This window comes from Cydia amplana, chromosome 15 (assembly GCF_948474715.1).
Source record: "Cydia amplana chromosome 15, ilCydAmpl1.1, whole genome shotgun sequence".
NCBI lineage: Eukaryota > Metazoa > Arthropoda > Insecta > Lepidoptera > Tortricidae > Cydia > Cydia amplana.
The window spans coordinates 6,439,054-6,690,526 of NC_086083.1; the positions used below are offsets into that span (position 1 = coordinate 6,439,054).

The window sequence follows — 251,473 nt, forward strand, 5'->3', positions numbered from 1 at the left end:
ACTCTGCTACGTCTGTTGAAAAATGAAAAAAAAAATGAAAAAAGTTTATTGTATAAATTTAGACATACAGTAAATCACGTCCCTGTGTCCTGATCTAGGAAACCCTGTGTTACAGGACCCAGTTTCGTTACTTATACTAGTTTCTTAATCTATATATTGGTAGAATCCAATGAATGAATTGGTATGGTTGGTTGGATCTATATATTGAAAAGTTTTTGAAATTAGAAACTTTAGACGAACATTTTTACCTGTAACAGCAGCAGTGAGTACCTACCAAGTAGGCTGTATACTAGGCGAATAATGGAGTACGATACGAATACGCTTGAAGCTGAATATAAAAGCTACAAAGGGCTGTATAGCCCGCTATTCAGCTTTTATAACTCTTAAATGGGCACAAGTTTGTTTTTCCATGCCCTAAGCGTAAGCTAAGGGCAAGCATTTGTGGCCTAGCGGTAAGGACGTGCGACTTTCAACTGAGAGGTAGTGGGTTCAAATCCCGGCTCGTACCATTGAGGGTTTTCGGAATTTCATGTACCAAATATAATTTGGTATTTACCGCTTTGCGGTGAAGTAAAACATCGCGAGGAAACATGACTATTCCCAATAAGGCCTAGTTTACAGCACGTAAGTTTAGTTTAGGTATACGCGATACACGCTCGCACTGCTCGCACTGTTAGTGCTTGAGAAAGGAGATGTAGGCTCCCCGAAACATGTCGCGCGAGTGACTTAAAAGTGAGTCTAAACCGTAATTTTTTTTTTTTTATTTAGAAACAAACAGTCTTATAAACATGCAGGTAAATAAGCTAAACAGCTAGAATTTTTTATAATGTAGACCTATAGTTTCCTATATGCAAAACATATTTTGTAACAAACTTAATACCATGAAATGCTATCTGAGCAGGTATAACAACTGTAAAAAGTAACAAATAAATTATTCGAAGATGACGATGTTTTACGTACCAGCGAGCAGCAGCGCGGTGAGGCGGTGCGCGGCGTGGCTGCCGCCGAGCCCGGCCGCGCTCAACACCTGCGCCAGCGACACGCCGCCGCCGTACACGTAGCACCAGTCCTCTGGACAACCACGTCACATTACTATTTACATGAACAATGGAAAATAACGCATTTTACGTACGGATCGCGAGCAGGAGCTTAAATTTTACATATAAATGTATGCTTTTCTAGGCCTCCGGCGATATCAACTTGCCTACGCCTTTGAGCAGATGCGCTAACTGCTCGGAGCAAGTTTATAACTTAAGTGTATAACTTGTCATTTACGAGTATACTTAAAGGGATAAGTTCGCCTTTGTACTGATGACGAATGCTATTTTTCCTGTTTTGTTCTGATTTTTGTACAATAAAGTGTTTTACTACTACCACTTACTATTATTGTACTTCTGTTGTTTCTCCAATAAAAAAAAGTTTGAGCCCCGCGTCAACAAATACACATCACGCCACAGACATATTTTTCGGAATTTGTGGTTTAGAAAAGCAGACATATTGTGTACGGTATTAATGGCTATATTTATACTTAAGTTCATAAAAATCAACTCGTCTAGGTAAAACTTAAGAATATTTGTTCAAGGACGTCCGGAACACCAACTGTAATTTGGATATACGCACCAGGGATGTTGCGAATATCCGCATCCGCAACCGCGGAAGTTACGCATTATTTTCAATATCCGCATCCGCATAAAATCGATGCGGAGTTTAATGCGGATGCGGATGTGGAACATGTCGGTACAGGAACGTCTTAACATCGGCGTAAGTGCTAGACTGCTAGGTATAGTTTGTAGCTTTCTAGTAGAGCCCGAAGGCTTATCCTATTGTCTATTGTTCAGTAAAACCGCACGTGCTACTTACCTGCAAAAAAGGGTCCTAATTATTCTATTTGGCACCTGAGCGCGGGCTAGTCCAACGCTCAAAAAACCAGTGTAGGTGCGCTCTCCGATAACGCGCCTTTGTTACGCATCTCGATGACACATTTTAGACTGGTTCTGTAGCGTTCGACTCGCCGGCACTCAGTAACCGAAGTACCGATTTTTTATGCAGGTGGTTGTGGCACGTGGCACGAGCGGTTTTACTTAACAATAGACAATAGGATTAGCCTTCGGGCTCTATTAGAAAGCTACAAACTATACTCTAGTCATTAGCCAAAAAAATCTATTAGAAATGAGCAGTCAAGCGTGAGACATAATGTACGGAACCCCTCGAACGCGAGTCCGACTCGCACTTGGCCGGTTTTTTGAAATAATAAATACTAAAATGTAATATTTGACGTTTTTTATGTACCTATCTTGACATCCGCATCTGCGGATGTGAGCCTTTAAAAATCCGCATCCGCATCCGCGGATGTCAAAAAATCGGCATCCGCAACATCCCTGATACGAACGATATAAAAACTTCGCCTCTCCCTCGCTCAAATGGAAAATAGATGAACGAACGAACGTAATAGTTGACGTTAGCCCCCCAGAGCTCAGTTAACTCTATTTCACAGCCCTCACAAACTACTCCCAGGCTCAAAAGATGCCTCACCGAAGTCCTCGGGCACTATGTAGTGGTCCTTGGGCGGCGGCGCGAGCTGCTCGAGCAAGTGGGATCACGCGTTCTGCTCCTCCCACGCGTATACTATAGTGTACCCTAGTTCACTTTCCCCACAGTATAGTAGTCCAGTAGTTCCCTTACCGAAGTCCTCGGGCACTATGTGGTGCGGACGGGGCGGCGGCGCGAGCTGCTCGAGCGAGTCGAGCGCCGCGTCCACGTGCGAGTACGCGTTATGCTCCTCCCACGCATATACTATAGTGTACCCTAGTTCACTGTCCCCACAGTATAAAGGTCCAGTAGTTCCCTTACCGAAGTCCTCGGGCACTATGTGGTGCGGACGGGGCGGCGGCGCGAGCTGCTCGAGCGAGTCGAGCGCCGCGTCCACGTGCGAGTACGCGTTATGCTCCTCCCACGCGTATACTATAGTGTACCCTAGTTCACTGTCCCCACAGTATAAAGGTCCAGTAGTTCCCTTACCGAAGTCCTCGGGCACTATGTGGTGCGGACGGGGCGGCGGCGCGAGCTGCTCGAGCGAGTCGAGCGCCGCGTCCACGTGCGAGTACGCGTTATGCTCCTCCCACGCATATACTATAGTGTACCCTAGTTCACTGTCCCCACAGTATAAAGGTCCAGTAGTTCCCTTACCGAAGTCCTCGGGCACGATGTGGTGCGGACAGGGCGGCGGCGCGAGCTGCTCGAGCGAGTCGAGCGCCGCGTCCACGTGCGAGTACGCGTTATGCTCCTCCCACGCATATACTATAGTGTACCCTAGTTCACTGTCCCCACAGTATAAAGGTCCAGTAGTTCCCTTACCGAAGTCCTCGGGCACTATGTGGTGCGGACGGGGCGGCGGCGCGAGCTGCTCGAGCGAGTCGAGCGCCGCGTCCACGTGCGAGTACGCGTTATGCTCCTCCCACGCGTATACTATAGTGTACCCTAGTTCACTGTCCCCACAGTATAAAGGTCCAGTAGTTCCCTTACCGAAGTCCTCGGGCACTATGTGGTGCGGACGGGGCGGCGGCGCGAGCTGCTCGAACGAGTCGAGCGCCGCGTCCACGTGCGAGTACGCGTTATGCTCCTCCCACGCATATACTATAGTGTACCCTAGTTCACTGTCCCCACAGTATTAAGGTCCAGTAGTTCCCTTACCGAAGTCCTCGGGCACGATGTGGTGCGGACGGGGCGGCGGCGCGAGCTGCTCGAGCGAGTCGAGCGCCGCGTCCACGTGCGAGTACGCGTTATGCTCCTCCCACGCATATACTATAGTGTACCCTAGTTGAAATAGGCAGAGTGCCGGGAGGGGAGTAGACACTAAACTCGGGTTGATGTATTATAGTTTATATCCTGTCACTATACAAGTCACCACCAATCCCCCCAGTAATTCTAATGATCAACTATATATATTATTAAACTACGTGTCTTCAAGAGGAAATCCCTTATCGGATGGAGAGGTGTTTTATCTGTTTATTAATTCGCTAGGTATCCACTACGTGGTTTACGTGCACTACGTGAGCTACGTGTAGATAGACGCATCTGCCTATCACACCTCCCCTGAAAAGGTAAGGGGTTCCCTCCCTCTGAAAATGAGTCTATACAAAAATTTTTTCCCGTGTAGGTACATTCGACCTTAATTAATACTAAATCTCCTATCTTAAAATTAACAATGCTTGATTTACAATTTCTTTTTATAATTAAATTATTTTTAACACACCATTGCATTTCACAAGTAATATTTCACATTTCAAAGTTATAACATACTTATATCGTGTTTTATCCAAGTCCAACCAATCTAAAAACTCCTCCTCAAAAGATGCTGTAGCTGTGATAAGTAGTTATAAATTATAACCATAATTATTATCTTCCCTTTGTCTACCTACTGCTAAACTTCTGCTCCTGACAATCATTACATCGTTTTACATAATCCAGTTTTCCCAATAATACTCGTACCTCTTCTGGATACCGTTAATCATTCTAGTTCTACCAGCATATCCACTAGTTAGTAACAGTCATAATCCTTTAAACAATTTCCCGATCGGTAAGTCCGTTTATAAGTAAAAACTAAATAGTTCCTACCTAACCTAGGTAATTCATCATGTCCCGCGCGAAAGACATTAATTAGTTAACATTGTAACATACTTTTTACTTGAGCTCATTTCAATATATAACAACTCTACTATATTTAAACTTTTCCACAAAGAGCCATAAGTAATCCTAATGTCTACTTTGGGACCTTCCCATACCATAATCAAGTCTCGTAACGATACGTCTAAGCGTGCCTTCGTTCATGGAGAATCTTGATTCATATAAATTGTAGAGTTCACACAACAACATTATCAGTATCATTTTTTTTTTAACTTTTGCACAGTATAACCAAGTCTCGTAACGATACGTCTTAAGCGTGCCTTCGTTAATAGAGAATCTTGGTTTATGCAAATTGCAGAGTTTACATAAACAACATCATCAGTATCATTTTTACCCGTTCGCTTCGGATCTCCCATCAATCTCGTCAGTGTCCTAAATTATTTACTTCAGCAAATTATTAATCCCGTATATTCCTGTTTCCTTTTCATGATATCTACTACTCTAGGCTGGTCAAGCTCCAAAGACGTAGTATCAGAGTGTCATGTCCAGTTTATTTGTTTAAGTATAATCCGTCAGAATCCTCAACCAGTAATCCTAAATCCTTTAACATATATTACTTATTTATTTACAATCCGTCCAGAAAACTAAACTTGATAACTTCCTTTCTAAACAAGTTATATCTATGTACGTGATAACTAGTATTATAAGATCAAATAATTACCTAATCTTCGTTAGACACGAAAAAAAAAACAAATTTATTACATTTGTCATTTAAATCACGTGCTGAATAACATTGACATTACACTATCCGTCTGACCTACAGAAACTACATGATTTCTGTCTACTCGCGAAAACACCCGTCCTCGACCTTGCTGACTCGCACTAATCGCAATGCGATTATGGTTTGAGTGTGCAGAAATAAATTCGTTACAACCATTTTTAGAATGCAAAGAAAGAAGCGTCTTTAAATAAAAATCGGTAATTATCCGACCATACTATTACCCTGAATCTCCAAGAGTAAATACTCAAATATTTCTACCGTTTTAAACGCGACTTTTAAAATCCACAGCTGCAACTTCTTTACAATTATCTTTAACTAATAAAATGATCTTATCTCCTGCCAATAACTTATTTCTACTTTTAAACACACAATAAATCCTTAAAGTTAACTAAGTAGAAACATTATTCGCACACATAAAAAATAAAAATAAAAACACTCAAAATACCCTTAATAATTTCCACCTCGCTCGACGCGACGCGACGCTCCGCTCCCAGCACCCGGCAGCAATGCGTACCCAGACGCGTAGACGACGCCATCTCGGACCTCCGACAAATCCAAACCCGCCGAAGCCAATGAAGCGATGTTGATACTGGCCGCGGTCACTATTACGACCTCATTCTTCGGTTTCTGCACTTTCTATCCTCCCATTTTCGTACTGCTGATTACCACTTAATAAGAAAAATCACTGGGTAAGCTCGACGCCGCCGACTCGTCCTCAAAGTCCTCTTCACTGTCGTCGTCCATGATGATTTTATACTCGCAGTATCCTCACGCAGAATTCATGTCCACGGCCGCCATGAAATAGGCAGAGTGCCGGGAGGGGAGTAGACACTAAACTCGGGTTGATGTATTATAGTTTATATCCTGTCACTATACAAGTCACCACCAATCCCCCCAGTAATTCTAATGATCAACTATATATATTATTAAACTACGTGTCTTCAAGAGGAAATCCCTTATCGGATGGAGAGGTGTTTTATCTGTTTATTAATTCGCTAGGTATCCACTACGTGGTTTACGTGCACTACGTGAGCTACGTGTAGATAGACGCATCTGCCTATCACATAGTTCACTGTCCCCACAGTATAAAGGTCCAGTAGTTCCCTTACCGAAGTCCTCGGGCACTATGTGGTGCGGACGGGGCGGCGGCGCGAGCTGCTCGAGCGAGTCGAGCGCCGCGTCCACGTGCGAGTACGCGTTATGCTCCTCCCACGCGTATACTATAGTGTACCCTAGTTCACTGTCCCCACAGTATAAAGGTCCAGTAGTTCCCTTACCGAAGTCCTCGGGCACTATGTGGTGCGGACGGGGCGGCGGCGCGAGCTGCTCGAGCGAGTCGAGCGCCGCGTCCACGTGCGAGTACGCGTTATGCTCCTCCCACGCATATACTATAGTGTACCCTAGTTCACTGTCCCCACAGTATAAAGGTCCAGTAGTTCCCTTACCGAAGTCCTCGGGCACGATGTGGTGCGGACGGGGCGGCGGCGCGAGCTGCTCGAGCGAGTCGAGCGCCGCGTCCACGTGCGAGTACGCGTTATGCTCCTCCCACGCATATACTATAGTGTACCCTAGTTCACTGTCCCCACAGTATAAAGGTCCAGTAGTTCCCTTACCGAAGTCCTCGGGCACTATGTGGTGCGGACGGGGCGGCGGCGCGAGCTGCTCGAGCGAGTCGAGCGCCGCGTCCACGTGCGAGTACGCGTTATGCTCCTCCCACGCATATACTATAGTGTACCCTAGTTCACTGTCCCCACAGTATAAAGGTCCAGTAGTTCCCTTACCGAAGTCCTCGGGCACGATGTGGTGCGGACGGGGCGGCGGCGCGAGCTGCTCGAGCGAGTCGAGCGCCGCGTCCACGTGCGAGTACGCGTTATGCTCCTCCCATGCGTATACTATAGTGTACCCTAGTTCACTGTCCCCACAGTATAAAGGTCCAGTAGTTCCCTTACCGAAGTCCTCGGGCACTATGTGGTGCGGACGGGGCGGCGGCGCGAGCTGCTCGAGCGAGTCGAGCGCCGCGTCCACGTGCGAGTACGCGTTATGCTCCTCCCATGCGTATACTATAGTGTACCCTAGTTCACTGTCCCCACAGTATAAAGGTCCAGTAGTTCCCTTACCGAAGTCCTCGGGCACGATGTGGTGCGGACGGGGCGGCGGCGCGAGCTGCTCGAGCGAGTCGAGCGCCGCGTCCACGTGCGAGTACGCGTTATGCTCCTCCCATGCGTATACTATAGTGTACCCTAGTTCACTGTCCCCACAGTATAAAGGTCCAGTAGTTCCCTTACCGAAGTCCTCGGGCACGATGTGGTGCGGACGGGGCGGCGGCGCGAGCTGCTCGAGCGAGTCGAGCGCCGCGTCCACGTGCGAGTACGCGTTATGCTCCTCCCATGCGTATACTATAGTGTACCCTAGTTCACTGTCCCCACAGTATAAAGGTCCAGTAGTTCCCTTACCGAAGTCCTCGGGCACTATGTGGTGCGGACGGGGCGGCGGCGCGAGCTGCTCGAGCGAGTCGAGCGCCGCGTCCACGTGCGAGTACGCGTTATGCTCCTCCCATGCGTATACTATAGTGTACCCTAGTTCACTGTCCCCACAGTATAAAGGTCCAGTAGTTCCCTTACCGAAGTCCTCGGGCACGATGTGGTGCGGACGGGGCGGCGGCGCGAGCTGCTCGAGCGAGTCGAGCGCCGCGTCCACGTGCGAGTACGCGTTATGCTCCTCCCATGCGTATACTATAGTGTACCCTAGTTCACTGTCCCCACAGTATAAAGGTCCAGTAGTTCCCTTACCGAAGTCCTCGGGCACTATGTGGTGCGGACGGGGCGGCGGCGCGAGCTGCTCGAGCGAGTCGAGCGCCGCGTCCACGTGCGAGTACGCGTTATGCTCCTCCCATGCGTATACTATAGTGTACCCTAGTTCACTGTCCCCACAGTATAAAGGTCCAGTAGTTCCCTTACCGAAGTCCTCGGGCACTATGTGGTGCGGACGGGGCGGCGGCGCGAGCTGCTCGAGCGAGTCGAGCGCCGCGTCCACGTGCGAGTACGCGTTATGCTCCTCCCATGCGTATACTATAGTGTACCCTAGTTCACTGTCCCCACAGTATAAAGGTCCAGTAGTTCCCTTACCGAAGTCCTCGGGCACTATGTGGTGCGGACGGGGCGGCGGCGCGAGCTGCTCGAGCGAGTCGAGCGCCGCGTCCACGTGCGAGTACGCGTTATGCTCCTCCCATGCGTATACTATAGTGTACCCTAGTTCACTGTCCCCACAGTATAAAGGTCCAGTAGTTCCCTTACCGAAGTCCTCGGGCACGATGTGGTGCGGACGGGGCGGCGGCGCGAGCTGCTCGAGCGAGTCGAGCGCCGCGTCCACGTGCGAGTACGCGTTATGCTCCTCCCATGCGTATACTATAGTGTACCCTAGTTCACTGTCCCCACAGTATAAAGGTCCAGTAGTTCCCTTACCGAAGTCCTCGGGCACTATGTGGTGCGGACGGGGCGGCGGCGCGAGCTGCTCGAGCGAGTCGAGCGCCGCGTCCACGTGCGAGTACGCGTTATGCTCCTCCCATGCGTATACTATAGTGTACCCTAGTTCACTGTCCCCACAGTATAAAGGTCCAGTAGTTCCCTTACCGAAGTCCTCGGGCACTATGTGGTGCGGACGGGGCGGCGGCGCGAGCTGCTCGAGCGAGTCGAGCGCCGCGTCCACGTGCGAGTACGCGTTATGCTCCTCCCATGCGTATACTATAGTGTACCCTAGTTCACTGTCCCCACAGTATAAAGGTCCAGTAGTTCCCTTACCGAAGTCCTCGGGCACGATGTGGTGCGGACGGGGCGGCGGCGCGAGCTGCTCGAGCGAGTCGAGCGCCGCGTCCACGTGCGAGTACGCGTTATGCTCCTCCCATGCGTATACTATAGTGTACCCTAGTTCACTGTCCCCACAGTATAAAGGTCCAGTAGTTCCCTTACCGAAGTCCTCGGGCACTATGTGGTGCGGACAGGGCGGCGGCGCGAGCTGCTCGAGCGAGTCGAGCGCCGCGTCCACGTGCGAGTACGCGTTATGCTCCTCCCATGCGTATACTATAGTGTACCCTAGTTCACTGTCCCCACAGTATAAAGGTCCAGTAGTTCCCTTACCGAAGTCCTCGGGCACGATGTGGTGCGGACGGGGCGGCGGCGCGAGCTGCTCGAGCGAGTCGAGCGCCGCGTCCACGTGCGAGTACGCGTTATGCTCCTCCCATGCGTATACTATAGTGTACCCTAGTTCACTGTCCCCACAGTATAAAGGTCCAGTAGTTCCCTTACCGAAGTCCTCGGGCACTATGTGGTGCGGACAGGGCGGCGGCGCGAGCTGCTCGAGCGAGTCGAGCGCCGCGTCCACGTGCGAGTACGCGTTATGCTCCTCCCATGCGTATACTATAGTGTACCCTAGTTCACTGTCCCCACAGTATAAAGGTCCAGTAGTTCCCTTACCGAAGTCCTCGGGCACGATGTGGTGCGGACGGGGCGGCGGCGCGAGCTGCTCGAGCGAGTCGAGCGCCGCGTCCACGTGCGAGTACGCGTTATGCTCCTCCCATGCGTATACTATAGTGTACCCTAGTTCACTGTCCCCACAGTATAAAGGTCCAGTAGTTCCCTTACCGAAGTCCTCGGGCACTATGTGGTGCGGACGGGGCGGCGGCGCGAGCTGCTCGAGCGAGTCGAGCGCCGCGTCCACGTGCGAGTACGCGTTATGCTCCTCCCATGCGTATACTATAGTGTACCCTAGTTCACTGTCCCCACAGTATAAAGGTCCAGTAGTTCCCTTACCGAAGTCCTCGGGCACTATGTGGTGCGGACGGGGCGGCGGCGCGAGCTGCTCGAGCGAGTCGAGCGCCGCGTCCACGTGCGAGTACGCGTTATGCTCCTCCCATGCGTATACTATAGTGTACCCTAGTTCACTGTCCCCACAGTATAAAGGTCCAGTAGTTCCCTTACCGAAGTCCTCGGGCACGATGTGGTGCGGACGGGGCGGCGGCGCGAGCTGCTCGAGCGAGTCGAGCGCCGCGTCCACGTGCGAGTACGCGTTATGCTCCTCCCATGCGTATACTATAGTGTACCCTAGTTCACTGTCCCCACAGTATAAAGGTCCAGTAGTTCCCTTACCGAAGTCCTCGGGCACTATGTGGTGCGGACAGGGCGGCGGCGCGAGCTGCTCGAGCGAGTCGAGCGCCGCGTCCACGTGCGAGTACGCGCGCCGCGACCCCACCAGCCGCGCCACCGCGCCTCCCACCTTCATAAACACATACATACAACTTTATATTATTAAATACTAGCGACCCGCCCCGGCTTCGCACGGGTCAACAAATTATACATCTCTATATACGTTATTCTTAATGTGTCAAACTTGGAGGATACAACTAAACGGAGTAGCCATTAACAGGCTTTCCCCTCTGTCGAAAATAGGCGGCCAATGGTCATACACAATGTATGGACTGACGTTTATCTGACATGGCTATTTTTACGTTACGCATACATTTGACGTTCCCCTCCCCCGCAAAAATCGGCAGACTGTTTTGTACAGAAAATTACAGACATGGCGTCTCCGTTTGATTATATCCTCCAAGGTGTCAAATGACGCAAATAATTATTATGAATCCTTGTTATTTGAAATAAATGACTATTTAATTAAATTTAATAAAGTATACGAATGGTACAGAAATAAAGTGAGTGGCCTTACGCTGAGTTCGACGGAGGTGCAGACGTAGGTCCACTCCTGTAGAGGCTGCTGGGGGAGTACTTCGTCTCCTTCCGCGCCAACGGCAGTTTTTATAGAGTTGAACACACCCGTCACCGTTCTTTGGAACAATCTGAAACGGAATCAAGCTTTTAATTTCTCATTTTAATAACAAAACTACCGTGAGACACAGACATATAATACATATGTATGTATGTATGTATATACTTTATTGCACATAGAAATAAAAACACGAGAAACATAGTTACAGAGTAAATTAAATACAACAAAGGCGAACTTATCCCTGTATGGGATCTCTTCCAGTTAACCTTTGAGGAAACGAATAAAACAAAACAGAAGTAACGATGAATGACAAACAAAACAATAGTGTACAATCACTAAAGTTAATGAAATGCAAGTTTTGAATACACATTGTTACAAATAATATATATAAACATAAATAGAAATACTTAAATAAATAAAAATAAAGCGTACATATATAAATATAACCTAAATTAAATAAATAAATAAATATATACATTATTGCAGAGGCCGGGAAAGGGCAATTCGTGGATGAGTTTCGATTTTGCCGACGCGAAGCGGAAGACGCAAGCTTATGTGGGGCCTCCGGGTGGAAAACGTCCGTCTGGGCGTCCCAGATACTGCTGGAGTGACGAAACCCTAAAAGACCTGTCCGCCCTCGGAAAACCCAACTGGCGTGAAGTGGCGCAGAACAGGGCAGAGTGGCGCTCTCTTGTGTCAGAGGCCAAGATCCTTTTTGGGTCACTGGGCCAGTGAAGTAAGTAAGCAATGAATTTTAGGTTCAAAATGGATTTGCCGTATGGTTTCCACTCTGATATTTAACTCCCGTTTTAAAAAAAAAATTGTTCAGTGAAAGTTGTAAATGTTACTAAGATTAGTACTCACTTATCTAGTCTATTGGAGGGCGTCGGTGACGAGCTCCTATCATTCTGCATATCGTACTCGTCTGAAACAATAACATTGATATAATAATAACATTCAAATAATACTTCCTTATCATAAATATTATAGCATGCATTTTTACACACTAACACACACACACACACACATGCAGTTCACAAATAAAAATAATGTATACGTTAAAAGAGGCATGCATAGCTATCTGTAAGTTTCAGTGTAACTCTCTGTACAATTTGTACCTACCAATATATAGATTAAGAAACTAGTATAAGTAACGAAACTGGGTCCTGTAACACAGGGTTTCCTAGATCAGGACACAGAGACGTGATTTACTGTATGTCTAAATTTATACAATAAACTTTTTTTCATTTTCAATTTCATTGTCCATATAAAAGTAATCTTTTTTTTTTCAGTTTATTTATTACATCAATACAAGTTTCATGCTATAGTTCGTTTTTTAGCATTAGAAAGAAGGTAAACAATTTTGACGTGACTATTTATTAAAAAATATTGAAAAACGCTTTAAAAAATTGTTTATATTACTTATGAAAGCAAATAATGTAAAAGATAGTACATATATGATTTATAATTCTAACATATTTGTTGTGATTTCTCTTTCAATGGTGATTTTTAATAAAAAGACATGTCAAGATCGCTTATCTTCTTTCTAATACTAAAAAAAACGAACTATATGGTAACATTTAATTCACGTAACTAGGTAAAAATCTCAAATATAACAATTGTATTTTACAGTTGAAACATATATTAACACAAATTTTTTCTTATAGTATCAGTTAGATATGCGAACTTAATCTCATTTGTATGGCTAGTTATGTCGCGTTTCTTGGAAGGGTTTCCATGGAAGACCAGCGTCAAAGCATTCAAAAGGTACCTTAAGTAACGTTTTAAAGAGTTATTGTGACATGTTTTTGTTAAATGTTTGGTGTTTAAGCGTCCTGAATAAATTTTGATCTAAATAAAAACATGTAGAATATGTTAAAATAGTATATTGTCATAGTATGTAGCAGGGATGTTGCGGATGCCGATTTTTTGACATCCGCGGATGCGGATTTTTAAAGGCTCACATCCGCGGATGCGGATGTCAAGATAGTACCATAAAAAACGTCAAATATTACATTTTAGTAATTTTTATTTCAAAAAACCGGCCAAGTGCGAGTCGGACTCGCGTTCCAAGGGTTCCGTACATTAAGTCCCACTCACGCTTGACTGCTCATTTCTAATAGGTTTTTTTGGTTAATGACTAAATTACCTAGCAGTCTAGCACTTACGCCGATGCTAAGACGTTCCTGTACCGACCTGTTCCACATCCGCATCCGCATTAAATTCGCATCGATTTTATGCGGATGCGGATGCGGATGTTGAAAATAATGCGGAAGTTCCGCGGTTGCGGATGCGGATATTCGCAACATCCCTGGTATGTAGTGTGTGTTACCGGCGAGGGTGGCGGTGTCGACGGGCCGCGAGCAGTGGTGGCGCTGCGTGCGCCCGCGCGTCTCCTCCGCACCCCCCCACACCACCTCCTCGCCGCTGCAAGGACACACTGTGTGTATGTAGTGTGTGTTACCGGCGAGGGTGGCGGTGTCGACGGGCCGCGAGCAGTGGTGGCGCTGCGTGCGCCCGCGCGTCTCCTCCGCACCCCCCCACACCACCTCCTCGCCGCTGCAAGGACACACTGTGTGTATGTAGTGTGTGTTACCGGCGAGGGTGGCGGTGTCGACGGGCCGCGAGCAGTGGTGGCGCTGCGTGCGCCCGCGCGTCTCCTCCGCACCCCCCCACACCACCTCCTCGCCGCTGCAAGGACACACTGTGTGTATGTAGTGTGTGTTACCGGCGAGGGTGGCGGTGTCGACGGGCCGCGAGCAGTGGTGGCGCTGCGTGCGCCCGCGCGTCTCCTCCGCACCCCCCCACACCACCTCCTCGCCGCTGCAAGGACACACTGTGTGTATGTAGTGTGTGTTACCGGCGAGGGTGGCGGTGTCGACGGGCCGCGAGCAGTGGTGGCGCTGCGTGCGCCCGCGCGTCTCCTCCGCACCCCCCCACACCACCTCCTCGCCGCTGCAAGGACACACTGTGTGTATGTAGTGTGTGTTACCGGCGAGGGTGGCGGTGTCGACGGGCCGCGAGCAGTGGTGGCGCTGCGTGCGCCCGCGCGTCTCCTCCGCACCCCCCCACACCACCTCCTCGCCGCTGCAAGGACACACTGTGTGTATGTAGTGTGTGTTACCGGCGAGGGTGGCGGTGTCGACGGGCCGCGAGCAGTGGTGGCGCTGCGTGCGCCCGCGCGTCTCCTCCGCACCCCCCCACACCACCTCCTCGCCGCTGCAAGGACACACTGTGTGTATGTAGTGTGTGTTACCGGCGAGGGTGGCGGTGTCGACGGGCCGCGAGCAGTGGTGGCGCTGCGTGCGCCCGCGCGTCTCCTCCGCACCCCCCCACACCACCTCCTCGCCGCTGCAAGGACACACTGTGTGTATGTAGTGTGTGTTACCGGCGAGGGTGGCGGTGTCGACGGGCCGCGAGCAGTGGTGGCGCTGCGTGCGCCCGCGCGTCTCCTCCGCACCCCCCCACACCACCTCCTCGCCGCTGCAAGGACACACTGTGTGTATGTAGTGTGTGTTACCGGCGAGGGTGGCGGTGTCGACGGGCCGCGAGCAGTGGTGGCGCTGCGTGCGCCCGCGCGTCTCCTCCGCACCCCCCCACACCACCTCCTCGCCGCTGCAAGGACACACTGTATTTTTAGTCGGGAAGTAACGGGCTCACTTCACTACGAGACAGGTCAAATATTAACTCTCATTTATAGACGGGTCTAACGCGAAATTTATTTTTCACTTCTCATGCTCAAAAAGTGCACCTTTATGTCGTGCGTAGACGACATAAAGTTGCTTATTATGTTCTAGAGCATAAAGTAAAATCATCTATTGCGACCCTTATTGACCTAGCAATAAAGTCCAAAATCTGCCATACAAACTGCCAGCCTTGCCGGCGCGCTCCCGCCCGGCGGGCCCCGCGCCCCCGACCGGCCCGAATAAAATTTTCTTTAGTCTTGAATAAATACGGGATAATAACCTAAAATATTGGATATTTTTGTATGTATATTTTCCTCGCAATCGAAGTGAAAAGCAGAGTGTACAACAAGGGCATAAATGTCCATTTTTACCCTCGTCTATTATTTGCTTTAAAATTGCCTCGGGTAAAAATGGGTCACTTTATGCCCTTGTTGTACAATGTACTATTATTACCTTTATTTACTGACGTTGATATTGTGTTGTGTTGGATGTGTGCGTGGATATTGTGAGTGTTGCGTGTCGGACTATTGACAATAATTAACATTATGTGTAGTGGGTGGTTTGAAAATGTGATGTCTACCCCAAACTTTTTCATACAATTTTCGTCGGGTGGTTGCACAAATTTCTGTTTTGACATTTTGCTGGGACATCAGTTAGCAGCGACCACGACTAGTGAAACCTCTTTCGAAACGTCGGTAAATAAAGGTAATAAAATAAATTTCGCGATAGACCCGTCTATAAATGTGAGTTAATATCGCCGCTATACTTACTCAACCTCGTATCTGCAACACTCATTTGATGACAAAAACACCCGTATTCCGAATGAAAGAAAAGCGACATTTCCATCAAATGATTGTTGCAGATATGAGGTTGAGTAAGTATAGCGACGACATGTGTTCAAAACGCGAAAGTTATAAATATTATGAGACAGTTTAACCTGCACAATGCGCACCTGAAAACCGAAATGTATTAGGTATAGTTCAACCGGCCGCATATTCGGCGGTCAGATACCGAATCTAAACAACTCTCCGTTGCATCTCTAATATAGACCATATCCCGGATATTAATCTAGGTACTAGAGTCTGTGCGGGGAAGCGCTGGTGGCCTAGCGGTAAGAGCGTGCGACTTGCAATCCGGAGGTCCCGGGTTCAAACCCCGGCTCGTACCAATGAGTTTTTCGGAACTTAAGTACGAAATATCATTTGATATTTACCAGTCGCTTTTCGGTGAAGGAAAACATCGTAAGGAAACTGGACTAATCCCAATAAGGCCTAGTTTACCCTCTGGGTTGGAAGGTCAGATGGCAGTCGCTTTCGTAAAAAAACTAGTGCCTACGCCAATTCCTGGGATTTGTTGCCAAGCGGACACCAGACTCCCATGAGCCGTGGCCAAAATGCCGGGACAACGCGAGGATGGAAAGAAAAAATTTAGCTACTAACCGGTATAGTTTGTAGCTTTTTAATAGACCCCGAAGGCTAATCCTATTGTCTATTGTTAAGAAAAACCGCTCGTGCCACGTGCCACAACCACCTGCATAAAAAATCGGTACTTCGGTTACTGAGTGCCGGCAAGTCGAACGCTACAGAACCACTCTAAAATGTGTCATCGAGATGCGTAACAAAGGCGCGTTATCGGAGAGCGCACCTACACTGGTTTTTTGAGCGTTGGACTAGCCCGCGCTCAGGTGCCAAATAGAATAATTAGGACCCTTTTTTGCAGGTAAGTAGCGGTTTTACTGAACAATAGACAATAGGATAAGCCTTCGGGGTCTACTAGAAAGCTAGAACTATACGCACCTGTGTCCGGAGCCGTTTTTCTCGGGGCTGCCCTGCCGCTGCAGCAGCGAGCGCAGCTTGGCGATGCTGGCGGACAGGTCGGCCGCCTCCTCGTACTCAGGTTCCGGGGAGTCCGGCAGAGGGCCGTGCGGGATCGGTCTCGGCGCTGATGGCTGACCGAAGAATAGGGATAGATATATAGATAGATAGAATACTCTTTATTAGCACAGTAACAAGTGACACGTACGAGTATTTGTCAAAAATATCTTTTTAGGGTTCCGTACCCAAAGGGTAAAAACGGGACCCTATTACTAAGACTCCGCCGTCCGTCCGTCCGTCCATCCGTCCGTCCGTCCGTCCGTCCGTCCGTCACCAGGCTGTGTCTCACGAACCGTGATAGCTAGACAGTTGAAATTTTCACAAATGATGTATTTCTGTTGCCGCTATAACAACAAATACTAAAAACAGAATAAAATAAAAATTTATGTGGGGCTCCCATACAACAAACGTCATTTTTGACCGAAGTTAAGCAACGTCGGGCGGGGTCAGTACTTGGATGGGTGACCGTTTTTTTCTCTATTTCGTGTTTTGCTCTATTTTTGTTGATGGTACGGAACCCTCCGTGCGCGAGTCCGACTCGCACTTGGCCGGTTTTATGATACAAGCTTTTATCCATAACCAATGATTTATAACTCAAAATAGGTTATAGGCGTTCCAAAATTGAAGCGCTTAACTTGTGACAAATTGGACAATTTGCCTTTAGTCGCGACTGGACAAGCGAGAAATGTGCACGTGCTAACGAGCTCCCGCACACCGAAAGAGAAAGAGACGAGCTTATGTTTAACAACGAGTGTGACAAAGATGGATGGAATGAGAAAATTAATCAAAAATAACTGATTTCTTCGTAGGCATAGAAATAATATGGAAGTGTTTTTTGTGTACCTCAAGTATGAGTATAACCTATCATTGTCCATAACTGTACTTTTATTTCAACAGGTAACTGATATTAGTCGATACAACAACTTTTTTGAAGGACCGCATACCGCGTATAATAGTAATTAGTAACGTATGCGTAGTAACTATATATTTAATAAATACGCACCACGCTGTCTTGCGACACCACACGATGCTGTTTCACTAGTGAGGGCACCACGCTCGCTCCATTGTCTTCTGCGGCGTATAAAATAGTATCAATTACCAATAATTAATGCACGGATAAACTTATAATATTAGGGTTGATGTCAGTTGTCCAGTTACCACCATTATGTACAGTAAGCTAAACTATTAGGTTCGCACTATAAGCATACAAATATATAGTTTTGCTGACTGTATATTGTTATTATAGGCTAATAAAGTTTAAATTATACTAGAAAGAACAACAAGAGTATGAAACAACCTATTAAATTCCACATTTTTATAAACAATTTTCATATTAATTTTGTGCAAAAATAATTATACCTGGCCAAGCAAATCTTGTCAGTAGAAAAAGGCGGCAAATTTGACAAATCGCGGGTTAGCAACACTACGTATGAATTATTCGAAAATCGCGGGTCATTTATATCTTATCTGTGGAACCGTTTTGTTTACATTTCATCGTTGTTCGAAGTACATTGCTGCTTTTTGTTCTTTTCCTGGGGATACCATACTCTAGTTTGCTTTACATTGCTACTGACATATCCAGCTTGACAGACTATAATAAAGCGCTACGATTTTTCAAAAACCCTGCTGTCTGAACCCACTGCACCTTAAAGGTGGAGGTTCCTGCCACGACAGAGACAAGCGACCGAGACAGAAGACCGCGACCGGAGACCGCGACCATTACTTGACGATAGGCAACATATAAGCGACAGTTCGCGAGCGAGACAGGAGACAGAGGGTCTCTGTCACAGACAATCCAACCTCTAGACATAGCATAGTCGCGCTACCCCCTCTGCCACACATAAGGTAGCGTTACTCCATCTTCGAGTCAATCCCGTGCCGTGATTGGTCCGTGTCTTTGAACGGACCAATCACGGCACGGGATTCGCTCTCCTCGTCCCCCCGCACCCCCGTATTTTTGGCAGGATCGGTTTCATGAAAGAATTGGCCTAAGCTCAGTCTAGAGGTTGGATTGTCAGTGGTCTCTGTCTACTGTCTCTGTCTCGCAAGGGTTAAATGCACCGACCTCTTTGTATGACAGACGACATGATAGGTTCCCTCTGGGCCAGCTTTCTGCTCTCCGTGGGCGAATTCCGCTCGCTCTGGTCCTTCAGATGAGATGGCGACTTGTCCTGGAGACATACGCAAACAGCATGGAAAGATGAATATTTCAGACTCGAATTTACAATTCTAATGTAGATAAAGATAAAAGATTTTTATTCGTGACGATCACAAAACATGTACGGACATGTACAGACAACAACAACAGCAGGAAAAGAAGAAATCAATAAGTGTGCATCACGAAATGGACCCAACTCAGCATAATGCTAGCTATAAAAGCCAGCGCTGGTTTCCGTAGGGATTCATAAATTACGTCATTTCAAATGGGGGGGGGGTCTGGACATCGGATGATGGTAGCATGACGTAGGAGGAAACGGGGTCATTCGAAGCATGATTTTTGGATGATTTTAGGGGGGGGGGGGGTCAAAAATCGTCAAAAATAGATGACGTAATTTATGAACAGCCCCTAGGGCCCATGCCACGGAAGCCACAGAAAAGTCCTTCCACGTATTTTAGTAAATTTTATTTATACATTCGTTTTATTGTTAGTATTATCATTTAATTTAGATGTTAATATCTTTAAGTCCCACTTGCACCATCCCACTAACCCGGGGTTAACCGGTTAGACCGTTAACCCAGTGTCAATTTGTACTGGTAAACTTGGTAACTCCAGGTTTAACCGTTTAACCCCGGGTTAGTGAATGGTGCAAGTGGCCCTAAGTGTCTCCAACTGTTTATTTTCTCTAGTCCCAGAGTTTATCTTACCCATAGACTAGGAATCCTCTAGACTGAGTTTAGAGCAATTATTTCATGAAACCGATGCTGCCAAAAATACGGGGGTGCGGGGGGGACGAGTTGAGCGAATCCCGTGCCGTGATTGGTCCGTTCAAAGACACCGACTAATCACGGCACGAGATTGACTCGAAGATGGAGTAAAACTACCGTATAAGCGGCAGAGGGGGTAGCGTTACTATGCTCAGTCTAGAGGATTCCTAGTCTAACCTAACCTAACCAGTTATTTACCTGCGAATCGTCACTCAGGCCTGTGAACCGCAATCCTTTCTTCAGCCCCGCGATCCCGAAGTCCAGAAGCCCCTCCATCATGCCCGCGGCCTCGTCCTGCGACACCAAACCTTATCACCCAACACATACGACTCATTTTACACTAACACCAACAGTAGACTTACTCGTATTCATGCGCCCGAACGGTCTTACTAGAAAAGTTATCCTTATCGCCCAACATTTAAGATTAATTTTGCATTACCAACAGCACAAAACACCACAACCGATCTAAAGAAGGACACTTAGCACGAGGAATGTCGTACATTGACCCGCCTGTTCCTATCTCTATCCTTCCCACGTAATTATATTGCTGTCTCGCCCATGATGACAGCGTTCAATGACATTGTGAGAGAGGGACAGCAATATTAATTATCCGCGTGCGATAGTGACAGGTTCAGGCTAGGCGTCCGTTCTTTAGTAGCAAATACTTTACACCTCTCTACTATTAAATAATTAACTCCGACAATTCCTGTTCACAGATTCACACATATAGGTAGAGTCTGTGCGGAAAAAAAATGGTGGAATGTATGGAGCCCAATACATTCCACGACTCTTCTCTTTCCGAACAAACTCTACATTCATAGGTAGTTATGTAACTTATGTATCGAGGACGTGCAACTGGGTGAATCAACTTTTTTTTGTGTTGTTATCCTGTCCCGTTGTCCAAGGGACAATACTGGCACACTTTTATTGAAGAGATGTTGTATTATGGAAATTGGTTATAACTACCACAAAAATGCATGCTTGATACAATAAAATACCATAAAATCAGGATTTCAAGTCTTAATTTTGTCCCCTGGGCAACTAATCGTAACCATGGAAACGAGTGACTAAAAATTTGATTCACCCAACTATATTCTACTACCTCTCCATGCAAATCGTGCCAGTCGGACATGAAACATTGAAGGGACTTTTAACACATTTAGGGAAATACCATGTGATGTGACTTGTTGTAGCGAGCTTAAGAGACCCCATCCACTGCATTTATGTCATAGTTAAGAAGATTTAGCAGGCGTATTATAGTTGCGCCAATCGCGCTTGACAAGACATGATAAATTTTCCAACTGATGTCATGTCATGCTCGATAAATGATTCATAATACGCCAGTTTCAAGAGACAAATAAACTAACACCTAGTCGTAGAAAGTCAAAATCGCATCATTATTAAATTGCGCCCTGTAAGAGATACTTCACAAAAAAAACAATTATATCTATTTACATATTATTCCATTTATTTGACTTTCCATTGACCATTCTATTTGTCTGTGGTAATTGACATATATCTAAGGACGGGCCTTACGGACACTAAGAACGGTGCTAGTTCAGCGGTGTCACTCGAGAATTCGAGCCAATCGTGCAGACTAACGCAACTAGTTGCGACCAATCGCGCGCGTGATGCGGACTCATCAACCAATCGCGTTATGGCGTTAGACTGCACGATTGGCTCGAATTCGTATGCGTGACACACTGTACTTACTGGTCCCATTCTTATTGCCCGTAAGGCTTGCCCGTCCTTAGATATTATGTCAATGTCTGTGGTAGTTACACCAAAAAGCCATTGTGAAAGTTGTTTAGTCAAATATTTAAGTACATATTGCTAAGGTTCTCATAAATATGTATCTAATACATACAGAATTACAGATATGCTTAATACAGGGTTATTTAGGTACGAATATGCACTTGCACACTCACAGTAACTTTTTGGATTTAGCCTTAGGAATGATAAAGAGAGATCGGTCAATGGGATCATTATTTACTTAAGTAACGTAGACTATTAGATTATAGACTAAATTTTAAAATACTTCATATAACATTTATTATTTTACGGATTAACCCAACAATGCACCGTTTACGCAAAAAAAGACACAATGCAAATAGATCCAAATCCTTAAAAAGATACATCCTTTGCGTGAGATACTTTATTTTGCTTTTATCAAGCAGTATTTATAAACAAGCAACAACGGGTGCACTCCGGGAGTGCCGATAGAAGTGAAAACTCACCTCAATATGTTACCGACGCCCGGTAACACGATACATACGTTTAGCGGAGGTATTCTATTTATAATCAAATAAGATCACACTTTTTCATTGACATGTTTATTTTTCTACTCCAGCACTTAAATGTGTCAATTAAATGACTGACAGTGATATCTAAAGCAATGTCATTTGAATGATTTGTCTATAGGCTCATAAGATGACTGCTAGCAGTCATCTTATGAGTATAATACAACTGCTTTATTTTTTTTAAAGATACAAGTTCCGATCATCTTGATTGAAAGAGGTATGTTTTCATTTACAATAATAACTCTTTTTTTTTAAATAATAACTCAATTTTTTTTAAATAATAACTCTTTTTTTTTAATAATAACTCTTTTTTTTTAATAATAACTTTTTTTTTTTTTTTTTGCTGCAGCTGTCATAGAAAAAGTAATGTATGCAACAGCTCATAATTGGTTCTTAAAATTCTCGGGTCTTTTTTTACAAAACTCGACTACGTCTCGTTTTGTAACTTCGACCCTTGAATTTTAAGAACCCTTATTATATCACTGTTGCATAAACTACTATTACATACTGCCATGACAACGTCAAATTATTTGAACATAGGTAATGAGTCTTGAAAAGGAGTCCGCAACATAAATGTCAATAAGTTGAGTTTTTCATTATTGATTTAAATGCCATCTAAATTATGAGTGGCCACCTTACGCCCCTTAATACGGTCACGTGATCGCCTTACGCTGTCTCGAGTGATCATTTTTTCCCCACCTCAAATGGTGCCCGCGCCGCTAAAGAAGTTTTCACTTCAATAAACTTTTAAGAATTTGAACGGCATCTCCAGATTTGTATATAAAAATTAACCGCTTCCGGCAAGACACGAACTTGCGACCTTTCGGATAGCGTCGTAGATTAAAAATACTCAAGAGCTTAAAAAAAAATTAAATAGTTATATAAAATAAATCCGATCAACCGATCTCTTAAAGCATAGAGAAGCGACAGAACGTGCGTGGACTAACATTGGGCCGGACATGTAGTGTATGTATGGGGACCTGTAGGCCTCCTATCTTTGTCTTGGCCGAGTGCTGCAGTTCCTTCAGCAGTTCCACGGGCTTCGGGCTGTGCTCTTTCTTAACCGGACTGTCTTTTGGAGGACTATCCCGTTCTAGGTCTAGTGTTTCTTCTTCGCCTGAAAATAATTTAATTTTAGAGAAAAACATTATAAAGCTTCGCGTTCTTATCAGAGCAGCTCACAAGGAAAGTAATCTTATAGATGCAACATACACAAATGACGGCAAAATACGATTATTAATAGACATCGCTGTGAAACGATGTTACGCTCGCGCTGTAAGAACTGTATCTGTGTGATAGTTGAACATCATACGGCTAAAGTTAATAAACTAGTAGTTCGCCCCGAACTGAGAACTCGCGGTTCTCCAAAAATATCAATTGAATGCAGTCGTCAAAGGATCGAAAACCGCGTACGATTTATTGCAAGGTCTGTGGAGCCCTTAACTGATACTGTCTCTGTGGTAAGCCGAAATATTTCCAGTCAAATGTCAAATACCTATATTATGTTTATTTTCTTGCTAATTATTTCAAAATGGTAAATTTAAAAACGATATTATGAAAGTGTAAGCCGATCACTTTCATTTGATACCAACCTCGGCCATACTTTCTTGCAAATAAAATGACCAGAATAGCAAGACACCTCACAAATAGCTTTTTGGCCTTCTAAGCTCTTCTAGCTCAATAACCCCTTGATCGAGCCTGCTCATAATTTAATGACTAAAATATAATGCCCTCGACTACACGTTTAGCCAATTTCATTTAAATTAGAACAAATTTACTTAAGTTATTGTGTATCAAACTATCTTCTGACAGTTCAGCTTAAAAACATCGAAATGCCGGGACGTGCCGCTAGCCAGCCGCGTGTTCAAAGTTGAATGTAAGAACTTCGCTTCGCTTCGCTCGCTCGTTCGACAAAATACGATTATTAATAGACATCGCTGTGCAACGATGTTACGCTCGCACTATGAGAACAGTATCTGTGTGATGGTTGAACATCATACGGCTAAAGTTAATAAAAAAATTGAGTTTCAGTAAATTAAAAATACTAACAAAATAATTAACTTTGGGGAAGTAACGTGGCTATTATAGTACAAAATGGTGTAAAATACAACTCGGTTGTGCTGCTCAAATCGTAGCATTTTAATACAAGTAAAGTTGGACCCATGTGTCGTGACCCTAGCGCTCTTTGTAAACGCTTCATAATGCCGTGTCTGTGTAGTCTCTTACCAAACCAATGGGGCAGGTCCTTGCTAGTGGTGTCGGGAGGACTATGGTCCACTCCAAGTCTGGCCATAGGCGCGGTACCACCGTTTATGCTCGCTAGTAGGTCCTATCTGTAGTCTCTTACCGAACCAAAGGGGCAGGTCCTTGCTAGTGGTGTCGGGAGGACTATGGTCCACCGGCTCGGGGTCTGGCCATAGTCGGCCTACCACCATCTAGGCGCGCTAGTAGGTCTTATCTGTAGTCTCTTACCGAACCAAAGGGGCAGGTCCTTGCTAGTGGTGTCAGGGGGACTATGGTCCACTGCGGGTCTGGCCATAGGCGCGGTACCACCGTCTCGGCTCGCTAGTAGGTCCTATCTGTAGTCTCTTACCAAACCAAAGGGGCAGGTCCTTGCTAGTGGTGTCGGGGGGACTATGGTCCACTCCGGGTCTGGGCATAGGCGCGGTACCACCGTCTAGGCTCGCTAGTAGGTCTTATCTGTAGTCTCTTACCAAACCAAAGCGGCAGGTCCTTGCTAGTGGTGTCGGGAGGACTATGGTCCACTCCGGGTCTGGGCATAGGCGCGGTACCACCGTCTCGGCTCGCTAGTAGGTCCTATCTGTAGTCTCTTACCAAACCAAAGGGGCAGGTCCTTGCTAGTGGTGTCAGGGGGACTATGGTCCACTCCGGGTCTGGGCATAGGCGCGGTACCGCCGTTTATGCTCGCTAGTAGGTCCTATCTGTAGTCTCTTACCAAACCAAAGGGGCAGGTCCTTGCTAGTGGTGTCGGGAGGACTATGGTCCACTCCGGGTCTGGGCATAGGCGCGGTACCACCGTCTCGGCTCGCTAGTAGGTCCTATCTGTAGTCTCTTACCGAACCAAAGAGGCAGGTCCTTGCTAGTGGTGTCGGGGGGACTATGGTCCACCGGCTCGGGGTCTGGCCATAGCCGGCCGACCACACCGCCGTCCAAGCTCGCTAGTAGGTCCTGCCCCATGCTGATGCATTGTAGGTCCATGTCCGTGTCCCAAGTTTTTACGCTGCCTGTTGAAAGAAAAGGAATATAAACATCAGACAGAAAGTCAAAAGCGATTCATTTTTCAACCATTGTTTAGTAGCAATATCAAATAAATATAGCTTAGAATTTTTTTTTTTAAATTACTGTCGTTCGCAAACTTTTCTGCTTGTTAAAAATTAAAATTAGTATAAATATATATTTTTTATTAATGTATTTTAGTGTCCAACTACTGGGTAAAGGCCTCTCGTTACCTCCATTCGACCTTGTTGTGAGTCAATCGGTCCTCGCTATATTTGTTATGTTTTGTGTTGACTTATGTTTGTTGGGTCAGGTCCCGCGACGATACGGGTGGCCTTGTCCCAAGGATGCAGAAGGTTACCTTCAACAATACGGTCATAGATCTTGACCTCGCGCTGGCGGCCGCGGCGCTGCCGCAGCACCGGCGCGTCTGCTGCGGGCAGCAACGCAGCACCTTCTATCACTGCTTCTGTGTCTGGGAATGGTGTGGTGACGTCTTCAGTTATATCTACGAACATGGGAATAGTGAGATCAGTAAATAATTGCCTTGTGGCATTCAAAAGTTATAGGTACAGGGTTCCCAGTGACAGATTTATTATTACAAAATTTGATTATATAAACTAAAACTATTTGAGTACTTAAAATGTATTCTTATCTGCAGTGAAAGTTAATGACACCACATACCCAATAAATTAAATTAGCGTCATAATTATAATAGGCTTATGAGAAGCTAGTTGTAATTTACATTTGACCTAGTTCATAAAGTAATGAGAATAAGATTATGTCATACCTTTATATTCTTATATTTATATATTTCGGGGTTCTCGGAAACGGCAACGGCTCTAACGGATTTCGATGAATATTGCTATTTAGCTAGGTCTTATATCTGGGAAAACGCGCATTTTTGAGTTTTCATAAGTTTTCCCAGTTTTTTTTTTAAATTTCCAGTTTTAAAAATTCTATTAATATTTCTAGGAAAAAATAGTATATTATTATAAATAAAATCAAGCTTACCTCTTTGTAATATAGGTGCTGCACTATTTGTCGCAATTGTAGACAATACTGATTCAATCATCGTCTCTCTTTTTTTCTCCTCTACCTCTGGGTCTTCTACTTTCTCAACCACTTCTTCTGCACCCTCTGCTTTGTCTATGATATTCAACAACTTATCATTGATCCAAACAGGGTCTGCTAGAGTACCATCAATAAATGCATCAAGGTTTTTAGACAAGATACGGACTAGTAACTCAGAATGTGGCGTGTCCCAAAGCTCCCACGGGACAAGATCTTTTAATATAACCCTTAGAATATTGGTGCAGTGTTCGCCCGGCTCCAATTTCTTTTCAAATATCGGGTGAGTTTTCTTGTAAAGGGACTCTATGGAGCTTGACGGTGATTTTTCATGCCTTTTCAATGTTTTTTTGTATTCTCTTAAGTGGCTAGTTAATATTGAGCAGGTGTCTATAAATACTTCTTTGGTTTCAATTTTATTGCAGATCTAAAAAAAAAGAAATTTTGAATTGAGAGTGTATTAAATTTTTTACTTCAGGACCACAGCTAGGCCTCTTATATTTAATGGACTGGATTGTATGGAATTAGGAACTTATTGTATGCCGAATTGCCAGACAGCCATAGTTTAACGACTTAACACATTCACTGCCCCCGACGCACATGTGCGTGCGTCAACCGTCGTACAAGTTTGTTCCTAGGCCACACCCCCTGGCAATGAATGCGTTAAAGACCACTGTACAACATTTTGGTGCAGATCTCCAAAGACTAAAATGAGATGTCCCACAGTAATCAGGATTTATAATTTATAATAAATTCTTACCAGACCATCTATTAAAATAATTTAACATTTGTATATCTTGATATCATGTAAGCTTTTTGTTTCGTTACAATGTACTATTTTACAGTACTATTGCTGAATAGAATTTCATTAAATTTTCGCAACATTTTACCTCAAGTTAGCCTAATGAGGAAAAGTTATTGGATACATATTACAACACAATGTCAACAGTACATATTTAATACATTTTAATAAATGTATCATATCATTGTTAATAATATTAAGGACATACCTTGAAAGTTTTTTCAATCATTTGATCCAGCATTTGCTTGCAGGCAAATGGAAATCCAATTTCTTGTGAAATATACGGCTCATACCATGACGACACCAACTTCTTCTGCAGCACAGTCGAAATAACACTCAGCTCATTCGTGTCATATTCCTTTCCTTCTTCAAAATCGGCAGATCTAACCCTCCTCTTGACTTGCGGTAAAAACCGTTTTAGAAATATAAACTGGGAATAATCCTTGAATAAACCTTCTAAGTCATATTTAATAGGCTTGTTCATATGCAATAACCACTGGATGAACTTAAAACTAAACGATATTGAGAGGATAAACACTAAAATAACGTACAAAGAAAACCATATCCCGGTTATTGGGGATATGTTCGTCATGCAGTTGAAAAATATGCAAAGAACACATACGCCACACGAAAAAATAGTTACACATTCTAACAAATTTCTTTTTAACAACATTTCAATTTAATATACACCGAAATTAGTTATAAGTAGAGCGCAGAATAACTGGTTTGTTTATTGATTTTTACGAAATCCTCGTCCTCGTACCGTACGTCAAAGGAATGTCAAACGCAACAGCTGACATTAACGGAGCTATTCGAGATCAATTTAAATTAATTACTGCACTAAATTATTGTTTTTTAAATTGATGATTATATGTGATGCAGATACATCAAAGAGTAGTATAATATAGAGATACATTTTATAAAAATAATTAGATCTATCGCAAATCTAACTTTCTCGACAAGATCAGTCACGAATGGTCTTATGTTTCAACAACAGCAAAGCCTTTTATCCAACATCAAACAGCTTTCTAAAAAAAGTTGATCCGTTGACGTATGACATTTTATGTAAACGTCACTTGTCTTGCTTGCTTGTCTCACTTGTCTGCCTTTAGTGAGTCCATAGTGAGTCGAATCGTGTTTCCTGGATTACTTGGACTCTTTTTATTAAATAAATAACTTAGAAGCTTCTTTCAAGATGTATGTATATCAAACTGTTCTTAATTTAGCTTAGTTGTATAGGTATGTCATTGACATTTTCTTTTGTTTTCAGGTCGAAAGTGACTTTTAAGATTACGCTGACTTCGGATCCGAAATTACCATTTAAAGTGTAAGTTTTTACTTTAATTTTCATGAGAGTTATATCCTTGCTTACTTGCGAAGTAACTTCACGCAGTCAGTGCCTTGATTTATCTCAAAATAGTATCAATTTGTGTTAACAGATGCTGACGCTGCAGTGCTGAAGTTACTTCGTAAAGCTATGGACGTGGTCGCTAAGCAATTCATTGGCCTTTTCCAAGATTTTCTCCAACTCTGCCAACTTCACGACTGGCCTAACAATGACACGTCTGAAACAGAAATTAAAAATGCATTCTTTGTAGCCCATCATATAGAAAAATGTCTAGATAAATTTCAAAGAAGAAATATGATCAGTGACGTCCTATCCATATTGAATAATGAACATGACATGTCAGCCATGGTGCTCAAAAACTGTTTCGCAGATCCACCAAAATGCATATTAAAGAAAATTATAACTTCCAATACTAAAATAACACAAATGGATTTAGGTTTCAAAATATTTCTTCAAAATTTCTCAGAGGATAGATTGGAGAGATGCTTGTCTGAGCTAATGTTAGAAGCAGCTTCGAAGGAGACTCTTCTTAGAAACTTATCTGTACAAATGTCAAGAGACAAAATAATGCAGTTCAAAAGTAATATTCTATTGAATGAACTTAACAACTGTGAAGATCCAAAGGAACCTATAATTACTATGCTAGATAACTGCACTCAGGATACAGTTGATTTACTAGTCTTAAGTTTAATAAATAAGGAACTGAAGTATCATAGTGCTGTTAACAATATTATTAACACACTAATAACAGTCATGTCAAAACGAAATCACAATTACAAGCAATTCTGGAAATGTTTAATCAAGGTGGATGAGAAACAATTTATACAACTATGTTTAGATCATTCTGATTTGTGTAAAATGATTGTAAAAGCTCTATTAGACTGTGGGAAGTTGCTGAAAGAGAATATGTCTTCAGAATTCTTTTACATAGATCTGACATATTCTGAGCTAGTGGGTGTAGTGCAGAGGTTCTGCAAAGATCGGTGTTTAAGATTAGAGTTTGAAGACATAGTTAGGAGTAGTTCTGATGATTGGATGTTTTGGGAGAATATGTTGCCATCATGATAAATTTTGGTCTAATTTACACACACACATACACACACATTTACTACACATTTTTAAACACAAATGATTGTCTAATTTTTTAAATACACATTTTTACAACTCATTATTTTATTATTTGTGCCTAACCTTATTCTCATAGTTCAGACAAGTTGGAGATAATTTTACTTCACATTAAATTAATTGCTATTTGGGCGTTTTTTCTTTGTTGTCCCGTACACTTTTTTTTCAAATTTGGGATTTTTTATGTTATTTCTACTCAGAATCACGAGCTCTTTCTATCCTAATAAGAGAAAAAAAGTGTCCCAAAATTTCCATACATTTTTCGATCTTTCCATTCCGCGACCGCCATACAAAGTCTATGAAAAATGGTGACGTAATGGAAATAAAAACCTTAGGGCACTTTTTAGGGTTCCGTAGCCAAATGGCAAAAAACGGAACCCTTATAGATTCGTCATGTCTGTCTGTCTGTCCGTCTGTCCGTCTGTCCGTCCGTATGTCACAGCCACTTTTCTCCGAAACTATAAGAACTATACTGTTGAAACTTGGTAAGTAGATGTATTCTGTGAACCGCATTAAGATTTTCACACAAAAATAGAAAAAAAACAACAAATTTTAGGGGTTCCCCATACTTCGAACTGAAACTCAAAAATTTTTTTTTCATCAAACCCATACGTGTGGGGTATCTATGGATAGGTCTTCAAAAATGATATTGAGGTTTCTAATATCATTTTTTTCTAAACTGAATAGTTTGCGCGAGAGACACTTCCAAAGTGGTAAAATGTGTGTCCCCCCCCCTGTAACTTCTAAAATAAGAGAATGATAAAACTAAAAAAAATATATGATGTACATTACCATGTAAACTTCCACCGAAAATTGGTTTGAACGAGATCTAGTAAGTAGTTTTTTTTTTATACGTCATAAATCGCCTAAATACGGAACCCTTCATGGGCGAGTCCGACTCGCACTTGGCCGCTTTTTTTATTTTCTCCTATTAGGATAGAAAGAGCTCGTGATTCTGAGTAGAAATAACATAAAAAATCCCAAATTTGAAAAAAAAGTGTAGGGGACCACAAAAAAAAACGCCCATTTACTACCTTTCCCGTGGGTTCAGATCGTTTCTGTACTTCTGGGCGATGTCTGATTGGAAGTCCCACTGGTTGTTGGTGTAGTATCTAGCATGATGATGATGCACCAAGACCTGTAATCTATTTGCCTCTCTTTCTAACAATCATATTTGCTACAAACTTATAAGCAATGAATACAGGCTGCAGTGTAAAACGCGACGTGTTTTATTTTGCAATCGAAAATGTGGTATCGTCTTGGGTCGTCCCATTCGTTTTTCGTCAAGTTCTTAAATTAGTCCTATTCTGCTTTCGTCACCCATTCTACATTGAAAGCCACCGACGATTGTGACGAATGTAGAATGGGTGACGAAAGCAGAATAGGGCTAATTTAAGAACTTGACGAAAAACGAATGGGACGACCCAAGACGATACCGAAAATGTAGCTATAACTGCACGCAAGTTGCTTTTCCACTGCAGACTTGAAAGTCGATTTCTTGCAGGTTGAGCGTACCGGAAGCGACGCCATTCACGGCGGTACTGAAGTTCGCGGCCGAAGAGTTCCGCGTGGAGCCGGCCACCAGCGCCATCATCACCGACGACGGCATCGGCATCAACCCCCAGCAGACCGCCGGTAAGCCTCCTCCTCCTAGGAGGAGTAGGACACTATACTGAAGAGATAGAGCCGGCCACCAGCGCCATCATCACCGACGACGGCATCGGCATCAACCCCCAGCAGACCGCCGGTAAGCCTCCTCCTCCTAGGAGGAGTAGGACACTATACTGAAGAGATAGAGCCGGCCACCAGCGCCATCATCACCGACGACGGCATCGGCATCAACCCCCAGCAGACCGCCGGTAAGCCTCCTCCTCCTAGGAGGAGTAGGACACTATACTGAAGAGATAGAGCCGGCCACCAGCGCCATCATCACCGACGACGGCATCGGCATCAACCCCCAGCAGACCGCCGGTAAGCCTCCTCCTCCTAGGAGGAGTAGGACACTATACTGAAGAGTTATATAGCCGGCCACCAGCGCCATCATCACCGACGACGGCATCGGCATCAACCCCCAGCAGACCGCCGGTAAGCCTCCTCCTCCTAGGAGGAGTAGGACACTATACTGAAGAGTTATATAGCCGGCCACTAGCGCCATCATCACCGACGACGGCATCGGCATCAACCCCCAGCAGACCGCCCGTAAGCCTCCTCCTCCTAGGAGGAGTAGGACACTATACTGAAGAGTTATAGAGCCGGCCACCAGCGCCATCATCAACGACGACGGCATCGGCATCAACCCCCAGCAGACCGCCGGTAAGCCTCCTCCTCCTAGGAGGAGTAAGACACTATACTGAAGAGTTATAGAGCCGGCCACCAGCGCCATCATCACCGACGACGGCATCGGCATCAACCCCCAGCAGACCGCCCGTAAGCCTCCTCCTCCTAGGAGGAGTAGGACACTATACTGAAGAGTTATAGAGCCGGCCACCAGCGCCATCATCAACGACGACGGCATCGGCATCAACCCCCAGCAGACCGCCGGTAAGCCTCCTCCTCCTAGGAGGAGTAAGACACTATACTGAAGAGTTATAGAGCCGGCCACCAGCGCCATCATCACCGACGACGGCATCGGCATCAACCCCCAGCAGACCGCCGGTAAGCCTCCTCCTCCTAGGAGGAGTAGGACACTATACTGAAGAGTTATAGAGCCGGCCACCAAGAGTTAGGGCTCATTTAACTGTTATCACACTCATCACACTGTTAACTAACGGTTTGTTAACCTTATAACAAAAGGCATAAGGTTCACCGATGGACAGTTAAGAGTGTTGCTGTTTGTACTACCTTTTTAACCTTTTGGACGCCAATGACCGATATATCCGCACCGTAGGTTCAACGCAAAAGACCGATTAATCGGTCACATATCACAGAGCAACAAAGACCAACGTGCATATGCATAAAGTTCAATTTCTGTTTTGACACTTCGGTGACGTGGCGTCAGCGTGACAGCTTTTGTGTTTGACACGGCGTCGAAAAGGTTAACCTTTTGGCCGCCGGACCTAGTCCGCAAAGACGCTCACTCACACGCCAGAGCAAATTTTAAGTAAACAACTAATAAAAAGTTTAGGGATTGGAAATAGTGATATCGATATTTACAATTTATGGTAAAAATCTTCTCAATTTGGCTTTGTTCTTATCCAACTTTAATTTATTTCGAAAATGCCAAAAATTAACATATTTTTTACACACGACAATGTTAAAAATAAAGGTCTTTATCATTAAAAACAACCACTAAACAATATCGATTCATGACGTAATATCACCGCACTAGGCTGTACAAGAAGTCGTTTATACAAGACAACGGCGCGCATGGACTGTCCGCAGTGCAGACCGACAAGGACTGTTTCCGCGCGGATTAAGTAATAATAGTCTCTAGGTCAACGGCGTAAGCGCTTGTCGGTACGTAAACTTTATAAGCGTAACGTTAGAGCCGCGCACCGTGTGTCGATAATATAAATGTAAGTACCGGAACGGCATTGGGGAAAATTGCACGTGGGTTAATTGAATTGTCAATGAGTGAAGAACAATAATATTGGAAAAGGGTGGGAATCGGAAATGTTCGGGAATGCATGTTTCACATTCGACATGTTCCTTAGATGAGCTTCTCAGTTCCCGTATTACATCCTCCCTACCATGACAATTTTTCGTCAATTTCAAATATATAACATTCTCATAGTTAGGCGACACTGACTATACATATAGTCCTAGCGTCCGCCTGTACCATTCTTGTGCGAAGCGGTCACTGCAAGGTATCACTCCCCACTACACTATCATCTTAAAATGAATCTTTTGTTCTGCAAATAAACCACAAGGACAGATTTACTTGTCTGACTCTACTATCAACAGCTGAAGAAGCTCCCTGAACTTCAGCTATAGTTAATGCCTTTCTCTCTCGTCTCGTTTTACGTATTCTAGTTACTAGTTACCACCAATTGGCATTTAACAAGTGTTCAAATGCTTAAATAAAACCAGATTTGCGATTTGATATTTATTTTGAATATTCTCATATCGAGTTAACATTCCCATCCCTAGCTGTCTTGTATACAAGACAACGGCGACGAGGAACAAGCAAAACGTTGAAATCTGGAGCAATTTTTTTGAGAGCCTTATTATAAAAGAATGGATTTCTATAGCTGCAATAAATGCAATTTTTTTTTAAACAAGGACCTAAAACATTAACATGAGTGTAAAAAAAATTATAATTGATATTTTTTCCACATTTACCGAGCGGTTGAATTTGTGTCGTGTATACAAGACAGCGGCGCCAGTGTATCGTTCTATCGTTGTCTTGTATACATGCCAACGGCGGTCAAAGGGTTAATAAAACTTACCTACCCTGCCTATGAAGCCGATGGTCCCGGGTTCGAATCCTGGTAAGGGCATTTATTTGTATGATGATACAGATATTTGTTCCTGAGTCATGGTTGTTTTCTATGTATTTAAGTATTTATATATATTATATATATCGTTGTCTGAGTACCCACAACACAAGCCTTCTTGAGCTTACCGTGGGGCTTAGTCAATTTGTGTAAGAATGTCCCTATAATATTTCTTTATTATTATTATTTATTTATTATACCTAATAGAACAGATACGACTGATCGGTGTTTTGTTTTTCAGGTAACGTGTTCCTGAAGCACGGCTCCGAGCTGCGACTGATTCCTCGGGATCGGGTGGGGCACATATCCACATAGACATTCCACGATGAGGTATTTCCCATACGCTTCATACAACTGATTTACACTTTCTCTGTATCGCTGACACAAGTAACTAACCATACGTAGACCTTATTGCAACGAAATAAGGTATATCCATCATCAGAATGTAATGCTGTTAGTACAGTCGCCATCAAATATATCGGATCGCCAAGGTGTTTACAATCTGGACCACCTCTATTGTCAAGGCGCTAGTGTGCGTGTTCAGGTATTTTTAAGCACCTCGGCCGCTCCTATATATCTGACGCAGACTGTACAAAGTACCTACTGCTTATATACATCGGAAAATACACAGCCTTACAACGCAATTGTATGGTTTTGCATTTCAACAAAAAAAGTTAGTTTTGAAAGAATAATTTATTACTTACATAGACTAGGAATCCTCTAGACGGAGTTTAGAGCAATTATCTCATGAAACCGATGCTGCCAAAAATACTGGGGTGCGGGGGACGAGGTGAGCGAGTCCCGTGCCGTGATTGGTCCGTTCAAAGACACGGACGTCACACAAAGACACTCGAAAATGGAGTAAAATTACCGTATATTTGTGGCAGAGGGGGTACCGCTACTATGCTCAGTCTAGAGGATGTCTTGTCTGTGATTACTTATAGATACACAGTAGCAGCTGTTTGGCAGCTGTGTGAATAGCACCATCGCCATTAACAGACAGTTCGTAAACCTTATTACAAAAGGCATAAGGTCCATCTATGGACATTTAACTGTTACTGTTTGTACACGGTACAGAAAAAGTGTAGTCTCTATTTATTAGATTTCAGTCGTATGAAACGAATGGTAAATACCCGTTTTAATTTTAAGCTTGATTTTTATATAAACAAATATTTTACCATTACCGCTAATATATAATTGATGTTTTCAATAAAAACAAAAAAATACTTTGGCATGTTTTATTTTAAAACTTAATTAGAATTACACTTAAAATTAGTGGAACATGTCATAAATGAAAAGTATTACTATTTGATGCTTAGCACTGGAAATAGTGTATTTATCACTCTCTAAACTTATCAAACCATAAAATAGGTACGTTTTTATCTACTCACTCAAAACTCATTTGACATGATTAGTATTTAAAAACCGGCCAAGTGCGAGTCGGACTCGCGCACGGAGGGTTCCGCACCATCAACAAAAAATAGAGCAAAACAAGCAAAAAAAAAAACGGTCACCCATCCAAGTACTGAACCCCGCCCGACGTTGCTTAACTTCGGTCAAAAATCACGTTTGTTGTATGGGAGCCCCACTTAAATCTTTATTTGATTCTGTTTTTAGCATTTGTAGCGGCAACAGAAATACATCATCTGTGAAAATTTCAACTGTCTAGCTATCACGGTTCGTGAGATACAGCGTGGTGACAGACGGACGGACGGACAGCGGAGTCTTAGAACAGGGTCCCGTTTTTACCCTTTGGGTACGGAACCCTAAAAAAACTAAAATTTCTATACAATACAATGTGTAACAAAATTAGTGGCGCGGCTACAGCCCAATATCAACCTTCGTGCATTCCGACAAGGTTCAAGATGACGCGCCGCACACGATAGACGCGGCGTTCAAAAGTTTAAGTATCGCGACATTGCGCGACCGGCGACGGCAGCGGTGTCAATCATATGTTGGAGCGAGACAGCAATTGCCCGATCCGTTCGTCCGACCCGACCTTTCGTTTCCACCTATGGTTGCAGCCGCCGCCATCGCCGGTCGCGCAATGTCGTGGCCGGGCCGTCAGTGCTTATATGAATAATTCTATCAGTCTAGCTTCATGAGAGGTTCTGCTACCCGGAGGAAGGTCTTCTCAAACTCTAAAGTGGAGAAACGATCCACGGATGCCCTGAAAAATTAAGAGTTTATTAGAATATATTTCTCTCCCAATAGTGACAATGACACTACATTTCAGTAACATACTAAGGTGGTGTAAATATAGGCACTAACCGAGCGGCGTCTACGATTCGCAGTCGCTCCTCAGGCGCTAAAGCTATTACTTCAAGTATGACGCGAGCATCATCAGCCTCAGAGAATAATAGGAAGCTAGTTCTAGTGTCGGTTGTGTCTTCTATATCTAATATAACAGAGATAGCATGCTGCCATATATTCTGCCTCTCAAAAGACAGAGCCGCACTGTAAGTATCCTCACCTAGCGGCGTCTATGATTCGCTGCCTCTCCTCAGGCGCCAGAGCTATGACATCAAGTATGGCGCGGGCATCATCAGCCTCAGAGTATAATAGGAAGCTAGTTCTAATGTCGGTTGTTTCTACTATATCTAATATAATAGAGATAGCATGCTGCCATATATTCTGCCTCTCAAAAGACAGAGCCGCACTGTAAGTATCCTCACCTAGCGGCGTCTATGATGCGCTGCCTCTCCTCAGGCGCCAGAGCTATGACTTCAAGTATGGCGCGAGCGTCATCAGCCTCAGAGAATAATAGGAAGCTAGTTCTAGTGTCGGTTGTTTGTTCTATATCTAATATAATAGAGATAGCATGCTGCCATATATTCTGCCTCTCAAAAGACAGAGCCGCACTGTAAGTATCCTCACCTAGCGGCGTCTATGATGCGCCTCTCCTCAGGCGCCAGAGCTATGACTTCAAGTATGGCGCGAGCGTCATCAGCCTCAGAGTATAATAGGAAGCTAGTTCTAGTCGGTTGTTTCTACTATATATAATATAATAGAGATAGCATGGTGCCGTATATTCTGCCTCTCAAAAGACAGAGCCGCATTGTAAGTATCCTCACCTAGCGGCGTCTATGATGCGCTGCCTCTCCTCAGGCGCCAGAGCTATGACTTCAAGTATGGCGCGGGCATACTCATCAGCCTCAGAGCATAGGAAGCCGGTTCGACTAGTTTCAGTTGTTTCGACAATGTCGGCGAGTGGGCCGCCTGAACGGTGCGCGATGGTGATGAGACCTGCTGCCATTAGTTCTACCACGCCTGGAAATGGACATATGAATTATTATTAAGTTTTAGTCGGTTCATCCAGCAGAGTTTTTGAAAAAATTAGCGCTTTTTTAGATCATAATACAGTTGCCAAAAAATATGAATAGCCTTTCTCTAGTAACTTTATCGATTCGAAACCTGATTATAGTTCGTTTTTTTAGCATTAGAAAAAGACTACGTGTTCATGACGTGTCTTTTTATTCTAAAAACGCTTCTAAAAAATCAGTAACCATTACTTATGAAAGCAAAAGAATGTAAATAATCGTATATGATTTATACCTAATTGCTACTTATTTGCCATGACTTATTTTTTAATAAAAAGACACATCACGATTGTTTACCTTTTTTATAATGCTAAAAAAAACTATAAACAACTTTCGCCCGATAGAAAAAATCACGAACATATACTTGGTCAAACAGATCTTGTCAGTAGAAAAAGGCGGCAAATTTGAAAAATGTAGGCGCGAAGGGATATCGTCCCATACAAATTTTGAATTTCGCGCCTTTTTTTACTGACAAGATTTGCCTGACCAGCTATAGGTCTATAACGCAACATAAAAAATTTGTAACCATTTTAAACCTTTATTACATTTTAAACACTTAACCTTTATTTTATACCTACTCTTATTAACGACTGTTCCAATTGGAAATTAATTGACTTTTATCCATTGTTTTTATTTTTTCTGTTCTTGTATTCTCGTAAGTTTGGACATTGTAAATTTATATTTTGGATTTGTAAGTATTTACCTACTTACACTTATTCTAATTATGTTGACAATCCTTATTGGAGCTATAATTTTATTTCATTAGTATTGTTATTATTTTCATTTTATTTTGACGATCATGATAGAAATAGGCTACATGACTAATTTTTTTTTATGGTATCAATCGATCGGGTTTGTTTTTAGGATCAAATGTCTATATGGGACCCATTGCATTAAAGTAACACAAAAGTCAGAAATTGTAGTCAAAGTCCGACAGTCGCACTTCACTCGCGAAACGCCCTATACAAAACGGCCAGAGGCCGTGACGTCATCGCCCATCTTGTAGTATGAACAAAACAAGAAAATTGCGTTTTTGTCGGTGAAATATTGCGTTTATGTATACAGGGTGGATTTTCTTTTTGGGTCAGTGAGGGCAGCTACCAGATCCCGTGCTGCTACGAGAAAACGGTCTTAGAAGACCTTCCCTCGATTTCAAATTAATGGTCCACGAGCCAGGCGCAAATTTCGTCAGTCATCGCCTCCCGGGTGAAAACTCGTATACTGGTTAACGGCCATATATGATGAACCCTCGTGGACGTCAGCTGCCGCTACGTTGGTGGGTTGAGGAATGGCAGCCACCGAAACACGTAAAAAAAAAATTTTTTTTCAGTCATCGCCTCCCGTTTGATACTTAGTCAGATGAAAGTTTAGGTGCTATTGTTAATAAAAACAATCGTCAGCCGGTTGTATCGCGGTGGAATCACCGTCAGCTGTACACATGAACATGTAAAAAAAAAATTTTTTTTCAGTCATCGCCTCCCGCTTGATACTTTGTCAGATGATAGTTTAGGTGCTATTGTTAATAAAACAAATCGTCAGCCGGTTGTATCGCGGTGGAATCACCGTCAGCTGGTCACATGAACATGTAAAAAAAAAATATTTTTTCAGTCATCGCCCCCCGCTTGATACTTTGTCAGATGATAGTTTAGGTGATATTGTTAATAAAAAAAATCGTCAGCCGGTTGTATCGCGGTGGAATCACCGTCAGCTGGTCACATGAATTTATAAAACAAATAAATAAATACAATCTAAAATTTAAAATAATTGGTTTCAGTCATCGCCTCCCGTTTGATACTTTGCCAGATGATAGTTTAGGTGCTATTATTAATAAAAAGAATCGTCAGCCGGTTGTATCGCGGTGGAATCACCGTCAGCTGGTCACATGAACATGTAAAAAAAAATTTTTTTTTCAGTCATCGCCTCCCGCTTGATACTTTGTCAGATGATAGTTTAGGTGCTATTGTTAATAAAACAAATCGTCAGCCGGTTGTATCGCGGTGGAATCACCGTCAGCTGGTCACATGAACATGTAAAAAAAAAATATTTTTTCAGTCATCGCCTCCCGCTTGATACTTTGTCAGATGATAGTTTAGGTGCTATTATTAATAAAAAGAATCGTCAGCCGGTTGTATCGCGGTGGAATCACCGTCAGCTGGTCACATGAACATGTAAAAAAAAAATATTTTTTCAGTCATCGCCTCCCGCTTGATACTTTGTCGGATGATAGTTTAGGTGCTATTGTTAATAAAAGAGATCGTCAGCCGGTTGTATCGCGGTGGAATCACCGTCAGCTGGTCACATGAACATTTTTTTTACATGTTCATGTGACCAGCTGACGGTGATTCCACCGCGATACAACCGGCTGACGATTATTTTTATTAACAATAGCACCTAAACTATCATCTGACAAAGTATCAAGCGGGAGGCGATGACTGAAAAAAAAAAATTTTTTTACATGTTCATGTGACCAGCTGACGGTGATTCCACCGCGATACAACCGGCTGACGATTTTTTTTATTAACAATAGCACCTAAACTATCATCTGACAAAGTATCAAGCGGGAGGCGATGACTGAAAAAAAAATTTTTTTTTACATGTTCATGTGACCAGTTGACGGTGATTCCACCGCGATACAACCGGCTGACGATGTTTTTTATTAACAATAGCACCTAAACTATCATCTGACAAAGTATCAAGCGGGAGGCGATGACTGAAAAAAAATTTTTTTTTTACATGTTCATGTGACCAGCTGACGGTGTTTCCACCGCGATACAACCGGCTGACGATTTTTTTTATTAACAATAGCACCTAAACTATCATCTGGCAAAGTATCAAACGGGAGGCGATGACTGAAAATATTTTTTTTTTTTACGTGTTTCGGTTGCTGCCATTCCTCAACCCACCAACGGAGCGGCAGCTGACGTCCACGAGGATTCATCATACGTAGCCGTTAACCATTATAGGAATTATCGCCTGGGAGGCGATTGGTCATGGAAACCTGTTCGTGGCTCGCGGTCTATAATGAAGATTGGCTTTTACAGATTTTGAAAAAAACATACAGGGTGCGAGAAAAAGGTCATTTTTGACAAACTTTTTTTTTGATGCCAATCGATCTTATTCCTATTGAGGATCAAAAGCTTGTATGGAACCAAACAAAAATTTCCGGCTAGAAAAGCCACAAATCGAGAAAAACTTTTCCCATACAATTTGTATGAAAATGAAAACTTTCATTTTTCACATGCTATTTTTGTATGCCAATCGATTCTATTCCTATCCAGTATCAATAGTTTCTTTGGGGTCAACTTACGGTAATGTACTAAAATGCCACAAATTAAAGAAAACTTTTTCCATACATTTACTATGGAGAAAACGTGAAATTTAATTCACATTTTTCTATCCGGCCAATCAGTCCTGTTACATTTAAGGACCATAATACTGTATGAAGACTTTGCTGTAGGACCGATGGGCGAGATAGAAAATTGAGAATAACATTTCACATTTTCCCCATAGTAAATGTATGGAAAAAGTTTTAATGATTTTTGTGGCTTTTTAGTACGTTACCGTAAGTTAACCCCTAGGAAACTATTGCTACTGGATAGGAATGGAATCGATTGGCATACAAAAATAGCATGTGAAAAATGAAAGTTTTTATTTTCATACAAATTGTACGGGAAAAATTTTCCTCGATTTGTGGCTTTTCTAGCCGGAATTTTTTTTTTGGTTCCATACAAGCTTATGATCCTTAATAGGAATGGGATCGATTGGCATCAAAAAAAAAGTTTGTCAAAAATGACCGTTTTCTCGCACCCTGTATGTTTTTTCCAAAATCTGTAAAAGCCAATCTTCATTAATTTGAAATCGAGGGAAGGTCTCCTTAGACCGTTTTATCGTAGCAGCACGGGATCTGGTAGCTGCCCTCACTGACCCAAAAAGAAAATCCACCCTGTATAGTTGCTATACAATATTTTTTTTGGTGAAATGTAAGGAATCGAATGGTACCCTTACTTTTATCGTTTTTGGAAGTTAAAAAATACTAAAATTTTGAAACTTTCAGGTCCTGTAATTTTGTAATTTTTCAATATTTTATTTTAATATCCACATTATTGTGAAAAATTGCTCGTTTGCTATCTATTTTACTAGATTTTGTTATAAAATTCAACATGTGTCATCATCCCTATTCTTATATTTTTGACATCAATGCAAACTTATTATGTAATTGTCTTTCATGAAATAAATTATTTAATCTAAACTCACTGATTCCAAAGTGCTCGTTCCACATGGCATGCAGGCCTATGCTGCACGTCTGGTACAGCTGCAGCAGCTGCGCGTACGGAGCGTTCACTACGAACTGCACACTATTCTCGAGAGACAAATGCTTCGCCAAATCTCTCAGGTTCTGGACTCGCTCCTCGTCTTCGGCGTTGCGACACGCGCCCGCGAATACCAGTTTAATCTACAATTTAACACGTATCACTGACAATCCAACCTCTAGACTGAGCTTAGGCCAATTCTTTCATGAAATCGATGCTGCCAAAAATACGGGGGTGCGGGGGGACGAGGTGAGCGAATCCCGTGCCGTGATTGGTCCGTTCAAAGACACAGACCAATCACGGCACGGGATTGACTCGAAGATGGAGTAACGCTACCGTATGTGTGGCAGAGGGGGTAGCGCGACTATGCTATGTCTAGAGGTTGGATTGTCTGTGAACACGTATATACTTCGTTTTTTTTTAGCATTAGAAATAAGGTAAACAATCTTGATGTGTCTTTTAATTGAAAAACACATTTTAAAAATAAGTTACGGTAAATATGTAACAATTATGAATCTAATACGATCTTTTATAGTCTTCTGCTTTCATAAGTAATAGTTATTGATTTTTAAAAAGGGTTTTTCAATTAAAAGACATGTCAAAATCGCTTACCTTCTTTCAAGTTCTTTCTAATGCTAAAAAAACGAACTAAAGTTGGTCAAACCAATTTGTTAGTAAATAGGAACAAAAAAATATATACTCTTCCTTTGCTTCCTTGCTATACTCATCCTTTTCTTTTGGGTGCTAGTACTATTAGTGTAAGGCAAAGATAGTATGATTCTCTCTGTCTATGTTTGAAATGAGACAGTCCTTTGACACACTATATTAAACCATTTGTACAACAGCAACACTCCTAACTGTACATCGGTGGACCTTATTACAAAAGGCATAAGGTCCACCGATGTACAGTTAACAATGTGGGCGATGGTACAGTCACCATCAGATATATCGAAGCGGTCAAGGCGCTCACAAATATCTGAACACGCCTCTATTGTCAGGGCGTCAGGGTGTGCGTGGCGATGGCGACTGTACAAGGAAGCAGGACCATGGAAATAAGAAAGTGTAAGGCCCGAGTGGACGCTCGAGTTGGGCGTGCAGCGGGGCGGGGCGTGCGGCGTGCATGTTAAACAAATGCAAACGTATAGGAGCGGCCTTAGTGCACGCTGCTCACATCACGCGTGAGCCCGACGCCACGCTGCGCGCCCCGCCGAACGCTCCGCTTCGAGCGTCCACTCAGGCCTTACACTAATTTGCTCTGGAATTTGTGAAACCATTAAAATAAAACCATTTTTGTAGAACGATATGGTTGGACCATCGGTATAGGAAGGTCAAGGTCAAGTTCAATAAAGCCATAAAAATTACAGTAATTACAAGTAGGTAGTAGGTGTTTTGAAACTGAAATTGTTTTGTAAGAATGTTAAGACGCTAAACATAAACGACAGTAAAATTTCATCAATTTGTTTCCATTTTACAAACTGAAATTATTTGTGAACTGTTTCGTAACTAATCATATGCTTAAGTATTTAATCCTTCTCGTGACCTCGTGTTTGTTTAACCTTTTGGACGCCAATGACCGATATATACCTACGCACCGCAGGTCCAACGCCAAAGACGTATTAATCGGTCATAGACCACAGAGCAACATAGACCTAGGTGCATATGCATAAAGTTCAATTTCAGTTTTGACACTTCGATGACGTGGCGTCTGAGAGACAGCTTTTGTGTTTGACACGGCGTCGAAAAGGTTAAAATATAACTAGCACCAGGTTTTTATTAACCCGGAACTAGGGTTCGCACGACGGATCTAAAATGTATGGGAAAGATCCGCGGATCCGGATAATTTTATACATTTCGGATCCGGATTGCAAACCCTACTTGGGACCCTACAAAAGGCCACATTCCGAATCTACCGAAAAGGCCAGATAATGAAGTATTATGTACCTTGCTCCAAAGCACTTCGTTCTTGACCAGCAAGTTCCTCAACTCGTACATAGGTTTTTATTAACCCGGAACTAGGGTTCGCACGACGGATCTGAAATGTATGGGAAAGATCCGCGGATCCGGATAATTTTATACATTTCGGATCCGGATTGCAAACCCTACCCGAAACCCAACAAAAGGCCACAAATCCGAATCTATTATGTACCTTGCTCCAAAGCACTTCGTTCTTGACCAGCAAATTCCTCAGCTCGTACATAGCTTGCAGCATGAGGGGATGGTCCTTCTCGGGCCTGAACTGCGCCACGGATAGGATCCGGATCGGATCCGTGGCTTTGACTAGAGGTCGTAGCTGCTTCAGCTCTGTTACCTGTACAGTTAAAACTAATTATTATATTATGAACATGATAGAAATATTCGCCACATTCGGAGCTTTGGTAATCCAGAGCTGACCCACCCACCAATTCAAATCTCGCCGATATTTTGTTTCTTTAATTAAAAATCTAGAATAGTTAAAATATTTTGGCATATGGCAACATGGTAGAAGGTAGAAGAAAAAGATTAAATAGTAGCATTACTATCGATGAGTAGTTTTTTTTTCAACTGCTACTGACAATAGTTATTTGTACAACAAGAGATCAAAGTTTGATATTTCTTCGAGTGCTTATGTTGAGTCCCGTGCAAGCGAAAGATTCTATACTAGATCTAGAATCTAATTTAGAATCTTGAGCGTAGTAAGGGACTCTAAAGCGCACGAGATGTAAATAACTTTGATCTCGTGTAGTTCACAAAACTTTTCACCTCAGCAGTGAGAACATATTAGAGAACCCAAAAAATGTATTCCTTCTTCATCCCTTACCTCTATTCACTCATGTTTTCTTAAGATATACCAACAATTAAGTTTTCACCTCAGCAGCTCAACCAAGGGTACTTTGCTACTTAAAAAACAGTGCAGCAACAGCAAAATCGCATTTTGCTCATTTTGTCTCACTCAGTGAGCAAAATGCGATTTTGCTCACTGTTTTTAAATAGCAAAGTACCCTTGTTCGAGCTGCTGAGGTGAAAAATTGTTAGCTAGAGTTGCTAGAGTATAGAGCTCAAATTCCGTCACAAGGTATGCTACCGCGGGGTGAGGTGGAAGGGAGGGTGGAGAAATAGTACATTAATTACCATGGTGGGGGCCGACGGCCACCACGCGCTGAGTTGCCGGCGTTGTGCTGGCAGGCACCCGCGTCACCATGCCCTCAACGATATAGTTCAGAGGGCTCTCAGGTCGGCGGGCATTCCGTCGGTACTCGAGCCTCCTGGCCTTAGTCGCACGGATGGCAAAAGGCCTGATGGGCTAACGCTCGTACCGTGGGAGAGGGGGCGGTGCTTGGTGTGGGACGCTACGTGTGTCAGCACCTTCGCCGCCTCGCATATCAGTCGCACGGTGCGCGCGGCTGGAGCGGCGGCCGAGTCTCAGGCTGCAGTGAAGCGGCAAAAGTATGCCCCCCTGGGAGCAGGATACATTTTTGTCCCTTTCGCGGTAGAAACGGCGGGCTGCTGGGGGGCGGACGCGAAAGACATGGTGCGCGACATAGGCCGTCGACTTAGGCAGAAGGGGGAGGACCCCCGCTTCGAGGCGTTTCTGGTGCAAAGGCTATCCATAGCCATCCAGCGCGGCAATGCCGCGAGTGTTATGGGCACTTTTGCACCGGAAGCATCTAGGAGCGGCAGCAATGTTTAGTTAGTAGTTAGTTTGTAAGTATGACCGTATGTATGTCTTTTTAATTGTACATTAATTACATACCTACGGAGGTGAATTCTTGAATGCTCCAGATCGCGGTTTGTGGCCCGAACCGAAGGTGAGGTGAGAAGTGAGAAAGTTTTACGTCTTGCCTTGGCCAGGAAGTGAGATTTTACGAAGTGAGACGTAAAAGTAATAGAATTTCATTGACTTTTCCTGTGCTAAAAAAACGCTTACTTCGCAGGGCGGATAGACCCGGTGCGTGTTGAAGGGCGAGTTCCACAAGTCGTTGATGTGGTCCTCGGTCCATGTGCCGTTGACCATCACCACGTCGGCGCAGCGGCCCACGATCCCATACAGCTGGACAATACATACATACATATTACAATTATATAAAATGAAACATAATTAATAACAAACTTAAAATAAAAATTAACCTAAAATTAAAACTACCTACAAAACTAAAACTAATACCTAAAAAATAAATAAAGATAATGTGGGTGACCTAGCCCATGACAAATGAAACTGAAATTGTGACAAAAAAAAATCTAGCTTAGTAACTTAGTAAATTCTAAATCGTGATAAATTTTTTCTAGCTTAGTAAATTATTGTTTACGATAAGCCATTCCATGCTTGTCATGAAATAATACGCCAATTCAGAGACGACGAATTAAGACGCCAATTCATTGTATTTTGGACTGGTCCTCAGTGTAAGTGTACCGATAACACTATAAGATATTATTCCACGTTGTACTAGTGGCTATATAAGCTGTAGGCCTCACGAACCCCCTTTGCCATTTTGAGAAATGGCCAAAAACTTCCGACTTAAAAATCTGTATGAATTTCACGAGTACCGATGAAAAATGCGACCTGTGACGGGTTTCTCAAAAGCTTGTAACTTGTAATACAAGTGGAAGTCCCTTTTGTAACAAAAGCTGTCAAAAAGTGGCATCCGCTTGTATTACAAGTTACAAGCTTTTGAGAAACGGGCCCCTGTACACAAGAACATCGGGACATACGAAATAATTACTGTCCAAGCTGAAGCGGAGACCTTCGCTTTCGCTCGGTCAAAAATTTGTAAGTCTATTGTACAAGCAAGATTGCACAACCTTATTGTATATATTTACCTTTTTTACTTATTTTTGTTTATGGTTTTTGATACTTTTAGGGTTCCGTACCTCAAAAGGAAAAAACGGAACCCTAATAGGATCACTCGTGTGTCTGTCTGTCCGTCCGTCTGTCACAGCCTATTTTCTCCGAAACTACTGGACCAATTAAGTTGAAATTTGGCACACATATGTAAGTATGTGACCCAAAGATGGACGTATAACGTAAATAAATCAATTTTAAATATAGAGGCCATTTTTGGGGGGTAAATGAGAAAATTAAAAAATAAAGTTTTTCAAACTATATCATGTTACATATCAAATGAAAGAGCTCATTGTAAGAACCTCAAATATATTTTTTTAACAATTTTAGGATTAATAGTTTAGCAGTTATTCAAGAAAATAGGCAAAAAATGACCATTCCCCCCCTTTATCTCCGAAACTACTGGGTCTAAAATTTTGAAAAAAAAAAACACAAAATAGTTCTTTACCTATAGATGACAGGAAAACCTATTAGAAATGTGCAGTCAAGCGTGAGTCGGACTTAATGTACGGAACCCTTGGAACGCGAGTCCGACTCGCACTTGGCCGGTTTTTTGTCAATATTTTACTATTGGTCAGAATACTTTTCTCCTAAACCAGTGCCTTATTTAATATACAGTTGTCTATAAAATCTATCATAATTTATTTCTATATAGTCACTCACCCAACCAAAAGCTTTGTAGTACAGCAGCTTGCACCAGGTGAACACGGGATTCCTGGCTATAATCCCCCTGTTGTTATAGGAGACAATACGCTGTTGCACGCGGCGCATCATACTCTTAGTGATGACAGGGTAGTGCGTGTAGGTGCCCACCGGGCACTGTGCCAGGTACCGGAAGATTGGGTACGTGAACGCATATCCTGTCGTGTCTATGAAGATATCTGTAAAAATGGTACATTCAATATATTTATTTGAATATGTGACAGTAAAGGCTTTTGGTCTATTACTTTTTTACAAGAAAACTGAAAACTTCAATATCAATGTTGAAATAAAGTAGATTTTAATAAGGACAGAATAATCTATCATTTAACTACTGTCCAAATAAACTTGAAGATTACTTACTAAACTTGTGCTAAATTATTTACTTGTTTTGTTTTTTTTTTTTACTTCTTTTTTTCCGGTCCAAATATTTTATAGATGGCGCCTGCATAGGTTTTACCTGTCAGTCCTAAGAGAAGTGTTAAACAAATTCTTGTTTTTTTGGGAATTGTATGACCTGGATGCCCTTTAAGTCAAATCTCATAGAACCAAACTAGAGACAGGATAAACTAAAACCTATGCTTGCGCCATCTATACAAACCTTTGACAGTTGCCAACCCCATTGTTTACCCACATCAGAATAATATATAGGTTATAGGTTCTCACGGACTTGGTTTCCGCAACTCGATGTCTTATTATTGCCACAGAATAAATAATAGTACTAGGTACAGAAGACTCACTCTAACAAAACGCGTCTGTTACAATCAGGACAGATATGGCCGCTAGGTGGCGACAGCGCCACGCGCGGCTTATGGCTAGCCACCAAAATTGGTGTGCAACGGATGTACTTTTAGCTACAAAGCGACGAAATCGGGGAGTGACCCACGCCTGTTATTGCGCCTATTTTGCGTGAAGCGTAGCAGACCCTTGCCGTTTCCGACGACTTCTGGGAGAGACCTTCAGAATAATAGTCTAACCTGGATTGAACTTCATGAAGGCCTCCAACCCCAACACCATGGAGCCCAGACTCTGCATCAGCAGTGTGAAGTAAGGGTATGAGCTTGCCTCTATTGCCCGTTTTGACACCAACCTTTGGACAGAAAGCAATTTTTAACTCAAACCGCAAGACTTAAGAGAACTCATACAGGCAGTAAGGTAAGGCCTACTGTCCACGGAAGCGTAGCTGCATAGACGCGTATTCGTCATTGTACGCTTGGTGTATGCTTGCTTGCAGCCTACATTCAAAACCGCACAACCGGAGCGGCAACGTCGCATCAGCCGCTCCGTGGACAGAGTTGTGCGGTTTTGTATGTAGGCTGCAAGCAAACGTACACCAAGCGTACAATGACGAATACGCGTCTATGCAGCTACGCTTCCGTCTTTTATAACTCTCGCGTCGAATGAGGGTCCCTATGACAGGTCATTCAAGCGTTGTTTGGTTGGGCTTAGTTAAAAAAAGTAATCGACTATTTATGTGATGCAATGGTGTATTAAAGTTACCCAACAACACAAATAGTTTGAAAAAAAATGCACATGGCAAATGGTGGCAAACAAGCATAAGGCCTGCCTGATGTTAGGCAGCCACCACATCCTATGGGCGCTCACAACTCTAGTGGAGTTACATGCATATTAAGTACCATCCTTACAAATAAAATTACCTAATAAAGTTAAGTTTGCTGGCATCAACTTTGACATTAAATGTATTCTGTACTTTGTTGGCAATGGTCTGAGGCTCTGCTGTGTCCACTGTATAAATGTATATGTTGGTGTCTGGATATCTGTAACAAAAATATAACTTTATAGATAGCTCATGAAATATTTTTATAGGTACTCTTTAATATATTTCCGATGTTTAATTTATTGAATTAAAAAACCAACTAACTTTTACAACTGGGTACTTAAAAACATAAGCCAATAACTTGTTATCTTTTTACAATCTTATAAAGCAATATCTCTATTAAGCTTCAACTTGAAATCTTATCGACAACCGACAATGTGGCACCTTTTAGTTGAAAATGTCACAATTAATTTATTTCAACTAATGTTGTGGAAAGTAAATAGTTGAATATGATATTTATGGCTTATTGATAACTTAAATATTAACCTTCAAATTTAGCAAGAGCACTTTGAGGCCCACAAACAATAACAAAGTTGCCTTTTGCTTGGTAATGAAAAAAATTGTACGCATATTTTTGCTTGCTTCTTACCTAGTCAAAATGGCCTTAATAGCCACCCACAGCACCCTCTCTCCACCGCCCCCGGCATTACAATAAGGGTGGAAGAACGCCAAGTTAGGCCCGTCTCGCAGCCTCCGCTGTTTCTTTCGCTCGTAGATTCGCATGTACCATGACGCGAATATAAAAGCGCCCGGGACGATCACAAAGGCTCCGAACAGTAGCAACGTGAGAAAGAATAGCGGGAGTACTACCAGTAAACTACAAAAATAGAAAAATACAATCATAAACACATCGAATATAAACTTAAAAAGGTGTAATGTTACATTATTGGTCATAATAGGTCTGGTAAATATTTCCATATATGATTAATTTGTTCGTTTTTATAAACATTTTGTAAAACATAGAAAATTGTCGTAGAAAATCAAGTGAATTTTCATTTGTATACAGAAGCCGACATCATGTTTTTAACAAAGATACTTTAAGTTCATATTTTAGTTGGTACATAATACAACGACTTACATAAAGGCTTCGAAGAGCATTTTAATTAATTAAAGAAATATAACTGTTGGTTTTAGTAATTTACTAAATAAAAAATAAATATCTGTAAATACGACGGCCAATCCACAAATGCCGTGTGTGAGACGTGTGTCTGTGTCATTATTGTCATTTGCTTTGCTGTCAAAATGCTGTTATTTCTGGCATATAGAAAAGCGTTCGGATTCTATAAAATGCTAACATTTTAAAAGCAATTTACTTTTTCAAACAGTAACAAACCTATACTTGGTCAACCAGATCTTGACAGTAGAAAAAGGCGGCAAATTTGAAAAATGTAGGCGCGAAGGGATATCGTCCTATAGAAAATTTTAATTTCGCGCCTTTTTTTACTGACAAGATTTGGTTGACCAGCTATATTACTTTCGTCGCTGCGATTTGTGAAAAAAATTAACCAACATTTTTATTTTCGTTCTGATTTTTCAGAATTTGCGCATGAAAATCCGTTCAGTAGTTTTTAGTTTATACCCCCTCCACACTCGTGCGCGAATCGCGAGAGTGGAGCTGATTTCGCATTCAGCGAAGATCGATTCAACACTCGCGTTCTCGCATTGTTCTCGGTTTCGAGCCGCGATTCGCGCACGAGAGTGGAGGGGGGAGGGGGCTTGTGGCTTATCGCGAACATACAGGCAGACAGACGCGGCGGGGGACTTTGTTTTATAAAATGCAGGATAGATAACCCTATGGATTGAAACTATTGCAAGGTTAGATGCCAATCGTTCTTCTAAAAATAATGACTATGCCAACATTGCCAACTCTTAGAATTAGGTTGCCGAGGGGACTCCAGGGTCCCCAGGCTAGCTACGTGAGCTGTGGCAAAATGCCGGGTCAATGCTATCAGGCAGATGATAACTAGGTAACTCGCTGATAATGTTGATATTGCGATAATTGATCAAACACGTACCATGGATAACAATAATTTGTTTATTTAGCCATAGTGATAAACTATGGCATTACTTTATCACTATTGCTTTTATTACGTAAAACGGCTGGATAGCGTAAACAAATGGCTAATAAATCATACTAACATTTTTAACAACACTATATATTTACTGAAATTGTACTACTTATATACCTACTTATTTATTATTGAATTAACCCATTCAATACGAATTACGCCATTGCCAACATTTTCCACCGTTTTGCACTGGCATATAAACACATACGTTGCATTTCTGCGACAAAATAATCGCGTGACAAAAAATCGTGGTGCGTTCTTGGCCTTAGAGCCAACAGGAGCTAAGATTAAAATATTTTAGGTAAATATACCCGTCTCGCTAACGGACGGTTCGAATACGGTGACACGAGTGCGACGTGACGTCGCACTTGAAATGGCTTCACATGGTATGTACGAACACTCCATCTGTGCCTTATAAATCTATGCTATGTGTGAATTTCATAGGTATAGGTGAACCAGGATCTATTGAAGGTGCGCCATGTTGCGGAATTTCTCTGGAACTAATTTTTTCATACTACACTGAATTGTCACCCTATACATGAGAATAACAGCGCCCTCTTGACAATTATCATATATTACTGGTCAGGCATACTTGTCTTCAAAACAATACTTACAAAAATACACAATGTTGGGGGCGATCACTAGTATATAGAACGAGCATCTTCTTCTTCTTCTTTTAATAACTTTATTTTCTTTTCCTTTTCTAAGAATTTGATATGTTTTCTGAAAGAGCTACGAATTTGTATGATTCCATGTACATATGTATATTTTCTAAATCAAATTTCTATTACACCTTATGTGTATAATTGCATGAATTCTATAATAATTTAAATTGTATTTTTTCTCTTATTTTCTCGTAATGCATGTTAATTATAAGATGTAATTATTTTTGAAAAGATGTGTCCCGCCGAGTTTGTTGCTGGTCCCATATTGGGATACCCTCCTCCAATTGAGGGGGGATTTAAATCTTCTCGGGGCAGAGGTGTAGGGTTGGAGCCGGTCTACCTAGCTTTATTTGACGTTCATAAGCGCATTGTAATTATGCCTACTTGAATAAACTATCTTTTATCTTATCTTATCTTTATCATCGATAATTGAGTTTATCGATAAGTATAGGAAGTCCCTACCTGTCAAGAAAATTTTCCCCACGGATGTCTGAGCTATAACCGTGAAAATCGAAGTTCGTCAATTGCGGGCATTTTTCTCTGTCACTCTAATTACGTCTTAATGGGAGTAAAAGAGAAAGATCCCCGCAATTTGCGAAAAACGGTTTTCGTGGTACGCCCCCTGGACTCTGGAGATAAGAAATGTCAGATAAATTGTAAGAAATATTTCGTGCTTATTAGCATCCTTACTATATATATTACATGGTATTGATATTACCAACTATGTATTATATAACATAACATATTCATATTCATATTCATTTTATTTATAATATTAATAATATTACATGTCAATTGTGTATATAAAATAATTTATAATTTATTAAATTTAAATAAAGGTAAAAATAAATTTATTTAACTATTCGTTAATTTATAAATTTTATAATTTAACATTTAAAAACTCTTCCAAACTATAAAATGTGTGCTCGAGAAGCCAACTTTTAAGTCTTCTTTTAAAACAACCTACAGAAGGAGCTGAGGTTATAGTTACTGGCAGCTTGTTGTACACAGTTGGACACATGATGTGTGTTATCTTCCCTGATCTCGCAAGTCGTCGCTTAACCGGCAGAAGCCTGTTTGGGTATCGGAGCGGACGGGCTGAGTCTGCGCGTTTTTTATAAGTGTGTAGATTAATGTGGGCATAAATAGCAATCTGTTGTATTAATATCGACGGCATAGTCAGTATGCCCAGTTCTTTGAAGAAGGGCCTCACGGAAGTATCCTGAGACACCTGCATTACCGCGCGCACGGCTCTTTTTTGGAGTCGGAAAGCGCGTTGCCAGTCCGCTGCGCGCCCCCACAACTCTGTGCCATATACTCATGCCATACTGCAAGAGTGAGTGAATGGTTGCGAAATAGCAGTTTCGCACTACGTGCCGCGGCACGACTCGAGCCAGGCGGCGAAGTGCGAAACAAGCACCACCGAGTTTCCCGCAAAGTTTATCTATGTGGGGGGCCCACGATAGTTTTCGATCGATTTCGAAACCGACGAACGTGATGATATCTACCTGCTGCATGCATACGCCACCAGACTGAACCCTAAGGGACCTCGGTGTACGGCCTCCAACGTGGAAGTGAATAAAATGCGTTTTGGTCATATTAAGCGCGAGGCCGTTCAGACGAAACCACCGTGATAACTGGTCTGCTGCGTCATTAAGCCGGGTCTGCAGGCTAATATCTAGGCATAAACTATCTAATCTTTTATACATTTATGATGCATGTTTTTTTCAGAACTTGGCATGTAAACAACATCGGGTTCCTGTCAAAGCAATAGGTATTGAGACTAAACGATAACGTAGTTACTTACGTAACAATAAACATAACAATTTGTTGTCACAGACAAGTGTATTCAATAGACGCCGCATTAAGGACATTGAGTTATGATTTTGCATATTTTATATATCCTATGTCGCAGAATGGCCTGGATCATCAGATTATTGTCTATTTGTGGGCATCGTAATGACTAATTAGGCCTTAGGGTTCCTCGAGATAATAAAACAGTCTAGATTCAACTGAGACACAATGTAATTGCACGAAAGCACACGAAAGTCAATAAACGACATACAACGACCTTGTATTGCCAAATCTCTGATTAAAATCGCTAATTAGGTAATCACAATTAATATTCGGAAATCAATGTGTCTACACGTGTTAAGGGTCGATAGGAACTGTCCCGTGGCACCGCCCGCGCGCCGGCGCTGGCGCAGCACTTGAGATTAGGTGACGTCATCAGGCTTGACCCGTGGTTTGTGCACTGGGTTCCCGACATATAGGTACATGATCAAATTGGCATCTTAGGTACGACTTTTTATTTAAAGAAGAAATAGCGTTTTTTGCGCATTAATACCAATTTTATTACATACTTACCTACTCCAAAATTTAAATTCTTGAATTAACTTAATATGCTCCGAAGGGTCCTCACGCTTTAGTAGCTGCCTCATTTAAAAAATCTGTAGATCTGTGTTCGTTATCATGACTTTCTCCAACTTTTGACCGCTTTTATTAGTGAACACAAACAGCATTATCTCAGTTTTTCGACGGCCGTCTATCAGTAAACGTGAGTATAAACTTGACTCAAAACCAAACAATTATTAACCTCAGACGTTGTCGACGCTTAAAATCCCTCCTATACCCGCATCAAAAATCTGGGTGACTCCACTTCTTAAATACATTTTAGAAACACAAAATCTTTTATTCAGATAACCCCGTAGTTGACCTTTTTATGGCCTGAGGTCACTCGACTATTATAAGAAAAAGAAAATTTGTATGTTTTCTGTACCTACGCTTTACTACCCATTTCTTTTTACCATTACGACCGCTCATAATTTTGAGTAGATACACTATAAATTTACCAAATCTGATAAATTGGGAAAAGGAACGGCTTTTGTACGCCCCAGCGTCGCCTAAGTGATCTATTCAATATTATGTCTGTGATTGTTATCATTCATACTAATTCCCTCCAACTCGACAGTGCCATATTATATAATTGAATATCAGCAACATAAGTTTAGTTTATCGCCGGTCTTCAAGCAGTAAATGTGAGTATTAACTTACACACTTTTATTTAGCTTCACTCCTTATACCGAGTGTGACCTGTAAGCCTGTAACAGGGGCAAAAGCCAAAAACTGTAGGCTGTAGTCCTCAAACTGACCAACATTTGTGTAGACTTTTAAAAATATATACAAAACGGGTTACTCACGTATTTTAAGTCGAAAACGCTAGACATGTTTCACTCCGTACCGAGGAGTATCATCAGGAGCTTGCGTCAACGGTGATGGACCGGCGCAGACGCCATAGTGCCCGTAGTCCATAATAGATATATATGCAAAGGAGAGGATGAGTTGTACGGTGATTCCTTCTGCAGTAATCTTAGGATTATAATATAATATATATATATATATATATATATACCATAAAAACAGACGCTCAACCAGTCCGTATAATTAACCGTGATAATTTCTAATCAGCGGCCTAAGAATTACTACAGTAAGGAGCAATGCGCCAAACAGAATTCAAAAATTACAAAGTTCCCATGAAAATGTTCTCGAAAGTTTTTCTCCACTCTTATTGCCTATCCAGCCATCCTTATTACAGAAAGTTTCGTTTCGAACTTGAAATAGACGCCAATGAGTGAGATTAGTGATTTGAAATTTGATTCTGGGAACTTTCGAAGTGGAAACAAGCATTCTCATGAAAAACTCCAGAAATTTTCGAAAATTTTGAGTGCTGCAACTTGCACATTGCTAGGGTAACTATAATAGGTAGGTATTCCAGAGCCTGTACCATTGTTCATAGCACATATTTTGTTAGTCAACATTGCAGCAGCTTGATTTCTTGACTAGGTACCTACTTATTTTGAAACTCGATTTTAGGTTATATTGTTGACATTGTCTAAGTGCATGTCTAATCAACAACATTTGTACAATTACGAGTGTTAGTTGTTATCAAGTTTATCACGGTAAGTAGTCTAATAGAGTAGTTTAAAACCTCTGCCGGTCTGCTGGTACCAACTTCTGCCGTTCCACTATTGAATGACGCCATCATACTTGAACATGAGAATTTTCTATTTTCCGACGATAACTTTTTGATGTCCTACCTAACAAAATTCTATCAAATTTTGTATCTACTTAAGGACCTTGGGAATCTGTTCAGGACTAAAACCTTCCCAAATATTAGAATTCTTTGTTAACACCATAAAAAGTTATCATCAAAAAACAGAAAATTCTCATATCCAACCACAAGTACTAAGGCGTCGTTCCACAGTGCGTTCCATTCCATAAATGTACGTCAGTACATATTTAATTTCCAGATGACTATCCGCTGGGGCATCGTAAGCGCGGGAATGATCGCCAATGACTTCGTGAACGCCATGAACAGCTTCCCCGGCAAGGGTGACCAAGCTGTCGTGGCCGTCGCTGCGAGGGACCGGAGCCGCGCCGAGGCGTTCGCGAAGACACACAGCATCCCCAAGGTGTTCGACTCTTATCAGGCTATGGCGGAGAGTGAGGGGGTTATCGGTAAGTTTGAACTCAAGCACAGAATAAGTAATAGTATTATCATAACATTCATAACTCAAGTGAGCTGGGGGCCGATTTTTGAATTTCGATCGCTCGATTTCGTCACTCGAAAATCGGTGAAATACGGCGTAATCCTAATTTTTAGGGTTCCGTAGCCAAATGGCAAAAAACGGAACCCTTATAGATTCGTCATGTCTGTCTGTCTGTCTGTCCGTCTGTCCGTCTGTCTGTCCGTCCGTATGTCACAGCCACTTTTCTCCGAAACTATAAGAACTATACTGTTGAAACTTGGTAAGTAGATGTATTATGTGAACCGCATTAAGATTTTCACACAAAAATAGAAAAAAAACAATAAATTTTTGGGGTTCCCCATACTTCGAACTGAAACTCAAAAATTTTTTTTTCATCAAACCCATACGTGTGGGGTATCTATGGATAGGTCTTCAAAAATGATATTGAGGTTTCTAATATCATTTTTTTCTAAACTGAATAGTTTGCGCGAGAGACACTTCCAAAGTGGTAAAATGTGTGTCCCCCCCCCTGTAACTTCTAAAATAAGAGAATGATAAAACTAAAAAAAATATATGATGTACATTACCATGTAAACTTCCACCGAAAATTGGTTTGAACGAGATCTAGTAAGTAGTTTTTTTTTATACGTCATAAATCGCCTAAATACGGAACCCTTCATGGGCGAGTCCGACTCGCACTTGGCCGCTTTTTTGAAATACGAGTGATAGAAATTTGGAATCGACTGGTATTGACCACTCGTTTTCAATTCTATTAGTAGAATTTATATGCCTAGTAGTGGAGATATAACTGAACGAAATACACGAAATCGAGCGGTCGAAATTCAAAAATCGGCCCCCTGGTGTTGGTATTATAGCGCTTATCAGTTATCACACATGGCGTGATATAAATAGATTAAGTTATCTAATGGCTTCGAGAGATTATGACATAGGATTATGATTAGTTTCTTATCCTCAAGTAATTGAAGCCGAGGGCCAACTAAGGATCAATTAATTGTTAGTGACACATTTTAATCTTAAATGTAGGTATACTGTAACCGTCCGTTACGGTTTACGGTCAATTTGTACTGGTTAATGGTCAATTAACGTCCGGCCAACACTGGTTGATGTTGGTGCCAGGGATCGGAACCGGTTTTTTGCAAAAACATAGAAATAACCATATTTTTCGAATTATTTTATACTCGAAATGTAGCACTCAGTTGTGTTTGTAGGTTACGACTTCGTATTATTAGATTGCCCAATTAGAAATGAAGTAATTAGCAAAGAACGAAAAAATACCGTTTCCGTTCCCATACAAAAAATACCGGTATCCGATCCCTGGTTGGTGCTATCCATCACCCTGCATAACAGCGAAGCGGTTCTTATGCGAATAATGGCCGCAAAACTATCCACGCGCGCCTCCGTAAACGCGCTACAGTAGCGAGGAAGCCCCATCAGCGCCCGAAAACGCATAAAGAGTTAAAAGACTCGCTTTGTAACTACAGGCATAGATATAACCTTTAACAGGCGATTTCGTCGCGTCGCTACAGGTACATGCGGCCCACACCAATTTTGGTATCTAGCCCTAGCCATAGTAGTTGCCGCGCACCACTATGGAACGGACGGTTGCTCGCGCTTGCGGTCATATCTGTCATAATAGACGTTTCGTTAGAGAGTGAATCTTCTGTACCTTATTATTTATTCAGTGCCTTTAATCACAGATGTAGCCTACATCGGCGCTCTCCACCCGGACCACTATCCGCTCGCCAAGCTCTTCCTCGAGCACGGAAAGCACGTCCTCTGCGAGAAGCCCCTCTGCCTCAACCTGAAGCAAACCCAGTCCCTCATCAACATCGCCAAGAAGAACAAACGGTTCCTCATGGAAGCCGTGTGGTCGAGGTTCGCGCCCGCGTATCTGGAGCTGGAGAAGGAGATTGCGTCCGGGAAGTTGGGGGAGGTAAAGAGGGTGGAAGCGAACTTTGGAATAACGTGTTTGGATGTTACCAGGCTGATGTGAGTTTTGAAATACACTTTATACCTTTTTGATAACTAAGTTTCCGACACACATATTAATTAAAGTGCAATAGGTTCATCCAGCAAAGTTTTTGAAAAATAGTAGCGCTTTTTAGGTCTTATATGGCATAATACTGTTGCCAAAAAATATGAATAGGTAGCCTCTCCATCTTGAGGCAATTGAGGCCTTTCTCTAGTGAAGCGTATGAGCCCTTTTGTTTTGCTGCAACGCACACAGCACAACAATTTTATATTTATGGTTTTTTTAAAGCACTGACAATCCAACCTCTAGACTGAGCTTAGGCCAATTCTTTCATGAAACCGATGCTGCCAAAAATACGGGGGTGCGGGGGGACGAGGTGAGCGAATCTCGTGCCGTGATTGGTCCGTTCAAAGACACGGACCAATCACGGCACGGGATTGACTCGAAGATGGAGTAACGCTACCGTATGTGTGGCAGAGGGGGTAGCGCGACTATGCTATGTCTAGAGGTTGGATTGTCTGTGTTTTAAAGTAACCAGCAGTGTGGTACCTACTCTAACTCTACATTTAAATATTATCCTTCGCTGCCTGAAACACAGGCATTTGTAAACCACTATTTGTCATTATAAATTCTTAGTCTTTAAGAGCAACCACTGTACTACACTTTTCTCAATAAATTATTTGTATTTGTATACCTACATGTGAGATAGGTACTGTACATTCAGGGTAGAAATAACATCCCTTTATTCCATATCTATATACTTATTCCATATCCCATTTACAGCAAAAAAGACATGGGCGGCAGTGCAGTCATGGACCTCGGAGTATACGTACTCCAATTCGCGCAACTGATATTCAAGGACGAGCCGACCAAGGTCACGGTGGTCGGAGAGACGAACGACGACGGCGTGGATATCGGGGAGACCATCATCCTGGAGTACTCGGGCGGGCGGCGCGCCGTGCTTACTGCCGACGCGACCGTCAAGATGTGGAACAAGGCCACCGTCACCGGCACCAAGGGACGCGCTACGGTCAGTACAATCTTATTTTATTTATTTATGTTAAGGAGAACCAACAGCTACAAACTTTCAATAGATAATAAGATTAAAAACAGGAAGCCAATTACAGGTACTCACAGGTAGCAGCAGGTAGTTACAAAGTATTAAATTTTAAACTAATGCTAGCACCTACGCACACACACATGCGTACAAATAGAAGCCTTACAATAGATCCTAAGTTTAATACTTAGTATATTTAACACATTCAGTGCCGAAAATTCGAGTATAGGGTATTTTATGATTTCGTTCCCAGGCCGGACGACCCGATAGTCGGGATCGCGACAGCTTTAAAAATTTTGTGGCCTGGTGCGCATGCTTGCGGGCCGTATGCTTGTTCGCCACCGACGTGGTATAAAATATATATAATTATACTTGGTCAAGCAGATCTTGTCAGTAGAAAAAGGCGGCAAATTTGAAAAATGTAGGCGCTACGGGATATCGTGCCATAGAAAATTGGAAATTCGCACCTTTTTAGGGTTCCGTAGCCAAATGGCAAAAAACGGAACCCTTATAGATTCGTCATGTCTGTCTGTCTGTCTGTCTGTCCGTCTGTCCGTCTGTCTGTCCGTCCGTATGTCACAGCCACTTTTCTCCGAAACTATAAGAACTATACTGTTGAAACTTGGTAAGTAGATGTATTCTGTAAACCGCATTAAAATTTTCACACAAAAATAGAAAAAAAAACAATAAATTTTTGGGGTTCCCCATACTTCGAACTGAAACTCAAAATTTTTTTTTCCATCAAACCCATACATGTGGGGTATCTATGGATAGGTCTTCAAAAATGATATTGAGGTTTCTAATATAATTTTTTTCTAAACTGAAGTTTGCGCGAGAGACACTTCCAAAGTGGTAAAATGTGTCCCCCCCCCCTGTAACTTCTAAAATAAGAGAATGATAAAACTAAAAAAATATATGATGTACATTACCATGTAAACTTCCACCGAAAATTGGTTTGAACAAGATCTAGTAAGTAGTTTTTTTTTTATACGTCATAAATCGCCTAAATACGGAACCCTTCATGGGCGAGTCCGACTCGCACTTGGCCGCTTTTTACTGACAAGATTTGCTTGAGCAGCTATATTGACGCCATTTGTCCCCAGGTCGAAGATCCCTTCCACTTCCCCACAACCCTGATCCACGCTGACGGCACAGTGGAGGAGTTCAAGCTGCACGACCTCAAGCTGTATTCCAACTTCATCAACAGCGCGGGACTCGTCTACGAGTCGCTGGAGGTCGCTCGGTGCATTAGAGAAGGTGAGCAATATGTCCTATAGTTCTCCGTCCCTTTTCCACTTCGCTTAGACTGATCCTTGCTGACAAGCCGTGTTTAACCTTTTAACCGCCAGCAATTTTTGATCGAGCGTGCTCGTGTCGCCACCGACAGTAATTGTACCACGCAGAGTTAGGTTGGCATAGTTACGGGAGTTATAATGTGCTGTAAAAACCAAATCAGATCTTTGTCTTATTTATCAGACTGTGGCGAAATGAGCTGGATATGTAATGTCTTATATATCAGACTCTGGCGGTTAAAGGGTTAAACTGCAAAACTTCAAACTGCCTAGTGACTTCGGTTATAGCAAGACAGAAGATGTAAAAATTCTGTATACTTTCCTCGTAATAAAAGTGAAAAACGGAGAGCATAATTAGATAATAAGTAAAACTTCTCCTTATTCTTAAGTAAGTAAATATTCTTTATTGTGCACGATACAGTAAAAATACACACTAGGAAAAAATTAAGCAGATTAAAAATAATTTACATTGGGGTTGGCAACTGTCAAAGGTTTGCATAGATGGCGCCATCATAGCTTGCACCTTTTTCTATGACATTTGGCTTAAAGGGCTGGCATCTAGGGCATTAAAAAAACAAAAAAATTACACTATTCTAAATAGGGATTAACAGGGCAAGCTATGATGGCGCCATCTGCTAAATACTTCGACCGGGCAACCCAATTGGGTATTTGACACTATTTTAAATACATTATTTTACACCATGCATATATGAAATAAAGCACCAGAAGATTAATAGAGAAACGTTGTCAACAGCTATTTTTAGACACAATTTATATTTTAAAACCCGTATAAAACTATAAAGAGTAGGTAATTTGTGACGTCACATGCCAGTGTTTCATATAAATTCCATAGCAGGAAAATCGTTTTGACAGTTCGAAAGCAGAAACTGATTTGACTAGTAGTCAAATACCGGGTCTCTATTGTTTCCCAAAAAGTTTTAAGCCATAATGTCTTGTTTGCCCGAATTTTCGTTAGTCATAATTCATTTGGTTCAGAAACGCGTCACTTTTCAGGATTACCATAAAACAAACCTAACCTAACCTATCTATACGATAACCTAACGAAAATCCTGAAATGTTAACGGTTTCAGTTTTATGACTAATGATAATATGACAAACAATACATTATGACTTAAAACTTTATGGGAAACAACGCGGTACCCCTCAAATACCCTATTGAAATGAAACTGTTCCAGGTCTGCTGGAGTCTCCGCGCATGAGCCACAGAGAGAGCCTCGTGCTGGCCAAGCTCGAGGAGACCGTGCGGAAACAGCTGGGAGTGCATTACGACATTGATGACCAGCAGTTCTAAGTTGAAACCGAATTTTTATACCTCTGTTACTATAGTCCGTCAACCAAATCTTGTCAGTAGCAATGTAAAGCAAACTAAAGTAGGGCAACACTCAAAGAGCAGTATTGCGCTAAGAAAAGCAGCAATGTACATCGAACCATAAGATTTTTTTTTCCGCTGAGCGCGCCCTGCGTACGTCAATTCAAATTGTCACTCGCGGTTTATTGAAAAAAATTGAAACATGGACGGACAATTTAAAAGCGATGTTAAAACAATGTTAATCAAAATGATGAACAAATTTGAAGATATCAAAAACAACTCCCTATACTAAAATAAAATCATATCAAAATGCAGATAATTAGATAGTGCATACATTTGTTATTTACAATATAATATGCCACTTGTTAATGTAAATTAGTGTACTGTTCTGAATGAATATGACATACCTGTGTAATTTTTTTGATTGGTATATATTGTACAATATACATATTAAAAATAAAACAACTGATATTTGGGTGTTTATTTAATTTAAAGGTAAATAAGATAAGGGGCACTTTTCGACTTGGTTGCGTTGTACACGTATATAAACCGCCATAGGTAAGTATTGTCTGAAGAGATACTTTCTACTACGAACGCCTTATATTGGGCAAGATTTAATCCTGCAACAAACATGTATGGATTAGGTAGATATTGCGAAAGAACGGCGATATAATCAAGGCTCTTAATACTGTTTAAAAGGTTTACCTTTGTAAGTAGTCACAACTGATTGCTGAAAATATTAGACATGTGGGCCTATGGACGGTTTCCAGGACACAATTTATGGTCTTGTTGGATAGATTTAGGCATACGTTTTCATTTTATTTATGCCTTTTAACCCTAAAACAAAAAAACTGAACATAATCTTAAAAGTTCGAAAGAGTTCTTCCAGTACTTGTCATAACCTCCATTTTTAGTAATGTTTACCATCAACGAGCATGATTGTACATTGTAGGCCCCTTAGCTTTGCTTATTCTTATTTAATGTATTGGTATTTAATGGTGATAGCAGAAATATCTCTTGAAACAGAAACGATTCAGAATGAAAACCAAATGAAAACAAATAAGGTGACGGCTGTCATTGACGATCCACATTCCACAGATAAAACACTGATAACACGCGTTTTGGAATTATTTGAACACAGTGTTGCTAACCCGCGATTTTTCAAATTTGCCGCCTTTTACTACTGACAAGATTTGGTTGACGGACTTTATAACCTCGTTTCAGCTTTAAAAAAACGGTGTACAACACTGATTTAAACTTTCACGATTTTTACACATTATTAAATTATACAACGGGACTTAATCGCGTATCTAAGTTTTAAGATTTACCTCCGACGTTTAAGTGCGGGTAGTTCGAAAAACTCGCGCGGTTAGACGATGCTGATGTCAACTTAAGCCAGTCTTCTCCGAGACCACGGGGACAACGCCGTCCTCGAAACGTCGGAGGTAAATCTTAAAACTTAGATACGCGATTAAGTCCCGTTGTATAATTTAATAACGGTGTACAATCTTGACATGTCTTTTATCGAAAAACGGGTCCATATTGGGTCGCATAATAATTGATTGTCATAATGTAATGTTAGGCATAAAACTTATTTCGCACAATTGTTATTGTGCTGAAACTATTAAAAGTTCTGAAAAATTATAAAAGAAACCTAACCTAACCTACCCTGTTCTACACAACCTATGCAAAATATTTTCGAAAATACTTTCTGTTTCAGTTGGAGACAAATTATGCGAAAAGAGTTTTATGCGTAACATTACATTAGGATTAACAATTATTATGCGACGAAATACGACCCCATTGAAAAACGCTTTAAAAAAATAGTTACTATTATACTTATGAAACCCAAAGAATGTAAAATGTATTGTTACATATTTGCTGTAACTTATTTTTCAAAAGTGTTTTACAATTAAAAATACAAGTCAAGATTTTTTAACTTTTTTCTAATGCTAAAAAAAACGGGGGCCGTTTATTTCTAAAATAAAATGTTATATTTACTGTTATAAATGTGTTTAATAAATCTGGGCTTAACGCCTTTCCTTAAGTCTTTCTCATATCTTCTATCCATCACTAGGGCACCTCCACGTATTCTTATTAAAATATTGATATTGATATTTATTGAAATAAAATTTTACAGCATTACAGCTAACGCCAATGCGCTGTAAAATTAACCATTTGGACGCCAATGACCGATATATCTGCACCGTAGGTTCAACGCCAAAGACCAATTAATCGGTCACATATCACAGAGCAACATAGACCTACGTGCATATGCATAAAGTTCAATTTCAGTTTTGACACTCCGGTGACCTGGCGTCAGCGTGACAGCTTTTGTGTTTGACACTGCGTCGAAAAGGTTAAGTATGTACATAATAATAAATACGAATGACGTGTTTTTATAACTCTTATCTTGGCACAGACGCGTTCCTCAACAGTATTAACTACATTTGAGGGTTACTCTTTGCAGTACCATCGCCCACACTGTTAACTGACAGTTTGTCAACCTTATTACAAAAGGAATAACGTCCACGGATGGACAGTCGAGAGTAGTGGCTGTTTGTACTACAGTTCTAACATTTATCTCGGGCAGTTGTTAAAGAAGTTTATTTTCTAGAAGGGTAGTTTTGTGACTGAAACTAGTTTATACAGCTGGGTGAAATTTTAATAACCAAGCTAGTAACATGTAATACACGTGGAAGTGCCTTTCTATCAAAAGCAGTCAAAAAGTAGTGACATCCGCTTGTATTACAAGTTACAAGCTTTTGAGAAATGGGCCCCAGTTATACTCTGCGTATAGTGACTTTATAGGTCATATTAAACAACTTTTATTATGGGACCAATGAATCTCGAAAAAAAAATTGCCTGTTTTTACATTTCGGCTCATGTGACTGGTGTGACAACTTAACAAACAACATATATAAATCAAAATATTTGATAAAAGTAATTGGAGTTGTTTCCAAAGTTGTGGTGCCTATCAAATTTACTTGAACACATTAAAGAACGTAGCAATAATATGTTCTTTTATGGTACACTGGGACGTTGGCGGAATGAAACATTGTCTATTAAAAGCTTAACTTTCATTATTTGTTCTTATTACCATAATTTACATCCTTAAAAGTATGTATATGACACCGTAAGATTGTGAACCCGTTAGTTTATAATCTAACGTAGGTTAGGTTAGGTTAGATTATAATCTCCCTACCGTCAGTTTATAATGTAACTAGCGAGATTATAATATGACGAGTGTTTATAATTTTACGGTGACATATATATTGTTATGAAACGACCCCGTATTCAAAACAGCATACAGTTCATCATAACTTAGTTTACTTATATATCTGTAAAAAAATTAAAATCTCATGTCTACACACTTGTCTCACATAGGGGCTATTCATAAATTACGTCACTTCAAATTAGGGGGGGGGGTTGGACATCGGATGATGGTAGCATGACGTAAGAGGAAACGTGGCCATTCGAAGCATGATTTTTGGATGATTTTAGGGGGGTCAAAAATCGTCAAAAATAGATGACGTAATTTATGAACAGCCCCATAGCAGTAAAGATCATTACAACAGAAAGAAAAAGTAACCTTTTAATTTTGTATATAGGTAACTAATTTTCTTCCATGTCATAATTGAGGAGTGTCTTTTCAAAAGGGCTTATTTTTGTATGATTTTCGTAGAGAAATAAGCCCTTTTGAAATGACACATATTACTATCTCGTGCTTACAGTCTACTGCAGCGTAAAATAAGCGTTATGGCCGACACGTAAAGTCCCATTTCAACTGGCCATCGTTTCTCCGATGGAAAGTGAATAAATAGTTTGATTGTAAAATAAACCTTATAGCCGTGACGTAAGGTCGGTGTTCAAGTGAGCGGCGGCCTCTCATCACTGACTTCAGCAGCGAGGTCCGCGAATTTAGCCACGTAGTCTACGCTGGACTCCGCCATAAGGGACTGCAGGTGGGAGTCCACCTGGAAATATAATGCTTGTATTAGAAAGGAAGGAAATAGGAAATGAAACTCAAGAAAAAAGTCCTAGATATCTGTTTGCTTCCATGTCTTACCTACGGCTGCCAGACATGGATTTTTGACAACGACACAAAAAATAGAATACAAGTATGCCAAAGGGCCATGGAACGGAGTACACTCAACCTAAAACTAAAAGACAGGATAAGAAATACAGAAATAAGACGAAAGACAAACGTGATAGATGCTTTAGTTCACTGTAAAAAGCTCAAATGGAAGTAGGCTGGCCATATAATACGCATGAACAGTACAAATTGGACTAGGAAAATAACAACCTGGGCAGGACCTATCAGTAACAGAGGTCAAGGGAGACCATAGACTAGGAATCCTCTAGACTGAGTTTAAAGCAATTATTTCATGAAACCGATGCTGCCAAAAATACGGGGGTGCGGGGGGACGAGGTGAGCGAATCCCGTGCCGTGATTGGTCCGTTCAAAGACACGGACCAATCACGGCACGGGATTGACTCGAAGATGGAGTAAATCTACCGTATGAGTGGCAGAGGGGGTAGCTTTACTATGCTCAGTCTAGAGGATGTCTTGTCTGTGAGGGAGACCAAAACAACGATGAAGCGACGAGATTTACAAAATTACAGGTAAAGACTGGACGAAAAAGGCAAACGACCGAGAGGCATGGAAACAACTGGAGGAGGCCTTTACTCGTTAAGAGGTCCTTAATTAAAACTAGAATTAATAAATGAATAAATATACAGGTATTTACATTGAATTCATATCTTTATAATAATATTTTTACACCGACATTTAAATTCAAATAATAATATTGTACACTAAATAATGATAATGGAACGATGCATGTATGTAAAATTAAGGAAATAAAGCCTTTTTTTTTTATTAGAATAGGCACTACGCTGCGCTCCAGAACAAAAGTAGTCGACGTAGCTCGGAAAGCGGCAAAGCTAAAGTGGGACTGGGCTGGTCTTGGCCGGAATGCCGGGTGAGCTGTGGGCCAAGATCGCCACAGAATGGCAGCAGGCCGCGACACTGATCCCACTCATACCACAAGCTGTAACTGGCCTCAGGAGAGGCCAAACAGCGTAAGTCATGTTAAAAAAAACCCAGCTCAAGACGAGGAGTTGGCAAACCACGTCGGCGATGGCGAGACGAGCTAGACTCCTTTTTAAAGGAATGGCCGGAGACTGCACGGATCGGGAAGACTGGAAAAATTGGAGGGAGGCCTTTGCCCAGCAGTGGGACATTATAGGCTCCTAATAATAATAATTAGAGTACGGAATATTACGCGAAGCTTTGCGTGCTGTCGAGGCGTTGGAGTGCTTGTTCAGATATTTATGAACACCTTGGCCGCTTCGATATATCTGATGGCGACTGTACACTGCTACTTTGGAAGTTATACTGTAGGTATTTTCTCGAGAATGACAGCATCACGTGGGGTGACATATCAGAAGTTCAAAGCGTGTATATTGCTACTGTGTCCGCTTCCTACGCCAACTACCTATAAATAAATACATAAAATAAATAAATATTATAGGATATTCTTACACAGAATAAGTCCCACAGTAAGCTCAAGAAGGCTTGTGTTGTGGGTACTCAGATAACGATATATGTAACATACAAATACATAGAAAACACCTAAGACGGGAACAAATATCTGTGCTCATCACACAAATAAATGCCCTTACCGGGATTCGAACCCAGGACCGCGGCTCACAGGCAGGGTTACTACCCACTAGGCCAGACCAGTCGTCACACCAAGAGCTGCGACGGAGACAGCGACATCGACTCCGAGGGCAGGGAGTCTGCCATGTTTGTTTATATTGCTCCTGTGTCCGCTTCCTGCCAACTGTGACACATGACGCACCTGCTCGGAGGGCGGCGGCTCCAGCTGGCCGAGGAAGGAGCTGAGGCTGAAGTCGTGCGCGCCCGCCAGCCAGCCGTCGCCCGCCAGCAGCCGCGACGGAGACAGCGACATCGACTCCGAGGGCAGGGAGTCTGCCATGTTTGTTTATATTGCTAGTGTGTCCGCTTCCTGCCAACTGTGACACATGACGCACCTGCTCGGAGGGCGGCGGCTCCAGCTGGCCGAGGAAGGAGCTGAGGCTGAAGTCGTGCGCGCCCGCCAGCCAGCCGTCGCCCGCCAGCAGCCGCGACGGAGACAGCGACATCGACTCCGAGGGCAGGGAGTCTGCCATGTTTGTTTATATTGCTAGTGTGTCCGCTTCCTGCCAACTGTGACACATGACGCACCTGCTCGGAGGGCGGCGGCTCCAGCTGGCCGAGGAAGGAGCTGAGGCTGAAGTCGTGCGCGCCCGCCAGCCAGCCGTCGCCCGCCAGCAGCCGCGACGGAGACAGCGACATCGACTCCGAGGGCAGGGAGTCTGCCATGTTTGTTTATATTGCTAGTGTGTCCGCTTCCTGCCAACTGTGACACATGACGCACCTGCTCGGAGGGCGGCGGCTCCAGCTGGCCGAGGAAGGAGCTGAGGCTGAAGTCGTGCGCGCCCGCCAGCCAGCCGTCGCCCGCCAGCAGCCGCGACGGAGACAGCGACATCGACTCCGAGGGCAGGGAGTCTGCCATGTTTGTTTATATTGCTAGTGTGTCCGCTTCCTGCCAACTGTGACACATGACGCACCTGCTCGGAGGGCGGCGGCTCCAGCTGGCCGAGGAAGGAGCTGAGGCTGAAGTCGTGCGCGCCCGCCAGCCAGCCGTCGCCCGCCAGCAGCCGCGACGGAGACAGCGACATCGACTCCGAGGGCAGGAAGTCTGCCATATTTCAATAAGGCAATTTAGACTTGAACCTAATTGCGAAGCTACTAGGGCCCGTTTCTCAAAAGCTTGTAACTTGTAATACCTTTCTAACAAAAGCTGTCAAAAAGTGACATCCGCTTGTATTACAAGTTACAAGCTTTTGAGAAACGGGGCTAGAATAGAAGCTTTGTTCAGATATTTGTGAACGCCTTTGCGGCTTCAATATATCTGATGGCGACTGTACACTGTACAGTAAAAAGTTATCGTCAAAAAAACCGGCCAAGTGCGAGTCAGACTCGCGCTTGCTGCTTGGTTTTCCTGTCATCTATAGGTAAAGAAGTATTTTGTGTATTTTTTTCAAAATTTTAGACCCAGTAGTTTCGGAGATAAAGGGGGGGGGGGGGCGGTCAGACAGACAGACGCACGAGTGATCAATGCAATATTTTCGAAAGATGGCGCACCATACCTTTGGCCTATTCTCGCCTAGATGGCGCTAATTTCAATATAATTACAAATTAACACATGTATCAGTGAAAGAATAAGGATCAAAGTCAAATGGTGGCGTTCTAACAGTTTTAATTTTCTGTCAAAAGATGGCGGTGAATTTACTGTGGCTACATAATTTGCCATGACAGTAACTCTCTATAAAATCTATACTCTTTGTTATACATATATGTCGCTAGTACTGCGCTCTAGCGGCAAAACATTGCAGTAATACTCCCTATTTCGTCATATAAAGCTGTAGTGCCACGATCCCGACTATCGGGTCGTCCGGCCTGGGAACGAAATAAAATACCCGATAGTCGAGTTTTCGGCTCTGAATGTGTTAAAAGGAGTGACAAAACAACTCACTGGCGATATCTCCCCCTTCAGCTTTCTCCTTCTCCCTCTGACTCGAGTCACTCGGCTGGCTCGGCTCGCTCGAGTCCGGCTCGTTCGTCTCGTCCTGCTTGCTCGCCACTCGTTTCTCGACCTCCGTAGCTGATATGTCGATTTTGAATTCTTTCGTGTCTTCTTTACTGTCGTACGACTCGTCTTGGATGTCTTCTTCAGCTTGAAAATAGAAAAACAAATGAATAAACACTGATTTCTGCCAGTTAACATAGCAAGGAAAACATATTTAATTACACAAACGGGTCTACCGCGATATAATTTAATTGTTTTTACCTTTTCGTTTCAGCTGAGTTGCACCAGCTGTGGTCACAATTAAATTATATCGCGGTAGAGCCGTTAGTGTAATTAAATGTAGCAAGGAAAGTTAAAGGCACAGGCCGCGTATCCAACGTGCCAATCGCTTACGCTCCGTGGCGATTGAAACGCAACTGTCACTGTTGCACTAATATGGAAGAGTGATAGAGACACAAAGCGTTTCGTTGTCGAAGCGATAGCGATTGTCAGTTTGGCTAGGCCGGCAGATACGCTTAAATAATTTAACACTCTCTATTATCAAATGTGACGTTTTCAACTAAAAGGTACTACATTGTCGGTGATTTCAAATTGAAGCTCCGACAATAAGTACCCTTTTGGTTGAAAATGGCACAAATGTTCACAAATGAGCTCATAATCAGGACGGAATATATATTAAGGCGTGTATACATAAGTATACATTAATTTATTAATTAGGAACTAACATTAGAGTTAAGAATAAATAATGTTTACTAACAAATTATATGAGTCATGTTACTTGAATTGAATAAATGAAATGAAATGAAAAAAATGAAATAAGGGAAGGAATGAAAAGATTTGCGAGGTCCTGGTAGGCTTCCGTAGCTCGATTGGTTAAGAGCAACACACGGATTGGATGCGGGTTCAAGTCCTGCCGGAAGCGTAACTTTTTCCATTTTTTCCTTTAATATAAAATTTGGAATATACATATATTAGTTTATAGTACAAATAATGCACTCAACACTTAGTTGACCCGACAGAGGTCAAACTATAGATTGAGTATAATAATTTTCATCAGTCTAATATGGTCCTTATTGTAAAGAGATAGAGTCTACCCTACCAGTACCATAGTACCAGTATCACTGTTATTACCTTCTTCAGTATCGTCCTGCGCCGAAATCGGTATGCGGCGGTCGCCGTCGTGAAAGAAAAACTGACCGTTTGATTCGCTCAGCACGTAGAATAATGACAGGCTGTAAGCAAATATCATAGACTAGGAATCCTCTAGACAGAGTTTAAAGCAATTATTTCATGAAATCGATGCTGCCAAAAATACTGGGGTGCGGGGGACGAGGTGAGCGAGTCCCGTGCCGTGATTGGTCCGTGCAAAGACACGGACGTCACACAAAGACACTTTGACTCGAAAATGGAGTAAAACTACCGTATATTTGTGGCAGAGGGGGTAGCGCTACTATGCTCAGTCTGGAGGATGTCTTGTCTGTGGCAAATATACACCTAAATCTATAGGGAATCATATTTATAGCTCACTACTTTTAAATATTTTTAAATTAACGTTTGAAATAGGGAATATTACGCTAAACTCTGCGTAGGGGGCGCCACTCCCTCAATAAGTCGCAATCTAAGTGTCTACGCTAAACGAGAGTCGAAATTTTGTTATCTATCCTCTCTATCACTCTTGCATATTCGAGCGATAAAGAGGCAGTTAGCCGAGTTTCGATTTCGCGTTTCCCGGCAAAACAAACCGCCTTGATGTATCAATGTCATATTTGATAGTCTGTGAAAACTTGTCAAAAAACAGTTTAAGGTACAGTACCTATGTATGAGTTACTCTATGGTTTACTAAAGGCGCTAGTGCTGCACTCTGGCGGCAAAACATTGCAGTAATACTCCGTAATATCCACATTAAATGTACACTTTCTTGTAGATGGAGGGTACACGTACTCGTTGGTGGATGTATGCGGAGGCTTGGGCAAGATACGCGGCGGCACCGACGGCGAATTCGGCACGATCTTTACCGGGATCAGGTCTGAAAGGCAATTAATGAACATTTATTTAACTACTATAATCAGATACTAAATGATCACAAAAATGATTTTCAAGTATACGACTACATTAGTATAGGGTAACTTTTATCTTAGACTTTATTAATTTAAACTTTATTGCACAAAATAAAAATAAAATGTACAAATGGCGGACTTAATGCCTAAAGGCATTCTCTACCAGTCGACCATAGGACTAAACAGAATGTTATAAAAATGGTGCAAGAAGAAAAGTAAGAGAATTGCTACTTAATAATTAATTATTACTTTATGAATACAATCAATAACTCTTTAATATAAGGTAATCCTCATTCTTAGCGTCTTTGCCGATAATATTCTGTATTAACAAAGTACCAATACCGAATTACCTTGCATCAGCGTCCCTCTTTAATTAACATAGGTAAAAATAGACGGGTAGGTCGGGTAGTCTATCTCGCCGCGAGATACTGTCGCGCCAATCATGTGCTACGCCTATAGCAAGCAGATGAAAGGGCGACCAACACGTGTACTCACTGCTAGGTGGGGGCAGCTTCGGCAGCAAGGGCAGCAGGCGCTGCACCACGACGCGGCGGTCGGCGGCGCGCGGCCTGCCGCGCCGCCAGCGGGGCAAATCCGACAGGGACATCGATAGCGGCGCCTGTGACCAGTGCAATCATGTGCTAGGCCTATAGCAAGCAGATGAAAGGGCGACCAACACGTGTACTCACTGCTAGGTGGGGGCAGCTTCGGCAGTAAGGGCAGCAGGCGCTGCACCACGACGCGGCGGTCGGCGGCGCGCGGCCTGCCGCGCCGCCAGCGGGGCAGGTCCGACAGCGACATCGATAGCGGCGCCTAGGACCAGTGCAAAATCAGTGTCGCGCATTTTGAACTCAGTTTCACGAACGTAGTTTCGATATGTGCGGAAGTAATTTCGTGAAATAATTAGTGTCGTGAGAGAGTGTCACAGTATCGCAGTGACCATGCCCCCGTCAGCATCGAAGCTACACGTCCGCACAGCGCAGGCTCTTTGGCGAATCGCGACACTAGTTTTTAACGTCGCATTTACACTACGAAATTAGTTGCATGACACTAATTTCACCAAAAAATCACGCAGGGCCCGAAATTGATTTGCTTTCATGAAAATTGCATCCATTACGAACATATTAAATTACACGTGCACGTTTACGAAACCAATTTCAAGCCACCATTTTCGTAATGTAAATCCCGCTTTACTATGGAGGCCGGGAAATAAGGGATTGTTGGCCAAGAACTTACAAGCCGGACACAATAGAATAGACGATAGTACCACCAGGTACCAGGTACAGTAGGTGTACCGCCCACGAATGTAATCAAAATATTACCGCGCATCTTTGAAAAAAACTTATTTGACTTTTATACGGTAATTTTGTATAAACTTCTTCAAAAAACGAGTACAGTGTAGGTGTACCAGTGTAGGTACACTGGTACAGGTTTTAAATGGTCAGCAACACGCATATAACACTCTTTGACATGCAGGCGTCCATAGGCAACGGTTATCATTTATCATTAGGCGGACCGTATGCTTGTTTGCCCCCAACGCAGTGTAAAAAAGAGTTATATAAGATTTAACACGTGTCGTGTCGTGATCGTGACGATGTATTTACACCTAACCCGAGGTTTAAGATATCGCTCGATTAAAGTAAAGATGAGATTGAATTATCTTGAACTCGATATTTGATGTCTTTTGTGTCAAAACATTACTCGACGATTGTCCCATAATATTTATTTGTTTAAATACTCCCATCTCCCCCTCCATATTTTCCCCCATTCCTATTTTTTTCTCAATTATTTTCAAATGAGCCAAACACGGGCGCAGTTTGTAAACAAGCTGTCATCATCATGAGTATAAATTTAATTCTAATAAAACTGTTTTTATTATGTAACTATACAAAGTAATAAGTAAATTGATAGCAATAAACTTACATTGTATAGATTATATTTTTGTGTTATACCTACTTACTCATCAGCTTGTAATTGTAAAACTTGTTATAAACAACATATACCTTAATGATAAGATAACGTCTACACGTGAAACAGCATAATTATATGTCTGCACGTGTCTTACTGAAAATTATATTCACACTATACAGATACGCCAGCCGCTCCGGTGTGCGAGAGAGACCGCGCTGTGCACGCACATAGCGATGTCTCGCTCGCACACCAGAGCGAGGTGCGGATTTGCATTTAATGTGAAGACCGCCTATCATCTATTCATACTTTATACATACCTGATATCTGAGATATATACTGGGTCAATCAAATCTTGTCAGTAAATAGGAACAAAAAAACTATACTCATCCTTTTCTTTCGGGTGATAGTACTAGTGTAAGACAAAGACAGTATGATTCTCTCTGTCTATGTTTGAAATCAAACAGACCTTTGACACACTATATATTCCTACTTTTAAGAGTACTTGATTACACATTATGAGTTAAAATTATCCTGTGGAACTTCATTAATGATGTCTTTAAAGACGATCTTGACCTTAATATGTCAGCTCTCGACCAAGTTCAAATCATTATTTTTATAGCGGAATCATACCGTATATTATAGTCGGAGTTTATTACCGTGGTCGATTAATTACTAAATTTACATAATAATTAGTCACGTACATACATTGTGCAGTCCACACGATAAAATACGCACGAGGCCATGCACTTGGCGAGGATTAGAAGCCTATGGAGGAACCTGGTGGCCTAGCCAAGGTGCCAATCGCTTACGCTCCGTAGCGATCGAAACGCAACTGTCACTGTCACACTAATATGGAAGAGTGATAGAGACACAAAGCGATTCGACGGCGAAGCGCAAGCGATCATCACCTTGGCTAGGTCGCCTGTACGGATATGATGGTCGTTCTTGTCTACGTGACAGCGTGATAAAACGGTGTCCGTCACTTTCTTTCCCACGGTGTTAAACAGTGACAGTTATTTTATCACGTGGATAAAGATGGATAAAGCTATCCATAATAGGCTGGCTGGTCTCCAACAGAAGGACATGATGTCACAATCCTCAGCATTGAGGCACCGATTGTGACGAAAATAGTGTACAGTCACAAATCATCTCAAAAATATGTCCCATAGTTCTTATGTCAGCGAATTAAGAACAACTTATGGGACATAAAAAAAAACGAGAAAAGAAAACTTTAAAAAAAAATCTTGTATGGAGGATCCAAATTTTAAATATTCGGTAGCAAACCCTAAAACGTAATTGAAAATTCTGAAAAAAATCCACATTTGTTTTTTAGTCGAATATAATAAATTAAGCGGGTGGGACATAGAAAATTTTAACTTCGACGAAATAAGCAACACCCTATTGTAGGCAACACAACACCCATATTTTTACAGTTAACTGTGTAACAAATGCGCGTTATCGGAGAGCGCACCTACACTGGTTTGTTGAGCGTTGGACTACCCCGCGCTCAGGTGCCAATTAGAATTACACGACCCTTTTTTCGCAGGTAGCGGCATGTGCGGTTTTACTTAACACAATAGATAAAGGCATAGACTAGGAATCCTCTAGACGGAGTTTAGAGCAATTATTTCATGAAACCGATGCTGCCAAAAATACTGGGGTAGTCCCGTGCCGTGATTGGTCCGTTCAAAGACCCGTGTCTTTGGCTCGAAAATGGAGTAAAACTACCGTATATTTCTGGCAGATGGGGTAGCGCTACTATGCTCAGTCTAGAGGATGTCTTGTCTGTGGATAAAGGATTAGCCGTTCGGGCCAGCTTCAAATCTACAGAGTATACCTCGTTGGCGGGCTTGGGCGCGATGGGCGTGGGGTGCCGGAAAACCGGCTCGGGCCGCGGCGACGGCGGCGGCGGCTTAGGCTGCCAACACACAATAGGGATGATGACACATGTTGAATAGGCTACATGACTAATTTTTTTTATGGTATCAATCGATCGGGTTTGTTTTTAGGATCAAATGTCTATATGAGACCCATTGCATTAAAGTAACACAAAAGTCAGAAATTGTAGTCAAAGTCCGACAGTCGCACTTCACTCGCGAAACGCCCTATACAAAACGGCCAGAGGCCGTGACGTCATCGCCCATCTTGTAGTATGGACAAAACAAGAAAATTGCGTTTTTGTCGGTGAAATATTGCGTTTATGTATATAGTTGCTATTCATCATCCCTATTTTATAACAAAATCTAGTAAAATAGATAGCAAATGGGCAAATTGCTCACAATATTGTGGATATTAAAAAAATATGTGGAAATAATACAAAAATACTTATACTTAACTTATACTTGAGGTGTGCCAATAAAGAATATTCTATCTATCTATATGGGATAGACACAAATGGACTTAGACCTTCAATAAGCCCAATAACGCTTGTACTAAACGAGTATAAAGAGTAGAGATTTAACATTTTTTTAATGAACGATTATTGACATTTACAGGTTAAGAAAAAAAGAGCGACAAAATCGCAATGTTTGATGCCAATCAATCCCATTTCTAAAGATCAAAAGCTTTTTCGATATTAACCTTAGGTAAGGGCACTAGGTTCTAAAACTACAAATGAAATATAACTTATAAAGTGTCATTCTATGGAACTTGCTAACTATGTAAACAAAAGTCACTAGTAAATTGACATTCAGAGACAATTTTAATATGGCAGTTTGTTTACATAGCAAGTTCCATAGAACACTTTAGTCAGTATCATGCAGCGTCAGTAACAGAAGTTTTAAATAACGTCATAACTCATAAGGGTGTAGCAGTAGTGAGGTCAAATCAAGTTCTTTTTTTTTTCTCGAACTGTCGGAACGGTTAGATACTAGTGTATATGAAACGCACACACGACGTCACGTTCAAATAAATAAAATAAAAATAAAATAAATAAATAAATAAATACCAGGGGACATCTTACACAGATCAACCTAGCCCCAAACTAAGCACAGCTTGTACTATGGGTGCTAGGCGACGATATACATACTTATATGGATAAATACATACTTATATACATAGAAAACACCCATGACTCAGGAACAAATATCTGTGCTCATCACACAAATAAATGCCTTTACCGGGATTCGAACCCAGGACCATCGGCTTCACAGGCAGGGTCACTACCCACTAGGCGAGACCGGTCGAATTAACTTCTCCTTCTACATAGTTATAATTAAACATATTTATACAGTCAACAACCCTATTGGACTTATGTGCTTATTGTGTCTTTTTTCTTTTTCCTTGTTTTATTTTGTTACTGTGTTTTGCGACAATAAATGACTTTTTATTTTTATTTATTTATTTAAATGTACCTGATGTTTCCTCTGCGAGCAGACGTGGCCACACGAGCAGCGAGCGAGCGCGCCGCCCAAGTGCGGGTTGCCCGCCAGCGCTAACAGACGTTTCAATCTACACAGAAAACATTCATCGACTACATCACTACATAGTATTTATAAAACAAAGTCGCTTGAGTCGCTTCCCGCTGTCTGTCTGTCCCTATGTATCAGGGATGTTGCGGATGCCGATTTTTTGACATCCGCGGATGCGGATTTTTAAAGGCTCACATCCGCGGATTCGGATGCGGATGCGGATGTCAAGATAGTACTATAAAAAACGTCAAATATTACATTTTAGTAATTTTTATTTCAAATAACCGGCCAAGTGCGAGTCGGACTCGTGTTCCAAGTACTTCCAAGAGTTCCGTACATTAAATCCCACTCACGCTTGACTGCTCATTTCTAATAGGTTTTTTGGTTAATGACTAAATTACCTAGCAGTCTAGCACTTACGCCGATGCTAAGACGTTCCTGTACCGACCTGTTCCACATCCGCATCCGCATTAAATCCGCATCGATTTTATGCGGATGCGGATGTTGAAAATAATGCGGATGTTCCGCGGTTGCGGATGCGGATATTCGCAACATCCCTGCTATGTATGCTTAGATCTTTAAAACTACGCAACGGATTTTGATGCGGTTTTTTTAATAGATAGAGTGATTTAAGAGGGAGGTTTATGTATAATTTGTTAACCCGTGCGAAGCCGGGGCGGGTCGCTAGTGTATACAGCGACTGAATGTATTATGTGCAGACGTAGAATTTTGGCAAAATAAAGTGATTGACAAAATGAAATATCGACATGTCTGTTATCGATATTACCTTAACGTTATACATATATATTACATTTTATAAGAAGATAGCTACCGCGAAATATACAACACGCTCGATATCTTCTTCTTTTTTGATATATTGGTTGTTTTCTATTCTTTTGGCCCTGTATACTACCTACAGTTTACGTTTTGATTTTTAAGTCCTAAATATATGTAGAAAGTAAAGAAATGATGTACCGCTTTGTAATTTTTTATTTATTTATCTGCATTCTTGAACTTTCTCGGTAGCTTACCTACAGCTAGTAGAATAGTTACATCTTTTAAATAATAATCTATGACTTATCGATAACAGATTTATCGATGTTTCATTTTTTCAAACACTCTTTTTTGCCACAAAAACTTCTATGTCTGATAATGTTCTATTTTCGATGAGTAAGACTGACATTCGATTGTCATTCATGAGTACAACGACGTGAGTTACCTTCAGGGCCGTCTTAAACTATGCTGGGACCCATGGGCACATAAGAATTTGGAGCCCTTTTGGAAAGTAAAGAAACCTAATTAGAATAATATTTTTCTACTATGATCTATTTATTATGGGTAATCAAATATACTGTCTGTCTGTCTGTCTGTCTTTGGGGGCCCCCTGAGGATGGGAGGAGGGGGGCCTTGGGCACGGGCCCCGTGTGCCCTAATGGTAAAGACGGTACTGGTTACTAGAGATGCACCGGATATCCGGTTACTATCCGGTATCCGGCCTATCCGGCCGTTATTTTAGTATCCGGCCGGATACCGGATAGTGACCTACTATCCGGCCGGATACCGGATAGTAAAATTAACACATTTTGGGGTAAAAATGAAGTCTAAAAAACAGTCACGGTCATAATGCTAACGACACAGTAAATAGAAATTAATACGTAACCAATGTCACACAATACACTTATTTGTTTACACAAAAACACACGCGCGCGCACTTGTAACTATAAACGAACTTACTACGTATTTACGTAATGACGTGATAAAACTCGTTACGATCCTAGAAATGTGTCGCTTTTGCTTTGTTTCGTTCAATTTTCAAACAACGCAAAGCCAACTCTATTTCCTACAGTTTAGGTTCAAATTTCAGCGGCAAATTTTGGACGTTTCGTTTGTATCCGGCCGGATACCGGATAGTGGCCTACTATCCGGCCGGATACCGGATAGTAAAATTAACACATTTTGGGGTAAAAATGGAATCTAAAAAACAGTCACGGTCATAATGCTAACGACACAGTAGATAGAAATGAATACGTAACCAATGTCACACAATACACTTATTTGTTTACACAAAAACACGCGCGCGCACTTGTAACTATAAACGAACTTACTACGTATTTACGTAATGACGTGATAAAACTCGTTACGATCCTAGAAACGTGTCCGCGCGAACGTTCACTACGAAACAGGTCGAAACCTGCACGACGCGCACCTGCAAAACTCAAAATATAGGTATAGTTCCGGCGGCCGAATATCCGGCGGCCGGATACCGGATATTCGGCCAGGGTCCAGGTAAGGTTGCCAGATGGTCGGGATTTGGCGGGATTCTCCCGATTTTTAGCATGTGTTCCCGATTCCCGACAAAGTGAAAATTGTCCCGAAAAACAGCTTTACGTTATAAAACAATAATTTCAAGTTTCTAACTGTCGTCAAGCGAGCGAGCGACGCGCGTCGAGCCCGCGTCAGCGCGACATGGCGAGATTGGGCAGAGCAGCTGACGTAGTGCTAATAATGTAAAATGTCGTTGTTTTTAATACAATTACTTTAATTTGAATGATTCTTTTTTCCCGACTTAACTCCCAAAATCCCGAAAAATTTATATTATTTCCCGATAATAGCGCCTTTCGATCTGGCAACCCTAGTCCAGGCCGGATATCCGGTATCCGGCCAAACAACTATCCGTTGCATCTCTACTGGTTACCTTTCGCTGACTTGGCTGAACCCGTCGGCGGGCGGCGCGGTTGCCGCGGCCGCGGGCCGGTTGACCAGCTTGCTGGCGAGGTTGAGGCTGCTAACACTTGGTTTTCTCTCCGGAGACGATACTAGGTGTTCCACTGAAAACAGACGGGTCAGTTTTTAATGGTTGCTTTGTTGAACCTGTTTACCTCATCTTAAAAATGTATCATATTTACCTACTATTTTAAACTTAAATTTTGACTTTTGCTTTTCTACTATTTTTCAATTTTGACCTCAATATAATTTAGACACGGGAATCAGCTTTTTTTATATTAATTGTAATTTTAAAATGTATCCTAATTTTAAATTTTAAGTCTTTCGTCTTGACCTCAATTTTAATTTTAAACGTTTTCCAATTTTAATTCGACATGTAAATAAGCTTTGTTTTAATTTTCGATTGATTGTATATATAATTTTAAGTTTAAGTGTAAGTGTATAATTTATTTGACATGTAAATTGGCTTTATGAATAAACGAGTACCTATGAGTATGAGTATGAACTTAAATCAAAGCCCAAACAACATGGTACAGTCAGCAGCAGAAGTTGCTAAGCGGGCAGGGTGTTCAAAATTACCCTGACACGCTCTTACTCTCTTAACAATAAAGTGGCGTCAAGATCATTTTAACTACGCTTAGCAACTACTGCTGCTGACTGTACTTATAGAAATTATAAATGACAGACAAGACTACTATCACCCAAAATAACCAATGTTCTGCCGCCAGAGGCAGCACTTGCACAAACCGTAAACCATAGATAAACTTACAATATGTACTAAAAATAAAAATCTATCTATCTACTATGCCCTAAACAGTTTTTTGACAAGTTTTGACAGATTATTCGTCACTACACAGTATAAAACAAAGTCGCTTCCCGCTGGCTGTCTGTCCCTATGTATGCTTAGATCTTTAAAACTACGGAACGGATTTTGATGCAGTTTTTTTAATAGATTGAGTGATTCAAGAGGAAGGTTTATGTATAATTTGTTAACCCATGCAAAGCCGGGGCGGGTCGCTAGTTATGAATAAACATGATATTGATGTATCAAGGCGGTCTGATTACAGTTTATGCTAGTGACGCCCCCTACAGAGTCTCACCCCCGCCGAGCTCTGATAATTTGTTAACCCGTGCGAAGCCGGGGCGGGTCGCTAGTTATGAATAAACATGATATTGATGTATCAAGGCGGTCTGATTACAGTTTATGCTAGTGACGCCCCCTACAGAGTCTCACTCCCGCCGAGCTCTGATAATTTGTTAACCCGTGCAAAGCCGGGGCGGGTCGCTAGTTATGAATAAACATGGTATTGATGTATCAAGGCGGTTTGATTACAGTTTGTGCTAGTGGCGCCCCCATATCACCTATCATCAATCACTTACGTTTCCGTTCATCCCCAGAGCCATCATTACTATCCTGCCCGGAAGCCTTAGGAGAGAACATGTCCGAGTCACTCTCCCGTCTCTCTTTCTCATCTTCCAAGGAGCTGTCAGTGCCCTTGTCAGGGGTGCGCTCCGGCCTTTTCTCTAGGGGAGGGGTTTTCTCGACCTCCTTTATGGGGAGGGGAGGGGTGGGTTCCGCCCACCAGTAGTCTAGGTCCAGTTTGGAGCGGGCGCCGAACTACAAAAATACGAGACACAGAATAAATAATAGTACTAAGTACAGAAGACTCGCTCTCTAACAAAACGCGTCTGTCACGATCGGCACAGATATGGCCGCTAGGTGGCGACAGCGCCACGCGCGGCTTATGGCTTTCCCCAAAATTGGGGCGGAACGGATGTACTTTTAGCAACCTGTAGCAAAGCGACGAAATCGCGGAGTGAGACACGCCTGCTGTTAGTTTAACATACAGAGGGCCTACCGCGAACCACGTTCGACATGTTTCCTCTCTGTCGCACTTGTAAATTCGTACGTAAGTGTGACAGGGAGGTAACACGTCGAACGTGGTTCGCGGTAGGCCCTCTGTATAGGAATGTAAAAATCGAACGAAATGAAATAAATGGAAATCTGAAAATTACTTAACCACCTAAGGCCCATACAAACGAAACATCCAAAATATGTCACTGAAATTTGAACCTAAACTGTAGGAAACAGAGTTGGTTTTGCGTTGTTTGAAAATTGAACGAAACAAAGCAAAAGCGACTCTGTTCAAATTGAACATGGTTTAAATTACATCGAACTGAATAGGTACAATAGGTAGGACATTGGGCCTTAGGAGGTTAAATTATATTAGTTTGTGTAGGACCGTGGTGAGATATTGTAATATGTATTGTCATTGACTTTATGATTGTTGCAACAAGGTATAAAACCATTGATTCACGATGAACTTGTAAACGAAATGTTGCCCAAATGTTGATATCCTCTCACAAATATCTGAACACGCCTCTATTGTCAAGGCGTTAGAGTGCATGTTCATATATTTTTGAGCATCTTGGCCTATTTTATTTGACAGTACTGTCAACGTCAATGTCAGGAGGCTTCCTACTACTACAGATCACTCTACTAGATGGAGTATTCGATCAACTCACCATAAGATACAAGTCTCCAATAGTCAGATCCCCCGCGTCGTATACACTCCATCCCTTTCTAATCTGTTTGACGGCACTGTCAACGTCAATGTCAGGAGGCTTCCTACTACTACAGATCACTCTACTAGAATGACCATTCGATCAACTCACCATAAGATACAAGTCTCCAATAGTCAGATCGCCCGCGTCGTACACACTCCATCCCTTTCTAATCTGTTTGACAGCACTGTCAACGTCAATGTCAGGAGGTTCCTACTACTAAAGATCACTCTACTAGATGGGCCATTCGATCAACTCACCATAAGATACAAGTCTCCAATAGTCAGATCGCCCGCGTCGTACACACTCCATCCCTTTCTAATCTGTTTGACAGCGCTGTCAACGTCAATGTCAGGAGGCTTCCTACTACTACAGATCACTCTACTAGAATGACCATTCGATCAACTCACCATAAGATACAAGTCTCCAATAGTCAGATCCCCCGCGTCGTATACACTCCATCCCTTTCTAATCTGTTTGACAGCACTGTCAACGTCAATGTCAGGAGGCTTCCTACTACTACAGATCACTCTACTAGATGGAGTATTCGATCAACTCATGAACTCACCATAAGATACAAGTCTCCAATAGTCAGATCGCCCGCGTCGTACACACTCCATCCCTTTCTAATCTGTTTGACGGCACTGTCAACGTCAATGTCAGGAGGTTCCTCCTCCTTAGGCTCCTCTGCTTTCGGTTCGTCCTCGTTGACCAGGGTGTAAATGGTACCGCCGCGTTTCTTGGGGCGTATTCGGAATTTCACCTAAACATTTTGTAGCATTAATTTATTGCCGTTGACATCAGCGCTGGTGGCCTCGCGGTAAGAGCGTGCGACTTGCAATCCGGAAGTCGCGGGTTCAAACCCCGACTCGTACCAATGAGTTTTTCGGATGTACGAAATATCATTTGATATTTACCAGTCGCTTTTCGGTGAAGGGGAACATCGCGAGGAAACCGGACTAATCCCAATAAGGCCAATAAGGCCCTCTGGGTTGGAAGGTCAGATGGTCGTCGCTTTCACAGGAGAGAAAATAGACGACCTTGATTTAACTTTAATAATTTATTTGGAGGATGAAATATCTATGAAATATTCATATATTTATTCAAATCTCGTGATACAGAAGGTGCATTTGAGATTTTAGTACAAAATGGCTTCACCGCTATCTAATAAAACGTTCACGACACTATCGACACCGTCATGACGGCCGTCATGCAAATGGCGGCACTGCTTTTTGACGTTACGGTGTCAATCACCGTCCTCTAGGAAATCGCGCTATTTGGATTAAATAGACACCGTTCTAGTGACGTCATTCACCGCTATATTACGGCCGCTATATGACGGCACCGCTTTCGACATATATGACCGCTAGGTGGCGCAAGCGCGAGCAGGCGTCCGTCCGTAGCGGTGCGCGGTTACTACTATGGCTAGACACCAACATTGGTGTGGGCCGCATGTACTTGTAGGTACTTGTAGCGACGCGACGAAATCGCGGAGTGAGCCACGCCTAACGGAATTCATACTAATATAATATTATAAATGTGAAAGTGTGTTTGTCTGTCTGTCTGTTACCTCTTCACGCTTAAACCGCTGGACCGATTTAGTTGTAATTTGGTATGGAGAGAGTTTGAGTCCCGGCGAAGGACATAGGGTAGATTTTATTACAGAAATCGCCTTTTAAGGGAGTGAAAAGGGGGGTGGAAGTTTGTATGGGGAATCGATAAAAAGCAGATTGGATAAAAAAAATAAGCTACCCAAATTACTAACTCCACGCAGACGAAGTCGCGGGCAAAAGCTAGTTGAAATATAACTTGCATTCACAAACCTTTAAATTCTTAAACGTCGTCTTTTTTTCTCCCTTATCCTTATCACTCTCATTATCACTGTCGCTTTTGATATACAACTTCTCATCATCTTCCATCTCGGAGAAGCTGTCCTTCTCTCTCTCTGACATATACTTGTCTCTTTCGCCTTCCTTGTCTCCCTCTTCCTCGGCGGTTTCTTCTGATTTTATCTCTTTCTCGTCCTCGGTGCTAGGTTTTTCTTCGTCTTCCTGAAAGAAAAAACTGGTACAGTCGCTATCAGATATATCGGAGATGCCGAGGTGGTCAAAAATATCTGAACACGCAATCTAACGCCTTGACAATAGAGGCGTGTTCAGATATTTGTGAGCGTCTTGACCGCTCTGAAATAATAGTCTAGCACTTTTAAAAGAAACGAAAATAGAAATGAAATTACGCATATAGGTCTTCGAAGGCCTACTAGCCCAGACAGTAGTGACTCTGCCTACGGAGCTGAAGGTCCCGGGTTCGAATCCTAGTAAGAGCACTTTGTGTGTTTATACATTATGGATGTTTTTTTTATGTACAGTCGCCATCAGATATATCGGAGCGGCCAGTGTGTTCACAATATCTAAACAAGCACTCTCAACGCCCTGACAATAGAGGCGTGTTCAGATATTTTTGAGCGCCCAGCCGCTCCGATGTATCTAATGGCGACTGTACCTAAGTATATAGTAATAGTAGTTGCCATTGTTTATTACTCCTTTTTTAGGGATCCGTACCCAAAGGGTAAAAACGGGACCCTATTACTAAGACTCCGCTGTCCGTCCGTCCGTCCGTCCGTCCGTCTGTCACCAGGCTGTATCTCACGAACCGTGATAGCTAGACAGTTGAAATTTTCACAGATGATGAATTTCTGTTGCCGCTATAACAACAAATACTAAAAACAGAATAAAATAAAGATTTAAGTGGGGCTCCCATACAACAAACGTGATTTTTGACCGAAGTTAAGCAACGTCGGGCGGGGTCAGTATTTGGATGGGTGACCGTTTTTTTGCTTGTTTTGCTCTATTTTTTGTTGATGGTGCGGAACCCTCCGTGCGCGAGTCCGACTCGCACTTGGCCGGTTTTTTAATCTCTCTTAATGTTGTGTACTTTCCGTGCTTCACTCGGTTATGGCTTCGACGGCAGACCAGCGTTGGCCCATCCAGGCTAACACCATGCTGAGTCGGGACCATTTCGTGGCTAACTTATGTGTTACGTTATGTAATGTTATACGTTGTAATATTATGTGTAAGTTTGTTTATTGTTTCTGTCTGTCTGTTTTTATCTGTTTTTTTGCCACGAATAAACAATTTCTATTCTATTCTAATATTTTTTACCTGATTTGTCTTATAGTTGGCCATGAGCTCGATCCCGTCGACGGCGGTCTCGTCGATGTCGAGTTTGGGCTCACTTTCCAACCGCGGCCGTTTCTGTTCTAGTTCCTTGTCTTTCTCACTGCTGTCTTTATGGTGTCGTTTCGGGGTGCGGATTTTGGCTGAAATCAAAACTTAAGAGTCACAGGAACCCGCCGCCAAAAACCCGCTTCCATACAATCTAAGTGACATGCTTAAATTACATAAAATTTCCAAAATATTCAAGTAACATTTTCGGCTCGTTTTTCTACTGGTACCTAAATAAACGGTTGGCATAAAACCGCGGAATACACTGAATATATTATGGATGGTTTTATCCACGTGAGAAAATAACCGACACTTTTTAACACCGTGGGATAGAACGTGACGGACAAGACAAGAACGTTGACAAGAACGACCATCATATCTGTGCAGAATTGCAAAGTATTCCATATGAACAAAAAAGCTTGATTTTTCGAAATTTTTCCTGTACAAGACATTTACGAGAACTTTTCCAACTTTATGGAAAGTTTCCGCGATTGGAACATCTGTAAATACGAATAGAAGTACGTATTGTACTCACTGGCTTCACCTCACTGGCTCGGACCACCGACAGTCGGACTGTAGCCGTGGGTCGGACCCACGTGGAGTACTGGTCGCTTTGCTAACTTTACTCACTGGCTTCCTTGTCCTGCGAGTACATGCGCTGCAGATAGCTGGAGAAGCATATCTTCTGGCTGGAGAGCTGCTCGCTGGCTCGGACCACCGGCAGTCGGACTGCAGCCGTGGGTCGGACCCACGTGGAGTACTGGTCGCTTTGCTAACTTTACTCACTGGCTTCCTTGTCCTGCGAGTACATGCGCTGCAGATAGCTGGAGAAGCATATCTTCTGGCTGGAGAGCTGCTCGCTGGCTCGGACCACCGGCAGTCGGACTGCAGCCGTGGGTCGGACCCACGTGGAGTACTGGTCGCTTTGCTAACTTTACTCACTGGCTTCCTTGTCCTGCGAGTACATGCGCTGCAGATAGCTGGAGAAGCATATCTTCTGGCTGGAGAGCTGCTCGCTGGCTCGGACCACCGGCAGTCGGACTGCAGCCGTGGGTCGGACCCACGTGGAGTACTGGTCGCTTTGCTAACTTTACTCACTGGCTTCCTTGTCCTGCGAGTACATGCGCTGCAGATAGCTGGAGAAGCATATCTTCTGGCTGGAGAGCTGCTCGCTGGCTCGGACCACCGGTAGTCTGACTGTAGTCGTGGGTCGGGGGCCCACGTGGAGTACCGGTCGCTTTGCTAACTTTTGTTCTGCACATACATACATACATTAACAATGTTAACACTATAACATTTTTAAATAATGTGGGTAATTTTGGTCAATATACGCCGGTTTGGATTAGTTTACACCTCTATTTTCATGCACTAAAAGGCGACCAGTTTGCATAGGCAAAGACTATGGAAAAATAATAATTTAAGCCCATGACACTTAGGGAAAATTAACGGTAGGGTGACTGCACAGACAAGACATCCTCTAGACTGAGCATAATAGTAACGCTACCCCCTCTGCCGCTTATACTGTAGTTTTACTCCCATCTTCGAGTCAATCCCGTGCCGTGATTGGTCCGTGTCTTTGAACGGACCAATCACGGCACGGGATTCGCTCACCTCGTCCCCCCGCACCCCCGTATTTTTGGCAGCATCGGCTTCAGGAAATAATTGCTCTAAACTCAGTCTGGAGGATTCCTAGTCTGGGTGACTGCTATTACAGTTATTGGCCACTACATAGTAATTTGCCACTCCTAACTAATCAGAAACACACAAGCCAATAGAAGTCTTTATATTGTTAAGAGTGGCCAATTACTATGTAGTGGCTATAACTATAGCAATCACCGTACTTTGTGCACTATTGGGTCCAAATAGGTGCAGTATAGCTTAGTTTAATTTTATATTTGCCAATATTTTTAAATAGATATCTGCTCTAGAAGGCAATGCACTAGTAACCAATAAATACCTTGCACTATAATCCTGTCGGTTTCCAGGTTGAGGTGGTCTTCCAGGTCATCATCATTTTCTTCAGGCCGTACTGGTTCCGGCTCTTCGGGTTCCATCTCCACTATATTCTCCAACTTTGGTTTACACTGGTAGCGTATAGGAATATAATTCGATGTTTTAAGACTTAGGTATATATCCTATTTACTTAGGTAATTTTACTTTGTATGGCAAAGTTACATCCTATTTACTTAGGTAATTTTACTTTTTATGGCAAAGTTACATCCTATTTAATTAGGTAATGTTACTTTGTATGGCAAAGTTACATTTTACAGTCGACTGGTTTTAAAATTGATACTTATCGCCCCAGCGTAAGATCCACAAAAGAATTTTTCTCAAACATGCAATGAAATGTCGTCGCTCCGGGCGTTATATCAGGCTTCGAAGTATCACGTTTAGGGCGGAGCAACTCCAGAGAACTGTAAAGGAATTTCATACGAAATTGAAGGCCTAGGCCGGGAAGTAATTTTTTTTTTTAATTCTAATGTAAACATGGGGTCTGTGTCCATGAACAGGCTAAACAGCCGAATTATATATATATTTTTTTTAGTGAATGAATGGTTATCGGACCAAAATATCCGTGTTAACGCCTGTTATACACGAACGTACTGATATTAAGAATACGAATCTGTATGATTCAATGTGTTGATGAATAAATTTAAAATTTTGTCTATACGTAAGTCACCAGAGACCATAGACAATATTTAAAATCCTCTGCATTTATTTTATTTATATAAATTGAGATTCTTATTATCAGATTGTGTATAATGGCCCTAATAAGGTCTATTCGAACACTACACACGCGAAATACGGACGACTTCCGTAAAAAAAAAACAATTATGGCGGGATTGGAAGGAAAATTAAAAAACTTTTGTTGTGAAGTTGGATTTTTATTATAAAGATTATAAATTTGTTTTTTTTAGTGGTCTATTTTTTTTATTTCATTGCATGTTTGAGAAAAGCACTATACATGCCTAGCCGTGAAAAGGTCTTGCCGGCTTCGTATCACTATCCGGCCTCCCTACGGTCGGCCGGCTATACCTACTCACCCGGCAAGCCCTTCTTTCCCGGCGTCTGCAGTAATGTACTATTGGCGGCGCTGACGATATTCATGGCCATAAATTGTATTTTACTTCACTTTTTGAGACCGGCTCCATAATATTATTACTTATATAACCAGATATTTAACATTCTTATGTGAACCTATACCTTTTCTGTCAGGCATCAGCAATTCAGCACCAGTACATACATTTGATATCCCAGTTTTCTAAGGTCCACCAGATTACAAACGCTGTGATGGTCTCCAGTGATCCGTATCTTACGGACAGCATCATAATGTGTGCTGAAAGATATACGATTCCAACCGAAGCCCAAAGCCTAAGTGGGTTAATCAACTTTTTCTTGACACACGTTGCTATGGTTACGGTCTCCTGAGTCTTAAAATTCTAGGTTTTTCGTATTTAAATGAACCAAACTGCATTTTATGGTAGTTATAAGACCTTTCCATAATGGGACATCTACTGAGCATGTTAGTAGAACATGGTACAGCAGTTGTTCTAACAATCTATGCTACTATTGTCTCCTCGCTGATGGGACAGAATAACAACAAGGAATAGTTGATTGACCCAAGTATAACTGAAAAGGATACAAGCTTCATCTTCCCGTGCCACCGCTTCCCCAACGCCCTGAGCAGCGCGTGCAGCTTCGTGCGCGGCGAGAGCTGCACGCAGGCGCGCGGGTTGTGCGCCGCGGCCTGCACGCGCGCCCACGCGCCCGCCGTGCGCGCGCGCAGCGACACCGTGGCCAGCGCGCACACGCCCACCGCCAGCGACCGCTCTGTTTATTGTGTGTGTGTGTGTGTTGTGTTGTGAATATGAAGAGAGCAATGCAATTTTCACGCTGCTCTTGTATAGAATCTGCAAAAACCGCATTTGCTACGATGCGGTTTTTGTAATAGTTTTTATATTGAATATAAGTTATAGAGTTATATATTGAATATAAGGGCAGAGCAGAGGCAGACCAAAAAATAGATGGCGAGATGATGTCGTCCATGTATCAAACCGTGATGAGTGGTGGAAGAAAGGGAAGGCCTTTGCCAAGCAGTGGAACACAAAATAGGCTATAAAAAAAGATAAAAAACACAAAACGGTACATTATTATTTATTACTGTGACAGAATACATGCTGCCGCTCTGTACACACTCATATGATTACTCAGGTGTAATTTTGAAATCGTCATACTAAATGTGTATGGTGACCGCGAGTTGTCTTTAACACATTCATTGCCACCCAGCCAAACAAGACATCCGCGCCAGGCCACAAAAATTTTCGCGCGCAAGTCTTCTCACGTGTTTCGTGTTTGGTGAAATATATCTGTATTGGACTCACCTGTGATCTGATTGAGTCTTCGCAACGCACGGCACATAGGAGTCCTAACACGGACGTTCCTACCACGGTGTCGAACCACCATGCTGCCACTTAGCACCATCTCGTGTAGACGCGCGCAAGTCTTCTCGCTCACTGAGACCAGCTTCTTTCTGAGCTCACCGTAGTTGATTAGAGCGTAGAGCTCCTGGGCTACTTTCTTCACGTCTGAGAAAAGCAAAAAGACACGATCGACGGGCTGATAGATCGTTATATACATGTTTTCTTTGAATGTGACTTCGATCGTCGAAGAAAGCAAGAGTGAATTTTAAGATACGTATGTCGAATCCTCGTTCATTAGAATGCGATGCATCTTGTCTTGTCGACATGACGTCAGCAATTGAGTTGCCTTCTCCAGCCATGATACCTAAAGATGAAGCTCGTTGAAACAGAAGATTAAACAATAAGTGAAATATACTCACTTTCCCCAAAATGCACATGCTTCGACAGTTTATGCCAGGTCCTGTAATAAAAATGGCTGACTTGCGTCTTCGTCTTCAGATTGACGTCCGGCATACCCTTCTTTTTCATCTTGGCACAAATGTGAGTGGTGATGGCATCAAAGTCTTTGCCGTACTCGTTTAAAGCCTCGAAGAAGAGACTCTTCTCGTCAGCCGACCAGAGAGCTTTGGGCATGCGCTGTTTGACTGTGGGGAATTTTAGTTCTTTCTCGTCGATTTTGCTTGGAGTGTCGCATTCTGGTATATCTGAAATGAAGGACAGTCTAGCTTGGTGTTGTGAGGTATTTTTAGACAGGCGTAAGTGTTATTCCCGCATTGGCTTAAGGTATCATATACTCGTAATTAGGGCAGACGTTGTCCAGGGACATCTGGACGCTCTGCTGAAGACATCTTATACCTTTAATCAATCAATTGTTATACCTATATTTCGGGGATTTCGAAAACAGCTTTAACGATTTCAATGAAAATTGCTATTTGGGGTTTACGGGGGCAAAAAATCGACCTAGCTGTCTCTGGGAAAACGCGCATTTTTGAGTTTTTACATGTTTTCCGATCAAAGTCGCCCAGATATTCAAGCTGTTAAAGTAGGTATACCTCTCTTGTCAGGATCAGGAACTGGTTCAGTCCTCAGCTTCTTAATGACCCGGGCGCTGGTGCGCTGCTGCTGCTGCGTGGTCAGGGATCCCAGCAGCTCGCTGCTGGCGTGCGCGGCCGGAGCAGCGCCTGGTGACATCGCGCTGTCTTTTGTGGTTGTCTGCAACTATTTAATAATAAGATAAAAGGTAATAGGTTCAGAGGTGTGTGTGTTGTCACTCGTTTAGTTATACATGGTTTAGTTGTAGCTTAGTTTTAAGTCTGGAACCCACTGAAAATCAGCGTCATGGCTTGCCGTGGCGTTATGCTGAGTTGGGATCCTGTTTAGCATCTAGTTTGAGTTGTATATGAGTTATTTTATATTATTGTCTAATGGTTTGTTATTGTAATTTGCATGCATTAAAAAATCGTTTTAGTGCATCGAGCTATTCGAGCTGCATAAAATAATTATAATAAATGTGTATTTATTTCATATTACCAAGATTTTTTATACAGTGTCGCGATCAGTACCGTTCGGATCAAACAAACGCCAATAGTTTGACCCCCATGTACTTATATTCAGCAAATAATCATATTTTTGTGTTGACATCATCAAAATATGGTTCCATACATCCAGTCCAGACCCCCAACTTAAGGACAATACTAAAATCATTATAAAACATATGTATATTGTGATAGCACGGAACGCTCGAGGCGCGAATCCAACTCGCACTTGGCCGTTATTTTGCATAATAGTAAGACTTTAATTGCGGAAAGATAGGACGTGTGATGCATTCGTCATTATTAAGTGCTTAACCTTTTCGACGCCGTGGCAAACACAAAAGTTGTCACTCGGACGCCACGTCACCGAAGTGTCAAAGCTAAAATTGAACTTTATGCATAATGCGCGTAGGTCTACGTTGCTCTGTGGTCTCTGACGGATTAATCCGTCTTTGGCGCTGGCCCTGCGGTTCGGATAAATCCGTCGTTGGCGTCGAAAAGGTTAACTATTTTATTCAACATGTTTAGTCCACTGACTCATTCATTTGTGTACACTATTTGTTTTCATTCTTCTGTGTTACGCATCTACAACTATACATTCCTAGTGCTGACTAGATACTATTAGTAATGCAACAATATTATATTGTACCTATATCATTAATAACATTACAATGAGTTAAGGGAGGTTTTACATTTGGTTAATATGTTTTAGTTTTAATCTAGTTGTAGCTTGCTTAGGTTTAAGTAGTAATAATTAGTTTTAAGTGCTTTAAATCGTGTAATTATATTTTTTGTACGTAATACATATGATATGATTATTATGAAATAAATCCTTTATCACATTACAGTTTACAGTATAGTGATTGGAATTAAGTGAAATAATATATTTAGATTGACAATATTAATTAATGTCATTCTTACTGACAGTCTTTGACTTGAAGGAAGCCAGGAGAAAATACTAGTAAATACCATATGGTAATAGAAAAATAACAATCCATTAATTCCATTTATAAATCAAGGTGTGTGCATGCCATTCTAGGAGAGTTGTTGATGTAGGTGATACATATTTTATTCCGAACCGAATAGGGAGTTAATAGTGACAAGCGGTAATATAATAATGAACCAATTTATACGCAATACTTATAAGAAATCTTATCTCGCGCATGAGAGGAGGCCTGTGCCCAGCAGTGGGACGTATATAGGCTCAAATTTTTTTTTTTTTTTATTTACTTATAAGAAATAACAAGCGTTTTATGAATTGATAAATAAAACTAATTATGGTTGTGTTGTCCAATCACTGGAGTCTGTGGCTAGGAAGAGTATGTGAAGTATAAGTGCGCGAGAATTTCCATTCCAATTAACGCTCAAAGAAGCGTGCGAAAGTCGATAGTCGAAGCTCTTGCATATTCGAGCAATAGAGAGGAAAATAAAGCAAATTTTATGAGTGTAGACAAAGGCCGCTGGAAACCATCGCGGGCGCGGACTTCTGGCCGAAGGGTGTGGTGTTTCGGTGGTTCCGTGGGAATCTGCCAAATCCTACACCGGAACAGGCGACACAACAGAAAACCACCGTGTCGCTGAAATAAAATATTTTTTAGCTTGTAAGATTTTTATTATTGTTTGTATGAACACCACGCTACGCTCCAAGACCCAAATCGTCGATGTAGCTCGGAAGGCGGGCAAGCTAAAATGGGACTGGGCTAGTCACGTCTGCCGAATGCCGAGTGAGTTGTGAGGCAAAATCACGTCAGAGTGGGAGCCCGAAAACTCAAACAGGGGCTCTGGCAGAGACCCTGCCGGCGATGGCGGGATGAACTGGACTCCTTTTTAAAGGAGTGGCCAGACATAGCACTGGACAAAGATTTGTGGAGAAATTGGGGGGAGGCCTTTGCCCAGCAGTGGGACACGACAGGCTCCAAATAATTGTATGTTAGTTTGTAAGGTATGTATCTATGGGCCTTAGTTGCCTGATAATAAAAGATTTTTTTTTTTGAAAGGCTAGAGTGCTTCGCTATTTTATTCATACATAATGTCAATTTTGTTTAATCTACCAACAAATTATGCGCATACGCAACAATAAACCACAAACGCACGTCATTGACATCCTAAACGCCATCCGGCACTAACACCCATTCAGAGATGAAAACATTCGATTAGCTCAACCACAAATTGAAAATATTGATTATGCTATAGATTAAAATACCTAAAAGTAGGTAACTAAAATGTATGTTATTTACCTAAGTTATTTTGTATACCTACAGTTATTTCCTTCATTGACACATTCAGTGTCGATAACCCGACTATCGGGTATTTTATGATTCCGTTCCCAGGCCGGACGACCCGATAGTCGGGATAGTGGTACTACACCTCTATATGAAGACATTTTTGTGGCCTGGCGCGGATGTCTTGTTTGGCTGGGTGGCAATGAATGTGTTAAATGTGTATTATCTCACAGATCGTCTCACGAGATAGAGCATATAAGGCAACTCATCACCGCACAGACGCTCCTAAATAATCTCTTATTGGCATGATTTGTGTTGTCGCGCGCGACTCCATATGTCAAGCGCTGGATGGAGCACTAAGTACGAGTATTCGTCCATACGTAAATACTCCATAGTTGCGTTTTTTTCCACGCTTGAACCGCTGAACCGATTTAGATGAAACTTAGTATTTTGGTAGTTTGAGGCTCGGAAGCATTCCCCGCAGAAGAAATTGCGGACAGAAGCTACTATTATACATATTTAAGTAATAATCAAAGTTTACTAATTTTATCGTCGCTTTCTATGACACCTTGTGTATGATAAAGTTCTATTTGTATAATAATTTATAACCAAAAAGTGATTAGGTACACGACAGACAAGGAAGTAAATATGTAGATAAAACAGAGCATTAACAAGCACCACAATGGCTACCGATCGGTTATGGTAACAAAGACGCAAATATGTATGTAATATGTATGACAGCCGAGTCGTGCATATATTACCGATATTACCATTCGCATAACGACCGCAATCGGCCACGCCATACTTACAAACTGATCTGAAATTCTTGGCCAAGGCCAACCATCTTCAATTTATTATTTATTGCTAATGTTTCTGACCAAATACCTAGTTGTATGTAGTACTTAGTGGTTAATACACAGATTTAGTGCTCAAATTTGTCTTCAGTGTTACCCAAAAGTTACCTACAGTGTTAAAAATAGCTACTTAGCTTCTGATTCTAATGATTAGTTGAGGTTTCTAAAAACCCTAACACTCGATACTTACTGGAACCGACACATCGACGGAAATACTAATAGACAGGTACAGTGAGCTGCAAAAGTGCATACCCTGAATAAAATCCATTCAAAGTTCCTTTGCAGCTACGTGGACATACAATATGTGTCGCATAAATTCAAACTCGGATACCTAAAGCCATTCGGGAAATAACTACCCCATTATCTTATCTTAAAACCAAAATCGCAAAAAGGGTTTCAAGTTAAGAGGCCGGTATCGAGTCGCAAAAATATAAAATTGATAGATTTAGTCGATGAAATTGTGCACCTTTTGTTACGTAATAGAAATAACAAGTACTGATATCTATTAGCACGTCTTCTTTATCTTGCATTTGTACAGATATTTTTTTTTGTACAGATAGCAGATAGTTTTCAATTCGAGGATAATCTGTGCGGAAAGAGAAGAGTCTTGGATTGTATTGGGCCCCATACATTCCACGACTCTTCTCTTTCCGCACAGACTCTTAACGCCTATAATTTTCCATATCACCCCTATTACGTCAACATGCATAACTTTAATCGATAGTTTAATTGAGTAGCATACTTCCAAAAGGTCACATTTCTTATTTCATTCGCATTGGAAATTTAACCTTATGGAGTAAGTAACAAGTAATAAGATATAAAAATATGTAATGCCTCAATTGTCTCTTAATCGGTTAATACTCGAATACGTTACTCGCTCGTTAATAACAATAATAACTAATACTATTTTTTTATCTAATTTAATGAAGAAATTATTTATATATAGATTCTAGTAAACAAGCGTCAAGGCTTACTATTTTTAGTTGGCTTATTTTAGGCATTATGTATGCCAGGACAATCTATTCCGGAGATTTTTATTGACTACTAGCTTCTGCCCGCGACCTCGTCCGCGTGGTATGATGATGATACAACTTAAGGGGCCCACTGACTACCACTCCGCCGGACGATATCGGCCTGTCAGTTGTTCGAAACTGTCAACTAACAGGCCAATATCGTCCGGCGGACTGTTAATCATAGTGGGCCCCTTTACTTACTTACTTACTTACTGCTGTGGCGCAACGACCCGAAGTGGATCTTGGCCTCCGACACCAAAGACCGCCATAATGCTAATCTGTCCAAAGCAGTTTCTATCCAGTCGACGGCGCCGAGTTCGCTAAGGTCTTTTTGCACTTTGTCTCTCCAGCGGTACCTAGCTAGGGCGTCCAGACGCGGTCTTCGGCCCATTGGTACTCCAGAGTACGCCCTCCAGACTGCGGGATCTTGATGGATGATTGATAAAAACTATCCTATGGCCTTCCGCAGGCCTCTATCTCCATACCAAATTTCATCTAAGTCTGTAAGCGTCGGTTTAAGCGTGAAGAGGTAACTGACAAACTGACAGAGTTACTTTTCGCACATTTATAATATCAGTAGATTACGTGTAGGCTGATTTAAATAGGCGGGACAAATGAGCCATTTAAAGAAATAGATAACATTTTATCCGTGAAACTGTCCTTCCAACATGCTTGAAACGTAAGATTCGGTTTTGCTTGTTGTCCATAAAAATGCCTTAAATCCGTTAGAGATTTACTCGTATGATACCACCGAGTCGGTGTGTGGCACCGACAGACACACAGACAGATTTTGGCGTCAAGCACATAACACCCCTCTTAATGAGTCGGGGGTTGAAACTAAGAGCCTATGACGTATGTATTTTACGTCACTTCCTGGCCAAGGCAAGACGTAAAACTTTAGACAAACCACGGGCGGTAATTCGTAAAGCCCCAGATCGCATATTTATGGCTCTCACCTTCGGTTCGGGCCACAAACACCTGCGATCTGGAGCATTTACGAATTCACCTCCCTAGTTATGTAATGTAATACTATAAAGTCATCGGGTAATTCACACATATGCATAAGTCATTTGCATATGCAAGAGTATAATTCTTGTAGATGCACTCCACAACAATTACACTCTTTATCCGAAGAACGCCCTATGACATGAAATTGGCTTTCTGTATCACGCGTTGTTTTCTTTTATTATATTTCCGTTATAGTCTAAGATCGCCGCATATATGGTCGACCTTCACCGATATGTCTGACGGATGAAACTTACATATTATGAAAGAAAATATGTTCCTGAACATAAATAAATAGGGTTGCCTAAAGAAATATGGTCAAGACTATTTTTAATTATTTTTTGAAAAAAAAAATTTTTTTTTCTTAAAATTTCACCGATCTGTCTGACAAACGAAATAAGTTCCAATGGAAAGTATACAACTTGTACAATATAAATCAACTAGGTTGCCTATCTTTTTCTGGTCACTATTATGTGGTTGCCGTGTTTAAACAGGTGAGTTTTTATCGATGTTGGTATCGTTGGATAGGTCTTTAAAAATAAATAGGGGTCTGCAAAGAACATTTATTGATAAAGTGAATCATTTCGGAAATAATAATTTAGAAAGTACAAAAAACGGTTATTCCTTCTAACTTTTGAAAAATCGATCCAAAAAATATGAAAAAAATCATAAAAATATTGCTTAAAAAACTCATTCAAACAAAATTAAAACAAACTTGATAAGTTAAGCCGTTTATGAGTTATCGCTAAAAGTCTTCCCTTCTTATTTTATTTAAAAGCCTGGCAACCCTTATTTGTGACCGGATTTTCGCAGGCAACCCTATGCCACTGTATTCGCAATAAAATTACCATCATTTTGATGTATAATTCAAGCGTCAGACAGATGAGTGCAATTATCGATAAAAACTCACATGTTTAAACACGGCAACTACATAATAGTGACCGGAAAAAGATAGGCAACCTAGTTGATTTATGTTGTACAAGTTGTATACTTTCCATTGGAACTTATTTCGTTTGTCAGACAGATCGGTGAAATTTGAAGAAAAAAATATTTTTTCAAAAATTAATTAAAAATAGCCTTGACCATATTTCTTTAGGCAACCCTATTTATTTATGTACATGAACATATTTTCTTTAATAATATGTAAGTTTCATCCGTCAGACATATCGGTGAAGGTCGACCATATATGCCGGATCTCCTACTATTATAAATGGTTCAAGGTTCAACAGGTTCAAGGTTCAACAGGTTCAAGGATTTGGTTGTAAAGTCTAAGTCAGGTGACAAACACACGAGCAATATATGCGGAAACATTTTTATATGATGTTGGTAAACAACCACTTATGGTAATTATTAATAAACAACTACAGAAGCGCCACACATTTTTAAATTAATCCGAGATCCTAAAATAAAGATTCTGCCTATCTGATAATTAACTAACTCCACCATTACTTACCTACACGAATTATGAAATTATAATTACAATAAAGTTTACAAATTGTCATATACGTGTTCTTTAGAATCAAATTTTCACATATCAGAGTAATGTTTAGAGGTCGTAACACTAAACTTTTCGCACTTAGAGTGTACAAAAACAACACTTCATTCTATAATCCAATTACAAGAATGTGCCGCCAATAGGTATAACGATTTAACAGCCGGTGATCATCGCGGTAGGGCATTGATATTTTTGACCCTCACATCGCTAGGTTTAGGAAGTGCTTGGCTGGCGTCCTCTTCTCCTCTTCTCCCACTAAACTGATGGCATCTGCCCTAATCCTCTAAGTTTGTTTCATTTGTGATGTTTAATAGTCTTTATAATGTAAAGTTCGTTACTCGTTATATTGTAATGTTTAGATAGTTTTTTCTTCTCTGATATTTTTCACTGTAGTTATAATATGGTGTTAATTAGTTTGTAATATTTCCGTTAAATTGTAAAACATGCTGTGTACACTTGTTTTGGATCTCGTGCTAGATTTAAGCCATAATGTGCAATTGTATTACCCATGATATTGTACGATGTCTGTTTAGTGTACCTAATAAAGTAAAATAAAATAAAATAAAAATGAAGTTTTTGAATTTTTGTCAAAGAACCTATACCTATAAAGTATAAACCAGCAGCGACTAGGTATGTTTTACCTGTAGGTACACATTGATACCACCTGCGGTGCATAAATAAAAACACCTATATTTGTATAGCCGCTATTATAGATTCAGTAGATTCACCCGCAGCGTGACGTCACACAATAATAACATTAAACGAGACTGAATGATAAAAACGCCGGCGGGACAAACGCGTGCGCACTCATCAACACGCACCGCTTTGACCGGAGCGTTTAAAAAAATCATTTTAAATACTGGCCACTTACAAACGTAACATTTTGAGGACATACTTTTGGAAAACACTGGCCGTTTTAAGTTTTTTTTTCGAATTTAGAATACTTAAATTTTAAGGGAGTGGAGTGAAAATGACGGTGGTAAAATTAGGGTTGTTCCTGATTGTGTGTATGAACTTGATGTTATGTGCATCCCAACCCCAAGTGATGAGAAAGGAGGCTACGATGACAGTGGTAAGTGATATATTAATATTATAATACTAATTATTACTGCGACTTTGTCCGCGTAGCAGTTTAGGGGAATATATGCGATTGGAAAAATAGCTTTTGAATATACACGCGCACTAAAAGAAATGCTTGCATGCCAGTAACAATAGTTATTTGTTTTACAAGGAGGCAAAGTTGTTGTTTAACCACTCGTGCTAATATTGATACACAAGCAAGCGAACAATTCCAAACTAGAACCACGAGCGTAGCGAGATTTCACCAAACCAACGCGAAGAAAACCCTAAGTAAAATCCAAATGAACGCTATGAAATATTTATCATTCAAAATCATCATTTAAAAGTAAATTCTCAAGTTATAAAAAATGACAGATTTATATCATTGAGAATTTTATACAATTATGCCGTATATTCTATGGCAATTTTGGCATGATCGGACCACTACTTTAAACGTCATATTATTAGACATTACTATTATGTCCGATTTCGTGATATGGTAACCATTATGCCGTCCACCAAATGTCAAAAAATTATGTAGAATTGCTAACATGTTCGTTATCCTCTGACTGTATAATGAACATAATTACGGTATATAAATGAGAGTCATCAGTTGCAAGTTCAGATGTTGCCCGATTAGAAAGACTACAATGGCGAACAATTATCATTACCCTGTGACAGTCTCGTGTCAGCAATTTTATTCTATAACATATGTACAGTCAGCATCAATAGTAGCGGTTGAAACAACGCGCCAAAAGCACCCGAGGACCTACCGCGAACCACGTTCGACGCGTTGCCTCCCTGTCACACTTACGTACGAATTCACAAGTGCGACAGAGAGGCAACACGTCGAAGGTGGCCCGCGGTAGGCCCTCTGCCATCCTGGAATTCTTTTCAAAATAGGAATATATCTCTACATGCAGTTCGCGTTCTAAAGTATCGGTCTCAGTCTGATTGTTTTACATATTGAAACATTGTCTCTTTTTGTTAATTTATTAAAGAATGGTAAATCTTTGTTGTGTAGTCTTGATCTACTACTTTTGATGCTGACTGTACCATCGTCGACCCAGCTAATTAAATATAAACTTTATTACAACGACGTAAGGTCCACCAAAGGTCAGTTAAAAGTTGACGATTGTCGAGACAGTTAACCGATCGTTTTTCAATCTTATTGCTAAGCTATTTTTAAAACATTATTTCTTGCTATGAAAGAGTTATTTATTGAGTGTGAGAATAATCTTTATTGAGCATTGAAATTACAGACAGGCTATAACCAGGTAAATGATGCTTAAAAACCCATAAATTAAAACGGTAGGAACCGTTTTAATTTAAGCTTGTAACTTGTAATACAAGTGGAAGTCCCTTTTTAACAAAAGCTGTCAAAAAGTGACATCCGCTTGTATTACAAGTTACAAGCTTTTGAGAAACGGGCCCCAGGTAGTAATACAGTCACTAAATGGCTCAACAATTACAGTCCGAACCGTCAGCAGCAGAAGTTGCTAAGCGGGCGAGGTGTTCAAAATGATCTAGAGGCGACTTTATTGTTAAGAGAATAAGAGCGTTTCAAGGTAATTTTGAACACCTCGCCCGCTTATTAGCAACTTCTGCTGCTGACTGTACGTTATTAATGATATTAATGAGATACAACATATTCTCAAACGATCGTGTGAGGACAATGAAAATAAACCTTTAATAGATTTATTAGTAACCGTGATTAGGTCAGGTTCCTACTAAGGGATTCATTAGAACATTCCTTTAGTAATCAATCACTGTAACAACCTAACGAGAAACTGAGCATGAGCTGCGTGTCTAAATTCACAAATCATTTGTTTAGCCCCAATTAGATTGGTTGTTTAAGAACTTGCAAGCAATATTCAATACATTAATTGCTAAACTACAGAATAGGGGTTTGGGTATCATTGGGCAGTCGGGAGCCTCGGGCGCCCCGTTGTAAAGAGCCTCCCGACTGCCCAATGGTCCCCTACAATGAATTCAGTCTTTGCACCAAATACCGCAATGTAACGAAAATCGCATGCAAGTTCTTGAACCGTCTAAATGGGGCTTTAGACTGGACGCTAGAAAATAATTCGCGGACGCTAGACCGAACGAGCGCAAAGCAACTCCGTTTCAGCTTGGACCAAAAATAATTTTATGAATTAATAATGAACTGAATGTATGAACTGATCGAATCAGAAACACGGAACTGCGCTCCAGAACTCGAGTTGTACATAATGTACATGTAGGTGTCAAGACCGCGAAGCTTGAGTGGGATAGGTGGGCCAAAATGGTTACCGAGGAGGATCCATGGTGCTCCCATCAATGGTGCAGGCCGGGGTTCAGGCAGACCGAAATCCTTTTCGGTCCCCAACGGGCCCCAAGTCGTCCCGCTATCAGGAGATAGCGGGACGACTTGGGGCCCGTTTCTCAAAAGCTTGTCACTTGTAATACAAGTCCCTTTCTAACAAAAGCTGTCAAAAAGTGACATCCGCTTGTATTACAAGTTACTATGTACAAGCTTTAAGAAACGGGCCCTTGGTCGCATTTTTTCCGGATTGGTCGGAAAGTACGAACGACAGGGTTGAGTGGAGGAAAGGAGGGGAGGCCTTTGCCCAGCAGTGGTACACTAAAATAGGCTAACTAAAAAAATGGTCGGGCTGTTTCTCCTAATACCGTGCAAATAAATAATTTCTAATTTCACTAGTGATTTGAGGTAGGTAGGTCCTGAATCTGATTCTTGATTGTGAGATAAGCGTTTTTAATAACCCTGGCATGTCATTGTCAATCCGCATGACGTTCCGAGTAACATTTGTCATTTGCAATTCATGTATTTGTTTGGTGGAAAAAACGTGCGACCGATGCACTAATAGCGATGGTCAGATTTAATCATTAATCATTACAAAGTGGACATAATCATTGCGATGGATTAAAATGGCGAAGTTCTCTAGAACTAAAGTAAGGGGATAGGTCTATCGTCTGAATCGGTTATTAAGAAGTTATTATGGTCAGCTACGGCCAGGGGCCCGTTTCTCTAAAGCTTGCAACTTTTAATACAAGTGGAAGTTCCTTTCTAACAAAAGCTGTCAAAAAGTGACATCCGCCTGTACCTATTACAAGTTACAAGCTTTTGAGAAACGGGGCCCTGGTTGAAGGCTTGGCTAGATGAAGCTGATTTCTATTTTTTTTCAGTAAGTACAAATGTAAAATAAGCTACAAATGTAAATTATTGATACATGCTTTTATCACTGAGTGTAAATAATTATAATTTTTATTAATATCATATTTAATAGCACTAGTTCTAGTTTTAAGTTTTAACTGCCATACCCGTTCCGGGTCCATGAGATACGTTTTATGTTTTAACATCTTGTAATTACCATGGTGCAATAAAGAAATAAAGAAAGAAATAAAGTGTACTTTTCTTTCCACATGCAACTAAAACCTACTCATCCAAACAATTCTAACATTTCTAACAACCCCAAACACAATTAGTCTGCGTTGTTTTATCACAGAATTCCCATGGCCACCTGTCTCCATCATCAGATAGGCTTCGTGTCATCAAAATATTGCATTGTCCTCCGATTTACAAAAGTTACATGCAAAATTTCAGCTCAATCGGAAGTGGGTCAAATTTAGCTTCCAAGATTTGACCCACACTAAATAAAAGCTAGTACAATCGCCATCAGATATATCGGAGCGGTCAAGGCGCTCACAAAATCTCTAACCTGAATGCTGTTATTATTATGTTGTTTACCCGTACTCCGAAGTATCATGGAGAAATATAAGTAAAGAAAGAGTGGTAACTCCATACATCACTTTTCTTACCAAAACGCCAGTTATTTCGTAGTCGACATCTAGCGTCAAGTAGCGGACATTATCAGTCACTCTTTCTTTACTTATATTTCTCTATGGTAGTATAAGCTTCGTTTAGTTTGAGACTAGGTCGATCTGCGTAAGATATATTGCATCCAACCAGTAACCAAATTCAGTCGAAAGGTAACGTTTAGAAATTTTTATATGATAGACCGATAAACTTTTGCTTTAAAACAGAAAACAGCTCATCTCACACATGGCAAACGGAAACGTGTACGATGTACTGATAGTCATTATTGTCGGATTACCCTAATGAGGGTGATTACACGCCATCAGTGCAACTGCTGATGAGTACTGAGCAGGCCCGCGTCATGTTAATATCAGTGTCAAGACAGCTCCTTAGAGACGGAATACGTCAGTCAAATGATGATTGTGTCAAGTAATACGTAATGTAGAATGTCAGTCAATGTCGGCTAAATGACATATTTAGTATGTAACATACCTTGTTGTAAAGAGATAGGGTTTTCATTTTCGTTTGACTACCATTTCGTATTTTCCCTTTTAGCTGACCAATTGACCTGACCATCTGACCTAATACTTGACCACCGCTGTATAACGCTGTAGATACGAAACCTCCAATTTCACGTGGTTCTACACGAGATACCTACTTGCACCGCGATATGTACCACTACCACCAGTTTGGCACTGACATTTTAAACGTCATCAAGAACGCATCTTCTCACTTTCTATGCATCTCGCACGTACTAGCATATTAATTATTAGTGCAAGCGAGATGTATAGAAAGTAAATTACGTTCTCGATAGCGTATATGTCAGTTTTGACACTGTCAATGACTCATGGTACGGGCTAAGGTATTATTTAAATTGCATTGTACAACGTATTAATCGCCGACGCTCAAGGAAGCAAGCGATTTTCGATTTTGTACACGCGAATTGACAAACGAAGGCACTCCTGACCATTTCTAAACCATGTAACTTTGTAATACGGTCTACAATAGTTCAACAGCGGTACAAAAACGCAGCCCATTCATCGGGGATTCGATGACGGTCAAGGAAACGAAGCGAATTTCATACATGCGTTATTCACAAATAATGATAAACGTGACTATTTACCAACCGTAATCCATTGCAATACGGCCTACAATAGCTTACCTCTAATACAATATTCATCTCATCACCTGGGATTCGCTGACGCTCGAGGAAACCAAGCGATTCCGCATGAAAACAAGATACGTGCGTGTGCGCAATATGAATGAGGAGTTTGCACGCCGCGCCGCGCCGCCGGCCGGCGTGTGCGTCGCTTTGTGACAATTGTAGCATAACAGTATAGCACAGATTTTGGGTGGAGAGCCAGTTGTGATCAGTATGACGATATTTATCTCACATTTAACATAATTATATTTCAAATATACCTTTAACGGCAATAGTATCAAGTATGAAAACAAGCGTCAAGAATGAGTTTGCACGCCGCCGGCCGGCGCACGCGTCGCTTTGTGACATGACATAACGGTATAACACAGAAGAGGGATCAGTATGACGATATTGTTTCTGAGTTATAACTGGCACAGGCATTAGTCATAGCGGTAGCATGACACTATTTTTTTTTTAATAAAAACATTTTTAATAGGCATTTAAATGATCTCAGGAGTCTTAATTTCTACTTGAAAGGTGGCTGGAAGTAATAAGATCGTCTGTTGTTTATTATTGTTACCTTTAACTACGGATTTTTAGTGTTTCGTACAAAATTTTGTTCACGGAACACTTATGGGATCACTTCGGTCTTTAAATGCGTTTTTAAACTGTGTTATGTTACATAACCATAACACAGTTCAAAAACACCTCATGTGTACTTCATGTAAGGATTAGGTATGCGCAACTCAGTTCCTAAAAAAGCAAGCGGGGTTTTCAAATATTATGTACATAGTAGGTAACCACTACATAAGACATACAGTAGTGTAAACTACTGTTTTTAAAGATCTACCGCGAAACAATTACACCATGTTGAATGGTGATGACACGCATTGTTTTTTATACAAGTTTAAGTTCACGTGCAATTACGCTTATCTCTCGGATCATTCACTCATTTCGCTTAGACATGGCCCAATTAACTATGAGCACGTGCTTACGACTCGTGTCTTTTTAATTTATACAATTATGCTTTATTATCAACATTGTAAGCTAGAAAAAACGTAAGCACCTAATCTTTTTTCTGGGGATATTATGTCGTGGGAATATATCGAAGCGGCCAGGCCAGGGGCCGACTAGAGTGTTCACAAAAGTTTGAATATGCACTAAGGCGGCGTTTCGACCAGAGATGTAAGTACGTCGTACGAGGATGCGTTGCCAGGGATCTGTTTGTTAAAAACCAATATAATCTATTATGGTTCTTAAAAACACAGCCAGTGATCCTATTTTTGCTTCTTAAAAACACACCACTCGCACAGCTCTGGTCAAAACGTAGCTTTACTTAGAGTGATTTTTGAAAGTCAAAATAAAAAGTCTGGAAATAACAACCGGATGCAACAAACATTTTAATTGTTTCATTACAATAATTACAATCATGGACACCCTTGGTTGTACAGGGAAAGTGACGTCAACTTCCGGTTTACACAAATTTTGCAATTCTTCCAAAATTCATGCAAAAAAAATCCAAAAAGGTTTTTTTACAGTTCATAACACATTTCATCTTATAATCCTTTATTACACTTGAAGGCGGCACTAAAAATATACAATATAATTTCAATAATAGCGTGACCACAACACAACCAGTTTGAATCTGATAACTGATTATGATTAAGAAATCATTAATTGATATAATTGATATCAAACGATGCTAATTGCAGGTGGCTGTTTGTTAGTAAACAATGGCCATTATATACTTGTAAACGGAATTTTAATGACGATATCGCTTTAGTGTTGCGAAATGTTAAAATGGTAGTACTTGTAGGCACATTCTTTATTAAATAAATATCTTGGGAACAATCTTACACAGATCGAGCTAGCTTCAAACTAACCAAAGCTTGTACAGTCGCCATCACATATATCGGAACTTTCGGAACGGCCGAGGTGCTCAAAAATATCTGAACACTGAAAGATGAAATCATATAGTATTCCGGGAAGTAGTGTCACCCATGACCCAATGTATGGGAGGTGCAAATTTTGGGTATCGGATGAATTCACTTGGCACAGATGTAATATACCTCTTCAAGTGGCAGGAACCGGCTTCCGGAAAATTTAAGTCATTTAGATCTGAAATTCGATGAATTGAAATAAAATCGAAATTCCAACAACTCAAATATGACATATGCCACTTGAAAGGATACGTAAAACTAAGCTAATGGAGCCCGGTAGCCATCCGCCACCCCTGCCTATACCCGCCAGGGGGTAGCTTAGTTTTACGTATTACATCTGTGCTAAGTGAATTCATCCGATACCTTATGACACTAACTTCCCGGGCTATAGGTGTATTTATATTATTTACTCGCTTACGCTCCGTGGCGATTGTGGCGAACGAAACGCTTGTCAGACAATCATTTTGTCTTTTTTGTATCCCTTTAATAAACCACCAGAATTTCATATATGATAGCGATTAAATATTAACAATATGGCTCATTTTTTATACATGTCAATTTTAGAAAAAAAACGTTATTACAGTCATTATTTCTTATAAAAACCGACATTAACATAAATTATGCTTTTTGATACACCTAACTACCTATTTCCTGAAAAAAAGGTACCTATACGTACAGTCAAAGTATTTTATTTCCGACCCATTTCGTACCTTGTCACAGTAACAATCAATATGAAAGTGGCTAGAGACCTTGGAGGATACAACTAAACGGAGTAGCCATTAACGGGCTTTCCCCTCTGTCGAAAATAGGCGGCCAACGGTCATACACAATGTATGGACTGACATGGCTATTTTTACGTTACGCATACATTTGACGTTCCCCTCCCCCGCAAAAATCGGCAGACTGTTTTGTACAGAAAATTACAGACATGGCGTCTCCGTTTGATTATATCCTCCAAGCTAGAGACAATAGAGACCTCATACTGACTGTGACAAAGTATAAAATGGGTAGGAAATAAAATTATTTGACTGTACCTATGTAGGTATATGAATAGTCTACCTAACAGGTATATCAATAGGGTTTCCGAGCTCTGATTTTAGTATATATAGATATCTATAGGTACATATGTTATGTATAGATAAACCGTCATTTGCTTACTGTGGGACTAGGTTGTTTTGTGTAAGATTGAAATATAATGTTTATTAATTGACCGAGCGTTAGCGAAGGTCTCCGTTTCAGATAAGGCAAAAAATGCTTTCGTACGTTCGCATGTTCTCCTCTACAGGTCGCAATTCTCAACCGATTCTCGTGAAATTTTGTGAGCAGGTTCAGTGAATAAATATATATTTTTATCGGTATTTGTTTTTTTTACAACTCACAGAGCCACTAGTTTAATAAATAATAAGGTTTGATTTGTAAAGTTAACCGTGTGGACGCGCAACTATTAACTAGTTCAGGTTAAGGTCCAACCAAAACCAAACAATATAAAACTTAATTAACATTTACACCGCCATAACATATTTTGCCAAGTAGCAAGTAAATAGGTGTTAAGTAAGCTATTAAATGTTAACTAACCACTTACAGCACACTAAAATGCTGGTACCGTCTTGTATTTTTCCTCATTGGGATTATGTCAGTTTAAGTACGACAATTGCATACAAATCACGAATTAATAAAATACGTTTTAAATCGTAGTTGAATGTTGAAATAATAATGTATGGAAAAATTGCCGGGTATTCGAATTTGCGACATTTCAGAATATTCGCTAGCTCTACACAACTGAATTATCAACGCTTATATTAACGAATTCTAATTTCGCTAGCAAATGTAATTTATTACTAGAAAAATTCAAAACTAACTCAAATATTTTTTTTTACGAAAATTTCATTTTTGATACAAGCGTTTATCACTGACTGTACTTTTCTTTCAAACGGCAACTAATACTCATCGACACAGTATTATTCCCTTGAAGACAACATGAAATAAATCAACATTAACGTACCGGAAGTATGAAAGAATAATTAAACATAGCAATTATGCTCGCCTTCAGATTCTTCTGATTAACATGTTACAAAAACCTTGACAAGAGAATTACATAGGTACAATATTATTCGTAATAATCGTAATTAAGACATAAATAATATTTAGGGTTGATTATTACCAAGCAGGAGCACTAAGGAAGTGTCTTCGAGATTTTTCAAGGTTCAAGGAAACATATTTTTATATGTATACTTAAGTTAAAAAAAAAAAACAGATTACAGTAGCCTACGCTACGCAAGCAATTTCTCATTCCAAGTGACATTCATCTTCCTCGCGTTGTCCCGGCATTTTGCCACGGCTCATGGGAGCCTGGGGTCTGCTTGGCAACTAATCCCAGTAATTGGCGTGGGCACTAGTTTTTACGAAAGCGACTGCCATCTGACCTTCCAACCCAAAGGGTAAACTAGGCCCGTATTGGGATTAGTCCGGTTTCCTCACGATGTTTTCCTTCACCGAAAAGCGACTGGTAAATATCAAATGATATTTCGTACATAAGTTCCGAAAAAGTAATTGGTACGAGCCGGGGTTCGAACCCGCGACCTCCGGATTGCAAGTCGCACGCTCTTACCGCTAGGCCACCAGCGCTTTTTCTAGGTTTTAGGATTTTTCAAGGTTCAAGGAAATATATATTTATATAAGTTAAAAAAACAGATTACAGTATCCTACGCTACGCAAGCAATTTCTCATTCCAAGTGACATTAAATAATAAAAAAGCGGCCAAGTGCGAGTCGGACTCGCCCATGAAGGGTTCCGTATTTAGGCGATTTATGACGTATAAAAAAAAAACTACTTACTAGATCTCGTTCAAACCAATTTTCGGTGGAAGTTTACATGGTAATGTACATCATATATTTTTTTTTGTTTTATCATTCTCTTATTTTAGAAGTTACAGGGGGGGGGGACACACATTTTACCACTTTGGAAGTGTCTCTCGCGCAAACTATTCAGTTTAGAAAAAAATGATATTAGAAAGCTCAATATCATTTTTGAAGACCTATCCATAGATACCCCACACGTATGGGTTTGATGAAAAAAAAATTTTTGAGTTTCAGTTCGAAGTATGGGGAACCCCAAAAATTTAATGTTTTTTTTTCTATTTTTGTGTGAAAATCTTAATGCGGTTCACAGAATACATATACTTACCAAGTTTCAACAGTATAGTTCTTATAGTTTCGGAGAAAAGTGGCTGTGACATACGGACGGACAGACAGACTGACAGACGGACAGACAGACAGACAGACATGACGAATCTATAAGGGTTCCGTTTTTTGCCATTTGGCTACAGAACCCTAAAAAGTATTATACTTCGACAGATATGTAGGTAGATCAAGTGTTATTCTATGGAACTTGCTAACTATACTATGTAAACAGACCGCCATATTGAAACTGTCAAAAAATATGAAATACTAAGTGACTTTTGTTTACATAGTTAGCAAGTTCTATAGAATGACACTTTACACTAGATACCGTACCTATAGATACATAACATAGGTACGCAATGTTGTTCGGCAGTCAAATGAAATAACCCGTGAAGGGCGGTTCCGTACTAACTTTTTTTTTCATGCAACTATATACACGAAATATTTTTTACCAGAAGTATACTCCCTAACTCAATCTCTTTCCTATGATACCCCGCTGATCTATGTGGCTACCACCAGTTTGGCACTGGCTTAAACGATATCGACAACGTAACTTACTTTCTATGCATCTCGCTCGTACTCGCTTATTAGTGCGAGCGAGACGTATAGAAAGTAAATTACGTGGACGTTAGCGTATATGTCAGTTCTGAGACTGTCAGTGACTCATGATACGGACTCCAGTAAAAAGACTGACATTTTGACACGAAGAAAGAGCCAGAGGGGCTACAGCGAAACCCGAATTTCGCAAAATGCGGGGATCTTTCTCTTTTAGTCCAATGAAGGCGTAATTAGAGTGACAGAGAAAAATGCCCGCAATTTGCGAAATCGGTTTTCGCGGTAGCCCCTCAGCAGCCGCCGACCCCTGACCAGGGTATTAAGTTTTTTAGGGTTCCGTACCCAAAGGGTAAAAACGGGACGCTATTACTAAGACTCCGCGTCCGTCCGTCCGTCCGTCTGTCACCAGGTTGTATCTCACGAACCGTGATAGCTAGATAGTTGACATTTTCACAGAAGATGTATTTTTGTTGCCGCTATAACAACAAATACTAAAAACAGAATAAAATAAAGATTTAAGTGGGGCTCCCATACAACAAACGTGATTTTTGACCGAAGTTAAGCAACGTCGGGCGGGGTCAGTACTTGGATGGGTGACCGTTTTTTTGCTTGTTTTGCTCTATTTTTTGTTGATGGTGCGGAACCCTCCGTGCGCGAGTCCGACTCGCACTTGGCCGGTTTTGTATAAACGTGAGACATTTTAAAAATTACGCATAAACAACATATAATACTTTGTCATTTTCATTAAGTACCTTTTTATTACCTTGAACACGTAATTATCGTATTCAATATCAATAATTCTCGGCTTAGTCATCGCACGTTTACACTTATCATTATCATTAATGACTGACATTATGCTGTTTATAGAAATTTAGGCCTAGGTACTAGTTCAGGGTTGCTAACTTGAACTAATCGCAAGACAAGTTATAGGCATAAGGTATGCCCTGGATCTGTGGCTCTGGTTAGCCCTGACCGTTGTTTCTAAAGGTGGGTTTAGACCAAACGACAATTTTAATGATAAAAAGCTCTTTACCAATAGATAAATTAAATAATGAATAGTTTTAGTTACATAAATAGTAAAACTCTTATTCCATAAATGTACCATCAAGTGCGGTAACGGTAACTGGGGACAGGAGGGGTAACATTAGACAAAGGAAATATTCCCGGATAATAATATGAGATTAGGATTTACCAGTCAATCCTGATCTCATATTATTATTCGGGAATATTTCCTTTGTCTAATGTCTAGCTCAGTTGATTGTCTGAAGACTCTAAAATTACACAACTCCATCTTCTCATATATGAGCCAGAACGCTTATGGTGACGTCATATCGTGGGATTTGACAGGTTAACGGTGGACCTTATAAATGTCATTACATGATTACAATAAGGTATACGAATTTTCAGTCAACAGTATGATTTGAACGATATTTTTACGTGACTATCACGCTGATGCGAATTCGCACGTCGCTCATAAGCGTGAAAGCAAAAATGCGTGCATAAAATCTGATGGCTCCTCTGCACGCTGGCCTACTTAGATGGGCCAGCGTGTAGAGAGGGTATTGGTGTCGGATGGCTTATAGCGCGGCGGGATGACGATGGAATGGCCACGGTGTCGGTCTTTAGTATAGTGGGCTAGAGATGGTGCGTAACGCATCTAGGTACTAGGTACACGTGGCCCATGCGCATTCCATAGTTCGTGCTCTGCACCAGCGCATGATGGCCACCTCGCTGGCCCTGCGCTGGGCCATCGTGTGTATAGAGGAGCCATCAGGCGCACACCGTCCACCGGAGCAGCGTGCGAATTCGCATCCAATGTAAAGACCGCCTAATACTTATTTAATTAGAAAAAGCCTATTACTATTAGGGTTATGTCAACAAAACAAACGGGTTTGAGGTAAGTAAACTGCATTAATGAGGTCGCCCAAGGTGAGGGCACTTGCCAACCGTGACCTACGAAAATCTGCTTCTAGCTTTACTCATTTATCTAGGTCTAGGGAATCAATTAAACCCGAATCCGAAGGTAGTAGGTATTAGGTAATGCATAACAAACATTATAAATGCGAAAGTGTGTCTGTCTGTCTGTTTCCTCTTCACGCTTAAACCGCTGAAACGATTTAGTTGAAATTTGGCATAGAGATAGTTTGAGTCCCGGGGAAGGACATAGGATAGTTTTTATGTCGTAAATCATCCCTAAAGAGAGTGCAAAGGGGGGTGGAATTGAAAGAGTTAGTGAATTGCCTAGTAATTGAAGTAAGCAATGCGCAAATTGAACTATTGTTATCCAGGCGCTATACTTTAGCTGCTGTCACTAATTCCAATTCACTGCTGTCGCAGACGAAGTCGCGGGCAAAAGCTAGTATGAATATATGCTCAAAATAATCTTTCATTAACTAACCAACTTTAAAACCTCGAAGGAAGGGGTCATCGATTCGTCGGGAACTATTTTATTTGCTTAGATGTTGTTTTTTTTCGAATTCTCGAAAACGGCTAGACTAATTTGGGATTTTTATTGGCTTACTTCACATCAGTGGATCTAAAATAAAAATAAAGATTCCGCGAGTAAACCTCAAGGGCTCTTTTTAGAAGTCAATCGCATGACATGTCGGGATCTGACAATACCCCATGGTATTGAAGAAATCCAGAAATATTATAGGGGTATTGTATAATAGAACAGACTTCAAACACACCTAGGTTTATTTGGTTTCCGAAAGGCATCAACTACTAAAGATTGGCCACTGGGCAAAGTTGCATGCGTCGTTTGTAAATTACGATAAATTACATTTAATGAGACCTAATTTATTTTTATATTTTAATTTTAATATCACTCAATTATTATTATTTTCTATTTTAATGTTATTATAAAGTTAGTATGTTAACATATGTGAGTTAAATTTCGTCCGAATTTTATAAGGTAAATATTATGTAAGTGTGATATGAGCGAAAGCTTGAAATAAATGATTTTATTTTATTTATTTATAAAGAAAGACAAATTGCATTAGGTGTAGTAATTTTATCTGCTGAATCTTAAAAAAAAATTAATATTGAATAATTTTACGGTTTAGACTCACTTGTTTTAAGTCACTCGCTCGCGCGACATGTTAGTATGTCTCACAACAGTTTAAATTCGAAAATGATTATACCTTTATCCACAAAGGATTAACTTAATCATTACCTCGTGAATCTCGTGATGCCACAACAACGCTAATTCCTAACATTCTTGCACTAGAGAAAAATTACATTCTTACGATGACACGAGCCTACAATCTACATATAAGTGGTGACCTTGCATTGGTGCATAATACGCTTCGTCATTATTTAATGAAAACTTAGACAACAACAAACAACCGCTTTCAAGACAGTGAAACTAATTGTTTAGAAAATTACCTTTTGTTCTCTTGTGTGGAAATAAACATGCTTCTTTTCGATCAGTCTATCACAAACAATAAACATACACAGATACATAGTTACTTATTCTAATTCAATATTGTATTTCTCGAATGATGGCATGAAATAACCAAAAAATAGTAGAGCCTACGAATCACTAACTTAACCACATCTCTCTCTCCCTCTTTCCCCTTGGCCTCAGAACTATTTCAAACGAGAAATATTTTCCTTTTTTTATGATCAAGTCATTCCCGCCACACATAACGAATGAAGCCAGAACGCCTCTCTAACAAATACTCTAACTTTTTTCTTATTTTTCAGCCACAACTCATAACGGCAGCCGGCTACCCAACAGAGAAGCACCGAGTGCGAACAACCGACGGCTACATCCTTCAGATGCACAGAATACCAACCGGGAGGCGGTCAGCGCGGCGGTCGGACTCGTCTAAGGGGAAGAGAGCTGTGCTGGTTGTCCACGGACTTTTGGGGTGCAGCGGGGACTTCGTCATTATGGGGCCTGAGAGGAGTCTTGGTAAGATTTGAACAACCGACGGCTACATCCTTCAGATGCACAGAATACCAACCGGGAGGCGGTCAGCGCGGCGGTCGGACTCGTCTAAGGGGAAGAGAGCTGTGCTGGTTGTCCACGGACTTTTGGGGTGCAGCGGGGACTTTGTCATTATGGGGTCTGAGAGGAGTCTTGGTAAGATTTGAACAACCGACGGTTACATCCTTCAGATGCACAGAATACCAACCGGGCGGCGGACAGCGCGGCGGTCGGACTCGTCTAAGGGGAAGAGAGCTGTGCTGGTTGTCCACGGACTTTTGGGGTGCAGCGGGGACTTCGTCATTATGGGGCCTGAGAGGAGTCTTGGTAAGATTTGAACAACCGACGGCTACATCCTTCAGATGCACAGAATACCAGCCGGGAGGCGGTCAGCGCGGCGGTCGGACTCGTCTAAGGGGAAGAGAGCTGTGCTGGTTGTCCACGGACTTTTGGGGTGCAGCGGGGACTTTGTCATTATGGGGTCTGAGAGGAGTCTTGGTAAGATTTGAACAACCGACGGTTACATCCTTCAGATGCACAGAATACCAACCGGGCGGCGGACAGCGCGGCGGTCGGACTCGTCTAAGGGGAAGAGAGCTGTGCTGGTTGTCCACGGACTTTTGGGGTGCAGCGGGGACTTCGTCATTATGGGGCCTGAGAGGAGTCTCGGTAAGATTTGAGCACCAGATGGTTACATCCAGTAGCAAAGAGCTCTGCTAGTTACTGCAGCACTGGTAGTTAATAATTTATGTTATTACCTTCGCATTTTGTACGAAATATTATTAGGCGCAGCACAAAGATGATACATAATATATCGACCACTCGTTGTGTATGACACATCCATGGACAGGACATCCATCACTTCCATCAGTCAACTTTTTTTCTTCTTTTTTCTTTAGTATATGACATTTATTTCAGTTTTTTTGTTTCCAAAGTTTTTTCGACTGTTATTAGAGAATGTTTTTTTTCTTAAATAATAGGTACCTACGATAATAATGTTCTGCTTATGAATTAAAATGTTTATATTCTTTTCAGGCTTCCTCTTAGCTGACGCCGGCTACGATGTATGGCTGGGCAACCTCAGAGGCAACCTATATACGTCACATCAGAACATGACGAGAAACAATCCAGCCTTTTGGGAGTACAGGTTAGCGAGTTGGGAAGGCCGTCATAGGCAGTTGTCCCACCAAGAGCGATGATAGAAACGAGTGGGCGACCGGCGAGAAGCGAGTGTTAGCTTCAATAGTTTTGTCGCTCGGCTATAGGCGAGTGTTCGAGTGCGACGGGCTATTACTCGCTTCACTCGCTCGGACAGTGCAGCCGAACACGCAGACGTCGCAGTCTGTTCAATATATTCCTTTTTTTTCTTTCGTCTATTTAGAATTGCTGCTGCCACTATTCTACAAAATTAATTATCATCGTCGTCTGAACTAGACAACAATGACAGCTCAAATGCTTTGTTCAAATTCATAGCAAATATTTGCACTGAAATCCATGCTGTAAAATCACCACTGATTGGTCTCGCAGCTTGAGTTCAACTACCAAGCGATCATCGCCGAGCGAGTACCACTGAGCTAGTTTTATCTCATCGCTCTTATCTCGGCGACAAACTAGTAGAGCGAGTGTTCACGCCGGCAGTGTGAACAGCCAGCGATGAACTATAAATATATGTATCTCTTTTACTAACACAGGATCCCTATCTTTTGTTCGTTTCTTGGGCGAAAAAATCGCCGATAGCTAATCGCTTACTCGCTCTTGGTGGGACAACTGCCTTAGGCAGGGCAAGCAGTCTCTTATTTGTTTGTATAAGTACATGCATCGCTCAGACACAGTCAGTCGCTTTTCTGCTCTACCGACTGTCTGTAAGTGGAGTACGTGTATGTATAAACGAAAGAGTTAGAAGCGACGAAAGAACTTGTAGACGACGGTCTTACCTTATAGACGGTCTTGTTTAAATCTACTATAATATAATACGAGGTACCTAGGTCGATCTGAGTAAGATCGTCCCCAAATAACGTGCCAACCAAATCCCATAACAAATTTGACATAGTTTAATAATTTCAGCTTCCACGAACACGGCAAAGACGACATACCAGCCATGATAGACAAGATTCTGAACGTGACCGGTCTATCCAAGATCATGTACGTGGGTTACTCCATGGGGACCACCAGCTTCTTCACGATGATGGCCCAACGCCCGGAGTATAACGAGAAGATCATCGCCATGGTTGCCCTGGCACCGGCAGTGTATCTGGACAATGTCAGGCCTTTCACCGACTTGTTCATCAAGACCATTAATGTGCCTGTAAGTCATCATCTGGTTGCCCTCATTCTTTTCTAGGTCTCTAGTACTAAATCTTTCTATGTATCGCTGCGCCTGTATTTAACGTGATAGCCATGCTATACGTTACTAATTGCTGCCAGTGCCACAGTAGGCGTATTAGGATAATTTTAAACCTATTATTTCATATCGAAAACTTCGCTGACAATAACATCTTACACAACGAATCGCGCAAAAATAGTTACAGAGCCATAAGTGTCATATCTACTCTGTTATTTGTATGTAAATCTGTAATAAATACATTCGATTCAGGGTTTAGGTTTTCAGCCCACTCCATACATAAAAACACTCTGAGCGAATCATTTAAACATATTGTGTCTATTCCGCAGGCCACCATGCGTCAGCGCGGCTTAATATCAGTGAATCTACAGCAAGACTTCATGAATACTGTCCTTGGGAGCCTGTGTAACTCGCGGGACCCTCGCCAGGACCTGTGCCTACAGATAGTCTACACAGTCGTGGGTGACGATTATGAGCAGAATGATCCAGTGAGTATGAGTATTCAAATTCATGTTCATAGTTCAGCCGAGACAAATCTTAATACCTACTGGACAAATACTTTAAGGACCCGAGGCGACGACCGGCCAGTATTTTTTTGAAGTGAAAACTTCTTTAGCGGCGCTGTGCACTTTTTGTGATGGGGAAAAAATGTTAAACTCGCGAGAGATAAGACGGACACGTGACCTGATCGAAAAACTGTTACAATGTCATTGAGTTTTTCTTTATTGATTTAAATGCCATCTAGTGAGTTTCCCTCTAATAATATAACTCGAGTATTAACAGTGATGTGCTTAGGGGTTTCAAGTAAATAAATAAAAATAAAAAAGCCTTATATTTCTTACAAAAAATAAAAATTACACACTTTTAAATAAACCTATTTCTCAAGGTTTCAAGTAATGCGACGAAATAACGCTAGATGGCGTTAACCTCAATTATACATAGTGCTGCAGACATTTTGGACTAGTCATTGAGTTTTCACTTCTGCCGGCACTCCCGGAGTGTTTGTTTTTTGTTAGCCTGTTGTGTCCCACTGCTGGGCAAAGGCCTCACTCTCTTTCCTCCACGCATCTCGTTCTATGGCAATATTAGGCCAATCTTCCGGAAAGACGTCAAGATCGTGCCGCCATCTCTTTCGAGGTCTGCTGTGACGCCGCGCTATGTTTGGTGTCCATTCGGTAGTTTTCGTAGTATATAATTTACATTTCTAAATTGTAGATAAACTATTTTTAAAGTGCGTGTCCCTACTCCCTACTAGTGAGTATTATATTCTTTGGTCCCTACAGAGTAGGTACAGTTCCACTTTTAAGTACATATGTATATTCTTATACACGCAGCGCACACCGCACACAACAGCACCTCTCACCTTAACAAATGATTATTTTGTGCCATTGTTATTTTTCTTTGCAATTATGATTAAGTATCTACTATTTTTCGCAGCTGATGTCGAGCGTTATCATGGTCAGAATGCAACCGGCCTCGTGGCGACAACTAGAACACTTTGCCAAAATCGCTATGTCAAGTAAGTATACGCACACAAAGCAATGAACGCCTGTTTACCCTAGGGCCAAAGGGGCCATGGCCCAGAGCAGTGGGTTACGAAGGGTGGCTATGAGTTGGCAAACATTTATAGGCCTAGGACGTAGCTACACTTAAAATATGCTTTTGGCAAAAAGGATTAATAATGCAATGCATAACGATTACAAATGGTTAGTTACATTTGCGCCTGACCTATAAACGAAAATAATGTCTAATGTCTAATACCAAAGAAAATTTAAACAGAGGCGTATTGTCAAAGTAAATTTTGTAGTCACAGTAAATTTACTGCCATCTTTCGACACAGGATTAAAACTTTTAGAACGCTATTTGACTTTAATCCTTGTTCTTTCACTTATATGTGTTAAAATTGTTAAATGTCAAACGGTGTCGCCATCTACACGAGAATAGGCCATAGGTATATCACCGGTTTTCTTCTACCTTATACGGAGTTATATATATCTTTGCTATTATTTACAGGCGTGTTCACGTCATGGGAGAACGGGTTGTATGGCGACGTGAAGCCGTACAATCTGACCAACGTTAAAGTGCCCGTCACTTTGCTCTACGGTCTCAATGACAAATTGACGGAGAAAGATGTAAGTATCTTCTTTGCGAATTTAGTTTATAATTACTTTGTCAAGTAGGTATATCTACATCTTGTCCCTTGTTGGGCCAGATGGCGTCCGCATGGCAACTAATCTCAATAATTGATGTGGACATTCGTTTTTATGAAAGCGACTGCCAATTTGACTTTCCAACCCATAGGGGAAACTAGGGGATGTGTTCTTTCACCGACAAGCAATTGGAAAATATCAATATCGTACATAAGTTCCGAAAAACTCATGGATACGAGCCAGTCGTATAATGAAATAAAACAGGGAAAGTCGTATTGAGCAATTAAATGTTGGAGTTATGTATATATATGATAGATAGATATGATCTATATTTTATATATATAAAAAAGGTGCACATAACTTTCATACCATCCTTTCGCTTTAGATCTTTTTTTTGCGTTATCGTCAGGGCCGGATCTAGAGTAGAGCGAGTGGAGCAGCCGCTCTAGGCGCCGGATGGCAAGGGGGGCCCCAAAATGGCAAATTAGAAATAAAGTTTTAAAAGACGCGAGTGTGGCGAGGGGGGGGGGTGGGCGTGGAAAATACCTTGAAAACTTCAACGAAGGGCGCCAAAACCCGATTTCGCTCCTTCAGGAACCGTATCTTTTCTGCGTTATACTATTTGCACTACTGTTGCGAGTACCGCTCCATAAAGCCGTGTATTGACCATAAGTGCATTGTCTACCGAGTAGATACTAATCCCTTACTTTGTTCACAGCAAATCATGCGTTTAGCCGAAGTACTGAACAGCACAGGCATGCTAGAAGACGTCCGGCCCGGCTGCAACTGGCCCAAGTTCAACCATCTCGACTTTGTGTTTGCTAAAGATGTGGGGAATTTGTTGAACAAGCCTTTGATCAAACATATCAATAAATTGTATGAGAGATATAGTCAACCATGATTATTTTGTTTTATTTTATCCTTTCAATTTGTGCAGCTATAATCTTATGATAGACTGAACTCACTTTAAATGACCATTATACACAATGCGCCATCATAAACCTTGTCAGAATGCACGAAAGTTGATATTACACTGTTTGTTGAAGTCTTTGGCGGTAACAACAAGTCAAACAATCTTATTTTTTTATTTATCTAAACCAAGATAATTACCAATTTGATTTGTAAAATGAGAGTTGCAAGACTGCATTACTGAAAATATACTTAATATTTGGTTTCGTTCCGTTGTAAGATTATTTTTGGTAAAGTTCTGTTTCACACACCTAACAAACCATAGTCATCTCCATTTGTTACTGATTAATATAAATAAATAAATATTATAGGGACATTCTTACACAGACTGACTAAGTCCCACAGTAAGCTCAAGAAGGCTTGTATTGTGGGTACTCAGACAACGATTTATATACATATAATATACAAATACATAAATACATAGAAAACACCCAAGACAAATAAATGCCCCTACCGGGATTCGAACACAGGACCGCGGCTTCACAGGCAGGGTCACCCACTAGGCCAGACCAGTCGTCAAAGGGAATAAGGGATACCACTAATCTGAATCAATCATTAACAAGCCACTGCCTTTTTAAACCATTTTCGTGACATGTATTTGTAAAATGTTGTATAAGCATCCTGAATAAATCTTATTCTATTCTATTCTAAATACCCACTTACCTTGGCAACACCAGTCTTTGCAGCCACGGCTCCAGCTGCTGTCTTGGTTGGAATCACATTTTGTACCACTGGCGGCACAGCTTTGACCTCCGCTCCCTGGGCACGGTTGAGCTCTGCGAAATAGAAATCACATGAATATGTTGTTGTTGTTTACTTCAAAAAGGTAACCATTATCTGACATGTAACCGATAAGTATTACAATTTCAATATAACATAGGAACATGAGGGATAATAGTTATCAATAACATTAAAACAATCACAATTCTAGCATGTAAATATAAATCCAAAACAACACAAATTGGAATGGGATATTCGAAATTTCTTTACCCTTATTCGGCATGATTGGCTGTTGAGCCTTGTTAGACAAAGAATAGTCTCAGTATATATCTCACATTTTCCAAAAAACACATATTCAATTTATTATGTAAAAGTTTATTAAAATAAATAAACTAATTGGTCGATGTCAAACAAAAACCCGCCAGGAACGTCAAAATGTGACAATGACATGAATGACATTGACAGATTTTTTGCAGCTAGGGATGCGTGTCGAACTTATTTGGTCGAAGTCATTGATATAGTATAAAGAACTGGATACCCAATCAGCCGCCAAAAATGGCCCCACAAAAGTAATGTCAAAACAGATCACGCATCACTTTTTCGTTTAGTCTTGTTTGAAACGCTCAAATGTGAAGTTGTCAACAAATACGAAATGAGCCGTTAATATATGTAAAAATAACAATGATAAAACAAGGAAAAAGGATGGAATGTATTTCTTTCGGTTAGTTCTTTGGATAGCATTACATAATTTATGTAATCTGGTGGTAATTTTATGGTTTTGAATAAATTAATTTGTTAGTACCAAAGAAGGGATGTCAACGAACAAAAATCTAATGAGTCGATGTGAGGTCAATATTTTTTTATATTTTTATATGGAATTCATAAGGAATAATATTATGTTTAAATTCAAGATTTCCAAGAAAACCTATGCGACGTGCAAAGTGGACTGCTATTTAATATTTATAGCAAGAGATAGGGGTGATGCAGTTTTAAACAAGGCAAAACGGCACTTGTGTGTTCGGCCCATTTCCCTGTTTCCGACACATACACCACCAATAAGGGCTTATATCGATTAACTGTAAATGCTAAACCTGTCTGAACACAGTGACAACCACAGGATTTTTTATATAAAGCATAGGTAGACTTTATAAAAAAAAACACAATCAGTACCTAAATGTCCCCGTGCACCCGTGCTATGAGTAAATGTAGATCTTAAATACACAGTTATTTAATAAGTAGAATTTATTTCAAGGAAATTAGTATTTAAAGACGTATACGAATTAAAAATTTAACTTGTTTGAATTTGAACTACGAATTAATTTTATTTGAGCTCCCGATTAAATTAAATTTGTTTTATTTATTACTTCAATTGGTTTTCCTGTACAGTAATACATATTAAAGTGTACCAAAGTGACTCCATTCGTTCATTATTCTCGTTTGACGTTGTTTGACATAAATACGTTACGTTTAGTGCCATCGGACTAAATTTTTTAACAGTGTTGGTACTTATGTTTGCAAATTTGACACTTAATGCTTACGACATTAAGCTCTTTTCTGTACGAAACATTTATCTTGACTCAAAATTTACGTAAGTGTTTTTATCATCAATGCAAATGGTGCGAAACGTCATTGGGATCCACATTTGTTGACGTTTTTGTTCTGCTTTGTGTGTCTATTTCTTTTATATTAAGTCAGTGGTCGAAGTTGTGGTGTATGCACACGAAGTTCGCATTTTGAGCAAGGTACTTGCGCAAGATCAGCAAGGTACTTGCGCATGATCATCAAAGTAAGACTCGTTGACGTGATGCCTCCTCAGCCTCCTGTCACACTTTCCTACGAATTAACAAGTGTGACAGAGAAGCACCTACCCACCACTAGGCCCTCTGCTCACTGGGAGAAGATCAGACCAGCAAGGATTATATCAGGAGAGCATAGGCAGTACTAATCACACTGACTTTTTCTCAAAGAGTAGTATAATATATAGAATTATACTGTCTGAGGGCCTACCGCGAACCACGTTCGACGTGTTGCCTCCCTGTCACACTTACGTACAAATTCACAAGTGCGACAGAGAGGCAACACGTCGAACGTGGTTCGCGGTAGGCCCTCTGTGTCTTACGCTAGTACTAGCACCTAAAAAAGGGATGAGTATAGTTTTTCTTCTTCTCATTTACTGACAGTTTGGGTTTGCCAGACTATAGTCTCCTTGTACGTTCGTGAGAAAACGGCTTAAATCAAGGGTATCCATTTACTGTGGCAACACTGTAAGTGACAGCGGTGACCTTACTGTCAATTTGACATTTGTCAGACTTGCCAAAATGACGACTGCTATCAGCGGCTTACGTTTAATTTTCCAATAAACACGCAAAATTATTGCAATTTTATTGTAATTATTAACATTATTTATAAGAATAAATGTTAATTAGTCTATAGTGCATTGATTTTACTAACACAACATTGAATATGGATCTCCACAGGCCCGTGGATCCTAACAAGGTGAAGCAACCTGTAAATTTGATAAGGTTTCCTTAATTTACTGTATTTGTGAATGCTAATAAGCTTTCTAATTGCAGACTTACGAGGAACTAACATCTGAAGAAAAACTGAGGTAAGAATAAAACTTTTTTGTTACTTTTTCTAGTAATTAATAACGGTAGTTAGATTGTGTTGGTAAGTCATTGATTTTTGTTTGCTTTGGTAATGCTAACATAAATATATGCCGACTGGGCTGTTTTATATCTTATAACAATATTATAATGGAAATTATGTCTGGCTAAAGAGTAAATGTAACGTTGTTGCTGCTGTATACTTAAAATAAAATAACAATGAAACTAATAATATAAAACCGGACAAGTGCGAGTCGGACTCGCCCACCGAGGGTTCCGTACTTTTTGGTATTTGTTGTAATAGCGGCAACAGAAATACTTCATCTGTGAAAATTTCAACTGTCTAGCTATCACGGTTCATGAGATACAGCCTGGTGACAGACAGACACTGGAGTTGTCGCCGCGTTTATTAATGAGGATGTAATAGACGACAAGACTAACAGACCTAACAGTTGATATTGAATAGAGTATCCGCACAAGGTTTTGGAACTGCAATATATTTACTTGAACCTTTGTGAACGTTTATTAACATTGTAATCTGACTCGAGCGACCCGTGGCTTCTGCACGGGTGGTCTAGCCTCGCCTTGACGAGCTATTGACATCTCGGGGGACTAATATTGTATTGCCACACGGTAAGGTGTGGCAATCACTACATTGATCGCTTGTATAACATACCCTTACTCGAGTCATATTTGGTTGGGACCAATGGTCCCCACAGGTCTCCTCCAACCCCTTACAACCTGCCCTGACATTGCCTCACTTGATTGTTTTGAGTATCACACTCTACTTGTACGACATATTGCTGTTCCACAACCGTCAGTGCGGACTTGAATACTTGGTATAAGATTTATTCTACAGTTCAATAGAGAATAGCAATTGTATATGAAACTTACCACATCTCATCAACCACTTCCCGCCATTTTAATACTCACTTAACCCATCCACCTGTTCTCTTTTGTTGTCTACCTTACACTGACATTTTTTCTTCCATGTCAGTGTTGCCAGCAGGGTTAAAGATACATCGAATCTATATAGTATTTGTTGTGCAACTTACCAACTGTATGATACTCGCGGTTCTCCGCGACACTCCCCGGCAACAGAGAGTCTACTGCAACAGGATTATTAGGTTGCGCGTCCATTCGGCGATTTTTTCCTTCGCTCGAATGGCTGCTTGTCTAGCTGGCGTTGATCTTTGGACAGCATCGTCCCGCATATTGGGTGTATCTGGTGCGGTTGGTTCAGTCACAAATATGTCATCGGGCTCTGACATACATTCGTCAACTGGATAAGTTACATCTTCATTGGTTGAATTGGCTACATCTTCCTCTGCCGGAACAGTCACTTCCTTGTGGGACAGATCTGCCACATCTCCCTGATTTTGTTTAGGGTACTCGCAGCTTTGTTGCGGGACTTGTGGGTTTATGTTGATTGGTATTGGTGTTGGCACGCTGTTGATCTCAACTTGGTCATTGTTTGTAGGTGGACCCAATGGAGTTGGAATAACCGGATTTAAGATGTCAGAAGTTTGGGTGTCTTCACTGGAGTTGTCAACTTCTAGTGGGTAAAGATGACCGATTGACCTGGTGAATGAAAGTGGGTAATACAGATATTACCCACTTTCACTTTTGCTACACGGCACTGACCATCCTGACCTTTTATTAACGAAGTTATCTTCCCAACTTTCCATGTATTCCTATTCTTCAATTCCTCTTTTATTTGTACTATGTCTCCAAGTTGAGGTGTCCGGTCTGAAGTTACTCGAGGTTGTCTTATTGATCCCCGATGTTTCTCACGAAGACTAGTCAGATATCGTTCTTGAAACATCTTCTTAAATTCTGCTAAGATAGGCTGGCCTCGTTTCCATCCTTGGACAAGATCCGTTTTTGTAGTAGTCCCATCGACGCCTATAACATTACTTGAGGGAGTCAATTCCAAACATTTCCCTAGAGTCAAAAAATCTGCAGGTTTCAGGACATACTCCAAATCAGCACCTACATTAGTCAAAGGTCTTGTGTTGACCACTGATTCGACTTCTTTGATAATGGTGACTAATTGACTGTCATTCAATAAATGCTTATCCAAAGTCCTTTTAAGACAGTGCTTTACAATTCCAACTAGCCGCTCATAAAATCCGCCATGCCACGGGGCTAATTGCGGAATGAACTTCCATTTTATTTTATTTTCGGTGCAGTAGCAGTTAATTAATATTTCGGATGTTAGCTTAAATTGCAAAGCGTTGTCTGATATAATTGTATTTGGTATACCTCTAGCTGCCACCAATCGTCTTACTGCAAGGAGACACTCCTCCGCTGTCAAGTCTTTCACTAATTCTAAATGTATCGCACGGACTGCCAGACAGGTGAACAAACAGACCCATCTTTTTTCTCGATTTCCATTTGTGGTGGTAACATACATTGGCCCAAAGTAATCAACCCCAGTAAACGTAAAGGGAGGGCTATAGTTTACTCGCTCGGGAGGCAATGCTGCAGTTTGAGGTAATTTGTAGGGCCCTCCACCTTGCTTCAGACATTTCTTACACTTTTTAATGACCTTCATTACTTGAGCTTTACCTTGCGGGATCTAATATTGCTCTCGAATAATATTCAAAGTATGAGGTGGACCTACATGGTAGTTTTTTTCGTGTACTTCTTGTATAACTCTGTTGGTAAACTCTGAGTTCTTTGGAATAAGTATCGGATGCTTTTTATCATAAGACCAGTTCGTATGTTTCATACGTCCACCACACCGCAAGATTCCATCCACATCTAGGAACAGATCAAGGCTTCTCATTAACGCAGTCTTTTTTCCGTTTATCTCATCAGGGAAATGTTTCTTTTGTACTTCCAAGATTTCTGTAATACCGGTTTCAGTCTTAGTATCATTAGTAATTACCCCCTGATCCACTCCTGTGAGGGAATCAGGTAAATCTGCGGTACCGATTTCAGGCTCTTTGTTGTTAGTAACTTCTGTTTCACTTCTGGCATCTACTTCCTGAATTTCTCCCGTAAGGTAGGCAGGTGGGTCTACTTCATACCCTTTCAGTACCATTTCTGGACCATCTATTATGTCCAGGACCTCCCCGGCCAAAAGAAGAGTATTTTGTTCTAAGTACCTGTTACTTGGCCAGAATTTTGAGTCTTTGACAAGGAAAGGTGGGCCTGTAAACCATAAGGCTTGCTTTTCATCCCATAGTTCCGGACGTGTCCCTAAATCAGCTGGATTTTCGTTAGTGTTTATGTAACAGAACTCGACGTCCTTTAGTTGATTTATTTCATCTATGCGTCTCTTTACGAAGGGTGGCAGTAAGTGGTTAGTTCTAAGCCAGTAAAGCACAACTTGGCTATCCGTCCATAAGTACTGCTTATGAATTGTCAGGTTCAGGTTATTCTTCAAGTACTTGAGCAACCTACTTCCTATCAAATAGCCCAGTAGTTCTAGACGGGGAATCTTCAAATTTTCTTTGTCATCTACAGGCGTTACGCGGGATTTTGACATTAGGAACGCAGTTTTAGTCGTCCCTCCACATTGGGTGCGTAAATACGCAACAGCTGAGTAGGCGAACTTAGAAGCATCGGTAAAGACATGAAGTTCATATTGCATTGCGCCTTCCGGCATGTCTTCGGCCACATATCTAGGGATCTTTATATCTTTTGCTGTCTTTAATTTCTCCACAATGGATTTCCATTTTTGAACTATATTCATTGGTAAAGGTGCGTCCCATCTAAATTTCTGGATGCACAAGTCTTGAAACAGTAATTTAGCTGGCAGAATAAGAGGCGACGCAAACCCACATGGATCATAGACACGGGCAAGAGCTCTAAGGATATCCTTTTTGTTCAGTTCATCTTTGGCTTGAGCTTCAAGCGCCTTATCTTCAACTTTAAGTTGTAAAGTGTCATCTTGTAGGTTCCAAATGAGACCCAGTATTTTCAATTTTACTGATTGATTTCCTGACTGGTTCTTTGGGATCTTCTCCATAAATTTACTGTCATTTGACACCCAGTCTCTTATATTCATTGAAAGCTCGTTAAATACTGTCCTGGTTTCATTATACAAGCGTAAAGCTTCATCTAGCGATTCAACAGATGTCACTAAATTATCAACGTAGCACTTATCTGCTATTTTTGTGAGTAGAGCTTCATTTGTTTTGGTTATATGGTATCGAATTGATGCTGTTAGTAAGAATGGACTAGAAATTATGCCGAACGGGATTCTACAAAATCGGAAATGTCGTATGTTATCATCTGTCAGTTCTTTACTAGGGTCCTTAACCCAGAGAAATCTTGTTACGTCTCTGTCTTCATTTTGAAGACCAATTTGTAAGAACGCCTTCTCAACATCTGCAGTAATTCCTACTTTGCCGGTTCTAAATTTAATCAATAGCGCAGTGAGATCTTCTAGCAATGAAGGACCTCGGTACATACATTCATTTAAACTATTGCCTTCCTTTATCTTCGCTGAACCATCATAGACGATCCGCCCGCTTTTACCTTCTTGTTTTACTATGTGATGTGGCAGATAGTGCACAAGAGGATTTACTTGATAGATAGGTACTGTTTTAGGTTCAATTTCTTCGATGATATTTTTATCTAATTGTTCTTTTAAAATTCGGTTATACTCGTTGAGCGTGCTCTCATCAGATCTCCGTAACAAGCCCTTTAACCTACCATAGGCTAAACCATAATTTGTTGGTAAATCAGGCGGGTATTGGATCCATGGCCACTTGACCTCATATCTGCCATTGTTATACTGTACCGTTTCATTGAAATATTTAACTGCTTCTTCTTCTCTGGTTGTTTTGGGAGAATCTGTTATACCAATGCTTTCTAAACTCCAAAGGAATTTCATGTCAATACTTCTTAGCGGTAGATCAGGTTCATTAAAGTATGTACAATCTGTATCATGGCACTGACAATAGTATGTAATGACTGATAAGGTACTATGTTCTCTGTCTTGTTCGCCATTCCCGGATACAATCCAACCAAAATCCGTATTTATAAGAATCATGTTCTCCTTTTCAATGCGCTCGTTTCGAATAAGCGAAAAATAATAATCATTACCTATAAGTAAATCAACATTCTCGCCCCTGGTGTCATCATCTGCTAGAAAATCAATCGGCTTTTCTATATCAATCTTCACAATAGGAATCCTTCTTGTTATATGAGGAACTATGTTGATTCTTAAATCCTTAATGACGTCTTTTTGTTTTAATTTTAATTTCAGCTGATGGGCTATATATAGTTTTCGGTGAAGTTGATGAGAAAGTATACATTGTGAGAAAATCTTCTCCATCTGGAATAATGTTTAATGTGTTTGCTATTGCTGAAGTAATGTAACTACGTTGTGATCCACCATCCAAAATCAGTCTGCAAGGTAGATGTTTATTCTTGTTGTGGATTGTCGCCACTGCCATCTGTAAAAATGATGATTTTTCTTTAGTAGTAGAATTTAAAGTGTCAGTTTTTGCTATGACAGCGCTATTAATATGTGTTGGCTCACCCTTTTCAGTATTTTTTAGATCAGGTGTAGTCTTCTTAAATTGCTTCGGGCATAAGGCACTATTGTGATCACCTTTACAGAAATAGCAATTCTTCTTGAATCTGCAACTTGAAGCGTTGTGTCCTCGCTTAAAACATTTGAAGCATCTATCCTTCAATTTCTCTTTCCTTCCTCTTAAGTTTGTTACCTTCCGGCATTCATTACTGTAGTGGGTTCCTTCACAAAAGATGCAATTCTTTCGGATTTTTTTAGAAAGCTCATTACCGCCTTTCTTCTGTCGATATGAGATGTACTTCCTTTTTGATCCCGTTTTCGCCAATCCTAACAATGAAGCTGTTGATGGAAGCGCTGGTGTTGAGCTTGATGGAAGCGCTGGTGTTGAGCTTGATGTAGCACCACTTGCAAATTGGTTATCCTGACCGGAACGCTCCATCGCCGTTATCACTTGTTCGAGTCCCATTCGCAATTTCTCAATACTTTGATCTTGAGGAGATAATAAGTGAACTTGGTAAATTACCTTCTCCGGGAATTTATCAGTCATCAGAACACGAAGATGACTGCTGTTAATATCCTCTCCTAAATTGTTTAACACGCGTAAGTGCCTCTCTAGGGCATTTATGGTATGCCTACAGCTAGTGGCATCATCGCTACTTTTTTTAATATTCATTAAGGCCTTATAATGGACATCAATAACTTTCTCCTTTGTCCCATACCTTTCCTTCAGCATACTGACTGCTACTACATAGTTTTCGTTTGTTATAGAAATTCCTTCAATTGTTTCTAATGCAGCTCCTTGTAGGGAAGTCATTAAGTATGAAAGCTTGTCTACATCTTTAAGATTTCTTGTTCCGACACTGGCCTCAAAGTGGTCCCAAAACTCGGTAAACTTTAGATAATCTCCATTGAATTTTTGGAGTTCCAGTTTCGGTAGCCTTGATACTTGACTGTTTATTCCCTTATGTTCGCTGTCACTATTGATGTTTAACTCTGTGTATGTGTCTAGACGGGATAGGATATCTTCAGCTATTAATTGGTCCTCCAAATACTCGTCTGACATGCTGCCAGTACTACTAGTACAATGCTGCATACAATTGAGAGTTTCCTTTTCTAATGCATCAATCGACCGTTTCAATTGTATACGAACTTGCATCATGTCCACCAATTGTATTTCTCCCCCTTCCAGTATTGTTGCAGCATGTGCTGATAATTCCTTCATTTTACGATGTCTGATTTTTACTCGTGCATGTAATGCCTCGTCCATTTTGCAGTTGATCTCTGTATTACTGATTTAATCTTGAATGAAGATTTTTTCTGTTTTGATGAAAGCTGCGATAAGTTTAATTACCTGCAAATAACAACACGCCCTATGGTATATTTCTTACTAACAAAATATTATTGTTTCTCTTAATTCTTATGGTTCGGGATAGAATAACGGATAAAAACTTAAGATGATGTTAAATAAGAACTCCTTTGCTTGAAGTCCTACGTACATAATATTTTAACATCTCTTCATTAGATTATTACTAAATATCTTCATACATTGATGAAAAGGCACCGTTAACGATGATGACCATGGCACTTATTTCCGTTCATTTCACACAGAGTTTTCTTTTTTTTTGCGAATACATTACTTACCACAATTCACGCTTCCTTATGTGATCCAAAAACACAGTTTTCTAGTAAATATCACTTTTCTGTACTAAAATTCAAACTTCGATAACATAGAACACTTGTTAGATTCCATCCCGTCAATGTCAAAGTGAAAATTTTCATTTTGACAACCAGAAAAAGCGGCACTAGTGATGCGCCACTCCAAACGTAAAAAATCGATTGATCAATGGAATGAGATGGATGCGTTTAAGATAACGATTAAGGTTAAAAGATATTAAACTTTTCCTAGACGCATCGACATCGTACTAAATATCATTCCGAATGAGAGGCATGTATCATTCCAACACGCTTACACGCGGATCGAAACGCAAAGCAATTCAATAAATAATATCATAATACGATAATAATAAAACAAACTTTCATTGTGTATATATTTATTATCTCCTTTTTATTATCATTACCATAAAATTGTTGCATAATTATTGTTGTTATTTAAATGATAAATCTATTAACTTAGAAACCTTGCACAACATTTAACTAATATTATTATAATTTCATAACACTTAGTTTGTATTTGCTGTACTCTATTCAGGGTTCACCTGACACACAAGAACTATGCAACAATCAAATGTGCATCAATGATGAATACCTATGGAATTATACCTATTCACCCACAAATATGGGAAATTGCCGATGCCGCAATTATAATTAAAACATAAAATAGTTAAATCTGGGCAATTTCACGTCGCTGTGTGGGAACTTGACTTTTGATCTACTTGATTAATTGACTATCCACTACTCATCTCTAACAGTGTCCGTATAGACTTGTGTTGATTGTTGATGGTTTCGGAGCCACGTTGTTTTACGGCTCTTGGTGAGCTAACATGACATCCTACTGAACCTTGTGGAGCTACTGCGAGCCTCCCTTATGGAGCCACTACGGGCCTCCCTAGTGGAGCCAATACTGGCCTCCTTGTTGGTGTTCGGAGCTACGTTGTTTTACGGTCCTTGTTAGACCAACATGGCTCTTACTAGACCTTGACAAAGCCACTTCAGGCCCTTATGCCGTTTGGAGCCACGTTGTTTTACAGTCCTTGGTGGACCAACATGGCTCTACTAGACTTTGATGGAGCCTATACAGGCCTCCAGGCTTTAATTGTTACTCGGAGTCTTTAACACAATTACTACTAGTAAGGTAACTGAACACAAGGATTCAGCTCCCACTTTTCTGTTCCCCCACAACAAACGTGAAATATCCCAGCATCTCCACCAATTAATCTTGTCGCCGCGTTTATTAATGAGGATGTAATAGACGACAAGACTAACAGACCTAACAGTTGATATTGAATAGAGTATCCGCACAAGGTTTTGGAACTGCAATATATTTACTTGAACCTTTGTGAACGTTTATTAACATTGTAATCTGACTCGAGCGACCCGTGGCTTCTGCACGGCTACGGTCTAGCCTTGCCTTGACGAGCTATTGACATCTCGGGGGACTAATATTGTATTGCCACACCTTGCCACACGGCAAGGTGTGGCAATCACTACATTGATCGCTTGTATAACATACCCTTACTCGAGTCATATTTGGTTGGGACCAATGGTCCCCACAGGTCTCCTCCAACCCCTTACAACCTGCCCTGACATTGCCTCACTTGATTGTTTTGAGTATCACACTCTACTTGTACGACATATTGCTGTTCCACAACCGTCAGTGCGGACTTGAATACTTGGTATAAGATTTATTCTACAGTTCAATAGAGAATAGCAATTGTATATGAAACTTACCACATCTCATCAACCACTTCCCGCCATTTTAATACTCACTTAACCCATCCACCTGTTCTCTTTTGTTGTCTACCTTACACTGACATTTTTTCTTCCATGTCAGTGTTGCCAGCAGGGTTAAAGATACATCGAATCTATATAGTATTTGTTGTGCAACTTACCAACTATATGATACTCGCGGTTCTCCGCGACAGGAGTCTTAGTAATAGGGTCCCGTTTTTACCCTTTGGGTACGGAACCCTAAAAAACGTAACATATGGGGAGTCCCCTTGTTTCCTCTCAGAGTGTATGATATAATTACTTGTTTTGTATGTGTCGGTTTGTTGTGTTTGTAATTGTATTCAAGTCTTTAAAAGTGTATCTTAGTAAATTAAGATAAGGCACAATTTAGAAAAACTTTGACAATAACAGTACATACATGATGTACTTTGAGCTATCAGACATACAGTCAGCAGCAGAAGTTGCTAAATGGGTGAGGTGTTCAAAATTACCATGACACACTCTTATTATCTTAATAATAAAGTCGCGTCAAGCCTATTTGGAACACCTGGCCCGCTTAGCAACTTCTGCTGCTGACTGTACCTACATTAAACTGGAGTTAGAGCAAATCAACTTATTTAACTAATTGGATTATTAAATTCAATATATCAATCCTTTGTCCTAGTGAAGTACAAAATAGTATTGTTTATTTTTGTAAGCCAAATACATACTAATCAATTGGTCTCAATAAATATTTTAAAATATAACATTCCTGAGTTATAGATTAATCTAAAGCAAGATTATAGGTACCTTTACCTACCACCAATCTCAGGCAGATGGTGAAGTTTGAGTGGTGATTTTCTAGTAGAATGTAACTGAGTTTTGGTACTAAAAAAATAGAAATATTTCAGAATATTAAAAAAAAAACAACTAAAACTAGCTTAAATATGTTAGTGTTATTGTTCTCACTGAGTCTATCCGCACTATACTTTATCAGAAGGTTGGAAATAGTGGAATAAAAGGAAAGTGAATGCTACTAATTAACAGTTTTATTGAAAGTTCTGCACTGTATGATAGAAAGGAAATAAAATCATAATTTAGCAGTCTAGGTTATCAACTTATCACAATCTAAAGAGTCAGTAAAACAATCGAAATATTAAATCCAGTAGCTATTAGCTAACTAAGCTAATGAATTACATGCTATACCGAGTTCAGAGATCTCATCAATGTGTAAACACTAAACAAACCCCAATGTGATAGCCAGCCACACTTACCTGGCACCCACACTAACCCATATTAAATTAACCTTAACACTTTCAGTACCAAGCGCCCCATTTCCACTACAAAATTAACCCAACTAGCGGGTTCTTGGCACTGAAAGTGTTAATTGACATATTTTCCCTAGATATGATCATCAAAGGCTGCACGAGCTGCATCGGGGACATGAGGGCATGCACACCACCATGATCCTGATTCTCATCGGGACCCTCATCGTGGCTCAAATCATAGTTGTTGAGTGGAAGAAGCGGCATTATAGGTCTTATGCGGTATGTTTCTTAAACCCTCTTAGAGACTCACTGAATGGCACTGCACAATGGGGTTGGTAACTGTCAAAGGTGTCATAGATGGCGCCAGCATAGGTTTTCACTGTTTCTTGTGTTCTATTACTTTACTTACTGGCAAAACCTGTACTGGTGCCATCTGTATAATATTTTGACTGGCCAACCCCATTTCCATGCCTCAAATGCCTTTATTATACTTATACTGTAAGTTGGTGTGTGTGACTGCTATAACTTGACTTATAGCCTATAAGGCTAGTCACGTTTACGATTTAAAGATATACATAGGAGTTAGATGACATTCGTCACAAATTGTGGCAATTAAAAGTAAAAATTTCTACGAAAATGGGGCTTTTATGTCAGCTCTACTTTCACCTTTGTTGCTATTCTCCCACTATGTAATGTTAATGTTAGGGGCGGCCTAGCCAAGGTGACGATCGCTTGCGCTTCGCTATCGAATCGCTTTGTGTCTCTCTATCGCTCTTCCATATTAGTGTGACAGTGACAGTTGCGTTTCGTTCGCTACGTAGCGTTAGCGATTGGCATGTTGTCTACGGGGCCTGATAGCATAAGCCCTGTCTTATTTATTTTTACCTGTTCTATAACCTATGCTTTTCTTGAACAGTTCTTCACAATGATAGCGATGTGGTGTATACCGCTCATCATGAGCGCCCGGAGCCACTGGTGGCGGTTCGTCATCATCTGGAGCATATTCACGTTACTAACAGGGCTTGTGATGAGAAAGAGCTCCGTTAAACCCATGAGCGCTACCACGCCTAGGTCAGTATGAAGCTCTTATGCACACTTACTCCATAATATCTTCACAATGATAGCGATGTGGTGTATACCGCTCATCATGAGCGCCCGGAGCCACTGGTGGCGGTTCGTCATCATCTGGAGCATATTCACGTTACTAACAGGGCTTGTGATGAGAAAGAGCTCCGTTAAACCCATGAGCGCTACCACGCCTAGGTCAGTATGAAGCTCTTATGCACACTTTCTCCATAATATCTTCACAATGATAGCGATGTGGTGTATATACCGCTCATCATGAGCGCCCGGAGCCACCAGTAGCATGCGCCAAAGTTATTTTCCTCTTTCTATATATAGGTAGAAAAAGGAATCCAGGTCGACCAATAACACGGTGGGCTGATGATATCATACAAGTCACAGGAGCCGACTGGATACAGTTAGGCAAGGACAGGGAGGCATGGAAGAGGACGGAGGAGGCCTTTACCCAGAAGGGGTCCATATTTTATTAAACATTAAGAACTAACATACTAATTACCTATTTTCTATTCTTTTTACTATAACTTACTAACAAAAACTGTAAAATGTATAACTTTATGAAAAATATGGAATAAATGGCTTTATTATTATTATTATTCACTTTATTTATTTCTGATCTTAGGTTAGGTTATTTTATAATATGGATATAAAAATAAAATACAAAAACACTTACAAAAACAATACAAAATACATATAAACACATTATAAAAAACCTAACCTAGGGTGCCGCCAGCAGCGGGGCAAGGCCCAAGCTACCGGTGGTCAGGGCTGCAGAGACAGGAACCGGCGGACTATCCGCGCCGTGTCCAAGATCACCGCCTTCTGCATCTGGCCCTTGATCCAACCACCTAGCGAGAGTCTCTCAAGATGTTGGTCTAGACTCTTCGCTATTAGACCGTTCGCTGAAACAACTATCGGAACAATGATCGTCGAATCAACATCCCACATGGCGGTTATCTCGTGAGCCAAGTCTAGGTACTTACTGGACTTGTCCTTCTCGGCTTTCACGAGATTCTCATCATGGGGGATGGTGATGTCAACGAGCTCGGCCCGGCGTTGCGCTCGATCTATTATCACAATGTCAGGCTTATTGGCTACAATAGTCCTGTCAGTGATGATAGATCGATCCCAATAGAGCGTGGCACGACCATTCTCGAGAACTGGCGCAGGTGAATACTTGTAGTACGGTACTTCGCGGTCCACAAGGCCGTATAGGAGAGCAAGCTGCTGGTGAATAATCCTGGCTACGAGATTATGTCTGTGCAAGTACTCGCCGTTAGCAAGATGAGAACAACCGGAAATGATATGCCTGAGTGACTCTCCGGGACGGCGGCATGCCCGACAAATGTCGACCGTACCGTCCTTCAGGATATATTTCCGATAGTTGTTCGTCATCATTACTTCGTCCGCAATTGCACAGGCAAAACCCTCGGTTTCTCCGAAGAGGTCCCCGAATCGTAACCAGTTCACCGACGCGAGCAGGTCCACATCGGGTCCCGTGAGGGCCTTGTAGAACCGCCCGTGTAGCACCTTACTCTCCCATGCCGCCTTGCGATCCGCAGTACTTAGTACCACAGGTTTGCGCCAGTTCTCGTTTGCCAAGGAGAGCGGCGTGAGGTTCCTGTCTACTGCCACCACATCACGATGCATCCCACACTCGTTGTTAAGGAAATAATTCCTGAGATTGTACACCTCGCGGTTGTGGAGATCCTTGGCGTTTAGGAAGCCTCGGCCTCCACATTTCCGTGGAATGTACAATCTCATAACTGACGAGCGTGGGTGTAGCATGCGATGTGCGGTGAGCAGTGATCGGACTCTCCGATCCAGGGCATCCAACTCGGTCTGAGTCCACCTTAGTATGCCAAAGGAGTATGTGAGTAGGGGCATTACCCAGGCGTTGAAGGCGCGCACTTTGTTGCCTCCTGACAAAAGACTGTTAAGGACTTTTGTGAGCCGACTGAAAAAGCGCTCCTTCACCGACCGTCTAATACCCTCGTCCTCAAAACCCAACGACTGTGACATACCAAGGTATTTATAGGTTTCTGATTCAGAGATAGATCTGAAAGACATTGTCTCAGAAGGTTGTAAATTTGTTGAATTTACAACCCTCCCCCGCTGTACATGCATAACCGCACATTTATCGACACCAAACTCCATGTTGATGGCACTACTGAAGACTTCGGTGGTTTTCAGTAGCTCCTTCAGGTCTTGGTTATTTGGTGCAAATAATTTGAGGTCATCCATGTACAGAAGGTGAGAAATGACTTCACCCTCTCTCCGAAGCCGGCAACCTAGTCCCAAATCCTTCAGCAGGGTGCTGAGGGGATTCAGAGCTAGGCAGAACCATAGGGGACTCAGACTATCACCCTGAAATATTCCTCGCTCAATCCTTATGAAATCCTGCGGGCCAGGGCGGTCATCTCCGCTTCCTGGTTGACGAAGGACTGTGGTCCACTGCCTCATACACGCGCTTAGAAAGGCTCTCAAAGCTGCATCAACTTTATACAGCTCTAAGACCCTCCCCAGCCATGAATGAGGCACCGAATCATAGGCCTTCTTATAGTCAATCCAAGCGGCTGAGAGGGCCTCCTTGTTCCGCCGGATTTGTTGGCAAATGGTCATGTCTATGAGGAGGAGCTCTTTAGTACCACGGGACCCAACCCTACATCCATTTTGAGCGGGGGCCAAAATATTGTTAGCGACAATGTGCGCGTTGATTTTTGTCCTCAAAATGGATGTAAGGAGCTTATAGAGTGTAGGTAAGCACGTGATGGGTCTGTAATTCTTCGCTTCCGTGGTACTACCGGACTTATAGAGCAGGAAGGTAACACCAGTTGTTAAGGAAGGTGGGAGAGAACCAAGCTCGAGGGCTTGTTGAAATTGTGCTGCCAAGCACGAGTGCGAGCATCGGAACCATTTTAGCCAGAAGTTGTGCAATCCATCCGGCCCAGGACTTTTCCAGTTCTGGGACGTGCGGATGGCACAACTTACGTCATCGGGGGTGATAGTGACTACCCCCATAGGTTCGATGGACTCGCACTCACGCTCGACAACATTCATCCAACTCCCCTCGGTGTGTCCGACAGGCACCGACCAGATGCTACGCCAAAAGTCAGTCATGACAGTAGGATCCGGCGGCTGCATGTCGGACACACGAAGGTTGGTTTCCTCCCACCTTCGGTACACCTTCCTTTGGTCACTCTGGAAAAGACGATTCTGCTGGAATCGATCCACACGCTCTCTGTAGCGGCGAAATCGTAATCGCCTCATCCAGAGTCCTCCTCAGATGCTCATTGGCTGTACTACTCTCACTCTGCGCGATCTCCTCCTCGTCGGCGTTGAGATCCACCCGCGCTACCCCCGGCGCCCGGTCGGGTGTGGGTACCGGATTCGGCGACATCGCGGGCGGGTCCTGCGCCGAGGTGGAGGCCGCGCAAGCAGAGAGAGCCTCCAGGCGAAGCCGATCAAGTGTCGAGTCATCCAACCGCTTTAGCCACTGAATGACGCGCACCTGATCCGATAATCGTTGCTCCGACACGGTGATGGTTGGTTCAAGTGCCTGAAACAGTGGAAGCATTCGGACACGATAGGCGCATAAGTTGGTTCCCCCCTCTGTAGCCCCATAGTAGGCGCGCATGACGATGACGTTCTCATTTATGGTTTGAGACCATCGCATGCGACGCACTACACCACCGGTAGCGGGAGCCGTGGGCGGGGCAGGATGTCCCGCAGGCCCCAAGCGTGTCGGCAGCGGTGGCCGCCCTCGTCGCGCAGGTGGTCGTGGCGGCGGCGGCGGCGGCCCGCACTCGTCGCTCGACTCGCTGGTGTCGGGCGCGGTAGCGAATTCATCGCCCGACGACGGTTGCGAGGAGACGGACGAGGCGGGCGAGGGTGGTGGGCGTGCGTTGATTGTGATTGACGCTTGTGAACGCGCTTTACTTCGTGTTATCATTTTCCTTTGTATGTCATTCGACCATTGTTTGTCGGCTAGTTTTGTACATAGTTACATTTTTGCGGTCACGTAGCCTTTTGCGAAGTGTCGCATTTATGTGAAGGTAACTTTTCCACAAAAAAAATACAACGAAAATGTAATAAAAGCCAGTAAAAACATATTGATCATATATAAAAGGAAAATTTAGTAAAAAATGCGTCTGACGTTGACGGCGTCAAGTTTATTATTATTTATTATTATATATAGGTACAGTCACCACACGGGATTGTTAGGGTCCTAGCTAAATTGGTTGTTCTATACTTACGCTATGAAATGTCAAATTTAGCTAGAACCCTAAATAGCGTAACAATCACGAAGCGTGACTGTATGTGAATTTTTGAACCATACCTAAGACTTAAATATATCCTTTTCCTCAATAGTTATTTGTACAACAAGAGATCAAAGTTTGATATTTCTTCGAGTGCTTATTTTGAGTCCCGTGCAAGCGAAAGATTCTATAGTAGATTCACGAGCGTAGCGAGTGAATCTAATTTAGAATCTTGAGCGTAGTAAGGGACTCAAAAGCGCACGAGATATAAATAACTTTGATCTCGTGTAGTTCACAAAACTTTTCACCTCAGCAGTGAGAACATATTAGTGAACCCGAAAAATGTATTCCTTCTTCATCACTTACCTCTATTCACTCAGGTTTTCTTAAGATATACCAACAATTAAGTTTTCACCCCAGCAGCTCGAACAAGGGTACTTTGCTACTTAAAAACAGTGATCAATATCGCATTTTGCTCACTGAGTGAGCAAAATCGCATTTTGCTCATTTTGTCTCACTCAGTGAGCAAAATGCGATTTTGCTCACTGTTTTTAAGTAGCAAAGTACTCTTGTTCGAGCTGCTGAGGTGAAAAAGTTTTATCTTTAAAGAAAATTCGTAAGAAACGCGATAAATATCTACTTCTGTCACGTGGTGATCGTGACAAATTTTTTATAACCGCATGTGATTTTAGAATCGTAACAATTCACGATTTTTTTTACTAGTTTATCTGACATATAGGTACTCTAGCCGCCGGTGTAGCTTTGTTTGACGTTCATAAGCGAATGTAATATGCCTAATTGAATAAACTACCTTTCATCTTATCTTTATCTTTATAAGAATAAGAAACCATTTATTGCAACACAAAAAGCATACAGGTTACAAAACATAATAAGATTTAAAAAAATAACAATAATTGTGCGGCAAAAGGAACGGGCTCAACATACGCTGCGTCAGTCATTTCATTACAAATTGCCTGCGCAGCGCTGATTTTTAGTCCGTCCCCTTTATCGAGTTGTGTTCAGTCAACCAATTGGAAACCTACGCCACCATAGATGTATTTCAAAATTGACAAATAAAAAGAGATTTTCTACGATCTGTATAAAGTCATTTTGACACGGTTCTCTAAGTTTTAGAGAAAACCAGTACTTATTTGTGGGCCTCAAAACCTAACTAAAAACTTCTCCCCGCAGACTAGTGTACAAATGGTTCTACCTAATCTACAAAATCAGCTGTTGTATTGGCGTGATCGGCTACGTTATTATGATGCTCACGTTCCTTGGAGTGAACCTACTGTTCGGTGCTAAACCTCAGGTGAGTCATTAACAGCAACAGCAACTTATTCTTTTACCGTTTTGGTGCTGATGGCACGACAGGCGTGTGGCGTATGACACGATAGGCGTGCCATCATATTCTATGGCGTAAGGCACGCCTGTGGTGTCATGAAATAATTGCTCACCGCCACAGCAAAAAGTTTTCGACTATGGAACACGCAACGAATCGGTTAATATAAAAAAAAACATAAAATAATCATAATGTAAATTGTGTGTGTGTAAATGTAGGCTTCATAACGTTTTTGCAACACCTACTACTTTTTTATTTCTCTGTTTGCACTACCCAAAGGTTGTCTCTTTAGCGATAAGACCGCCTGTTGTCTGCCTCTACATTCAATCAATTATTCTTTTCTTTTGTATTCTTTTACTGAGGTGTGTTAATAAAGAGTATTCTATCTATAATCGCGATCCCGGGCACGCACAAGCCATCACGCTCACCCTTACGCTCAATGAGAGTGAGAGAAGAACCTGAGCCTACAATAACATTTGACTAATACCTATCTGTTTTGCTTGACAGTCGTGGATGGACGTGGGCATGGTGCTTCTATTCTACGGGCTGTATTTCGGCGTGCTGGGCCGGGACGTGGCCGAGTACTGCGCGGACAAGATGGCCGCCTCCATCGGGGTAAGCTACGCTAGAGCGAGACGGCGCTATGCACGTATATACAGGGTTCTTTATGAGCAGTTAGCCATACGGTAATATAAGTTGCAAAAAGTCCCAAAAAAGATCTTAGTGAAATAAAAATAAAAATATATACCTACCTATATTCTTTTTCAAATTCCACTTTTTGAAATCAGAATATTCTACGCGTGCTTGGTCACTCTAAATACGCGCTCGGAGGCGGGGCAAAGCGTTATCAAGTAGTACGAGACACCCTTACACCCATCGCCCGGCAAGCGTTTGCGATGCCCTGATTGGCTATAAGATTGTACTTGCTTGCTTAGTATTGCCATAGAGAAAAAAATACATAGAGTGCTCACTCCATACATCAGTATTAGTATACCAAAAAGACTATTAGCATCTAGCATCGAGTAGCGGAACTATCAGTACTGCTACTTGACAATAGATGTAGCAGTACTGATAGTTCCGCTACTCGATGCTAGATGTAGACACTGAAATTAATAGTCTGAACTGATGTATGGAGTGAGCACTCTTGTCTTACTATATTTCTCTATGGTATTGCACGCATCTAAACAAACGAGTACAGTGACCATATTTTTTGTTATTGAAGGATAAAAATGTCAAAAAAAAACCACAATGTGTTGTACTGCTGATCCATAATGACATATTTAAATATGGTTAATGGTCCAAAAATGACCCCGTAGTACTGTCTCACACACCGGAGCGGCGTGTGACTCATAGTATGTATCAATATGATAACAACGTTATTATTTGCAGTATTACACACAAGAAGGCATACCGACGCGGCAGCTGGAAAGCGACGTGTGCGCTGTATGCGGCGACAAACTTCTAGTAGCTGTTAATGAGGAGGGCGTTATAGGTAAGTACTTTCGTATAAAGTGCCATTCTATGGCACTTGCTAAGTATGTAAACAAAAGTCACTAGTAAATTCATAAGACACAATTTCAATATGGCGGTTCGTTTACATAGTTAGACACTATAGAATGACACTTTAGTCCTGGTTTCCTATATTTATCCGAGAAATAGGGCGCAAGAAATAGTGTAGTCTAAAATGCAAGCGGGTATTCACTAACTCTGATTACGGAGTTTGAAACAACTGTTACATTATTCAAAGAAAGATATTGTAATATATATAAGAGTCGGTTAGTCCAAACTGTTATCGTTAGAGAGTTCGATAAATTGTATTGTATGAAAAGTTTCATAGTAAACCGCGGCGGCACGCCGGGTGACGTTGATCAGTCTGTCAAGTGCGGATGGTGCAACTGGCGCTAAGTTCAGCGGAAAACCTTTCATAGCTCGATGCAGGACCTAGAAGCGCCACCTATCGTCAAATTGGAATTTTAACAGGAGACTAACTAGGACCAACCGCACCTGCTCTATAACCAGCTTTTGTTGGTGTAACTAATTATAATGACAACAATATTTAAGTTTATTAAAAAAACAATTCCATAAATATACTGCGCACTTTCGTCAGGAAGCCTAATATTTTTACAAGCTTTTTCTCTATGTATTGTATGTATGTAACTATGTTTGTACGGGTCAAATCTTGCAAACTAAAGTTGACCCACTTCTCAACTTCCAATGAAGCTGAAAATTTGCATACATATATGTAAGTCGGGTGACAATGCAATATTATGGTACCATCGAGCTGATCTGATGATGGAGACAGGAGGTGGCCATCGGAACTGTGATGAAACAACACAATTTAATTGTGTTTGGAGTTTTTAGAATTGTGTCGATGAGTATTAGTTGTAAGTACAGTCAGCAATAAAAGTTCGTATAGAAAAATGAAATTTTTGCCAAATACTTATTTTGATTATAACAACAAATTGACGACTGGTCTGGCCTAGTGGATAGTGACCACAGATATAGGAAGGAAGGAGATCGGGCATGCCCGGCGATTTGTATTGAATACGCCTGTCGCAAGTTCTCGAACACACACAAAGCACCAGTAATTATAAAGACAACGCACGCACACACCTAAAGTACGCACACTTGTAGATGGACGCTCCTATTGCACAATACACGAGCATCATTTCAATGTCTGTGTACATGCGAACGACCAGCGAGTCGTGTCATCACGCACGCACACAACGATAATTACGGGAACTGAGCCGGGACACCGTGATATCGATATTTGATCGACTGTCGGAAAAGACTGTGTGTCGATAACTTCATGAACACTTTCAAATATAAATATTCGGAATCATTGTTCTTAATTGCCTATTTATGGAATAAATTTACTTGTTAAAACAAGACATTTGATTTAAGTAGATATTAGTAGTTTATCAAAAAATAAGGAATGTACAGTTACATAAACTTTACGTAACTGTAAATTATTATGCTTAAATTGCTTAATAATGTACAGTTGCATACATTACTTTATCTACACACATATTAAAAAATGTCATATGATGTGTTCAGAAAAAAGGCATTCGAAATTTGATTGCAATAATAACATCGAATTTTTGATTATTAATTTATTATAGAGCAATAAAAAACAATAATTTTCTTATCTGTGCAAATGCACGCGGGTATATTACGTTTTCTCAAAAATGGACGGCAAAGTTGACGTTGCCGGTTAAAAAATAGGTCGCGAAGTGCGTAGTTTATGGTCATTCAAAAAATTAAAAAGTTAAAAACATTGCAGTCTCGATTTCGGGACTGCAATGTCGCATACAAATTCCATTATTTAACGAGTTCCAAACTTTTTAAAACTTTAAATGGCCATATCAAATGAAGGCATAGGTCCCTTAAACAGCCAAACAGATGATCAGCACTTATTATTATAAAGCCTTTAACAGACTATCGCACCGCACCGCGACCTTGGAGCGTCGCAACCATAAGTGAGAGCGAGAAACAGATATCTCGTTCTCCCTCTCACTTATGGGTGAAACAGATATCTCTTTCTCGCTCTCACTTATGGGTGCGACGCTTCAAGGTCGCGGTGCGGTGCGATAGTCTGTTATAGGCTTAATGTTGGTACCGCGACTATTTAGGTGTCTCAAATAGGTTGGCGTATTTTCAGCAGAAAAATACACTTCTTTTTTTTTTAAAGGCGGCAAGCAAATTTTTTTAATGGTTGTATTTTTTTCTGTGAAAATTAGAACGTTGCTTCTGTAAGTTCTGTAAAATATTTCTATTTCTTGCACCATTTTTGAGAAAAGCACTATATATGACTCGGCTGGAAGGCTACTTGCTGGCTTCGGATTCAATTAAACGGACTCCCAAGGTCGTCCGTTTAAAACGAATCCTCAGCCTGCAAGTAGCTACTTCCGAACCTCGACAATAATGTACTATTAATATTTATAGTCAATTACTGCCCAGTAAAATGAACCCGAGACCTCGTGCACAGTAGGCAGACACTGTTGCAATCTGTAGCATCACTCAAGGAGAGGCTTAAAAAATTGTGGCTTTCCGATACATAAGTAATTCGGTTTTCCTCGATTAGTACTTCTTTAGTTTCCTTTACTTTTCTGGTTCGAGTATTTATTTATTTTATTTAGGTTATATTTATATATATACGCTTTATTTTATTTATTTAAGTATTTCTATTTATGTTTATATATATTATTTGTAGCAATGTGTATTCAAAACTTGCATTTCATTAATTTTAGTGATTGTACACTATTGTTTTTGTTTGTCATTCATCATTACTTTTGTTTATTCGTTTTCTCAAAGGTTAACTGGAAGAGATCCCATACAGGGATAAGTTCGCCTTTGTTGTATTTAATTTACTCTGTAACTATGTTTCTCGTTTTTATTTCCATGTGCAATAAAGTATATTCATACATAAATACATACCATTAGGTAACCAATTACACAAAATTTATACTAAATAATATTATAATAATATATTATATTAAAGACAGTAACCATCTTTAAATTTTTAAATTATTTTTAGCGTCAACTAACCCTGGGCTGGTTTTATCGATACGTGTTATAGGTGCCGCACAGCACTATCCAAGCGGAGCACATCGCTGCTGCACTATGAGAAAATTTCTCATTGAGTGAATCGTTTTGTACCCAGTTCATTGCGGCGTAAACACTGTACTTTGCAATCATGTTACTTGTACAGCAGCATTGTATATGAAACATATTAAATGACAAGCAAGTGTAAGCTTACATGGATACAAGTCGGAATATTACGTTGAATTCGTGGTTTTATTTGAAATAAGTAGTGAAACCTGTGAAAAGTGATCCCATTGGTCTGGAAATTAATCAAATCACTGCGATGTTTACAAGTAATTATTGCACAACTCGGCATTTTGGTAAAAAACAGAAGTTTTTCGGTGAACAGCGCGCGTGCATACTCGGTAACAACGGACGGCGAACTGGCGGCGTTGTATGCTCAATGAGCTAACAACTGCGACACGGCCGCCGGCGGCTTGCCCTCTCTCTAGTATTATATGCTCTGAGATAGTGACCCTGCTAGTGAAGCCGCGGTCCTGGGTTCAAATCCCGGTAAGGGCATTTATTTGTGTGATTAGCACAGATACTTGTTCCCGAGTCTTGGGTGTTTTCTATGTATTTGTATATTATATATATCGATGTCTGAGTACCCACAACACAAGCCTTCTTGAGCTTACTGTGGGCACAGAATAAATAATAGTACTAAGTACAGAAGACTCACTCTCTAACAAAACGCGTCTGTTACGATCAGCACAGATACGGCCGCTAGGTGGCGACAGCGCCACGCGCGGCTTATGGCTTTCCCCAAAATTGGGGCCGGAACGAATGTACTTTTAGCTACCTGTAGCAAAGCGACGAAATCGCGGAGTGAGACTCGCCTGCCGTGGGACTTAGTCAATCTGTGTAAGAATGTCCTATAATATTTATTTATTTATTTAAATGGTGTGTGATAGAGAACACGTACAAGTTGTCGTGCGGGCACGTGTTCCACGAGTTCTGCATCCGCGGCTGGTGCATAGTGGGCAAGAAACAGACTTGCCCGTACTGCCGCGAGCGGGTCGACCTCAAGCGGATGTTCACCAACCCGTATCCTTTACTAATACCGGTCCGGAACTCACAGATAACTATTATTATACACATCTTTTTATTGTGTAGGCATACACATCTTTTTTTTCCGAGCCCAAACACAAGGTTCCAGGGGTCGGAAACCGGTATTTCGCCGCTATACTTACTCAACCTCGTATCTGCAACACTCATTTGATGACAAAAACACCCGTATTCCGAATGAAAGAAAAGCGACATTTCCATCAAATGATTGTTGCGGATATGAGGTTGAGTAAGTAATAGTGACGATTTGCTCCATACAAAAATACCGGTATTATTACGTTCTTTTTCGTTCTTTGGTTTATTTTTTCATTTTTAATGGGACAATCTAATAATACAAAATTGTTAAAATAATTCAAAATATTGGGGTCAAATACTGGGTTTGTTAAAATACCGGTTCCGAGCCATGGTACCTTGTGTCTGGGCTCGGAAAACGTTTTATTTTTCAAACCGGTTTCACTTATTCACCGGGAACGAAAGGGTTTTCGTTTCTGTTTGCGGTTACCGGTTAATGAACTGTTCTATTGAGATACCAGTTTATACCAATTCGTTCGCCTTTCGTTTTTGTGGAACGAAATTAACCGGTTAAACTGAAAATATCGAAGCAAGATAGAACGAGTAAGTTATGGCTGTCTGTTTCATGTATGATAACGAGTTTAACCGAGTCTCTGAAAGCCGAAAGTAACCGGTATTATCTCGGTTTCCGCGAACCGTAAAATTCCGTCGCCTCTTCTAACCGGTTAGGAGCGAGAATAAACAGCTTCCACGACTCGACTTGTAACTTGTCGATCCATGAAGTCACACGATGTGATTCCAAACAGCCTTGTATGTACATATAAACGCTCAGCGAAAAAACTTCGATAGCGCGATGCAGGACCTGACAGCGCCATCTATCGTCGATTTACAACCTTAACAGTACACTAGTTGGGACCGGCCGCACCTGCTCTACGGGCAGCTGCTTGATTGGCTGCGCTGGCTGGTTGCCTGGCAACCACTCGTCATGTTCCTCGCGCAGGGCATCAACTGGCTCCTCGGGTTGGAGTGAGACACCAACACTTTCTACCTCACTTTCACATGCCTTGATAATTAAGCTTGTGTGCGTCTTACGGTCTATCTATAACCTTAGAGGATATAACCAAACGGAGACAACTTGTCTGTAATTTTCTGTACAAAACAGTCTGCCGATTTTTGCGGGGGAGGGGACGTCAAATGGGGGGCACGTCACATAAAAATAGCCATGTCAGATAAACACATACATACATGTATGTCCATACATTGTGTATGACCATTGGCCGCCTATTTACGACAGAGGGGAACGTCTGTTAATGGCTACTCCGTTTGGTTATATCCTCTAAGTGTATAACGTACGTTTCATTTGTCAAAAGATACCGCATTGTCGGTAGTGAATAAGGAGTACTTCTTTTGACAACTGTCAAAGTGGTAACTTTTGGTTGAAATTTAAACCGGCTCATACTAAATCACAGACAGAGTGAGGACTAGTCAAATTTTATTTAAACATTAATTTCTTTTAGCACAGTTTTAATGGTTATCCTTCGCTTAAGAAAAATGTATGAACGCGGTAGAACTCTCGTATATTGGGACACTGGTATCTAGTAAATTCTGCGCGCAAGCTCTGAGGAATAGCAGCCCAGGGGTTCTACCGCGAAAACCGTAATTCGTAAATTGCGGGAATCTTTCTCTTTTACTCTCATTAAGACGTAATTAGAGTGACAGAAAAAACTGCCCGCAATTAACGAACTTCGATTTTCGCGGTCGGTTTCGCGGCGGACAGGTCTATAAAGACCTGTGCCCGCGCAGTGGTATGGCCCAGTGCTGCCATCTCATGCTCAAACTGTACATGTATTGGTGTCGTTTTATCATATTGCTGGATTTTATCGAACGTACGTTATAATGGACCGTGAGAACTTTTAGCTGTCAAGTTACAACCGTCGTTCAACCTTTGTTACAACTTTTTTAAGTACATTACTTATTGTACTTTTCTTCAGCTTTAAAATGGTAATGAGTTCATAGAAACTCCTTACCATTTTAAGGCTGAAGCTGTTCTTATATTATTGTATTGTATCTTCATATAAAATTAAGATTTATTTATTACTCTCGCATTTATATTATTGGCCCTAATTTTGTTTTATCCATTAGGAAGAACGGTGGTTGTAACAATTTGCTGCCTGTTAAAATAATTTTCCTGTTATTTTAATATTTCAATTAATTTAATGACATTTTTATAACTTTTGATGGGTTTACATGAACATTACATACGCCCAAAATGGCCTTGTTTTTATAAGCTACTCGAATAAGGAACATCATACTTTCAAAGTCTTATATGGCCCAAGATACACTTGTAAGTAAGGGACACATCTATACTACAGAATGAGAGATGAATATTGTTATCTCATTCTAACAAATAGCTTTGTCCCTACTTACGTAAGTAAAACTTACAAGTGTATCTCGACGACAGCGTGCCTGTGTTGCAGCGAGCGGCCGTTTAAAGGCAGTAATACATAATGTGACATTTTCAACTAAAAGGTACCACATTGTCGGTTGTCGATAAGGTTGATTTCAAGTTAAAGCTATACAGACATAGCGCCTTATCATAGAGAAAAAAATACATAGAGTGCTCACTCCATACATCAGTTTTAGTACCAAAAAGACTATTAGCATCTAGCATCGAGTAGCGGAACTATCAGTACTGCTACTTGACAATAGATGTAGCACCGACCGGAAAGTCTTATGCTGTTGAGATAAGACTTTCCGGTCGGTGCTACATCTATTGTCAAGTAGCAGTACTGATAGTTCCGCTACTCGATGCTAGATGTAGACACTGAAATTAATAGTCTGAACTGATGTATGGAGTGAGCACTCTATGTATTTTTTTCTCTATGGCCTTATTGACAACCGATAAATACCCTTTTGGTTGAAAATTTCACCATTGGTCTCTATGTATAGACGGTCTTGAAACGCCGCTAGTCGCTCCGCTGCCCGCTGTCGTCCAGTTTTCTTATAAAAAGCGAATTTATTAATAAAAGCGAATTATAAGCGAATTTATAACAGTCACTAAATAACTAGTTTGAATTTGGTATTTGCGCGAGAATTCGCTAAACAATAGGGAGTATTACTGCAATGTTTTTCCGCCAGAGTGCAGCACTAGTGACTTAAGTATACCATAGAGTAACTTAATATATACTGTACCTTAAACTGTTTTTTGACAAGTTCTCTCAGACAATCAAAGATGACATTGATACATAAAGGCGGTTTGTTTACAAAGGGCCTACCGGGAAACGCGAAATCGAAACTCAGCTACCTGCCTCTTTATCACTCGAATATGCAAGAGTGATAGAGAGGTTAGATAACAAAATTTCGACTCTCTTCGTTTGCAGTAGACCCTTACATTGTGACTTATTGTGGGATTGACGCCACCTACGCAGAGTTTCGCGTAATATTCCCTATTGAATACCAATGGCTGTTACGTGATAGGGTTCTGAGAATAGGATATACTTTATCTAATCCTGCAGGCGTATTATGGATGGTTTTATTACCGTGATAAAATAACGGTCACTTTTAACATCATGCGATTGAAAGAGACAGACACTGTCGTTATCACGGTGACTCGTTGATAAATACGAGCATCATATCCGTACTGGATACCATTATAGAAGCACTAGAAGCTATAACCTCTAGCCGCCCTTGCCAAGCAAAATGAAATTTTATTTTGTCAACACAAAGTTCAAATTAGAATGGAACAGGAGACCTTTTTATAGGTCTCTGGGCGGCTAGAGGATAAGTCTTAACGGCGATAAACAATCGGTGGCTAATATAAAACGTACTAAACTAAACATACAAAGCTACTGTAAACCTAACAAAACTTTTCCTACAGTTAAATTAGCATTATTATGAAATTAGCGAATTATTTATGTAAAATATTTGATTTAACCTGCAATCCTGCTTATGTCTGTTAAGTACCGATGAAGACTGTAGTTATGATCATTTTTTAAACGTTTAGTCTAAATGAGTCTTCAATTATGTTCAAAATGATTATATTGGCGCATACCCGTTGCATGAAAGTTGGTAGAAAGGGTAAATTAATATTAAAATTGGACTAGACAAATTTGACAACTTTTATTATGTCTCCCGAAATTCCCAACTGGGATCTAAATCAGGAGCAATAACAAAATTAAAAAAAAAATTGTATAAAGGGTTTCATTTCATAGTTGTTCCGTAGTGGCGAATTATAATGCTTTTGACTCATGATTTTATAAGCTGTATTAAAATATAGATGACAAGAACTGAAAGTACATAACTACTAGACAATTTATTAATATTAGTTATGTGCCACGGTCTCCTTTTGGAGTCACTATGAGCAATTAGACAGAGTATTAAATAAAATTCTGTTTACTGTTTTAAATGTCTGCGTTTTGTTATGCGGTTCCATAATAGTGGCAAAATGGAACTTTTGCTTAAGCTGTTTAATAATTGGTATTTAAAAAGCCTATACAAATTTGTGAACTGAAAATACATAGGTACCTAAAATAATAAATATGATTTTTAAGGTTTTAACAAAAGGCTTGTACCAATAATTAATTGCATCAATGATTAAAAAGATGTACAAACTTATCTTAGTGTTTAAATTGTTGTAATGTTGTAATTTCTAATTTTCAAACAAAAACGATGGTTGTCTAATGTAAATAATGGCAGACAAAGTGTTTTTTTGGTTACAGACTTTTAAAAGTTGGAGCTGCAATATAAATTTCTTAATCGCGTAGCTATAGCTTGCCCAAATTTTCAACTCACTTCACATATAGGTATGTACAATTTCACGGAAACACTATCGTCATAATGTCAAACTTTGCTTTTCTTATACTATTATCTACTCAACAGCTGCTCAACAGTTACCGCCGAAATAATAAGTCTGGTTATAGTCGAACAAAGTTGCGTTTTAATATGTTCTTCACTTAAAAGTGGGTGAAAAAAGTTTGGAGATATAAATTAATACGTACTTACAGTCAAAGAATTTATTTTCCTACCCATTTTATACTTTGTCTCAGTGACAATAGTATGAGGTCTTTAGCGTCTTTTATATTGATTGTTACTGTGACAAGGTATAAAATGGGTCGGAAATTAAATTCTTTAAATGTACCTACAGTCAGCTGCAGAGAAATCTGACACCAACTTAGGATATTATGTATGCTGAATAGAATGCAGACCGGCTAGCACGAGTTGCGTTCTCGCTAAAGAGTCCATACTTGAAGTCGCGCTAGAAGAACGCAACTCATGCTAGACGGTCAGGTCAGGTAACTGTACATTTGTGAAATAAAAGGTTCCAATGGGGTTGGCCGGTCGAAGTATTTAACAGATGGCGCCATCATAGCTTGCTCTGTCAATTGTGATTTTTTTTTGTTTTATTAATGAAAAAGGGCCAAGCTATGATGGCGCCATCTATGCAAACCTTTGACAGTTGCCAACCCCATTAAATGTCACGTTAAATTGAGAATTTACGAACCTATTCTCGACTATGCGACAGCATTTACTAAGTATGACTAGTTTTCTTATGTTACTGTTGTATTTTTTTAAAGAGTTTTATTTTGTTTATAAGTTAATATATCTAGATGTTGTAATGAATGTGGTTTGCCCAGTATGCCCATTTGGATTGTCAAGTATTATTTTAGTGGCTTAAATAAAAATCGTGTTCACTATTAAAAATGTATGTACATATATGTTTATTTTCCAATATATTTGGCCCTTATGGCTGTTACTATTTATTTGACCCCTTGATTATTATGTTCTTACACCTGTAAAATGTTGTTTCTGAAGTAAACATTAAGTATAATTAGCAATTTCGTTATGTAATTAATAAAATAGATATTTCATAATATAATGATGATGAATTAATGACTACTATTGTACCTATTTGCATTATTGTGGTATTTTTGGTAGGTATACAAGCCCGCAATGCTATTGCTCTATTTATTTTATACTCTAAATTCTTTTTAGTCTATGTATTTTCACATTCCTTTAGACTCTCAGAGACTATACTTAGGAGTATCAATCTATGAATAAAGGCGCTTTCACGCCATGAATTATCTTACAATTCGTTCTCCTTCAATCTTAGATTTTTCGCATATAAGTACATACATCGCTTATGTATTTGACAATTGTAAGTTGTAACCTATTGTGACAAAGTATCCTCGAATTTACAAATCCTTTCACTAGTTCATTTTATTATGCCTAATTAAAGAATGAAGCCTTTCGTTTTTATGTAACTGTTGCATAATATTACATTACGATACAAGTGCGAAAAATAGGAAATTCGCAACGAGTGGAGAAAAATTCAAACACGACCGAAGGGAGTGTTTTGAATCGACACGAGTGAAATTCAATTAATTGATTGTGCTACGGTTGAAGTTGAAATGAAAATTATTGTTGCCAACCGACTTACAATCAATCCGCCATTTCAATAAATTTAGTTTTTACATTAGTAATAATTGCAATAAATATTTTTTCCAGCTGATAATACAAAAATTATTTAATTTAATAAGTTTTCTGTTATAATAGTGACATATAAGTAGGTACCAACGGATGCTTCACCCGTACGTCTTAAGTACTATATATTATACCTATTTAAATATCTGTGAAAGCAAATGTGTGCAAATAGTATAATAAATAGGTATGAATTTCTATTTTGTACAAATATGAGAATAAAATGATGCAACAACTGTTTTGATTGTTTTACTCTTTTATAAATAAGTATAAGTTTTTCCTTTTGCCATGAGACAAGTACAGACAACCCATTTGATTCCTAGGCCACTATATTAAAACCACAGAACAAGTAGAATGGCGATGCGAGCAGGGTACGTGTCCCCGCCGGTTATGAGCAAACGCTCGCATGCTAGTACTCGCCCGCGCTGACCGAAAAACGTAAACATGCCTTTTGCGCTACAATAACGTTCAGATTAAGAAGCCAGACATCAAATCTGTCTAAAGGAGGCGTATCCATTCACCAGGCACACAAGTTTTTACTACCGTTGCGTGAGAAATGTGGAAATGTGGAGAGGAACGAGCGGCGACGCCGGTTCCGATACTAACTGCGCGCGATAGCCGTTCTAACCTCTTTAATATGTTCTGTGATTAAAACCATATCATATTGAATCAATTTGTTGAGTAGTTAACACATTCATCAAACAAGACATCCGCGCCAAGCCACAAACATTTCGTCATATAAAGCTGTAGTACCACGATCTCGACTATCGGGTCGTCCGGCCTGGGAACTAAATCATAAAATACACGATAGTCGAGTTTTCGGCACTGAATGTGTTAAAGCGACAAGGTTCTTTACTGGCCTAGGATTATATAATCTGTGGCCTAGGTATCAAATTAGTTGACTATACCTTCGCGTGCCCACTTGAGATGTAGGTTGATGGACGTTGCTCCATCACGGAGATCGCGCGGGTTATATGCACTGGTACCATTCAGCCGTAAAAGTGCATGGCGACTTTATCAATATGAATTAATTAATAATTTTTCCATGCAATTTCGCAGCTCACTGTACGTGCCCATGTTATGTTATGTCGTTCGATGGTTGTAATTAAAAACAATGGCGCAATCGCGGGATATGTTAGTCGAACCATTGTTTTTTTTATTAGTTTTGAATTTGCGCAAGTATTCCAACATGCGCCATGTGCAATCGTATAGAAATAAACCTTCATGGCTGAAAATACCTTTAGGTACATTACAAAAACAACAAGCGATTAAAAACTAAATTCCAGTTTCTAAATTCAAACATTCGACAAAATATCGTATTCCTTTCAAAATGACAGCCATCTTTTAGGCCCAATATAACTCAAATAACAAAACTGAAAAATTCTGAGTCTATCAAAACCAACACGTAAAAAATGCTAATTAACTCACTGAAATGCTGCAGTAAACACATTGGTTCAACCGCCTTCGATTATAACCTCTACATTTCTGGGGGTAAGTATCTACCTACGTTTCTTTCTACATTGCGACTTTTATTTCAAATTAGCGACTCGCCCCGGCTTCTCACGGGTTAACCGATTATACATAAACCTTCCTCTTGAATCACTCTATCTATTAAAAAAACCGCATTAAAATCCGTTGCGTCATTTTAAAAATCTCAGTATACATAGGGACAGACAGACAGCGGGAAGCGACTTTGCCGTTGATCAGTCCGTCAGTCACAACTGGCTCCAAGGCGACCTTCGTCTGTAACAACTAGCTTTAAACCCCACTAATGCGACTCCACCTCAACAGGAACACAGCGAAGATGGTACGCTAAATCAAATAAATCAGGATGTTGCACCAACGTGCCCCAAACCGCCGGTAGAACGGTCGAGCCATGGCCGAAGTCCGACCCACCGCCGCCGCAGTGGCGTTGCGAGTGCCCCCAAGACCCCATGCCTTACAACAACGACCCGTACAGGATCAAGGTACCGGAGGTCGCTGTACCGCCGATGCCAGCTGGGAACGCTAAGGTAATTTCAGAAGCATTTAAACTATTTAAAGACATTAGCCCACTCCAGACTTAGTGCCTGACCCTGCGCGAAGCCGATGACGGATCATTCCACGAAAATGTCTACTGTTCTCCTTTACAAACGCGAATTTTTTTAATGTTTTCAGGTATAGGAGTTTTTACCTGTCACAATCGATGTGAAATATGCTCAGTAAAATAATCATCGACTTGAAATGTTTAAAAAATGTAGTATTAAGGTAAACGTACTAGTGCTCGACATGCTAATGGCCGCTGACAGAGGTGACACTCTGCTGTCACCTCTATTGACAATGACTTAAGTTTCAAGATGACATGTACTGGGACGGCGTCGAGCATCAGTACGTTTACCTTATACGAAATAAAATGCGTTTGTACGGGGCAGCTCATGAAATGCCCCTGATTGGTAGAAAAGTCGAAGAACAAAGCGTGAAATTAAGATGATCCACACTTATGGTTCATGGCTTCGCACGTGCGGGCACTAAGTTTGAAGCGAGCTTTAGGTTTTCCAATAGATAATCAACTCAGATTCAGTAGTGTAGTAAACCTACACTCATCTTTAAGCGTTAATGGTATCCGAGATACCTGCTTGCTTAACCATTTCGCCGCCATTGACTTGATATAAAGTCAGTACATTTCGTGCCCCTCACGCCACGACTTGATATGTTATACGGGTTGTTTACGTGCAATTTGTGGTAATAATTACACTTTATTGACGTGGCAGCGAAAAGGTTAAGTCAGAATGTATTTCTTAGAACAACCCAACCTTATTTAACAGATTCCAATGAGAATTTCTGGTCGTACTTTTCTGTAGTTAGGTACTCTCTTGTGTTATTCTGTAGTAGTAGGTATTTATTTAAGAGTAAAAGAATTTGACATTTTAGATACTTGTTCCAACTTGCTTTTATCATTGCCTTGCGACCTCCCGATGTTCTCAAAGTGCGTTAGACGATCAGAGCCTCCCGTGGATTTAAATATCTAATGAAACCCAGCTTGTACTTTGTCATCAGAGGATGGGCGTCGTGCTCACGCACACAGACCCCCACGACCCCCTGGGCTTAAAGGACTGGTCCCAGCATTCTCCAAACCAGGCCCCACAATTGCCACACCAGCAACCAGCCCAACCTCAAGCTGAAGAGGAAGATGACAGCTTTTTCGCCAAGCTGAAGAAGTTTTTCAGAGGAAAAGACAACCAAGATAAAATGACTAAACAGCTAGATGTCCTCTATTTCCAGACCAGATAGTCAGAAGGTATTGATTTTAATTCTGTAGAATCCTCAGAGGAGCTGGTTTGTCAATCGCACTGAAACATCGGGAGGTAGCCGAGAAAGTACAATAAAGTTTCTCAACAGGACTGCAACTATTTCACTGGGGAGCCAATCTGCCAGAATTTTGCACCGCCCTGGTACCAGAATGTGACTCCGCAGGCTTTAAACGACCAGGAGAACGAGAAGTTTGCAAGGAATATGAGCAAGTCCATGGTCGTCATGCCGAAACTCAGCTACCACGGACGCAGCAAATATAAATTTGCTTTTCATGAGCCCTGGAATCCGCTAGACCGCCTTTCTCTAATCGCGCAGGCCGAAAAAGATGAGCAGGGACATTGTAAAGAGATAGCTGCTGTGGAAAAAGAGAAAGAACCATGTACGTAAGCCACGGGAGGCCTGATGGGATATCTATATATTTAAAACGAGTTTAAATTGAGTGTTTAAGATATTTGGAGTGTCGCATGGGATTGATAATAAACTATTTATTAATTAACTGTTTTTTTAACGTTCGATACAATTTCAGCAGCAAAAAAGATAGTCGAACTCAAATAGGTATTGGTTTAGAGCAGGGGTCGGCAAACCGCATACGGCTCTTTGGAGGTACGATTACGGCTCTTCAAGCAACTAAAAAAATCACAAAGAGCTCTTCGACCAATGACAACATAATTTGCGGCTCTTTGAGATTCCTAAAACTGGTAATTTCTACTGCGGTTAGCTTTTCTTCTTTAAAGTTTGCCGACCCCTGGTACACAACATTAGATTATAGAACTTATATAGAAGGTGAATGTTAGAAAATCAGAAAAAGTACGTTGTACTTAGTGATAATTTTCTTACTTATTCGAAAGGCAATTTATTTCAGGGGCTTGCAATGTTCCCTTTCAAACCTTTCAAATGTCAAAATCGATATAATTGCAAATTAACCCTTTAACCGCCAGAGTCTGATATATAAGACATTACATATCCAGCTCATTTCGGCACAGTCTGATAAATAAGACAAAGATCTGATTTGGTTTTTACAGCACATTTATAACTATGCCAGCCTTAATCTGCGTGGTACAATTACTGTCGGTGGCGAGACGAGCAAGCTCGAACAAAAAATTGCTGGCGGTTAAAAGGTTAAATCGCAAGTCTTTAGAAACATAACATAATATGTACATTGTAGTGTCTTGTCTTAACTTGGCACTGAACTGATGAAGCGTAAAAAACGTCTAATTTAGTAAGAATGGTCCCGCTGTTGCAGTTGCCTTAAAATAATTTAAAAGTGCCAACTATTTGTTACTTGTATTAGTAGGGTGCTGACAAAAAGTTTAGGTATTATTAGCCTGTTAGATCCTTTACCAGGCTGACAGTTCAAAAATGTCAATCGAATGTTAGTCTTACTGATCAAAAATAAAGCACATGTTTGAAGTGCCGATGCCGTATGTGGGAAATACATATATATCCCTTAGCCTGGTAAAAATGGTAAAGGGTTAAAAGATTAGGTACCTACAGGATTTCTTCTTCATCACTAAAAATATTCGGAGCAGCCGTAGTTGCACTACGCGAGGTTTCAAAATTGTTTGGGCTGGTAAGTACATATTACTTATATATACCTACATCCTGTGTATATAGGTAATTTGCGTTCAGGTCTGGCGAACGCGCCATTCACAGACCATTTGCTAATGAACAACTCTGCTCGCGTGCTTTTCGTAAGTAATTTACGACGTGCAGCACGCGTGCGATAAGCGTGTAGATGTTTAAGAGGGCGTTCACTTAAAAACTGGAACCTGGGCACTTGGTACTTAGAATTCAGCCCCTAGGCCCGGGCCTTATGGGCCTAGGGGGAAATCCGGCCCTGCCTAAAGCAGAGCACACCGTCTGCGTATGCGTGTAAGTACGTGCGCGTGCGCTAAAATGTTAAAGTCGCACGCAAGCGGTGTGCCGTCTCTTATAATAATTTGCATATATTACAACGTACACTTGCACGTCTTTGTTTACGCACACTCATCCGGTGTGCACAGGCCTTTATAAATGGCGCGTAGGTAAGCATTCGCGAGATCTGAACGAAGCATAATATTTTAGATAAAGGTAAGCAACCTTTTCCTTTTCAACCGTCAATTTCGTAAAAAATTACACACTATTATTATGTACGGCATTGACTGTTTTCAGGCTTCAATAGACTGCGCGCGAATAAAAGGCCCTTGCACACCGCCTGCGCCGCCGCCGCCGCCGTGCCCGCCGGTCCCTAAAAAGCCGTTTCCGTGGATCTACGTCTGGGCTACCACCGGTGTCCTTGCTGCCTTGGGAGCGGTTAGTACCCTCGCCCACACTGTTAAACGTCCATCGGTACACCTTATTACAAAAGGCGTAAGGTCCAGGTCCACCGGTAGATAAGTTAAGAGTGTTGCTGTTTACATGTACAATGTTTAGGCGCTTAGCACACTGGATTCAACTCGTACGTCGTTTCGATGTGCGAGCGGGATTTCGCTATAATACGTGCATAGCGTTGTCTCGCTCAAATATCTGGGCGACGTACGTATCGTATCCAGTGTTCTAAGCGCCTTTTACTATGAACAACTCCTCATTTCTACCTCTCAGATCAGATAGCAAGATAGAGAAAAGAAGATTCTCAGCATAGATAATCATAATATAGATATTGGGAGCCTGGCTATGAATGTCCAAATACAAATACGCTACGACCATTAGGTGCGTAAGCGTAGGGGCGGCATATTCGATTGATTTATGACATGGTTTCTTTTTGCCAGGTGTACAAATATTGGGAATACAAGGATAAACTGCAGAAATCGGGGATGTTCGACGTAATATGTAAGTTGAAATTAATTTATCGTCCCAATTTCTCATGCTAGTTTTTCCGGTGCGTAGCCGTATGGGAACTCTGTGACATATCAACGCAGAGTTATTGTGTTTGGGGACTTTGGAGTTGTAAGAATTGTCTCGATGCCTGTGGAAAGTATTAAGTAGTTACCTGTGGAAAGAAAAGTACAGTCAACGACAAAAACTTGTACCAAAAACTTTTTTTTATTTCAGGGCAGCCTCGTCTGAAGGTGAAAAGGCCGTACCACGACCCCGACCTGCCCCCGTGCGTGCAGTACCTCATTATAGGTACTGGGCCCGCGGGGTGGTCCGCCTACCAAACTATCATGAAAAATGACGAGAAGGCCAAGGTATTATTCCCTTCATAATCATTTAATAATCATTCAACTTGCCGCTTACTGTTTTTTTTACGAAATCCTTGTGGAAGGCCAAAAGAAAAACATAGCGAATTTTGGTTGTCACATGACGGACGGTATGTCCGTCTTGTCTGTCTGTGGCCTCTGTGGCATCCTGGCATCGTAGCTCTCCAAAGGATGTAACGCTTTCGATGCGGTTTTTTTACGTGAAAGCGAGTTTACCAGCGGTGGTTCCTAGCTATAATTGATAAATCGGTCCAGCAGTTCGTAGAGTTTCAGCTCTTTTCCAAATGTATGTTAGGTATTTTTGGCATCATATTTTGTTTTTCGACATAGGGTTTTTTAATTTTATAGTTATATATATGTAGGTATATGTATCGTGTCTGCAGGTGTTCTTCGTGACGAAAGAAGACATATTGCCATACGACAGATATCCAATGTCCAAACATATGTGGTGGAACAAATTACCGCCTGACATGAAAACTCTTAAATACTTCGATAAGAAGTACAAAACGTACGTATTGTAAATATACCAACACTTTAATCTTGGGCAAAGCGCCAGTCGACAATACATAAAATTATTGTCTAATATATTTGGGTGTTTAAATGGTACCTATAATTTTCAAAACTGCCAAATTCTGACATGGTATAATTTCGGAAAGTTCTCATATTTTTATATGCAAATCGATGTTTTTGATTTTCAAATTGGAAACCTTTAATTATTGTAAAAAAAAATCTAGCACACCCAAGATTATGGTTGCGCTGTCAGCGTCTCAACATTATTTTATGGCGTCACTTTTCTCAATCTTTTCTTACTTTTATCAGAATGTACTTATCAAAGTGTAAAAACTTCATGGATCCCGTGAAGTTTTACCGGAAAGAAGAGGGTCCGGCGGTGTCCATAGCGTCCGGTTGGTGCGTGCTGCGAATTGATGCGGAGAACCATATTGCTTACATCAAGACGTTGTGCGGCGAACGACCTATGTATTACGAGAAGTGCTTGATTGCTGTTGGTAAGTGAACTTAGTCACAAAATAAGTAATAGTATTATCATACAGAACGGCCACGCACCGCCCCGCCCCGACTCGGATTACCTCGCCTCGCGACTGGCCGCGACATGAATGTGTGCGTAAGTCGCTCTACTGAGAGCATGCCAGAAGTCCGTCAGATACACAATGACGCGTGTACAGGGCGCCTACCGCGAACCACGTTCGACGTGTTGCCTCTCTGTCGCACTTGTAAATTCGTACGTAAGTGTGACAGGGAGGTAACACGTCGAACGTGGTTCGCGGTAGGCCCTCTGACGTGCCGCGCACACATATAAACGCAAATCATTTTTGATGTATGGCCTGTCCGCCCTGTGACTTAGTTACAACTACAACCTTACAACACATGTTTCAAATCGAAAAAAAAACAAGATGCGATATGCAGGTTCTGCCAGGAGTCAGAGGAGACTGCTATGCACATTCTCCGTTCCTGTGGACCACTAATGTCAAAAAGAAGTACCTACTTAGGGCGACACGTGCAACCCTATGAGGCACAAAGCATTATGGCCCAAAGAATCTGGGATTTCCTGGATTTAACGGGCATTAAGGGGCCCATTGATTAACAGTCCGCCGGACGATATCGGCCTGTCAGTTAGAACAAAAAGTTGACAGTTCCGAACAACTGACAGGCCCATATCGTCCGGCGGACTGGTAATCAGTGGGCCCCTTTAGTAGTGAACTTAGGGCCGTCACAATAGATCACTACTTGGTCGACGTGGCATGGCATTCAAAGGCCCAAAACACCCCAACAATAAGTTATAATAAATAATAGTTAAAGTTTCAACACCAAAGTATTCATAGGGACAATTATTAAACTTTGCGAATCATAATCTTACTTATCGTTAGAGCGACTTTTAGCCACGGCTCGCTAAAAGACCCTGAGTCCACTCAGCAACTACCACTTTATAGGGTTCCATACCTAAAACGGAAAAAACCAACAGACAGACAGAGGCACGAGTGATCCTATAAGGGTTCCGTTTTTTCCTTTTGAGGTACGGAACCCTAAACACTAATGTTTCTAATTTAATTTTACAAGCAGAAACGTCTGCGACCGATGCTATAAAGCTTAGAATAAAATGGATGAGGTTTTGGTGGCTCAGATGGCAGAGCGCTGGAATATCGATCCAGAGACCATGAGTTCAAGTCTCACCCAAGACAGTAATTTTTCCACTTTTAAATTTAAAACTAATGTTTATATTTCAGGCTCACAACCAATACAGTTGAACATGTTCAAGATAGCTCCCAAAGAGGTCCGGGCCAAGGTGACCACGTTCCGGACGATCCGGGACCTCGAGAGCGCGTTCCGGAAGGTCCGGGCGGCGCAGCACGTGACGGTCGTCGGCGGCGGCCCGCTGGGCTGCGAGTTGGCCTGGCATCTGGCTAAGATGGGTAACGCGTCATAATATATGTTTTTAAATTCCACGTTTTTAGGGTTCCGTAGCCAAATGGCAAAAAACGGAACCCTTATAGATTCGTCATGTCTGTCTGTCCGTCCGTATGTCACAGTCACTTTTCTCCGAAACTATAAGAACTATACTGTTGAAACTTGGTAAGTAGATGTATTCTGTGAACCGCATTAAGATTTTCACACAAAAAAAAAATACAATTAATTTTTGGGGTTTCCCATACTTAGAACTGAAACTCAAAAATTTTTTTTTTCATCAAACCCATACGTGTGGGGTATCTATGGATAGGTCTTCAAAAATGATATTGAGGTTTCTAATATCACTTTTTTCTAAACTGAATAGTTTGCACGAGAGACACTTCCAAAGTGGTAAAATGTGTGTCCCCCCCTGTAACTTCTAAAATAACAGAATGATAAAACTAAAAAAAATATATGATGTACCATGTAAACTTCCACCGAAAATTGGTTTGAACGAGATCTAGTAAGTAGTTTTTTTTAATACGTCATAAATCGCCTAAATACGGAACCCTTCATGGGCGAGTCCGACTCGCACTTGGCCGCTTTTTTATAATCGATGCAGGGCCGGATTTAGGGTAGAGCGAGTGGAGCGGCCGCTCTAGGCGCCAGATGACAAGGGGGGCGCCAAAATGGCTAACGGCTCCTCTACACGATGGGCCAGCGCCGGCCACTCCAATAAGGGACGCATCTATGCGTTAGAGGGAGCAAGTGATATTGCTATCTCATTCTACCGCATGGCTGCGTCCCTTGGAGTGGCCGGCGTTGGCCCATCGTGTAGAGGAGCCATAACGAGAAAAAAAAAGTTTTAAAAGACGCGAGTGTGGCGGAGGCCCAAAATACGCTTGAAAACTTCAACAAAGGGCGCCAAAACCCAATTTCGCTCTACCCTGATCAAGGGCTCGGGCCGGCACTGAATCGATGGCTCATTTTCTATCTATTTAGCTAAATTTTGTTATAATATTCAACATGTCAAGTACACGACGAATGACCATAGAGAAAAAAAAATACATAGAGTGCTCACTCCATACATCAGTTTTAGTACCAAAAAGACTATTAGCATCTAGTATCGAGTAGCGGAACTATCAGTACTGCTACTTGACAATAGATGTAGCACCGACCGGAAAGTCTTATGCTGTTGAGATAAGACTTTCCGGTCGGTGCGACATCTATTGTCAAGTAGCAGTACTGATAGTTCCGCTACTCGATGCTAGATGTAGACACTGAAATTAATAGTCTGAACTGATGTATGGAGTGAGCACTCTTGTCTTACTTATTTCTCTATGGAATGACTCAATCTCAACGTAAAGTATTTGCAGAGGAAATAGTGGAAAAGGATGAGAAAGACAAATACAAACCGCCGCTACAGATCGCCCACATGTACAAGGACGCGGGCGTGCTCGGGAGCACCCTGCCCGAGTATTTGGGGGAGTGGGCCGCGGAGAAGATCAAGTGCGAAGGCGTTCACATCATGCCTAAGAGTTAGTGTTAAGGGGTGAATCAACTTTTCCTTGTCACTCGTTGCCATGGTTACGTTCTCCTGGGTCACTGTTTAAAACCTGATTTTTAGGGTTCCGTACCCAAAGGGTAAAAACGGGACCCTATTACTAAGACTCCGCTGTCCGTCCGTCCGTCCGTCCGTCCGTCCGTCCATCTGTCACCAGGCTGTATCTCACGAACCGTGATAGCTAGAGAGTTGAAATTTTCACAGATGATGTATTTCTGTTGCCGCTATAACAACAAATACTAAAAAGAGAATAAATTAAAGATTTAAGTGGGGCTCCCATACAACAAACGTGATTTTTGACCGAAGTTAAGCAACGTCGGGCGGGGTCAGTACTTGGATGGGTGACCGTTTTTTGCTTGTTTTGCTCTATTTTTTGTTGATGGTGCGGAACCCTCCGTGCGCGAGTCCGGCTCGCACTTGGCCGGTTTTTTAGGCATTTAAATTCACCAAACACGCTTTTTTGTGTAACTTATGAACCCTTTCCATTGAGGGTCGTCTACCAAGCGTGTCAGAAGGTGACCTGGACCTGGCTGACCGGACAGAATAACAACAAGAAATAGTTGATCCTCCCTAACCGCCACTTGCATCATTCCACTAACCCGGGGTTATCCGGTTAAACCTGGAGTTACCATGGTTACCAGTACAATTTGAAACTGGGTTAACGGTTTAACCGCTTAACCCCGGTTTAGTGGGATGGTGCAAGTGGCGCTAAGAGTCCAGACGAACTGGGCAAATCGACCGATTTGATCGGGAAAATAATTGACGCCAATCTCATCTAGAGTCCACACGTACACAATTTAATCACCAATTTGTACATAGATACTAACTTCGAGAATTGGCATTTTTGTGTCGCACCTGCTGATTTGATCGGGGAATCAAATTGGCGTTTGCGTCCGCACGGCCTTATTCGATCGGACAATTTCATCAGATTGGCGAAAAATTGTCTCGTCTGGACTCCACTTTACAAGTTACAACTAGGGGACTGGGGTAGTGTTGTGAATAACGCTCATTTTGAGGCTTAAAGACTCGAACCCTTAAGACTCTCGAGGCTTTACGCCTCAAAGGGGGCAAAGACGATTTCATACATTCATACGTGTAAAATAAATAAATACAATTCTCAAATATAGTCGAGTCTTCAAGACTTACGAGTCTTTAGGGCTCAAGTCTTTAAGCCTAAAAATAAGCGTTATTCACAACACTGGACTGGGGCCCGTTTCTCAAAAGCATGTAACTTGTAATACAAGCGGATGTCACTTTTTGACAGCTTTTGTTAGAAAGGGACTTCCACTTGTATTACAAGTTACAAGCTTTTGAGAAACGGGCCCCTGATCGAATAGGGTATTTGACTACTCAGTTTCTTTTTTCGAACTGTCAAAACGATTTTGCTACTATGATACTACTACTATTCTCTTTAGCGGTACGCTGCCAGCGTTATACTGTGGCCTAGGCCTGAGCACAGAATAAATAATAGTACTAAGTACAGAAGACACTCTCTAACAAAACGCGTCTGTTACGATCAGCACAGATATGGCCGCTAGGTGGCGACAGCGCCACGCGCGGCTTATGGCTTTCCCCAAAATTGGGGCCGTACGGATGTACTTTTAGCTACCTGTAGCAAAGCGACGAAATCGCGGAGTGAGACACGCCTGGCCTGAGGTTGTAGCGTTAGTCGTGAAAGATAATTATTTTATTTTATGAGGAAATTATTTTTTCACCTCAGCAGCTCGAACAAGGGTACTTTGCTACTTAAAAACAGTGAGCAAAATCGCATTTTGCTCACTGAGTGAGACAAAATGCGATTTTGCTCACTGTTTTTAAGTAGCAAAGTACCCTTATTCGAGCTGCTAAGGTGAAAACTTAATTGTTAGTATATCTTAAGAAAACATGAGTGAATAGGTAAGTGATGAAGAAGGAATACATTTTACGGGTTCTCTAATATGTTCTCACTGCTGAGGTGAAAAGTTTTGTGAACTACACGAGATCAAAGTTATTTACATCTCGTGCGCTTTTGAGTCCCTTACTACGCTCAAGATTCTAAATTAGATTAGACTAGTATAGAATCTTTCGCTTGCACGGGACTCAAAATAAGCACTCGAAGAAATATCAAACTTTGATCTCTTGTTGTACAAATAACTATTTTCAGCGACACCACACGACGCTTTCCTGACAAAGGACGGTCGGCTCGAGTTGACGCTGAGCGACGGGTCGTCACTTGTAACAGATTTTGTGAGTTTTTATCACAAACTTGAGTCATTCTATGCGTTATAACCTCCTAAGGCCCAAGGTCCTACCTATAGTACCTCTTCAGTTCGATGAAATTGAAATCCTATTCAATTGGAACAGAGTCGCTTTTCGCACGCAAAATCCACTATTTCCAACTTAGGTTCAAATTTCAGTGGCAAATTTTGGATTTTTCTTTTGTATGTCTGGGCCTGAGGAGGACAAGCTCAGTAGATAACTAAAAGTAAGTTTCGTAGGTATGTGTTCGTGAATCGAAACATACATAAACTAAAAAATAACATCCGTCTTAAGAGCCCATCAACGTGCACACTAGCGCCACTGCTAAATAATCGTGATTATTTAAATTTAAGGAAATATATTTAAAAAAGGGGGGCCGCTACGTACTGTATCTTGTATTAAAGTACCTTTTGAATGCATCAAACTAGTTTCTATGTTGCTAATCTGTGAACTCGAAACAAAAACGGCCGTTTTAACTTTGGACGCATAGATTGACGAATGCAGCAACATAAGATACAAACTAGTTTGATGTATTCAAAAGGTACAAGATACAGTACGTAGCGGCCCCCTTTTTTAAATATATTTCGTTAAATTTAAATAATTACGATATTTAGCAGTGGCGCTAGTGTGCACGTTGATGGGCTCTTAATATTAAAATATATAGTCAGAATCAATAGTGATATAACGTAAATCACGATTTCATAGCGCGTTTTTTGTGTGTCAATTGTGTCATTGATCAATAGGTAATACAGTCGGCGATAAAACCTTAAGGCCTACCGCGAACATTGAAAATCGAAATTTCGTTATCTGCCTACCTATTACCTATTGCTAGAATATGCAAGTGCGATAGTCAAAGTGTATAACGAACTCCTGTATGTTATAAAACTACTAAGCTAAGCCAAGCTACTTTACAGACTAGGTCGAAAATTTAAAGGGCCATATGTACTGTAAAACCTTGTACAATACACGTGCGAATTTCCTACTTTTCTTGTCTACAGTACATATGGTGCTACTAGACCGCCCTAGTGCGGTAATTAGCACATTTAGGCCCACTTGCACCATTCCACTAACCCGGGATTAACCGGATAAACATGAAGTTACCATGATTACCAGTACAATTTGACACTGGGTTAACGGTTTAACCGCTTAACCCAAGGTTAGTGGGATGGTGCAAGTGGGCCTTAAAGGACCATAATGTACTGTAAAACGTTGTACAATACACGCGCGAAAACGTAATTCGCAACGAGTGGCGATGAGTTAAAACACGAGTTGCGAATTACCTTTTCGCGCGTGTATTGTACAACGTTTTACAGTACATTATGGTCCTTTAAATGTGTTAGTTTCTACGTTTCGCACTTGTATAGTAATGCTACTATACTTGGTCAACCAGATCTTGACAGTAGAAAAAGGCTGCAAATTTGAAAAATGTAGGCGCGAAGAGATATCGTCCCATAGAAAATTTGAATTTCGCGCCTTTTTTACTGACAAGATTTGGTTGACCAGCTATATTTGGTCAGGTGTTCGTCTGCGTGGGCACAACTCCTCGCATGGACATAGCCGAGCCCTCGTACTTGGAGGAGGATAAGGCCAACGGCGGTTTCCTGGTCAACACCGAACTGGCGGCGAGGACTCATCTTTATGCTGTACGTTATAAAATATAGTTGGTCAAACCAATTTCACAAAGTCGGTAAATAATAACCAAAAAAACTGTACTCATCCTTTTCTTTTGAGTAGTATCATTATCTCTATTATGTTTGAAATGAGACCGTCCTTTGACAAACTATAAATTATCATCTTCCTCGCGTTGTCCACACCATTTTGCCACGGCTCATGGGAGCCTGGGGTCCGCTTGGCAACGAATCCCAAGAATTGGCATGGCACTAGTTTATACGAAAGCAACTGCCATCTGACCTTTCAACCCAGAGAGTAAACTAGGCCTTATTGGGATTAGTCCGGTTTCCTCACGATGTTTTCCTTCACCGAAAAGCGACTGGTAAATATCAATTGATATTAACCTTCTGTTTTAACTTCATAATAATGGAATTGTAAGTAGATAGGTTCAGGGCGTCCGCTAGCCGGCGCGGTTGCACAGAGCGGGTTAGCGAAAAATAGTATGAGCGTTGCTAACTGGCGCGCACGCGTGCGACGGATTTTACCTACAATGGCACCCGAGGCGAGTCGTTGCTCTGTGACGAGGATCCTCGAAAATTGGATCGAAACATGTCGAGTTATTCGACTTAAGTAATAATACGTGAGTGACCCGTTTAAAAATAATTTTAAGTGTAAGGTCTGAGTGGACGCTCGAAGCGGAGCGTTCGGCGGGCGTGCAGCGTGGCGTCGGGGTCGGGAGTAATTTGAGCAGCGTGCACTAAGGCCGCTCCTATACGCTTGCATTTGTTTAACATGCACGCCGCACGCCCCGCCTCGCTAAACGCCCAACTCGAGCGTCCACTCAGGCCTTAGAGCAGTTTCGCACTACGTCCGATCCGAATCCGATCTGAACACGTGAAAATATGGGTCTAGAAAACTCGGACCGAATTCGGATATTCGCTTACGCACTAGTCCTATCCGAACCCGTGAAAATATGGGTCTAACCGGACCGAATTCGGATAAGTATTCGCTTACGCACTAGTCCTATCCGAACCCGTGAAAATATGTCTAACTCGGACCGAATTCGGATATTCGCTTGCGCACTAGTCCTATCCGCATACCCCGCCCGCCCCGCTACCCTCTGCTCGTACACAGCTCGGCTTTAACTCGGACGCAGTGCGCGAGCGTTCATACAAATAATACTAAGGCTACTTCGGCCCGTCAAAAATCTTCTCCGGAATGGAGATTCTAGAATGACGGAAAGAAATCGGATGACGGATATCAGATGTAGTGCGTAACTTACCATAGAAATAGTTCTACGGCTACAACGGACCATATTTTCACGGGTTCGGATCGGATTCGGATCGGACTTACGAGTTCTCTTTTTCAGGCGGGCGACGCAGCCAGCTTCTATTCCCAATGGAAGAACGCCCGCCAACGCTTTCAGAACCACATGCCCGCGGTGGAGCAGGGAGAGATCGCCGGCCTCAACATGACGGGGTACTGGGAGCCGTGCAACGTGGAGAACTCCTCCTGGCTCAACCTGGGCACCACCATTGAGATGCAGGTGTGTATAGGGATGATGACACATGTTGAATTTTAAAGTGGTAACAGACTATCGCACCGCACCGTGACCTTGGAGCGTCGCACCCATAAGTGAGAGCGAGAAAGAGATATCTGTTTCTCGCACTCACTTATGGGTGCGACGCACCAAGGTCGCGCTGCGGTGCGATAGTCTGTAGCACACTTATAACGGAATCTAGTAAAATAGATAGCAAATTAGCAATTTATCACAATAATGTGGATATTAAAATAATATATGGAAATAACACAAAAATACAGGACCTGAAAGTTACAAAATTTTAGTTTTTTTCTTAACTTCCAAAAAGTATTTAAGTAAGGGTACCTACCATTCGATTCCTTACATTTTATCCAAAAATAGATTCTATAACAACTATGAACATAAACGCAATATTTCACCGACAAAAATGCAAATTTCTTGTTTTGTCCGTACTTCAAGATGGGCTTGGGGTGACAGTGACGTCACGTTCACATCAATTTGCTAGGAGCGTTTCGCGAGTGAAGTACGACTGTCGGACTTTGACTATCATTTCTGACGTTTGTATTGCTTTTAATGCAGTGGGTCCCAAATCCCAAAAACAAACTTGATCGATTGATACCATTATTAAAAATTTGTCATGTAGCGTATTCCAGCGGTGGCAGCGTGGTTGCATTTTTATATGTCACTTTCGCACTTACATACTTGGTAGAACGTGACAAGCATGGTAGCAGGCGATGAAAATGCGACACGTGGACAGCGGAGTCTTATACTTCGTTTTTTTTAGCATTAGAAAGAACTTGCAAGAAGGTAAGCGATCTTGACATGTCTTTTAATTCAAAAACGCTTTTTAAAAATCAAAAACTATTATGAAAGCAGAAGAATATAAATGATCGTATTAGATTCATAATTGTTACATATTTGCCGTAACTTATTTTTAAAATGTGTTTCAATTAAAAGACACATCAAGATTGTTTACCTTATTTCTAATGCTAAAAAAAACGAACTATAGTAATAGGTCCTTTCGTAGTAAATTTTGTAGTCACAGTAAATTTACTGCCATCTATCGACACACGATTAAAACTCAAATTGGAAATGTATAAAACTATCAAAAAAATGTACATATTTTTGACCCATGTTCTTTCACTGATACCTCAACGCCATCTAGCCGAGCATAGGCCAAAGGTGTGTGCGCCATTTATCCGAGAACGACTTTTACTTGATTTCCGAGGCACGTTTTTTCCTTAGACTTTATTCATCTTATACGTAATTACATATCGTCAGGTGACAAGCAAAAGTCACTACTTACTGTAAAATATTTAAACAAAAATCAACCTTCTTTTCGTACTAATAATATGGTTCACTGTGGCGATAGAGAAATATAGTAAGACAAGAGTGCTCACTCCATACATCAGTTTTGATACCAAAAAAACTATTAATTTCAGTGTCTACATCTATTGTCAAGTAGCAGTACTGATAGTTCCGCTACTCGATGCTAGATGTAGACACTGAAATTAATAGTCTTTTTGGTATCAAAACTGATGTATGGAGTGAGCAATCTATGTATTTTTTTCATTTTGGCTATGAACTTGTGGTGGTACTTAGTGAGTTTTGCTTGTCACCTGATGATATGTCTTTGGTGATAGGGTCCCGTTTTTACCATTTGGGTACGGAACCCTAAAAATGCTATTTTTCAGGTCGTTGGCGACGTAGGGGCCTGTATGCCGATCATAGCGTTGTTCAAGCCGTGCCGCCCGGAGGATCTGTCACCGAAGGAAAGAGAAGAATCTGCCAAAATGGAGATGCGTTGTTACAAGGAGTAAGTGTAAGGCCTGAGTGGACGCTCATGTTGGGCGTGCAGCGGGGCGGGGCGTGCGGCGTGCATGTTAAACAAATGCAAACGTATAGGAGCGGCCTTAGTGCACGCTGCTCACATCACTTGTGAGCCCGACGCCACGCTGCACACCCCGCCGAACGCTCCGCTCCGAGCGTCCACTCAGGCCTTACACTAAGTTTAAGCCAAATCTCATAGAAAAACCGGCCAAGTGCGAGTCTCACTCGCGCACGGAGGGTTCCGCACCATCAACAAAAAATAGAGCAAAAAAATCGTGTTTGTTGTATGGGAGCCCCCCTTAAATATTTATTTTATTTTATTTTTAGTATTTGTTGTTATAGCGGCAACAGAGATACATCATTTGTGAAAACTGTCTAACTATCGCGGTTCATGAGATACAGCCTGGTGACAGACGGACGGACGGATGGACGGACGGACGGGCAGCGAAGTCTTAGTAATAGGGTCCCGTTTATTACCCTTTGGGTACGGAACCCTAAAAAGGGGCAAGCTATGATGGCGCCATCCATGCAAACCTTTGACAGTTGCCAACCCCATTCTCCAGAAACTAGCACATGTGTAATAAGGGGATATATTGTTCCCAGCGCGGCGGAGTATAAGGAGCGCTACAAGAGAGGCTTGCTGTGTTACCTGCGCGACGAGACGATCGTCGGCTTCGTGTTTTGGAACATGCCGCCCATCGAAGATCGCAAGGACGTCGCAACCGAGGTGACTCTTCATCACAAACTACGACACAATAAAGAATGGAAATTAATAGAGGGCGCCTCAGGAGGCCTACCGCGAACCACGTTCGACGTGTTGCCTCTGCGTGTTGTAAATTCGTACGTAAGTGTGACAGGGAGGCATCACATCGCACGTGGTTCGCGGTAGGCCCTCATATTGTGCTTGCACACGGCACATGCGGGGTGTCTTTTTTCGAGCGATATAACCGCGAAAATCGAAGTTGACAAATTGCGGGCATCTTTTTCTGTCACTCTTATTACGCCTTTAAAAAAAAGAAAGATCCCCGCAATTTGCGAATTTCGGTTTTAAGCTTTGGATTCCTCCGAAAACGGTGCCGTAATATGACGGCCGCTATATAGCGTTGAATGACGTCACTAGAACGTTGTTTATGTAAACAAGATGGCGCGGTTTCCTAGACGGCGTTGATTGTCAACGTAACGTAAGATGACGGCCCTCATGACGGTGTCGATAGTTTCGTGAACGTTTTATTAGATAGCGGTTACGCCATTTTGTATAAATGACACGAGATTTGAATAAATGATTCCGTACTACGATTATTTTCCTCTTCTGATGATATTTCATCCTCCAAGTAAATTATAGATGATCAAGCAAATCTTGTCAGTAGGAAAAGGCGCGAAATTCAAATGTTCTATGGGACGTTATACCTTCGCGCCTACATTTTTCAAATTTGCCGCTTTGACTTTGGTGGCTGACGGTGTGTTATGACGCCGTGGTACTTTCCACATGTCGTCACCGTAAAGACGGCCGTCTTTTGCGGCCGCTATATGACGGCTGTCATATTACGGCACCGTTTTCGGAGGAATCCAAAGCTTTAGCGGTAGGCTGTTGGGTTTTTGACGTTGAGGCTTGAGCGCTGGCCGTTATAGCTGTAACACACTACATCACCACACCGCGACCTCAGTGCGGTGCGGTAGTGTGTAAAGGCTATAATTGCGTGCGATCTATGCCGCCAGGGATTATTGGGGGTCCTTCCTTTGTCTGTCTTTCTCACCAGAAATTAAGCGTCCTGGAAAAGGGCTCATGCAGTGTGATTATTTTTTCAGCGGTTATTAAGTGGAGTCCAGACGAGACAATTTTTCGCCAATCTGATGAAATTGACCAATCGAATCAGGCCGTAAGGACGCAAACGCCAATTTGATTCCCCGATCAAAGTTAGTATCTATGGAATGCAAATTGGTGATTAAATTGTGTACGTGTGGACGCTAGATGAGATTGGCGCCATTTATTTTCCTGATCAAATCGGTCGATTTGCCCAGCTCGTCTGGACTCTACTTAAATGTGGTTATTTTTTCTATCCAGATTCTGCGGTCGCGACCGCACTACACTGACATCAACCTGGTGGCAGAACTGCTCGGGTTTCCGGAGACGCACTGCGTGTATCTCCGGCCAGAGGAGATAATAGAACCTGGACCTTGCATTCAGGCGTAAGTTGCCTTCGGGCTCGGGTTGACGACGTACGCTGCGTAAAGCGCACTATGGATCCCGGTATTGGATATGAATCGCTTAAAAATATATAGTTTTATTAAAAAGGGGAATTAGAAAGGCTCACTGGAATATCAGATATGTCCTAAAAGCTATTACAACAATAAACAATCAATGCCGCCATCTGCAATAATTTTATTTCACACTCCAGGTTGGCAATAATTTGATCCAATTTGTTGACTTCACCTAACCAGTCACATTTGTAGTCCAACTTAACCAATCAGACAACATTTTTTTCAAATTTCCGTCAAATTGGTTTGCCATTATTACAGTTATCCTTGCTCTTTCGTTTTATTATTTGATAAAATTATAAGAACTAATGATGTTAATGTCACTATCATCATATTCATCACTCACATAACTTCAGGATTCATCCACCACCAACCACCAAATATTTATCTGACGCATTAGGCAACGATCTTGTTTCAATAATAAAATGCGGGCTAGAGACCAGTTAGAGTTAGACCAAGTAAAGTCTGCAACGATTTTGATAGCATACGCAGTACGCAGTGCAAGTGTTATTGTACGTCATAATTTCACAGAAGTTTGACGTTTAATATAACACTTGCATTGCGCGTGCTATCAAAATTGTTGCAGACTTTTCTTGGTCTAACTCTAGATGCGTCTGACGTTTAGTAAGCTTTTTGATACAGCCGAATATAATGGATTTAAAGGGTTTATACTGCGCATTTCCCTCATTTTTTTAAATACCGGGATCCCGGTCTTGTCTTTAAAAATACCGGTATTGAAAAATGCGTTTAAAAAGACGGGATCCCGGGATCCCGGTATTGGAAGCCCTAGTGTCGATAGTTTCGTGAACGTTTTATTAGATAGCGGTGACGCCATTTTGAATAAATGACACGAGATTTGAATAAATGATTCCGTACTACGATTATTTTCCTCTTCTGATGATATTTCATCCTCCAAGTAAATTATAGATGATCAAGCAAATCTTGTCAGTAAGAAAAGGCGCGAAATTCAAATTTTCTATGGGACGTTATCCCATCGCGCCTACATTTTTCAAATTTGCCGCTTTGACCTTGGTGGCTGACGGTGTGTTATGACGCCGTGGTACTTTCTGTGGTGACGACATGTGTGTCGTCACCGTAAAGACGGCCGTCTTTTGCTGCCGGCGCTGCCGCTATGTGACGGCCGTCATACAGTGTTGCCAGATCTACTGATTAAGCAGTAAATCTATCTGATTTTAAAAATATCTACTGATCTACTGCTTTTTGCTGGTGAGCTACTGATTTTTCGAAAACGAGGGGTAAAATTTATAAAACCATCATGAGACCTGTCGTCATGTATGGATGGAGTGTTGGGCTCTAAAGGTGACGGATGAGAAGAGATTGCATGTAGCGGAAATGAGAATGTTAAGATGGATGTGTGGTGTGACAAGAATGGATAGGATATAAGGAATGTTATATAAGAGGAAGCCTGAAAGTTGCACCCATAGTAGAAAAAGTAAGAGCGAATCGCCTAGCGTGGTATGGGTATGTGATGCGGAGGGATGAAAGTCATGTGACGAGAAAGGTATTACGAATGAATGTGGAGAGAATTAACGGGAGAGGAAAACCGAGGAAAAGATGGATGGACTGAGTCATGTGACGAGAAAGGTATTACGAATGAATGTGGAGGGAATTAACGGGAGAGGAAAACCGAGGAAAAGGTGGCTGGACTGTGTGAGAGATGATATGAAACGAACGCAAGTGAATGATGAAATGACGATGACGGGCGAGAGAGAGGTATGGAAGAAAAAAACATGCTGCGCCGACCCCAAATGAATGGGATAAGGGCAAGCGAATGATGAGTAGAAAAAAAACTTGTGCTCATTTATTAATTATAATAACAGAAGTAAGAGACAGAATGATACTCTTCATTTTACTGTTACTGACAATTTGATTTGCCAGCTATACTCAATTACTCAATCACGCCCAGTTTGTCAGCAGAAAAAGGAAAAATAAAACAAATTTTCTATGGGAGGTTGGTGTCTAAGGGTCTACCGCAAATCACGTTCGACGTGTTACCTCCCTGTCACACTTACGTACTAATTTACAAGTGCGAAAGAGAGGCAACACGTCGAACGTGGTTCGCGGTAGGCCGTCAGGTCAGAGCATTTTTTTTTTTCAAATTTACCTATTGCAGACATCACTTTTTAAATCTACTGCTTTTTTCCCCTATCTACTGCTAAAACGATTTTTTTTCTACTGAATATTGCAGATTTCGTCTGGCAACACTGCCGTCATATGACGGCACCGTTTTCGGAGGAATCCAAAGCTTTATGAGCGAAAAACTAATTTCATACACATTTCTAAAAGCTTCCGTATACATTTATACTTTTTTATTTCAGATATCGGGAATTCTAGACCTGAAGTAACTATTGTGCTGTATACTGCAGATAATGTGGGAGTTACCTATCTCTCCGGTTTAAATAAATAAATTGTTTTGTATTGATTCCTGCAATGTCAAAGTTTTTGAAGTACACTTTATTTTTTTAATAAAGGAAGCCATGCTATTTATTAAATGTTCGTTTTATTTGCAACTAGCGACCCGCCTCGGCTTCGCACGGGTTATACAAAACTATAACTAATTATATACACCTAAACCTTCCTCAAGAATCACTTGTTCTAAGCCACTTGCGCGGTTTGTTTCAGAGAGCCTATTGGTGTGTGAAAACCGCATGAAAATCCGTTAAGTAGTTTTCTAGTTTATCGCGAACATACATACACACAGACAGACAGACGCGGCGGGGGACTTCGTTTAGTATATTTTAGTTACTTCCATAGCATTATGTTGAGTATGTCATATGGTATTTTACAGTCCACCCCACAGTAACCGCGACCTTGGTCCGGTCCGAGGCCTGTTGCATCGTGTGGAAGGGGTCCATCCGTGGTACGTCCGTTAAGGATGCAGTTATAAGTGAGAGCGAGAGAGATACGCTGACCGAATCTACATAGGTCGCGGTCCGGTCCGGTACGCCCGTCTGTAATAGCTTTAAGGTTAGCAGGCCGTAACACGACCTTGGAACGGTTCTAGGAATACTACTTTTAAAGTAGTAACACACTATCGCACCGGACCATGGTGCGGTGCGGCGCACGTATCGATAGTGTGTAAGCTTCTATCGCACCGCACCGTGACCTTGGACGCTCTCACTAAAGCTAGTAACAGACTATCGGATCGGACCGCGACCTTAAGCGTCGCACCCATAAGTGAGAGCGAGAAAGAGATATATGTTTCTCACTCTCACTTATGGGTGCGACGCTCCAATGTCGCGGTCGGGTCCGATAGTCTGTTAGTAGCTTTATGGGTGCGACGCTCCAAGGTCACGGTGCGGTGCGATAGTCTGTTAGTGGCTTTAATAGTGGTGCGATGGGCATGCACGTCGCCCCAACTGACAAGTAATAATAATTATGGTGTGCTCCGCACAAATTTCCCTAGTGTGTGAGCTGCATCGCACCGTTTGACAGCTGTCATTTTCAAATTATGACAGTGGAGTATGTCAGTGTTAAACTGGACGGCAATGTAGCCAGTTGATGAAATAACTAAAATGTGGAAGCAGTGCTTTAAAAACGCAGATTTCCAAAGATATTCATGGAAAAAGCTGCATTATTTCCATTGCAAAAATTCGTTGAAAAACACGGAAATATGGGACACTTGGCAACACTGGCGCACGTGTGCGGCAGTCTGTTAAGTAGTATCCAGACAAGACAAATTTTCGCCAATCTGATGAAATTCTCCGATCGAATCACCGGGTGCGGACACATAAATGCCAATTTTCCAGTCAATTTTCATAGTAATTATCTATGGAATGAAAATTTCTTGATCAAATCGACTGATTTGATCAGTCCCGTCTGGATACCACTTAAGCTAGGATCGCACCATTTTGACGGTTCGGTGCGATAGTGTGGAAGCACACGCCAGTACGAGCTATTCCCATGAAGTTATATTTTTTAAACTGGAGCGAGTTGTCACTTTTTTTGCCATACTAATTTGAACCTTATCACCGAGACAGAAAGTTGTCCGTACCAGACTAGAGAAAATGGTCCACTTGAGATAGAAAAACCCGAGCCCTGTGTCTCACTCGCACATGTTGCCAATGTTAAAAAGATACCATTGTGGTAGAAATTATATCAATAAACTACTGAATTTAATTACCTTCTTATACAATTTTAGTGCTATATTCAGACTACAGTTCTGATATCTTAGTAATTTATAAATAATTATGATGCCAATATTATTAACTGATTAAACCAAGCGCATACACAGCAAAAAAAAAAAACTAAATGTTAGTATGGTAGAATTTGTAGTAACTTTAAATATTAATGTCACAAAATGTTCTGACAATGGCGTACCTTCTTTAATAATAATATTAATTGGTATCCCCAACTTGATGACATTTCTTCAAAACACGTGAATGCGAAATTTCTTAAAAATTGTGAAGAAATGTTGTGTTAAAGGTTGTTGGAGTGAAATAATTGCTAATTGTGGAATATTGTTTCACAAGAAAGCCACAATTATTACATTTTACTATAAAAATACAAGACAACATTGTCAAACTCATTAGGGTGACTATGATGTCGGCACGTTTTGAATCGGTCTCACAGAATTCTTATTACTAACGTAGGTAATGTAAAAGTAAGTTTAAAATAATAGGTACCTTATGTCTTTATTTCGGCATGTTTAATTTAAGATTTGTTGTAGAATAATTGAAGGGATGTTTACAAAAACAACATAACTGCTTAGACCGGTTGACACTTTTTTAAGAACATTGTTAATCGTTTCAGGTATCAACCAGTGTAGTCAGGTATGTTGTTTTTGTAAACATCCCTTCAATTGCCAAAATTTAAAACCAAAGTGCTTAACTCCTTAAACATTACAGACTCTCATTTATACATAATATTTTGTTAGGTGTGTCAAATTGATATATGACATCGATTCTTTATAGGTAGGACACATTTCCGTCAATAGAAAAAAGGCACCAACTTTAAAAAAACGTCATATTTGCTAAACAGATCTTCAATGACGCTTACACTTAAAAAAAGCTGAAGTGGACAAAAGGGAAGCCTACCTTTATGAACATACCATGAGTGAGTGCGAAAGAGGCCGACTACAAATGAAAAAAAAACCTGACCACTTAAAATTTCACTTTATTTAGAAAATGACACACCCTACTGATATATTCCATGTTATCCTAATATCACACATACAGATGTCTTATGGTCACCCTAATTAGAACGAGATGCAGGGCTCTAGTTTGACTTCTCATGTGGACACACTTTTTGGTCAATGTACTCGATCCAGTTTATTAACTCTAAATCCGTGGCTATTCCATGAACCGCTCCAAGGACGCGGTGCGTTGCGATAGTGTGTTAGGGCCTTTAGGGTAGCGTCACTTTCCTTTGCCATATTAAGAAACGAGATGCAATATAAACGAAGAGAAAAATATCTGGCAACATCAGCTTAATTAAAAAAAAGTTCAACGTCAAAGTCAAACCAACACCAACCAATAAACATCAAACGATTTTCTTTCCTTCTCTTTGGGTCTTTGCCCGAATGGCCCGAACCCGCCATGCACAGCACAGCAGAGTCAGCAAACCTTCAGCAAACAGATCAAATTACAGAACTTGTGTTAAAAGCGTCACTCTTTTGAGTCTAGTGTCTTGCATAAATTTAATATCTTATATTGCATCAGCAACATAAAGAGATTCTCATCTCTTCAATGTTTCGTATCTTCAGTCTGTCGAGATAAGTCAGAGTGCAGTTGTATTTCGAGTTGTTTCGTCAATAATTTTCGAGTCGAATGTTAATTAGGTCATGTTTAGTTTTACCCATGTTTTACCACTGCAGTTAGTATTAAATGTATCGCTGAAATGTTTCTGCACAGACATTAAATGTGCACAATAATCTCAAGGACTTGGTTAGGTTTGTGTCGCAATGGTTCTGCGTTGAATTTCTTGCTAGCTCTTCTCAACGAGAATTTTATCCGATACGTTAAGGGTCTCGTCAGTAACATTGATATTTTCTTGAATTCTTTGCACCAAAAACTTGTTACCAATCAGAAGTTTAACCTAATACTATGCATTGTTCACATGTAATATTAGAGTAAATAAGATTTGGGGAGTCCTAGGCAAGTTCACTTTGCCACATTTCATACCTACAGTTAATCTAATTTGCTTGTGTCTTAATAAAAAAGTGACTCATAACTTAAAAAAACTGGTATCACATTCATTATGCTTCTGGAATATTTGGTTTTTGGTAATCATTTGTTAATAAGTCGCAATTTTAATGGAATGAAATTTATTCAGCAATCCATAATAAGATAATATAATATAGTTCTTAGCTCAATAGCTTCATTTACATGTCTGCCTGTATTAGCACTGAATGCTACATCCATAATCTTGCCCGGTTTCTGCTGGCAGTTGGAGTGGCTCGGTACAGTTTACGGTATTAAAAACTTAACCAAGCCATTTAAAAAAAGTCTTTATTAAATACAAAATCCATTATATTCTGGCAAATCCATTCTGTCTGGCATTCTTGGAGCGAGAGAGGTGGTTGTGGTTTACCAAAGATATTTATTAGAACCTCTCTGGCTCCGAGGTGGGAAGCGGGAGTTTTTTAGATCTGCAAACATGAACATCAATCAATTCTGATACACTCACAGCAAGCCAGGTTGGATCCTATACCTGTGCTTGACGCTTAGGTTTCCAGTGCTCCGAAGAAATGTTGGCTTTTTTGTGACTCCGCTAGTTGCCTGTAGACTGCAGTGCTTATGTGATATCAGACGGACTGCACACTACTTGTCTGCCATTGTCCGGTATAAAAATAGCTTCTAATTTTATTCATAGCCCCTTTCAATAAACAAGATAAATAGAAATCCTACATTTATAAGAGCCATTAATTACCAAAATTATTTTGGAACTTCTACTAGAATGTACCTTTGAATATCTGCTTTACTATATATAAATTGTATACTTAGGATGAGAACTTTTTCCATGTAGTTGTAGATGATATCTGTTTCCATCCATCCCTTTGTACTAGCAGCTGCATACGTGACTTCAAAATCATATTCGTCACTGTTTAAATCAGCCATCCATGTATCCCAAACATATTAGTGGCGGCGCGTCCATAAAAGCCGGCTTACAAGCCGACAATAGAAACTAACCTATACCATCATTATCGTCACTGGTGGAGGACGGTGTATGAAGCTCTGCTACTGCTCTGAATTTCTCCACTCTGGCGAAGCTTTCTTCTACGGGTTGTATAACTTTCGTACAATTTTCCGCTGGCATTTTTTTTTCTAGTTCACCTGTGCCCGCCACGTATCCCGAGTGGTACAAAACTACGCTTTCTTTTCTAAAAAGCTCGACAATTTCAGTTGCAAGTTTGTAAAATTCTTCGGTTATAATTTTGCCAGAAGGCCTCTTCTCAAGTGTATGATGTATAATAAGCTGACTCAACTTTCTACTAGAAGTTAGAACCTTCCTTTAGGAGCCCGTCACCACTTTGTCCGTCCTTCAATATGGCTCTGCACTCTATGCTTCCCTACAAATCAAACATTTCAAAATTTTACAACAAAATTACAAACAACAACTAAATTAAAAATGCGGATCCATGTACTCAGTTAAGGACCATTCCATAGGAAGAACAAACTTATAAGTACCTATATAGAGCAGCAAAAGTTGATCATAAATAGATCAACTTCTGCTGTCCGAATATTTTGAGTTGATTACAATTAACCTTTTAACCGCCAGAAATTTTTGATCGAGCATGCTCGTGTCGCCACCGACAGTAATTGTACCACGCAGAGTAAGGCTGGCATAGTTACGGGAGTTATAAATGTGCTTATTAGTGTTGTTGTTATTTATATCAAAATAAGCTTGAAATAGGGTTACTAGCGCCATCTAGTTAAGAATATGTATAACATGTGTCTATGCAGGTCTTCTTTCAAATAAAATCCCGTTACTTGTCAACCGTCATCCGTGTGTTTCATTACTTTCTTTAGAGGTTATGGGCTTTAATCCCGTATTTTAATTAAAAAGTATTAGTGTTTTTCGTGTTTAGTGCGTGAAAATGACTTTCAATTTTATGACGAACGAACGTGCCGAAGCTTAAGGGTCGCGAAAATTACGACGATTGGGCATTCGCAGTAGAAAATTTGCTTATACTTGAAGGCGCGAACAAGTATCTGAAGGAAGAACCGCAAGCAGACGGGACTGCAACAGCAGCAGTAGAAACTGCAGATGCAAAAGCACGAGCTAAACTGATTTTGACGATTGATTCATCATTATTTGTGCATATAAAGAATGCAAAGACCACGAAGCAATTGTGGGCAACGTTGAAGACTTTGTTCGACGATTCAGGATTTTCGCGGACAATTACTTTGCTTCGTCATTTAATATCCATCAGATTGGAAAACTGTGAAAATATGACGAATTATGTGACACAAATAGTTGAAACTTCGCAGAGATTAACCGGTACAGGTTTCAAAATCGATGATGAGTGGGTAGGTTCATTGATGCTAGCTGGTTTACCAGAACGATTTATGCCTATGATTATGGCCATCGAGCACTCTGGAATCAGCATAACGGCCGATTCAATAAAAACCAAATTGCTCGATATGGAATCAGAAGTAAGTGAAACGGAATGCAATTCAGCATTAGTTGCAAAAAGTTACTTGAAGAAGAAGTGTAACAACACTAGCAAGCATAGACAACAAACCTCTCAAACGTCAAACTCAAATGTAAACACGAAGAACATAACCTGTTACAGGTGTAAGAATGCAGGGCATTATCGAAGCCAATGTCCACTGTTAAATGAAAAAACAGACAAGAAAAAGCAGTCAAACGCGTTTAGCGTTGTTTTTCTTAGTGGAGACTTCAATAAAAGTGATTTTTACGTGGATTCCGGTGCGAGTCAGCACTTTACGGCGAATGAAACTTGGCTGCAAAATAAAGAGTTTTCGCCGGATATTCCAGACGTTATCGTAGCCAATAGTACAAAAGTTCCTGTTTTGTGTTCGGAGATATGGAAATTACGACAAGTCACGGTTATGAAGTGAACGTGACAAATGTCCTGTGCGTGCCAGATAGGGTTGCCAGATGGTCGGGATTTGGCGGGATTCTCCCGATTTTTAGCAGGTGTTCCCGATTCCCGACAAAGTGTAAACTGTCCCGAAAAACAGCTTCACGTTATAAAACAATAATTTCAAGTTCCGAACTGTCGTCGAGCGAGCGAGCTGACGTAGTGCCAATAATGTAAAATATCGTTGTTTTTAATACAATTACTTTAATTTGAATGTATTTTTTTTAGAGATGCCCCGAATAGTGAATTTGGCCGAATACCGAATATTCGGCCCCTCCCTCGGCCGAATACCGAATATTCGGCATGACATGCGAACATTTTGAGTCACAATTATTATGCAAACTGTTCGCCATCAAAGCACTACGTTTGCTAAGATATATTTTTATGTTGAACAGAATTAATGAATGTATATTAGTCAATCAAATCAGACCCATGATAAAAATAAAATATTTTGTAATCAATAAATGCTCAAAAACGTGCCTTCGTATTTAACTACTTTCCAAGAATACATTTTAAATATTAAATATACCTAGTTTTTGGTTATTTTTTGTAATTTTTCTTTTTAGGTAGATGCAACAGATATTCGGTATTCCGCCGAATAGTAGGCAACATTCGGCCGAATACCGAATATTGGGCAGTGTCCGAATAGGCCGAATACCGAATAGTTGCCGAATCATGGCATCGTGGCAATCGTGGCATCTCTAATTTTTTTTTTCCCGACTTAAGTCCCAAAATCCCGAAAAAATCATATTGTTTCCCGATAATTATCAGTCAGTGAATTGACCAAAAATGGAAATAGGTACTGTAAATTTTGGCCCTAAGAAATGTTGGATTCGCAACAAACTAGGGAATTTAGTGGCAGAAGCAGACCTAGTCAACGGTGTTTACAAGTTGAAACTAAAAACAACACCAAGCTGTATGTTATCCTCGTCAACAGCTGATGGTCAGACATGGCACAGCCGTCTTGGTCATATTAACTCCGCTGATTTGAACAGGATGAAGCACGGATTGGTGGATGGAATAGATTTCCCTGGAACTTTCACGGGAAGTAAATTAAACTGTGAAGTGTGCTGTGAAGGAAAACAGTCAAGGTTACCCTTCTCACAAGGCACAAGAGCCACAGAGAGCCTTCAAGTTGTTCATAGTGATATCTGTGGTCCTATGGAGAAAAATTCAATTGGTGGTGCCAGATTTTTCATTATTTTTGTTGATGATTTTACCAGAATGACTTTCATTTATTTCCTTAAAGCCAAGAGTGAGGCACTAAGTTATTTTAAGAAGTTCAAGTCAATGGTGGAAAACAGTCAAAACAAGAAAATCAAATTTTTAAGAACGGATCAAGGCCGTGAGTACTGTAGTAAAGAATTTGAAGATTTCTTAAAGAATGAAGGCATAGTGCACCAGGAAACCAACCCCTACACAGCCGAGCAGAACGGTCTTAGCGAGCGAAGCAACCGTACGATCGTGGAACGAGCAAGGTGTCTTTTGTTTGAAGCCGGCCTAGATAAAAGATTCTGGGCAGAAGCTGCCAATACTGCCGTATACATAAAGAACCGGTCAGTAGCGTCGGGGATACAAAAAACTCCATACGAGATGTGGACAGGAAAAAAGCCTAATTTAGAAGGTTTGCGCATTTTTGGAAGCCCTGTCATGGTACACATCCCGAAAGAAAAAAGGACAAAATGGGACAAAAAATCCAAGAGACACATACTTGTAGGATTTCCTGAGAACATAAAAGGAGTTTATGATGCAGTAAAGAACCAAATCACAACAAGTCGAGATGTAGTGATTTTAGAGAAGAAGAATGAGGATACAGTCACAGTTTGTATAGAAAACACAGATTCAGTGGGGGAGTTGACAGAGGAATCTGTGGTTAAATTAGAGCCGATTAACCAGTCTAACTCCAGTGAGTCTGAATCAGAGTACCTTGATGTGGATGATGAAGGGGAACAGCATGAAGAGGAAGGACAGCAGCAGTTTTTAGAAGAGACAACTTATAGAACAGATGCTCTGTCACAGTTAAAATCTGAGAATCAATTGTCTTCAGAAGATGCTTCACCGAGACTAGAAGAGGTCACGGAGAGTTTGGCCGCTGTCAATGAAGAGAGACAGAAGCGACAGAGGAAAAAACCTGAGCGGTATGGTTTTGCAAATACATGCACCAGCAGCTACGTGGGAGAAGATGAGATGACGTATGCAGACGCTATCAGTGGACCTGAGAAACAACAGTGGTTGCAGGCGATGGCAGATGAACTGCAGTCATTCAAAGACAACAAGGTATGGGAAGTTGTCGATGCTCCAGATAACGCGAGTGTAGTGCAGTGTAAGTGGGTCTTAAAAAAGAAACGTGATTGTGACAATAGAGTGAGATATCGCGCGCGGCTTGTAGCTAAAGGTTTTACACAAAAGATTGGTGTGGACTAGCAAGAAACCTTTTCTCCTGTTATTAGGCACTCAACTTTGCGGTTACTGTTTGCTTTGAGTGTACAGTTAGAAATGGATATCACTCATTTAGATGTCACGACAGCCTTTCTTAATGGTCACCTTAAAGAAAGCATTTTTATGCATTTGCCAGAAGGTTTTCCTGTCACTGATACAAATAAAGTGTTAAAATTAAAAAAGGCTGTTTATGGCTTAAAGCAGTCATCACCATGAACCTATAATATTACGGACAGAGTTTCGCTTACAACACAACTGTGATTCCAACATTCACCAGTTTCATAGTATTTACGCGTGACACACACACATTGACAGCCCACATCCACCAGTTTGCCGTCAGACGAATCGAAACGTCATTGAAGTAAACATGTCGAAGAAAAATATAAAATATGCCGGCATGCGTAGTTAAATCCTGCTAGAATTGTACCGATCGAAAGAAAAAAAGTCACGGAATAACTTTTCATACTTAAGTTTATCAATTAGTACGTAAAATCACGATAATTTGTTGTTTATAAATTATCAAACTGCAAAACAGGAGTGTGACCAGAAACATGAATAGGGTAATTTCCCGAAAGTAGGGTAATTGATACCCTTCTTATTAAATCATTATGTATTAAGAGATCATTTAGGTAAATGGTTCAATTATTGATTGTGCATTTCAAACTAGGTCGGTATGGTAATTTCCCGATACTAAGGAGATTAGACATGCATGTTTGATAGTTAACGTTTGTTTGTTATGTATTATATTTTTTTTGTTGAAAACCAGATATGTTTCAAGTTAAATGTATAAATTAAAAAAACATGACGAACTGATTTCATTACGATGCTAAATGGGGCATTATCTATGAAAAGGGACCTTATTGTCGATGGCGCTTACGCTTACGCCGCACAGCGTCGCGCGGCATTGTATTTATATGGGAGCATCGTTCATAATGGCGTAAGCGCCAACGACAATAAGGTCCCTTTTCATAGATAACGTCACAAATATCATTAGGTATTGAAAATAATGTTTGCACAAAGTAATTGTGCAATATTGCGCATTTTCAAGACCTATAAAATCAGATACGTACACACCTTTTTTATTGTCTAACGTAAAACTGTCCTAAATTTTTTATTTGAAAACAAGGACGAATTAGGGGAGAATTTGTGTTACATGGTAACACTCGTCTACACGCACCATGAAGTTATATTTTTTAAACTGGAGCGAGTTGTCACTTTTTTTGCCATACTAATTTGAACCTTATCACCGAGACAGAAAGTTGTTCGTACCAGACTAGAGAAAACGGTCCACTTGAGATAGAAAAACCCGAGCCCTGTGTCTCACTCGCACATGTTGCCAATGTTAAAAAGATACCATAGTGGTAGAAATTATATCAATAAACTACTGAATTTAATTACCTTCTTATACAATTTTAGTGCTTTATTCAGATTACAGTTCTGATATCTTTTAAGTAATTTGTAAATAATTATGATGCCAATATTATTAACTGATTAAACCAAGCGCATACACAGCAAAAAAAACCTAAATTTTAGTATGGTAGAATTTGTAGTAACTTTAAATATTAATTGGTATCCCCAACTTGATAACATTTCTTCAAAACACGTGAATGCGAAATTTCTTAAAAATTGTGAAGAAATGTTGTGTTAAAGGTTGTTGGAGTGAAATAATTGCTAATTGTGGAATATTGTTTCACAAGAAAGCCACAATTATTACATTTTACTATAAAAATACAAGACAACATTGTCAAACTCATTAGGGTGACTATGATGTCGGCACGTTGTGAATCGGTCTCACAGAATTCTTATTATTAACGTAGGTAATGTAAAAGTAAGTTTAACTTAATAGGTATTATGTCTTTATTTCGGCATGTTTAATTTAAGATTTGTTATAGAATAAATTGCCAAAATTTAAAACCAAAGTGCATAACTCCTTAAATATTACAGACTCTCATTTATACATAATATTTTGTTACGGAAAAGGTGTGTCAAATTGTTTATATAATTAATATAATATATGCAATCGATTCTTTATAGATAGGATACATTTCCGTCAATAGAAAAAAGGCACTAACTTTAAAAAATCGTCATATTTGCTAAACAGATCTTCAATGACGCTTACACTTAAAACAAGCAACAACGGTTGCACTCCGGGAGTGCTGATAGAAATGAAAACTCACCTCACTATGTTACCGACGCCCGGTAAAACGATACATACGTTTAGCGGAGGTATTCTATTTATTTATTATATATTATTATCATTCTCAAATAAGATCACACTTTTTCATTGTCATGTTTATTTACATACTGCCATGACAACGTCAAATTATTTGAACATAGGTAAAGAGTCTTGAAAAGGAGTCCGCAACATAAATGTCAAATAACATTGAGTTTTTCTTTATTGATTTAAATGCAATTTAAATTATGAGTGGCCACCTTACGGGGCTTCCGGTCACGTGATCGCCTTACGCCCTTACGGTCACGTGATCGCCGTACGCTGTCTCGAGTTTATCATTTTTTCCTCACCTCAAAAGGTGCCCAGTGCCGCTAAAGAAGTTTTCACTTCAAAAAGCTGAAGTGGACAAAAGGGAAGCCTACCTTTATGAACATACCATGAGTGAGTGCGAAAGAGGCCGACTACAAATGAAAAAAAACCCTGACTACTTAAAATTTCACTTTATTTACAAAATGACACACCCTACTGATATATTCCATGTTATGTTATCCTAATATCCCACATACAGATATCTTATGGTCACCCTAATTAGAACGAGATGCAGGGCTCTAGTTTGACTTCTCATGTGGACACACTTTTTGGTCTGTAAAACTCCCCTAACTGGTTAGTATCCACGAGCAACTGCATGTGGCGAGCCTTATCCTGCCACCATTTGTCCTTTATTTCCCTGGAAAGTTTACGCAGACTTATGTTACTCTGCCGTAACTCCATAACGTTTCCACCTTGGTTAGCACTACTGTGCTGCTGAAGAAGGCGACGGTGTTTGCTAATAGCTTCCGTAAGGACCGTGTCACTTTCATCAAACCAGTCCTCATGCTTACGGACTCTTTTGCCCAATACGGACTTAGCAGAGTCTAATATGTGAGATGACACAGTCCTCCGGATAGTATCAACATCTCCCGTGCTCATGTCTACTGACATGATTTTTGAACTCAAGGCTTCAGCATATGTCTTCCTGGCCTCGCGGTCATTGAGCCTATCCACGTTAATACATACCGGCTTTGATCTTTCACTCCTACGAGGATGACGGAGACGAAGGCGCAGCTTCGCAATTACAAGTCTGTGGTCGGTCCAGCAGTGAGCGCCCCGCATTACGCGGGTGACTTGGACCTGGGAAATGTCTCTTTGCCGCACGATTGCGTAATCTATTAGATGCCAGTGCTTGGACCTAGGGTGCATCCACGTGTTCTTGTGCTTAGCTGGAAGTCGGAACATAGTGTTCTTAATCGCCAGATGGTATTGCGCACAAAGGCTAAGCAACAGCTGTCCGTTGCTGTTCATGTTACCTACGCCGTGTTTACCCAAAACTTCAGGCCAAGCTTCAAAATCGCGACCAACTCTGGCATTGAAATCGCCCAGTAGAACTATCTGCTCCATGGGAGGTACGCAATCGAGGCAACGTGTAAGTTCCTCATAAAATTGGTCCTTGACGTCATCAGATTTATCTAGCGTAGGAGCATAGACACTGATGACGTTAAAGAAATTTTGGTCATTCAGGTGGAGGCGCAACGTCGTAACGCGGTCCGAGATGTGTATTGGACACTCCCGTAATTGCTTAGCTAGCTGGTTCTTGATCGCGAACCCTACTCCTGACCGTCGAGGTTCAGAAGAGGATAGCCCCTTCCAGAAAAAGGTGTACCCACCTCCGTGCTCCACCAGTTGTCCTTCATCTGCAAGATGTGTTTCACTGAGAGCAGCCACATCTACATTGTAGCGACGAAGTTCCCGAGCAACAATTGCAGTCTTCCTTTCAGGACAGGCATTAGATTCACGATCCAGAAGCGTACGCACGTTCCACGCTCCGAAAATCATATGTGATGTTATTTCTTTCTTTGTTTTCGTGTTACGTCGACCGCGAATTGAAAGATGCGGAGGCAGCCACGGTTACTACCATCCTAACGATTTGGGGTGAGCATTTTTTTAGGGCACCTTTTCTAGCCCCCTCCCTGGCTGAGCAGGGAAAGCAGTGCCTCCCTAAACAGGGCTGCTTTGTCGCTCCAGGTGCTGCCGGATCTACTCTGTCCCCCCCAGTGCAGAATGAAAACGACCACGATGTTTTACAACACCCCTGGAGCCGCCTGTGTGCAGGCCTCAGACAAAGCCCAGTCTGCATCGGACCAGACCTCTCTACTTCAGCCCATCGCCACAGGTCTTTAAGTACTACTCGGAGTCCAAATTCGGAAGCAGTCAGGTGCGCAGGAGATATTCCGGTGCACAAACGTACGCGCAAACGCAGGTGCACTCACTCGTCCTCACCCATCTTGACCCAGTGGAACGGAGAACCGATACGACCGGAGATGAGATCAGATGATGTGTCTGGCCGATGATACCTATATGCCCTCTATCATCGCCCTAGGCCATCCACATTGCCTTGTTATCCCGCCGGGTCCGCCAAGCTCTAATACATATCTGCGTTGAGTTGCCTTCCCCACCGGAATAAACTTCATGCATTAGAAGTGGGAGGGTTCCACAGCTTAACCTGCCGAGGACAGGCTCCCCTCACTAGTTTAGCCCGCGAACCGACGCGGTTTACCGGGGTGTGGCCGCTGCATGCATAACAGCTTCTTGGAGCCACTAGTGAGAGTTTGGAACGTAATCAGTTGAGCATCAGCGCCTTCAATAGGCCGGTTGTTGGTGCCACAGATATACGGACCACACTCACCCCAATTCATATTTATATTTTATATGTAGCATCGACTTCCAACTACTTTATTCCAGTACCTAGCATCATTACTTTATTACACACCTTACCATCAACCATTGTCATGATTAAAACATGACTAATCACAAACTTGTTATATTCCAATTAATCCTCTGTTGAGGTTAGCTGATTAGCAGCAGTTTTCACGTGGTCTATTTTTTTCAGTTATTTCCGTACTCTTTCATTCACAAATCTACACCTAATAAGCCTGCAAAATCGTGGAGAAGATGGCTTCGGGTTTTCCCAGACAATTCTCTGATTCATCTTTACCACATACTATAATATTAATAAGGCAAAATAACTTTGAAACATATTCGCGTCTGATGAGTCTGTGTAATTCTGTTGTGGATTAGCTTGAACAGTATGAACTTTAATAGCTGTGGGTGGTAAATTTCCGACAGTTTTCTGCACCCAGGATCCAGCACATTGTTTTCATTTTACGCTCACAAAATAAGTGGCAGCAGAAGAGGAGGTAAATGATTAGAGGTCTGTACTGCTGAATCATGAATAGAATACCTATATCTGGTGCAAAATAACAATAAAATCTTACCTGGGTGTCAAACAATTTGTCAACTAATAAAACAAATTGTATTAGATCCCCATATTCTGAAGGTGATGTACCTACCTCCTCTATCCTCTTGCAGTAAAACTATCGCCAGCCAACGCCATACTGTGGCTTAGCGGGTACACTACATAATTCCGAAATATTTTATGCCGAATTTTAGAATATCGAATTTTATTATTCCGTTTTTTAAATGCTCGACCCATCAAAATTCCGACTGTCGTAATTACGAACGATGAAAATCACGAAAGTGTATATTTCCGAATAGCAAAAAAGACGATTTTTTTAAATTCCGAACCACATAATTCCGAAATCCGGTATACCCACTAAAACCACCTGTCTGCCGCCTCTGTGCCTTGGGGCGGAGTCACGGGCACGCGGCGTCACTCGTCCGCAACCCCGCCAGCAACTGTCCATTGGGACCCATCACAGGGAATATCACCATTTAAGGGCGTGTCCGAACACTTGACACGCCCTCCAACCCGAGGACCTCTTTCCTATGGGTGACAGACGCCCCCGTGTCTGCCACCCGGAGGTCGAAGCTTAAGGAGGCAAGCGTCTGTCGTGCGCAGCACGCCTGCGTCTCACTCTACGACGGCGCATTGGGTCAGCCTCAGCCTGGATCTCCCGCTCGCGCTCCGCCGCTTCTTTTCCAGCCATGACGTGCTCTGAAAAATCCAGCATCGTCTGCCACACCTCTTCACCGGACAGCATAGCCTGCACTACGGCTGGCAACGACAAATCTTGCCCAACTCGGGCAATCACCTCCTCTCTTTCGACGGCCCAGACCGGGCACTCAGCCAATACGTGCTGGGCCGAGTCCTCACGTGCTCCGCACTCGTGACATTCCGGGGTCGGCTCCCTCTGAGCTTGTTCGTACAGGTACTTGCCAAAACAACCATGTCCTGACAGTACCTGTGTGAGCCGGAATGTAAGAACCCCAAAACCAGTTCTAACCTAACCTAACCTACCTTTCAGGCAACAGTTTGTTTTCGTGGGGTCGCAGTTCTAACCTAACCTAACCCACTTTTCTGGCAACAGTTTGTTTTCGTGAGGTCGCAGTTCTAACCTAACCTAACCCACTTTTCTGGCAACAGTTCGTTTTCTTGGGGGTCGCAGTTCTAACCTAACCTAACCCACCTTTCAGGCAACAGTTTGTTTTCGTGGGGTCGCAGTTCTAACCTAACCTAACTCACTTTTCTGGCAACAGTTCGTTTTCTTGGGGGTTGCAGTTCTAACCTAACCTAACCCACTTTTCAGACAACAGTTCGTTTTCTTGGGGGACGCAGTTTTAACCTAACCTAACCCACTTTTCTGGCAACAGTTTGTTTTCGTGAGGTCGCAGTTCTAACCTTTTTTTTTTTTTTTTTACATGGGGAATGCTTCTACGCATACCGCCGGGCCGGGGAGAAACCCGGACGGTTATGTGGGACTCAGGGCTGTAAAGAGGCCCCACTACCCACTAAACCCCATGGTGTCCTCTCGCCTCTATGGTTGCGGTATTACGGGGAAGCTCGCGCAATGCGTCCGCGACCCCGCAGCGGCTATCCTGACTAGGATCCATACCCATTTTTTTTTTATATCCGTCCCAGTGGAAGCGCTTCCGGGACACAAGGTCGCGCTTACCATCTCGGGAGCCAGCGTCATGGGCGGGGACGCCCCCATGTCCGCCGCCCGCTGGCTCTCATCAGGGCGGCAGGTTCCGCTCATGAGCGGCACGCCTGCGGCCTATGCGGCGGCGGCGCATTGGGTCAGCCTCGGCCCGGACTTCCCGTTCGCGCTCGGCCGCCTCCTTGTCTCCCATGACGTGCTCGCAGAACGTGAGCACAGTCTCCCACGCACTTTCGCTGCCCAGCATGGCCTGAACTACGGCTGGCAGCGAAAGGTCTTGCCCTACCTGGGCGACCAACTCCTCCCGTTCCTCGCCAAAAACTGGGCACTCAGCCAATGTGTGTTGGGCCGAGTCTACGCCGGCTCCGCATTGGTGACACTCCGGTGTCGGTTCCCGCTGGGCAACCTTGTGCAGGTACCTGCCGAAACAGCCATGCCCCGACAGTACCTGCGTTAGTCTGAAAGTAAGGACACCGGAGCATCTTTCAACCCAGTCACGAAGGACTGGGCGTACGGCCTCTATAGTGCGGGAGCCAGCCCTCGGCCGTTCTAGCCGCTGCACCCACATCTCCGTCGCGTCTTCTAGCAGCTCGGTGCGCCGCTTCGCCACCTCCTGAGGTGCTTTAGGGTCACCCCGGGCTCGCGCCTCCCCGCGCCACTGGTACAGCGCCGCGAGGGCCCTCGCGTCCAGGTCCCAGGGCAGAGAACCGGCCAGCACGCACGCGGCTGCCGCGCTCACTGTGCGGTATCCTCTGATTACCCTCAGCGCCATTACCCTCTGCGGTCGTCGCAATTGGGCAATGTTGTGGCTGCTGAGGGAATCCGCCCATACTGGGGCACCGTACAGCGCCATCGAGCACACCACACCTGTGTATAAGCGGCGGCAAGAGGCCTTGGGCCCTCCCAGGTTGGGCAGTATACGCCCAAAGGCCGCCGCTGCACGCAGTAATTTGGGTGCTAAACGCTCAAAGTGAGCCTTAAAGTTCCACTTGCTGTCAAGCAAGACGCCGAGGTAGAGTAACGTCGGCCTGTAAGCAATTGGAACGCCTCCCACAATAATTTCTGCGCCACCTGGAGGCGCTCTTCGCGGGCCGAAGAAACAAATGGCCTCGCACTTCGTTAGCGCCACTTCTAGCCCCAGACGCCGGATTCGGGCCACACAGTGGGCGACTCCCGCCGTCGCGAGCACAGCTGCGTCGCGGTAACTGGGGCCTCTGGCCGTCACGAGCGTGTCGTCGGCGTAACACGTGACGTCTACTCCACGCAAGTTTTCCCCCCGTAGGACCCAGTCATAACCTATGTTCCACAGGAGTGGCCCTAGGACCGACCCCTGCGGAACTCCACACGACATACTCCGTCGACTCCAGACCTGTCGCCCTGGCCAGACTACAGCCCTCTCGTTGAGGTAGGCGGCTATGATTCGCGACAAGTGTGGGGGCACCTTGTGATACCGCAACGCCTCCTTTACGGTTTCCCAGGGCAGGGTGTTAAAGGCGTTGGAGATGTCTAATGATGGAGATGTCATTTTCTTGGGGGTCGCAGTTCTAACCTAACCTAACCCACCTTTCAGGCAACAGTTTGTTTTCGTGGGGTCGCAGTTCTAACTTAACCTAACCCACTTTTCTGGCAACAGTTCGTTTTCTTGGGGGTTGCAGTTCTAACCTAACCTAACCCACTTTTCAGACAACAGTTCGTGTTCTTGGGGGACGCAGTTTTAACCTAATCTAACCCACTTTTCTGGCAACAGTTTGTTTTCGTGGGGTTGCAGTTCTAACCTTTTTTTTTTTTTTTTTTTTTTGAAGAGGGGAAAATGCGTTGCGCATACCACCGGGGCGAGGGGACGGGCCCCAGTGGTTATGTGGGACTCCCGTGTATGGTTTACCCACTAAAAACCCCTCTGTTTGCCACCTCTACGCTATGAGGCGAGGTCACAGGGACAGCCGAAGCAAGCTTCCGCAACCTCGCCAGCGGCAGTCCGAATATATTTCGGACACGACTTGGGAGGAACTTTTGTTCCCCCGTTCCTCATTGTGGCCGCACCGCGGGAGCGGCTCGCCTGCCCACACAGGGACCCTTGTGTAGGCGACAGACGTCCCCGAGTCTATCGCCCACAGGTACCCTTAAGGAGGGAGACGGCGGTCATACGCCAACCGCCGCTGCCCTATTCGCTTGCGACGCATAGGTTGGGAAGCAGGGTCAGCTTCCCTTTCGCGCTCCGCCGCTTCTTTTTTTGCAATTACCGCTTCGCAAAACTTAAGCACGGCCCTCCAGGACGCATCACTGTCCACCATCCTGCGGACTAGTGTAGGCAGCGAGAGATCGCTACCCACTGCAGCCGTGAGCGCTCGGCGTTCCTCATTCCAGGCAGGGCAATGCTCCAGCGTATGCTGGGCGCTCTCCTCTGGGCAGTTCCTACAGTGGTGACATTCTGCAGTTAGTTCCCTCCTCGCTATTCGATGTAAATACCATCCGAAACAACCGTGTCCCGAAAGGATCTGTGTCAGCCGGAAGGTCATAGGGCCGTGGTCCCGATCAAGCCACTGTTTTAAGACCGGGCGAATAGCCTCGACGGTTTTATGGCCCGCACTAGGATGGGCCAGCCGATGCTCCCAGATCTGTATCATTTCAAGGCGGATTGTGTCGCGCCATCCTTCGCTCTCTCTTAGTGCTCGTGACTCACGTCCCTCGCGTGCCTCCTCGCGCCAGCGGTAAACCGCTGCGAGGGCTCTCGCATCGAGGTCCCAGGGAATAGACCCAGCCAGCACGCATGCCGCTTCAAAGGAAATTGTACGATACCCGCGTACGGTTCTTGTGGCCATAGCTCTCTGCGGTGCTCTTAAGAGGGATATTTCCGCCTTCTTCAGTATATCACCCCATACTGGTGCTCCATATAGGGCCATAGATCTCACGACTCCCATATAGAGCCGTCGACATGACGCCTTGGGCCCCCCCGTGTTCGGAAGTATACGCCCTAAGGCGCCAGCTGCTCCCAGCAGTTTCGGCAACAGGTGTTTGAAGTGAGCACGGAATGTCCACCTGCTATCGAGGACGAGACCGAGGTACTTCATATTGGACTCTACGCTTATCCTGGATCCACCTACCACTATGTTGGCATCAGGTGGAGGAGCATTTCGGGGCCCATGGAAGCACAGGGCTTCCGATTTATGTAGGGCCACTTTCAATCCCAATCGCTGGATTTGGCTAACGACATGCGCGACTCCTGCTGTTGCCAGTATAGCCGCTTGCCTAAAATTGGTTCCTCGAGCTGTTACCAAGGTGTCATCGGCATAACAGGTGAGATCTATGCCATTCAGAGTTGCACCTCGTAGGACCCAATCATACCCAATATTCCACAGAAGCGGCCCAAGGACCGACCCCTGTGGAACACCGCGGGACATCGGGCATCTTGCCCACTGGTTTGGACCCGGGTATGTGACATACCTTTCAGAAAGGTACGAGTCGATAATCCGCCACATGTATTCTGGCACCTGGTGGTATCGCAGCGCCTCCTTAACGCAGCTCCATGGCAAGCTGTTGAACGCATTTGCAATGTCTAGCGATACTGCCAAGACGACTTCTCCTCTGGACACCGCTTCATCCGCCAGGGCCTTAACACGAAGAATGGCACCGACTGTAGAGCGGCCACCACGGAATCCGAACTGATTGTCTGCGAGATCAGGTCCGACACGTGTGAGGTGCTTGATGAGGCGGTTGGCTATTACGCGTTCAAAAAGCTTTGCGACTTCATCAAGTAGGATTATTGGGCGGTAAGCAGATGGAGACTCTGCCGGGCGCCCTCCCTTTTTTAGCAGGACCAGCTTGCCGGTTTTCCACTGCCGTGGAAATCTGCTTTGTTGAAAGCATGCTGAGAACATTCTCAGTATTTTCGGTTCTAGCACCTTGCTGGCCAAGACCAAGGCACGGCCCGGTATGCCGTCCGGGCCCGGGGCTGTGTTTTTTGCCTTCAGCCTTAGCACAGCTGCTCCGAGCTCACCTTCGGAAACATCGGGTACTTCCTCCTCTTCATTTCTCGCTGCGGATGGTGGTGCCATTGAAGGGGGCACAAAGTTATCGCAGGTCGGAAATAGCGCTTCAACCACGTCTCGTAGGAACTCCGGCTCGAGACTTCGCGTTAGGGGAGGAGACCAGGAGCGGAGTTTGCTTCGGACCATTTTATATGGGCGCCCCCACGGGTCATTATTTAGCGACTCTATCATTTCATGGTGTGCGGCTTCCTTCGCCTGTTTTATTGCAATCTGAAGGGTTTTTTTACGCTCTTTGTAGAGTACATACAGTTCTGTCTCCCGGACAGTATCTCTAAGCCTTCTCCTTCGCTGATGACTGTATTGGCGCCTCGCCACAACGCAGGACTTACGGAGCTGTTCGAGCTCCACAGACCACCAATAGACTTGTCGTTTAGGAGGGAAGGGCTTAGATCGTGGCATCGCTGCGTCACAAATGTTTGTCATGACCTCGCCAAACCACTGCGCCTCTACGTCCACGTCTATTGGGTCTTCTCGGGCCGGGTTCCATGCCTGAACTTCAGCCGCAAGGACGAGCGCATCTCTGTCCAGGCGTTTTAACGCCCATCGTGGTCCATCACCTGGCAGCGACTGACTAATCGGCCCGCTTGATGCATCTGGGAGCTCGGAGACCTTGTATTGGATATACCTATGGTCCGACATAGTCTCCACATTTTCGAGCACTTGCCAATCTTGGACACGTCTCACCAGGGCAGCGTTTGCGAACGTCACGTCCACGATGGAGCCACCGTGTTGCCGCACGCATGTATTAACCGAGCCCTGGTTAAGCACAGCCAGCCCTGATGCGATCGCCCATTCCTCCAGTTCGCGTCCGCGGGTGTCCGTTGACGGCGATCCCCACGCCACGGATTTGGCGTTTAGATCGCCGGCAACAAGCACGGGGCGTGGGTGGCATCGACCAATAACCACCCCCACATCTGCCAAAAAGGATTCGAATTCAGCCAGGCTTCTATTGGGCGAAAAATAGACACCGACTACTGTGATGCCGCCGATGAGCGCAGCCACGAAACCCTTTCCTTTCTCTACCTTTTCAAAAGGTGGTGAGCCAGCAGCTGTTTGCGTGACTATCGCAACCAGACCGTCCTGGTCCCCAGCCCAAGAGTCTCTTTGGGGGATAAAGTAGGGCTCGGAGACGATAGCCACATGTGCCAGCCACTGCGCCATGCTCTGGAGCAAAAGGTCCTGAGCTCGTAAGCAGTGGTTGAGATTCGCCTGCAAGAAATTTAGTCCCATTATATTGTTTCCATTGGCACTGCCGTCTCAACCCCGGCCAGACCAGTGGCGGGTGGGTGGACAGATTGTGAGGGTCCCCGGGAGCCATCACCATTCCTCTTCCCCTTCTTATTATTTTTGGAAGCAACGCACCTTTTGCGTCCGATCGTGTGCTCTGCTGGTTTGTCAGCCGCTGCACAGACAGCGCAGTGCGGCGTGGCAGAGCACGTGGCCGCTTTATGGCCAGACTGGCCGCAGCGGAAGCATAAATCGCTTCGGTCCACCTCAGCCTTACACTGCGCGCGCACGTGACCCGCTTCGAGGCAGCGGAAGCAGCGCATGGGCTTTTGGTCCAGCAGCTGTACCCTTGCCGAGACCCAGCCCACAAGTAGACGGCCGCCCTCGGTTAGCTTTTTGGCCGTCGTGATTGGGCAGCGCACCCATACTGAGCCAAGGCTGGAAAAGTCCTGTCGGATTTCACCGCACTTGATTTGGGCTAAGGTGCACCCACCCACTTTGGCCACGGCATCCTTGACATCCTCAGGCGTGACAGAGTCATCCAGTCCCGAGATTCGCACTTCAGCGCATTTTGTCGGCCTGGTCACTTGGACAATGTCATTGTTTAGCTTCTCCCTCAGTTTGTTGGCAAGAGCATCTGCTTTCTCGCCGCTGGTTGCACCGGGTACCTCTAAAATGATGGCTCCCGTGACTGCTCTCTTAAACCGCACTCCCTGGATTTCCAGCTCTCCTAGATCAATTTTTGACCTGGCCTCTTTGATAATGTCCGCGTAGGTGGTTCTCCCGTCTCCGGTTTCTGGATTTAGCCTAAGGACAACTGCCGCAGAACTTGGAGGTCGCAGTTTGCGGGTCCTCTTGCGGGGTGCCTGCTGCGGCTGTGTGGGAAGATTAGCTGCAGTCTTCTTTTTGCCCTTCTTCTTGGTGACCGTTTCCCAGCCGTTCTTTGTTTTTGTTGTGGCCGGTTGCAATGCGCGGGCCTCCAGTGGGGCTTCCACGGATTGCGCCGTCCTCTCTTCTTTCTTGCCTTTCTTCTTCGCCGGCTTCTTGTTATTAGTGAGAGCCGTAGCTGGTTGCAGGCCACTGGGAGCTGAACCAGCTGAGGGTTTCGTGGGGGGCGGATTTGCTTGCCTTCTATTCGCATTGCTGGTAGCCTGTGGTGCCACCTGCTTTGCCTCGTCTGAGACCAGTGTTGGCCTTACCGTCTTAGTTGGTAGGAGCCTGTCCTCCAGTGCTTCTAGCCTGGCGTCTATCATTTTCCCCACACTAACCATCACCGCGCTCTCAGCTTCCTGTTGGGAGATACTTCCCTTCATCATAAGTGGTCCTTGTGATGCCGGGATCTCAGAGGGAGGAGCTGTTCTTGCGAGCCGCAGCTCGTTTCTTAGCTCCGCCTGATCCTTTAGGAGATCCGCCATTTGCGACTCCAGCCGAGCGATGACCCGCTGCAGTTTCTTCGTTTCCTCCGTGGTGGTACGGGCCAGCATCACCTGGGCAAAATCCGTGATGGCAGCGGCAGCGTCCTTCAGCTTCCTCTGGTGGGTACCTTTCAGGTTCTTTGACGTGGCAATGACTTTTTTTACAACTGCCACGCTGTCGAGCACTTGTGTGTTTAGTGCTGACATGAGCTGGTCTTCTATGTCAGAGCCATGTGAGTCTCCATGCTTTTCCTTTGGCCGCATGCGGATGGTCATGTCTTCTAATTCCGCGTCAGCTTTAGCTTTGTCTACCTCTTTGCGGCGGAAATCATCCAAGATTTGCGAGGCCAGTCCAAAGCCTGTGGAAGAGGGCCGACTGCGTCCTCGCTTAGACTTAGACTGGACTTGCTTCTTGAGGACCCCCTCAGAGTCCGATCCCTGTGACTCCTGTGACAGACTACCTTGCCATAGTTGCCCGTGGTCACTGTCACTCAAGGAGCTGCAGTTCACCTCAGCCCGTCTATCACCATGGTCGTTACCGTGAGCTGGTTCAGAGCTCAATGCCACGCTCTCCACAGCGGATATGCAATCCACCTCTTTTTCGGCAACGCGGGCTTCCCGTTCTTTTGCATTAGGGGTCGCCATCTCTGACCTCAATTCACCGCTCTCGTGAGAAAGTGCCTGGGCCACAAGCTCACGATCGCAGCGGGTCAGAACCACCCGTAAGTCCGGGAGAGATTTTCTCCGCGGGGGGGCAGCTGTAATCGGGGGCCCCGCCATGACCTCCGTGGGTTGTGGGGTGGTCTCGAGTGGTTGCTCCGGCTTCGAGTATTTAGCTTTGGCCCGGGCCGCACCCACATAGATTCCTCGTCCTCTCTTATTTGGCCCGTACCCGGGCCTTGCTCCGGAGACGGAAGCATCACCATCAGATGCCCCCGACCCGTCTTCCTCGCTCAACAGCCGCTTCCGCACTTCCCCGGGTTGGCCGGAGGTGGGACCATGCAGCGAGCCGTCGCAGTCGCCCGTCTCGCTTTCGGTGTCAGTTTGCAGCGGCGACCAGTAAACGTCCCCACCAGGCAGGTCGCGCATGTCTACTTTTCTGGGGGAAAAGAATTCCTCGTTACCTGACGGGAACATTTCCAGCCCGCCGCGAGCCCTTCTCCCACAAAACACCCTCGTGGGGATTGGCGTGGGTGACCGCACGTATTCTTGCGGTACCACGGGTGCCTGCTCCTCTCCGTCCCTGCCATCGGGGATGGCATGGCTTACAGAGCGCCCTCGGTTGTCCCGGACAGGGCGGAACTCCATCGGTGGGGGGCTTGAAGATGTTGCCGCAGCAGCCCTTCTCGCACCATCCTCGTCCCCTCCTCCGCGCAACCTTAAAACTAATTCGCATGCATCGATGTCAAGTAAACATTTGCTATGGTCGTTGGTTTCCCGTCTAGAGTGGTGTGCCCCCCCAGAATACGGTGGGCGGCATGTCACCACAGCGCGGGCACTTGCCCGTTCTGTGGTGACACGGAGGATTGGAACCTCCTGGGGTAGTTTTCTCATTTTCTGGCCACTCATTTTCTGCTATTTTTAAGGGGTATGCCCCCCTTCTGACGTTTGGGACTGGGCTCCCCCCAGCCATGCATCCCATCGGCACGCCAGTCACACCTTAGGATTGGGGATTTTTTATAGTGGTTAACTCCACGTGACCTTCCGCTCAGTGAGGAAGGTCCTCGGTCCGCTCAGTGCGGGTTACGAGTTGCCCGACGGTGGCCGTAGCCACAACATCGCGCCTGGTGGACAAGCCACCTATGGCAGCTCTTGCATGGAGCTCCAAGTCCGCCCAACCGGGCGTCTCGCACTGTGCCCTCTGCTGGTTTCAGAGGGACACGCGGAGCCGCCCCCCGTGTGCTGTTCTTAGTCTGGCCCCTCTCCTCAGGCCTGTCCGGCTTGGGAGGCCCTATCCGGCATAGCCCTGAGGGTCACTGGAGCACGCAAGCCCCTTCACCACGGCAAGGTGACAGCAATTCGAAGGGGATTGCAGTTCTAACCTAACCTAAGCCACTTTTCTACGGGCATCTACGGAGCATTTGCTCCGGCGCTACGGGCATCTTCTCTTCGCCCTTGCGTAGCAAAGCGCAGGCACTAATGCTCGCCTCCGCAGCTTCAGCCGCTTCGGCTCACATTGTGCTCTGCGCTTTGCTACGGCGGGCGAGGGCTGCTTCCCCTCCGCGCCTCCGGCTTTTTACATACACTCTAGGGGTAGGACAGACAAGACCACGTGGATAGTGGGGTGCTGACCAAAATCTGAATGGTTAGTTAGACTTAAAAAAGTGCGTTTAAGTCTTATTTTGAAAATCACGAATTTCATTATTCCGAGTTTACAAAAGATCGAATTTCTGAATACCGAATTACTTTATTTCCGATCGGTCGATGATTTTTCGGGATAGACAAAATCAGAAAAAATATTTTCGGATTTTTTCTAAATCGGAAGCTTTCGTCCATATGAAAATCGGTGCTATTTTCAGTCTTAAGTCTTTTATTTTGAATATGATCAGATTTCACCTTCTTCGATGTGATTTTTTGATTTACTTTTTTTATTTTTATTTTGTCGTCATTCTTTTTGTTTTTGCATTGTGGTTTTTCTAACAAGTTTTTTATCTCAAAATCTTTACTTGTTACAGACTTTCCAGGCTCCACATGTATTTTTTTGTTTCTAGCAACTTTCATAGGATTGGGTGCTCTGGATTGCTTGAGGTAATCCAGCAGAGAATCGTCAATTTGGTAAGCTGTTGAATCAGAAAATTGGAATTCTGGGATTCTCTTCAGGACTTCTCTTGGATTAAAGGGATAAATCCCTGTTGCTTTAAATCCGCTTTGTAGATTTGTATTTTTTCGTATCCCAATATTTTCCATTAAGTTTTTCAGTAACGCAGGGAAATGTTTTTTATTCATCGTTTTTTGGGAAGGATTTTCAGTTTTATATGTGAACAGTATTTTTCGCCATTCTTTCTTTAAAGGTCCGAAAAACGCAACATCCAACGGTTGGGTTAAATGGGTCGAATTTGGGGGTAGAAACACAAATTTTATGTCATGCTCTTCACAAAGTTGTATTATTTCAGGGCTAAGATGACTAGACAAGTTATCACCTATAACCACTTTTGGTCCTGAAAGATTTTTAGCCCACTTCAAAACAACTGTCCGAAAATAATCCTCGAACATTCCAGAGTCAAACCATCCACTACGTGTGCAGTTGTATCTCGCATGCTCAGGTCCATTAAAAATCCATTCGTTGTAAAGGTGTTCGGCCCTATACACCACATAAGGTGGTAGACATTCCCCATCAGCAGTACCGCTAAACATTAAAGATACACAACCCTTTGTACTGTTAATAATCCTTTCTGGATACTTAACGCCGCGTCGAAATATAGCTTTCGTTGAGCCAGGATCATCGCTGCAGTTCGTCTCATCATAGTTCATAATATTTGCTGGTGGTACACCTTTCAGCGTTTCACGTAGATTACTGAAATAATTAATTATCTCTTCCTCTCCTTTTTCTGCTCTTGCTGTGCTTATATTTTGCGTGGACCTGACAGTCAGTTTTTCACTGTGGCGTGACAAAAAACCGTTTACCCATTTTTCACCTGGCATATTACCATTAAAAAGATCGTTTTTTCCATTTTTTATTAGATATTTGTGCACTATGATACGCAGATCAAGTTTTGTTAAAGGGCTGCCGTAGTCTGCAGATGCTAATAATACATTTATTAGCTTATTTTCCTCTTTATTTGTTAATCTCGTGGGTGTTCCGACAGCTTTCGAATGAATATTGTTTAATTTGTTAAGAATTGTACGCCTTGGAATCCCGAATTGCTTTTCAGCGTCACGAGACGTAATTTTTTTATTTGCCACAGACTCTACAGCTATTTCCAACATTTCGGGCGTATACTGTTTATAAGCCCGAGCTCCTAATTTTCTGCGACTTTTTCGTTTTTTGATTCTAGGCTTCGAATTCGGCATTCTGAAAAAGTGCAGTGGTATATTAGGTAAGGATTTACACTTAAGGTTTACCTTGGTACCTACTCTTTTAGGATGTGAATTGCTTAGTGGTAACAGTCTCAATCACAACTAAGCAATTCACATATCTAATGTACTTGTATTATCTAATTTATAGACAACCGACACCAAAAAAAATAAAAAAAATTGTAACAACTACAAAAAAAAATTGAAAATAATTTTCTACTAGCTTGAAATCCGTGCCTTAGCCCGAGCCAGCATGAGTGGAACTATAATAGTCTAGGTATCTATTGGGCTTCAAATACTCCTACTAGCTCGTGCTGAGGCACCGACTTCAATCTAGTAGAACATTGTTTTGGATTTGGAGTTTCTTTGCAGGCGGTTCTATTTCTAATCTTAATTTCTTGGTAATTTGTTGCCAAAGTACATATCACAACGATCTACCTAGCCCAAAAGCGAGAAGTCCGTCTTTTATAGATACCAAAACATACTCCTAAGTGTAAAAAATACTTTTCTGAAAACCTTATCAAATTCGGTTCAGCCAAACGTGAGATAATCGCGGACAAACATACAAGTCAAACTGAGAACCTTCCTTTTTTAAAGAAAGTAGGTTAAAAATAATAATTTGGTCACCTAGTGGTAAAGTAATTATCACCGAAGAGGATAGTAGATCCGGTTGCGTTCTACTACCCGCAAAATATTATTTAGAAAAAAGGTTATGTAAAAAATATATTTTTGGTAGATAGGTACAAGCTTTTATTTTTTCACTATACTGTTATTTTTTACTTGATGGTATCATAATATTGTATTGTCACCGAACATACGAGGGGTTTTCAAAATATTCTCGGTATGAGAATGAAAACAAACAAGTACGAAAAGTTTGATATTTTTATTTTTCAATATACTCCCCCCCTATGTTCATACACTTAAAAGATCGATCAATTATTTTTTTTAATCCCTCGTAAAAATATTTTTTATCTTTCGTGTAAAAATGCTCCTCCACTGCCGCCTTCAATGCTTCATCGTCAGAAAATTTATTTCCACGCAGATCCTTTTTAAATTTGGGGAGCAAAAAGAAGTCGCTGGGGGCTAAGTCCGGACTATACGGTGGGTGAGCAACAGTTTTAAACCCACGTTCAACAATAGCTGCCTTGGCAATATGAGCAGTATGGACGGGGGCGTTGTCATGCAGAAGCAGAATACCTTTGGTTAACTTTCCTCGCCTCTTTTCTTTAATTACATCCTTTAATTGACGTAGAATGTTAGCGTAGTACTGTCCTGTGATATTTACACCTTTTTATTTATAATCGATTAGTAATACTCCTTCACAATCCCAAAATATCGTGGCCATGACCTTGCCAGCTGAAGGGATGACCTTCAACTTCTTGGGATGAGCTGAACCCTTAATGTGCCACTGCATGGACTCTTGTTTACTCTCTGGGTCATAATGATGAACCCAGGTTTCATCTCCAGTAACTATTCTTTGCAGCACCTCATCAGGATTTTCACCGCACAGGTCAATAAAATCGGAACAACAAGCTACACGCATGTCTTTTTGAAGCCGAGTCAGCATTCGCGGAACCCATCTTGCACTTACTTTTGACATATTAAGATGGTCATGTATAATATCATGTACGGTACCAATAGAGAGATTGGTTACTTGTGCTATAGATTTTACCTTCACTCGACCATCTTCCAATATAAGTTTTTCCACTTTATCAATATTTTCTTGTGAAGTAGCTACTACAGGCCGGCCAGGTCTAGGGTCATCTTCAATACTCTCCCTTCCGCGTTTAAACTCGCTTGACCACTTTTGAATGGTAGATAAAGAAGGAGCAGACTCACGGTAAACACAATCCATTTCCTCTTTTATGGTTTTTTGATTTTTACCCTGTTTTGTCAAGAATTTTATCACGCATCGATGTTCTAATTTAGTTAACATTGTCAATTCGCACAGGATGTTCATGTTTGTTCAGCAATTGCAGAAAAACAAAAGACTATCTCGGTTCGAATTATACTTTTTTTTAATGTCAATGAATAAACCTTAGCGGCCAGTAACGAAAGAAATTTTAGAAGAGGTCGTAAGATATCAATACCGAGAATATTTTGAACGCCCCTCGTACATAAGTATAAGTAGGTACCAAATTTGAGCCCAACCGCATAGACTCATACAGTAGTTCTAATTCACCTTACAAGATTTGACCTCAACACCTCACCTCACCTCAAAACAAATATTGCAAGTAAAATAAGAGCTTGTAAAAAAAAGGATTTTTACTTAGGTACTTTAGGTAGGTACATTATTTGGATAAAGTAACCTTAGCAGCGGTAATAAAACCTAACATACAAAATGTGTCAACCCTAGCGTCTAGGTTTGGATGGGCAATGTTGGGCAGGGTGATACTGCGTTTATCTGCCTAACATTACCCAAGGTCAAAACTCATCTATACATTGAATTTGCTTGGATATAACTAAATACCTTCTTATTTGCACGCTATTTTCCTCGGAATAATAAACCAATAGGAACCGCCATTAACAGGCGTTCCCCTCTGCCAAAAGTCGGCGGCCGCCGGTCAAGGAGGTTATATAAAACTAGTTGCCATACGTCATACGCCATTCAGCAAACGTCAGCCTAAGCGGAATGTTAGGAGCAGAACTAACAGAACTAGCGTACTTAAAGAACACGTTTCTTTTCATATGTAAGTACTATTACATGTAAATATTATCAAATAGTGCACTAATTTAGCAAAAAACTAAAAAACATTGTCAATCTGAAAGTGATACCACTTCATGGTACTAGATCTAATTTAGGGTAATATTTAAAGAAGACTTTCTAAATATTCAATAAGTATACCTAACTTCTAATTTGCGTTGCTTATTATTATATAATTTATATAACACATTATTTTTATATAACACCTTATTTTTATATCAACATAATCCATTCAATGAAATAAATAGTATAAATCATAAATAACGTGATATTACCGATAGGGTCATTGTGCTAGTTTCCGTCCATGCTCTAGTCTCTAGTTTTCGTCCACATGACAGATTAGCAAATAACATATTTGATATTTAATTTGCTACTTGCCAAATACATTTTGTATGTACTTAGATAGATATATTGTCTCGACATTAAGGATTGCATTAAGTCCAAATTTGTGCAGCAATGTAGATTTATATTCAATTTCGTCAAGTGGACGAAAACTAGAGCTGGACCAAAACTAACGCACCTACCCTACTACTGTTTGAAAATTCATTATTCTCTTAGTTTCTATCGTATATTTTTTATTTGACATGTCCAATATTTGTATTGTATTTTATTTATTTTAAGGTAAGTATTTACTGCCGTCATTTTCCATAAATAGGCACTTTTAATTTATTACTCTGGTATCACTCTACCATAGTTAGCGATGGGACACCATAAAAACCAATATCGATAAAATCTATATGAACATTAGAAATATATTGTTATTTTGATTAATTTTTTTAGATTTCCAAAAGATGCAATAAATTTTAAATATAAGTAGTTTTCAGCTTATCAAGCCATCGAAAACCTAAAAATATTGCAATAACAGTCACGTTTTAAAGATCTAAGAACTGCATAAGTAAGTTTGTAATTCCATATAAATATATGCTATTACAAAGTTACTGTTGCAGTTGCTACAAATAGTAGGTAAAGTAAAGGTACACTACGATGTATGTACGATGTGAGTATGTGTTTAGTTATGATATATGTATACATAGTATGGGTATGAGTACCCGAAAAGAAGGACTGTCTACAAAAATAGATGAGATCCCATCAAAAACATTACATGTAAAAAGGTGCAAGTCTCGCAACGCTTTTATTACAAAAAGTTCTGAGATGTAACGTGAAACCAAGTCGGTTATTTTAATCAGTGCCAGGGGATGTTAAAATCGTATCAATAAGATATCTTTAATTTGTAATACATATAATGACTTGGCAATCGCACATACCTAATGCTTTACTCGTACCGTACTTGTAAATATGTGTAATGCTCAAACTGCAATTAGCGCTAGCGTTATGTTCAATTAGAATTATTTTTAATAGGTGACGATGATCCTTATGTCATTATGCACCCGTGCGATGGCCAAGTCATTATACGTATTACAAATTAAAGATATCTTATTGATACGGTTTTAACACCCCCTGACACTGATTAAAATAACCGACTTGGTTTCACATTAGCATTACATCTCAAAACTTTTTTGTAGTAGAAGCGTTGCGAGACTTGCACCTTTTTACATATAATGTTTTTGATGGTTATAATTGACTAAAGCAGACAGTTAAAGTTCAGTCAATAAAATATCGACAATATTATCTAGGGCTTGCAATTCGAATATTCGAATTTGTCGAATATTCGACCTGTTTTGATATTCGAATATTCGGCCGCTCAGGTTTCGGATATTCGAATATTTTTTATTACTATAAAAAAATCTATGTCATCCGCTGTAGTTACAGTTTCTGTGTGTTTTACGGGTATTTACAGTGAATGAGGAACGGTAGGTACCCAAATACGAAGGAAATAATATTTTTACTGTATTCCTCTCGATAGACTTCGTGAATACAGTGAAACCTAACTCAATTTAAAAGAAAACGAAATCAAAAAGTATGTTATTTTTACGGTGCGTAAGTTTGAAGTTAAAGGGTCATTCTGTTTATTCAGTACAAGCGTACGTTAAGCGAATTTTTGAAGTCTAAACCTTGCCACTTATCGCAATTCTCAAATTTAATCATACCAATCCTGCCCAACTTGGTAATCTAACCATGCACCTTTAGCTGACGAATAATCCACCCAATACTCAACTAACTTTTTCCCTTAAATATTCCAATATTATATAATTAGCCCACCATTAGGAATAATAAACTTGCCAAAACAAATAAAGTCAATAAAGATTCAAAATACAATGAAATTAAAGGCCTTTTTACAGGCCTCTGAGTGATTACAAGTTAATTTAAATCGGAAAATAATTACCTACTAAAAAAATATCTTACATACCTAGGTGTTTGGATGGTTAAAGTTATATTATTTCACGCAACGACGCATTTATAATATAATAAGTTTTATCTAGAAATATTAAATACGTCTAATTTTGGCGTTTTACTTGTTTTTATAAATGTAGGCATCTTATAAATAGTAGGATGATAAAATTTAGTCAATTAAGTGTTTAATTATAGTTTATAGGAAATCGGTAGCCCATTTAATAAAAATGCAAGAAATTCTGATAACACTTATTTATTCGACTGGTATTTCTAATTCTAACCAAAGATACACGAAGTAAATTACATTGACAGTGGCGCTAGGTGAGTAAAACTAGAAACTATTTTTTTTTTTTAAGGCAAGACAGGCTTGACGTCTAGGAATGTAAAATTTAATCTAAATCCCAATACTCCCACTAATTTTACATTTTCAATACATCTCACCGGTCTTGATACACTTAAATAGACCATTATATTCTATACTACTACTATACTAGCCTAAGAAAGTACCAAATCTCTATTGAGACAAAATTTTTGAGGTGTCAGAGCTTTTGTTAGAAAATCAGCTAACTGGTTTGAGCTTTGAACATATTGGATTTTTAACAATCCTTGCTCTACCTTCTCACGAATAAACTTGTACTTTACATCAATGTGTTTCGATCGTTGATGAAACACCGGGTTGCTTATTAATTTAATAGCAGCTTGGTTATCCACCAACAGAGTCATATTATTAAGAGATTCACCTAAGTCAATCAATAATTGTCTTATCCATAAAAATTGTTTTGTGGCTTCACAGGCAGCCATAAATTCAGCTTCCATTGTAGACAAGGCAATGGTTTGTTGTTTTCTACTGGCCCATATAATTGGACCATTATTCAATAAGAAAATATATCCACTGGTGGATTTCCTTGATTCAGTGTCACTTGCATAGTCTGAATCGCAGTAACCAACCAGGCCTGAGTTTCCTTTATACTCTATACCAATGTGTTTGGTTGCTATTAGGTATCTTAAAATACGTTTTACAGCTTTTACATGCTCTATGCTTGGGTTATTGACATAACGACATACAATATTTACTGCAAATGAAATGTCCGGACGAGACACTGAGGCCAAAAATAACAATGAGCCTACTGCCTCTCTAAAAGGAAAACTTACTGCCTCGCCATCGTTACTGCAATTTGTTAATAGCACATTTGGGTCTGCTGGCGTAGAGCAGGAATGAGCATCTGACATATTAAATCTTTGAATGATCCGTTCTATATATTTCTTTTGAGTGATGCGAATGGAATACTCACTCTTAACTATTTCTAGTCCAACAAAATAATTAAGATCTAAGATTCTTACACAAAAATTGGTTTTTAGAGCTTCAATAATCAAGCCCAAAGTCTCTTCACAACAACAAAACATGAGACCATCATCAACATATATAATTAACAATATTTTAACACCATTTGTGCAACCTGTAAATACACAATGGTCAGATTCTGTTTGTGTAAATCCATAGGACTTAAGGAAATTGGTAAACTTTGCATTCCAACACCGGGACGCCTGCTTCAGTCCATACAGGGACCTATTCAGTTTGCAAACTTTACTTTTATTTTCTACATGCACGCCTAGTGGAATTTCCATAAAAATTTCTTCTTCAAGCTCCCCATACAAAAAAGCTGTTTTAACATCAAATTGAACAATTTTATAATTATGCTTTGCAGCCAAGCTTAGTAAGACTCTAATTGAATCATATCGAGTAGTCGGGGAGAAGGTCTCTGTGTAGTCAACATTTTTAATTTGTGTGAAACCTCGAGCACATAGTCGAGCTTTATACCTTTCAATATTGCCTTCTCGGTCCTGTTTGATATTGAACACCCACTTTGATGTTATAGGCTTCTTACCAGCTTCTTTATCAACTATCGTCCACGTATTGTTATCCACGTGTGCCTTAAGCTCTTCATTAATTGCTTCCCTCCATTTCATTGCATCAGAGCTGTTCATTGCTTCCTCATATGTTGAGGGCACCGGGTATTCAGTAAAGTTGACTTCTTCAAAATGGATATTCTTCCTCGGTCTCAGTAGTATAGGGGATCTCATTTCAGGTGTGTCAACTGTCTGAGCCGGTTCAAAAGTAATGTCACCATCATCATTGCAGCTCTTCAAACTATCATCTGCAGCTGCAGTTGAAGTTTCAACTCTTGGCGGAGTGGATGTCGGAGTAGAAGTAGTCAGAGGTACTAAGGGACAATCATTGTTTGTCTCTTCGATTTCAATCCGGGCAGGTTTGTTCACAATATTGTCACTGCAAGTTTCATCAAATATAACATCACGTGTCACTTTTATCTTCTTGGTATTTGGATCATACATCCTGTAATTTTCATTTTCATAACCAACTAAGTACAGTTTATTACTTTTCTTTTCAAGTTTTGTTCTACATGCATCAGGAACATGAACAAAACCACAAGATCCAAATATTCTGAGGTGTTGCAGATTTGGTTTTTCGCCATACCAAATCTCAAACGGTGACTTATCTGGTGTTTGTGTTGAAGTCGTCCTGTTCAGTATGTATACTGCACATCCGACAGCTTCTGCCCATAAACTCATTGGCAGATTGCGGCTATACAGCATTGATCGTGCACTTTCAACAATTGTACGTAGTTCTCTCTCTGCTCGAGAGTTTTGTTGGGGCGTATAAGGTGCTGTGCGTTCATGCTGGATGCCATTTTGGTTAAGGTAGTTCTTAAACTCATTGTTCACATACTCCTTACCATTGTCAGTATGCAAGATGCGTATGTTGTGGCCAAACTTGTTCCAAATAATGGCATTAAAAGTCTTAAAATGTTCCAAAACCTCACTTTTATGCCTCATAAAACATACATATAAAAAGCTTGAGGCTGCATCTTTAAACAAGACAAAGTACACCATACCTTGCACAGATGATTCACTCATAGGTCCACAAACATCACTGTAGACCAGGTCTCCAGGACACTGCTCACCTCGGCGCGAAGCATGGAATGGGAGGCGACTTTGTTTCCCATACATGCAGCCTTCACATACAAATTTTTCATCACTTATGTCTTTACACTGTATAAGTTCACTTTTCACCATTTTTTGTATTTCTTTCACATTCAAATGTCCAAGTCTCTCGTGCCAAACCTTAAGATTGTTCACTGGCACATGCACTGCATTACAACTTGCACTTGTCACAACTTTAAAGTTCATCTCATACAAGTTATTATACTTTTTAGTTGCAGTTAGAACAACTTCATCGTCTTTGTAGATAAGGGCAGAATCATTCTTCTTAATTATCACATAATTATATTTCATTATTGCACCCTCTGAAAACAAATTCCTCTTTAACTCAGGTACCCATAAAACATCTTTGAGCATATTTTCCTCCCACTGGCCGTTCAAGCACTTCTTTATAATTATGGTACCTATTCCATACACTTTCAGGTTCTGTTTGTTTCCTAGTTTCACATATCTGTTGTCATTATCACTGTATAGATCCAGTTTCAAAAAGAAATCTTTTCTAAAAGTTGTATGTACTGAAGCGCCACTATCAAGCAGAAAAACATCTTCAGATTCTTCTGATAAATTTAAACACTCTTCCACATGAAATGCCAACATATTACCATTTGGTTTGTTGTATGATTTCTTTTTAGATCTACAATCTCTGGCAAAATGCCCCCGCTTGTTGCAGTGATAACAAATGAAGCGATGACGCTTATCTTCATCATTGTGAGAACTGGAATTCTTTTTCGTTTTCGCTTTATCTTGCGAGGTTACAAGTGCTACGTCAGTCTTTTCTTCTACCGTTAAGCTGGCTTCCTCGTCCATCAACCGAGCCGTCAGGTTCTGCAAGGTTTGCTGAGTTGAAGACAGTGACAGCCAGGCCTGTCTTACAGAGCGATACTGAGACGGCAAAGTACTTATGATTTTTGTTATTATGGCCGTGTCACTAATCTTCTCGTCACAATCTTTCAGTTGTTGCGCTAAACTCTCCACTTTAGATATGTGTTGCGCCATACTATCTGACGGGTTCATTTTATATTGGTAAAATTGCTCATGAACTAACATTTTGTTAAATTCTGACTTCTTTTCATATATCGACTCAAGTTTCTCCATAATCTGCGACGCACTGTTACAGTTTTCAATAAGCGCGATTTGCCGGTAATCCATGGTGGACGTCATAATGAACATCGCCATGCCGTCGTTTTTTAACCATGATTCTTTCTTGTCCTCTGGTTCCGGCTTGGATATATCAATGCCTTTCGCTCTTAGCGCACACTTAATTTGAAATTTCCATTGACGGAAGTTATTTCCATCAAAACGTTCCACATTCATTTTGAGTCCGCCGAGATCCATACTTTGAGGTTATGTTAACAATGACTTCGTAATTTTCACTGTACCGAGTCCTGCTCACTGCTCTTTGTACTTTTATCAAATGGCTGGGCCCATAACCTATTATAGTTTATAGGAAATCGGTAGCCCATTTAATAAAAATGCAAGAAATTCTGATAACACTTATTTATTCGACTGGTATTTCTAATTCTAACCAAAGATACACGAAGTAAATTACATTGACAGTGGCGCTAGGTGAGTAAAACTAGAAACTATTTTTTTTTTAAGGCAAGACAGGCTTGACGTCTAGGAATGTAAAATTTAATCTAAATCCCAATAGATTTCTGCCAAATATCCTTAGTTTTAGCAATATGTGAAAAAAGCTTTTGAATAAAACGATAATAAACCGATTTCTCGTTCCTTTTCTTATTTTTTATAATATTCGAATAATTATTCGAATATTCGAATACGTCGTCAGAAAAAGTCGAATATTCGAATATCTGAAAGTTTCGAATATTTTCAAGCCCTAATATTATCGACAAGTCCCTCGCATCGCACTTCTACGTTTACTTAGAACTGACATCATCTCGTTCACGGACAGGGTTGTCTGTGTTTGTTCTTGTATTGGTGTGAATATAGTTTATGCTAGTGTTTAATAATTTTGTCGTGTGCGTGTGTAGCGACGCATGCAAAAAATGCATTAGTGTTTACATTATTTGTGTGCGTTCCTCGCGCCGCAAACGGCAGATTTTTTCACATAGAAATTAGTGCGTGTCACCACTCCATTGTATTGTTGTATTGTAGTTCGGGCGATTTTCCGCAACTCGACGTCTTGCGCCTATTTTGCGTGATGGGGGTGTGGGCTAGTCCTGCCAGCCCAGCTCCTCGAGGAATCCTATCAAACCTTTGATGTTGAGTAGGACCTCGGGGAGGTCTCTCGGGGATCCGAGATGTTTTGCCCTGTATGGGGCCACTCCGCTGCATTCCAGCACCACGTGAGAGGCTGTTTCTTCTGTCTCCATGCATCCACGGCATAGGGGACTGTCTGTGACACCTGTTGTAAAAAGATGTTTGTTAAAGAGTCCATGACCTGTTATGACACTGGTTACCATACTCAGTCGAACCTTTCCTAGTTGAAGAAGCGCCCTTGTGAGCTTACCGTTGATGCCACAGGCATGGCTTGTTTGGCCTGTCTGCATCCAGTCTGGTTTAGCCAGTGTTCTGTGTGTAGTTTCCCCGTACGTGCCAGCAGCATTGAGCGTACCTTACTGAACGGTATCGGGAGAACCGGTTCCGGGCCAATCGCCCCCGCACCCGATCCTAGTCTGGCGAGCTCGTCCGCAGCATCGTTACCTCGGGATCCGCTGTGTCCCTTGATCCACTGTAAGGTGATCCTGATCTTATTGTTCTGACATACCTCCATTAGTCGTTCGTGGCATTCGTGTATAAGTTTGGATGTGATTATATGGCTTTTTAGGGCCATTAAGACTGCTCTACTGTCGGAGAGTATGCGGATGGAGGATCCTACTACCTTCCTTGCAGTGATGGCAGCCGCCGCGTTTATGATGCCCATGCACTCAGCTTGGAATACCGAGTTATGGGCTCCTAGCGGAGTGGTGATTGACATGTTCAGGTCTTCAGAAAAGGTTCCAGAGCCCGATCCGCTGTCTGTTTTGGACCCATCTGTGAAGATTCTCAGCTCCCGGGGATTGAGTCCTTCGTAGTTGTCGTCCTCATATAATTGTATTTTGTACCTTTTGTCAAAGATGGCTTGTTTGTGAATTCTATCCGTGCCCGCCCTGAGCACTGGAAATTCGTTGTATACCCTATCCAGGCATATTGTGTGAAGTGCTCCTGTGATGTTAGACCATATGTTGAGGGTTCGCAACCTTACCGCTGAGAGACTGGCCTCTTGCTGTATGTGTAGGTGCAGCGGTGGAAGGTTTAGCATGACCTCCATGGCTGCAGTCGGAGTAGACCTCGTGCAGCCAGTGGTGGCCGCGCATGCGAGCCTCTGGAGTCTTTGTAGCTTGTCTCGTACGTTGCCTAGGTTTGTTCTTGGCCACCAAACCAGAGCACCGTAACAGAGTAGGGGGCGGATTATAGTCTTATAGAGCCAAAGGGTAATTTTCGGGTTGAGTCCCCACCTCTTACCAATCATCCTTCTGCACTGCCAGAAGACTACTCCCGCCCTGTCTATGCGTTTGTTGATATGATTGTTCCAGTTGAGTTCACTGTCGAGAGTTAGTCCTAAGTACTTAACTTCGTCGGTCAGCTGTAGCTCAGTCTGGAAGAGTGTTGGTCTGGTAAAGTTGCCAAGTGCCCTTTTATTGGTGAACATTACCATTTCTGTTTTGGTGGGGTTAACTGATAGGTCAAATTCTCTACACCAGCGTTCTACGATCCGAAGAGCTGCCTGGGTGAGGTCGCATACTGTACTGGCAAATTTACCTGATATTAATATTGCCAGATCATCAGCGTAGCCTATTGTATAGAAGTGTTCCTCCATATTGGATTATTCCTCTGAGCTATTTTCATATAATGCATGCAATACTTACGTATTTTGACCCCTTCCTTACAGTTTCGCACAAGTTTTTTTCGTTTTAAATTTGCACCACAAAAACACGCCTACTTTGTTTTGTCAGCTCGTGACAGGCAACTGTTTGAAGTTATGTACGTCATTCTCATTCGGTGTTGCCGCACTATAAATTAATTTTCTACCAAATAAAAACTTGGCACCATAGAGTATAAACTTTTTCAGATAAATGTGTTTTTAGTTATATTTCCTTTTTGGGCAAAGATTGGACGGAAGGGTAAAGTTGGAGGATTTGACGGTACCTATTTGATGGATGTAGCACCGCACACACACGCACTCACACATACACGCAGTAAGCATTATACATAAAGGTTAGTCCCCGAGCTCTCGCATATCTAAGTAGTCCCAGAGCCAGTCAACGTCAAGGCGTATCCAAAAGACATACCAAAACAATTGGCTGGGCAAAAGCTCGAATTCCGCGCCATAGAAGGTATTGTCCGGGGCCATAAAAGATAACTCCCCAAAATGGCGCTCCCCAACTTCCCAGGCGGGAGTGTGAAGAAACAGAGATAAAACAGGACTGATAAACCAGTCCATACTGAGGGTGGTTAGAAAACACCCTCGAGTACATAAACTGAAGCCCGTGGCGCGCCGCGAATGCGACACTACGCGCATGGACATGAGTGAGGACCGGTGCTGTATCCATGGCGAACAAACAGATACTACCACTAAACTAATTATGAAATTATAGTAAAATTATACAGACCACCCAGGATGCAATTAGAAACCAGCGATAATAACTTAACAGAATCCAAAAAAGGGAATCTCCATCATCCTTCTCAAGTGTAACATTACCGAAAAACATTTTTAGCTAAACAATACATTGTTGAAAATCGCACCTATCGCTAGAATCTAGAATATAAGATCCAACTTCGGATGCATATTAAAGGGCATTCACAAATAAGCAGTCTAACATTATAAATATGTAACCTTTAGGATGTCTAGTAAGCACTACCTAGATTGTTTAATGTAATATTATCCATGTAACCTTTAATTAGTTAAGCTATTGTTCTTATTTCTGCTATCCCCTTACTTCCTTTTGGGGTTGCCAGTATGTACAGTCTTATTATTACTGTACATCTGCCGTCTACGTTGCAATCAACCATAGCGTAAGCTCACGTAGGCATATACGTCATGTGACATTTAGAAAATAGAAAATGGATTAAATAATAGCACAATAAATGTCAAGAGCATGATTCATCTAAGCAAATTATAATAATTATAGTAATATTGTTAAAGGTCACCTAAATGCCATGCACTTAGCTAACCACTATATAAACCCTGATTTTCATCAATAAATAGTTCAGTAACCATCCAATCTTCAGTGTATTACTACTACCTCCGCCACCGACGCAGCCAACCACATCAAGCAAGTGTAAGGGCTAACGGCTCCTACACGAACACTCATTCCTGTTTCTCAAAAATAATTATTACAGTATTTAGTAACTAATACTGGTTAACTAATAAAAAATATTAGTTATTTTTTATTATACAAGGGAGCAAAGTTGTTTTTTAATATTCATGCTAATATTGAGACCCGAGCTATCGAAAGATTCCAAAATATGGAATCTCGAGCTTCTTTTATACGCGGATTAGACTCGCGCGAGCCATGAGACGAGCCGCGAGCCGCGCCACGAGACGCGAGTCCACCGCTTACACTCGCGTTCGGCTTGTCATTCGGTTATAAACCTTATGCCGTGCCGTTAGTGTTTAAATTATATTAGCTCGACGAGCTTGCGAGCCACGAGACGAGCCGCGAGCCCACCGCTTACACTCGCGTCTCGTGGCGCGGCTCGTCTCGTGGCTCGCGCGAGAGTCTAATCCGCCTATTAGAATCAAAACTTACCACTCGCCGTTGATCTTGCCGCCGCCGCCAATGGACGGCTGTTGCTGTGATGACACTGACCGTTCCGCAGAACGTCGTCGTCTGCGTGGGTATAAAAAAAGCGGTCATGAGCATGTTAAAACACAAGACAGTATTTTTAAAAGATAATGTTAAAGCACAAAACAATATTTTTTCATTCCTACCTTATGCATGTCAAGCATGCTCTCAATTGATATGGATCTTAACCGCTCCATGATCCAGTGTGGTTTTTACATACACTTCAGAACTACAGTACAAGGTTTTCCACTTCTGAACGTCAATTTTCAGCGAACAAGATGACTGAACTGAACCGAGAGAACCGTTCATTATACTTTGGTTTTTGGTTTATCTTTAGTGCATTCTTTGATGGTGTGTCCTTATAATCCGCACTTGGCAGAGTGGCCGCAGAGCTGGCATTTGTAACATCTACTCAAGTCCAAGAGAGTGTTATCTCGTGCAGGACAGGAAGTCCAGTTGATAAATACGCGCTGTTGCTGAATGAGTATCCGTCTTCGTCGTATTACTTCGGCTAAGCACTCTAATATATAATTGCATGTAGCTAGGTCCTTTTTGCCAGATTTATGGCTTAGTTTGATCGAGCCATAAAAGTTTCCCTAGAAATATCTGGATGCTGATCTACAATATTTTGTTCATAAATGCAAAGCATAGTGTCGTTTGTCATTCATACAAACTTATGTAGATAGGTGTAGTAGATACTGCTCGTTAATGCATATTTTTGTCGTATTTCTCCGGGTCAATTGAATAGGTACTCACACGAAATCGATCCGACTCCCGTCCCGTGACGTGATTTAAGAATCAGATGCTAATTTTGTGTCTTCGAAAAATCTTTTCCTAGTGTTGCCGTCATTGGTGTTTGCAAAGTTTGCTTTTGGCAATGTCCTCAAGTAAACCAGTTTGCTCCCGAAACGGTACCAGAATTTTTTGTATTTGCTTCTTTTTCAAAAATGTTTAGCTTCCTTTTTATATCGAGGTTTTTAAGTCCTTGAAGTTGCACCGAATATGTAGCATCGACTTCCAGCTACTTTGTTCCAGTACCTAGCATCTCTTAGCATATCTAGCATCATTACATACCTTGCCATCAACCATTGTCATGATTAAAACATGACTTATCTTTCAATTAATCCTCTGTTGAGGTTAGCTGATTAGCAGCAGTTTTCACGTGGTCTATTTCTTTTTCAGTTATTTCCGTACTCTTTATCACAAATCTACATCTAATAAGCCTGCAAAATCGTGGAGAAGTTGGCTTCGGGTTTTCCCAGACCATTCTCTGGTCATATTTACCACAGACAATAATATCAATGAGGCAAAATAACTTAGAAACATATTCGCGTCTGATGAGTCTGTGTAATTCTGATGTGGATTAGCTTGAACAGTATGAACTTTAATAGCTGTGGTGGTAAATTTCTGACAGTTTTCTGCACCTGGGTGCAGCGTAAAATGCAAACAATGTGCTGGATCCCAGGATATTATATATACGCTCACAAAATAGGCGGCAGCAGCGGAGGAGGTAAATGATTAGAGGTCTGTACTGCTGAATCATGAATAGAATATTACCTACATCTGGTGCAATAGTTATTTGTACAACAAGTGATCAAAGTTTGATATTTCTTCGAGTGCTTATTTTGAGTCCCGTGCAAGCGAAATATTCTATAATAGATTCACGAGCGTAGCGAGTGAATCTAATTTAGAATCTTGAGCGTAGTAAGGGACTCAAAAGCACACGAGATGTAAATAACTTTGATCTCGTGTAGTACACAACATTTTTCACCTCAGCGCAGTGAGAACATACCTATTAGACAACTTGAAAAGCGGCCAAGTGCGAGTCGGACTCGCCCATTAAGGGTTCCGTATTTAGGCGATTTATGACGTATAAAAAAAAAACTACTTACTAGATCTCGTTCAAACCAATTTTCGGTGGAAGTTTACATGGTAATGTACATCATATATTTTTTTTAGTTTTATCATTCTCTTATTTTAGAAGTTACAGGGGGGGGGGGGACACACATTTTACCACTTTGGAAGTGTCTCTCGCGCAAACTATTCAGTTTAGAAAAAAATGATATTAGAAACCTCAATATCATTTTTGAAGACCTATCCATAGATACCCCACACGTATGGGTTTGATGAAAAAAAATTTTTTAAGTTTCAGTTCGAAGTATGGGGAACCCCAAAAATGTATTGTTTTTTTTCTATTTTTGTGTGAAAATCTTAATGCGGTTCACAGAATACATCTACTTACCAAGTTTCAATAGTATAGTTCTCATAGTTTCGGAGAAAAGTGGCTGTGACATACGGACGGACAGACAGACGGACAGACAGACAGACATGACGAATCTATAAGGGTTCCGTTTTTTGCCATTTGGCTACGGAACCCTAAAAATGTAATCCTTGTTCATCACTTAATACCTGCACTCATGTTTTCTTAAGATATACAAACAATTAAGTTTAATTACCGCAATGGAACACAAAAACAAAACGTAATAATAAATTCCATTAAAATAATATAGAAATAACAAACATTAACTGTACACTTCAATCGACAACTTTTTTTGTAAAAAAAATCTTTGTAAGATACGGTCCGAATTGCGGATACGTACTATTTGTCAACTATGGTAGAAATTCTTAAAAGTAAAATAATTAATTTTGCGTGATGATCTGTGTATTTTTTGAGTTCGTTATTTTAATTGTACAATAAAATACCTAAAATATAGTATTTTATCAGTTTTTATCAAATCTTAAACTTTATTTTTATTTATTAATTATTAAGAATTCATACTCGTACGTGGTTTGGAACGATGCGGTCTGAAGTTTTTCGGGGGTCTATTATAAACCGTGAATATACTGTTGAATGTCGTTTTAACTTTTTTTTGTCTGTTTCTTTTTGCTAACAGTGTGAAAGGGACAGAGATAATAGAACCCAAGTATTTCGAACTTTTATTAGACCCCGCATGTTGAAATGACATTTGACTATAAAGGTCACTTGAATGTCATTTTGTCTCACTCAGTGAGCAAAATCGCATTTTGCTCACTGTTTTTAAGAACCAAAGTACCCTTGTTCGAGCTGCTGAGGTGAAAAATAATTTGTCAACTAATAAAACAAATGGTATCAGTTGCCCACATTGAGAAGGTGATGTACCTCCTCCTATCCTCTTGCAATAAAACTATCGCCAGCCAACGCCATACTGTGGCTTATTAGCACCTGCACCTAATTTTTCTTATTTTGCCGGGATCGATGTGTTCAATTGTTAATTTGGTATCAGTAATGACTAATAGAGCACAAAGGTATGTATGTAAAAATATTAGTTGTAGGTAAAGAACACATTGTGCATAAAAATAGAACAAAGCCTTACTATGCATAAATAAAACAACAACCACATTAAATAAGGCACATGTATATTAGGAAAAAAACACTTAAAAATTATCACTACCTACCACACCAGAAGTCATCATTAAAGTCCCCAAATCCACCACCAAAGTCTACAGCTTCCTCAACAGCCAACGATAGCCACTCCATCCGCCGCCAAGTCACATGCCAATATCGGCCATCAGGAGTCAGCATGTGGTCCGAGGGAATGGGAGTGTCCCTACGAGGTTGATGGGTGGGGTGAACAGGGCAGGAGTGGCTTGCCCTTGCCCCAGAGGTAGTGAGCAATCAGGTTGCATGTATATATAGGTACATACTTGGTGAAAGCGTCCATAATAGTCAGTATGTGGTTGTATAGCTTTTTAGTCTCCGTGGGTCCTTCTTGTTTAGGTACCACTTTTCTTGTTAGCGAGTAGACAAGGGACACACATGATACAATTTGTTTTTCAATCTTCGTTTCTAATTTTTCAGTGTTTTGTAGTGTCCGACCGAAGGTTCGGTTTCGGTTTCGGCCAAAAATCGTGTTTCGGCCGTAGTTTCGGTTTCGGCCAAAAAACGGCCGAACCTTTCGGCCGGGCCGAAACATACGCAATGGTAACTTAATTCGTTCTATGAAACTAAACTATGTGACAAAGACCAAAAGTTGTGGAACAAGTAGGACAACAATATTAATACATATACTGATTTATGTATACAGAAATTAATCGGTTTATTATTAAACACAATTCCACTAATAATGGGCCCACTGAACCGTCGACGCAGTCTTAAGAGGCTGTCAATACCTAAAACGCGCACACTGTCTAATTGTAACGTAGTAAATGAGATAGCACTGTCGCATGTTACTGGGCCTGGGCAAGGGAATAATAAGAAAACTCATCATCGTCCTCGCGTTATCCCAGCATTTTGGCCACGGCTCATGGGAGCATGGGGTCCACTTGACAACTAATCCCAAGAATTGGCGTCGGCACTAGTTTTTACGAAAGCGACTGCCATCAGACTGACTTTCCAATCCAGAGGGTAAACTAGACTTTATCGGGCTAGTCCGGCTTCCTCAATGGTAAATATCAAATAATATTTCGTACATAAGTTCCGAAAAACTCATTGGTACAAGCCGGGGTTTGTAGTGTTTGTACCTGCGACCTTTGGATTGAAAGTCGCACGCTCTTACTCACCGCTAGGGTACCAGCGCTCAAGGGAATAATAAGAAAACTATTGAAATAAAAATAAATGTGGATTATTTGTGTAATATTACTCGTTAGCGGTTTAGGTATACTTACGTAAATGTTTTAACAGATTGATTTTAATTTCAGACACATAAGTCAAGAAATAAAGACATTAGAACCGTTTAATGGTGATTTCAAGACAATCTTTGCAATTATTTTTTATCGAGCCGATGTCGTTCAATCATGTATCGAGTGCGACCACGGTCTTAAAATATAATAAATATTAACAAAGGTATAAATATATTTTTTGCTTTACTAAATCAAATAGTTTTTCTTAAAAGGGGCTACCTGCGGTTTTCAACGATTTTTGACAAGTTTTGAATCGTATCTCCTACTTTTGCACTACAGATAGATTTTTATAAGACATACGGCTATCGGTTCTTCAATATTTATCTCCATTATTGTCTACCGGATTTTGAAAGAAATTGATACTATTTTATGATTTTTTTAAACATTGTCTAAAAGAAAACTTTTTCGTATCTAGATTGCTGTGAAGGATATTACTTATACGAAATCTACATATTTGGGTTCGTCTTTGACGTGTCGTAAAACGTGTCTAGGGTTTTAATTTTAAACGAATTAACACAAAAGTTATGGCCAGAAAACCAGTTTTTTGGCCTTAAATTGTTCAACTTTGATGCCAAATATCTCGAAGACAATGAACTTTGAAGTAAACATGGAATACTATATTGCTTAAAGCCGTTGCTGTTAATATGATAAACTACAAAAAACATAAGAAAACTAAGGGATTCAGATCGAAGGTTATTAGCGTGGCGGATCCCCTTAAGTAACATCAATTTCAAGGACATTGGGTGTTGACAGCCCCTTAATATGAGTTTAAAAGCGGTTTTATGACATTTTTTCAACGATTTTAACAAGTCTTCAAAAGTTTCGGTTTCGGTTTCGGCCGAAACTAGAGCCAAAGCCGAACATTCGGTTTCGGCAAAAAAACATGTTTCGGTCGGACACTAGTGTTTTGTTATAGACCGGCCCGGTTGGAGTTTCGAAGAAAATTCTTGAATACAACCCAAAAAGTTTATGTACACATTATATACACTGCAAAAATAAGTGCTTGGTACTTTTCAACCATTTTCTTATGTTCCCCTTTTATGACAAATGATCTCTCTCTCTCTCTCTCTCTCTCTCTCTCTCTCTCTCTCTCTCTCTCTCTCTCTCTCTCTCTCTCTCTCTCTCTCTCTCTCTCTTTGTTTTTGTATCAGGTAAAACTACCAATATTACTTCTTCGGAATGTTTAGTAAAATGTTTATTTACCTCTGATTTATGACGCATGAGGAAGACGTGTGTCTTCCTAGTTCCTGGTGTAGTCATCCGTCATGGTTACCATGAACCTCGCACTGCAAAGGCTGCCTTCTTGAAATGGACCTGCTACATCTATGCACAAGTTGCAAGAGTTTGTGTGCACGTGTAGCCTCGCTCACGGAATACGGCAAGGTAACAGCATGCTTCAGTGTAATTGTTACGATGTTTTAATTATTCCATAATAGGCAATCTTCATAGTTTTCCGGTAGGTAATTATTGGGCCATTGGGAGAAGTTTTTGCAGTTATTCGTAACTTTCACAATCTTCGTAAAAAGTTGTGGAGGCAACACGCTGAGTTCAACACATATCCTGCTGAACACAGCACCAGACCAGTCACTCCGTAGCCCTGTGATTCACGGTTGGTTATATTCAGAAACATCGATTCGCGGTAATATTACAAAAAAATCAGAAGTTACGTCGGAATGATAATAGCAAGCAAAGTAATTGAAGTTTTTATAACGCGATTATCTTGACAATAGCACAAAACTAGTCTTACAGACTATTAACGATGAAAAAAACTTCTAGCTCAACATAAGTTAGTCCAATTTTTAAATCTGGAAGTAAAACCGACGCAGGTAATTACCGGCCAATTTCGGTGCTCCCAGTCATTTCGAAAATCATAGAGAAAGTAATGTATACTCGTCTGGAACAATATCTGAAAACTATAAACTTCCTGTCTCCCAAGCAATATGGCTTTCGTCCTAAATCGAATACCCTCTCTGCTTGTATAGATCTCGTTACAAATATCAAAAACAAAATAGACCAAAAACAATTGGCTCTAGGCGTATTTATCGATTTGCGTAAGGCCTTTGACACAATAAGTCACAAACTATTACTAAACAAACTACATGCAATTGGTATAAAGGATTCTGCTGCTAGCATTCTTAAGTCGTACCTAACTAATCGATACCAAATAGTAAAAATTGGCGAAAATCAAAGCGCTCCTGAAATAATTACTTACGGAGTTCCTCAGGGCTCGATCTTAGGCCCTCTGCTTTTCCTTACCTACATCAATGATATTACTAACTTAAATTTAAATGGGTCAATTTCATTGTATGCCGATGACACAAGCTTATTTTATTTTGGTAGCGACGTAACAACCGTACTGAACCAAGCTCAAGAGGACCTAAATACGCTACAAGAATGGTTCCAAGCTAATTTACTGACTATAAACGTAACTAAAACAAATTATATAGTCTTCAGTGCTAAAAACAAGAAAACAACTCACTCTCAACCTTTGACTATAGACAATCAAGTACTCACTCAAGTAGAATCCGAAAAATATCTTGGTCTAATATTGGACAGTCGTTTAACATGGAAGCCACATATTGAGAAACTTCAGTCTAAATTATCATCTCTTATGGCTATGCTCAGAGGTTCAGTAAAATGTTTTCCAAAATCGGTACGGTATATTGTTTACAATTCGTTGATAAAATCCCATATAGAGTACTTGATTGAGGTATGGGGATGTGCAGCGAAAGTACATATAAAACCACTGCAACGAGCACAAAACAAAATCATAAAACTTCTCTTTAACTATAACTACCTAACACAAACTAAAAAAGTATACGAAGAAACCCAATTGATGACCCTGTCCCAACTATATAAATTTAATACGTGTGTCTTAGTGCGAAAAATTCTTGATAAAAAAATTCACACGCAAATATCATTTACAACAAAACATCAAGTGAGAAAGCGCTTACTAAGGAGAGCCAATGATATATGTCTTCAAGCGCCGCGTACAGTATACTATGGTAAAAGAAACTTAATGTATGAGGGCGCCCAGTTATATAATAGACTACCTAACCAAATAAAAGAAGCTAAATCATTTCCTATATACAAAAAATACTTAAAAAGTTACATCTTAATCAATTACTCCGAATTGACATAGCTATAAAACGCCAATTTATAATTAAGAAAAAAAAATGTTAATATAATTACTTAAATAATTTACTTACATCAATTATGAACTAAAAATATATATATATAAATAGAATGATTTAAAATTAATATTAATTACACGACATATACACATATGTATATATATAATTTATATACAAACGATTAATAATATTGCCCCCTCGGCATGCTCTCGAGGTTACTGGCAAAGTAGAATAAAAAATAAAAAAATAAAAATTACAAAAAAAAAACAAAAACAATTACATAATATATTTTACATTTTGCATTTATCTAGTAATTGCTATCAGCGCGTAGTACGCCATAGCGATTGAAAGTTAACACGTAATATAGCCCCATGCATGCTGTAGGACTGTTATCGCTTACTGCTGGGCGAGCTCGGAGGACATGCTGACCGCGTGGACCAACCATTATACACGCGTATCTTTGGCGCGCTCTCTTTATTAACGTCTAGGTCACGTTACGCTGGACTGCGCGACAGCCTGGTCCGCCCGCGCTCGCGCGATGACAATTTCCCTGTACCTACTGTACTTACCAGTTGCCGATTGATACTTCACAATTATAATACCCACATTCTTAATAAAAAATTATTTGCTTTGCTTAGTCCTAGAATATATTTTATGCTATTCGTGCACTCTGTAAATAATGTATATAATGTTTGTTTGTATTTCTCTATGTAAGTGAATGTAATATTCTTTTGGAGAAATAAATTCTTAAACCATAAACCATAACGACCGTAAATGCACTTTTTACACAACTACAAACTATACCCTGGACGGTTTAGATAATAATTATAATACAGACAAGTCAACAGACGAGTGGTTTCTAGTCAATGTTTTGTGAAAATTGATGGAAAATAAAATGTGTGTACATTTGAAAAGTAGTCGATAAAGCAATCAAACACCGATAGATTATTAATATGTTGTAACAGGACATCACTACTATTACTACTACTACTGACTAACTATTACTACTGACGGACTATTTTTGATCTCACACAGACAATTTACGCACACACTTGCATTTCATTTTTGGTCGCACTTTTTAAGTTTGACAGTTCTATTACATTTTATTTCTATGGAGGGAACGCAGGGCACTGGCAGTTCGCAGGTTCACTCGTTGTACGGTTGAGATTTGCATTTTAAATAAGTCACATTTGATATTAACACACAAGGAAAGCTAGATGAGGGCATTATCCGTCAGATACCGCTAGAACAAATAAACTTCCTGGGCTGGACAGTGAACAATCTTGTTTCTTTTTATTAGGGGTTGATGTCGACCACAGTTCTTTATGGCGATCTGTAAGCGGGTAGAATCGTCAGTATATCGAGTTTTTACTAGATCATCAAATTTAGGACAACCTAACTCCTCAATATATAGTTGCTTATGCCTAGGGCGTCCATCCGGATTTTCTCATATTGTCCACCCAATTACACCGCCTTCTTGAGCTGCTTCTCTGTTGAGCTCCATGAGCTTTTCATCTAAGTCCTTCGGTGGTTTATCATCTTTGAAGGGTAAGCCATGAACGAATTTGGTTACATATCTATAGCCTGGTTACGGTCCTTGGGTGTCAATTCATTTTGGTCTCAAACAATATGATGTGTGGTACTCACTTGGCCGGTTACCACATTTACCCAACTAAACTCCTTGCAGTAAAACTGCTTACTGTCACTAATGTAAAATCCGTCCATGTCGATGATGTAATACACGTTGACTATGGTGAGATTTACAAATACCAATACACAATTTCTTTATTAAAAGAGTAGAACAGGCAAGAATTTGCTGAATGCTTGCTAATATTTTGGAAATAACTGCACTTTTAATAATACAATTATGAAACTTAGTGCCTGAATGGACGGTCGAAACATTGTGCCACGTGTAGCTTCTGGCTTACAAGTGATTTGAGCAATGCAGTGCAATAACGCGCTGTTCTTAATACGTTTTCATTTTATCTAATATACCTACTGCCGCCCCATGGTGTTCCCGCCGCGGAACAACAGCGGTCATTTATTGTATTGTGTACGAGGGACGTCTGAAAACTTCTAAGCCTAAGATACAAAAACACAATTTTCAAAGGTAAATCACTGTTTATTTTTCGATATAATCTCCTCCCAAATCAATGCACTTTTTACATTTTTTATATAGTGCTTTTAGCCCATTAAAAAAATATTCTTTATTTTGCCCTTCAAAATGCTCCTCTACGGCCGCCTTCATCTCTTCGTCACTAGTAAATCGCTTTCCCCTCAACTCTTTCTTCAAATTATTGAATAGAAAATAGTCGCTAGGGGCTAGGTCGGGGCTGTACGGTGGGTGGTCGATTTCGTCAAAGCCAACTTCCTTCAAAGCACGCCTCGCAACATGAGCGGTGTGGACGGGTGCGTTGTCTTGCAAAAACAAAATTCCTTTCCTTAGTTTACCTCTCCTTTTTTCAACTATTGCTTGTCGTACCTGTCTTACAAGATCTGCATAATAAAGTGCATTTATTGTGGAACCCTTTTCTAAATAATCGATTAAAAGAATACCATCACAGTCCCAAAACACCGTAGCCATTAACTTAGAGGCCGACTTTTGCACTTTAAATTTCTTCGGCGGCCGTTCCCCCTTCTCAATCCACTGCATTGATTCGGACTTACACTCCGGGTCATACTGTCTGATCCATGTTTCATCGACAGTTACTATTCGGGAACAAACTTCGTCTATATTATCTTCGCACAAGTCTAAAAACGCCTGGGAAGTTTCAACACGACGTTCTTTATCGAAGGCAGTAAGCATTTTCGGCACCCAACGAGCACTAACTTTACTCATGTGCAAATGTTCGTGTAAAATTTCTCCGACTCGTTCTTTATTTATACCTAGGACCTCAGCTATTTGCCAAACCTTAATTCTTCTATCTTCCAATACCAACTTTTTGACTTTGGCTACGTTTTCTTCGGTCACTACCGATATTGGCCGCCCTGAGCGGGGGTCGTCTTCGATGGATTCCCGCCCGAGTTTAAATAAGCGACTCCACTTTTTGACTGTGGCATAAGAAGGCCCAGAAGCACCGTAAATAATAGCCATTTCCTCAAAAATACACTGCGGTGATTTTTCACTTTTTGTAAGGAACTTAATTACAGCACGATGCTCAATTTTCGTAATATTCGCTGGTAATTCACACATTATGTAGTTTCTAGTTGAATATCTCGAAACAGAATAATAAAAATCTGACATATTGTTTTCTTAATAATTTATTTTTAAATGGCCTTTCTAGCGGCCAGTATCATAAACACATATACAACCTCGAAATACCTTAGGCTTAGAAGTTTTCAGACGTCCCTCGTAACATATCTCACACCTCAGAGAGCTTTAGTTAGTAGGTTATTCTTATCATCATGTTATTATGGGGAAAATCGAGGGTAAAGAGAAGGAAGAGGATAATGTTATTAAAAAAATCAAGGGTATAAAGAAGTATGTCATAGCTAAAACTGTTTCCGGTGAGGATTATTACAATTGTATAATGAACGCTCCACCTTTGTATAGGAACATGAATGTAATACTAGGGCTTGCAATATCGTGTGATGTGGGAGATGTGTAAGCGAAACATACGTTATTGTCGGTAAGAGGTTTATTATAACACTGTCTAATTAAGATGGGTACATGCTTATATAGTAACGTAACAAACAGTGGAGGGCAACATACTCCACACTACACCTCCCCAATTAATAGAAAAAAAAAGAATTTACAATAATCTTTTTTTTTTGTTTCGACATATAAGATCATTAAGTAGGTACTAATTACTAAGTAACTAAATACAATTAATTAAACATACACACGTCATCAGTTTGTCAATGAATGCTCGTGACACAAGGTAAACAAACAGTAAGTTAATCTTATGACTAAGCCTTAGTTAATACAGTTATACTTATGCATTTAGGAGTAGGTAATACATGGAAATCTAAATTAGGTTTTAAACAATTTTGTTCGGTTTTTGTGAACAATTTCATCCTTATTGTTTATTTTTATCTTTACATTTGTGCCCAGATCGCTTATTACAGTATATGGACCTAAGTACACACTTTGTGTCTTGTCGTTTAAAGGATTTCTTAACAACACTAAATCACCTGCGCAATAAGATACAGGGTTAATTTGCCTATCGTAATATTGTTTCCTAATTATCTTACTTTTATCTAGATTATCTTTAGCTTCCCGCTGACTTAGTTGTAAGCGATACCTCAACTCTAATGGGTAGCTATCGTCTCCTTTTCTTTTTTTTTCAGATATTTTATAACGCTCTTTACCTTTTTTAATTAATTGCGTTCGTATCGCTAACAACTGCTCAATTGCTCATGTATACTTTCTAATTGATCTGCCATTAAGCTTTACATGACAAGTAGAAGGAAGTTATATCTAGACTACGCTAACACAAGGTATATAATACATTAAGCTCGCAATCTGGCCCGCTACACAGAAATGCAAACAATGAACACGTCCTTATTGCTGAATATGACGCAAAATGTTCCAATATCATATGTTAAACTTATTTACGCTAGCGTATTTCTACCTAATGATTTTCGTTTTACACGCACTTTTTTTTTTCACACTAACAATTCACTTAAGCACATTCTTCATTTCGCGGATTGGTAACTGGAGCCCGGCGAGCCGAACGACGAAACTGGGTTGAAAACAACTCGCGACGAATCCAGGTTGTGTGCATTTTCTTGTAAACACGCACAAGGCCGAAACAGCTTGCAATTACAAGGAATACTATGATCACGCCAAGCAGTATATTAGTCGTAGATAGGTGCGTCTTGACTTGTTCAACTCCGGCTGTGTTGCTGCCGCCACTAGCGGTTTGGGCGGTAACCACTTCATCTTTTGATGTACTCGAACCCATTTCCAAGTTTTAACTACGTAGGACTCGGAAGATAAAATCAAAAAAATTTGGAGTTACTTAACGTCGTCAAGAATTTTCAACATTTTTGTGTATTTTGCACATTTTTTTTTTAAAGTTCAACAATCACATAATTCAGGTCCTTGATTGCATTCACTCGCGCTCACCACAATCACGACTGGCAGGATCGCCATGTGATGTGGGAGATGTGTAAGCGAAACACACGTTATTGTCGGTAAGAGGTTTATTATAACACTGTCTAATTAAGATGGGTACATGCTTATATAGTAATGTAACAAACAGTGGAGGGGAACATACTCCACACTACAATCGGACGGTTTCCAATTCCGGAACTGATTTTCGATATTGGGTCCCAATTCCGGAATTCCGGAACTGGTTCCGGAATAAGGGTTTATCATATTTTTATTAGATTTTTTAATCAAAAACATCAAAAAATATGAAATACTGATACTTTACGTTTATTAAACAAAGTATTGTATTAGAGGAATTTAATCTAAAGTATTATTAATCGAAAAATATCAATAAATGGAGTAGTGCCGTCTTTGCACCTTATTACTATGGTCCCTTTTATTCACTTTAATGATACGGTGTATTTATTTGGGGAAACTACGGATGCTAGAAATCGGTTACATGCCTTCTTCTTTCTGAATTGAGAATAAAATATACAAATGTTTATAGAATAGAATAGAATATATTTATTTGTATTAATTATACATCGTCAAGACTCAAACATTATTTACAATTATTATAAGATAGCTTAGCTTATATTATATAAATTTATTTTATGGTTTCGACATATTTAATCATTCATCCAGGAATTCTTTCACCGAGTAGTATGCTTTTGATGTGCAGAACGTTTTGAGTTTACGTATGAAGCAGTGTTCAGTACTCGATTTTTTGATTACCTCAGGTAGTTTATTATAAATTTTGGCACCTATTACCCTTAAAGACTTCCCTGATTTCTGAAGTCTATGCATGGGTACTGACAGCGCAGGTTTTCTTCTCGCTGAGTAGGTCCTGCTTATAGGAAACTCATCGGGGTTATTACTTACATATTTGCCTATCTCGAATATAAAGAGCGAAAGTACAGTCATCACCCTAAGGTTAACAAATAGCTGCCGTGCAGGTTCGTCTTCAGGGACTCGGGATATCAGTCTAATTACCTTTTTTTGTAGGATAAATGGTCGGTCCCTATCGGCTGCCAAGCCCCACACGTGAATTCCTCTCGTTAAGTGTGCATGGAAATATGCATATGCTGTCAGCAGGCCTTGTTCCGACAACGTATGCTTTAGACGTCCTATAGCGTAGAAGGCAGAGTTCAGTTTTCTACACATCGCGTCAATGTGTTGGTTCCATTGCAAACCACTATCGAACCAAAAACCAACATAACGAGCACAGCCTACGGGTTCCATTTGAACCCCGTTAACGGTCAAATCCAGCCGCAGCTGCACCCTACTATTCAGTGAGAATTGGAGGAGGTTTGTTTTCTCGATATTTAACTGCATTCCGTTAGCTTGAAACCAGTGCAGCAATTTTAGAATTATGTCTCTAGCGTTCGACTGCAGTTCCTCTTGGCTACGACCCTGTATTATAGCACATATGTCATCCGCGTACATGATGAATTTAGCAATAGGACTTTGGAACGGTAAGTCGTTCATCAGTAGCGAGAATATGCTATTTCCGACGTTTGAGCCTTGGGGAACAGACCTATCTCCGACTGAGCCACATTCGGAATTCTCGCCGTTGACATCGGTGACTTGAACACGGTGGGCCAGGAACGATCTTACTATATCCAGGGCCTTACCTCGGACACCGTAATGCTCAAGCTTCGCTGTTATTAACTCATGGTCTACTAAGTCGAACGCACGAGACAAACCAAAAAATATAGCAGCAACGTAATTTTTTGCCTCCAGATGGTCTAATACGGTTTCCAGTAGGTTACGCACCGCGCCTATGGTTGATCGGCCCTCCCGATATGCATATTGGTCACCGCAGAGTATGCATTTGGTATTGAAAAAATATGCAATCCTATTGCATAAGCCTGACTCAAATATCTTGGACAGTGCTGGCACAAGTGATATTGGGCGATAATTTTTCATTGTATCCTTACTACCTTTTCCCTTGTACACTGGGGTAACTCTGATCTTCTTAAGGGATTCGGGATAATTACCACTGACTATTGCATCATTAAAATGTTCGCATAGTTGGTAAAGAAAATTGTGTGGTAAACTGTGAAGTATAGCAGTCGGAAAGCCGTATATGTCTTTGGTTCCTTTCGCTTTGATCGACTTTATAATTGTCAATACTTCTTGCGTTGTAAATGGAGACATGAACATTGAGGACGCTTGAGATGGATAGGTAGCGCGGAGTAGGCTCAGCGCCTCCTCTGTGCACGGGCGCAAAAGGGTGTCACGCACCACGCTCAGGTAATGTTGGTTGAGCGCGTCAGCCAGCTCCCGACTGGAGCCATGTTCACCGCACACTGCTCGACGCAGCACGCAGAACTCGTCCCTAGTAACTCGGCCTTTGTTGGTCTCAGCCCTAATGACATCCCAAAGGGCTCGCGACTTATTAGAACTACATTCAATTTTAATATTTATGAAGGTTTTTCTTGTTCTATTTAATAAAGCGTTATGTTTGCATGTATAGAATTTCGTATACTCTATAAGACTTTTATTATCTGGGTAGTGTCTATGTCATCGTTAGACTCCAGCCTTTGTGGTGAGCCCTGAATCAGGCTGAAAGTACTGATAGGTGATCCGCTTATAAGCGGAGCGATTTCAGATTTCGTGGCCACAACTAGAGTTGACGCGTTGTTGCTGTCATTGGCGGAGGTGGGAGTGTTCACTGATTGGTCGTTTGGCTTCGGGACGTTCCGTATTTTAGAAGCAGCGGTATGTTCCTTCCTTGTTCCACTCGCGTGCTTGTTAATGCTGGCAACTGCATTTGTCTTCGCTAGGCGCGCAGGTCTCTGTGATTTGGCAGGCTGCGCATTCGCAGACGACGGTGTCGGCGAGGGCTGCCGAGTCGCTATGGGTGCCGATTGACCGTTATCGCTTGAATCGCTGTCACCTCTGTTCATACACAGCTTACAAACATTTAACACTTGCTTTTTTATCATAAAATTTTGATCGCTTATCTTGGTTTCGAGAGTTTTCACCTTGTTCACAAGTGTTGTAACAGTTTTTTGTAAATCACGTATAAGGTTTTCAAGTAATTTCGACGTCATTTTTCGAAAATAATAATTAAATACGCGGAGTGCTATGACAGTGCAACCGAACTTGACCTTGGGGGGGGGGGGGGGGAATGTGATGATGTATAAATTTTAAATCAAAAGTTTCACGTTGGTAGGATTCTGGGCAAGTAAATATATGGCTTTGCTTAAGCAAGTATCAAAAGTGAAAAAAATATGGCGACGTTAACGGGGCATGTTAATGCATGCTGATAGACTTCAGACTTTTATCAGTGACGGCTAATAACACCAGCATAGTGTAGTTTTCTTGGAAATGTTCAGTATAAAATCTAATAAAAGTACTTAAATCCAATTCCGGAATTTTCGATATTCAGTGGTCTCAATTCCGGAATTGTAATATCGGAAAAATTGTCCGAGATTCCGGAATTTCGAAATTCCGGAATTCCTGAATGCAAGCCCTATGTAATACGTAGTAAAGGTCACCAATTATATTCGCAAACTGTCAACAAAATCGCTCTAAAGAATTATGATGATAAAGGATTCCCAATCCCATCCAAACCACATCAAATATTAGCCTTAGGACATAATGAAATAAAACAAAGCAGCCCAAACGTGATGAAAAACAGACAGTTGCTGTTCGAGAACGCACCAGAAAACTTTATGACCGTGTTCTTACTAAAAAAGTGCAGTGTATAATAAATTAATAATGGATGACGAAACTTATTGTAAATTCGACTACAAAACTCTACCTGGCCCACAATTTATAACAGTCTCGGCGAATAAAATGGTTTCTCAAAAAAATAAGTCGATCAATATGGAAAAATTTGGAAAGATAATTTTAATTTGGCAAGCAATTTGTCAATGCGGGCTTAAATCAAAAGTTTATTTGGCTACGGGAACTATAAATTCCCAAGTTTACCGCGTCGCCAAAATAATGTAATGCCTACAAAAGAGGCTGTTGCCTTTTATCAAGAAGCACAGGATGCCTACATTATTTTGGCTAGACTTGGCCGCCTGTCATTATTCGAAAGTGACTAGAGAGTGGTATAAGGCCGACAAGGTAGATATTGTAGCGAAAGACATGAACCCGCCTAATTGTCCGGAAGTTCGCCCTATCGAGAGATACTGGGCCCTTATGAAAAGATATCTTCAAAAAAATGCTAAGGCTGCAACTTTCCTTGCTGACTTTAAAAAAAATAAGGCTTCTGAAAGCGTGACCAAGAAAGTCGTCCAAAACCTGATGCAGAACATCCAAAGAAAAGTCAGATTGCAGGCAAAGTAGGGGCATTGCAAGTTGTTTATCTATAAAATAATCCTTTTACAGATTACATATTTCTATTTACTTTTGTTATTTTTCAAAAACACGATCTTAGAATATAGCTTTTACACTAAGTAGTTGTCTACTTTCTTTTCGATACGGTCCTTAAGTAACGTGCTGGCATTTTAACCTCTCTACCAGAGCGCGTTCTTCTATTAGTAGGTATTAGCACTAGAATTGGTGCTAGTACTAGTGTTGGATATAGGACTACTAACACTATGTGTTTTTATTTTCAGGTATCATCTCAGACACCCACTTGTTTGAAGAAAAAACCTTCACCGAAACTATTAAGAAACAAGGGGGAATCCATAAGTTCTTACCTCAAAGACGAGCAAAACCATACTCCACGAAATTTACAACAAACCAAGGAGAGAAGGACTACACGAGCAAACACTACCCTAAGTCGCGTCAGGGCCACAAAGATTCACATAAGACACCGAAGACCAACCGGCCATTTCACCCACCAAAATATGAGAAACGCAAACGCTTTAACCGCGGTGGTAAGCAATGGAAAGAGGGAGGAAAATGACAACTTCACAGCGGGCCGCCTCTCACACTATGTAGCCAAATGGAAGAAGGCGCCCGAAACTTTTCGAAACTTTCGGAATTATGCGCCCAGAAAATTCATATGCAACAAAATAAGCGATTAATGCTTCTAAATGCGTAATGCTCCTTAAATGGTCCTCCCATTTGTTTTTACATTAAGTAAACATAGAGCGCAAAAAGTCATGATTAACAAAAAATAAATGCAGAACTTAACACTCGGTGGTGGTGGTGGTGTACCCTTCTTCTATGAAACGCTAATAGACCTGCAATTCAACAATTTATTCATTAAAAATTTGACTTAATTGCGTATTGCTTAGGTCAGCGGTTCTCAATCTTTTTTTTGACGGAACCCTTTTGGAAAGCGAAATAGTTGATGGAACCCTACAATAAAACAATAGTTTTTAGAAGTGTTTTTTTATTAATAAGCATAATAAAAGTACCATGTAACAGTTACTTATTACTTCCTTACATAACAAGTATAATAATAGAAGATATCGAAAAAGAAAAAATCTAACTAATGGGATGTATGAAACTGTTTTTTATTTTTCATCAAACGGTTGATATCAGGTCACCTTAAAATTCAACCCCTAAAATCCAACATTAAATCTTTACCTAAACGTACCTACTAAATGCCTACTAGCTCAATTCATTTCTACCGTTTACAATACATACATACCATTCTTTCTTCTATTTCTTTATTTATATAAGTCTTTGGTTTATTTAGTACTCGTTTTTCTAGGACTTTACCCCTTTTCATGGCTTTCATTTCTGGTGCTTTGCTTCCTCCTAATATTTCTTCAACAAGACTGCCCTGGGGTGACTTGCAATGAGCGACTTCATAAATCTTTGAACCCGTGATTCGGCCTTGTCGAATAGAATGCCACAGCTTCGAGTTCACTTGGTCTTCCGTTTCTTTCATGATTTTTTCTTTATTTTCTCGCATTACTTCTTTGCTAAATATTTTAAATTTATTGAAACTTGGAGTATTTTCCTTTTCAAAAAAATCTACCATCATGTCAAATATGAAATATTTCGAGTTTCTGTCCGTTGGTCTAGATATACGAGTATCAAGATAACGCGCGGTAGTGTGTGATATGGAATGGGATAGGTTCTAAGTTTAATACTTACGATAAAGCTTTGGCATCTCTTATTTCACCAGCATTATGTTTGGCGCTATTTTTCATAAACTCCATAAGCATATATGGGTCTACTTTTGGCAAATTTGATGTGTTTGCTCTAACAAAAGCAGCGGTATCCATGTTTGCCGAATTCAAATGCCAAGGGTCGTCGAAGTTGCTATCAAAATCAGGTCCGGGGTTCACAAGCGAAGGTCGTCGTTGAAGCAGGCAAGATCAGACGTCCGGGTGGGGAAACGAAGTCGATAAGTCGTACATATCAAAGAAAGCAATTCACCAGATGAGAGCACAAAAGGTTATGAATTCAGCGAGAAGTTGACAAGCTGTCAATCAACTGTCAATGTCATTGCCCACCACAGATTCAAATAGCCTTAACTTTTTAAGTCTTTGACAAGTGTCTTAACAGCCGTAAGGGGCCGGACGCGCGGTGAAGTAAAATGTTTTTATTTTTATAAAATGTATGACGCAACCGAAAAAATTGTAGGTTACTTTTTTCTGTAACTAGAAATGATTAGTCCTATCAGAAAAATAATCAGGCACTTTTAATATTTTCATCCATTCCCCATTTTATATCACTAATAATTGAAATATTAAAGTTCCACCAAACCAATTCACTGTACGTGTTCAAAATGTTCAAATATCCCGCATTGAAGTTGTTGGAATTTGCTTTACAATTAGCACAAACGTTCTTCATTTATTAATTTTTTTTTCGAAGTGCAGCACAAGGCCACACTGGCAGGATCGCCATGTGAGGTGGGGCGTAAAGGAGAACTCGTTACACACATGTGACATTAACACACAAGGAAAGCTAGATGAGGGCATTATCCGTCAGATACCGCCAGAACAAATAAACTTCCTGCGCTGGACAGTGAACAATCTTGTTTCTTTTTATTAGGGGTTGATGTCGACCACAGTTCTTTATGGCGATCTGTAAGCGGGTAGAATCGTCAGTATATCGACTTTTTACTAGATCATCAAATTTAGGACAACCTAACTCCTCAATATATAGTTGCTTATGCGCAGGGCGTCCATCCGGGTTTTCTCATATTGTCCACCCTTATATCCAATTACACCGCCTTCTTGAGCTGCTTCTCTTTTGAGCTCCATGAGCTTTTCATCTAATTAATTCCTTCGGTGGTTTATCATCTTTGAAGGGTAAGCCATGAACGAATTTAGTTACATATCTATAGCCTGGTTACGGTCCTTGGGTGTCAATTCATTTTGGTGTCCAACAATATGACGTGTGGTACTCACTTGGCCGGTTACCACATTTACCCAACTAAACTCCTTGCAGTAAAACTGCTTACTGTCACTAATGTAAAATCCGTCCATGTCGATGATGAGATTACACGTTGACTATGGTGAGATTTACAAATACCAATACACAATTTCTTTATTAAAAGAGTAGAACAGGCAAGAATTTGCTGAATGCTTGCTAATATTTTGGAAATAACTGCACTTTTAATAGTACAATTATGAAACTTAGTGCCTGAATGGACGCTCGAAACAGTGTGCCACGTGTAGCTTCTGGCTTACAAGCTTCTGGCTTACAAGTGATTTGAGCAATGCAGTGCAATAACGCGCTGTTCTTAATACGTTTTCATTTTATCTAATATACCTACTGTCGCCCCATGGTGTTCCCGCCGCGGAACAACAGCGGTAATTTATTGTATTGTGTAACATATCTCACACCTCAGAGAGCTTTAGTTATTAGGTTATTCCTATCATCATGTTATTATGGGGAAAATCGAGGGTTGTAAAATCTTCGCTGGTCTCAGGTGTTGTAAAGGTGGTGAAATAATAAGTGGACTGTAGTTTAACGCTGGTTTACTTTCTAAATTACAAAAATACAAAAAAGTGGCAAAGTGGATTGTCGTTGGGAATCGAGAGTGACAAAGTAAGTTTTTGAAAGCTCTATAACTGTCAAAGCTTTGAATACAAAATTGCCATAGTTAAATTTGAAACATAGAGACTGATTGATTACATGATACATTTCATTGTATATTTTAATTAAAAAATAGACAATTTGAATAATATTAATTATGAAATATTTTATTACGTAAAATTAAATTAATTTAGAAAATTTATGAATGGCGTCTTTTAATTGCGAATATTAATAACTTAACCTAACGAAGACAGGATCAAAAATGAGTCCATTTTTGAACGATTCGTAACAAGGGTAAAGAGAAGGAAGAGGATAATGTTATTAAAAAAATCAAGGGTATAAAGAAGGATGTCATAGCTAAAACTGTTTCCGGTGAGGATTATTACAATTGTATAATGAACGCTCCACCTTTGTATAGGAACATGAATGTAATACGTAGTAAAGGTCACTAGTTATATTCGCAAACTGTCAACAAAATCACTCTAAAGAATTATGATGATAAACGATTCCCAATCCCATCCAAACCACATCAAATATTAGCCTTAGGACATAATGAAATAAAACAAAGCAGACCAAACGTGATGAAAAACAGACAGTTGCTGTCCGAGAACGCACCAGAAAACTTTAATTATGACCGTGTTCTTACTAAAAAAGTGCAGTGTATAATAAATTAATAATGGATGACGAAACTTATTGTAAATTCGATTACAAAACTCTACCTGGCCCACAATTTATAACAGTCTCGGCAAATAAAAAGGTTTCTCAAAAAAATAAGTCGTTCAATATGGAAAAATTTGGAAAGAAAATTTTAATTTGGCAAGCAATTTGTCAATGCGGGCTTAAATCAAAAGCTTATTTCGCTACGGGAACTATAAATTCCCAAGTTTACCACGACGCCAAAATAATGTAATGCCTACAATTGCCTTTTATCAAGAAGCACAGGATGCCTACATTATTTTGGCTAGAGTTGGCCGCCTGTCATTATTCGAAAGTGACTAGAGAGTGGTAGGTATAAGGCCAACAAGGTAGATATTGTAGAGAAAGACATGGACCCGCCTAATTGTCCGGAAGTTCGCCCTATCGAGAGATACTGGGCCCTTATGAAAAGATATCTTCAAAAAAATGCTAAGGCTGCAACTTCCCTTGCTGACTTTAAAAAAAATAAGGCTTTTGAAAGCGCGACCAAGAAAGTCGTCCAAAACCTGATGCAGAACCTCCAAAGAAAAGTCAGATTGCAGGCAAAGTAGGGGCATTGCAAGTTGTTTATCTATAAAATAATCCTTTTACAGATTACATATTTCTATTTACTTTTGTTATTTTTCAAAAACTATTTATCTTAGAATATAGTTTTTACACTAAGTAGTTGTCTACTTTCTTTTCGATACGGTCCTTAAAATATTTTCAAAACACGATAAAACCGTTAAGGTGGTGATTGACTAGTAACATTTCGGTGTAATGTATCGTTCGCGGCGATCGTGTTACATTACAGTTACATTACAGCTACGCGGCGAACGCTCGCCCTGAGCGCTCTGTTCGTTTGTGCTCCATTCTGTTTCAAAATGTCGGATATGGAGGTCGCGTGTGCTTCACTTATTGTACTAAGTTATTGCTATCTAAAATACAAGAAGAAAAAAACGAAACGATATTGGATATCTAATTTGTACCAAAGAAGGAACTATGATACGAATATAATGAATATTCTTCGAAACCAAGAGTTTACTGGACAATACAGAAACTTTATTAGAATGTCGTCTACCGATTTCGACCGACTCATTAATTTAATTGGACCGTTAGTGGGCAAGCAAGATACAAGATTGAGAAAAGCTATATCTGTTACAGATAGGCTAGCAGTTACACTACGTTTTTACGCTTCTGGAGATTCTTTTACAAGCTTGCAATATCTTTTTAAAATTTCTAGACAGAGAATAGGCTTCATAGTAAAGGAAGTCAGTGAAGCAATAGTGAAAGTATTGAAGAATTGTATAAAGGTAAGCAAACCAACATGTGCTTTAGTTATTTTTTATTTAAAAATGTAATTTGAAAATAGGAAACCAAGACTTACACATTCTATATATCTAATCAATCAAGTCGCCAAATTCTCGCAAGAACCTGGCAGTTTCTTCACTGTTCTCCGGTATTTGAGGTGAAGGTGAGGAATAATTGCGTTGGGATGAAGTGAGGGTATGAGTATCTGGACGTTGTAATCCAGCAGTATCTTGACTGCACTCCGACATTTGAGGTGAAGGTGACGAATAATTGCGGGCTGAAGTGAGGGTGTGAGTATCTGGGCGTTGTAATCCAGCACTATCTTGACTGCAATCCGACATTTGAGGTGAAGGTGTGGAATAATTGTATTGCTGCGAAGTTGTTGTTCTTGTAGAATGAGTTTGAATTGGTCCAGGTGTAGAAAAATAGCCTTGACGAGTCGAATAACCGTAACCATAGTTGGGTTCATATTGTCCCCGATCAGCATTGAATAAAATATTTGAAATATGGTGTTGTACGTAGTTTCTGGTCTGGTTAGAGTACGATCTCAATTTGTTTGCAATGAAAGCTCCGTAGCTGTCACACTCGTCCAAACTTTTCGAACTTTTCTCGCTTGACGTCTTTTTTAAAATGTCATATGTAGAAGCCATTATTTCCTCGGGATCCATGACTGCTTTTTTCTTTTTTTTAGCGACATGAATCGGTCGCTCGGTATGTGACCCGTTGTCCAAAACTGTATCCACGGTCGCACCACGTTGCTCGCTTTCTTCATCGGGGTTTAACTAAAAAATACATAAAAAAATATTATTATTGTTTGTTGCAGATGCCAACAACACCTGAGGAATGGCAAGGTTTAGTACAACAATATGACACATTATGGAATTTCCCCCATTGCCTGGGCTCTATGGATGGCAAACATGTAATAATACAATCACCGATGAATAGTGGAAGTGATTTTTATAATTATAAAAATTTCTTTAGCGTCGTATTATTTGCTGTAGTTGACGCTAAATACAACTTTGTATATGTAAATGCGGGATGTCAAGGAAGAATATCGGACGGCGGTGTATTTAACAACTCTGAACTTTGTCAAAGAATAAAAAATAAATCGTTAAATATTCCTGAACCCAACCCATTACCTTTGCGAACTCTAGACATCCCATACTATTTCATTAGTGACGAAGCTTTTGCCCTTTCAGAAAATGTAATGAAAGTTTACTCGGGATTCCATGCAAAAGGGTCTATAGAGAGAACATTTAATTACAGACTTAGCAGAGCGAGAAGAGTAGTGGAAAACGTATTTGGTATAGTTTCAGCAGTTTTTCGAGTGTTAAGAAAGCCTATGTTATTAGAACCAAACCACGCCTCTTCAGTAGTAATGGCAATAACGCATCTTCATAACTATCTCAGAAAAAGTGATGAATCCAGTGACATTTACACACCTTCAGGGACATTTGATCATGAAATAGAAGGAGTTGTTAGACCAGGAAATTGGAGAAACGACAGCGAACTTACAAGCCTTTTCGCTTTGGAGAGGCGACCGCGTAGAACAAGTACAACAGCGAAACAAATACGCCACGAAATTGCAGAATACTGTTCACGGGAGGGAGCTTTGAACTGGCAAGAAAGATATACTTAGAAAAACTTACCGTATCATTTGTATTTCGTGGTTTATTTCGGTCCAACACAAATAGTAATGGTTTAAATGCAAACCATGTACTAGTATAGATTTCGTCGGCACCTGAAAAATAAATAATATCATTAGGACACTTTAAAAATAAATACTATAAACAAGCGATTTGAGGCCTTTTTTTATTACCAGGGAGCGTACCTTTCATGCCGATGACATCAAATTGACGTCAGGTTGCATATAGGATGATACAATTTTTTCTGAAATTATCAATCATTCATCATGATACTTATGATGTATGTAACACATATGAATAAACGATTGATGATTAATGATTGATGACTACAATAAGACTAACTGGAATTATCCTACATATTTATATGCAACGTGACGTCAATTTGCTATCATCGGCACGAAAGGTACGCTCCCTGTTTATTACCTACCGCCCGTGGTTCGAATTTAAGTCTTGTCCTTTGCGGTAAGTGAGATTTGCCGCTACCCCGCGGCAAATCTCACTTACCGCCCTGGAGGGTGATTTTTGAGCAAGTGAGTGACTCGATATCACGTTTTTTTGTATGGAAAAAACGTGATATCGAATCACTCACTTGCTCAAAAATCGGGGCCCAGGCCCAGTGACGCGTAAAAAAACATTTTAAACTTACCTTTGCCCGTTCCAGTGCTGTTCTTTATTTTAGCCTTCTCTCTTCTTAGTGAGGCAAGTAAACTGGTAATTTTTTTCTTGGCCTCTTCAACCGTTATATTCATATCCTCGGATAATTCTACCCACGCATCGTTTTTTTTAAACTTATTGAAGTGATCTCCGTGCGTGGGGTCCCACAGTATTTCTTTATCTCTGTATTTGTCAATAAATAATAGAACTTTCTCTTTATCCCATTCCATATTTATTAAAATCCTGTTCCAAAAGCACAATCACGGAAGAAGTGCACTCGCGGCGACTTGCGAACCTGTACTGACTTGTAATGTAACACTCAAAGGGATTCGCGTAAAAACCGACAGCTGAGTGGAGCACGCGGTGCTCGCGTCGAGCGGCTCGGCTCGCTGCACTGACTGTTGTAATGCTCGGGTTGTAACACGTTACATTACACCGAAATGGTACAAGTCAGTCGCCACCTTTACTGTTGTGAAGTGACATACAGTACGTGACATTTTACTTTTGTTCAGGTATATTCCTTCTACATTTCAGAATTTGTTGGGCAATGGCATTGCATAACAGTATGATGGCAAGCAGGAGTCTTGTTAACTTCACTGTGAAAGGATCTAATGTGGTCCACTCGCCTACCAAAACGTGAACAACACCATACAGTGTCATATAAGTTAATAAAACTTGTCAGCTGTTTGTTCGCACCAATTCACAAATTTTTGGCAAGACATGGCTAGATGTACTCGCGATTAGTATTCGATCTGAGCGCGTGCGCGAATCTAAGTAAACTGATAAACACCGGCTAATACGCAACTTGTCACCACGTGAAATTACCTCGGCCAATCACAGCGAAATACGATGCAGCCGAAAAGCGTTCGCGCCAATGAATGAAAATCAACGTGAAAACTTTTTGGATTAGAATGCGAATCGTTCATCCCTTTATTTTTACACAACTTCAGCTAAATTTTGCACGTCTACACGAACCAAAGACGGTTTCCAAGTGGTCACGTAACTTACTTTTTGAAGCCATTGTTTATATCATTTTAATTCTGTGAAACGATTATCAAACAAATCATAAACAGTAGGATGTGTTAGGTACGGTCACCATCATAAAGTTTACATTTCGCTCGACTAATATAAACATTCTAATTGCCTACTCAACTGAAGTGGCGTAACTAAAATACTAGAGGGTTCATATACTTAACAGATAATGGGAATGCTCTGCATAGATTATTATTTTGGCCATTAAGTGGTAATTTTTAACTAATTAAACGTAACTACATCTTCCGTTTCATCTGTGCCACATAAGTTAGCGAAAAGCGGACGATCAGCCTATGTAGTACTTAGCCCCCGCATATATAACCACCTACCTAAAAGGATCAGGGATGCACCTTCCTGCTTCATGCAGCCTTGGCGTACACATTTTAGCATTTTTAGCTCTTCTGTAGCAGATTGTCCGACCTTGATATGTGCTGTTTGGTTCCAGTGATCATTCTCATATCTTTGCTGTCATTTGTGCGATTTATAGCTTCTAACAGTTGTTCGTGGTTCACAGTATCGAAAGCTTTTTCGAAGTCTATAAAACTCGTCTTTTTGGTGTCCTAGGCATTTTTGTACGAGTACCTGGATGTTCCAAAAAGCGCAGGCCGTTTCTTCCAGAGGTGATTGAGTGCACACCATTTTCTTGGCAAGTTGTGACGACCAATCCAGGTGTCATTAATGTAATCACTCCCAGGAGAGAAATACTCGACCTGATGACCTTTGCTCGCCTTGATATCCACATATCCTCTGTAGTCTACACCTGTGTGATAAAATGGTTTGGTTTCATTCACTCTAGCGGCAGGTAACGCACTCATTATTTGTTGCTGTTTCTTTCCTTCAATTTTCTTGCACCTGACACATGTTCCAAGTTGTTTCTTCACCGTGTTCATGGATATTTTTAATAATTACTCTCATTTTATGGTTGCTCGAATGATGGCTGCGGTGCTGATAAATCCATGGGAACTGTGTCCGGGCCGTCAGACGATACGTCGGTTATGTAGCCCCGTGCGTCTACTACTGCGTTATTCTCGAATTTTGATTTTAATAAAGATAAAACGTGTTTCATGTAAGTCACGTGAGCACGTTTATTACTTGCAACTCTTTCTAGTAAGCTTTAAGGGGACATAACTTTCTTAGGAAGTGAACAGGCCTCAATGTTTAGTTCCGGCCACATAGTGCACACACTTTCGGTTATTTGTCTACAGACTTCGCGACCAGTATCTGAGTGGAGAATATTCGACGCTCCAAAGGTGGTGAATATCTCTAGTAGATGGTACGCGACTTCTGTTGTTCGTTTGCATTGCAGTACACGAAGGTTGACAGTGTATTACAGCATTTCAGCATGTGTGTATGACAGACAGCATTTCATTGGTGACCTGGTGAGCAAAACAGGAAGTTTTACTGTATAGCCTCTTGGAATGCATATTACCTGTCAGGGTTTTTGTGCTCAGTGAGTTTCTCTGTTTAGTTTTATTTCTATTGACGTTAGAACAATTCCGTTCTACTGCAGCACTTGAGTGTGGTAAAACTATGAGACGGTTCATGAACTTGCACAGGGTCGGAAATGATCTACCTATTGTTACGATTATTATTTTAAGGGAGCTAAACTAAAAGATTTTAAAAGAAAAAATACAAACACTATAGTTACCACGTTTATTCTTAAAAGAGGAAAAAGGATTATCTACCCGGAGCCTTAAGGGCCTTGCGTACAGTACCTACAATTAATTTAAATCTAGCTCTTACAATATTAACAGAATCTTATTAGGGACCGGAGAGCAAATGTGGGTCTAGCGACTACCTACCCTTACGATTGAACACTTTTAACCAGATATTTGTTATTAAATTACAAGAATGTTGGGCGTCGTAGAAGAAAATTAAAGGTTGGAAAGAGCTGACCTTGTCCGTAGAGTTTAGGGTACCAGATTACCGCCGCCACGTCACCACAAGCTCAGGTACAGGGCCAAGGAAGCACTCGCCGGCTGCCAGGCACACGCTGACAACCGGGCACACAAGGGGTAGAAGCACGCTCCATGCGGACTTATAGGTTAAGTGTAGACCTCGCGGTGGAGAAACGGCCCGCAGATATGATATGCATCGATATGTCAACACGCGCGAGGTCTATAAAGTGTGGGCTCATAGGCCCCGGAAATTCAACGGCATGAATACCGGTATCTCCCCCGGATCAAAAGGGAGATGACTCCCGATGGAATTGAATTTAGCCCCAAACGGCTTTTTGTCTGCGAGACACAGCAATCGAAAATGATCTTTCTCCATTTTGACAGTAAGAATGAATGACAAATCGAATGGCTGGGAAGCCACAGTCCGAAACGGGCTCGTGCGATTCTAGGTGACTTTGCAAAAAAAACGTTTCCTTTCTTATTTAGTTTGCTTAGAATAATATTGAATACAACGCGCCGACGAATAAAAAAAGTATTTGAAGACAATTTTAATTTAAAAACGACCTGCGATTAAAAAAAACCCGAAATGTAGGAAGGTACCGAAATTATTTTTTCACCTCAGCAGCTCGAACAAGGGTACTTTGATTCTTAAAAACAGTGAGCAAAATGCGATTTTGCTCACTGAGTGAGACAAAATGACATTCAAGTGACCTTTATAGTCAAATGTCATTTCAACATGCGGGGTCTAATAAAAGTTCGAAATACTTGGGTTCTATTATCTCTGTCCCTTTTACACTGTTAGCAAAAAGAAACAGACAAAAAAAAGTTAAAACGACATTCAACAGTATATTCACGGTTTATAATAGACCCCCGAAAAACTTCAGACCGCATCGTTCCAAACCACGTACGAGTATGAATTCTTAATAATTAATAAATAAAAATAAAGTTTAAGATTTCATAAAAACTGATAATAGTACATTATTGCAGAGGCCGGGAAAGGGCAATTCGTGGATGAGTTTCGATTTTTTCGACAAAGAAGACGAATCCACGAATTGCTATTCCTGCCGAGGCATATATAGTGCTTTTCTCCAAACATGCGAGGAAATAAAGTAAAATAATAATTATTTAAGCATCAAGCATGACTCAAATCGAACCTTCACATCATAAATGTCAAAAACAATTTCCATTACAATTTCCTCTAAAATTAATTTTTAAAAGTTAAGGGCACAAAGTTATTCTGCCATTAAGTACCATTCAATATTCGTTCATTCAATATAATTGTGCAATATAGTTGGTCAAACCAATTTGTCAGTCAGTAAGAACCAGGAAAACTATACCCATCCTTTTCTTTTGGGTACTAGTACTAGTGTAAGACAAAGATAGTATGATTCTCTCTGTCTATGTTTGAAATGAGAAAGTCCTTTGACAAACTATATAAACTTTATGTACACGGATGAGATCCTTAAAAAAATATAAAAATAATCTTTGATTTTATTAAGCAGTATTCGCACGATCATACACGAGCACAACGGTCTTGTAAGAACGAGACAAGTAAGGTCGTTTATCTTACTATCTCACTCTATCCTATAGCTTGAAATGATAGCTGATCGGGTCGTGTAGACGCGGCTCGCGGCTTTAATAATTGGCTGTTTGCGTTTTTTATTTTTAAAAAGTAAAAAACACTACAGTAATAAGTTATTACTGTAGTGTTTTTTTCATTCCCGTCCGCTAGAACAGGACAGCGATAGTTTGATTTTTTTAAATTAGAGTTTGACAATAACGTAGAACTTCCTGTACTATTTTTGCTACAATAAGGTGAACATTTCCGAGCATATTGGAGAAAAATACTATATTTTAGGTATTTTATTGTACAATTAAAATAACGAACTCAAAAAATACACAGATCATCACGCAAAATTAATTATTTTACTTTTAAGAATTTCTACCATAGTTGACAAATAGTACGTATCCGCAATTCGGACCGTATCTTACAAATATTTTTTTGTTGTCAAAGTTGGCGATTGAAGTGTCAGTTAATGTTTGTTATTTCTATATTATTTTACTGGAATTTATTATTACGTTTTGTTTTTGTGTTCCATTGCGGTAATTAAACTTAATTGTTTGTATATCTTAAGAAAACATGAGTGCAGGTATTAAGTGATGAAGAAGGATTACATTTTTCAAGTTGTCTAATAGGTATGTTCTCACTGCGCTGAGGTGAAAAATGTTGTGTACTACACGAGATCAAAGTTATTTACATCTCGTGCGCTTTTGAGTCCCTTACTACGCTCAAGATTCTAAATTAGATTCACTCGCTACGCTCGTGAATCTATTATAGAATCTTTCGCTTGCACGGGACTCAAATAAGCACTCGAAGAAATATCAAACTTTGATCACTTGTTGTACAAATAACTATTAATCTAGCAACCCAAACCATGTTCATATCGACAGTGCGCTGCGCGAGTACGTTTGCGCTCACTAGATGGCGATAAGGGTATCAAACGACCACGGACCGTGTATTATTTGTATTGGGAAATGGATGAATAAAATTTTGCTGTTACAGTAGTAACTAATAAAAAATATTACTTAATTATTGTTTGCTATAAAAGGGAGCAAAGTTGTTTTTTAACTCTCATGTTAATATTGAGACCCCAGCTAGCGAATGATTCCAAAATTTGAAATCTCGAGCTTCTTTTAGAATCAAAACTTACCACTCGCCGTTGATGTTGCCGCCGCCGTCAATGGACGGCTGTTGCTGTGATGACACTGATGACCGTTCCGCAGACCGTCGTCGTCTGCGTGGGTATAAAAAAAGCGGCCATGAGCATGTTAAAACACAAAACAATATTTTTAAAAGATAATGTTAAAGCACAAAACAGTATTTTTTCATTCTCCTACCTTATGCATGTCAAGCATGCTCTTAATATGGATCTTAACCGCTCCATGATCCAGTGCATGTGGTTTTTACACTTCAGAACTACACTACACTTTTTCACTTCTGAACGTCAGTTTTCAGCGAACAAGATGACTGAACTGAACCGAGAGAACCGTTCAGGGGATTTAAAGTTTAATCCGACCAGTACTCGGTAACGTTTCCTTCGGGGTGACAGCTCTTGGTATAGGATGGCAAGTCACCCTGGGTCCAATTTGGACATCGTAAGTCTTGCATTTCATTATTCACATTCAGGCAGTACTTTTAACACTTCCTTACATCATAACCTTCCATGTGTCCAAGGAGTCTCCACGATTGATGCTCGATCTATTGTAACCGGACGGGTTTAGAGTTTTTCATCTCTCTTCTCACGCTACTATCCTGTAACGAAGATGCTAGCTACTAAGCTAGAGTTGTCGGCGACGCACTTGTTGGTGTTGTTGCAGCCAAGTCGACGAGTGTACAAAGAATAACACTCTAGCACAGACGTTGGCACTTCTCCAAGTAGTCCCAGCATACCAACACAGGCGTGGGTTGGTGTAATAGGTACATCCGACCAGTATTCGGTAACGTTTCCTTCGGGGTGACAGCTCTTGGTATAGGATGACAAGTCACCCTGGGTCCAATTTGGACATCGTAAGTCTTGCATTTCATTATTCACATTCAGGCAGTTCTTTTAACACTTCCTTACATCATAACCTTCCATGTGTCCAAGGAGTCTCCACGATTGATGCTCGATCTATTGTAACCGGACGGGTTTAGAGTTTTTCATCTCTCTTCTCACGCTACTATTCTGTAACAAAGATGCTAGCTACTAAGCTAGAGTAGTCGGCGACGCACTTGTTGGTGTTGTTGCAGCCAAGTCGACGAGTGTACAAAGGATAACACTCTAGCACAGACGTTGGCACTTCTCCAAGTAGTCCCAGCATACCAACACAGGCGTGGGCTGGTGTAATAGGTACATCCGACCAGTATTCGGTAACGTTTCCTTCGGGGTGACAGCCCTTGGTATAGGATGGCAAGTCACCCTGGGTCCAATTTGGACATCGTAAGTCTTGCATTTCATTATTCACATTCAGGCAGTTCTTTTAACACTTCCTTACATCATAACCTTCCATGTGTCCAAGGAGTCTCCACGATTGATGCTCGATCTATTGTGGACGGGTTTAGAGTTTTCCATCTCTCTTCTCACGCTACTATCCTGTAACGAAGATGCTAGCTACTAAGCTAGAGTTGTCGGCGACGCACTTGTTGGTGTTGTTGCAGCCAAGTCGACGAGTGTACAAAGAATAACACTCTAGCACAGACGTTGGCCCTTCTCCAAGTAGTCCCAGCATACCAACACAGGCGTGGGGTGGTGTATATACATAATAGGTACATCCGACCAGTACTCAGTAACGTTTCCTTCGGGGTGACAGCCCTTGGTATAGGATGGCAAGTCACCCTGGGTCCAATTTGGACATCGTACGTCTTGCATTTCATTATTAAGGAGTAGAGCTAACGACCCAGGACCATTATAGTCAACTGGGCCACCGGTCAGCTTCGAGACGTGCTTCTCGATGAATAAAAAAAGTAAAAAAGTAGGTATCAGTATTTTGATTTTAATGGTGAATTACGTATTTTAAAATGATTACTAACTTACTTTGTATGCTCGCTTGGATGACGAAAAGTTTATAATACAATATACCTACTTATTAAAAACTAAATGATAAAGATTCAGAATTCAACACAATTGATTAAAAACAAGAACTTAAAACTACAGTAGGTATTCTATTTATAATTTTTCACATCCATTTCATCAAGTATCCGTCGATACATTTCATAGTCCAAATGTTACGTACGCGTACATGTGTTTAGTTCCTAGGAACCTTGAGATAACTCTCATAAATCATAATTATTTCAGTATATTAATTCACTTGCAAGTCTTATTCTTAAGTAATAGACGTCTTTATTTTATTTATTATATTATAACATTTCATTTAATTATGCATCTAAAAAAGCGTGCCTCTCTTTTTTATGGCAAGGGTACATAACACATTTATTTTCATGGTCGGCCGACCACACACTAATTATTTATTTATATGTAGGTATATGTAATGTTGTGTTGTCTATGGTCGTCGGACTATGTATGCATGGAAAAACAAATTATAAATTGTCTTTGATCTGAACATGGCGATGGTCTTATTTCGCTCCTCGATTAAATCCCAAATAAAATAAAATAAAGCCTGCTGCACTCACGCCGTCCCGAGCCTCCATCCATCAACACATGGTGTCAGAATAAACTGGAAAAAGAGAAAACTAAAAGAAGAAGATGACAGAAATGACAAAAAAACGTAATTCTCGCCAACAACCTAAAACCGCTCGCGTTGCGAGCTCCTTATATGTTTAATGACAGATATTTAAATTTGTATTTTTTTATGATTTTAATATATCACTCTGTAAATTAATGGCGATACGTTCAGTCGTTGTTTTCTTTTCTCGGGCTATATTCAATGTAATTTCCTACAGCTCGTACTAAATCTACAAAATGGCGGAGGAAAAAGTGAATGTGCAAATTCAGAAGTATGGAGGAAATGGAAGCAAAGGTTTGAGATATTTAGTGACGCAAACGATTTAGACAAACTCCCAGAAAGAAAAAAGATCCTGTTGAATGCCATAGGCGATGAAGGACTTGAAATATTCAATTCGTTCAATGTGGACCTCGTCGAAGAAACTATAGAAAATTTATTAAAGAAATTCGACAGCAAATTCAATGCGTGTAAAAACACCACAGTAGAGAGATATAATTTTTTTACTCGTTATCAAACAGAGGAAACACTCGATCAGTATGTCACGTCACTCAACAATTTGGCTGCCACGTGTGACTTCGGAACTTTGAAAGACTCACTTGTAAAGGACATGTTCATCATAGGTTTGAAAAACGAAATAATTAAAGAAAAATTGCTACAAAATCAAGAATTTCAAGACGTCAGCGAAGCCGTCAATATAGCGAAAACCATAGAACTTTATTAGAACTGTCTAACAAAAGATCGAAGAAACTGTCCGAACGTCAAGAATCAAGCAACCAAGTAGAAGCTATTACGAAACACACTTCAAGACCAAAATTTAGGAACTTGTCGTTAAGAACACCTTCAAAATCGAGGTAAAATCGCCATCCAAGCCAGGGACGCAGCACTATGTCGTATTCAAGGGAAGCCAGTCAGTCGAGAAACAGCGGGACATGCCAGCGATGCGGGCAAGTTCACCGTCACAAGTGTCCAGCGCAGGGCAAGACCTGTGCTCACTGCAAGAAGCCAAATCACTTCGCACAGTACTGTTTCTTAAAAAATAAAAAAGCAAGTGCTGTCTCTAGTCATGTAAGTTCAGACACAGACCAAAGTCAAAGTAATTCTTCTAGTCATGCATATAATTTTGTAATTTAATCAATTTATAATAACCCAAATTCAAATCGAAGCAAATGGAAAAGGAAAGTCAAATTCAAATGTAATAATTATGATCTAATATGTAAATTGGACACAGGCGCTGATCCAACTGTCATGTCAATAAACACTTTAAAAAAGCTGGAAGAGGAAAGTAACTCTAAAATACAAATGCAAAGATCAAATGATAAAATATTATCTTTTTCAGGACAACCTATAAATAATCTAGGTACTGTGATGCTGTCTGGGACTTTTGAGAATGGAAGACAGGCTGACATCGAATTTATAGTTCTAGATTGTGAATGCTCGACTATACTGAGTGCTGATAAATCTGAAGAATTAGGGTTTGTCAAAAGGCTCTAGTTTAGTTTAGTAGGCAAAGTGGAGCTACAAAATCGTTTCTCGGTGCTCGATGCGGACTCTACCTCAGTCAACACGGAGTGGAATCGCATTAAAATGGTCTACACAGAAACCAGCTCCGTCGTTCTTGGACTTAAAACACACAAGCGAGAAAATTAGATGTCACAGAAGACTTGGTACCTCATCGAAGAAAGAAGGGAACTTCACCTTAAAATCCTGGCGACCAGCGACGCGACATTATTAGAAGACCTGAGGCTGCAATACCGCATGATCAGCAGGCGCATCTACCGTAGTACCCGGTATGATAGGCGAGTTTGGACAGATGGTGTTGCCGATACCGCCCAACGTGCTGCAGACTCCGGTAATCTCAGGGAGATGTACAATGCAACAAGAGTCTTGGCCGGAAACCAGAAGCGCAAGAAGAAACCCCTGAAAGACAAAGAAGGCAAACTGATTGTGACATCCGAGGGACAGCTAGAACGCTGGCGTGAACACTTTGAGGATATCTTCCGCGTCCCCAATGACCCCATCACTGACAGCACACCCGCACACAGCACGCCCTTGCTGAGACTAGATATCGACGTCTCTCCACCTACTGAACAAGAAGTAGCGAAGGCCATGAAATCGCTCAAAAACGGAAAAGCCCCAGGAGTCGACCTCATCACAGCGGAGATGCTAAAATCTGACTTGCCGACTGCCGTGAATGCCCTAACACCACTCTTGAATAGCATTTGGCTTGCTGAAGAGTTACCGGACGACTGGAACAAGGGACTTCTCATTACCGTGCCAAAAAAGGGAGACCTCAGCGATTGTGGCAACTGGAGAGGCATCACTTTGCTTTCGACCCCATCTAAGGTGCTCTGCAAGATCATTCTGGATAGGTTGTCGAAGGCCGTAGAACCTCTCATACGCAAAGAGCAAGCTGGATTCCGACCGCACAGATTATGCACGGATCAGGTCAACACGCTACTACGTATCATTTTAGAACAGGCTACTGAATTTCAGAGGGAAATGTACCTAACATTTGTAGACTTCGAAAAAGCTTTTGATACGCTAAGGTGGGCCTGTATCTGGAACCGGCTGCATGAACTTGGTGTCCCCGAGAAAATCACCAACCTCATAAAGGCTATCTACAAGACCTACTCTTGTAGAGTGACGCACTTGTCTCGGAGGATATTCCAGTGAATGCGGGGGTGCGACAAGGGTGTCTTCTCTCTCCTCTCCTCTTTCTTGTTGTTCTCGATGGAATCATGCATCATGCGATTGATAATAAGCGCCGAGGCATAGAGTGGGGACTCTCCAACATCTTAGAAGATCTGGACTATGCCGATGACCTATGCCTGCTGAGCCACACACGCGCTGATATGCAAGCCAAGCTGGACGACCTTCGAAGTGAGGCAATGAAGATGGGACTCAAAGTCAACACCCGGAAGACCCAAGAGATGAGGTGCAGGGCGGCAAGTACTGTGCCGCTCCTTATTGGCACAGAGGCTGTGGAGCAAGTCCACAAATTTACTTACCTCGGGAGCGTCGTGTCGGAAACTGGAGGGACCGAAGAGGACATCGCTTCGAGAATAGCCAAAGCAAGAGCAACCTTCGCACAGCTCCGCCCCGTATGGCAATCAAGTAAACTGACACGGAGAGTTAAGCTCAGAATATTCCGGTCAAACGTAAAAACCGTTTTGCTGTATGGGTGCGAGACGTGGAAGGTCACAAAAGACATCTCGCGACAGCTACAAGTCTGCATTAACCGCTGCCTCCGCCGCATTCTCGGTATATACTGGCCCGAGAAAATCTCTAATGCCAACCTGTGGAGATGCTGCAATGAGACTCCGATCAACCAGCAGATCAAGCGCCGGAAATGGAGTTGGATTGGGCACACACTCCGAAGGGATCCTGACCACATACCGAGGCAAGCCCTAGACTGGAATCCCCAAGGAAAGAGGAAACGTTGCCGTCCAAGGCAGACCTGGCGCCGGACTATTATTGCAGAGGCAGAGGCTATTGGGAAGACTTGGAGCGAAGTCAAGCACGAAGCTCAAGACCGATCCAGATGGCGGCGCACTGTGGACGCCCTCTGCTCCATTTAGGGGACATAGGACAATAAGTCAAGTAAGTCAAAAGGCTCTACGAGGTGACAAGTGACAGGTCAGTAAAATCACTTTTAGAGACTTATTCCGACACTTTTCAGGGCTTAGGCTGTCTGTCTCACAAGGCTCATTTACATGTAGACACAAGTGTTCCACCTAAGATTTGTCCTGTCCGTAGAATTCCATAATTATGCTTTACATCCAAAACTTAAGACCGAGTTAGAATGGAAGAGTTACAGGTCATAGAAAAAGTTACCACCCCTACCGACTGGGTGAATGCTATTGTTCCTATAGAAAAGTCAAATGGTCAATTACCAATTTTATTGCTACCGTACTGATACGTCATGTGACATTTAGAAAATAAAAAATGTATTAATTAATAGCACATTAGAATGTCAAGAGTATGATTCATCTAAGAAAATTATATTTATTGGTGATATTGTTAAAGGTCACCTAAATGCCATACACGT

General features: G+C 41.2%; 12 protein-coding genes across 17 annotated transcripts; 6 read left to right on the forward strand and 6 right to left on the reverse strand.

Moving 5' to 3' along the window:
* The first annotated feature begins 28,198 nt into the window (after nt 1–28,198).
* Nucleotides 28,199–34,371, forward strand: LOC134654503 (ubiquitin-fold modifier 1). 2 transcript variants are annotated; one of them, XM_063509949.1, is made up of 4 exons: nt 28,199–28,271; nt 28,345–28,401; nt 31,052–31,182; nt 34,225–34,371. In XM_063509949.1, coding segments are annotated over exons 1-4 (264 nt in total). In that variant the 5' UTR covers nt 28,199–28,269; the 3' UTR covers nt 34,299–34,371. The 2 variants fall into 2 exon arrangements, with proteins under 2 accessions (XP_063366019.1, XP_063366018.1); XM_063509948.1 differs by lacking the exons at nt 31,052–31,182; nt 34,225–34,371 and adding an exon at nt 28,514–29,499.
* Nucleotides 34,372–36,056: 1,685 nt separating this feature from the next.
* LOC134654493 (GDP-Man:Man(3)GlcNAc(2)-PP-Dol alpha-1,2-mannosyltransferase) lies at nt 36,057–49,943 on the reverse strand. The gene is made up of 10 exons (XM_063509935.1): nt 49,825–49,943; nt 49,336–49,563; nt 48,787–48,906; nt 48,106–48,218; nt 47,093–47,310; nt 45,518–45,640; nt 43,760–43,921; nt 41,558–41,756; nt 37,058–37,253; nt 36,057–36,153 (listed from the first exon to the last, which is right to left on the reverse strand). Exons 1-10 carry the CDS (start codon nt 49,842–49,844, stop codon nt 36,072–36,074), a joined length of 1,461 nt encoding a protein of 486 aa, XP_063366005.1. The 5' UTR covers nt 49,845–49,943; the 3' UTR covers nt 36,057–36,071.
* Nucleotides 49,944–54,487: 4,544 nt separating this feature from the next.
* LOC134654850 (trans-1,2-dihydrobenzene-1,2-diol dehydrogenase-like) lies at nt 54,488–61,683 on the forward strand. Its single transcript, XM_063510317.1, has 6 exons — nt 54,488–54,518; nt 55,791–55,998; nt 57,728–58,019; nt 58,786–59,032; nt 60,163–60,316; nt 61,548–61,683. Exons 2-6 carry the CDS (start codon nt 55,791–55,793, stop codon nt 61,661–61,663), a joined length of 1,017 nt encoding a protein of 338 aa, XP_063366387.1. The 5' UTR covers nt 54,488–54,518; the 3' UTR covers nt 61,664–61,683.
* A 3,866-nt stretch (nt 61,684–65,549) lies between these two features.
* Nucleotides 65,550–120,000, reverse strand: LOC134654510 (protein cramped). Its single transcript, XM_063509955.1, is given in 21 exon segments — nt 65,550–65,658; nt 68,312–68,451; nt 69,289–69,489; nt 70,465–70,574; nt 71,284–71,368; nt 72,089–72,212; nt 75,148–75,228; nt 76,664–76,760; nt 79,416–79,548; nt 80,825–81,062; nt 82,578–82,772; nt 83,833–84,060; nt 85,171–85,340; nt 86,323–86,487; nt 87,191–87,305; nt 88,865–89,064; nt 89,616–89,819; nt 90,074–90,358; nt 90,707–90,866; nt 119,524–119,636; nt 119,851–120,000. Coding segments are annotated over 21 exon segments (3,165 nt in total). The 5' UTR covers nt 119,864–120,000; the 3' UTR covers nt 65,550.
* On the forward strand, nt 98,729–118,813 carry LOC134654494 (lipase 1-like). Of its 3 annotated transcripts, XM_063509938.1 has the most exons (8): nt 98,729–98,847; nt 113,175–113,385; nt 114,436–114,547; nt 115,465–115,705; nt 116,071–116,229; nt 117,179–117,260; nt 117,755–117,873; nt 118,610–118,813. In XM_063509938.1, the coding sequence occupies exons 1-8, from the start codon at nt 98,746–98,748 to the stop codon at nt 118,790–118,792; spliced, it is 1,209 nt and encodes a 402-aa protein (XP_063366008.1). In that variant the 5' UTR covers nt 98,729–98,745; the 3' UTR covers nt 118,793–118,813. The 3 variants fall into 3 exon arrangements, with proteins under 3 accessions (XP_063366008.1, XP_063366006.1, XP_063366007.1); XM_063509936.1 differs by lacking the exons at nt 98,729–98,847; nt 113,175–113,385 and adding an exon at nt 113,572–113,727; XM_063509937.1 differs by lacking the exons at nt 98,729–98,847; nt 113,175–113,385 and adding an exon at nt 113,914–114,069.
* A 1,840-nt stretch (nt 120,001–121,840) lies between the features above and the next one.
* LOC134654513 (E3 ubiquitin ligase Rnf121) lies at nt 121,841–146,089 on the forward strand. Its single transcript, XM_063509959.1, has 10 exons — nt 121,841–122,076; nt 122,154–122,188; nt 132,473–132,614; nt 133,252–133,406; nt 138,866–138,986; nt 139,524–139,631; nt 140,406–140,508; nt 144,515–144,647; nt 145,590–145,773; nt 146,022–146,089. The coding sequence occupies exons 1-9, from the start codon at nt 122,044–122,046 to the stop codon at nt 145,708–145,710; spliced, it is 951 nt and encodes a 316-aa protein (XP_063366029.1). The 5' UTR covers nt 121,841–122,043; the 3' UTR covers nt 145,711–145,773; nt 146,022–146,089.
* Nucleotides 123,293–127,974, reverse strand: LOC134654723 (uncharacterized). Its single transcript, XM_063510197.1, has 3 exons — nt 127,687–127,974; nt 124,934–127,600; nt 123,293–123,767 (listed from the first exon to the last, which is right to left on the reverse strand). The coding sequence occupies exons 2-3, from the start codon at nt 127,477–127,479 to the stop codon at nt 123,293–123,295; spliced, it is 3,021 nt and encodes a 1,006-aa protein (XP_063366267.1). The 5' UTR covers nt 127,480–127,600; nt 127,687–127,974.
* Nucleotides 146,090–152,404: 6,315 nt separating the features above from the next.
* Nucleotides 152,405–173,582, forward strand: LOC134654498 (apoptosis-inducing factor 1, mitochondrial-like). The gene is made up of 16 exons (XM_063509941.1): nt 152,405–152,648; nt 152,949–153,169; nt 156,600–156,740; nt 157,196–157,256; nt 157,479–157,615; nt 158,011–158,135; nt 158,447–158,634; nt 159,871–160,056; nt 161,407–161,568; nt 163,738–163,820; nt 165,350–165,475; nt 166,813–166,989; nt 168,678–168,799; nt 169,417–169,540; nt 170,876–171,000; nt 173,409–173,582. The coding sequence occupies exons 1-16, from the start codon at nt 152,570–152,572 to the stop codon at nt 173,422–173,424; spliced, it is 2,073 nt and encodes a 690-aa protein (XP_063366011.1). The 5' UTR covers nt 152,405–152,569; the 3' UTR covers nt 173,425–173,582.
* An 11,790-nt stretch (nt 173,583–185,372) lies between these two features.
* On the reverse strand, nt 185,373–187,451 carry LOC134654793 (craniofacial development protein 2-like). The gene has a single exon (XM_063510262.1). It carries the CDS (start codon nt 186,621–186,623, stop codon nt 185,373–185,375), a length of 1,251 nt encoding a protein of 416 aa, XP_063366332.1. The 5' UTR covers nt 186,624–187,451.
* A 23,390-nt stretch (nt 187,452–210,841) lies between these two features.
* Nucleotides 210,842–212,221, reverse strand: LOC134654794 (uncharacterized). Its single transcript, XM_063510264.1, has one exon. It carries the CDS (start codon nt 212,219–212,221, stop codon nt 210,842–210,844), a length of 1,380 nt encoding a protein of 459 aa, XP_063366334.1.
* Nucleotides 212,222–236,403: 24,182 nt separating this feature from the next.
* LOC134654514 (uncharacterized) lies at nt 236,404–238,770 on the forward strand. 3 transcript variants are annotated; one of them, XM_063509962.1, is made up of 3 exons: nt 236,404–236,974; nt 237,796–237,891; nt 238,239–238,365. In XM_063509962.1, exons 1-3 carry the CDS (start codon nt 236,546–236,548, stop codon nt 238,242–238,244), a joined length of 531 nt encoding a protein of 176 aa, XP_063366032.1. In that variant the 5' UTR covers nt 236,404–236,545; the 3' UTR covers nt 238,245–238,365. The 3 variants fall into 3 exon arrangements, with proteins under 3 accessions (XP_063366032.1, XP_063366031.1, XP_063366030.1); XM_063509961.1 differs by having other exon boundaries at nt 237,796–237,916; nt 238,239–238,363; XM_063509960.1 differs by having other exon boundaries at nt 237,796–238,770.
* LOC134654515 (uncharacterized) lies at nt 236,992–239,744 on the reverse strand. Its single transcript, XM_063509963.1, has 3 exons — nt 239,265–239,744; nt 238,622–238,713; nt 236,992–237,754 (listed from the first exon to the last, which is right to left on the reverse strand). Exons 1-3 carry the CDS (start codon nt 239,500–239,502, stop codon nt 237,062–237,064), a joined length of 1,023 nt encoding a protein of 340 aa, XP_063366033.1. The 5' UTR covers nt 239,503–239,744; the 3' UTR covers nt 236,992–237,061.
* Nucleotides 239,745–251,473: the final 11,729 nt, after the last annotated feature.

What these genes read in the sequence shown, in the direction of transcription:
- LOC134654793 (XM_063510262.1), bottom strand. Translation starts at nt 186,623, where the DNA reads ATGATTTTCGGAGCGTGGAACGTGCGTACGCTTCTGGATCGTGAATCT.
- LOC134654850 (XM_063510317.1), top strand. Translation starts at nt 55,791, where the DNA reads ATGACTATCCGCTGGGGCATCGTAAGCGCGGGAATGATCGCCAATGAC. An exon ending in GCACCAAGGGACGCGCTACG is followed by an intron (nt 59,033 to 60,162) that starts GTCAGTACAATC and finishes ATTTGTCCCCAG; the next exon opens with GTCGAAGATCCCTTCCACTT. An exon ending in CGCTCGGTGCATTAGAGAAG is followed by an intron (nt 60,317 to 61,547) that starts GTGAGCAATATG and finishes AAACTGTTCCAG; the next exon opens with GTCTGCTGGAGTCTCCGCGC.
- LOC134654503 (XM_063509948.1), top strand. Translation starts at nt 28,552, where the DNA reads ATGGACGTGGTCGCTAAGCAATTCATTGGCCTTTTCCAAGATTTTCTC.
- LOC134654515 (XM_063509963.1), bottom strand. Translation starts at nt 239,502, where the DNA reads ATGGAATGGGATAAAGAGAAAGTTCTATTATTTATTGACAAATACAGA. An exon ending in CAGCACTGGAACGGGCAAAG is followed by an intron (nt 238,714 to 239,264) that starts GTAAGTTTAAAA and finishes TTTATTTTTCAG; the next exon opens with GTGCCGACGAAATCTATACT. An exon ending in CACGAAATACAAATGATACG is followed by an intron (nt 237,755 to 238,621) that starts GTAAGTTTTTCT and finishes TGTATTTTTTAG; the next exon opens with TTAAACCCCGATGAAGAAAG.
- LOC134654514 (XM_063509960.1), top strand. Translation starts at nt 236,546, where the DNA reads ATGTCGGATATGGAGGTCGCGTGTGCTTCACTTATTGTACTAAGTTAT. An exon ending in TATTGAAGAATTGTATAAAG is followed by an intron (nt 236,975 to 237,795) that starts GTAAGCAAACCA and finishes TGTTTGTTGCAG; the next exon opens with ATGCCAACAACACCTGAGGA.
- LOC134654498 (XM_063509941.1), top strand. Translation starts at nt 152,570, where the DNA reads ATGCTAATTAACTCACTGAAATGCTGCAGTAAACACATTGGTTCAACC. An exon ending in CGTTCACATCATGCCTAAGA is followed by an intron (nt 161,569 to 163,737) that starts GTTAGTGTTAAG and finishes AACTATTTTCAG; the next exon opens with CGACACCACACGACGCTTTC. An exon ending in GCAAGGACGTCGCAACCGAG is followed by an intron (nt 169,541 to 170,875) that starts GTGACTCTTCAT and finishes TTTTCTATCCAG; the next exon opens with ATTCTGCGGTCGCGACCGCA.
- LOC134654723 (XM_063510197.1), bottom strand. Translation starts at nt 127,479, where the DNA reads ATGGAGAAGATTTTCTCACAATGTATACTTTCTCATCAACTTCACCGA. An exon ending in GATGTGGATGGAATCTTGCG is followed by an intron (nt 123,768 to 124,933) that starts GTGTGGTGGACG and finishes TTCATTCACCAG; the next exon opens with GTCAATCGGTCATCTTTACC.
- LOC134654493 (XM_063509935.1), bottom strand. Translation starts at nt 49,844, where the DNA reads ATGCTCTTCGAAGCCTTTAT. An exon ending in ACTACAAAGCTTTTGGTTGG is followed by an intron (nt 45,641 to 47,092) that starts GTGAGTGACTAT and finishes TGTATTGTCCAG; the next exon opens with CTGTATGGGATCGTGGGCCG. An exon ending in GGGTCTATCCGCCCTGCGAA is followed by an intron (nt 43,922 to 45,517) that starts GTAAGCGTTTTT and finishes TTAACTGTACAG; the next exon opens with GTAACAGAGCTGAAGCAGCT.
- LOC134654794 (XM_063510264.1), bottom strand. Translation starts at nt 212,221, where the DNA reads ATGGAGGAACACTTCTATACAATAGGCTACGCTGATGATCTGGCAATA.
- LOC134654513 (XM_063509959.1), top strand. Translation starts at nt 122,044, where the DNA reads ATGGATCTCCACAGGCCCGTGGATCCTAACAAG. An exon ending in ACATCTGAAGAAAAACTGAG is followed by an intron (nt 122,189 to 132,472) that starts GTAAGAATAAAA and finishes TATTTTCCCTAG; the next exon opens with ATATGATCATCAAAGGCTGC. An exon ending in AAGCGGATGTTCACCAACCC is followed by an intron (nt 144,648 to 145,589) that starts GTATCCTTTACT and finishes ACAGTACACTAG; the next exon opens with TTGGGACCGGCCGCACCTGC.
- LOC134654494 (XM_063509938.1), top strand. Translation starts at nt 98,746, where the DNA reads ATGACGGTGGTAAAATTAGGGTTGTTCCTGATTGTGTGTATGAACTTG. An exon ending in GGGGCCTGAGAGGAGTCTTG is followed by an intron (nt 113,386 to 114,435) that starts GTAAGATTTGAA and finishes TATTCTTTTCAG; the next exon opens with GCTTCCTCTTAGCTGACGCC. An exon ending in ACAAATTGACGGAGAAAGAT is followed by an intron (nt 117,874 to 118,609) that starts GTAAGTATCTTC and finishes CTTTGTTCACAG; the next exon opens with CAAATCATGCGTTTAGCCGA.